The sequence below is a fragment of the Gadus macrocephalus genome, chromosome 3, assembly GCF_031168955.1.
Source record: "Gadus macrocephalus chromosome 3, ASM3116895v1".
In the NCBI taxonomy this organism is placed as follows: Eukaryota; Metazoa; Chordata; class Actinopteri; order Gadiformes; family Gadidae; genus Gadus; species Gadus macrocephalus.
In genome coordinates, this window is record NC_082384.1 from 5,935,970 (window position 1) to 6,193,469 (window position 257,500).

At 41.8% G+C, this 257,500-nt stretch overlaps 7 protein-coding genes across 45 annotated transcripts in view; 2 read left to right on the forward strand and 5 right to left on the reverse strand.

Moving 5' to 3' along the window:
- Window positions 1-8,349: 8,349 nt before the first annotated feature.
- hmgb2a (high mobility group box 2a) lies at window positions 8,350-10,605 on the reverse strand. The gene is made up of 5 exons (XM_060046801.1): window positions 10,447-10,605; window positions 9,552-9,711; window positions 9,322-9,470; window positions 9,066-9,240; window positions 8,350-8,984 (listed from the first exon to the last, which is right to left on the reverse strand). The coding sequence occupies exons 2-5, from the start codon at window positions 9,696-9,698 to the stop codon at window positions 8,814-8,816; spliced, it is 642 nt and encodes a 213-aa protein (XP_059902784.1). The 5' UTR covers window positions 9,699-9,711; window positions 10,447-10,605; the 3' UTR covers window positions 8,350-8,813.
- Window positions 10,606-11,128: 523 nt separating this feature from the next.
- Window positions 11,129-27,349, reverse strand: galnt7 (UDP-N-acetyl-alpha-D-galactosamine: polypeptide N-acetylgalactosaminyltransferase 7). Of its 2 annotated transcripts, none has more exons than XM_060046799.1 (15): window positions 27,011-27,349; window positions 25,902-26,013; window positions 24,640-24,946; window positions 22,082-22,248; window positions 21,424-21,554; window positions 21,194-21,273; window positions 19,780-19,962; window positions 17,907-18,024; window positions 17,429-17,551; window positions 16,723-16,838; window positions 14,174-14,276; window positions 13,316-13,414; window positions 12,985-13,113; window positions 12,655-12,685; window positions 11,129-12,337 (listed from the first exon to the last, which is right to left on the reverse strand). In XM_060046799.1, exons 1-15 carry the CDS (start codon window positions 27,131-27,133, stop codon window positions 12,231-12,233), a joined length of 1,929 nt encoding a protein of 642 aa, XP_059902782.1. In that variant the 5' UTR covers window positions 27,134-27,349; the 3' UTR covers window positions 11,129-12,230. The 2 variants fall into 2 exon arrangements, with proteins under 2 accessions (XP_059902782.1, XP_059902781.1); XM_060046798.1 differs by lacking the exon at window positions 19,780-19,962 and adding an exon at window positions 19,267-19,449 and having other exon boundaries at window positions 27,011-27,348.
- Window positions 27,350-54,977: 27,628 nt separating this feature from the next.
- pmm2 (phosphomannomutase 2) lies at window positions 54,978-72,837 on the forward strand. The gene is made up of 8 exons (XM_060046816.1): window positions 54,978-55,190; window positions 56,913-57,024; window positions 58,081-58,157; window positions 58,270-58,361; window positions 68,169-68,268; window positions 68,674-68,749; window positions 71,031-71,146; window positions 72,394-72,837. Exons 1-8 carry the CDS (start codon window positions 55,116-55,118, stop codon window positions 72,499-72,501), a joined length of 756 nt encoding a protein of 251 aa, XP_059902799.1. The 5' UTR covers window positions 54,978-55,115; the 3' UTR covers window positions 72,502-72,837.
- Window positions 72,838-75,154: 2,317 nt separating this feature from the next.
- LOC132453827 (glutamate receptor 2-like) lies at window positions 75,155-130,486 on the reverse strand. Of its 10 annotated transcripts, none has more exons than XM_060046805.1 (20): window positions 130,347-130,486; window positions 124,493-124,633; window positions 105,114-105,353; window positions 104,906-105,027; window positions 104,105-104,179; window positions 100,975-101,028; window positions 100,483-100,641; window positions 98,650-98,817; window positions 95,593-95,697; window positions 95,285-95,392; window positions 94,255-94,318; window positions 93,614-93,756; window positions 92,782-92,997; window positions 90,910-91,064; window positions 90,622-90,820; window positions 89,033-89,280; window positions 84,362-84,476; window positions 81,706-81,834; window positions 81,196-81,371; window positions 78,506-78,647 (listed from the first exon to the last, which is right to left on the reverse strand). In XM_060046805.1, exons 1-19 carry the CDS (start codon window positions 130,414-130,416, stop codon window positions 81,201-81,203), a joined length of 2,682 nt encoding a protein of 893 aa, XP_059902788.1. In that variant the 5' UTR covers window positions 130,417-130,486; the 3' UTR covers window positions 78,506-78,647; window positions 81,196-81,200. The 10 variants fall into 10 exon arrangements, 8 of the variants coding, with proteins under 8 accessions (XP_059902790.1, XP_059902791.1, XP_059902789.1 ...); XM_060046803.1 differs by having other exon boundaries at window positions 81,706-81,840; XM_060046804.1 differs by lacking the exon at window positions 84,362-84,476 and adding an exon at window positions 85,235-85,349.
- Window positions 130,487-130,567: 81 nt separating this feature from the next.
- LOC132453828 (glycine receptor subunit beta-like) lies at window positions 130,568-172,521 on the forward strand. 6 transcript variants are annotated; one of them, XM_060046811.1, is made up of 12 exons: window positions 132,956-133,232; window positions 134,354-134,426; window positions 158,551-158,671; window positions 159,280-159,386; window positions 160,417-160,484; window positions 160,587-160,813; window positions 161,510-161,592; window positions 166,492-166,629; window positions 167,438-167,590; window positions 169,120-169,268; window positions 169,455-169,610; window positions 171,165-172,521. In XM_060046811.1, the coding sequence occupies exons 3-12, from the start codon at window positions 158,556-158,558 to the stop codon at window positions 171,456-171,458; spliced, it is 1,491 nt and encodes a 496-aa protein (XP_059902794.1). In that variant the 5' UTR covers window positions 132,956-133,232; window positions 134,354-134,426; window positions 158,551-158,555; the 3' UTR covers window positions 171,459-172,521. The 6 variants fall into 6 exon arrangements, 5 of the variants coding, with proteins under 5 accessions (XP_059902796.1, XP_059902798.1, XP_059902797.1 ...); XM_060046813.1 differs by lacking the exons at window positions 132,956-133,232; window positions 134,354-134,426 and adding an exon at window positions 130,568-130,703; XR_009524815.1 differs by lacking the exon at window positions 171,165-172,521 and having other exon boundaries at window positions 132,953-133,232; window positions 169,148-169,268; window positions 169,455-169,592.
- Window positions 172,522-174,285: 1,764 nt separating this feature from the next.
- On the reverse strand, window positions 174,286-178,268 carry spcs3 (signal peptidase complex subunit 3). Its single transcript, XM_060046818.1, has 5 exons — window positions 177,985-178,268; window positions 176,259-176,334; window positions 176,022-176,096; window positions 174,980-175,095; window positions 174,286-174,541 (listed from the first exon to the last, which is right to left on the reverse strand). Exons 1-5 carry the CDS (start codon window positions 178,125-178,127, stop codon window positions 174,409-174,411), a joined length of 543 nt encoding a protein of 180 aa, XP_059902801.1. The 5' UTR covers window positions 178,128-178,268; the 3' UTR covers window positions 174,286-174,408.
- A 22,008-nt stretch (window positions 178,269-200,276) lies between these two features.
- Window positions 200,277-257,500, reverse strand: part of LOC132453835 (ankyrin-2-like) — a 90,389-nt gene continuing 33,165 nt past the window's right edge. For 3 of the 24 annotated variants that reach the window (XM_060046829.1, XM_060046830.1, XM_060046828.1), the window contains exons 3-51: window positions 256,897-256,995; window positions 255,547-255,645; window positions 253,717-253,827; window positions 253,330-253,515; window positions 252,219-252,242; window positions 250,969-251,067; window positions 250,555-250,653; window positions 250,321-250,419; window positions 249,810-250,007; window positions 248,751-248,849; window positions 248,491-248,589; window positions 247,937-248,035; window positions 247,236-247,433; window positions 244,285-244,383; window positions 242,729-242,827; window positions 242,312-242,509; window positions 241,825-241,923; window positions 240,723-240,821; window positions 240,495-240,593; window positions 239,588-239,686; window positions 239,424-239,496; window positions 238,837-238,990; window positions 238,361-238,433; window positions 238,138-238,241; window positions 237,653-237,688; window positions 236,807-237,031; window positions 236,296-236,394; window positions 235,077-235,231; window positions 234,511-234,722; window positions 234,233-234,431; window positions 233,999-234,095; window positions 233,343-233,571; window positions 233,117-233,242; window positions 232,896-233,018; window positions 232,709-232,741; window positions 232,501-232,522; window positions 223,279-230,175; window positions 222,564-222,641; window positions 222,283-222,414; window positions 222,020-222,160; window positions 221,677-221,887; window positions 221,502-221,574; window positions 205,872-207,683; window positions 205,291-205,377; window positions 204,836-204,916; window positions 204,518-204,682; window positions 204,193-204,315; window positions 203,233-203,324; window positions 200,277-202,376 (exon numbers count right to left, since the gene is read on the reverse strand). In XM_060046829.1, the coding sequence (XP_059902812.1) occupies window positions 202,136-202,376; window positions 203,233-203,324; window positions 204,193-204,315; window positions 204,518-204,682; window positions 204,836-204,916; window positions 205,291-205,377; window positions 205,872-207,683; window positions 221,502-221,574; window positions 221,677-221,887; window positions 222,020-222,160; window positions 222,283-222,414; window positions 222,564-222,641; window positions 223,279-230,175; window positions 232,501-232,522; window positions 232,709-232,741; window positions 232,896-233,018; window positions 233,117-233,242; window positions 233,343-233,571; window positions 233,999-234,095; window positions 234,233-234,431; window positions 234,511-234,722; window positions 235,077-235,231; window positions 236,296-236,394; window positions 236,807-237,031; window positions 237,653-237,688; window positions 238,138-238,241; window positions 238,361-238,433; window positions 238,837-238,990; window positions 239,424-239,496; window positions 239,588-239,686; window positions 240,495-240,593; window positions 240,723-240,821; window positions 241,825-241,923; window positions 242,312-242,509; window positions 242,729-242,827; window positions 244,285-244,383; window positions 247,236-247,433; window positions 247,937-248,035; window positions 248,491-248,589; window positions 248,751-248,849; window positions 249,810-250,007; window positions 250,321-250,419; window positions 250,555-250,653; window positions 250,969-251,067; window positions 252,219-252,242; window positions 253,330-253,515; window positions 253,717-253,827; window positions 255,547-255,645; window positions 256,897-256,995 (14,394 nt within the window). In that variant the 3' untranslated portion in view covers window positions 200,277-202,135. Of the gene's footprint in view, window positions 202,377-203,232; window positions 203,325-204,192; window positions 204,316-204,517; window positions 204,683-204,835; window positions 204,917-205,290; window positions 205,378-205,871; window positions 207,684-221,501; window positions 221,575-221,676; window positions 221,888-222,019; window positions 222,161-222,282; window positions 222,415-222,563; window positions 222,642-223,278; window positions 230,176-232,500; window positions 232,523-232,708; window positions 232,742-232,895; window positions 233,019-233,116; window positions 233,243-233,342; window positions 233,572-233,998; window positions 234,096-234,232; window positions 234,432-234,510; window positions 234,723-235,076; window positions 235,232-236,295; window positions 236,395-236,806; window positions 237,032-237,652; window positions 237,689-238,137; window positions 238,242-238,360; window positions 238,434-238,836; window positions 238,991-239,423; window positions 239,497-239,587; window positions 239,687-240,494; window positions 240,594-240,722; window positions 240,822-241,824; window positions 241,924-242,311; window positions 242,510-242,728; window positions 242,828-244,284; window positions 244,384-247,235; window positions 247,434-247,936; window positions 248,036-248,490; window positions 248,590-248,750; window positions 248,850-249,809; window positions 250,008-250,320; window positions 250,420-250,554; window positions 250,654-250,968; window positions 251,068-252,218; window positions 252,243-253,329; window positions 253,516-253,716; window positions 253,828-255,546; window positions 255,646-256,896; window positions 256,996-257,401 lie in introns of all 24 variants that reach the window. The other 21 variants (XM_060046832.1, XM_060046831.1, XM_060046838.1 and 18 more) reach the window with 18 other exon arrangements.

The window sequence follows — 257,500 nt, forward strand, 5'->3', positions numbered from 1 at the left end:
TTAAAGCTCTGGTCAGAGCCACAGAGAGCTCTTATAGCTCTGGTCACCAGCAGAGAGAGCTCTTATAGCTCTGGTCAGAGCCACAGAGAGCTCTTATAGCTCTGGTCAGAGACACAGAGAGCTCTTATAGCTCTGGTCACCAGCAGAGAGCTCTTAAAGCTCTGGTCAGAGCCACAGAGAGCACTTATAGCTCTGGTCAGAGCCACAGAGAGCTCTTATAGCTCTGGTCAGAGCCACAGAGAGCTCTTATAGCTCTGGTCACCAGCAGAGAGAGCTCTTATAGCTCTGGTCAGCGACACAGAGAGCTCTTATAGCTCTGGTCAGAGACACAGAGAGCTCTTATCTCTGGTCACCAGCAGAGAGCTCTTAAAGCTCTGGTCAGAGCCACAGAGAGCTCTTATAGCTCTGGTCACCAGCAGAGAGAGCTCTTATAGCTCTGGTCAGAGCCACAGAGAGCTCTTATAGCTCTGGTCAGAGACACAGAGAGCTCTTATAGCTCTGGTCACCAGCAGAGAGCTCTTAAAGCTCTGGTCAGAGCCACAGAGAGCTCTTATAGCTCTGGTCACCAGCAAAGAGCTCTTATAGCTCTGATCAGAGCCACAGAGAGCTCTTATAGCTCTCGTCAGAGCCACAGAGAGCTCTTATAGCTCAAGTCACAAGAGGAACGCCTGACACCTGTTCTAGTCACTTGTTCATGTCTACATCAAACCAAGATCGAGCACAGTTTTCATTGACGGGAATATGAATAAAGCATTGGTTTTCTGTTACTTTGTCATCTCGCCGATAGCCAAGACAATGTTTTGGTATATATTGGTCATTATATGGTATGTTGTTTATATTTATATATACATATATATATATACATAAACTTATTCTTACTACTATATATATATATATATATATATATATATATATATATACATAGTGGTAAGAATAAGTTGATGCACCCATGCTAAAGTTGACTAAAAAGAGGAATAAAAAAAACATATTTTGGAAATCGATCTTAATGCCTTAATTAAACAAATGAGGAAAAATCCAATGGTTTTATTTCCGTTAGCTGGTTTGATTTCCATTGAGAAATCTTTAGGCTAACTAACAGCTATTAGGCTAACTGAAAAGAACCATGCCAATCTATGGTGAAGGGTATGTGATGATGTGGGGCTATATTAATTCCAAAGGCCTATAGGTAACTTTATCAGGATGCATAGTATCCTGGATCCATGAAATAAATGCCCATTAAAAATAAAAATCTGCCTGCCTCTATGGGAACTTAACATAGGGGTTCCTATACGTAGGCAGCCTGTATTTTAATGAAGAACATTTATTTATTTATGATACATTATTCATTCACAAAGAAAATCGGTGGCCTAAAAGGTTGGATTTTTCTTTGTTGGATTTTTTGATATATATATATAAATATGTTATCATAAATATTTAATATATATATATGAAAGTGAGTCTTTCTCCGGTCGTTCAGGGTGGGTTACTGTGCCTCTGATGATGTGAACCCTACGCATTATTCAGTAAAGCCTGCCCGTTGTTTTGAGCCACTTAGACAGAACCTAGGGAAGAATGTAATTAATGTTTTAAATCACGATAAGCAATGCTATAAATTAGCTTAAAATAGCTTAACCAGGAAGCCTTACCCTAAATTGGATGCAGGCATTAAACACATCGCTGCTCAGATGGAGCTTCATCCTCCACACACACCAGGGTATTGGTCCTGGACAAACGCTGCAATGTCATCAGATCAGAACATCAGATCAGAACATTAGATAAGAGCATCAGATCAGAACATCAGAACCTCAAATCAGAACATCAGACCAGAACATCACATCAGAACATCACATCAGAACATCAGAACCTCAAATCAGAACATCACATCAGAACATCACATCAGAATATCACATCAGAACAGATCAGAACATCAGCTCAAAACATCAGCTCCGAACATCAGATCATAGCGTCAGATCAGAGCATCAGAACCTCAGATCAGAGCATCAGATCAGGACATCAGATCAGAACATCAGACAAGAACATCAGAACATCAGATCAGAACATCAGATCAGATCAGAACATCATAACATTAGATCAGGGCATCAGATCTATATTTTGTCCACCCAAAATAAATTTCACATCCTACAACATGTCAGAAATGCAACAAACTATAATCTAGTAGTTATTTTATATATAGCATAACTATATATATATATATATATATATATATATATATATATATATATATATAACTTTACACACTGTTTTATCTTCATTTTAGAGGTCAAATCGGTTTTGTGGATCGATAATACATTGTATTTGTTGGGAGGGGGACCATAAATAGCTCTTTTGATTGTGATGGTGATGGAATGCTACTCCAGTGTGAAGAGTAATGTTATCCAGGGTCCTTAATAAAGACCCTTCAAGATTATAATTGGCATCTCGTAACATGTTGGTATCCAGGTCTTGATACAACAAATGGAAGCTCATAAAGTAACATATTGGTGATATATTAATGTTTTTTGATATATCAGGGTCATATAGGACTATCAGGATGTCTGATGTTAGTACTGAGTATAGTTGGGGAATGATGCACAGTACTGAGAATGGGAGTGTTGAGATTTTACCTCTATAACAAGCCTGACGGATGGGGATAATGAAGTCAATGATAGCGAACATCCGATGTTGACGATTTTAAAGAGTTGATGCCAATGCATTATCAAACATGACTGAGGTTTGGCCCTTCCTCTGGAAAACCCATGGCCAGTCCACTGGATGAGACTTAGATACAACAACCCACCTTGCAGTTTGAAGGAGATGAGCTGCTTCTCACATGCATCACACTTCCCCAATAAGGACAGTACCCATAACTCCAGACACAGCATGTAAAGCTGACGAAGCAAGTAGTTCTATATCTTCATATGATGTTGTATGTATGTTATCTTGTGTCACCATAAGACTTCACAGGTTCAATTATAAGCCATTTCAAAGAGATGGGGAGATTATAAGCCATTTCAAAGATCCAGCACTCCTCAAACACCCACTGAAATACACTTAGTAGTTGTTGAAAAAGAAGCTAACTCAGCGGGGTGACTAAAGATATGTGTGCTGCCTTTTGAACAGAGTGTATGGACCAACAGGCTGGAGGGGAGGACTAGAGGGTTCCATCACTGCCACCTAAATGGCAGATGCAGAGTGAAAATCCATCTGCCTGAATCGTACTTAAGGGATTTCAAGACCATGCATACTTTCCCTGTGGCCTTTCCCCTATTTTCAAAGTGTTATTTTTTTTTGCTAGTTATGTCTCAGATGATATGCTGTTTGGAATTTCTACATGAGGACAGGGATGAGCTACTTAAACTTTGGACTGCTTGGATGCAACAAAGATTTCAACACAAGATCAGCTGAAAGGCATCCTTCTGAAAGATGCACACAAAAAGTTGATCCTGAAAAAATGACATTAATTGCTAGCCACTTAGCTCAAATAGCATTTTTTTAGCACACAAAATGTCCTGTGAATGTATGATAAAACCAACGTGATCTCTAAACTAAAATACAGAATAGGTTGTTTTTTCAATAAGACCCCAAATGAGCCATATTACCCTTTGCTGGTCCAGTGAAGGGTCAAAGAAACATTGAATGGCCGAAGAAACAACACAACTTCACATGTCAAGTTTTTCTGCCAAATTAATGTTTTTTTCATAATCATCGGTCAGTGAATGTATATATGATGTTTATTTTCTTAGTTAATGCAATGTTTTTCTATCGTTGCCATGTTTCTATCGTTGCCGTCCATATGGACGCTGCTACCCCTGAAACCACGCAATCTGCATGTTGTTTGAATCAAAGTCTTGGCCTTGTATATTAACTGTACAGTTGGATTAAGTGTTATTTTATGCAACTGATGATAAAAGTAGATTTGCGAGTAACCCAGGAATGACATGTTAAATTCTTGAAAATGTTGAAACGTTGAGGTTACAAATACATTTTGTTTAATAGGATAATCACGAGCCATTAACACCCTACTGCTGTTTGATTTTTTTTTTTTAAATAAAAACATAGATTTTGAGCGACGCAAGGCTTTCAAATTTATTCTTCTTCTTTGGGACTGTCTAGGGCCTAGGCCAATGTGATTCTTTGTGGCAACCCACTCGTTTAGGTCTGCTTTGCTTCCACCGAAAATTCCTTTATTTTAATACGTATCCGTATTTACCATAGGGTGCCGTTTCCACATAGGCCTACGTACATTCTCGTATGCGATCCAACCGTCTCCGACAGAAAGTCCATTCATTCCAATGTGATTCTCCGTAATGTCCGTTTTTCGTCCGAGACTCCTCCCCTCCGTAAAATTTCTGTCCGGTATGTCCGTAATATACGTTCAAAAAATTTAACTTTCGCTGTGGTTTTACGGAGATACCGTATGAAAGTTTTTATGTTTTTCACAAAACATGTAAGTACCTGGCAGGCCAAACTCCTCGCCGATCTCTTTCCAAGCCTGGCTGGTTTTGTTTTTATCTCTGTTTATGTCGATCCTTATGTTCCAAAGTACCGGTCTCCTAAAAAAGGCCATTATCATACGCTCCCCCATCTTTTGTCCGTAAATAAATTCATGTCCGTACGTAAAACACTAGCGACTCCTTCCGTAAGTGTCCCCCCGCCTCGTTTCCACATACGTATATTTTTCGTATCCGTGCTTCCGTAAATTTACGGAAGGGGTCGCTAGTGTTTTACGTACGGACATGAATTTATTTACGGGCAGCCAAAAAGACGGGGGATCGTATGATAATGGCCGTTTATAGGAGACCGGTACTTTGGAACATGAGGATCGACATATACAGAGATAAAAACAAAACCAACCAGGCTTGGAAAGAGATCGGCGAGGAGTTTGGCCTGCCAGGTACTTACATGTTTTTGAAAAACATAAAAACGTTCATACGGTATCTCCGTGAAACGACGGCGAAAGTTAAAATTTTTGAACGTATATTACGGACATACCGGACAGAAATTTTACGGAGAGGAGGAGTCGCGGAGGAAAAACGGACATTACGGAGAATCACATAGGAATGAATGGACTTTCGGTCGGAGACGGTTGGATCGCATACGAGAATGTAGGCTACGTATGTGGAAACGAGGCGTACGGTAAATACGGATACGGACCAATCACAGCCAATCTGATTTTGTGAAGCTCCGATAGACCCGCTGCTCAAGCCAGTTGATGTCTGTAATGCCATCTCAGAGAATGTCTCTGGAGCCTTCAGTGTCAATGAGCCTCCACAACCCCACGGCACTTAGACTCCATGACAAACTAAGCAGATTCTCCACATTAGAATATAGAATAGAAAAGTCAGTGCAAAAACATCACATTGAGGTAGTACCTATAAATAAATACCCACACATATAAATAAAAACCCACACAAACATTCACATTTATAAATGTGCCTACACAAATGTGATACACAACACAACTATGCTCTGGTAGCAACATTTAGTGAGGTTATGGCTGTTGGATAAAAACTGTTTTGTAGTCTGTTTGTTCTCGTTTTCATTGACCTGTATCTCCTGCCTGATGGCAGTAGTTCGAACAGTTTGTGACCGGGGTGTGATGTGTCCTGCAGGACGGATTTGGCCTTTTTAAGGCAGCGGGAGCTGTGCAGTTCGTCCAGAGAGGGAAGAGGGCAGCCGGTGATTTTCTGCGCTGCCTTTATGAACCCCTGGAGCCTTTTCCTCTGTGCCACAGTGCAGCTTGAGAACCAGACACACAGACAATAGGTCAATATGCTCTCTATTGAGACAGAAGGACACCAGCAGTTTCTGGGGGATGTTGTTCCTCCTGAGAACTCTCTGCTGGGCCTTCTTCACTAGCCCAGTGGTGTTGATGCCCCAGGTCAGGTCCTCCATGATGTTCACTCCCAAGAAGCGGAAGTCAGAGACCCTCTCCACACAGACCCCACCTATCATCAGCGGCTGGATGACCGTCTTCTTCCTCCTATAATCCACAACAGGCTCCTTGGTCTTTGTTGCATTGAGGAGCAAGTTGTTAGCACTGCACCACCCCACCAAACGCTCCACCTCGTCTCTGTAGGCGGTCTCATCCCCGCTTGAGATGAGCCCCACTACTGTGGTGTCATCTGCGAATTTGACGAAGGTGTTGCTGTGGTGGGCGGGAGCGCAGTCGTGGGTATAGAGGGAATAGAGCAGGGGACTCAGCACACAGCCCTGTGGGGAGCCAGTGCTGAGGCTGAGGACGGTGGAGGTGTGGGGGCCCACTCTTACCCTCTGAGTGCGGTCCGTTAAAAAGTCCTTAATCCAAAGGCAGGTCGAGTGTGGTATTCCAATGTCAGACAGTTTGAGCACCAGTCTGTGAGGGAGGATTGTATTAAAAGCAGAGCTAAAGTCCATGAAGAGCAGCCGAGCATAGCTCCCCTGCTGCTCCAGGTGGGACAATGCAGCATGGAGGGCTGTGGCCACAGCATCCTCAGTAGATCTATTTGCCCTGTAAGCGAACTGATGTGGATCAAAGGTGGGGGGGATGAATGACATGATGTGACTACGAACCAGTTTTTCAAAGCACTTCATCACCACAGGGGTGAGTGCTACTGGCCGGTAGTCGTTGAGGGAGGTGATATTTGTTTTTTTGAGCAGGGGGACAATGGTGGAGGACTTCAAGCAGGATGGGACAGTGGACTGGGAGAGTGACTGGTTAAAGATCAAGACCCCCACCAGCTGGTCCGCACAGTCCTTCAGCACACGTCCACAGGCGCCGTCGGGTCCAGCTGCCTTCCGCGGGTTGACAGCCCGCAGTGTACGCCTCACCTCGTGCTCCTCTACCGTGAGGATGATGTCGCTGTTGGCTGCTGGATGTGGCGTTGCTGCATCTGGTGGCTTCGCCTCGAAACGGGCGAAGAAGTGGTTAAGCTCCTCCGCCAGCGAGACATTACCTTCAGCAGCCCCCATTATTCCTGTTCTGTTTCTGTGTTTAACCGGGAACCTGCACAGAAATATCTTGAAACACACTAAAACAGTGGATAAGACCAAAGCTGTAGATTACATGGAGCTGTGTGTGACACTCTAAATGCGCCCAGATAAGAATGCTGTAGACCTGGATGATACAGCAAGGGATTTTCTTGCAGTAAATTAGATCCGAGATCCATGTGGCGCTCAGACAAAGGCTGAAACAGACACGCATCCCTCAATTTGTGGGGCATGGAGTGATGCAGAAATGAAACTGAGATGAAAACAGTTTCTCTCTGGCCTTTCCATGATGGCGGCCGAGACTGATCAGTGTTCATTATATATTATAGTTATTATTGAGGAATGCAGAGGAATGCAAATAAACAATAGTTAAATTCTTGAGTCTGGTTTTATCTTCATATGCAGGGTATGACTTGAATGCCAAAATATATGATTGCCTTTACCACTAGTAATTGTTGCAGTTCAAGCAACAGAAGTCTGGCAGTAGCTATAATAGTGGTCTAATAGCTTATTGTATATGATGTATTCCATAAATGTTTGCACAGATTTAAAAAAGGCAGCAGGCTTTCAAGAATCAATTGTTTGTTTGAGTTATATGGGGCCTGTTGCCCAGAGCTTTATGTCTAGCAACTTGACGTTGCCAGCCAGACATAGACCCCCCCTATGGTCTAAATGTTTTTATATATAACCTCTGTGCCAGTATTTGACTCATGCATAGGATAGAAATGACTGCGTTGGGTGACACGGTACTAAGCAATTGCGTATTGCCTATGAATTGTGCTGGACAATTCATTGACTCCTGGTGTTGCGAAGTTGTAATTACACATTTTCTATAAAATGCTATCGCTTGGGTAGAACAAAAAACACTGCAAGTGGTGGCCTTTAAATAGAAAAAACGGAAAAATTTAACTTCATTGGTCAATGAACTGGCATATTTAACGTTAATTCAAACATTAACTGCAGATTGTGAAGTTAAGTTTGGTTTTTACAGACAGGAGGCTCATGCAGCGCTTGAAAATGCTGCAAAACGACCTGTACGTCTAAAGGAAAGCCACTGATATTAAGGGGTACAATCAATGAATGATTTTACCATGAACCTTTTTTAGAAGAAATGGATTCTGGGAAAGTAAACAAATACTGATGTCCTATCTCTACATTTTTAGTACACATTGGAAATTCACTGAATAAGTGTGCCTACAAGTAGACGTTTATTGGAAGTAATTGTTAGCATAAAGGATATGACGGGTTGGAATGAGGGAACTATATTCCATCCATTAGATACCAGTTTAAAGGAAGTGAAGATAACTGCCTCGAGGCCAAGAGTGGACATTTGCATGACAAACCTTATTTGAGGGACCAATCATCAATATGACACACGGCTAATGTTTATACAAAATTTTATTACAAAAACCCTACATAATGCAAAGCTCCGCATTAAAAAAAAGATACACTTTAAAGTCAACTACAGAAGGAACCTGGTAGTAAAACCGCAGTGAAAGGATGAACACACACACCACCATTAGATAAATGTTTAGCAGTGCTTTTGTAGAACAACACCTTAAAAAAAAAGTATCTTCCAAAGTCAGTAACTGTGCCTCATCGAAGTACAAATGGCATAGCTGACCAACAACCATCTTTTAAATAGAGGGTGATTTGAAACTATTGGGGAACTCCAACAACAACAGAAAGTTTTCCCTGAATCAAGTTACTCAAGTGTTGGTAACCTAACAAAAACATGAAGTCAGGCCAAACAAAAACAGCTGAGAGCATTACAAAATAAACAATTTCAAAACATTGCCGGTTTCACATCCTTGTTTTGTAAATTACCCCAGACCCTCAATCATTTAGTCATCTTCGTCATCATCGTCATCATCGTCGTCCTCATCATCATCGTCGTCGTCGTCGTCGTCATCCTCCACTTGTGCAGCTTTCTTAGCAGTTGGCCGGCCAGGTCCAGATTTCTTCCCGGCATCACTTTTGGTGGGCCCGCTCGTAGCACGGTATGCAGCCACATCCTGAGGAAACACACACTGGTTGGAAAAGCAGTTCCAGCTGATGTGTAATAAAAGTATAAAGGAGGAGGGAACCATATTCACCTTTTCATATTTCTCCTTGAATTTGGCTGCCTTTGCCTCAAAGGGGATCTTGTCCTTGGGGCTCTGCTTGGACCAAAGTTCCCCTAGCTTCTTGGCAATGTCACCAATGGATATTCCTGGATGATCACCCTTGATCGCTGGGCGGTGCTCAGCGCAGAAGACGAAGAAAGCAGAGCTGAGAATAAAATGTTTTAAAATTAGTGTGATGAAATAGGAACAACACCTGTAAATACTCAGGGCCTGTTTGATAACTTACGGTGGCCTCTTCGGGGCGTTCGGATCCTTCTTTTTCTTCCCCAACTTGGTTCCTTTAGGGGGGGTGTAGGTCTTCATTTCCCGGTCATAGCGTACTTTATCCGTTTTGGCCATATCCTCAAACCTCACCTTCTCCTTGGCCGACATGGTCTGAGAACACACAAAAACGTTAAAAAAAATATATATAGATGTTTTGTTTAAGCGATGCAACAACAAAGCACTGCGACGTACCTTCCACCTCTCTGAACATCTTTTGGAGAACTCCGCGAAGCCCACGGAGGTTCCAGGATGGTTCTTTTTATGTTCTTCGCGACATTTCGAAACAAAGTACGCATATGAAGAGGTCTTCCCTCTTGGCTTGTTCGGGTCTTTTTTCATGGCTGGACGTGTTCTGAGAAAAAAAGAAATAATTATATTAAAGAAAGCTATTAACACACACTCCGTGTCGTCCGTCTATGGTAGTGAGCGCACCGCGCGCGGGCTCCCCGACGATACGGGGTCTAATCTGTAATCGGATTTCCGATTTTCTAAGGGGCGAAAAGACGGGACTCCATTTTGTCTCTTCCCGCCCCAAGTACAAAGCGCCAACACGTAATGATCATATCATATTAAATGGCCCTGATTTTGGATCGATACAACCGGTAGGATTAATAAAACCCCGCCATGCAGTGAACGGCGGGGTCTGCATAGGAGCAGCTGAAGCAGAAGGCTCAGGCTCAGAAGGCTCAGGCTAGCGTGCCAACAGGCTAACGCGCTAAGCTAGCAGATCAAATGGCGTTTGCATTAGGCGATGCGCACGAGTCGATCCGACCAACAAAACCACAATGTCGTCGAGACAAAAACACAAAATAAACGGCATTTCTCTGCAGATTTAAGACATGCTGATTTGGAAAAAACTTGGTGGTTTCTCCAATTCCATGCAGTTGTTCAACAAACAAGAAAGTGGAAAACAAACGCGAGCATTTAAAGGTTACAAAATAGTCGAAATATGTTCTGGTTATTGGCAATTTACAAAGTCGTACTTATTCCCTTGTCTATGTGTATATATATATATGTACTACACATACAATAAAATAATCAAAGGCCAGAAATACTTCAAAATAAATAAGTACGGGAGGTAACTTACCAGTTAGTCGTCTCAAACTTTCAGCGAGTGAATGTCGGAGTTAACTTCCCACTGTTTTGTCAGCGGCTGAAGAGTCTACCGAACTTGTATGGAAAGGCTCGTGACACCACCCCTAGGCAAGTGATTGGTCAACACCGCCTGTTTAAATTTAAATACGGGCCCCAGAACCTAAGCGGTGATACCATTGGTCGACAGTCAACACATCACAACAGCACTGTTCTACGGCTGGTCTCTGGTATGATTGGTTGAAGGGGAGTTTTAAACCAACGGCGCGAAAATCCCTTTGTGGATATTTAAAAACAAATCCTACGAGCCAAACAAAAAAAACATTTGCTTTCCAGTTTCACCATTGAGCAAATGAGACAATGGAAATCATTTAAAACATTCAAAAATAACACAATATTCAACAAAAAAAGGTGTTTAAGAGCGTAACATTCGAAACCAAAAAGGATTTTTGAAGCTTTTTTTTTTAACGGTCTGCCACACTATTGAGCTCAGTCTGTTCAATGGCCCATAGGCTGGCGAAGCGACATGGACTACTCTTTTTCTCTCCTAACTTTTGAGACGCAAATGATCAGTGGAACAGTGAATTGATACCGTTACTAAACTGTTTAAATTCTTGTTTGGATTTACAAGTCTAACCTTTGCACAGCCAACACTTGTTGAGGACATAGAACACACATTTTGTCCCTATAACAAGTTTTATTTCTCGATTTCCCCATCATTCAGCCCACAATTAAATAAAAATGTATAATATATTTACAACCTTCACATAATATGCAGATTCTATACACAAATGTATACTTCCAGGGTTATCTTGTAATGATTGCATACATAATATTAATGTCACCCCCCTCAACCAGTCTCAGACACAAACAAACCCAGTTACATTTAACCTGTACCACTTCAAAACCCTGCACCACCCAACTATAATAACTAGTATCCCTCCAGCTGATTTATTCAATAAAATTTCAGTGGACATTGTTAATGAACCAAAAATAATTTCATGATTTTACATTTTTCAAGTAAAGTTTGGCAGAGACTTCACAGGACAGTTTTATCTTGCATTGGGAAATATTCTGTATCCCACAAATTGACTACAAAAGGATAAACTGATCGAGGGATCATCTGTATATAACATACGAGCTCTATCATGTCATTTGTTCAATTATGGACAGCACTTATGCATCAATACGTCAGTTTGGACCGTTTACAACAGACATTTGTTTCAGGTTTAGCAGTGCTTATGTAAGAAGTATGTTAGCCAAGTGTGGATTGAATCCTGATTACTAGTATTGACTGTATGGATAAAGATTGTCTGATGATGTCCTGGGATCTAAATAATTTAACTACTTTAAACAAACCTGGTAAAAAAAAGGTTACAAATATGGAAAGTGACAGTTGCAGGTTAACAACGAGGTGTAAGTAGACCTTTGCGATAAGAATCTCGAAAAAGTGTGTTATCAATCAATTAATACAAATATTTAGTCCAAATACTATTTAGGAGGGCAACCGACGGACGGCGAGTCAGTGTCAAATATGCGGTTGGTTACGACTGCGATGCGGGCCAATGTTTCATCAGTTTGTAGATTTTTAAAAATAAACATTGGCAGTTTCAGTCAATGTATTGATCCGGAAGCATCAAACGATAGTGTGCGTGGATGCATAGCAATGTCCATTGTAAGGCAATGCATATCCATTACACAAATTGACGGATGATGAAGGTCTTCAACCAACTGCCTTGTTTCTCCGGATGCTATTCATGAGTATTCGCTATCCGGTTATCATACGGCAACTATGTTGTTCATCTCCCATTTTTGAGTGGTCTTGCTGTTGTCACAATCTGCTATGAAGAGTTTGTGGAGAAGATCGGAGCGGTCCAAACATTTACCTGTCGAAAACAGGGAGGTATGTTAAAACACACAAACACACAGGCCTTGAAATTTTTGCTCTCTGTTTCCACTCACAACATATATTGGCTCTAAAATAAAAGGCCTGTTTTGAAAAAAACTTGGCAGACAATAAAAAAAAATGTTTTCTATAGTTAGTCAACATTACATTTACATCAACATTACATTTACATCCAGCACAGACCGGTACCGTAGGGCTGTACTGTAACAGGTTAAACAGGTCCAAACATTAACCTGCAGAACAGTTAGGTATGTAGGAATACAGACACACACACACACACACACACACACACACTACCTGTAGGTATATGAGTAAACCGGTGAAGATCCTGAATCGGTGTTTAAAATCAGAGAGTGAGAAATTAGTTATTGGGGGTTACTCTACACAAAAGATTAACAAAGACACATTTCATAACATCATAGCATTTTTTTTTTGGAGTGGAAAAAACTGATATGCATTTTATAGTAAGACTAGCTTTTCCGTACAAGAGACCTTGTCTTCAGTCAGTATATTTACATGCAATGGCCTAATTTTTCCACTGGCCTTCATTTTTTAATCCAATTATTTAGCTACAGTGATTTATTACAAAAATATTGTGCCATGTATGTATGAATGTTTCACCTGTACCTTAAAGTATTTCCATTCCGTGTTTTGATTCATATCACAATGGGTGATGATAACAGCTGAATTATCAGTCCCCCTGGTTAAGCACTGGTCATACTGCATCAGTTGATTTGCCTCATTAATACGAAACAGCTATAAATTAACAAAAACAAAACACAACATATTAACATGATTAAAAAGAGATTCTACTCAGTTGGGAAAATAAGAAGAATGCTGTGCAACTATAATAGGGGCTCCAACAATCATCTCTTTATTACAAAGGGCATGAATTGCGTGACAAAGGAATTTCTGCACAAGGGATTGCACTGCCACTTATGCATGCAAAGGCTATTACCTGGTTTCCTCCCATCCTGTGACAAGGTCCAATCTCGAGGTTGCCTCCATTAGTGTGACCCATACTGTCGATACAGTAGCTGGTTTCAAAACCTCTGATCTGCAAAAACCCAGAATCTCTTAATTCTTAATTTTTTTAATTTCCTTTTGAATACCATGAACTACAAACCCAAAAAACGTACACAATATTAGGGTAGGTAATGAGACTTTTCTGTTATATTTGGCTGTTTTATCTGTTGTATTTCGTACAGTACAGTGTATTAAGGATTCTGATCATCTTTCTGCAGACTGATACCTTTCTTTCTGCCCTACACCCATATAACGGGAGTTATATGGAAAATTGTGTAGCAAAAATAAAGATGTGTGCTCACAGTCTCTGGCCCTGTTCACACCTGGCATTAACGTGCGTCTTGGGGGATCCGATCACACAAGCTTTAAGTACTCCGGTTCAGACATGGCACAACAAAGCATCGAGTGCCCACTCATTATCAGCTCTCACTACCCTCGTCTATATTCAAGTAAACACGCCATTGAAGTTCGAAAAAAACAAATGTTGAGTTGAGCGATGCTCTTCGCGTTCCTAGGCTGCCAGGAATGAAAATAAGAGGAAATCAGACCAATACAGACTGAGATTATTCCTTGGCCAACCAAATGGCCCAAGATGTTGGCCGCACTCGCAATATATATCTAAATGGGCTTTTTAAAAGTAGGCGTTTCAATGTATCCTGGGTGCATTAACATCTTTGGAGCTGTCCTCGAGGCCGGATCACCCAAGATGCAGGTCAATGCCATGTGCGTACAGCGTCTAAAACTACCAAATTTACCAATTAAAAATGTATTTCAATGTAGAAGTACATACCTCACCCCATTCCACATTTTTCGGAGGCAGGGGATAATGCACTGGAATGTCGTAAGCAATTTCCTCCATGAACCATTTGAAGCTCTTGCATCTGTGTTCCTCTCTGACAACCAATAGAAACACATTTTGTGGAATAACTCCATTTAATAATAACGGTTTTTTTAGAGTACACTTTAATTACTCCTTATCTTGTTAATACAATATTTTTGATGATAAAAAAAAAGCAGTTCCACTTTTATACCACACTGAGCAAAGGATGGTTGTAGAGATTATGTTGAATTCTTGGTTACTACATGATTTTTCCTCCACCAAGAGTGGGTCATCAAGAGGTGGGGCGTGAAGCGTAATTTACATCAATCCAAGGAGCTATTCCAATGCGCAAACCATTTGCACACCCAACCCAGACCTCATTGAATTGCAAAATAGGTCGATAGGTCCAGACTTTGGGCTTTACAGGAATCAAACACAAGCCAGTGCAACATTGAACAGTGAACTCTTAATATTCAAAGTAAGAAAACAAAGCACTTCTGGAGGTTTTGTACGCGACCGTCCATCTAGATTAGATTAGATAGACTAGAGGTGATCTAATCTAGGGGGATGTCATATGCAAAGTTCTCTGAGACATCTCAACTGTGCCAGCTTTTCTTTTTTCTATAAATTGTAGGATTCCTGTCAATTCCAGTATAATACACGAGCCACAATGTTATCCAAATCAATGTAAACTAAAATGTACACCAAACTCTACGTCTCTGCGCTTTCTCTGAGATTGTGGAGACATTAAGCATGTAGGAATTTATGCAGATCAAGCGAGGACCTCTTCTCCCTCATGTATAAACAGGCTAAAAGATTGGGAGCGTTTAGGTCATTCACTTTTTGTGACTTTTTTTAAAATCTAGGTACAATGTACATATATTTACTTGAAACAATGGTATGCTTTAAAGGTCCCATGACATGCTATTTTATGTATTCTTTAATATAGGTATTAGTGGGCAACTAACACAGTATTCAAAGACGTTCCCTAAATTCAGCCGTGGTGCAGAGTTACAGCCACTCCGAGCCAGTCGCACATTGAGCTTCCCCCAAATGCGCTGTTTCGGTGGGCGTGTCAAGGAGGAGGGTGGGGGTGTGGCCCTGAGCAGCTTGCATCCACCATGCGCTCTGTTTACAGTGGATGTATCGCAATGGCGAGCCGCACACAGCCTTTAGCCGTGTTCTGTAAATATTCTAGAACACACGGGAGTCCTGGAGCTCTATATCTAAATATTATCATATAGCCTACACAGATATCTATATCATATAATATATATTATCACGGCCAAAAGCTGTGTGAGCCGATAACGTCCACATCAATGTGAATACACACACTGTAACGCAAGTGTTTCTTGTCGGTTCTTTGACGTGTCTTGTATTTCCACAACGAGACTGTCGTGGGGGTTATCTGAGCCATGGTTGAGAAGAAATTGGGGGAAAGGAACTTTGATTTGACTCGCTGAAGTACATGAACTGCGACATGCCGCCGGTTGCCGCGAGGCACCATCGCCCGGCAGCCGGCAGCAGGCAGCGCGCGGTTCAGTCGACTTCAGGTTGATGTGAAAGTGGAAGAACCAGAGACGTCGCAGAACCCGACAAAGTCGTTTGTGATTCATAATATCGTCTGGAGGCGCACACAATATGTTATATGATATAGATATCTATGTATATGATATTATTTAGATATAGAGCTCCAGGACTGTAACGCAAGTGTTGTACACTTCCTTGTTATTTGGATAACCGTTCTGCTGTTGGTGTGATGGCACATAACACGTCGGACTCTCGTATCTGGTATTTCTACAACGAGACTCGTATTGGGGGTTATCTCAGCCAAGGTTGGGAATGAATTGGGGGGAAGGAACTTTGGCTTTGACTCCCTCAAGAACATGAACCACGACATGGAGGAGAAAGGGATTGTTGGCGGCGAATGTCTCCCGCTTGAGCCCCGCTGAGGGACCACCGCCAGAGGCGGAGGTGCATAAGCGCTGCCCGGCAAAGATCCCTTTCTCCTCCTTGTCGTGGTTCATGTTCTTGAGGGAGTCAAAGCCAAAGTTCCTTTCCCCCCAATTCCTTCTCAACCATGGCTTAGATAACCCCCACGACAGTCTCGTTGTGGAAACACAAGACACGTCAAAGAACCGACAAGAAACACTTGCGTTACAGTGTGTGTATTCACACACACACACATGTGGCGCTCGCACGGTCGAGTCTCATTGGCGGGCCAACGTCTCTGGGCGGGCCAGGCAGAGTAAGGGGAGGAGCTGAGATTCCTCATGACGTCATGAGCACAGATTTCCAAATCAGCGCGCTTGAGCCTCCGTTTTTTCAAAGGCGAGCAGAACAGCTAGTGCTCGTTTTACACCAAACGCAAGTTTTAGCCACTGGGGGACCATAGGCAGGCTAGGGGAACTCATATTTATGTTAGAAAACCTCATAAATTGAGATTTTCATGTCATGGGACCTTTAAAGGGTAACCAATATATGGATCATTTTGGAAAAAGACATAACTAATCCTTTACCTGAAGCGCTTCAGATCACTGATGTCTCCATAGGCTAGATTCAGGGTTTCAGGACGACTTGCATAAAAGTAGTCCTTATAGTCATCCCACCACACCTCCACCACCCGCACATAGTTCTGTACAGGAAGATGGGAGACACCATTCATTGTTATTGAAGAATGCAAGAGAAGTACTACTTCTAGCAATGATAATATAAATGTTACGATTAGTTAAATACACAATAAATACTATTTGATAAATCTTAACCTAACCTCAACAGTGATCTTCACCCCATTTAGTAAATGCAGTCAAGTGTGTGATCTTTTGCCATTAGTTTATCTTTCTTTGACTTAATTTCACCTTGTTTTAATTAGACATAGAATAACCACTATTTATAATCATTCATTCATAATAAGAAGGGCAGCAGTATATACCAGCTTGAGTGTACGGCGGCTCAATTTCCCACAGTAAAATATATAGCGGATCATGTTCATTTTTATAATGTCTCCTAACCTTTTTGTCTCCCCACATCAGTTTAACTTTGCACGGCGCAAAGATCTTTATTTCTGGTAGTATTTAAAAAAAGGTTCCATTACAAAATATTTTCTTCAGATTAGGTTAGGCCTCTTAGATTGTAATGTGCTCAATATGGACATGTCATTCACAAAATAGTGTGGACAAATAGTCGTAAGGAACATCCCTTTGAATGTCATTGTGCTTCATGTACCTTCAGTGTAGGTGATGACCCTACATGTGCCGGTGGAGGATTGCCCTGCCATCCCGGGAGTCTGTAAATATGCCCAATACGAGAACATGGCACAAACAGCAGCTGACCGCCGCACTGCCAGATCTACATGGACACACACAGACACGCTCTTTAGCAATGTATATTTTCTATTTGGTGGGGGCTGTCACTTTATTAACACTACCTTCAACATTTTAGATTCAAAGAATTGGAATCGTATAAAACAAACATCCACTTACAAACACAAATATATAGACATATACACACACATATATAGAAACATAAACAACTCTATATATTAGACAAACATACTTTTAATAACACAAAACTAATATAATATACTTACATATACCTAAACTGGTTTCGAGACATAATAGAAAAAACTTGCAACAGGGCTATATAAAGACGCATACCTATATAGACACACCTGCATATATAGAAACACAATTGTTAAACCTACCTTGTATGATATTTCAAAGTTTTCTCCCCCCCAAATCTGTAGTCCAGGGTCATAAAGGCCCAGCTCAAAGAAAAACTCTCTCTCTATGGCAAACAAACCACCTGCCATTGCGGGTGACCTGCATAAGAGACAAAAAAATATTAAAAAAAACGTACAATTGCAGCATTTTGGAAGAAGGCGGTTAAAAATTCAATTGAAATGTCAAATCATTTTTGCATGCATTTTATTACTTAAAAGTAAATCCCTATTGCATGCAATAAAGACATAGGAAGAATAGGGAAAACCAGAAGGAATTGAACTTCTGAATGGTGGAAAGGTGTTTTAGTGAAGAATGAAAGAAGATGAACATACATAAAACATGACCATAGGAGCTACTTACTTTCACCAGAGGCTAAACCTATTTTAGGGGTGGACCAATTCATTTTTTATTAGATATCCACTCTTACAATCAGGTGAAAGTTAAACAAATCCTTTGCCTGCCACTGAATAAAGAGGGATTTCAGAAAAAAGGAAAATATATGAAAAACCTTCACCGTCAAAATAATATAATTCAGTGCATTTGGCAGTATAGAACTATGGCATTTGTGATGAGTTTGGGGACAGGAGAATAAACTGCTAATCTTTTAAAATAAATAAATGGAATAAAAGGTCTTGTTGCTTAAAGCTTTTACTATTTTAAAAGGAATAATTCACCCCAACTGTAGAATATAATAATAATTCAAACATTTCAAACATTTTTGACATTCATGTTAGTGGAAAATAGTTTAACGGCCCTAGCTTCTCAAATTAGGTGGAGCAGCTGCATCCCAAACACAGCTTGTAGACCGCTCTAGACATGCAGCATGGAGCAGGACTAATAGCCCCCCTCGTCCCCCCTGTGCAGACCCAGGCCCCCCTGAAGCGCCTGGGCTAGCGGCACCATGGCTCATAGGCCAAGTAGGAAACGGTTGCTTCTACATCACCGTCTAATTTTAGCCTCATTTAATAACAATGAGAGTTTACCATCTATTTAAATAAATCACCATGTTGTCGACAAGTGTGGCAATGTGTCATTTTTTTGTTTAGTTTTTGCCGTATTTGACATTAATTTGCAGTGATTTTCAAAAAATGTAAAAAAAAATATTAATTCCAATCTCCCATCCTAGGCCGTGTTAATTTGGAGAGTAGTCAGGCTGCTAAGCTGACAAAAAAAAACAGTTATTTTTTTCACCCATATAATTGATAGAAATGTAATGCAAGAGTGAATTATTCCTAGATACAGATCCTGTGGAAGTTCAAAGGCAAACCTAACTTTAGCTCCAAAAAATGGTAGCTCCATAGGTGTTAATTTTCTGGATGTAGAAAAATAGTTTGGCAGTACCTATATGGCTCAGTCTTAGAGTTTCTTAGCCTTTTCTCTCTATCCCCAAGTGGTACTCTTTTCCAGAGTAAGCTCCAGTCCCAAGCTCCTCTAGCAAAGCCATCTTGGTCTCCGCCCCCCTGTGGCTCAATGGTGAAAGTCTGCCCATGGATGGAGTCGATCAAAGGCACGGTGCACACTGTTCTGGTGGGGGAGGTTTGGAGGGCACATGAAGGATATGGTACATGCACACAGGAGGAAGCGGGGGACATGGGGGATGGAAAGTGGTAGAGACACATCATGCACATGATGGGAATAATGTAAAGAATGTAAAGTAAAAACATCACATACATGAGAGGGAGGGGCCATGCGCAACAAAACACAGTGAGGAAAGGTTTTGCAGGACAATACAAAGGTGTGGTCAAGCGGGTTGGACAGACAGATGGATGGATAAGGGGATAGTTGGGGATGGAAGGTGGAGACAAAAGACAACATTAGGGTTAGATGCTTGTGGAATGACGTGTGGTTGTGTACCGATAGGGCTCAGTAGTGTATTTTCTCTTGGTCTTCTCTCGGTCACTAAGTGGTACCCGCTTCCAGAGCAGGCTCCAGTCCCAGGCTCCTCGAGCCAAACCGTCTTCATCTCCGCCCTGCTGGGTCTCCATAGTGTACTCTTTACCGTCAATATAATCTATCAACGGTACTGTACATATAGTCCTACAGGTAAGTTCAGACAGACGGAAATGTTCAAAATACCTAATCCTTGATCAGACGCTAAACATAAACAGGCACTGGTATCGAACCAAATAATTAGTTAACTTATAAAAAGTTTAACATTTGTATCTGTAAGTAATTGGAATCATCTGCTGTATTAGTTACGCAAACAAAAACATTGATTGCACGAGTAGGTTATATTGTTGGAGAACATACTCAGCATGCACTTCATCATTCAGTTATTTCCAGCTATGAGAATGGCACACCTAGATATTGGCAGTATGTTTCTTTTACTAAATTCCAGGAATAAGCTTGCTTTTTGATCAGTTAAATAGTGCCCAGAATTTGACTTTGCATGATAACATGTATAAACTTTAAATCAGGAAGACTAGGTTATGCCCTAAAATTAGTTGAGAGATTCCAAAGCAGACAAAGGAATACACTAATTAACTAATGACTAATTTCCCCTAAATGGGAGTGGTAACTGCCAACAGTTCAAAGGTGCAGTATGTAGAATTAAGTGGCATCTAGCTAACAGACATGGCAGATATGGAATATAATCATCGCAAGTATGATTAATAAGGGTCCCATGAACATAGAATGGTTGTTGCAGTCTTATCTTCCCCCTCTACTTGACTGAGATGCTACACTGAGCCCGTCTGACACGCGGTAGCATGCAGCAGACGCGTTGTTCGTAGCTCCCAGGTTTGAATGAGCCCGATATATCTATATCTACATATCTCTAGAGGACGTGCTTTAAATCACGATTTTCCTCGTACGCTATGACCCCTTGATTTACAGACGTAGCAAGGAAATACAATTCATAATCCCCAGACATTGTCAACTCTGTCAAGGATAATTCCAAAGGCCCGTAGCTTCTCCTGTTGTTGGAAAGGAGAGGTGTGATGGATGCAATCTGCAACCTAACCACTAGATGCCACTATATCCTACACTTTTAACTAAAGATATTGAGACAATTTAAATCGAATTGATGCACAGACCACCTTCGGTCTCACAACTTCCTTTTCGGCCATCTCTATAAAATGGAACAGAATTTCAATCAAATCATTGCAAATCCGTTTCTCCGCTAAATAACCAAGTAAATGAAGAATACTTGTTTTGTCTGGGGGTAGAATAGAATGGTAAGGATTTCATACAGAAACATTTGATATACACCTCACAGTGAGGTGAGGAATGTTGCATTGTTGTGTACATGTTTTGGTTAGTGGGTTACCTGTCTTTTGAGATGGGCGCCACCAGCGGTGCGTACCAGTTCACGCTGACCTCACAGTGGGCATCAAGGTAAATCAGAACCTGGAACAAAAGGAAGACCTTTGAGAAATGACCGCCGCTAAATGTGGACCAATCCGTGCAGGATAAAATAAGGGATAAAAATCATTGTTGATAATCATTTAGAGAGTAATCACACTCCAAAGCCTTTTGATCAAGCTGGAAACAGCATACCTGTCCTATAGTGGCCTTCTGGGCGCCTATGCTCCTGGCTTGAATAAGTCCTTCTCTCTTCTCGTTTCTGAAAAGTTTGACCAGACCGTTCCATTGTTTGATGTATTCTTCCAAACGCTCCTTAAGATGGACTATATACGCACAGTGAGGCATGCACATAGACACAAAGAAATGGACAGATAAGAAAACAGACAATAAACTCAATGACATACATATACAAAAAACAATAACTCATCTCTGTAAATTGGCCTAGTATTTGCATTATGAGATATTAAATACATTTACTAGTAATTATGCAATTACCGTAACCTAAAACAATCCCCAATCCATTTGTGTTTTCTTTGGATGGAAAAAGTATTGAATATTTCCAAAAGCTTACAATTATAGAAAGTGTGTGTGCGTGCATGATGCAATACAAAAATATATTAAGTACATTACTATTTAGTCTGTCTTACTATAGGTGATAGCCTAGAATTAAGATCGTGATTATGATTCCACATTTTAAACGTGTCCTCACTACAGCTGTTCACTAAAGATGCCTACAGTGGTTGAGGAAGTTGGAGATCAAACACTTTGAACTTAATGACACCATTATTCTGTATTACTCGGGGAATACAAATGCAGCGAGAAACAATTCATCTCATTCAATCATGTTTACCTTTGTTGCTAAAGTCATCTATCATGACAATCTCCGCCAGGTATCTCCTGGGCGTCCTCTTAATGACGCTGTGGACGGTTCGCATCAGTGTTGACCAGCCTTCATTATGAAACACTATGATCACACTAGAAGTCAGCAACCTCTCATCATAATCCCAGTGCTTACACCTGGAAAAGAACAGAAAAGGGGAGGTTATGAGAAAGAAAACTAAATTATCGTTAAATCTTCTCTCCAAGCCCAACCTTCATTGGCATTGCTACAACCTCTCCCCTTTTTCCATTTGGCTGCAGGTATAGGTCCTGGATGTGTAACAGCCGTTTTCCTAGCACATTAAACACCATATTACTGGGAGTCCAGCTGTGGTTATTGCACGTGGATGATGCCCCTTGGTGTTCTGGACCAGAGACTATCCGACACGCAGACCACAGAATGAAAGGCTAGTGGAATGCATTCTCCTAAAGCCATCTATAGGCATGGAACGTTCTTAATGTCTTCTCTTGGGAACAGAGACATTTTCTACAACACTGTTGGTGTGGACAGGAATGTTTCCAAGAAAGGGTGAGGAAAAATGACTTCACTAAAGAGGGTTAGTGGGGGATATCTGAGTGGTTTCAGACTTTAGGAGGCAGGTTCTCTGCTGGGGGCCACGCTGTACGCAGTAGAAGAGCATGCTCAGGAGGCGACCAAGCCGGCCTTATTGTTCTACGGAGGGGTACCACAAGTCTTACCTGCCCTGCAACATCTGCCTTCATTTTCTGGACTATACAAAATGTAAACAATCAAAGTTTATATCTATGAAATCAAAAAGTTGCCGTTCTCGTTTGAGATTGAGATCTCTGCTAGGTTTTGTAACCCTGATCATAACTAAACTGATGAATATAATTTATAAGCGTTTAACTGGTTAAAAAGGATTAATACATGTGAATGATGCCTTTCAGGGTATAGACAATTTTCTGCGAAAATGCACTACCCAGTAGGCTACCGACTTAGAAAAGAATTGTCGTGTCCTCAAAGCACACTGGGGGCCGTGTCCACCAAAAGCCTTTTTAAAAGGCGGAGCGCTCCGTGCACTGCTTTCAACGCGTTTGTACGCGCCTCTCAAAAAAGGCGCATGGAGCGTTTTTCGTTTACATCATTAATATGCGTCATCGTTTGTATCCATAGATATACAGCTTCTATCTGTTGGCTCCATCATCTGGCATCTGACACCTGAACGTCCTCTCTGGTTGCTCCTACAATTTTATTAGAAAATGAATGCAAGATTAATAGCGCTTCTTGCCGTGGCAGCGGAGGTTGCGGACGATCCCCCTGCGCCTGTCGTGGTTGCCCGGAGGAGTGTGGGTCCACAGCATTAGGCATCGTGGCAGGAGGCAGTACGGGGAATACCACCTTTAACGTGACTGGTCGTACAGGACCGGACACTCACTCACAGCTGTTATTAAACTTTCGTCCGACATGTTTCAGTTTGTTTCAGTTTGTGTTCTGTTGATACTTTTAGCCTTGCCTCCTCCTTGATTTTGATTGGTCGTTCGAAAAAAGCGCCGATGACGTGGAGCGCTTTTCTTCAAAAATCCAACTGTTTTCAACTGGGGCGTGCGTCTAAAAGCGTGAGGCGCACGGAGCGATTAACCGCCCCGGGCGGCTTTTTAAAAGGCGCGCTGCAAGCGCGTCCTGCCATAGAGAATGCATTGCAGACAGGCGCTCCGCCTTTTAAAAAGGCTTTTGGTGGACACGGCCCCTAAGTCCGGACTAAGCACTCTGCAATAAAGCGATCTAAATCGTTGAGCAAACGACAGACTGAGTGGTCCGAGTCTGGCCATTGTTTCAGAGATTCAGTTTCAATTAACAGCTGGCCTTGGGACTGTCCTATACGTTCCACGCAATAAAAAGAAAGAAAAGAAAAGAAAATGAATGAATTTACAACAAGCTCTGTATTTTACTCTATTCACGCTCAGTAATACTTTTTTTTCTCTCATCTATAGCTCTAGTTGTAGGCATAGATCCGTCATTAGATACAACATATAATAATACAATGTAATATTAAATTCTCTTACCCATATTTAATAAGCCAATAAAAGGTGAATGCCATATATATGATGAGCTTTAGGTTAGATCTATAGCCTACCTATATATTCTTGGAGCCATCATTTGAGTGAAATTGGTTAGAAATGGCAGTTGTCTGTCTGGTATTAGTGTATGAAATGTAAATATATCTGTTCCTAGTTGACTACGCTGTATCCGACCATTTAGCACTTTGTGCCTGCCTCGTGTATGAAAGCGCTACATAAATGAAGTCGCCTTGCCTTGCCTTAGCATTTAGACCGCTCACACCTGTTTAATGAGTTGGTTTTGAATTCTTTTCATACCTATCCTTACAATCAAAGCCGTCTGTAGAAAAACGGGATAATCAGGACACATGTTCTAACAGTCTAAAAGGGACTAGAGAAATTGCAGGGCGGTACACAAACATTTCAGTATTAAACAGTACACTAAATGCTGTAATTTAGAAACAACAGTAACAGCAGTGCATGTAATAATAGTATTGACAAAGAACTTACTCCTCATGTCGTAGGTCGTTGATAGACCTATCCAGGGATATCATGTCACTGGCCACCATATTGAAGCCAAACTCTTTGATAGAGGCCTGCACAGCGTCTTTGTAATCGGGTCCCAAGACAAAGGGCTTCCCAGCCTCACCTGGGCCCCCTGGGACCCCAGCAGGCTCCGGCTCTTTGGGTTCAAAGTTCCCCAAGCTATCTTTCTTTAAGATCGGGCTTGTGTAGGCATTGGAGTGGGGCTTGAATGTGACGTATTGTTGCTGGATCGCCTGATTCTGGTTGGGGATCGCAGGATGGATGTCTCTGCCTGAAAGGAGAAAGAGAAGAGGTTAGCAAAACTCCAAAATGTAGATGCATTGTTGGCCATTAATGCATTTAGACTGTGGCAACCTGCTAGTCAGGTTTAAATGTTTTTTCCTATAATTGAATACATGTTATATTATTTCTGATAATTGACAATATCGTGTTTTGTTCTTATCCGCCCACTTCACATTGGTCTACGTAGTATACAAAGTTATTCAATTAATATTTATTCACGGCCTACATCGTATGTGTGGGCTGCGACAACCACATTTAACTAATTATCTACATAAAAAGATAGAGTTTTTGGAGAGATTTATCCAAGTTTAAGGTTATAACCATTTCCTGTAAAGTTAGATTCGACTTTTTCCTGGGAAAAGTATCTTAATGGCTAGATTACCAGATGGGGTAATCAATATATTATTTCTATACATGTTTAACCCAAAAGCTAATGGCTGACAATATCAGATATCAAATGTTGAGCATCATTGAAAACTATTTCTCAACATGGGTCGGGCCCTTGTTATACAGATATGTTTGTGTTAAAGCTAGGCTGGGCAATTTATTTTAGAAGTGTTTTTTTTTTGTCAGATGTCTTGGATTGTCTTTAAATCCCACAAGCAATCAATAATTCAAATGCTCTTACAACAAACATTTTAAAAGTTCAGTATCTGTGCCTGGTTCAGGCCTGTAATAAGCCTGTCCAATCATTTCAATCTGCCAGAATGAATTGATTGGGCTCTGCCGGTGTTGTCTTCGCGGAGCACTGGAGTATACCACAAGGATAGGAGGATATTTTCCTAAAGCTAGCAACCTATTCTTGTGTTTTGGGCGACGTGGCTTTGGAGGGAATCTTAAAGGAGGTTGTTTGGATCGCTTCAAAAAAGGGTTCTCCAAATTGCCTACCTTGGCTTTAATTTCAACATTGTTTCAGAAATAAATCAAATTAAACCATATCTCACCTTGTTTGAGTCTAATAGAGTTCAAGTCTACCTCCACTCCCTCTACATGAGGCCATGGTACCACTGGTTTAAAAGGTTCCACCGGGTCCTTTCTTAGTTGCAGACTATCCTCCTGTTGAAAGAATGTTGGTTTTGGAATGGTGATGATTGCAATTTCTATTTACAATTTCAATGATAACAATCAGAACCAGCTAATGTATTGATATAGAAGCAATTAAAGAAAAGAAAAAGTTTTTCAATGATATGAGATTTACAATTTTAATGATAACAACTAATAATACAGCTAATGTATTGCTATAGAAGCAATCAAAGAAAAAAAAAGATAAACAGACTAGCTATCACTTGACGACTGAAAGCTTAGTCAACTTCATTCAAGTAATAGAAGTGCATGTATTCAGGCTTTGTGTAGCCGTTCATCCATATTTATCCATTTCATACGGATATACCGGTAACTCCCGGAACACATTTGTTTGTTTTGCAGTTTTATGATCACATCTGAGCAGAGGGATGACGTTTGCTTACAACTTACAAACTCTACCAACTATTAATTGAAGTAAGATAATATTCCATATATATATTTGTAATATTCATTAGAAAGAATTACCAATTAATGAAATCAGACATTAATATCGGCATAAGTATAACCTTAAAAAAAAAAAAAAAAACACTGAGGGCTCTTCCGAAACCCTTAGTAGGCTAAGTTATATTTATTTAAAGCTCATAAGGTCCCTAATCAAAAGGAACCAACAGAGCTCATTAGCAGAACCGTGATTTAACATGATAATACACTTCCGGGTTTAGAACCCAACTTCCAACACCTCAAGTCAACACTACGAACCCCAAGTTCTTCTCAAAAGGCTCGTTTGCCAGTCCACTAAGTCAGTTGGAGAATATGTTAAATAAACAGGAACAAAACAATTACATTATTATTTATATGCGACAGCTAAAACGATATCCACAACATCTCCGCGATGCCACGTTCAAAGCCCGCGGTGCGTGGTTCACTGCTACACCGGGCTCTGTGCGGTACGAACCACACCACAGAGACACAACCCGTGTTCATTTTGATATGATATATCATCATTTGTTATCACGTTGGTTCTCCTTACCCGCTTCGCGAAGGGGCTGTCTTCACTGGGCTTCGGCGAGAGGAAGGACCAGAGCACCACCAGGCTGAAGAACGCCCCGACCACCAGACCGCTCCGCAGAACGAAGCCCACTTTGAGCCTCATAGCGGGCCCAGGAGGTGACAGGGAGCGGGCGGCTCGGGTCACTGAGGCACCAGAAGGAGACCGGCGGGCGGGGGAAGTTCGGTTCACTGAGGCCTGTGGCAGACACTAGTTTTGGTAGTCGCTAGTGTCGTTGTCGTGTGGTTTGAACTCAGTTCGCCCGAGCCGGGGGAAGCCATGGAGCGGACTAGACTAGATCAGACAGCGGACTTCCTGTAGAGAAATACTTTATTTCAAAGTAAAAGCCGCAGAATGCTTCCACGTCATACCAACCACAGCCTCTATCAGTCCAACTATGACAGGGAATTTGCGCCTGGAACCTATGCATGCAATTTAGCAAATATAAACCGACTCTGGGGATAAACTCACCAACATTGCATCTCTGAGGTAAGCTTCGTTAATCTACTTTGAATGTGCATGCCTTTGCCAAAAATTAACATTAGTCATGCATGAGAAACTTTCTGGCTACCATGTCACTCCGATTTTTTCTTTTGATAATAACAATTTGGAATATAGTATAACAATAAGCCTATTCGTTATAATGTTACATTTCAAAAAGGGCTAAATTTGACTAGTGTAGAATTACCGAACGTGAATCAGATGTTAATTCCAAAGGTTTATTAACTCGTTATAGAGTGGCGAAGTCACGCCCCTTCCGGTAGGGCTCATGGGACCTATGAGATCGAAAAATATGAATGGGTGTCAATGGAGAGAAAATAATTATTTTCTGGTCCCAGTCTTTATATGCCCTGGATTACACATATGTTGTTTGTGGATTTAAATGATAATTTTTCATGCAAAGAAAACTAAAAATGTTCGTGAAGAAGTTTGATAATTTTAGGTTTTATGTGAGGCCGCTTTGTGAACTACAGCTCTTCGCTGCTCTAGACGCATATGATATACGTCACCACACCCGCCCTTGGAACTCGGCACAGAGATGGCCATCTCTCTGCCCCACTTCACCGCTTTTTCCAAGGGGAGGATAAAAGCATCGAAAGAGGTGAAAACCATTATAAGTCGGGGCACGTGCAGAGTTTCAGTTATGCCGATGGGAAGATTGTCGGTCTTCTCCACGCCAGTCGCAGGGAGCGTGACGTCACATACGAGCCATGTAGTCTTTCTCGTTGTGTTTTCTCTACAGCCTTTATCTGAACAATTGCACAATAAACGGTCGAACTCTTTGCATGAAAAATTATCCTTTAAATCCACAAACAACATATGTGTAATCCAGGGCATATAAAGACCGGGACCAGAAAATAATTATTTTCTCTCCATTGACACCCATTCATATTTTTCGATCTCATAGGTCCCATGAGCCCTACCGGAAGGGGCGTGACTTTGCCACTCTATTGGCTAGCGTGCGTTGACCTGTGCTCTTCATGATAAAAGTTCTTCCGTTTGATAATGTCGACAAAAATATTACTGTATTATAGACACTAGCAGACACAGAGGACCACACCACCCACAGTCAAGACTGACACGGCTTCAAATAACAATAATAGTATTCATAATCATTTGAAAATGAGAACTTCTGAAGTTATGATGACTTCAGCGCAGTTGATGTTTAGCCACAGTTAATACATTCAGAGTAGACCTGAGGGCTTCACTACGACATCATTATCCGGCTCTGAACTATGCGCTCTGTGCGCGTTCACATCAAAGGAGCTGCGATCGCGGGCTGCTGATTTCCTCACAGCCTGAGAGCTATGAGGAATACAAGTGATTACAACACATTTCTGACAGCAGAACATTGCGCAGGGCTCTCCGTGAGACGCACGCAATTAAACCTATGCACACGCCACACAACTTGCGCCGCTATTTAACAGTGGAAGGGTAGGAATCAAATGCGTCCGGGTGAAATTTCAAAATCGTCCGAGATTTTATTAAAGCCTCAATACATGTCCACATTTAATTTGCGTTGCGTTCCTCTGGGTCTGTCACAAACTAGTTGGGCTACGCCCTCCCCTACTCAGTTCTGTTCGCTTTGCATTGGTGGAAGTGAGTAGGGGGTGTGGTTAAGTAAAGCCTTCAGATTGGACGGTTTGACTTTAGAGTTACCGTCATGTTTTGAAATTTTTTTTTTTACCATTATTGTTTTATAGGGACAAACATTAACATATTTCTCCTGCAGGGGATTGATAAAGTTCTATCTATGTAACAGAAGGAAACACTTACTCATACTCCATCAAATATTCATACTGATACTTTGCACACTTTACCACAGCATTGGCCTACTGAATGCCACAGATATATTTTTAAGCATTGGACTGAATGCCACATAAATATAATATATGTTTTGCACGTTTGCAACGTTTAAAAGTTCAGGGAAAAGTATATGCCTCTACTGGTGTTGCTTAGGCCAATATCCTTTTGAGGCAGTGTTGTTTCTGAATATTAGTGTTAAGGGCCAATAATGCCTACTATCATACATTAGTCACCATGTCTGTGGACAAATTTGTATGCAGTCACATATTAATATATCCCCCCCCCCCCCCCGCCGACAAAATCTCACTCTGAACTCAGTTCAAAAATGGAGAGCCCTGCATTGCGCATCTGTTGACCTTTAAACAGATACTTTTTTCTTGCTGGAAGATATTTTATATTGTTTTCATATTATTATTTACTGACAGTGATTACAGAATGCGAGTGTGTGTTATATTGAAAGCGAGGATGGGTGTGCCTATGAATATAGGCTACAGTGAGTTTTTTAAGGTGCTGTACAAGCAAATCATATTGACTACTCTGTACAGGGACAAAGAGTGTACAGTAACCTACTTCATTCAATATTGAATAGTCTACTGTAGCCTACACTATGTACAAATGGTTTTGCTCTTTGCTCATGGCAGTGACAGTCATTTTAAAATGTCAGCAGGCAAGCTTCACTCATTCCAGGATGTATTATGCTTTGTCCTATAGCCTACTTGGAACGTGTTTTGAAATGGATAGTAGCCTATAGAAATTTGCCAGCTGGAATACAAAGCAAACTCTCCTTCAAATGCACATTCATGGAAGTCTTGTATTGTCATCCCCAAATAATGCTGCAATGTAATAATATACATCTTTAAATGCACAATAATGAGTCATTATTTTTATTATGACCTATAGTTTGGCCTTAGCGTCTCGCAGTCTCTCTGTGTTTCCACATATTCTCCACAGCTCCATCCCCTGTCTGAACCAACTGCAATTTTCCCCCTGGTTTTTCCTGGGAGTTTTTACTCAGTCGATGTGAGGGTTTAAGGGAAGAAGTTGTTGTTATGATGCTCATGCTAACTGCTAAGCCCTTTGAGGCAAGCTGTTTGTAAAAACGGGCTATAAAAATAAAATTGCCTTGCCTTGCCTAACCCGCTTGGACTGTAATTCATATTCATGCTACTAGTTTGATCATTGACTGACTACATGAATAGTTGCACAGAGGAGATTATTATGGTCTTATAGTCAAACGGTATAGGGTATATACAAATGTTATGTGTTTAGGTCAGTTATGATGAGATCTAGTTAACATCATTAAAAGTAATTTCCAAACACATTAAAGAAAATAAAAAAACAAAAGCAAAGAGATTTTGCAGCAGTTGCCCACTTTTACTTAAACAGAGTGGGATAGGAATCAGGTTAACAAAACATCTAAGAACATCTAAGCTGTCTAACACATTACCAACGCAACATTGAAACATCATAAAACATCACAAAAAAAACAGCTGGAATGCAAAGAGTTTGCTTTGTATTCCAGCTGGCCTGTTATGAGCAAATTTCTATACGCTACTATAGATCCATTCCAAAACTGGAATGGATTCCAAAAATGTTCCAAGTAAGCTATAGCACAACGCATAATGCATCATGGAATGAGTGAAGCTTGCCTGCTGACACGTTAAAATGACTGTCTCAACTGCCATGAGCAAAGAGCAAAACCATTTGTACATAGTGTAGGCTACAGTAGCCTATTCGATATTGAATGAAGTAGGTTACTTACTTTACACTCCCTGACATTGAGAGTAGACGATATGAATTGCTTGTACAGCACCTTTTCAGCATTACAGTTTTTCTTGTCCTTGGCACACTCGTTTGGTGAGTACAATTTTTCCCATGTGCAGACCGGTTTGTTTCTGTAAGTCAGCCCCAGCTGTTCGTGCGTGCTAGTGCTAGTAGTGCTAGTAGTGAGTGGAGTAATGTCGGTTAACGCTAACTAACTATATTATGGACATAACGTGGCTATATATTGATGAAACTTGGTCAATGCTTTATTATTTTTTCAATCCTTAACTTCCTCGGTGTTGAAATTAGGTAACTTCCAAGACGTATGTCACGTTCAAATTGAGGAAAAACTTCAGTGTAACGGTCGGGCGAGCGCTCGTGACACGCAGGCGAGCCCTCCGGGGCCTGCCCGTATTTCCGACACCTCATTGTTTCCGACGTCTCAATGGTCCGAAATATTTCCCATTAGATCGACATGCCACTATGCCGACGGTTCAATGTTCCGAAAACGAAACCCATTGGTCCGACGGTCCGTTTGTCCGACTTTTCAAAAAGGAGGCGCATTAGGCCGACGCATTAATACAACGTAGGCCTATATATCACGTTCCAATGAATATTGGAGAGCAAAGTGACAACGCTTCACTTCCTTTCGACAGGGTGTTTCAGCACCATGGACAGAGAGCGTACGGTCTAATTCTCAACACGGGCACGAACACACACACACACACACACAACGGGAAAAGTATTAGTCGTTGTATAACGTGCGCTTCATAAATTCACCTCTTGTGACCGTTCAGCCCACAGCAACAGTCTGGCTTGGTCAAGTGCACTGCTGGAACTTAGCCTATCGTCCTTTATTTTTGGTTTCATAATCACACATTTGGAATTGCGCCTTTGCCTATTCGGCGTATTGAACCGTTGGCCTAATGCGCCTCCTTTTTGAAAAGTCGGACAAACGGACCGTCGGACCAATGGGTTCTGTTTTGTTGTTTGTAAGCTGTTTGCTTACATCAGAGCAATTGGATTACAACAAAAGCAAATCAATTTAAGATTAAAATCAAAATAAATTATCTTGTGAGTGTTACAATTATTTCATCATTAGAGTATATTTCATCATACTGAATATTGTGTGCATATTTTGAATTTCAAATATTTGATTTAATTAGTATTTCTGGACTGTCTCTATAGATATTGTGGGTTTGACTTATAGTCCATCATACCCAGGACTACAGTTCCCTTGATGTCTAGCCACATAAGTGAGTCATTTACCATTCATCATTTACCATTGACCTTTTATACTGCTGTGTTCACTTGTTCTTGTCTTAAAGAAGTACATTGATTTAAAAGCTTGATAATTAGATAGATTTTTGCAAGGATTTAGTTGTCCTATAGCTCTGGTATTTGAAGACTGATACTAAATGTTAGTGTTTTTGTCTTTCTATTTTGTTCGGCTTGATGCTAAAATTATCTTTTCTTTCTTTTTCAGATTTTTCAAAAAGACAAAGCTTCCTATGAAGTGGACGTGTAAGTACTGCACATTTTGTGCTGAAAAGAGGAGCTACTTACTTAAGCATTACCGCTTAAAACATGGGTGCCACACCCGAATATCCCCACTACCATGCCTTCATAAGGGATGGTCGTGGTGCAACACAACTGACATTGTCGAGACTTTTTGCTCCCCGGATTTGGAGTTTATTACAGTTAAATGCAGACCGTTTTATCTGCCAAGGGAGTTTACAGTGGTGTTCTTAACTGCTGTTTACATACCACCGCAAGCTAACGCTAAACTAGCACTGGCTAGTCTGCATGACGCTATCCAACAGCTGATAAACAACCACCCAGATGGTGTGTTTATAATAGCAGGCGACTTTAACCACGCCAAGCTGAAGACTGTAATGCCAACATTTCACAAGTTGATTGACTTTCCGACCAGAGGCAATAATATCTTGGATCAGGTCTACTGCAACATTGCTAAAGGCTACAAAGCGTCCCCCTCTCCCCTTCTGGGCCGATCCGATCACATCAGTCTGCACTTAACACCTGCATACAAACCCCTCATAGCAAGGTCCAAACCAACAGTTCGCACCGTCACTGTCTGGCCAGACGGAGCCATGGACAGGCTACAGGACTGCTTTGAGTATACCGATTGGGACATCTTTAAACAGGCTGCCAATGACAACAACCACATAGACCTCAACACCTACACCTCATCAGTATTGGACTACATCACCTTCTGTATGAACAGTGTCACCACACAGAAGTCAATACTAACACTCCCCAACCATAAGCCATGGATGAATGGCGCTGTAACTGGTCTGCTGAAGGCCCGGGATGCAGCTTTCCACTCAGGTGATGCAGAGGCCTACAGAACAGCAAGGTCCATTCTGAGGAAGGGCATCAGGGAAGCAAAGCACCACTACACGAAGCGTATCGAGGAGCATTTCAACAGCTCAGACTCTCGACGCGTGTGGCAGGGCATCAGAACCGTGACCGGCTACAACAGCAGCAGCTCCACACACGCTCAAAGTCCATCCCTCCCTGACGACCTGAACTGCTTTTTTGCCAGGTTTGACCGCACTGACAACAGTGACAACACACGGGCACAGCAGGAACCCTCACCACCGGTTCTGACTCTGAGCCCCCACGACGTGAGACGGACCCTGCAGCACATCAACCCCAACAAAGCTACTGGACCTGACGGAGTACCAGGGCGGGTTCTGAAGCACTGTGCAGCGGAGCTGACTGCGGTGCTCACGGACCTGTTTAACACCTCCCTGCTGCAGGCCTCCGTCCCCACATGTCTCAAGACAGCCACAATCATCCCTGTCCCAAAACAATCAGCCATCAGGTCCCTCAATGACTATCGGCCAGTGGCGCTGACACCAGTGGTGATGAAGTGCTTTGAACGTCTGGTACTGGGGCACTTGAAGAACAGCATCCCCCCCTCCTTAGACAACCATCAATTTGCCTACAGGGCAAACAGGTCGACGGAGGACGCAGTGTCACTAGCCCTCCACTCTACCCTGACACACCATGACCAGCATGACAGTTATGTGCGGATGCTATTCATAGACTATAGCTCCGCCTTCAATACCATCCCCCCCTATAAACTTGCCACCAAGCTGGACCACCTGGGCCTCAACACACACCTGAGCAGCTGGGTCCTGGACTTCCTCACCGGCCGACCACAGACTGTGCGAATGGGGAGACAGGTCTCCTCCAGCATCACCCTGAACATCGGTGCACCACAGGGTTGTGTGTTGAGCCCCTTCCTCTTCTCCCTCTACACTCTCGACTGCAAACCCACCCACGAGGCCAACTCCATGTTTAAATTTGCAGACGACACCATGGTGGTAGGCAGGATCTCAAGCAACAACGAGGCTGCCTACAGGACAGAGGTAGAGAACCTGGTGAGCTGGAGCCGAGAGAACAACCTGATCCTCAACGCAGCAAAAACAAAGGAGATGATCCTGGACTTCAGGAGGAAGACGAAGCCCTTCGTCCATCACCCCATCACCATCGACGGCCAGACAGTGGAGGTTGTGCAGAACATCAGGTATCTCGGGGTCAACATCAGTCATGACCTGACTTGGACCGTCAACACCACCGCGACGGCCAAGAAAGGACTTCAAAGGCTTTACTTCCTGAGGTGCTTGAAGAGGGCATGTCTCCCACAAAAGCTGCTGGTGAGCTTCTACAGGTCAGCCATCGAGTCAGTTCTCAAATACTGCATCACCGCATGGTACTCTGGCTGCACCACAGATGATAGGAAAGCTCTCCAGCGCATCATTAAGACGGCTGAGAGGATCACCGGCACCCAGCTCCCCAGACTGGAGGACATCTACCAGACCTGTACTCGGAGGGTTATGGGCATCCTCATAGACAGCACAAACCCTGGACACTGCCTCTTCACTCTCATGCCCTCAGGAAGACGATACAGGACACTGCCCGCCCGCACTACAAGACTGCAGGACAGTTTCTATCATGGAGCTGTGACACTGCTAAACTCCACTCCCACTCTATTGCCACACTGATACTCCCCATCTCATCTCATACACACATGATTGCACTATTGCACTTCAGGACTTGGACTTTTTAAAACATTCTATTTATATACGTATTTTATTTATGTGTGTGTATATATATATATATATATATATATATATATATATATATGTATGTATGTGTGTGTATGTGTATGTGTGTGCATATATATATATATATTTATATATTGCTGATACTGATTTATTTATTTATTTTATTTATAGAACTGTGCAACTGGAGGAGGACTGCTCCATACAAAATGTCGTTGTCTTGTACAATGACAATAAAGATTATTCTATTATTCTATTCTATAAGGAATGCCTGTGCACATTTAAATCTTTCAATGCACTCAAAGTCCACCTATCAACATGGCACACTCAAAAGGACCTAGGGAACTTGGGTGAAACTGCTCTCCATTGTCAGCTGTGTGACTTTGTGGAGCCTTGCACTGAAGCTGAGTTTTTTACCCATTTACGAAGACATTTGAAGCTGAAGCAAAAGGTTTCTTGTCCATATCAAGGCTGTAACTTTCAGAGCAATGTTTATTCAACCTTTAATGCACATAAAAGCAAAGAACATCAAGACCACAATAAGATGGCATTCAAACCTGAAATTGTGTCACATTATGAACCTGAGGAAGCTCCACCTCATACAAATATTCAACCCGAGGATAGTGCCCCTGAAACTGATGAGGATGAGTTTGAGGTTACTGAGCTCAGTGAAGATGTGGAGGACTTGGAGAGTCAGTTGGATCATAATGTAGCTGCTCTTTTTCTGAAAATGTCATCAATTCTTAACATCTCTGAAAGTGCCCTGCAAGAAGTTATAGAGCAGATCAACCAAATGTATGTGCTTTCACAGCCATTGTTACATACATCTGTTGGAAAAATACTAAATCAACATTGTGGAGATGTTGAGGACTCTTTAGTGAGTGAGATAGCTAAAGTATTTACTGAGAATAATGTATTCCTGAAATTCACTTCGACTGGGGGGTCATTGTCAACCACTCCCAAGCGAACATCATACATTTCAAAAGAGTTCTCAGTGGTACCGCCTGTTGAGTTTGTCCTAAAGAATGACATTTGTGTATATCCCCATACTAAAAATGCTTCAGACATTACTAAACAATGGAGAAATTTTAGATAAGGCCATGTCACCTGCACTGGAAAAAGGTTTTTAAGCCGTACTTCATCTGATTATTATTTTGTAATTCAATTCAAATAAACATTTTTTGTTTTATTTTTAAAATAACTTTTTTATTTCAAAATACTGTGAAATATCGATATTTTTAATTAGGAGCTCAATTAAGAAATATTCATTTTGACAAATGTAAAATTTTAAGGTTGTGTATTCAACTGATTAATAATTACGTCATTCAATCCAAATAAACATTTTTTGTTTTCTTCCTAAAACACTGTTATATTTGATTAGGAGCTCAATTTAGAAATATTTGTTTAGACAAATGTACAATTTCAAGGTTACGTACAAGTCTGCGCATGCGCATTAAATACAAAGACGCTTACGACTACTGGACCAAACCGCAGTGTTGCCAACTTAGCGATTTTGTCGCTATATTTAGCTACTTTTCAGACCTCTTTGGCGACTTTTTTTCAAAACAGCGACAAGCGACAAATCTAGCTCCTTTTTCAGCTGCTATTGGTGACTTTTTGCGACTTTTTGAGGTGAAAGCACTATCGCTATTACCTCTTCACAACGAGCACCGGGTGCCTGCGCGGCCCCTCCCCCGTCTCAACGCACTTACAGGCAGCTCAGTCCTCGTGGTAAAAAGCAAACTCAGGAACCGGATGTCCTTGCAGACCTTAAACTCCATCCTATACATCCGATATGGATTAAAGCTGTCAGGTGATGTTTGCTTTGAGCACCAGCTGCCGGATCATGTTTTGAACCTTTTTGGAACATCAGCTTCTTATTCATTCAAGGTAGCACCTACAGCTGAACCTGCAGTAGAGAGCCTTGACCAGAGTGACGATGACTCACTGGTTCTGTGAGCTAGCACAGCCTGTCTGTGTGGAGGGAGGTCTGGAGTAGGATTGTTTAGATTGTTAATATATATTGTATACAAAAATATGTTATGTTTAAAAATGTTCATGTTTAAATGAGAAACAATTGTTTGATTACATTTTAATCTTTTTGATTGGATAAAACAAATTATTTCTGATAGATATTTCTTAAATGAGAAACAATTGTTTGATTAGATTTTTATCTTTTAAATTGGATAAAACAAATTATATCGGATGCATATTATGACTTAAATGAGAAACAATTGTTTGATTAAATTGTAATCTTTTTGATTGGATAAAACAAATTATTTCTGATAGATATTTCTTAAATGAGAAACAATTGTTGGAGTGAATCAATATTTTTTTGTTTAGGATTTAACATACGATTTAAATGTATTAACTTCATTCAAAGAATAGAATTATACTTGGTGCCAAGTTGTATTATTTTGTTTTTATGAACATAGGAAATATTGTTTGAGGCAAGCTATGTATTTGTCATTGGCTCAAGTTATGTAATATAGATGTGAACCATTACCCTACATTTTTTTAATTGGTTCAATGAAAGACTTTTTCCAGTGTGAGACACATTTGTCACAAGGATACAGATCTCACAGGGATGGTTCCCGGTTTAAAGACAATTCTCTCTTGACAGAGGAAGAATTCAGGATTGCTCTTTGCTTGTACATAGATGATTTTGAGGTGGCTAACCCCTTGGGAACCTCCAGAAAGAAACACAAGCTATGTGCCATCTACTGGGTACTTGGAAATCTACACCCTAAATATCGCTCCTCTCTTCATTCCATTCAGCTTGCTCTACTTTGCAAGGTCAGCAGTCTCAAAGACCATGGTTATGGTGAAATTCTCCGCCCTCTCATTCAGGACCTTGTTTTTCTTGAGCAACAGGGTGTATATGTTGGACAGTTAGGAGCCAGCATAAAAGGCACAGTGTTATTTGTTGCAGCAGACAATTTAGCTGCCCATTCTTTGGGAGGGTTCTTTGAAAGCTTCAGAGTAAGTCAGATGTGCCGATTCTGTATGGCCAAACGGGAGGAAATACAACACAAGGAAGTGCGGACAGGCTCATTTCAACCAAGAAAATCATGATGGACAGGTGCAAGATGTATTGCAGGATTCTACCATGGCTCAACAATATGGTGTGAAAAGAAGCTGCCCACTTAGTGAAAGCTTAGAACATTTTCATGTTGTCAATGGTTTTCCTCCAGATCTTTTGCATGATCTTCTGGAGGGTGTTGTTCTGGCTGAAATGGCCTTGTGCTTGAAGGCACTAATATCAAAGGGATACTTCTCACTTGAAATCCTGAATGTGGCTATTAAACAGTTTCCATATACATTTTCAGACAGAACAAACCAACCTCAGCTCATCGCAAAGAACTTTGCTTCCAAAGCAACAATTGGAGGAAATGGTCATGAAAATTGGACACTCATCCGCCTTCTGCCACTATTGATAGGTCATCACATTCCTGAGGGGGATGAAACCTGGGAGGTTTTAATGAACTTAAAAGATGTAGTGGAATTGTCCGTGTCTGCAAGGTTCTCAGAGGAGTCAGTGTGCTTTCTTGACTGCAAGATTGCAGAACATAGAGATATATTTCAGAAAGTTTTCCAGAACGAAAGGCTACGACCGAAGCACCACTACATTGAGCACTACCCTCAACTGATTCAAACTTTTGGTCCATTGTGTGATGTGTGGACAATGCATTTTGAAGGCAAACACAAGTTCTTCAAGAACATTGTGCGTCACATTCACAACTTCAAGAACATATCCCTTACTTTAGCTCTCAGACACCAGCATATGATAGCCTTCCATTTAGCTGCAACCTCCTTTTTCAAGCCATCTGTTGAAATTAACAAAGTGAAGTCTGTAATGGTTGCTTCATTTCCTGACAATGTGAAGAACTGTCTCTATCTCAGGAATAACTACAAGAACACAGTCCTTGTAGCATCTTCTGTTTGCATAGATGGCCTTAAGTACAGTGCTAATATGGTCATTTCCGTTGGATCATGCTCTGGGCTCCCGGATTTCAGACAAATAGCAAAGATTGTGGTGATCAATACAGACATAATATTTGTCTGCAGACTCATGACATCATGGTACAATGAGCATCTTAGAGCATACAAGCTCTGTAGTAACCATTTGTCTGAACTAAATGAAGTTTTTCCGATTTCACTTTACAGAGTGGGAGACAAGCAACTTGTCACACTTAAACGGCACATATTATGCTGAGTGAATCAAACAGTTATCAAAATGGACCAGAGGTTGTTGCTGAGAGTCATCATTGCTGAAGATGATATGAGGAAGTTGACTTTAAATAAGAGACCACAGTCCATTGAAGAATTCAAAGTGCAACTGGTGGATAAACTGTCACTGCAGTATGACTTTAAACTGCAGTATGAAGATCAAGACTTCAATAATGCCCTCTGCAATTTGACTGAAATAACTGATTTACCTGAAAGAGCTACAGTCAAAATCATCCCTCTTTGTTGTGACTCTCCATTTAACAGCATTGTCATCACCCACCACACCATCAGACACTGATTGCAGCACAGCAGACACTGAGATCCTGTCGACTGTAGGAGCATCACCATTGCTAAGACAACAGTGGCCAGAGTTTTTTGACGTACCCAATTTCTCAGTTGATGTCGGGTATAGACTCATACAGGCAGATCTTGCCTTTATGAAAGATGGAACACGTATGACTCTACCAAGAGATATGAAGCATGACATACTAGAAAAGCTTGCTGAAAGGATGTACAGTTTCAAGGCGTACCCTGAAGATGATGACTTCAGCAGTGTTGCAAAAGCACTGATTAGCAAACACCCCTGCCTCTCTGAGCCTGGACCACACAGATGGTATGGCTGGAAAAACAGCCTTAAATTTAAGATGGCCAATTATCGCACAAAGCTTCGAAAAGCTGGATGTGAAGATGTAGCAATCAATGGAGGCAAAAGAAGTAAAGGCAACCCAGAGGGAGAATCCTCAAGCAAGAATATCAAACGGCCAAAAAGAGGTGAAGCAAACTACCTGCCTAACTTACCTAAAGGACATGATGAAACAAGCCTTGAAAATGCCAGAATGGTTCTCGTGGAAGAAATGAAGAAACAACCAAATGGCATTCTCATTTCACAAATGATGGACCAATCATTCCCACTACGCAGACAAGAAATTGTAATAAAGGAGCCTGCTGTACAGAACATGGTTGAACGATGGCCAGCACTCTTCACAGAGAGACAGGTAAGCTATTTTTGTTCTCAACCAATAAAATAATGCCAATCAAGAAGAAATTCAAGGTGTGTGGCTAGAAATCCAAACACTTGTTGGAATATTAATACCTCTGCCACCTCTCCATCCCTACCCACCCCTCTCTACTTTTTCAGGTGTTTGCTGAGTTTAATCGAATCGCCAGTAGGAATCTTGAGGGAGACTTCTTTGAGGCTCTGGACCAGTACGCCCCACGTTTCATCGAACTTTTCAAAACAAAAAAGGGAGCTGTTGGACACAAACTCAGTGAGCTGATGCAGCACATGAGCTGGATGGTAAGTAGGTTCATTTTGCTTTTGATCTGTATGATAGTTCATCAATCAAGTTCTAAATGAGATGATCCAGACCAACCTATTTTATTTCCTGTCTGCTTGTGCCTTGCAAATTACACTGTTAACTGGTCTTTTCTTTCTCTGTGTATCATTAGACACCAGACGTGACAGTACTTCGCTCTGTTGTCCTTAAAGGCATTCCCATTTTACTCGGTGAAGACTCCAGTGAATTCTTCAAGACCTGTTCTGTAAGTACTTGCACATAAGAAAAAGTTTGGTCTGCATTCATATAAATTATACCTGTGTTGACATAGAAGATCTAATTATATCTGCTCAATATACATTTTGTACAGTGATTGATGTATTTTGTATAGTTATACCAACACAACTGATCTGAGAGATATGTAAACAGCCATTCATTCATTCATTTCAAATCTAAGGAGTCGGAGTCTAGGTTGAAAAGTCAGTGTCACTGTTCAAGAATGTATAGACCTTGTTGTATCTCCATAGCTTTAGTTTAACCATACTAAATATATTTTGTTTGCTATATTGTAACAATCCAGTGTGAACACATATTTAAAGCCATCTTCTCTAGCACACACTAAAAATGAATGTTTTAGAATAGCATAAATTGCAATGCTGAAGAATGTGTGTGTCTTTTTAGGATACAGCGAGAGATAGAATGGCCCTAGAATGCATCACTGTTGGTGTGCTGACAGTTATCAGTGAAGATAGTCCTCACGAGGGTCCAAGCTCAGTGGACCTCCAGCCCATCTCCACTGCCATCATTCTGGAGGGAGGTATTGTCATGGATCATATTCAAAACTTGCCTCAGGCAGTTTGTCTGTTGTTTGGGCTTACATATGCATTGCATTTGGATTACCCAAAACGCATGGCAAATACACTCAACTTCGTTCAGACTGTGATGCTTGGACTGGGAAAGAAAAACCTCCCACCAAAACTGTTAACTCTGAAGAACAGTCTTCTGGGTTAAAGAGCCATTAGCTGTAGATAGCACTTTGTAAGCTTTGCAGCTATTAATGTTCTCCTGTTATCCATAGAAAGTTTGATGCGTTCATGCAACTATTCTCTCTTATTTACGATCTCATAAAAAAAAAAAAGCATTAAAGTGTATGTTATGCAGGTATGGTAATGGTGGAAATAGCGACACCTTTCAAATAGTTGTTACTTGTTATTAGCTGATATTGTCAGAAAAGAACCTAGCAAGGTTGTCCATTTCACATTTCTGTTTTGGGAAAATTTTAAATAGTTGTAATGTAGTACAAATACAAACCCGAGTGATGTTTTTCTTTCTGTTTAATCTTTGTGTTTAATCCTTGGACTGCTCACTTTGGGACACAAAAGCATTTGTTGTTCAGTTTCGATCTGAAATGCACTGATTTTGCATGCACTGAAGTCCTGTAGTTATCAGGTGTTTACCTGTTTAATATTTGGAGACTGTTGCATGCATAGAATTAGCTCACAGAAATGTAGTTATATTTTTTATTTAATTTTTTCATGTCATTTTCTACAGGTAAATCAAACAACAACTTTCTTGTTTAGCTGCTGTTTTTTAATTGAATGTGCATTGAATAAATGTTGCAATGCAGCTGAATCAACCCAGTGAGTGTTCTTTCAACGTATATGTTTGTGGTGGGTTTTTCCTTCCTAGATAGTAGCAAAAATAGATAAGAAATGGGGGAGAGAAGAGGCCACAGGTTGGACCCAAACCTGGGCAGCTGCAACAAGAACCGAACAAAAAATGTTAAGTTGTAGGTATTTAGTAATTCTAAGTGGGGTTAAATTTATATCAAGCAGTCCACACAAAATGAAAAAATTAAGTTAACACAAAGCATAGCTATTAAGTTACATGAACATACAAAAAACGTGTTAATGGTACTACTTGATTTAGTACTGCAAACTTAAAATAAACAAGCTTTTTTAACTCACTAATTTTAAGATGACTTTGCTTAATTTTTTTGAGGCAACAAGTTTGCATACTTTTTTTAAGTAAGGTCAACTAATTACATTTTACAGTGTGTAAATGGATAACGGTCAACAAATGCGCAATTTTCAGCTGTCAGAAATGTGTTGTGATCACTTGTATTCCTCATAGCTCTCAGGCTGTGAGGAAATCAGCAGCCCGCGATCGCAGCTCCTTTGATGTGAACGCGCACAGAGCGCAGAGTTCAGAGCCGGACAATGATGTCGTAGTAAAGCCCTCAGGTCTACTCTGCATGTATTAACTGTGGCTAAACATCAACTGCACTGAAGTCATCATAACTTCAGAAGTTCTCATTTTCAAATGATTATGAATACTATTATTGTTATTTGAAGCCGTGTCAGTCTTGACTGTGGGAGGTGTGGTCCTCTGTGTCTGCTAGTGTCTATAATACAGTAATATTTTTGTCGACATTATCAAACGGAAGAACCTTTATTTTGAAGAGCACAGGGCAACGATTAGCCAATAGGAGGACCCGCCCACCGGCGGAAACCAGATATTGAGTGGTAAATTCGTTTTGTTAAGAAGAACCAAAAAACGAATAAACAAACTGCAATTTTGATTTTCTTTTTTTTGGACAAAACGAAAAAACAGCTGGTTTTTGGTTTCTGCTTACGTCAATTATTCCCAGAAAACAGAGTAATAAATCGTACCTTGCTCGCGGCAAGGCCGTGAAAAACCAGCGGTTTTTTCGTTTTTTCGTTTTTTAAAAAAAACGAAAATCAAAGTTTCTGTTCGTTTATTCGTTTTTTGGTTCTTCTTAACAAAACAGATTTACCACTCAATATCTTGTTTCCGCCGGTGGGCGGGTCCTCTTATTGGCTAGTGTGCTTCTTTGCCATTTGTTCTTCAAAATAAAAGTTCTTCCGTTTGCGCATCTGTTGACCTTTATCCATTTACAGTAAACTAATTATTTTTTCTTGTTGAAAGATATTTTATATTGTTTTCATATTATTATTTACTGATGGTGTTACTGTTTACAGAATGCGAGGGCGTGTTATATTGGAAGCGAGGCTGGGTGTGCCTATGAATATAGGCTACAGTGAGTTTTTTAAGGTGCTGTACAAGCAAATCATATCATCTACTCTGTACAGTGACAAAGAGTACAGTAACCTACTTCATTCAATATCGAATAGGCTACTGTAGCCTACACTATGTACAAATGGTTTTGCTCTTTGCTCATGGTAGTTGTGACAGTCATTTTAACATGTCAGCAGGCAAGCTTCACTCATTCCAGGATGCATTATGCGTTGTCCTATAGCCTACTTGGAACATGTTTTGAAATGGATTCATAGTAGCCAATAGAAATTTGCTCATAACAGGCCAGCTGGATTGCAAAGCAAACTCTTTGTATTCCAGCTGTTTTTTTTGTGATGTTTTATGATGTTTCAATGTTGCGTTGGTAATAATGTGATAGACAGCTTAGATGTTCTTAGATGTTTTGTTAACCTGATTCCTATCCCACTCTGTTTAAGTAAAAGTGTGCTACATGCTGCAAAATCTCTTTGCTTTAGTTTTTTACTTTTCTTTAATGTGTGTGGAAATGACTTTAAATGATTTTAACTAGATCTCATGAATGGCCTAAACACATCAAATTTGTATATACCCTATACCGTTTGACTATAAGACCTCTATAAGAATCTCCTCTGTGCAACTATTCATGTAGTCAGTCAATGATCAAACTAGTAGTATGAATCTGAATTAGCCTACAGTCCAAGTGGGTTAGGCAAGGCAAGGCAATTTTATTTTTATAGTCCGTTTTTACAAACAGTTTGTCTCAAAGGGCTTTACATAGCATGAGCATCATAACAACATCCTCTTCCCTTAAACCCTCACATCCACTGAGTAAAAACTCCCGGGAAAACCCTTTTAACAGGGGAAAAATTGCAGTTGATTCCGAGCGATGGAGCTGTGGAGAATATGTGGAAACACAGATGCCCCTTTCACACCGCCGCAAAATCGGGGCCGGTTCCGGGCCAGTTCGGAGCTAGGGCCAGGGCTTTGGTTTCACACCGCCAAAGAACCGGCTCCGGCCCCTAAAAACCGGTTCAACTCTGAGTCTGGCCCCACTTTAGAGCTGGGCTAGAACGAGAACCGCTTTTACGCAGGGGGCAGGGGGCGGGGTTATCCCAGGAAGACCAACGAAGGGCGGCATTTTTAAATCACCGAAGTGAACGATGGACGCTAAGACAAAATCACAGTGGACCGTGGAGGAGACAACCTGTCTCCTTGGATTTTGGTCTTCTGCCGAGGTCCAGAAAAAGTTCCACCATTGTTCTTGTTGTTTGAAACTGCGAGGGTTGCTGGTAAAGCGGAGACGTAAGCAAACGTTTGCAGTGACGTCATGACGTTGCTCTCGCCGGCTCCGTGGCTGGCTCTCGCCGGTGTGAAACAAACCGGTTCTTAACTGGGGTAAGGCTGGAACCAGTTTGGAACTGGCCCTAGCACCAGCCCGGAACTGGCTATCGGTTCTTTTTGGTGTGAAAGCGGCAAGAGAGACTGCGAGACGCCAAGGCCAAACTACAAGGTGCGAAAGGTGAGGGGGGGGGGGGGGAGTGTCTGCCTCTCTGACCCATGGGGAGCCCAGTAACTGAATGCTCTACTTCCCAGTCTGTTTTTAGAGATACTGGGAGTCACTAACAGACCTGCATTCTGGGAGCCAATACAAATATTTGATAAGTCATAATAAAAAAATTGACTCATTATTGTGCATTTAAAGATGTATATTATTACATTGCAGCATTATTTGGGGATGACAATACACGACTTCCATGAATGTGCATTTGAAGGAGAGTTTGCTTTGTATTCCAGCTGGCAAATTTATATAGGCTAGTATAGATCCATTTCAAAACACGTTCCAAGTAGGCTATAGGACAAAGCATAATGCATCCTGGAATGAGTGAAGCTTGCCTGCTGACATGTTAAAATGACTGCCACAACTGCCATGAGCAAAGAGCAAAACCATTTGTACATAGTGTAGGCTACAGTAGCCTATTCAATATTGAATGAAGTAGGTTACTGTACACTCTTTGTCACTGTACAGAGTAGTCAATATGATTTGCTTGTACAGCACCTTAAAAAACTCACTGTAGCCTATATTCTACAGGGGGGGGGGGATATATTAATATGTGACTGCATACAAATTTGTCCACAGACATGGTGACTAATGTATGATAGTAGGCATTATTGGCCCTTAACACTAATATTCAGAAACAACACTGCCTCAAAAGGTTGGCCTATAAGCAACACCAGTAGAGGCATATACTTTTCCCTGAACTTTTAAACGTTGCAAACGTGCAAAACATATATTATATTTATGTGGCATTCAGTCCAATGCTTACAAATATATCTGTGGCATTCAGTAGGCCAATGCTGTGTTAAAGTGTGCAAAGTATGAGTATGAATATTTGATGGAGTATGAGCAAGTGTTTCCTTCTTTTACATAGATAGAACTTTATCAATCCCCTGCAGGAGAAATGTGTTAATGTTTGTCCCTATACAACAATAATGGTAAAAAAAATTATACCAAACATGACGGTAACTCTAAAGTCAAACCGTCCAATCTGAAGGCTTTACTTAACCACACCCCCTACTCACTTCCACCAATGCAAAGCGAACAGAACAGAGTAGGGGAGGGGAGGGCGTAGCCCAACTAGTTTGTGACAGACCCAGAGGAACGCAACGCAAATTAAATGTGAACATGTATTGAGGCTTTAATAAATCCCGGACGATTTTGAAATTTCACCCGGACGCATTTGATTCCTACCCTTCCACTGTTAAATAGCGGCGCAAGTGGTGTGGCGTGTGACGGTGTGAGCGTGTGCATGGGTCGAATTGCGTGCGTCTCGCGGAGAGCCCTGCGCAATGTGCAGCTGTCAGAAATGTGTTGTAATCACTTGTATTCCTCATAGCTCTCAGGCTGTGAGGAAATCAGCAGCCCGCGATCGCAGTTCCTTTGATGTGAACGCGTAGGCTACAGAGCGCATAGTTCAGAGCCGGACAATGATGTCGTAGTAAAGCCCTCAGGTCTATTCTGCATGTATTAACTGTGGCTAAACATCAACTGCACTGAAGTCATCATAACTTCATAAGTTCTCATTGTCAAATGATTATGAACACTATTATTGTTATTTGAAGCCGTGTCAGTCTTGACTGTGGGTGGTGTGGTCCTCTGTGTCTGCTAGTGTCTATAATAAAGTAATATTTTTGTCGACATTATCAAACGGAAGAACTTTTATTATGAAGAGCACAGGTCAACGTACCTTGCTCCTCCTCCGCGAGCAAGGGACTCTCTAAATCGACGCCACTTCGACCTGGGCGGGACTTTACGTCCTACGTCACTCGCTATGGGTTTGCATGTGTGCGCGTAGCCGTTTGTCTCAGGGATCTGTGCACGAACTCCCTTGCACTACAGATTACGAGCGTCAGTGTCGTACGCGATGGAGGGTGGGTGACATTCCTACAGTCTGTGATGATAGGCTATATTTCTACAAATGACTTACTATTACCAGCGATTAACATGACGAAACAACACGAACTAAGCTAACATTAGACTATAGCCATACCAGATAACGCCATACCAGCTAACCCTAACTATTTCTATTAAACTCTGAACCATTTTGCAACAGGCAACTGTGTGTTGGTGCGTCTTATTGCTTCCCACGTCTGCGTCTGCGTCTGCATCTTTCCCACTCCTGGCTAATAGTTTCAGCTTTTGTACTGTATATCAGAAATGATCACCCTGTACCACACTGCTGACTTGTTGATGTTTTGTGAGCACTCACGCATTTCTCTAGGTATCTTAAGTTTCCTACTCGAGTCATCAAAACTTTGGACTTTGTTATTGTAAGAAATATTGTGTTGCAAAAACACTTTGTGTCTTACCCTTAGCGTTACCCTAACCTTAACCCCAGTAACATTTCTTCATCATAAACTACAAGTTACGCAAAATGGCATACAAACATCCAGTCCAATATGAAAGAAAAAAGCTAGCTTCATGAAGGAATCGAACCCCTTATCCCCGCGTTAATTAGTTGCTCTCTGACCACTAACCCATCAGGTCTTAGTACATGCGATTCAAGAGTTAACCACTTGACAATCTTTAAACTTCGGTTGCCTAGAAATTGTAAAGACAGTGATGTGTGTACATTGTGAGAGTAAAAAACCTTGCATCACTAGGGAATCGAACCCCCAATCATCAGTTGGTCGTTGGTAACTGTAAACAAAGAGATCGCATTTTGTTTAACTGCTAACTAACAAACGAGTTTATGCGTTCACTGAACAAAGATTATGGAAATAAAAGACCACTTTTCCATCAGAAAAATAATCAGAACCGTTATTACCAACCCATAGACACTAAAGCCAAAACCTTTCTCACATGCACATGCACACCCATCGCGAGTGACGGCTATGCGCACACATGCACACCCATAGCGAGTGACGTAGGACGTAAAGTCCCGCCCAGGTCGAAGTGGCGTCGATTTAGAGAGTCCCCCGCGAGCAAGGTACGTTTTTGTAGGCCTACTGTATATCAGAAATGATCACCCTGTACCACACTGCTGACTTGTTGATGTTTTGTGAGCACTCAGGCATTTCTCTAGGTATCTTAAGTTTCCTACTGGAGTCATCAAAACTTTGAACTTTGTTATTGTAAGAAATATTGTGTTGCAAAAACACTTTGTGCCTTACCCTTACCGTTACCCTAACATTAACTCCAGTAACATTTCTTCATCATAAACTACAAGTTACGCAAAATGGCATACAAACATCCAGTCCAATATGAAAGAAAAAAGCTAGCTTCATTAAGGAATCGAACCCCTTCTCCCCGCGTCAATGAGTTGTTCTCTGACCACTAACCCATCAGGTCTTAGTTCAAGAGTTAACCACTTGACAATCTTCAAACATCGGTTGCCTAGAAATTGTAAAGACAGTGATGTGTGTACATTGTGCGAGTATCCTTCACTCGCGATGTGTGTGCAGTCCAAAATGAAAGAAAAAACCTTGCATCACTAGGGAATCGAACCCCCAATCATCAGTCTTTAAACGTTGGTCGTTGGTAACTGTAAACAAAGAGATCACATTTTGTTTAACTGCTAACTAACAAACGGGTTTATGCGTTCACTGAACAAAGATTATGGAAATAAAAGACCACTTTTCCATCAGAAAAATCATCAGAACCGTTATTACCAACCCATAGACACTATAGCCCTTTCCCATTCCTTTGCTCTAAAGAAAATCTCAGCCCTAGCCCTCGCTGTTGCGCGTGCACGCACCGTGGAGCAATGTCCCAATACCACTTTAAGGTAGCTTTAAGGGGTAAGAGGGAGGGCTAACATCCCCTCAAAATTGAGATTTTCGATGGGCACCCTCAAAGCGATTCAGTTCTGACTTGCTCCCACAATACCTTGCGAGAAAACGGAAAATCAAGAAATATCCCAGACAAGATGGAGGACGAAAAGATGCGACAGGATTGGATATATTTTCTCTGGAAGTATTTTCTCTGTAATTAACTAGTAATTATTTTATTAATTATACTCTGCAGCCCGGCCGTGGGCTTCGAAGCCCGGCCAAGGACTCTCGGAAGATCGCGAAAGTCTGTGGCCGATTTTCGCGGAAGATCGCGGAAGTCCCCGGCCGACTTTCGCAGGCCGCCCGACCCCGGTTCTCGGCCGTGATGCATGCCGCATCACGGGCTCTGCATCCCGGCCGTCGACCGGGCTGCAGACCGGGCTGGATATCATGTCGTATGATATCCAGATCTTCCATGTTCTAGTGACTCCAGGTTAAAAATAAGCTTTACTATACTAATATATTATATTATATTATATTATATTATATTATATTATATTATATTAGATTAGATTAGATTAGGCTTTATTGATCCTTTTGGGATGACTCCCTCAAGGAAATTGATTGTCCAGTAGCTTACAGAAAGAAACACAACACAATATTAAATTAAATTATATACAATATAAGATAAACAATACACTCTAAGATAACTATAAAAAGTAAAATAAAAAGTTAACAGTAAACAATAATTATAATATAAGATAAGATAAACAATAAACTCTTAACTAACTAACTATAAAAAGTAAACAAAAAACAGTAAACAGTAAACAATAAACTCTTAGCTAATATAGAAAGTAATATTAGTAATATTATTAGTTATTAATTATTAATAATCTATAAGTAATATATACCTACTCATATATATATTATATTAGTAATATTCTATAAGTATTATTATACTAAGATATTATATTATATTAGTAATATTACATGGTTAATCAATGTATTTTTTGGCAGTACTATATTGTGTACATAGCTATTATATATTGTACATAACATATGGCCATATCAACCAGTTCTGGCATATAATTCCTAATTCCTTCTTATTCGTTTTCTTTCAGGACTTCGTTGAGTCCACTGCCACCAGCCCCCCCCCACCTCTCCCTCATGCTCCTCCACCCCAGGCACCTCTTCCACCACCCCAGACACCCCTTCCAAGAGGAGAGTGCCAGGGGGCAGGCGAGGCATGAGGAGAGCGAGGCAAAGTTGGCGAAATGGTGGAGAAGATGTGATTCTCCACCATTCTCTCAAAAGCTGAGAGAGAGTGTGTGTGTGTGTGTGTGTGTGTGTGTGTGTGTGTGTGTGTGTGTGTGTGTGTGTGTGTGTGTGTGTGTGTGTGTGTGTGTGTGTGTATTTTTAGGTGTGTGTTTGTGTGTATTTTTAGATGTGTGGTTCAGTGTTTCTTATTTAAATAAAGGGTTTCTTCTAAAGTGTTCTTGTTCTTAACCGATTATTATCTAAGGGGGCACTCACACTAGGCCTTCTGGCCGTGGCCGTGGCTGTTTTAGCACCTATCCGTGCTCAAATCTGCCAGTGTGAGTGTGGCCAGTCTGGCAGGCCGGGCCAATTACAAAATATAAATACCATTTCAGGTTAAACATCTTTACAATGGGTCTTGCTCGTTGCCCGAGACAATGGCAGCCAGTCTGTCTCTTGTAACATTACCAGGGGTCTGGTTATCTGCTAGGGGGCACGGGGAGGCCATGATGACGTCACAGGGTAGGGTTGTCCCATTTGGTAGGGGACCGTTATGGGGTAGCAATGAGGGGTAGCAATGAGATTGAGCAATGAGGGTTAGGGTTGAGATGTAGGGTTGAGACAGAGCAAAGGAATGGGAAAGGGCCAAAGCCAAAACCTTTCTCACATGCACACCCATCGCGAGTGACTGCTACGCGCGCACATGCACACCCATAGCGAGTGACGTAGGACGTAAAGTCCCGCCCAGGTCGAAGTGGCGTCGATTTAGAGAGTCCCACGTTTTATTACTCTGTTTTCTGGGAATAATTGACGCAAGCAGAAACCAGAAAACAAGCCGTTTTTTCGTTTATTCGTTTTGACAAGAAAACGAAAATCAAGATTTCAGTTCGTTTATTCGTTTCTACGTTTTGTCAAAAAAACGAAAATCAATATTTCAGTTCGTTTATTCGTTTTTTGGTTCTTACTGAGCGAAACGAATTTACCATCTGGTTTCCGCCGGTGGGCGGGTCCTCTTATTGGCTAGCGTGCTTCATTGACCTGTGCTCTTCATAATAAAAGTTCTTCCGTTTGATAATGTCGACAAAAATATTACTTTATTATAGACACTAGCAGACACAGAGGACCACACCACCCACAGTCAAGACTGACACGGCTTCAAATAACAATAATAGCGTTCATAATCATTTGACAATGAGAACTTATGAAGTTATGATGACTTCAGTGCAGTTGATGTTTATCCACAGTTAATACATGCAGAATAGACCTGAGGGCTTTGCTACGACATCATTGTCCGGCTCTGAACTATGCGCTCTGTACGCGTTCACATCAAAGGAGCTGCGATCGCGGGCTGCTGATTTCCTCACAGCCTGAGAGCTATGAGGAATACAAGTGATTACAACACATTTCTGACAGCTGCACATTGCGCAGGGCTCTCCGTGAGACGCACGCAATTCAACCCATGGACACGCTCACACGCCACACAACTTGCGCCGCTATTTGACAGTGGAAGGGTAGGAATCAAATGCGTCCGGGATTTTAATAAAGCCTCAATACATGTTCACATTTAATTTGCGTTGCGTTCCTCTGGGTCTGTCACAAACTTGGGCTACGCCCTCCCCTACTCAGTTCTGTTCGCTTTGCATTGGTGGAAGTGAGTAGGGGGAGTGGTTAAGTAAAGCCTTCAGATTGGACGGTTTGACTTTAGAGTTACCGTCATGTTTTGTATTATATTTTTTTACCATTATTGTTTTATAGGGACAAACATTAACACATTTCTCCTGCAGGGGATTGATAAAGTTCTATCTATGTAACAGAAGGGAACCCTTACTCATACTCCATCAAATATTCATACTCATACTTTGCACACTTTACCACAGCATTGGCCTACTGAATGCCACAGATATATTTTTAAGCATTGGCTGAATGCCGCGTAAATATAATATATGTTTTGCACGTTTGCAACGTTTAAAAGTTCAGGGAAAGTATATGCCTCTACTGGTGTTGCTTAGACCAATATCCTTTTGAGGCAGTGTTGTTTCTGATAATTAGTGTTAAGGGCCAATAAGGCCTACTATCATACATTAGTCACCATGTCTGTGAATAAATTTGTATGCAGTTACATATTAATATATCCCCCCCCGACAAAATCTCACTCTGAACTCAGTTCAAAAATGGAGAGCCCTGCATTGCGCATCTGTTGACCTTTATCCATTTACAGTAAACAGATATTTTTTTCTTGCTGGAAGATATTTTATATTGTTTTCATATTATTATTTACTGACAGTGATTACAGAATGCGAGTGTGTGTTATATTGAAAGCGAGGCTGGGTGTGCCTATAGGCTACAGTGAGCTTTTTAAGGTGCTGTACAAGCAAATCATATGTACAGTGACAAAGAGTGTACAGTAACCTACTTCATTCAATATTGAATAGGCTACTGTAGCCTACACTATGTACAGATGGTTTTGCTCTTTGCTCATGGCAGTTGTGGCAGTCATTTTAACATGTCAGCAGGCAAGCTTCACTCATTCAAGGACGTATAATGCTTTGTCCTATAGCCTACTTGGAACGCGTTTTGAAATGGATCTATAGTAGCCTATAGAAATTTGCCAGCTGGAATACAAAGCAAACTCCTTCAAATGCACATTCATGGAAGTCTTGTATTGTCATCCCCAAATAATGCTGCAATGTAATAATATACATCTTTAAATGCACAATAATGAATCATTACCTTTATTATGACTTATCCAAGATTTTTATTGGCTCCCAGAAGGCAGGTCTGTTAGTGACTCCCATTATCTCTAAAAACAGACTGGGAAGTAGAGCATTCAGTTACTGGGCTCCTTTACTGTGGAACCAGCTCTCCCCATGGGTCAGAGAGGCAGACCCCCCCCCCCCCTCACCTTTCGCACCTTGTAGTTTGGCCTTGGCGTCTCGCAGTCTCTCTGTGTTTCCATATATTCTCCACAGCTCCACCCCCAGTCTGAACCAACTGCAATTTTTCCCCTTGGTTTTCCTGGGAGTTTTTAATCAGTCGATGTGAGGGTTTAAGGGAAGAGGATGTTGTTATGATGCTCATGCTATGTAAAGCCCTTTGAGACAAACTGTTTGTAAAAACGGGCTATAAAAATAAAATTGCCTTGCCTTGCCTATAACCCGCTTGGACTGTAATTCATATTCATGCTACTAGTTTGATCATTGACTGACTACATGAATAGAGATTCTTATAGAGGTCTTATAGTCAAACGGTATAGGGTATCTACACATTTTTATGTGTTTAGGCCAGTTATGAGATCTAGTTAACATCATTAAAAGTCATTTCCAAACACATTAAAGAAAAGAAAAAAACAAAAGCAAAGAGATTTTGCAGCAGTAGCACACTTTTACTTAAACAGAGTGGGATAGGAATCAGGTTAACAAAACATCTAAGAACATCTAAGCTGTCACATTACAGCTTAGATGTTACACATTACCAACGCAACATTGAAACATCATAAAACATCACAAAAAAAACAGCTGGAATGCAAAGAGTTTGCTTTGTATTCCAGTTGGCCTGTTATGAGCAAATTTCTATACGCTACTATAGATCCATTCCAAAACATGTTCCAAGTAGGCTATATGACAACACATAATGCATCCTGGAATGAGTGAAGCTTGCCTGCTGACACGTTAAAATGACTGTCACAACTGCCATGAGCAAAACCATTTGTACATATAGTGTAGGCTACAGTAGCCTATTCGATATTGAATGAAGTAGGTTACTTTACACTCCCTGTCACTGTACAGAGTAGACAATATGATTTGCTTGTACAGCACCTTAAAAAACTCACAGTAGCCTATATTCATAGGCACACTCAGCCTCGCTTTCAATATAACACACACTCGCATTCTGGAAACACCATCAGTAAATAATAATATGAAAACAATATAAAATATCTTTCAACAAGAAAAAATAATTTGTTTACTTTAAATGGATAAAGGTCAGCAAATGCGCAATTTTCAGCTGTCAGAAATGTGTTGTGATCACTTGTATTCCTCATAGCTCTCAGGCTGTGAGGAAATCAGCAGCCAGCGATCGCAGGTCTGCTCTGCATGTATTAACTGTAACTGTAGCTAAACATCAACTGCACTGAAGTCATCATAACTTCATAAGTTCTCATTTTCAAATGATTATGAATACTATTATTGTTATTTGAAGCCGTGTCAGTCTTGACTGTGGGTGGTGTGGTCCTCTGTGTCTGCTAGTGTCTATAATACAGTAATATTTTTGTCGACATTATCAAACGGAAGAACTTTTATTATGAAGAGCACAGGGCAATGAAGCACGCTAGCCAATAAGAGGACCCGCCCACCGGCGGAAACCAGATATTGAGTGGTAAACTCGTTTTGGTAAGAAGAACCAAAAAACGAATTGAAATTTAGATTTTCGTTTTTTTGGACAAAACGAAAAAACGAAAAAACGGCTTGTTTTTGGTTTCTGCTTGTGTCAATTATTCCCAGAAAACAGAGTAATAAAACGTACCTTGCTCCTCCGCTCCCCTGCAAATGTATCTAGGCTATTTTTGTTTTTCTGTTTCGGGTTTAAAAAACCAACAAACAAAACACAAACACAAAAGAAAATCATTATGCTTGCTTCATAACGTAAGGGGACCAGAGACCCGCGCATGCGTCCCACCTCTCTGACACCCACACACGCTTGAGTCTTCCGTGAGCATCGACCAATCACAGATTGATGACGCTTCACATGTCTGTTTATATTTCCTGACTGTTCGAGTTACAGCGACTCAGACCACAGACCGAATCGTTTGTGATCAGTTCTGAATGTGTTGATAGACCAGGAGCCAGACCCACGATGGCTGAGACTCCTTTGGACCCGAAGGTACTCTGCCTCTTCGATGTGGACGGGACCCTGACGGCCGCCAGACAGGTAGGAGGCCCGAGGAGAAAACAGGGCAATTCATTGTGACTGGTTTTTACTACCAAACTCAAAAACTACAAATGGGTCAAACATTGTTCATAGCTTTAATTAAACAACTAACTGTATTCTAATTTCTGACTTGTGTCTAATGACCTCGACCCAAACGTCCAGGCTACCTACATACATCCTTGAGCAAGATACCTAATACATGTATGTATCACAAGTCATTTTGGATAAATGAATAATGGGACATTGAGACAGTGGAGCTGACAAGTGGAACAGCGTTTACAATGTAATTGTCAGATGACCTGGTCAGAGAACATGTATAACTCTTCCTCTTAGGATCCACTGATATATCCATGGAGCATTCATTAGTAGGATGAGGCCTTTTGTTGCAGAGAAGCTGTCTGCAAACTAACAATGAAACCACGACACCATATGAAGAGATGTATGCATGCACCATAGACTTCTATAAATTAGGAGACTGTCGAAGGTCCTGAGCCCACAGTTAGTGAGCGTTACAGATTCACTCGCAAAAGCCAATGAAATAAAATTATATTTTAAAGCTGGCTCAAGTAAAACTGGAAGTGGAAAATGTACAAGAAATGTAAAAATAAATGCATGAGTCAATAACTATTATTTTCCTTACACCTCAATTTATGTAACTAATGTCATCAAAAATGAATAGCTAGTTGCATATAGCAAAAAGAAAAATCAAATACTTACCATTATCATCTTATCATTATCCTCATGCCACTATTAGACTTCTACAGTTAACATTTGATTGACTATATTTTACATTTTAACAACATTTGATTGACTATATTTTACATTTTAACAACTATTAGCATATTACATTAAATAAATATTTTGGCCACAAACTAAGATATTTTTATTTGACCAATCATAACACTTCTCATTATTATCATTGCCCTGTATACATTCTTAGTAATACAAATAGGAATAAATATGAACATACAGTCAGGTCCGACAGTCGATTTGGGCACACCTAATGTTTTTGCTATCTCTCTGATGGGTTTGTTTCCTCATTATCCTGATGGGATAATGAGGGAATAACAAACACCAAGCCATGGAACAGCTGAGCAGCCAATTGTCCCATTACTTTTGGTCCCTTAAAAAGTGGGAGGCACATAACTGTTTTAATTCCTACAACGTTCACCTGATTTGGATGTAAATACCCTCAAATTAAAGCTGAAAGTCTGCATTTAAAGCACATCTTGTTCGTTTCATTTCAAATCCATTGTGGTGGGGTATAGAGCCAGATTAGAATTGTGTTGATGTCCCAATATTTATGGACCTGACTGTATCTTCAGCCAAATCACAAATGTACTTTACAGAGGCCCATATAAAGCCCACACAGGAAATACTTGTATGGCCTGTTAAACAACTCCAGCGCTTGCAGCAAAGTGTGAATCTTTGATTCAGTCGCCATCAGTTATAGTAGCAGTTATCAGTCAGAATAATAAGGGGAACAAATTATATAATTAACATTTGGCTAAACTAAAACAGAACGGATTGTTCTATTTTTGAACATATGTTATAATAATACAAATGATAGTATGTAGTTAATATGTTGAAGTTCAGTTGAACTCATTGTTTATTGTAACAACTACATGTATTTTCTTTTCTTTTGATTGAAATATATGGCAAGATGTTTCATGTTGTCCTGTTATTTCCTGGGCGTAAATGTCCCTGCTGTTGTGTTCTCAGCATGTTACCTCAGACATGGAGCAGTTCCTCCAGAAGTTGAGAGCGAGGATTCGAGTCGGAGTAGTGGGCGGCTCCGACCTCAACAAGATCAAAGAACAACTTGGAGAAGACGGTGAGACGGACTATAAAGCGCCTGAGTTAATTCGTTGTTCACTATTGGTGGAAAATAACTGCATTATGCGAGTCTCACCGTGAGTTTGAATTATTATTGTAAAGTTGTGATGTGATATGCTTTTTGTAAAATTGTAAAATTTGCTTTGTAAGACCATCACCCACATTGGCTAGGCCAGAAGGCTACCTGATTCTCTTCAATTTAATGACTGTTTGTCGGAGGATATACATTGTAATAGCTGTCTATTAAAGGGAAAAATAATAATAATTGGGACCCCCCAAAAACATAAACATATGTTAGCATATTCTGTTAAAAAGGTTTAACACCTTTCATCCAACGGTACTGTCACAACCGACGGCACTCAATATTTTCCTTTCACCCTTTCCTACTTTGCTTCTGAACAGCGTCTGTGTGAAAGCTGTGAATATTTGTGGTTAATTAAAAAAGGTAAATCAGTTCTATGTTTTTATTCAACATTTTGATCGAGTAATATAGAACGTTTTTTGGCCCATGTTAAGTCAAAGTTGGCAAACTTAAAAAGAATCAGCAGTATTATAAGAAATCTAAATGAGTAGTCTGATTATTCAGCAGATTTACTTGAATTTGCCTAGCCTAATGTCATGGCACCCTAACTTTACTATGTCACCAGAGGGCGCTGTTTCGCTGTGTCCGTTTATTAAAGCTGATTGAAATACAGCGTCTACCACCCCACACCACGCACCATTTCCTGTTCGCAGCATAGCATCACATGATTAAAAACCAGCGGTACAACTGCAGTCATTAATGTTATTTATTTTATGAAATAATTTCAATGTAAAAGTAAAAACATTGGACTATTTTAACACAAAAAGTTTGCTAATATATTTAAAAGAAAACATTCAAAATGTATTTCACATATTTCATGCCTGTGCATGCTCTCTGTCTCTCTCTGTCCTGTCTGTCCTGTCTGTCCTGTTTGTCCGGTCTGTCGCTCTCTCTCCTTCCTTATATTCTGTGGGTTTAATTGGATGCAAGCAAAACATGCTAATATTTTGACATTTTTTGGTGCATGTGTAGTGATCCAGAGAGTAGACTATCTGTTTGCTGAGAATGGTCTGGTGGCCTATAAAGATGGACAATTACTCTCAATTCAGGTAAGAAATCAAAATACCTTGTAGACAGTCATTTTGTTTGTGAATTAAATGTACCACTAATGCCACATAATGTTCTATAAAATCCATTGACAACTTCACTTCATTACTACAGTCTATCCAGGCCCACATGGGAGAAGAGCTACTACAAGAGTTCATCAACTTCTGTCTCAATTACCTGGCTACAATTAAACTGCCTAAGAAGAGGTATATACCATTTTCATCAACATTAGATCATAATATGAATGGGGTTTAAAACCCCATGGTTTGGTATAATTGGGCTACTCTTACGACCCTTAAGGCTGTCTAGATTAACAGAACCAAGTACAATGTTGTGGTGAGTCATGGCAGTTTAATTTGGTGCACAGTGACTATTTATAGACAAAGGGCAGGGGGGCGTGGTGGATGGAAAGAACTGAAGGTGACATATTATGAAAAAAAAAAAATCCTGGGATTTGGGTTGTTGTTTTGTGTCTCTGGTGCTCCCACACGCATGCAAACTTGGAAAAAAGTCTGTACATGATTTTTTTGAGTGAGATATGCATTTCTGAAAGTACAGATTTCTGAAGCCTACAGTTACCAACCGAGCGAGTCAGTTTCAGCGCCCCCTCCTACGTAGGAAGGGGGTACACTTGATTATTACCTCCACTTCCCCACTCCCCTCCAATCAGAGCATAGCTAAGATTTTGTGGTCCAGTGGACCATAGACATCTGACGCCCCGTGCCCACTACCTCCGTCCGTTGACTGATCCCCATTGACTTTGAATGGGGACGGACGCGCAATGCATTGTAGATCCGTCCGTTCCGTTGGAGCCTTCAGCGCCGTCAGAAAGTTGAAAAGTGTTCAACTTTTTCGGCAGCGACGGATCCGTCATCCAATCAGATCACGTATGCAAATTTAAGCACTGTGACGCGACTCGGGCTCTGACGATACTGGAAAGCGGGAAAGCGGGTCATCTTGCATTGCAACAAGCAGGAAGAAGCGGGAAGAACCCGGTGAAGCGATTTGATTGGCTGACGGATGCCTCTGCAAAGACTACTCCCCCATCAGTCAGCCACGCCTTCCCACGTCCGTTGACTGACGGAGGTAGTGGGCACGGGGCCTGACACCCCGTGCCCACTACCTCCGTCCGTTGACTGATCCCCATTGACTTTGAATGGGGACGGAACGCGCAATGCATTGTGGATCCATCCGTTCCGTTGGAGCCTTCGGCTCAGTCAAGAAGTTGAAAAATCTTCAACTTTTTCGGCAGCGACGGATCCGTCATCCAATCAGATCACGTATGCAAATTTAAGCACTGTGATGCGACTCGGGCTCTGACGATACTGGAAAGCGGGAAAGCGGGTCATCTTGCATCGCAACAAGCAGGAAGTAGCAGGAAGAACCCGGCGAAGCGATTTGATTGGCTGACGGATGCCTCTGCAAAGACTACTCCCCCATCAGTCAGCCACGCCTTCCCACGTCCGTTGACTGACGGAGGTAGTGGGCATGTAGGGTTATATGATAGACGGAGCATCGAATGCTACCGCCTACTGGCGCTGACGAGACGCGGGGCCGCCATCTTGGAGTGGTCATCCGCTCCACTCAGTGTAATCCGTTTGGCTGGAGCAATTAACTGTCAGCGCATTTAATGAATCATACCTCACTGAATACCACAGATTTTCATGCGGTTTTTTGTCATACGTGTAGCTATGATAAAGGCCACATGGTTTGGCGTGTTTTATTATTCAATACCAATTATACCAATAGTACGGTAATGTTAAATCTTGCTTGTGAAAAGTAATCCCCCGATTCCTATTGTGGATGGTCCGCCGATTTGAGCAGGAATACGCTGAACAACAGCCCGGCATCCTGTTTCTGCTGCTGTTGCTGCTCCCGGTTGACCACTTCAAGATGGCGGCCGTATTTCTCGCGTCCCAGCAGCCAATGCTCCGTCTATGCTAGATGTCTATGCAGTGGACGAGCAGCTCCAGCGGGGGGAACTCGACGGCAGCTCTGCAGCTCAGCTCCGGGAGTACAATCTCTTTCTCTGCCGGACTGCCGCCGAGCTCCCCCCGGAGCTGCCGGACTGCGGCGGCAGTCCAGAGGAGGAGACATGAGGCGAAAGGGATTGTACTCCCGGGGCTGAGCTTCCGCACTGCCGCCGAGCGATCCCCGCCGTCGAAGCCGTCCGGCCGGCAGTCCAGCAGCTCCGGGGGTGTACTCTGGGAGCTGAAGCTGAAGCCGCCGAAGCTTTCCAGCGCAGGGAGCTCGGCGGCAGTCTGGCAGCTCAGCCCCCTGAGCTGCCAGATTGCCGTGGTTCATGAACTTCAGAGAGTCGTGGCCAAAGTTCCTTTTCCCCCCCAATTCTTCCAACCATGGCCGAGATATCCCCCACTACGAGTCTTAACTTGTGGAAGTACCAGAGACGTCAGACGCGGTCTTTATGATTCATAATATCATCGAAGCACACATAGCTTTTGGCCGTGATATTAAATATAATATTATATACAGTAAATATACCATACATAATATTATTATTATCTTATATTATATAGATATAGTGCTCCAGGGCCCCGTTTCCCGAAAGCATCGATAGCCTAAGTGGTTCGTGAAGTGCGTCGTACGAGCATTGTACAGTTTTCACACCGGCTGCATCCGAATACTCATACTTGCATACTATATAGTATGCATTTTGTAGTACGCAAAAAATATAGTGCGTCCGAATACTCGGTATGCATTCTGTAGTACGGAAGACGTTTCCGAATGCGTACTACGATAGACGGAGCATCGAATGCTACCGCCTACCGCCTACTGGCGCTGACGAGACGCAGGGCCGCCATCTTGGAGTGGTCATCCGCTCCACTCAGTGTAATCCGTTTGGCTGGAGCAATGAACTGTCAGCGCATTTAATTAATCATACCTCACTGAATACCACTGATTTTCATGCGGTTTTTTGTCATACGTGTAGCTATGATAAAGGCCACATGGTTTGGCGTGTTTTATTATTCAATACTAATTATACCAATAGTACGGTACTGTTAAATCTTGCTTGTGAAAAGTAATCCCCCGATTCCTATTATGGATTGTCTGCCGATTTGAGCAGGAATACGCTGAACAACAGCCCGGCATCCTGTTTCTGCTGCTGTTGCTGCTCCCGGTTGACCACTCCAAGATGGCGGCCGTATTTCTCGCGTCCCAGCAGCCAATGCTCCGTCTATCTATAAGATATGCGTACTACCGCCAAAGTAAACCACGGACTTCACTACGCTATCCTACAATGCAACAGGAGTCTAGTAACGAACGAAGAAGAGATGGCTGACTCGTCACCACCAGAAAGACGTCGTAGAAAGAGACAGCGGCGAAAAAAAGAGACATTAAAAAGAGTAAAATAGTAAGTAATTAAGTAAAAAGAGACATTTTTAATTTAATAGCAACGATGACAAGACGGAAAACTGGTAACTTATCAAGGTAATTTTGCCGGCATCTGAGGGGAGATACGTCATCTCCAAACTTCCGGTGGAGTTTCGGCGATGTTCGGAGGCGTTCTACGCATAGCTGTAGACCGTACTACACAGTCAAGTGTAGTACGGTCAAGTAGTAGACACTGGACAGAAATAGTATGTACTAAGTATTCGGATGCAGCCACCGTTTCCCGAAAGCATCGTTGGCAGGGACGTCGTTAGGCTTATTTTGCAAAAAATAAATATATTTATTTTTTTGTCAAGGAAATCGTAACATGCCTACACTTAAACTAATAAGCCAGAGTATGAGTTTAAATAAATACTAATACAATTAGAAGTTGTCTTTTGGATTAAAATAGTTTCCGAGAGCGCTGGCGGGAGGGGCTAGGGGTGAGGGGTCATTTAACGTTACATTTTCTGAAGGGTCGGCGTCAGGCAGAGTAAGAGAAAACAGGCCCTGATAGATGCTCCGCTGTACTCTACTGTAATATGAATTAAAGAACCACTTTAAAGATGTGATGAAAATTTTTCACATGCATTTCGGGCACTGCTAGGGGCTAAGCCCCCCCAGCATCTAAATCCTAGTGACGTCCCTGATCGTTGGTAAAGAACGTCGTGAAAACACTCGTAGCTGGATACCCCTGGAGGACTCCAGGGGTACTCGTAGGTTGCTAAGCGGTTCGTTAAGGCCTCCACACACCGGCGCCGCACTCATTTTACGCGCGTCAAAAGCACGCCCCTAGCACCAACAGGAGGCGGCGCGACGGCCGCACTGCAGTATAAAATCAGGAAGTCACCTGTCAATCAACCGCAGCAAAGAGACGAAACGCAATGGGTGAGTAGCCTATTGTAGCCTAGTTTATTTATTTTCCATCTTTTTGGCTGAATAATTTGAAAAATGTATCATCTGCGAAGTGAAAGTATGTTTTCAAGCATCAGATCAACTTAGTTTGTAGGGCACTTTATCGTTTTATTTACTGTCATTTCTTATTTATTTTATATTTTGCCATTATTCATCTACTGCATCAACAATCTCAATAACTGCAGGACCTTCTATTAAGCCTTTTTAGTATATAGTGCAGTCACCTTTTAAGGCCAATTGTTATTGTGTGTATTTATTGTATTGAGCTCCTGGATGGCTTTATTGATCCCCATTGGGACCAATCCAGTATCTATCTATCTATCCATCTATATAGCCTTAACATAGCCACACATTTACATGTGCAGCCAGTAGTTATCCATTTTAATTGAGCAAGCTCTTTTACATTTTATTGAGTTTTTTTTATTTCAACAGAATAAATAACTGTTGCCAGACAGAGGGGGGCTGCCCTTCTTCTCCTGCGCTGTAGGCGGGCAAGGAGAAGACGAAGGGTTTGGGTGCACCCTATCAATGAACCGAGACAAGAACAGGGGGTATGCCACAATCTGGTCCAGGAGCTCCGTGCAGATCCTGAGGGGCACGCCAATATTTCAATTCGCCACTAAGTGTGCAATGGCAGAACCATATGGTGCAGCCTATATGATGACCTATAATCTAGTTATTATCCCTGTCTGGTATACTCTTTTGCATATATATATATATATACTTTTTTTTTTTTATCCCTCGGCATAAATACAGTGATGTTATTGCTGTGCTGGATTCAGTAGCCAGTGTATTTTATTTGAGTGCTCGAGACACTTAATGTTATTTTTCCTTAAAACCAGAGAGACAGTTAATACATGATCTGATACCAGAGAGACAGTTAATACATGACAATGCATTTTTGAGCTTTGCCTGTGTTTTCTTTTACTTATCTATTTTATTGTATGAGAATGTTTCTATGTGAAGCACTTTGAGTCTGCTTCATGTATTAAAAGTGCTATATGAATGAAGTTGCCTTGCCTTAAATAAAAAAATATATATTACAAGTAATCTGGTTTCTACCTACATGGTGTGATTATATGTGACTTGATTTCGTCTATTTCCCATTATGGTTAATGGTTTGGGTACTTAGTCAACCATTGTTGATTTCTCACCTGAAGATCCAATCTCCAGAGCTATGGCTCGCCAGGCAATGACCTTTTTGGAGTTGTCTTTGTAATGACGGGAACTTTGGTCATACAATTCGACATATTTTTCCACCTCGACGACCAGTCTCTCATCGTCCATTGTCGTAATTGTTTCTCACAAACGAAAGAGGGCGACATCCAGTGGTGAGGGGTAGATATGGAGGTGCCTACGGGACCCGGGATGTACAATCCAGCTTTTACAAAGCGCTTTTTCAGGGGCGGCGACGCTCGGGAATAGAACATTGGCTCGAAGAGTAGTTGGGCGGCGCGGCGCGGAACGCTGCCGCGCGGCTAGTCGGCGCCGGTGTGGGCTAGTACACCCGGAATAATGGGGGCGGAGTTTTTGACACGCCGCTGCGGCGCCGGTGTGTGGAGGCCTACTATAGCCTCAGTGGCGTTGTCACGTTAAAATTGTACCGGGGGCGAAAATTGTACCGGCCTACGTCATCGTTTGTTTACATCCTGACAACCTGCCCTGCAACAGACGACGCGATGCAGAAAACATGTTTCCAAACGACGAAATAACATAATACAGATAGCGGATCGCTATCTGTATTATGATAGATAGCGATAACACTTGTTTTTACTTTATATTTGTATTGTATTTAATTGTTTAATCGAAACAATAAAAAAATTTGCCCGCGAAACGGCCGATCGCGTCAAATGACAAATGTTTTGCCTGCGAAACAACGGATCGCTAGATAACACTTGTTTTTACTTTATATTTGTATTGAATTGTTTAATCGAATTTAGCTAGTAAACTGAGTGTTTTAAGCAGGTTTCATAGTCTAGAATGTTCAAGAACCTTCCTACGTGATCATTTGACGCGATCGCCCGTCTTGCGGGCAAATTTTTTTATTGTTTCGATTAAACAATTAAATACAATACAAATATAAAGTAAAAACAAGTGTTATCGCTATCTATCATAATACAGATAGCGATCCGCTATCTGTATTATGTTATTTCGTCGTTTGGAAACATGTTTTCTGCATCGCGTCGTCTGTTGCCGGGCAGGTTGTCAGGATGTAAACAAACGATGACGTAGGCCGGTACAATTTTCGCCCCCGGTACAATTTTAACGTGACAGCGTCACCAGCGGAAATTCCATGTATTGGTTGCGTTTTATTAAAGGTAGTGGCTATTCGTACGGCGACCGTAAGAATAGCAATTAGGCTATTCGTACGGCGCGCCGTAAAAATACTGCATTAGTCTATTTTCACGGCAGGTTATGGTTAGGGTTAGGGTGAAGGTTAAGGTTAGGGTTATTACTATAATTACGGTCGGCCCGGTTAGGGTTAGGGTTAGCGCCGAGCAGACTGATAGGTCAAGTGCGGTCACGTGACAAGCTTGGTCGCCGTACGAATAGCCACTGCCTTTATTAAAACACATCCAGTACCACGAAATGTCCAGCCGGCGCAATTTCGCAAATACCCCCAAAACAGTGGTTACCGCCGATATATTAGCCTACTCATGTCCTACTGTTAAATTTAAATAATAAAGACAGAGACATGTTAGAAGTCAACAACAACATAATTTATTGCAGCAATTTTAAATTTAAATAAAAAATGTGCAGCCGAAATGTACGGATCAAACGCCACGTCACAGGGCAACCCTCTCACAAGGCATATAATAAAATCAAATGATTCCATTGCTCCTGTGTTGGAGGCTGTCTCCCCATTCTGAAAGGTGTTTTGCAATTTATTTGTTACCATTCGTAGTGTTGATCAGCAGAGAAATAGTTAGCCAAAGACGCTGGCGTTATTGTGAAGGGCCCATGCAAGTGAACGGAGCATTCCACGGCATTGAGAAGAGCCGTGTCATAATAGCCCATATTTACGTCCTATATTTCCCCCCCTCCCCGTCAACAACTCGGCACAAGTCTGGTACGGTCTTCCATCCCGTCAACAACTGAGCGCTAGGCCGGCACGGTCTTCTACCCCCCTACCCCGTCCACAACTTTAAGAGACCCCCACAGAGATGGAATCATAACTCGAACCCTGAATATGGGCAGGATCTAGACCAAGCTCTCCTAATTGGGTCAGCAATAGCCGTGTGTCAATGCCCAGCCTCTGCGTTTGAATGATAATGAATTAATGGAATGTTGCATTTTTTATGTTTTCTACAAAGATTCTACAATTACGATTAGGGCATTTAGCAGACGTTTTTATCAAAAGCGACTTACAGCAGTTAATACACCCATTGACACACCGACGGCAGAGTCAACCATGCAAGGCGACAGCCAGCTTGTCAGGAGCAGTTAGGGTTAAGTGTCTTGCTCAGGGACACATCAACACTCAGCTAGGAGGAGCTGGGGATCGAACTAGCAACCTTTGTACTCCCGGAGCTGAGCTGCGAAAAGTATGTTTCAGAAATCAGCCCATTAAGATAAATGTAGTTGTCACCCAAGCTATTTTAGATTTTTGTAATATGGAATTATTTCAGGGGGGAAAATGCAGTGAAAAAATGTACGCACACACAGTACGTTCAGGATTAGGACTGATATAGCATATGTCGGCCTAGGCCTAATAAATTGTGTTTTCATATCTTTAGCATTCATATTATTGCAGTCTATTCGTTTAGATATTTTAACCCTTTTAAACCCATTTTCATGCGACATTCCTGCGTCTCCCCCTCCTACAGAGCCCATTTCTGCACCGTGTCAGTAGACGGTTGCAATCCTACGAACGTCAGTAGTGCAGGGCACGCGCGTTCATGTTAAGAGGAGTTTCGGGAAACGCTCCAAAGAAAATTACGATGGTTCGCAAGATCCATCGTGAGAATGATCGTACGAGCGTGGATCCATCGTTATCGGGAAACGAGGCCCAGGAGTCCGTAAATGGCAACAATCCCTTCTCCTCCATGCTGTGGTTCTGTCTGACTGCTCATTGGTCAATGGACAGCAGCCCATTTGCATTAAAGCTACAGACTCCAGAAACAGCGCATTTTGACTGGACTGAAACAGATTTTTTTCCTAAAAGCTATTTCCAGCAAACAGCTTCAAAAACACGTTTTCTGGAACTCAAATACTATGTTTACTTGTTGGGAAAACACCATAATATGTCTCATTTTAATATAACACAATAGGTTTTCCTAAAAGTAGAGGTAACTAGGAATTAATAAAAACAAACCTTCCTACCCTCTTTAACAAAAATACAGGGTTGGCACACACCACTAACCTAATGTCTTTAACAGAGAAACCTATGTGTCCTCTGCACATGTAAAGGCCGGGCCCCAAAACATAAAGGAAATCCAAACATTTGTATCTGCGTAAGTTAGTCTCCCTCACTTGGGCCTATCATGTGGGTGGCATCCGGAAATATCCTGCCTCTCCTGGATTCTGTTGCGGTATTTAAAGGGACACACACAGTATAGATTACAAGTGCAGGCATAAATCAATGCACGTAACCGCTACACTGCATTAGTGTCCTGGAATAGAGTAATTACAAAGGTTAGTAAGCAATGTACCAAGTAACAGCATGTACTTTATATGTAATAACACTTTATATGTAATAACGCCATGGCACAGCATGTAACTACAGTATGGTAAGGTTAGTGGTTAAGGTTGGCAATATCTAAACTGAACATACTTAACATCCCACATAGAGCTGTAGCCACGTTTAGTCATGAGATTTGAAATACATACAATTTAAACACTATGTTGGCTATATATACTTTTATTCTTGCATCAATTTTCAATAGCAGAGTAGTAACAAGCATGCACATCAGGTTCAAAGTTAGCCTCACATGGTGTTGCCTGGTGGCGTTTGAAGATGCTCTATGATGCTATATATTTTCATACTTTATGAGTTATCTATTATTAATAATTGTGTGAGCAAATCGTGACTAATTGATAGAAATTTTTAAATTGTGAATTTGATTTAAATATTTTCATAATGAGTGAGAGCATAAGACGGAGGCTCGTCGCTTAAATTGGAAAAGAACGTTGAGAAGAAGGAGAGAAGAGAATTTGAGGCTATGCGTGGAGCAGTGTTGCTTAGTGGTCTTAACAGGCCTGCCTTGTGATAAGGGCACCCTTTTATATGATTTTAGCAAATAAGTCATAAATGTATCAAATATTTCTGATGACACAATTATATTCAAAACTGCATATGATTTTATATGCTGTTGATTTAAATGGGCTATTGAAGGAGGAAATTCAGGTGATCCTATCGTCTTGTAGAGTGTATGTCATACCCAAACATATGTCGCAACTAAATAGAAAGCACTTCATGATGGCCAACTAGAGCTAGGATCTCTAAAGAATCATTTAACACGACAACGTCTTAATGCAATGTTTTCCTAAATTCTTGCTGAAGGGTCGTGACTTTACCTCAAAAAAATAAGCATTTAGATGCCAGTGATGAATGCAAAAAATGTTAACCTCTTTCAATGCTGTTTGGTTAGTTGATGTATTAAATTAAATGGGTCATGTTGTGAGAAAGGACCATTCTGAAAGGAAATTTTTTTTGGGGGGAGGCGATTTTGTATTGATGTTGATGTACATTTTCTTGTTTTTTGTAGGGGGACGTTTATTGAATTCAGAAATGGCATGCTGAACATCTCACCTGTCGGACGAAGTTGCTCACAAGAGGAGAGAATTGAGTTTTACGAGTTAGACAAGGTAACACTCACTCACTTGCTTACTTTAAGGCTTCGGGACACTAGGATTGGGGACTTTCTAAATGGGATTTCTAAAAACTACTTATCACAATGATTTATACAATTGTTGTATTAATAACAATAATATTGTATTTTTCAAGAACAGTAAAGGATGGTATAGCTAATCGACCTGTAAGGAGGCAACTGTCTCGCTGCGTTTCTCATTTAGATCAATGAATAAGAAACCTTCAGTTGAGTTATGCTAATTCGTGTCACACAGTTGCACAATTTTAAAATGGACAGAAAATGGTTCGAGTTCATTTATTATCAAGGTCTCCCACCTTCTAACTGGGACGGGCTCAATCTGATACATTTTGATGTTAATTGTCATTTTTGATTCCAATATCGTAACCTCCTTTTTTCCCAGAAAGAGCAAATCAGGGAGAAGTTTGTGTCTGTGCTGAAGGAAGAGTTCAAAGGCAGAGGATTGGCCTTTTCTATTGGTGAGTCATGTTCACACTAATGTACAGATACATGGCTGCTGCTGCTGCTGCATTCGCCTGTCACCACAACTACTTTGTTGGAAGATATATTGTCCCAGAAATTATTGTGATAAACAATATTGTAATTTTAAGACACTTTTATGCCACTGATTTAATGAGAATATAATGGCATAATAATGCAAGTATACCTAAAGAGCCAGTGATCCCAAAACCATTTTTTTGCTCTCAAACGTGGTAATGTCTTATATTATCATCAAACTAGTAATCTATGCCATTTTATCACTATTACAAAAATAACAATGTGATAAAAAAAAAAATAGGTTGTGTAGTAGAATCTATAAACGAATGATCTATCACTTCAACTAGCTCAACGCATGAGGAATCGGAGAGTCCGGATCAAGTATTGATGGAGAATTTATTATAACCCGCAAACGAGAAACAACACAGCCGAGTGAGGTTTGCAAAGACACTCCAGAATGATTCTCGTCCTGCTCCTTATATACCCAATCATTACATAATACAAAGTTTGACTTTACATAAAATATTGATTTACATAACATGTATTTTTAGGTCATACTGTATCTTTGAACGTATATTAACCTCTATGCAAACAGATAGATGATGTACAGATAGATAGATAGATAGATAGATAGATAGATAGATAGATAGATAGATAGATAGATGGATAAATACTTTAATAATCCCAGAGGGAAATTATTTATTTAGGTCATACTGTATCTTTCAACATATATTAACCTCTATGCAAACAGATAGATGATGTACAGATAGATAGATAGATAAATAAATACTTTAATAATCCCAGAGGGAAATTATTTATTTACAGGTGTGCATATCAGCATATTCTTATGTTAATTTCTTCCATAGTTGTATCCTTTATTTTTCCATCCTCCCCAAAAGCATTGTGAATGATCCCCTTGCTGGTGGCGTTTTTTTCGTGACGTCTCAGACATCACAAAAATAATGTCACCTGATCGGACCTTGAAGGTCATTCAGCAATTTTTCTATACAGAGAAGGCTAATCCTGCAGAAAGCATGATTTTAGTGTTGATAGTTTAGTACTAGGTGGGACTCTATAATATTCCTTTGACATCGCATTGCAGCATTTATTTTTATTTGGAGAAAAGCATACAAGTGCCCCTGTCAGAAGGGGTGATTGATCTATGATGTAATCAGTGGGGTGTAGGAGGAATCAGCTGAGACGTATAATTGTAATTGTGTATCTCGCCTTGTCAAACCTTGATATACAAATATTTGTCAAAGGAATACATGAAAGATACTGATTGCATATTTACAATAGTCTTGATCTAAAATACATTCCGAATATCAGTCGTTAAATTCTACGCCTCTGTCCGTATCCTCTGCCCCATGGGCAGAGGCTCAAAGAGGTATGGTTGTGGACCTAATCTATCCTATGTTTCAGGGACGGATAAAGGAGATTGTGGGGGAGAGAAATCCTCCACCTTGAAAGACCCTAGGACCATGGGATAACAACCCTCACTCGGACACGGTCATTAATTAAACCGCTGCTTAGCCGGAGATTTACTTTCCACACACACCGTTGTGTTATACTAAAGGGGCCTGGGAAGCCTAACCCTCTCTCGGACGCGAACATCAATCTATGGCTTCCCCGAACGAGCTCCACAGATCCGAACATCCACACACACAGTGGTTTTATACTATAGGTGTCTAAGAAGCTAAACTTTATCTCAGACGCTGCAGTCCACCGCTGTCCACACACACCGCGCCACCGCGTGCCCCTTGGACGTGAGTTAGAAGGGCCTCAGAAGAAAAGGTGGTCGTTGCGAAAAGACTGCGTTTGGAGCAAAGGGAAATGTTCACATCGTGTTTTCGAGAGATTGGTAAAAACATAAGATTTTTTTAAGCTGCCAGACCATATTTTAAGCTACGAGATAGTCAAAATGTTGCGGACTGCAACTCTTATTCTTGAAAGTTTCAAATATGAGCCATGGGTTAAGGTACTTTATACCGCCATGCAAGTGCAGCTGGTCAGAAAAATAACAATTACTAAGCACTGTTTGAACCGCGTTAAGGGATTTTTCTGCCTTCACCTTAAGCCTTGCCCACAAAATAACAGCATTGTTTACGTTCAGAAAAGGTCTATATGCAAGGATAAATTATCTGCATTATGCACAGCAGATGGGGTTATTTACAAATTACACATTTCAATCTCTTACGCTCTACTTTTGGTTCCTTTCTGTGTGATTTTATTAAACTAAATAACCTCTCCCTCTCTCTCCAGGTGGTCAGATTAGTTTTGATGTGTTTCCCGAAGGCTGGGATAAAAGATATTGTCTGGACATCGTGGAGAAGGACAGCTATAATACTATTCACTTTTTTGGAGACAAGACTAAACCTGTAAGCATGATTCAAATAATCTAACAATTTTTTTCCATACAGAACGTACAATTCTGATTCATGTGTTGGGGCTCATTCAGACCAATGAGGCATTGCGGGGGAAACGCCAGTTCAACCATTCATTTTAATGGCGGTTGTGTGTTTAAGCTGCGGTGTTGGGGACTGCATGAGGTTGCGGGAAAAAAATGCAGCGGCCTACGGCCTATAGTTGAAAAAGAATCAACGTTTGGAGAAACGCAACCTGACGTGACGATGGCCAATCAAGTAGGCTGGAGATCAAGATAGAAGAGAGATTTATCGTTGTTGTATGGTTTTACCGAGTGCTGTACAACCCTGCAATTAGGGAGTGGTTTAAGTTCACAACATGACGTCACATAAACAGGCTGTGACGTGACCGCCGTTTGCACGAATTGCTGCAACGCCTGATTGGTCTGAAACTGCCCTTATGATAATCAAATTTGCAAAACAGTGCACTCTCAATATGGTTCTCCATATTTCTGTAAAATTTGCCCCTGAGCTGTAACAAAAAAGTTAAGTAAAATTATTATGAATGTTTAGAGAACATTCTTGCCTGTATGCATTAAAGTTTACCTAAACTGCCACTTTAAGACCTAAGATGTTACCAGATAACTTTACTAACAACGTTTTACAGAAGTATTAACACCTATTGATATATGCTGCGTCAACCATTTCTTGACCGTCCTAAGCCTGAAATGGATCATGGGATATCCCTATTCGCAAGTTCACCCAAGTTACTAATCGATGCATACTTGGCACTGAGGGCATGGCAAGAACACGAGGACATTTCAGTGGTCTTTGCTTGATGCAAACTTGAGTTGGAACAGTACTAGGGCTCTTTAAAGGGAAACTGGTGATTGGTCAGTGAACACTTCAGCTCCCTCTCTCCTCCACTGATTCATCATAATTCTCCCTTACAAACATTGCCAAATCACCCTAGGAATAACCTCCCTACTGGAGAACTCATGCAATTGCATCTTTAAATAATAAAGGGTTTAGTAGCCCTATATTCCATATGGTTACATCCCACAAGACATGTACTTCTTGTTTTGGATGAAGACATTAAATATCTGACAAGAACAAAACACTCCACAATCTACAAACAATATGTATTGCTATACACTTTGCAAACAACAGTGAATAATGGGTGTCTCAAATGGGCCTGTCAAGCGACTGGTTCTGCTCATGTTTAATCTGCATAACCTGTTTGTTTTTGGTTTATGGTTCAGGGTGGCAATGACTACGAGATCTACTCAGACCAGCGTACAATCGGACATGAAGTGTCTTGCCCAGAGGAAACGAAACAACTCTGCCAACAATTGTTTTTAGTAGAATGAGGAATGACAAATAATCACTCTAGCATGACACAGCTAGCTGTTAGCAATATCAATTACCTTTCAAATATTTAGTGTAGGATAATCAACATTTAATTTAAATCCAATTGTATGATTCTATATGCTAAAAGGTGTGGGTACGATTAAGAATTAAGCGTTATACTATATATTATTAAAATGTAAACTCTTGCAAGCCCAACATCTGACTGCATTTGTTTTACAAGAAAGCCCGCTCAATAAGTAATTAAAATGTACTCCTGATCAGAATATTTGACTTAAAGATGATAAAAAGATAATATTTTGTGTCCTAAAGATTAAATATGGAGGTCTATACCGGTCTATGTTGCTGTCCTTCATTTTGAGTTCAATACTGTATTGGTACCAAGTGCAAGTGTCTGCACTTTAATGCATTTTAAGTAAATGTCTCTTTGTGTACGCATGCCAGATATTTTGAAGTATCAAATTACTGTAAAGCTGTTAAAGACAACATTTTTGCATCTGCCCATTATTATTATGCAAAGTTTATTGAAAGTTTCTAGTTCTTCCTAGCACAACCAATTGTTCAAATACATTATTCAACTGTTAATGCATGATTCTACTGAATTGGTACAAATTGCTAGCCTAGCCTTATATTGCCAGACCAATTAGACATTATTCTTGAACATCTCAGTTCATTTTTTATCGAATTCAAAGGGGCATCATCAACTACCGCAGTCAAAAAGGCCTTAGGACGCAATTGGATATACCTACAACATTCAGATCAACACAATGTTTGACACATCTTGGTTGTTGAAAATGCCTCAATGGCACGCCAGGGGCTCCACTGTAAGGTCATCGTATCAAACCCGCACCATGTTACGTAGATGCAGTTGTGATAGGTCTGATCGGAAGCGGGGCCATCTGCATATGCCAGCCCAGAGCAAATATAACTTGGCAAGTAAGACGAATCTACGACCATACACAAATTTGCTCGTAAATTTGCTGGGCTCCCAGGATTGCACACAAAAAGGGTTCATATTTGAGATGGTATCAAGTGGAAACACTGAGCCTGTTTTAGGCCACAGCCCCTGCATTGTTGACCCAGAAGTGATGCTTAATTAATTCTCAAAATCTTGGAGAAAGTCAACATTTTCTACAACTTTTAAATAATTTGTATATTTTGTTATCGTTTTTCTTTTCCCCTGCTGGAATTGGGTAAATACAAAGGGTGGCCAGGCTACTTGAAATTTGATGGGCAGTTGGCTCTAAAAAATGACATGTATCGTTGACCATATTCAGGGTATTGGCGTCACTTGCACTCGCAATTAGCGTCACAGTCGTTAATACTGGCCCAGCAGAAACCACAAGCTGGCCCTCACAAACATGACAGTACATGGCCTGAAAAAAACGCCTCATGTCAGAAAGGTAAATCATGGTTGCTCTGTGGTAATCGTTGGCCTTTCGTGGGTGTGGTCAACGTTTCCATGGTAACAGCGAGCTCCACCAATCAGATGTTGTGTTACACTTTAGGATTGTGGGTAGTGTAGTGCTTTTAAATTACACTGTGAATAAAACATGTTTTTCTGATAACTTAATTTAAAATTTTAACTTTTACAGGAGCATATTCCATTGTTTCACAATGACTTGCCTGGTGGTAAGCATACCATGGATGGTTACGACATAATGGCGTATAATCAAAACCTCTATGCAGAATATTAATGGGATTTTCACTTTTTGTTGCGTTAACACATCCAAATATTATGTTCTACACACACATTTGGTTGTGTTAACGCGACATTTCTAAGCCGTTACCTGTGCGTATGTCGTTCCATGGCTCATTTTGTGACGCAGATGGTCTGTCACAGACAACGGGTTGTTCCATTCTTATCTTATAGGGGTGTTAGAAACATTACAGCATAAAGCTAGCGATTCATGATAGCATGCCTAACACCCGCTAGCAAATTACATGCTGTCATTGACATCCCTTTACCTGAGGTAATTTCTTGAAACGTGTTTTATGATACAGGCTTATGCCGATATTTTCCTTGTTCCCCAACTGTGGCTTATAATTGTACGTAATTTACAGGACCTCGACAGTGAATCATCATTCGCGTTTACATGGACACTTCTGATCCAATTGGATTTCTAATCGGAATATATCTATTCCTATCATGCAATCCGAATGTACTGTGTATATATGCCATTTACAAAAGTGGTAAGCTTACGTTCATTTGTCTCTCACGCACAACCGTTATGTTGGTCTGCACTTATATGATATACGTAAGGGATAATGTTGTAGGCTACAGAACGCCGGTCATTATCGGGAAAATAAGCCCCTTCAGGGCGAACCGTACCCCGATGCAAAGTGGAGGTGTCTTGCTTCGCCCTGAAGGTTATTATTTTCAATAATGACCAACGGACCAAATGCGATTTACTGCAGCTGATGCCATGGCGTAAATATGATCACTTTTCATTCCGATTGAGCTGTTCTTCCACTTCTAATGGGATCAGAAGTGTCCATGTAAACGCGGCTACTGTAACTTTATTCATCAAGACTCAAAAGCGACTAACCTTTTTTGAATACAATTGATCCTTTTCTCTTTTCATCTTTACTTCGACATTGAATTGTGGCATGATAACTAGAAACAACTTAAAAGAAACAACTTAAACCACTCACCAATATGCAACTCAATTTTATTCTGAATATATAAATAGCCTCCATATAGTGTCCAAGTGCATCACAAGATGTATGAAACGACCAGAATGCAGACATTTTTATTGAATTTGAACGAAAAAAATCTTGATTGGATTTAGACCAGGTCACAAAGAAAGGTATTTTTGAATGTTGAAGGATTCGATTATAAATGGGAAAATGACAGAAGAAGGCTTACTTAAAACAAATATTTTTCAAAAAAGATTGTACATAACTTAAATACTTGCAATGCCTTTATATATCTAATGAACAAGTAGAGGGTTCTACTTGAACTTTATTTGCAAAACATCTTAAAAATCGTAGCAGTCAGTCACACATACATATGCAGTCATTCCAAACTATATAACTTTTAAATAATTGCAAATATTACATTTATGTTGATGTTATGTTATGGTTGAATATACAAATGAATTAAAACAATGCAAATGTTTCCAATGAAACAAAACTTTTAATAAACCTGATTATTTCTAACCGATGGCAACTTTAGTGAATCAAAGTAGAAAGGCCTATCTATAAATTAATGTTTTTATTCTTCTATAGCTGGGCTTAAAATATAGGCAATACATTAAGCATCCATGCATTATAGACTCAATGTGATTACATTTTATGTAATACTGTTTTTTTTTTCTGCATTCATACAGCCAAGAAATGGTGAGCAACTGGGAAAACATAACACAGAATTTTGTATAAAATGTCCCTTTTAAAGACATAATGATCAGAAAGATGTTATTATTTAGCATATTATAATATCAACAACAAAGTTAATACTTGATCATTAAATAATCATCATTTGATAATGCCACTAATCAATTTGTTATTATAGTCCCCGGTTGGGCATTTAGACAGATGACTTTACATTATATGATTACCCATATTTGATTTCTTATATTCAGATCAATTACATTGTTTCTGGGTTCTTTGTAGACTGATCAGCACTAATTATCTCAAAATATGATCTAAACAAAGGTTGGTAAGCTTGCCTTTAAGCTTTTTGCACTAAGCCATCATTGAGAAAAAGATGTATGGCACAGTGTAAAACATTTGCAAACATTAAGAATTAAGGAATCTCAGGTTATTTGAAGACCACAACTATAATAAATGAATTGGTTATTGATATCCTATCACAAAAAAATATGTCCTAATACCTTACTATTGAGTAATGTGGTTTGATTTTAGTATTTCGTTTCTTTTAAATGTTGATTATGGATATGAAGAAACATTCTATCTTTCCATAGCACATTCGATTTATGGGGATATTATGTAATCTGTGCCTCTTTGAGATTCCAAAAGATCATTTTTAGATTTCTATTTTAACCTTCTTGGGTTTTGATCCTAGGTTTTTAACAGTATCTTTTGTTTGGAACCTGACCATTTAGAATCATTAAATGATTAAAAAAATTAAGTTTTCACCTTATTTCTTAACCTGACTAATCTTTATTTAATTCATTTTTCCATCTCACATAATGAGAATAACCTGGGATTTAACATTGACAAAGTTGTACAGTTTTCACTTATTATCATTAGTATTATGTAATGATAACCTGAACATTTTTTAAATGTTTACTCAACTGAACTATATTACAAAGGATATCTCTCCGTTGGCACATTTTCTTCTGAAATGATCCATGAGAATGGATGCCTATAAATGTCTTAATGTTTTTTTTTAAATCCAAGGTAAAAAAGCGAACACGTCTGTTCGTTAAAGTTATTGTAGGAAAATGTATCAGTTTATGTCACAGAGACACGCAGAGTTCTATGTATGTTTTTCAAATACAAAGACATCTTTCAAAACAAAAAAAACAATGAAAGTTAATGGCTAGATCAGAAATAATATTATATTAAATAAAAAACATCTCAAAACGAAACGGTTTTCTTTGAAACTAGCTTTTTTCAATGTGGTATTTCCTTTACATGTATTTGTGAAATTATGGTAAATACATGAAACAGCCGTCCTTATGAGGTATACCCAATGGTTAACAATGAGTTAATCTCAGAATTCGTTTTAATACCTATTTGAGAAGAAAACAAATTAACATCAAATTTCTGTTTATGATAAATATAAGTCCACAATCCAAAATGACAGTGGTAGTCGTACACTATATAAATAACATTGTCTTCCATGTCAACATGTAATTAACATTGTTAATATACTTACTATTAAACAGTAAAATACAGCCAAGCGTACAGCTTAATGGCTGATATGTTAATCTTCAACAAAAGGCTAAATTAGGCAAGTAACATGCAATTCTTTTTTTTCCATTTTCATCCCTATCATCTTTTCACTCAAATACCATTATTTTAAATTCATCATCATTCTGCTCATCAATAGCATTGTCTTTATTAGTGCAGTGTATTTATAAAAAAGGACGTTTTTTAAATTGTTTTAAATATGGGTACCTCACAGCATTAAAAGTTCCAATTGGCTCAGTTTAAATTATAAACTGCTGTTATTCTCACAAGGAAAATGGAACAGACAGTCATTGGTTTGGCACCTCATCCAGTTCATTCAGAACTCTGAAATTGTTATGATGAGCATTTGCATTTGTGGTTGATACTTTGTAAATACAGTATATGCCAGTCCATGCATTTGTCAGGTTTTAAATTCTCTACTAATATAGGATTTCTGAAGTAAAAAACAATTATTAGCTTTTAGAATTTCCCTAATTAAATTTGTCATCATCTTACAGAACTACATTTTCAGTATATCAATATTTTCTACATATTTCTCTCAACTCTTTTCAGTTCGCACTTGTTTTTTGTAGTTGGTGGTAGCAAATTTGTGTTATTTTTTGTGTTTGTTATGCCTTTGCATTAAAGCATAAATGACTAGACACCACAGTAGTTTTTGTTATATGTACAGAAAAAGTCAACACATAGTTCCTAATGTCTTCCAACACACTGCTTATTCAAAACATCCTGGAATCAGTCGAGCTTGTTTGGCTTAAAATCCTTCAGCTGTGCTTTATCGTTATTGTCTCCACGATGGAAACAAACGAGGCCTTGGCCAGGCCAGCTGTTCTGTTAAATGTGTATCTTGGGCAGTCCTAGGAGGCAGCCTGCCACACACGCTTCAGGAAAGGGAAAATATGTCATACGTTTCAACCTCTCAAATCTGTTGAAGACATGAGTCCTTGGAAAAGAGGATTAGTTGAGTGAAAGTGTGACTTTTTGGTGATGATAAAAGAGTAAAGAGTAAGACTATCAAACACTGGAATTAATTATAAGTTAATGGAGAAAATAATACACGTTTCAGTTCTTCAATAGGGGTCTGATGAAAAAAAGAGTTTGTTGCTTGGCGGTAAGGCACTGGGTCAGGACGTGGTCAGGACGGGTCGGTCATGCTAAGACTCATGGGTAATCCTGGGCGGAGGTAGGCCGATGGCACACAACCGTTCTCACTGGTCGGTCCTGTGATTGACAGACGAGCTTTTGAGCGCATCGCTTCTGTAAATGTCATCTATATAAAGAAAAATACAAAGCACACAATCAAAAACACAAACATTTATCACCTGTAACTGACCGTATTGCCCACATTAATTACATATAGTCATTTCTGTAACAAGTCAACGTTACCTTTAATAAAATACAAAAATAGGAAACGTATTACAATCGTTATAATGTATTTTAATAAAACATTCAATAGGAGAAACCCCTAGCCCCCTCTCATCACGTAATGACAAAAATATGGGAGAAGATTATCGTACATCTTCAACAAAAATAGGAAACGTATTATAATCGTTATAATGTATGTAAATAAAACATTCAATAGGAGAAACCCCTAGCCCCCTCTCATCACTTAATGGCAAAAATATATCTGGTACATCTTCAACATCAAGCTCAGAAAACGTTCGTTAACATGAAAGATTGCTGAGCTTCTACATGTCAAGCATGTTAGTGGTTTTGTTTCGCTAGTTTAGATGGTGGAATGATTAAGCAATGACATGTTCAATGGGAATGTTTTCTTTGTATGTTATCTTTGGAACATACTATTTGTCATCAAAAATTATTAGTTGTTTATCTAATTCCCTTAGTATATAGATCTGTATATATACGTATTTATTAACAATACTGTCGTATATGCTTTATGATATTTGTTATATATATATTGTATATCTATAAAATATTTATATGCAATTATAAAATGGCTAGCTATGTATTGATATGGTTTAAAACGTTGTATGCCAACAAACAATGGATTATTGTTCATTATATTTCAAGTGGTAATGCTATGAATATCTATTTTTCTCACTTTTCTCATCTAACTGAATAACTTAATAACTATAACTCGGCCTGGCTCTGCTTCACCCAACGTATGGAGGGCTCTCCCCATGATTTAGATGGGCGTTTAAACCCAAATAACGTTACTGCAGACTTATTCACATCAATTTCATATTAAAACTAAAGATACATGCACATTCATTTCATTATTATTTTGTAATTTGGAAAACGCTTTAATAAAAATTTACTTATATTGAATTCAGACAGACTTCATGAACTCACCCTTTGTATAGAATTTTAAGATTTCAACAGACAGCATTTGCAGTTAAAAGGTGTGTGTGACTGGTGTGTATATAGGTGATCGTAAAGTATCAAAGGATTTCCTACACAATGTTACGAGATGGCATGGATACTTCTCTTTTAACTGAACTTTCAATCAATATAAAGCTGAGAAATGATTTTCTAATGCTAGTCTAACGAGAGGATGATCGGCTAAAGAGAGAGGTGGAGAAATAAAAACAGAACAGGAAAAGAGGGTGGGCGAGAATAACAGGGTTACAGGTTACTGGTTTTAAGGCTTCATTCCATCTCTGTTGCATCTCCTCATTAAAACAACACAATCAATGCACCAGTGCGATTGGTTACATTAACAGTCTCTTCATTTGTATATTATTTGCTTTTGTTATACGTTCAAATCGTACCCATCTCTGTCATTCATCTGCATTTGTCTGTTCAGAGCTAGTGCTAGAAATAAATCGTTATAGTCACGCATTATAAACAACCGAGAATGTATGCTAAAGTTTTAACTTTTAGATTAATTATCAGATATTATCAATAGATAGAATATTTATGAGCAAATTTAAGTCAATACTGCAAGTGAAACACTTACATACTATATATACTGCTTATACGGCCATACCTATACCATTATTAACAGCTATTTACAGTTAAATAGTTAAGGTCATCCTGACCAGTACTCTACGTCACATATGTTGTTTAATCGGTTACAGTTTCTGCAGCTACAGAAAGCAGTACACATATGGTAGCAATGGCTCTGGGCTTTATAATATCCCTGGGGCTGGTAGCTATTTGGCCGATGCAGAGGTCAAATTAAAGGTCAAAATTAAAATACATAATTAATGATGATGGATATAACTGCATTGCACTTTATATGTATATAATTCTTTTTTTTTTAACATTAGCAAAGCTGTCCTCTTAACAATTTGATTATGAGAACCCAACTGTGCTAGCCTGTAGGAGATGCCGTGCATTGACACAGATGGAATAAGTATGGAGTCCTATCTTACACACTCAGTGTAGCTCTGCTATTAGGTTTATATTTAGGACGTAACTAAAGTAACAAGACAGGAAGGAGGTGCAAGGAAGGTGGGGAAGCTCAGTGAGGTAAGAAGACAACCAGGATAATACGGACAAACAAGTCAAACACAACTGAGGAGGTGAAAAGTAAAAAAGGTTGAGCAGGTAAATTCACAGCCAAAGATAGCTTTTGTCCAGTGTGGTCTGTGGCCAACACACTGATGCCTCTGGAACTAAATAATGACATTAATAATAACCACAAATGTCAAATTCCTACAATGCCAAGAAAAGGCTTTCCTTGTGTGTTAAGGAAAGGCCATTTCCTTTTAATTATAAGTGCTATGGATAAGTACAGAACAATAGATGTGTAACAGTTAAATATTAGTAATTAGGAGGCAAAACCTAGTGTGACCAGCTATCAATGACTGCAAGGTGAAGTAGACTTTAGCCGGGAGTCATCTCTCTCCTACCCGTCTTAGATCTTGACGCTCTCGATGCCATAGACGTTGTAGCCTTCCTTATAGGTGGCGTAGTTTGGCTGGTGACCAGGAGACTGCAGGTTGTAGTTAGGGGGATGTTGAGGGGAGGAAAGGGTATGCGTGTAGTTTTGTGTGTGCTGAGGGGAGGACAATGTGGTTGCTGCCACCTTTGAAAAAAATGTAAAGTATAAAAGGGTTAAGAAGAGTGTTTATGTCCCCCTTATGGCCATACAATATATCTTGTAAGGCCATTTGCAGCTTCATGCAAAATCTTGAACCAAAACGTTATTGGTCATTGTTTTCCTCAAACGAAAATATCCTGTGATTCGCAAGTTGCGCAGTGTGTGTCCCAAAAATGGCCTGTTTGTTGTTAGAATTTCATATGATGATCCATAATTGTATTTTTACCTTCTGCTTGCAATGTCTGGCAACTCACTAATACTGTTTTTGTGTTCCTTTCTCCAGTCAGTACATTGAATATTCCCACTTGTTAATCCATACCTTCATCTTCTTGGCCTCCGTGCGACTCTTATAGCAGAACTCCACCAGGGCCACCATCATGGCCAGACCCAGGCCACCCACAAGGATGTAGAACACTCCAGCAACATTACTGAGGGACAGAGCACTCGTCTTTTCCTGGGTGAAAACACAAGCGCACACGCACACACACGCACACGCACACGCACACGCACACGCACACTCAGACACACACACAAACACATGCACAGATGCACACACACACAAATAAATCCAGTCAAATTGTTGCATTGTTGGAAGGGAGTTGAGGAAATCAATAACACAAATGTGAGACCTAGATTTATTTTTAACTGTTATAACATAAAGTAGATCTTTCAAACTTAAGTCTGATAGATCCTTACAAAACAGATTGTGTCATCATTATTGTCTATGCATACATATACATCTAGCTGCTTTCTAGAAAGATGCCATAAATATATTAAATTGAGACAAAATTGTAACAAAATAAAAACAATAACATTGTATGTCTGGAAACAAAGTATAATGTACAAGCACAGGTATAGAATGGAATACAAAGAGTGGCTTGACAGAATAAATCTACAAATCCACAGACTGTTTGCTGAGCTCGAAATGATTATTATGGAAACTTCAATAATGTAATACTTGCCACACAGCCTTATGTAGACAATACAGAATAATATACTACAGACTGTTCCTAGCTTGGTTGGTTTTCATGTGGCATCTGACAGACATTGCATTTGACAACACAGATGTTTGTTTGTAATTTCATTAAAGTGGCAACCCTTCAGATTAAACCTAGTAATTCAATAGTTTCCTCGGACCAGGAGGGCTTAATATAGGAATAAGAGTCTCTTTATACTCCAATACTACTGGTATTGCACCTCCTCCTTCTTCCTTTCATTTGTGTTAATAATTGATTCAGGCACCTATGATTGACAGGCAAGATTACCAGGCAAGATTCTACGAACCAATCAGGGAAGAGATTAAATAATCTGAAATCAGAAATATTTTAAATTGGATAATACAAGAAGCAGGCAACTCCCTACACATATTCCACTGCACATTTAACTCACTAGCTGATGGTGGCTCTTTAATTTCTCATGAATAACACTCAAATAATGGCTCTTAAAACGTACCTACAGACCCTTTAATGGGCTTGAGGAGAATGCATGATAACAATCTTGTTACTGTCATCGATCGATCTAGGGAAACCAGTTAGTAAGATCAAAAGGCTGGTTCACAAACCCATTTGGGCTGCTGTATTAGAAACAGAAAGGCCATTGCTTAGCATAGCTTTATAAAGAAGGCAAGGACGATAAGGGACACCAAAGAGACCAAGAACAAGCTAAGAAGTGTGTGTGAAGCAGTGATCACACCAGCAGAGCCAGCCAAGGCATGTGACCCAAGGCAACGATACCAAAGAGATATTCAGGATGTGAAGAAGCACGAATCCAAGGACTGGGCAGAAACCCAACATGAGATGCTGCTACGGATCCTTAGAACCATGAGAAGGACAAGCAAAAGAAGTACGGGAATGGGTGTACTCAGATGGAGTGTGCAAAAGTGTAAAGTAGGTCACAGTCCTCTCATTGATCAGTGATCAGTGATAACTATTTTCTTCTTGAAACATTGGTAACCATCAGTGTCAGCAGAGCTTACAACAAGGTAAGAAAGAAGGAAGTGCGCCAAGCCCTCCTGGTAAAATAATAGAAGAGCTATCATCATGCCTGAGACAACCACAACATGGGAAAAGCATATGGAGGAGGCCGCTATATATATATAAAAACATGTATTCTGATTTTGCCCAAAGGCAATAAGCATTTTCTTACTTGCCTACACCACAAATTAAAAACAATTTTCCTTTTTGAATGAATCAAGGCATTCAAGGCCATTTCTTTTTTGTCCAAGGAAACAAAGGTTTGCCCTATTTACGTTTCAGTTCACCCATCTACTGAAAAAAGACAAAATCATATTTTCTTGTTATGCAAACTCTTGGTAGCCCTAAGTCACTGAAAGTTAGCAAACTAAAAAAAAACAGACGATCTTTGAGGATTGCCACTTTAATGGAATGGTGCAGTGTGTGCAGAATTAAGTGGCATCTAAGGACAGAAATGGAATATGAATTAATATTACATAAGTATAAGATAATGACTAGAGAAAATCCCATGAAGTAGGAATGGCTGTGTTTTCATGACCTCTGAATTAGCCCTTTAAATCCACACAGGGCCCTGATCCATGGAACACGCCAAATTGCACCGCCATGTTTTTACAGTAGTCCCGAACGGACAGGCGGTTCTAGAGAATTTGTATACATAATCACTGTCTTGCCTGTAAGCTATTGGTTTTACAGACTAAATAACAAAATAAAATGTATAAATCTATAAAGGAATTTGAGGTAGCTACTGGCACCTTACAGGCCAGCGTAGCTTCTATACGTCATTAGTAGGCGAGGGGTGGGCAGGTATTCTGTTGGTTGCAATGCCTCAACGCTAGATGCCATTAAATCCTTTAGTGCACACAAAGGACACTGCCCTTTAAGTCTGATTGATGTGTGTACAAATACCAACACTCTGGGCCAAACAACCTTGCAGGATATTCATGCAAGGAGAGATTAACTTTGTGCTTTAATAGGTTTGAACTCTGGGCACACAGAACTAACCTTACTTGTGGAGTCCTTGAAGCCACATTCTCCTTTATCGTACCACCACTTGTTTTTCATCTTGTCTAGGGTTCCTTGCTCATTCAGTTTCAAAACCGCAAGGTTTACTGGCACTCTTCAATGAGAATAACATAAATAACATCATTATCAATGTTATCTTATGTTATTAGCGAGGCAGCAGTTCTGAAACTCTTGTTTGGGGGACCAATGGCTGGACTACATTTTGTTTAATTAACATGAAGCGTCTTAATAACATCCAATTTTAAGGTCAAAAATAATATAATATTTAATGTAAAGAATACATTATATCATCTATGATTTATAATTTTTAATTGATGTAAATGATTTCAATTTGGTTGTATTGCAGTGTTGCTGCTACTGCCGGCCCCTGAACAAGAGATTAAGAGATGCTGCAGATGAAAAGCCTTTCTCTGCTCACTGTGCAGCGGAGATACTTCAGACAGAAGACATGGATACAAAGAGTTTGTCGACTCTATCAAACTCTTTTAATCCATGGATCCTTCACAGGCCGTAAAAGGGCGATAAGCACTGCGGCTGCCATGTGGTCTGAGGTCCCATGAACCTAACCTTGGTTTGTGATGCTGCCTGGACCCTGACCTCAACCAGATGGGCTGCAATGCATCGCTTGGAAGGGGGGGGGGGGGGGGGGGGGGGGGGTAGCACAGACCTCAGAGCTTCCACCACAGACCAAAGCATCTTTCACCTTTGCACTCTTCACGTGTGTGCAAATATGAAGTGCTGTCTGTGTTGGCTTCGATGGATTAAACTCCTAAAGTCTTACCAAGTGTTCTACATCACCTCGTGGGTAGTATGAGTGTGTGTGTGTGTTTGTGTGTGCATGTGTGCATTAACCTTGCTCTCCCCTCCTCCGCTGCCGCACTCTCCCTTGTCATACCACCACTTGTTTTTCAGTTTGTCCAGAAGGCCCTGTTCGTTCAACTTTAACACCGCCAGGTTCACCGCGTTTCTACATGAACACAGTGGCTGTTAGCAGTTAGCTCAGGGTCTAGACGATGGTTTACAGTAGCTAGCATCATACCAAACCACATGCTTGGAACACTAGTAAACACAGCAAAAGCCTGCCTGCAAGACCGTCTTGGCTGAGATTTCCAGTTTTTCATTAAACTATGTATGTGTAAACATAGTGGCCACAACATACTTAAGTGCATAATCTAACCATTTCCCCTTGCAGGCAAAAAATCTGTTTGAGTAAAAAAAAAAAACTTGATGCAAGCTGGAGATGTGGTTGAGGCTATAGGGCAGGGTACTGTAGGTTCCTACGCCTCCACACATGTTGTAATGGTTAGCCAAGGTAAGAGGTTATGGTATAGAGGAGGGTGGGCTACAAGTACAACTCTCCTCCCACTGCACCGCTTTTACTGTTCTTCTTGTTTCAGAGCCTGGCTCTCTCTTACAGCCACATTCCTCACGAATACAATGGTAGTTATTCTGTTCTTATCTGATACTTTATTTTGTATTATTTACATTTTTGGCAAATTATCTTAAATCCTTTTTAGTGACTGGATTATTTAGTGACTGGATTATTTAGTTATGTGTTTTTATGTGATTATCCATTTTAGAAGGTAAACATGGCCGATAAAGCACCATGTTCACAGTGGAATCCTATCGGAACCTCTTCTGAACTTGTCACATAAGGTTATTTGTATGAAGCCATCAATGGATGACATGTCATTGACATTACATGCATAAGAACTTCAAGTGAATCAAGGGATTACACGTTTTACAATCTACTGGGAAACTTGCCTTGACTCTGAGTTAATATCAAGGTAGAAGGTTTGATTTTACCTTCAAGGGGAGATGGTTTTAATTGTAAAATAAATGTTTTACAATTACTTTATAAATATAATTACTATTATTATAAATTGACATGGACCCTAATTAGTGCAATTCCTATTTGATAATTGTCTTCAATTCATATATTTAAATAGATTAAATCATTATTATGAGATGTGTGTCATGAAAAATGTCGTGTATAATAAATTATTGGTATTCCTCCATTTCAGATCAGAGGCTTGGCCTGGGCTCAGTTCAGTTTGTTTGAGCAACTTAATCACTCATTTATTTGACTTAGTTCAATTATTTTGAATGGGTAACACAGTTATAGATTGCCATTGGCAAATTTGATGATTAATGAAAACCAATTGCTAAACTGAACCCATTCCACATAATCAATTCAGCTCATACAATTGTAACATTCACAATATCAATTAACATAAGGTCTGAATACACAAGTCAACATAATGCTAGGAGCAGAGACTTGGCCAATATTATGGAGGTAAAATTCCCATTCAGCAACATTTAAAAAATATTCTGTTAATGTTTTTAGAATGAAAAAGAAATGCTTGATTCATTTTAATTTGGCATTTGTTATTACTAAATTAGTTATTTAGCATCTCTGTTTCTAGCATGTTGTGTAAATAACCCAAATCATTTCTCAAGAATGCTGATTTAGCTGTGATCAAAATACATCAGTTGCTTTTAAACTATCCACTTTCATATGGAAAAGAGACAGAGCATGAAGGATTAAGACAATTAAAACAATGAGACAAACCACGTGTAAACAATCCCCCTCTTATGTAAACTCTGATTCCCTAGATGCATAACGACAAGTTGAAACAAATCTTTGCAGGATTGTAATATCCTAGGGATGTTGTACTAATGCCCTTTAACGTTATCTCCCCTTGTTAGATACAGAGTATTTAAGCACTGACATGTTCATTCATCCATGCAGCTTAAGGGTGAACTGTCCCATTGCTCTAATAGAGAACCCATGGTGGGGCCAAGCTTCAAGGTTAGCCTCTCTAACAATACTCAAACAGACAGTGGGTTGGAACTAAACAGTCGCAGAACATTATCTTCATGGCCAGAGTCTTTCATTTCAGTTAATGATTGCTTGTGTTGTTTAGGGGTGCATATTATTTGAATCCAGTATGTCTTTCCTAGGAGTCCCTAGCCACTACCCCCATTATGTTCTCACTAGCAAATGTTAGTTTCTATAGATGTTAACGTAGTCAACTCCGGTATTGTATTCCATTAAAGATAGCCATGACTTTTGACTGGTGGGGAATGTGGTTACAGAGTGATGGATACTTCTGTCATTCCTATTGTTAGTCTTTCTTTATTCTAGAATAGGAAGCAAAAAATGGGTAGGCCATTATTATTGATGTATACTATGAGATTTGATCAAATATTACACATAACACATAGGCGTTGTGTACTGTTTAGGGCATAATGTGCAAATGGTCTGTAATCGAAAAGATGCATTGTTTCCCAAAAATGGTTGCCTAAACTTTGCTTATGATGTATTACTTATAAGACAAATAAGGTATCAAAGTTACCAGAGTGTACAATTCAAATCATTTCAGATAGGACTACCCAATTGATTCAAGATATAACCTTTCCATTTCAAACAATGCACACACATGCATATTCCAACACAAATGCACACAGAAAGAGGCACATTCATCAAGTTAAAACATTGAATGTTAAAACAGTCAATGTTTGAACTTAACTTACTGAATATCAACCATTTCCAGATAGCATAAGTTAAAGAGGCTAAAGCTCCTTTAACAAATATTTTCCTCTGGGACCTTTAAAGTATTATACTTTATAGTTCTACATCATTATCCGTTAGAAGGGTTCATCCCTCTTATACCCCCCATCCACCATTTACTGTATATTAAGACAATACACGTGAAGATTACAAGATATTAATTGAATGTGTGTTTTGTTTCAAATAGATAAATAAAAATGGAAGTGAAAATAATGAATTCTGAAAAAATATATAGGCACCAGAATAATTGAGATAATAGAAGCATGGGGCCAAATTGTGTCTTTAAATCCTGCTATCCAAAACTGTTAACATAACACTTACCATATCCACCATCACCACCGCACACACATATGCACACATACCCACGCACGTACACACAAACACACACACACACACACACACACACAAACACTCACAAATAACCTCTATTTAGTCATGGCAACCACCACTAGCCACTGACCAGAGGTGGTACCCATGGGTTAATACAAACCACTGTGACGATGTCATCAGGGTAGGTGGATTATTATAACAACGAGTTGACTGCCATGACCCATTCGCCACACTACCATACTACACAATCCACATTTTAATTGTGACAATTTGGTCACAATTGGGATCTCTCTGCCCACTCCCATACTGATTTGCAATGTATTCCAGGTCGCTTGCAATATTTCTATGCAATCGAGCAGGATTTAAAAACACTACTTTAAAATTTGTGTTTTGGGCGTTTTTGGATTTACCCATAGCTCACATGCTATTGAGGTAAGTACTTTCTTCCTGAATATTTCCAAATTATTCCTAAATTCAATACATGCTGATATTGCAAACAAAATTTGGGAAGTGGCTTTGGTTGAGTATAGCTAATATCTTATAATTCATGTAAGCATACAAACAGGGATTTGACACTGTGGATTGAAATCCAGTATTTTAATTTTTTTGTCAAATTACTTGACTTTGAAACGGTTAAAAGCTGCTTTAGCCAAACAGAGTGTGGCAGTATGCTCGGCAGTATGCTAGTCAATTGAATGGGACACAGCCTTTTAGGTTGGGCAGCATTGTTATATTGATCCACCCACCTTAATGGTGATCCTTTGGGGGTGGCGATGCCATAGCCTTTGGAATCAAGGTTTCCCCCCACTTTCATGGTATCACATGGCTTCCTCTGTTCAATGTATTCATTCATGGTCGATTCCAGCAGGTAGGCATACTTCCCTTTGGACTTGCGGACACGCAAAACCCCCTCTGGAGTTTTCTTAACAAAAACTGAGGGTTCTGCTGATTTCATATACTGCCACATCTTGTCAAAGAGGGCGATCTTAGAGCGCTGGATCGGTTTGGACATTGGATAGGAGACAGAAATAGATTTGTTAGTGAAAATGTGTTCATTCAAATGTAATTCACATTACAATATGCTAAATATTCATTAGCAGAATTACATGGTTATGCTATGGAAACAGGTTATAAATCGTACCATCCCAGGCACAAGAGGGTATTCTTTCTAAACACCTTGATGGCTACTGATGCTGTCTTGTCATTGGCCAGTGTTACAAATTGCTTTGCGAGCTATGACGAAAATATCAAACATGTTTGAAAAGATTTGGGACCTCGCAGACTAGATCGTGAAGATAGGGATGCTATAATCAGGACTCGTCGTACACTATATGACCAAATCTGCACAAAATCATGCAACCAAATGGTTAAATAGAACATCAAATGATACCCAAAGGTTCCCTATGTTTTTGTATTAGAGGTAAAAGTAACATTGTCGTTCTAGTATCTAGGTCAGGGGTCGGCAACCTACGGGCCGCGTCCCAATCCGGGGCAGGCCAGGCCATTTAAAATGGCCACTTTTTATCTAATTGACAAACTACAAACTTGGATAATCAGTACAAGATTTTTAAAACCCTATATGCCGTCAAAAATCAAGCTACAGAAGGCAGCTAGTTGCGCATTGCATTGCTGAACACGGGATGCCGTTCTCGGAATGAGAATGTATATGTGTGTAAATTTGAGTTTTTCGTCAGCAGTCTGGAGGTTATATATGAAGGATTACCAAACAGAGACACAATCTTCTCCAAGATTAAAGAGATTTCTGCGAGAACTGTAGAAAGGCACATTACTGATATCGCTAAAAAACGTAAAGCACCAGCTTGAAAGGCGTGTCAGTGTTCAGTGTAACGTCAGCACTCAACAAGAGCAAGGATATCAATTATATATTAAATCTAACGATGGTTGCAAGATACTGCGACAATGCGGTGATACGTGAGGGTCTTATTGGTTTAAAGCCGATGGTGCCACTAAAGTGGAGGATGGGGCGACTATATTTACTGATCATTTTGAGCTTAGAGGTTGATATCAAGAAGTTATGTGCTGTTAACCGACGAACCCCCCCCCCCCCGAATGGTAGAGAAGCAGAGGGGATTCCTTCATCATTAGATATTTTGGCATTGGCACCCTAGACGGGTCAGAAGAGCAGCAGCATGTAATAAATAAACAAATGCATATTCTAACTTGCACGGGGGTCTGTGACAGATATCTTTTGATTGTAAAGTGGCGAAGGAACACGAAAAAAGGTTGCAGACCCCTGATCTAGATTGATTGAACACTTTCCATATCAAACACAAATCCCCAAAAAATAACACTTCTTACTTCCCACACGTCTTACCCTAAAGAACTCCTTGGTGGACCCAGAGTCTAAGGTCCCATATGCTATCTCGGTTTGTTTAGCCAGGTCTTCGGCACTTTCTATAGGTGAAACCATCCGCTCCACAGTGAGGAAGGCAGCGAGGTTGGCAGTGTAGGATGAGATGATTATCAGTGTGAAAAACCACCAAACACCTCCCACGATACGGCCTGACAGAGACCTAGCAAGGGAGCAAGAAGATGGATAGATCTAAAGGCCGACAGCAAAGTGAAGGTATCCCGTTATTAGAGCATGTATTACAACGCAAACCTTGGTGAGATGTCACAGCCTTGACGCATGAATGCACCCAAGGAGAACCACAGAGAATTGAAGATTCCAAACTCGTTGGTTGATTCCGTTGTCAATGGCAACGCCCCATCCTCTGGCTCTTCAAGCTGCCATTCGTATGGACTGAAGCGAGAAACCTATAATAAAATACAATTATTCATATAATATTCATATTAAACATAATAATTTTCTAAAGGGGAACCGTCACACACTGAGAATATTGCTTCATATGCCTGTTTGGACTGTAATTGGGGTCTGCAACATCGTGGCAAATTCCGGACAAATTACTTCCATGGTCAAACTTTCCGTACATTTTTAGAAGGAACAGAGTTGATTTTGCAGACCAAGATTGTTCACAACACCCGTATTAAGTTGTTAAAGCTGAGCCCTAAAGGCTTATTTATCACTAAAAGTCTAACGTTAAAACTTAAACACGAAAGTGTCTTTCAGAGCGCTTAATTGTGGTTTTTCTGTCAGACAATAGTGTATATTTTTTGTCTGTGAATTATAACCACAGAAAATATGAAACAGAAGCTTAAGTGACAGTAATTACATTTCAATATTAAGCATGAGAAAGCGAAACTAATTATCACCAGTAATTGCCTCAGGAAAACTTGAAATTCGAGTGCTGCATTAATTTCTTCTATTACCTCATTAGACCATACAATATTAAAGCTAAAATTATAATCTCATTGGTCCTCCACACATTAGTAGTGCTTACACCAGTACTGACCGGTTTCTGCTTCTACCCATAGAGTAGTCAAGACAACACCCTATAAAGTTGTATGGTCCATACATCCTAATTAACCAACTTGGCTTGATTGATCAATCGCAATCTAATCAGAGAACTATTTGGGACCGTCATGTTCGGTGTACAGCGAAAAAATATTGGTTAAATGAAAACTGAAAAGCCAAAGCAAAGGCTTTAGGCAGGTCGTATAGAGATGTGATCCCCGGTCAGGTTCAAGCCACTTACACGCTAGAGCCACATTGACTTGGACCATGAGTGTGCCATATCCACCATTCCTTCTATTCACATCGGTTCTCGTCGTTCTCTATTGTTACTGTAGGGTTTATCCTCCCTTCAACTGAAATAAACTCTGCGTTGGGTACAGCCCTAGTAGTATAAACAACAAGTGTGACTTAACCCTTTAAGATTTTCTTTCTCTTGAGTATGTGAGACAGATCAAGTACTTCAATGGTACTTCAACAACTAGGCTATCCTTTTTTTGTCCTTGATTCAATCTCACATGAAAGCTTGAAAAGCTTAAATTATGTTTTTAAGCTGTGACTATATCCAACTTCTATGTTTTCCTTTAAAGGGCTTGGGGTTAGAGGTTTGTATACTGTGAGCCTGTTTATTGTTAGCCTTAGATACTGAACTGTGATGCTACCAAACAAATAGTCTTGGTATTATCGGATGTCTTGCCTATTAGTCAATCGCTTGCTCAATTATTGTACTGTGACCCAAAACACCATTCCCATTCACTTAATTTTGCATGTATTTGTGGCTTAGAAATCTGCTAATGAATAGTTAATAAGGACTCATCACATATTCACACTTCTAGAAAAATAATGAGTAATTAAGAGATACAACTATGCAAATAGGTGACCTTGGGTGTCTTGAAAGGCGCCTCTAAATTAAATGTATTATTATTATTATTAAATAAAACCAAAATTAAAACGTTCATTTGTGTTTTATAATGCCGGAACCTCCCTGGAATGAGTTACGCAAAAAACAAACAAACAAACAAACAGTGAAATACTACGTAAATGAACATATAAGTTTCGACAAAGCGTTTGATATAACGAGAAGCCAGCACGTTCACACATTCACACACCACACCTACTTACCAAAAAGAGTACAACACTGACTCCGATGTAGGCAAACACAATGCACATCCAGATCTCATACGCCAGGGGGTCTAAGAAGGAGAAGACCCCCGGTTTGGACTTCTGAGGTTTTTTGATCATGATGGAGATCCCCAAAGACATGAATGGCTTGGAAAAATCAATCACTTCTTCCCGAACCAGAGTGATGGTCAACGGAGCTACTGCTATATCTGCTTTCTATGAAAGAAGAAGAGACGACAATCAGTGGCGGAGAATGGGAGGGCAAATGATGAATCATCTGCATGGATGAGAGTCGTACTGTTAAACTTATTTTATTGCCTCTGAACACAAGTTTTCTAAAGCCTGCGGTGTAAATCGAGTGCTGCTACCGTTTTTGGGGCATACACTTCCTGGTGTGTCGCATGAATCTGGAATTGTGTTAATCTCCTTTATATACAAAGTGTGTGTGTGTGTGTGTGTGTGTGTGTGTGTGTGTGTGTGTGTGTGTGTGTGTGTGTGTGTGTGTGTGTGTGTGTGTGGTTGTGTATGTATGTGTATATGTTTGTGTGTGTATGTGTGTGTGTGTGAGTTGTTGTGTATGTGTGTATATGTGTGTCTGTGTGTGTGTTTGTATATGTGTGTGTTTGTGTGCGTGGTTGTGTCTGTATGTGTGTGGTTGTGTATGTATATGTTTGTGTGTGTGTGTGTGTGTGTGTATGTGTGTGTGTGTGTGAGTGGTTGTGTGTGTGTGTCTTTGTGTGTGTTTGTATATGTGTGTTTGTGTGCGTGATTGTGTCTGTGTGTGTGTGTGTGTGTCTGTTTGCGTGTATTTTGGGATGTATGTTAATCTTACCCCATATACCAGCTCTCCAACCATTCCATTCCAGATTTTAGTCTCTGCATCTCTTGCGCCGTACTTTCCATCTCCCACAATCCTCAGCTGGTATCGTATTCCACAGTGTTTTGCTATTTCAGCAGCAAGGTCAACGCAGTAGCCTTAGGACAACATCAAAAGTCACTGTCAGTTACATCAAGGTCACTGTAATGGGAGTTCTTTCACATTACATACATGTCGCATTACAGAGCAATAGTTTAGCTTCAGTCTCTCTTATGTGGGCATTGATAGCCATAGGCATCAACTCAGAAATGTGTTGCTTTTTATTTTAAACTTCAATTGAATACTTTGCAATAAAATAGGAAAAGAATAACTACATTAATACTGAATGAGTAAAAACATGAAAAAGAGGGCCAAAATTTATTTCCACATATTGTATTAATAAGTATGGTTGAAAAGCATTCATTAGTTTGGTTGGGAAAGGGGTGACAAAGGGTTAACTGATCCGCATCTCTAAACCAATCAGAGATAACCAATCTGATATACATATCCCTGACTCTTCCTATAGATATATTGAGATATATCTAGAGATATACTCTATATCTTTATAGATACATACTAAAGACATGTACACACATACGGACACAAACAAAACAAACCTTCATAGCGGTCATTGTCCTGAAAAAGCTCGGAATTCTTCTTCAACATCACATAAGGGGCTTCCTACAGGCATGATATGATAAAAGAGTTAGAATATTTCATAGCTGTTTTCATTCATGTATTCATACATGTAGTTCAAAAAGCTTTTTTATAATGTTTCATTTTCCATATTCACGTACAAAAAATCTTTGAAAACATTATTTGTTATTATTGGAATTAACCGTGTTAACCGGCTAATGCATTATTGAAGCATCCACCAATAATAGGGTTGAAACAATTTTGGACAATTTGATTTCTGTAGCTCTTTGTCGCAAAATGGCAAATGTTAAAGGTCCCATGGCATGATAATCTCGATTTATGAGGTTTTCTAACATAAATATGAGTTCCCCTAGCCTGCCTATGGTCCCCCAGTGGCTAAAACTTGCGTTCGGTGTAAAACGAGCACTAGGTGTTCTGCTCGCCTTTGAAATAACGGAGGCTCAAGCGCACTGATTTGGAATGTGGTCCCATATGTTGTCATAAAGGATCTAAGCTCCTCCCCTTTCTCTGCCTTGCCCGCCTAGTGAATTTGGTCCGCCAATGAGACACGACTGTGCGAGCGCCACATGTGTGTGTGTGTGTGATTACATTACACACACTGTAACGCAAGTGTTTGCTGTTGGTGTTATGGCGCATAACACGTCGGTTCTTTGACGTCTCATGTATTTCCAGAACGAGACTGTAGTTGGGGTTATCTCAGCCGTGGTTTAAAAGGAATTGGGGGAAAGGAACTTTGGCTTTGACTTCCCTGAAGTATGAACTGCCTAAGCGCTGAGCGCTTAGGCAGTTCCAAGCACGAGATTGCTTGGATAATGGATATTTTTAAACTATTGAAATATTTACATTAGGAAATAAAACATCACAATTATTGTGAGGTTTAAATATTGAATTGAAAAAAATATTGACAACATTAAATATTAAATAGAAAAATCCATTTGTACAAATACGATTTGAAGGCCTTGATAAATATCAGAAAGTGTTCTTCATTACCAGTATAGTAGTGACAATAACGGTCTTGTTTTCCATGCCACTTGTGTCATTAGGGTAAAGGTCGGACTTGGTCACCACCATCTTATCCATTTCATTCCAGTAGCCAATCTAAAACACATACAAATACACAGTTCACATTTAAAATCCACAGATTCATTCTGTATATTTGTATTCTTTATATCCTCAAATAATCATACAGTGGACAAATAAATGAATAAAATATTGTCCTCTACTGATGGTTAATTGCTAGAGAGAATGAACAGCTTGCGGTTCATTAATTGGACCCTCACAAACAATACATAACTAACCTTGACGGGCCCGTTGTTTTTCAGCTCCATGACGGTGACTGAGTAGTTGACTCTTTTTCCATATTGGTCGAACTGAATATTCCCTGTTAAACCATCTACACGCACCTAGAAACATAAAACGCAACAAAATCACAGACAGTAAAGAAATCACTTCAACAGAACATCTATTGGAGTGATGTGGCCATCGCCCATCGCAGACTCTTTCCAAAGAGGCGCCTTTGTTGCACACACACACAGTTGTCGCTCGTAACACAAATATTGGTCTGCTCGTCTAATGTACCAGGGCAAGGGTAAAATAATAAGTCATCTTCACTAGTTGACTCCCCTAATTGTGCCATGGTGCATACAAGTAGCAGACCCATAATTCATGTTATAAGCAACACCTGCTGCCTCTTGGAAAAGGGGTTTTAGTGCTTGTACATTCTGACGCCACAAATCGCAATGACCGCCGCCATTTCAGAATCATAGGAGCAGGAGCCGCGTTCACATGGACACTTCTGATCCGATTAGAAGTGGAAGAACAGCTCAATCGAAATAAAAAATGATCATATATACACACCAATCGGAATACAATTCTCTGATCGAAATAGAATTCCATGCGGAATAGAAGAGGTGAAGTAGTCCGCTATAATCGACATGTATACACTTATTCCGATTGGTTTGGGGTGGGTGCAGCTACTTTTTAACTGAGAAAGATGGCATCAGCAGCTGCAGTAGGCTAGTTCGCAATTGGTCCGTCGGTACTTCTATGCACACCGAACTGAGTCATCTCTTTCTTATCACTCCGCAAGTAGTCCGGTAACTTATCAACCGGCGCGTCCGGTTGCTAAGCGACGTCAACGTCTTTGGCGGACTATTTCTCTGCTGATCAACACTACGAATGGTAATTGTAAAAAGACACACCGTGTGAAAATATTGTTTCGTGTTGGCAAGGAGGCGTGTAATAAGCGGGATAATTTATAGAACATCAGCGGTCATTATCAAAAATAATACCCTTCGGGGCGAAGCAAGACACCTCCGCTTCGCGTTGGGTCCGGTTCGCCCTGTCTGGGCTTACTTTCCCGATAATGATCGGTGTTCTGTACAACATCATCCCTTACATATATCATATAAGTCCAGACCAACATAATGGCTGTGCGCGAGAGAAATACGAACCTACGCTTACCACTTTCGTGTGTCCAGGAGTGCCCAGAAGTGTCCATGTAAACACGGCTAGTGTTACTGGTAGTTAGGAGTGTACTGGGGAAGTATCTCCAAAAAATCCAATGATACATTCTGATGTACAAGCCCTATTAGGTTCATATTTGATTTGATATACTTTGAACTATTTATAGAGCATCATTCTGTGGCATGAAACAATTAAATGGTAAGTGAGCCCCCTGAATTTAAAAGCTGTGAAACTTAAAACAATTCACAATTGTTTTTGGACGACAATCCCCATGGTTAAGGCCCACGCCAACTTTGCAATACTATTTTTAAGCTAGTTCACGTTCTTTAGTATGAGCTTTGTAATTAGTGATGTAATCTCAGATCCAGAGTCCTTCTATGTCGTAGCCAAACTTCTGAGGCACAGAGCCTGGGCCTGAAAACTGAGAAAAACTGAGAGGTGCAAAGTTATACCTGGTTTCCTGTTTCATTATGGAGGTATTCTGATCAGAAGGGGATTTAATAAGTGTATTTCTACAGGGGCCAGTCTACACTGGGCCTGATTTAAACCTTTGCAGAGACTTAAGAATTTTGGTGTCCGGAACGGATGTTTTTACTTGTCTTCCCACCGGGAAATGTTATGCTGCTATCCATTAGGATGGTACGCCGGTACGTGCAAGTGGTAAGTTGCAAATCTCCCAGCTTTCTTGCTGCACTTCACTGAGGCAGGCCCCCTTTTGGTCGAAGTATCTTGTCGCTTTCAAAATAGAGCGAGCAGAGCTGTACAACTCGCAAAGAAGATGGCTGCGCCCATAGTTCATGGGGCTTGAGTTGTATTTTCTTTGTATTTGTACAACGTTGGTGGTTTTAATGTCGTTTTTAAATCCTCTTACACACTTGATTTCATTGCTGCTTTAATCCGGTCACCAATTTATGCATTGCACATTGTCTTGCTTTGTGTGCAATTCAATGTAAAGTTGTGTTTTCAAGGCTTGCTAAAGAGGCTATGTTGCTAATGATGACTAGCCTGCTACTACTTCCCCTTGTGGCTCGACGGAAACACAAATGACAAACTGGAAGGCTGGAGCAAGGGAAATACGTCACATTCTCGCTAAAGCTGGTCGTTCGTACCGGCGTACCATCCAAATGGATTACAGCAAATTACTATTGCTGGCCGAGTTTGCGTTCACTAGTAGCCAATTAGGCACTTACATATCCCCAGATCGGGCCACATGATTGGTCGAAACATACATGAAGAGAAAGAAAGTGAAACACCCCATTCCCCCAGATTGAAGCTTGTCTGCTATCAGACCAGGGATTCGGCTAGCCATTGTCTATGGTCGGGCAACCGGCCGATTAGATGGTCAAACAGCCATCCGTAATACAGGTACATGTGTAATGAAATGTGCTTCTTCAAAAACACATGTTAAAAAATAATAACTTAACCCATTTTGTTGTAACTTATATGTTATATGGTACAAATAAAATTAACATAGCCTACTTTGCTGCCTTATTACTACGTGCATAAACAGAATTCTCTAAGAACTGCCCCGGTGAAAACATACAGATGGATCGACCCTCCACCAGGAGTTAAGACTGATGCTTATGATGTCCGTTCACCTAAACATCCAAAGTAATTACTAGGAGAATCCGAGAAGGCTTCATGGCACTTTAAACTGCCAACGGACTTCATCATTTCATTGATTGTTGAAGATAAGGTTCTGTATTTATCCAAGATATACTGTATATATAATTCTCTGTAAATATACACCTTTATCTAACAATATCTAATACTCAGCAATGTTGGTGCAACTGGAACATCAAACATACAAAAAAGCTAATCACAACATGGAATTCTCTGTTTGTTATGTAACATGAATGAGTCACAGAATGCTTTGTTTAGATCGTAACCTGTTTTAGAGCACGCTCGATCTCAACCCCCTGGGCCCACGGGACGGCCGGATTTGCCAAACAGTCCCCTGTGTTTCCACGGCGACTCATATCTATTCTTTGTTTGTGGAGAAACCGGAACGCCTCAGTCATCACCTGGACAGCGTCATATGTCAGCGCTGAAGTGTACTGTAACAGAGACAAACAACACAACAAATCTCTGTAATTACATTTTTAACATTTATCATGTCATTTATAGCATCAGCATTAGTTGTAATCATAAGTTGAAGCCCAGGTTGTGGCAGCTCCTGCTACACCATGCATTTGTTTTGTTGCTTTGGTTGTCTCACTTGATTCTTTAACATGAATTGCTAGTGGACAACGAAACAGACCCCCTGATGCTGCCCTCATTGGGGTGGGGGCCTTTAACAAGCAAAACATTACGCTTTGTCATAGTAATAAATAGTCTAAATTGAAATATATATAGCAAAATATAAGAGTAGATATACTGCATTTCATTCCATTTCCTAACAACTTTTGCTAAAGTGCATTTGTATGACATCCCCACAAATCAATTCATCCAATTTGAGATGAGAGATCTATTTTGCAAGGGTGATCTGACCAAATACAGAAACAAGGAAATGCACAACTCCTATGATTCAATGAATACAATAAATAACATAAATCTCTCGGTCTATGGCACACCTTCTATTCTTGCCTATAATGTACACAACCATTTGGCAGCATACCACATTTATAAAGCAGCAGTATTGAACAGACCCTGTTATGGCTCGACCTCAGTTATTATTGTTGTCAAGTAGGCACAGATGTAGCCGACATTGGGAGCCCTGTCCCTGGGTAGGAGGACACATGGATGTTGGCTAGCCTGCAGATGGTGGTGGCCTTTTCTCCCTATCGGCTTCATAGCTGTTCCCGCCAAGAACAGTGAGGATTCCATTCCAGATTGAGATACCAGAGTATCATAATAATATTAATACTTTCTGAAGGCGCTTGATAGAAGGAAAAACTAAAAAAAAACACTTTTGCAAGTCATCTAAACAGCCATAAATAAGCACATCCACGGCTCAAAACAGATGTACTCCAGCAAGGGAACCAAACCAGGCTCACAATATGCTTACAAGCAACTCAACCGTACAACTAAAATAGACCTCTCAGAGAGAGGTCATTCGTTAAGAACTTAAGAAATATTGAAGGAATAGGAACAAAATCAGTACTAAAAACTTATTTTAAATATGTCATTGTTTACAGGTAAAATAGCAATTTTGATATAGATTAAGAAAAGGTAACAAAAACACAACGTTTCTTAATTCCATGGGATTATGCACTACTTCAAATGTAATTAGGAATATTGTATTCCATTCCAGCCAGTTCATTCCGCTAGACGCCACTCAATTCTACACACCGGTGCACACACTGCGTCGTTGGAGGTTCAATTAACAAGATATGTGATTTGATGGTAGCTCCAGTCAAGATTTTGAAAAAGGAATCCAATCCTGACCCCACTCTCCCCCTTCTCTCTCCAAACGACGCCCACCATAGAAAAGTGAGGCTCGCTAAAACAACTTACCATTGGAAATTAACCTGGCTATCTGTAGTGTTAGTGAGCCCCTACATGACAGAGTGTGTTTTAGAGCACATTTCAAACAAAAATATTTATATTGTAACAGTAACAATAACATAAAAGCCCAAAACCAGTAGATGTTATCCTTCCGTTACATTCATAAAATTATAATATCACAGTAATGAATTGATTGAACTGATTTCAAACTTTTTGCCCGGCACTTTTAGATAGCTGAATTTAACAGTTAATTTACTAATAAAAGTTCTTCATACCCTGATCCTTGTGTCAGCCCCTGGATACTCCTTCTCTTCCAGGCCTTCCCAGCGCTGGTCAAACTTCGCCACCACAGGATCGTCAAAGTCAACAATCTGAAATCCTGAAACATTGGCCCCTCCATATTGGATTTTAGAAAGATCCCCGTCTACGAACCCCTGAAAAACATGAAGGCACACATTAAAGCTTTGTCATAGTAATGAATACTCTAAATTGAAATATATATAGCAAAATATAAGAGTAGATTGTACTGTATTTAGTTTAATTTCATAACAACTTTTGCTTAAGTGCATTTGTATGCAACTATAAAGACCTTTTTTTTTGTTTCTTTTGTAGAAACGTAAAGATAAAAAAACATTTAAATATATTTAAAGTATTAAGAAATTTGAGATTTGCAGAAAATACCAATACAAAAATCGAATCTGAATAATGAAGTATATAGAATAGTAATAATGACAGTTAATCGGAGTATGATACAGTAATCCACCTACCAAGTTAGCGATAATGTAGTGGTATCCTTTCACATGCTTGCCAATGGTGATGATCTGTTGGAAAAAGAAAATGTGACCATTCTCAATTTCAACATTGATTAAAATTGATTAAAATTTAATCTAATTTAATAATTCTGATCAGATTTAGGGCAGGGTGGCATGGCTATTTTCAATTGATAGACTAAATATGAATCAATTGAATCCCAAGAATGACTCCCTTTAAAATGATGCCTTTATTTATGGGGTTTGTGAAGATTTCGACGTTATTTATAGGACTCAATACATGTTCTACTGGGGAGGCACTTTTAAGACTGCTAAATAATAATAAATGGTTAAAACAATGTTTGATTTGCAAGCCTTTACTGTCAGATCATATCATTATTGCCGTGATAAACCGTATGTGCCTTCTACACTTTGAGGCCCAGAGATAAGTGGGCTCATGAAGCAGCATTGAACTGTGTTGAAAAAAGGTAACAAAGTTACTGCTGTTTAAAGTAGTTCATCTCCCGAGAACTGTGCCGTATATTATACTTTTGCGTTATACCATGGTCTGGGGGAATAATCGATTCTCATTGGCTGCAGGGTGTCCATTAATCCCTGATACATGGACCCCTGCTAAGTAGTTCCAGCAAATTGTCTATTCAGCCTATTAATGGTATTTTCTTTGGCAAGTGACCATGGTTAAAGCGGGATAATGCCCTTCGAGGTGTCCTTGTGTGTGTGTGTGTGTGTGTGTGTGTGTGTGTGTGTGTGTGTGTGTGTGTGTGTGTGTGTGTGTGTGTGTGTGTGTGTGTGTGTGCGCGTGTGCGTGTGTATGCTTGCGCGTGTGTGTTTGTGGTTGTGTGTGTGTGTGTGTGTCTGTGTGTGTGTGTGTGTGTGTGTGTGTGAGAAGATGACAAAGGACATTATTAAGAAAGTGTAATGCATTCCTTCTATTTTTACTAAAATTAAACTTAAATAACTAATAAGTATAGGGTTTTACAGTTCTTAGTAACCATAAACATGATACTTTTTAAAACGCTAACCAAACGTTATCTCGAGTAATAAACTCTTTAGAAAATACATTTTATTGAAAGCTTGAAAGCTTCAGAAAGTGGTGTGATCACAGCTGTTGGCCAAGATAGTTTCAAAATGTGATAGATGACATAGCCTATCGCTGATTAATGCCTCTTGAAAGTAAAAATGTACGTAACAATATTACTTTTGGTTTGATTTAACATGTTAAATGTAATAGTAATTGCAGTTGTAACAACCTAATAACTTTCACAGCGAACAGCCCATCAACCACTTTTTACTGTCTAGGGCATTAATCCTTCAGTCTCTTGTACAATAACAAGTATACAAAACTCAAGACTATCTGCCATTAATATCTTTGTGCTTGCAACTCATACACTATAGATTTTGGTATTTTGTAATACTGTTAAACTAAATAATACATTGGCTTTGAGGACAAAAATATCGGGAATGACTAGATTGCTGTTTGTAATAAAAAGAATTAATCCATACAGACTAAGAATCTGTATAATGTAGACAGTGGGATACAATAAAGACTATGCAATGAACTCACATGATGCCAAAAGGCATACATTTAATAAATGCTAAATAAAAAGGAATATGCAGGACCTAATTTGACGTAATACTGAATATATTATTCAAATGCAGTGTTGGGAACGTTATTTTCAAAAAGTAATTAGTTATAGTTATACATTACTTAGTAACTGAATTACTCGATAATAAAAGTAACTAGTTACCAGGGAAAGTAACTATTTGCATTACTATATAAAAAAAAGTTGCTATATGTCAAAGAATTTAGATTTTTCTGAGCAGTTTTCACTTGGCCTTAATGTGTTAAACGGTTGAACTGCCCATTCGAGGCCCTGATATACTTCCAACTCAATTTTAATTTGCTTGGTTGCAAAGGCTGTGGAACATCTGTGCAAAGACACTGGCTCCGATTGGCTACCATGAAATATGACCCATCATAATCGCTTATCCCAGTGGTTCTCAAACTATTGTACGCGTACCACTGGTGGTACGCAATGCGCTATCAAGTAGTACGCAGAGGAATTAGAAAAAAAAAAATCGTTAGATTAAAGACAATACTATCAAAATACTACAGCCAATGCAAAAAGTTGTGAAATAATGTTCTTGTCCAGATTTTTTTATTTTGTTTTACAAATCAAGAGTAGGCCTGATTTGACTAATCGGCTTTGCATCCTTTCCTTCTGCCCTTGTAGTCCAAGACATGCTGCCCACCAGCATTCAAAGCACAATGCTGCCACTGGTGGATTTGTACCAATTCACATAATTGTCCCTCCCTGCTATTTTGTAGTTCCCCAAAACACCCAGAAACAACTTGAGTCTCACATACTTATGCCACCATACGCCACTAACAGTGCAACCAGGCCAATGGCAACCAAGCACGCAGACCTTCCTCCCTCACTTTAAAAACCACCAGCCGCCACTGTACGAATGGAATTACATTTACCATGAGATCATGTTCTCACTTGCTGTGTGTGTATGTGTATGTGTTTCCGTGCCTCTGTTCTAGGGCTACCACTTTGTACAGCTGACAACAGCTAACAATAAATAATATTATTTTTAAGAATAACTGTGCCTCCTGCATGAGATGTGCGTAGCTGAATAGGGCCGCAGGCCTACGCTACTGTATGTTGTTGCATTTTATAACGTACATAACACCTGTCATAATGGTGGTACTTGGGGAGACAAATATTTTCTGTGTTGGTACGCGGTATAAAAAGTTTGCGAACCACTGGCTTATGTCGTTGTTAACCCACCCGGTCTCCTCACTAGCAGTATTGGTGTGGAGCCAGGGTTTATTCAATGGAGAGTGTGGGAGAGAGAGAGAGAGAGAGAGAGAGAGAGAGAGAGAGAGAGAGAGAGAGAGAGAGAGAGAGAGAGAGAGAGAGAGAGAGAGAGAGAGAGAGAGAGAGAGAGAGAGGAGAGAGCGAGAGAGCGAGAGAGCGAGAGAGCGAGAGAGAGAGAGAGAGAGAGAGAGAGAGGGAGAGAGGGAGAGAGGGAGAGAGGGAGAGAGGGAGAGAGCGAGAGAGCGAGAGAGCGAGAGAGAGAGAGAGAGAGAGAGAGAGAGAGAGAGAGAGAGAGATCCAACCTGTTCCATGATGTCTTTAACTTTGTCTTGTTCACAGTCCAGAATAATACGCCGTTCCTTACGGATTTCCAGATCCTGGGACAGCAAGTGAGAATGTTACACAAATTCCTACAAATTGCTTTACGTGATTAAAACACAAATTCAAGTACAGATAGTACTAAAACAATGGTTGCTGCAGAATGGCACAATAACAGTTAACAATAATATACATCCGATCAGGGGATAACTAGAATTTAATGAAATTAATAAAATGTAGTGTGCAGAAACTGTAGTGAAAGACTAGTCTCTAATGGGATATGGGAATTGCAGCGCTTCTACGACCTCCATCGATCAATGGCCAAAGGCTTTATGGAGACTGACTGCAGGTGACTGGGGCCCCTGGGCAGAGCATGTGGTTGATGTAGAGTACAAGGGTGTTTAAAGGCTTAAATTGATACTGGACACTGTGTCTGGCAGACATCAAAGAGGACTGTATCCTAATCGTAAGACTGCTGACCTCAGTGGGGGACTCTGATTTACACTAGGTGATAAACCATAATGATAGGGAGACGAATGATCCCTCATACTGTATAAGTGGCTAGAAATCCTTCTGGCAGTCCACACTTACAGATGTTGAACCACATATGCTGAGGGAGACCCCCACTGCATACATTGTAATTATATTCAAACATACTCATTCTTACCCATCCTGAAAGAATTGACTTCTGCCTAATCAATATACAACCTTCTACATCATTGGCTGTATTAGAGAGGAAAAATATCAGAGATTGGGGGAATGTGAATGTATGCGTGTGTATATACCTGAAATAGTGAGCGGTAGGCCTCATCTTTCCTCTCATCTTTCAGGTTTCCAACATTAATCGCTGTGACAACCCATTTTTTCTCAGCTGCTGTATCCAGAATCACCTGAAGAGTTGACAAACCTACACACAGAATATAAATAGTTGCATAAATATTTTCTTGGTGGTAGCACATTTATATAATGAGTTATAACAAGGAGTACCATTACCTCTATCGCTGTCATAGAGATAGGCAAACTTCTCCCATTTATAGTACTCCACTAAGGACACCAGCGGCCCCTTTATCTCCGGCCTCATCTGGAGGACAAACTGGTTCATCCCTTCCACAGGAAACGAGGGAGTGATGAAGGACACGTGGAGCGTCTCGCAGAACGAGGTGATGGTGTTCACTGACTTTTTGTCGTAGAAGCCAAAGATGGCATAGACACCTCGGGAGAACTGGGAGCAAACTATATGAGAGAGAGAGAGAGAGAGAGAGAGAGAGAGAGAGAGAGAGAGAGAGAGAGAGAGAGAGAGAGAGAGAGAGAGAGAGAGAGAGAGAGAGAGAGAGGGAGAGTATAACAATTAATTTTCTTAATACATAGAATTTGGGTATTTTCAATTTCATTAGACATTTTCATAAATGTCCAGTTTATTGATATATCCCCATTCACAGGCAAACACTTTGCAACAGCCGGCATAGGGATAGCCAAAACTAGCTGTCATCTGCGGTGTCCACAGTATGTAGAGGGAGCGCGGTCCACAGACCATGAGCTACAGCTCGATGATGATCACCCCTAGATTTGTAACGGGTACGGGGAATCGTTTGTAGGTGTTGCTCGGAGGTCTCAAGCAGTTTATATAAGCTGTGTTATTTCCTCTGATTGTTTCATTCTCCGACGACAATGACTACAGTAAGTTGTGCTGCTAGGTTCCGATCTCTATGTGAATCTTCACTGAAAGGCAGCCTGAATGCTACCAGGTGCTCAGTATATCTCACGTTATATGCAGTTATTTTATTCATAATATTATATACGTTTTGGCAGAAGGAGAAGTAGGCAAGGATCAGTGTGTTACAGTATGTCCAAATGTAAAAGCGGTCTTGACCATGCAGGGCTCTATGGGTGCAGACCAGGATTTTAATGTACTCTTAATGTATGGGAAGCCAGTGTAGGAAAATGAGAGACAGGCTAATATCAGGTCTCCAGCAGGACCTTGTCAGAAGCTTTTCAGCAGCATTTTGAAAAATGTGTAAATGATCCAACTAGGGCTGGGCAATAATTCGATTACGATTATTAATCGCGATAAAACTCACGTAGATTATGACGATAAGCATTAGACATAAATGCTCGATATTAAAAATAAATAAAAATAGAGCTAAAAATAATAAAGTAAAATTCTAACAGCAGAAATAAACCACTCCAAACATTTGAGATTGTTGCCTCCCTGCCAAAGGAGTTTGATGTGATAGTCACTCACAGATCTTTTAGTTTTAAACGCATTATTTTATGTAGCATAATATCTGGTTTTTCAATGTTTTCATTTTGCACTTACGTAAGCAATACGTAGTTCATATTTTATATATTAAAGTTCAGTTCATATGCCAGGGCCTTTGTTCATCCACTTTTTTACTTTTCATGTATTGGTTGCGCCTCTACAAGATTTAAGATGTTTTCTGAAGCCCTGCCAAAGGAGTTTAATGTGAAAGAAGTCAGAGCTTTTATTTTTATTTACATTATTTTCAATAGGTTACAAAGCAAGCTACCTTATATTGTTCTGTTGGAAGCAGATAAAACATGTTTGTGAAGTTAAATGTCATCGTCATCGTCATCGTCATCCGCTTATCCGGGGTCGGGTCGCGGGGGGAGCAGCTCAAGCAGGGGGCCCCAGACTTCCCTTTCCCGGGCCACATTGACCAGCTCTGACGGGGGGATCCCGAGGCGTTCCCAGGCCAGTGTTGAGATATAATCTCTCCACCTAGTCCTGGGTCTTCCCCGAGGTCTCCTCCCCACTGGACGGGCCTGAAACACCTCCCAAGGAAGGCGCCCAGTGGGCATCCTTACCAGATGCCCGAACCACCTCAGCTGACTCCTTTCTAAGTAAAGGAGCAGCGGCTCTAATCCGAGTTCCTCACGGATGGCTGAGCTTCTCACCCTATCCCTAAGGGAGACGCCAGCCACCCTTCTGAGAAAACTCATCTCGGCCGCTTGTACCCGCGATCTCGTCCTTTCGGTCATCACCCAGCCCTCATGACCATAGGTGAGGATAGGAACGAAAATCGACCGGTAGATCGAGAGCTTTGCCTTGCGGCTCAGCTCTCTTTTCGTTACAACGGTGCGGTAAAGCGAACGCAATACCGCCCCCGCTGCTCCGATTCTCCGGCCAATCTCACGCTCCATAGTACCCTCACTCGCGAACAAGACCCCGAGGTACTTGAACTCCTTCACTTGGGCTAAGGACTCATTTCCTACCCGGAGTAAGCAATCCACCGGTTTCCTGCTAAGAGTCATGGCCTCAGATTTAGCGGTGCTGATCCTCATCCCAGCCGATTCACACTCGGCCGCCAGCCGATCCAGTGAGTGCTGAAGGTCACAGGCCGATGATCCAATGAGGACCACATCATCTGCAAAAAGCAGTGACGAGATCCTCAGACCACCGAACTGCAACCCCTCCCCACCACGACTACGCCTCGATATCCTGTCCATGTATATCACAAACAGGATTGGTGACAAGGCGCAGCCCTGGCGGAGACCAGCACCCACTGAGAACGAAACTGACTGGCTGCCGAGAACACGAACACAGCTCTCGCTTTGGGAGTACAAAGATTGGATGGCCCTGAGGATAGACCCCCTTACCCCATACTCCCGCAGCACCTCCCACAGTTTCTCCCGGGGGACCCGGTCATACGCCTTCTCCAGATCCACAAAACACATGTAGACCGGATGGGCATACTCCCAGGCCCCCTCCAGGATCCTTGCGAGAGTGAAGAGCTGGTCCGTAGTTCCACGTCCGGGGCGAAAACCGCATTGTTCCTCTTCAATCTGAGGTTCGACAGGGAGGCTGAGAAGTGTGATACCCCGGTAATTGGCACACACTCTCTGGTCCCCCTTTTTGAACAGGGGAACCACCACCCCGGTTTGCCACTCCTTTGGCACTGTACCCGACTCCCACGCGATGTTGAATAGGCGTGTCAGCCATGACAGCCCCTCAACACCCAGAGCCTTTAGCATTTCTGGCTGGATCTCATCAATCCCTGGGACTTTGCCACTGCGGAGATGTTTGACTACCTCAGTGACCTCCACCAGGGAAATTGACGACGAAACACCATCAACCTCGAGCTCTGCCTCCAACATAGAGGGCGTGTTATTCGGATTCAGGAGTTCCTCAAAGTTTTCCTTCCAATGTCCGACGACCTCCTCAGTTGAGGTCAACAGAGTCCCATCCTTACTGTACACAGCTTGGATGGTTCCCCGTTTCCCCCTCCTGAGGTGCCGGATAGTCTTCCAGAAACACTTTGGTGCCGACCGAAAGTCCTTCTCCATGGCCTCTCCGAACTTCTCCCACACCCGCTGCTTAGCCTCCGACACGGCAGCCGCTGCAGCCCTTCGAGCCTGTCGGTACCCTGCAACCGAGTCAGGAGTCCTCCAGGATATCATATCCCGGAAGGCCTCCTTCTTCAGTCGGACGGCTTCCCTGACCACCGTAGTCCACCACGGTGTCCGAGGGTTACCGCCCCTTGAGGAGCCTAAGACCCTGAGGCCACAGCTAGCCACCGCAGCTTCAGCAATGGAGGCTTTGAACACCGCCCACTCCGGCTCAATGCCCCCAACCTCCACAGGAATGCCAGAAAAGCTCCGCCGGAGGTGTGAGTTGAAGATACCTAGGACGGGGGCCTCCTCCAGACGTTCCCAGTTCACCCGCACTACTCGTTTGGGCTTACCAGGTCTATCCGGAAATTTCCCCCATTCCCTGATCCAACTCACAACCAGATGGTGGTCGGTTGACAGTTCCGCCCCTCTCTTTACCCGAGTGTCCAAAACATGCGGCCTCAGATCAGATGACACGATCACGAAATCGATCATCGATCTTCGGCCTAGGGTACTCTGGTACCAGGTACACTTATGAGCACCCTTATGTTCGAACATGGTGTTTGTTATGGATAATCCATGACTAGCACAGAAGTCCAATAACAAACGACCGCTCGGGTTTAGATCAGGGAGGCCGTTCCTCCCCACCACGCCTCTCCAGGTGTCTCCAGTCTCCCAGCAGAACTACGGAGTCCCCTACTGGAGCCCCATACAGGACTCCATTCAGGGTCTCCAAGAAGGCCGAGTACTCTGAGCTGCTGTTTGGTGCATACGCACAAACAACAGTCAGAGTTTTCCCCCCTACAACCCTTAGGCGCAGGGAGGCGACCCTCTCGTCTACCGGGGTAAACTCCAACACCGCGGCGCTCAGCCGGGGATTTATGAGTATCCCCACACCCACCCGGCGCCTCACGCCCTTGGCAACTCCGGAGAAGAATAGAGTCCAACCCTTATCCAGGAGTACGGTACCAGAGCTGAGACTGTGCGTGGAGGTAAGCCCCACCAGATCTAACTGATAGCGCTCCACCTCCCTCACAAGCTCCGGTTCCTTTCCCCACAGCGAGGTGACGTTCCACGTCCCCAGAGCCAGCTTCTGCCGCCCGGGTCTGGTCCGTCGAGACCCCTGACCTTCGCTGCCACCCATGTGGCTGCGCACCCGACCCCAACGGGTCTTCCCACAGGTGGTGGGCCCATGGGATGAAGAGAGGGGGGGTGCCACGTAGTTTGTTCGGGCTGTGCCCGACCGGGCTCCGTGGCAAACCCGGCCACCAGGCGCTCGCCATCGAGCCCTCCGTCTGGGCCTGGCTCCAGACGGGGGCCCCGGGCTTCCTCCGGGCCGGGTCACATCTCCTCTTTTTCCGTTATTCATTGGAGTTTTATGAACTGCCTGAAGTTAAATGTTTATATTTAAATGTGATTAAATGTTCCCTTATCACAAATATGGTAATAAACAAAAAGGTATGGTTTAACTAATGAACACTGACTCTAGTTTCTTCAGGCTTCAGCAGTATCAAATCATATATCGTGATTATTATCGATATCAATCAATATCGAAAAAATTATCGTGATAATAATTTTTGCAATATCCCCCAGCCCTAGATCCAACGCAGATATGCTGAGGCAGGTAAAAACAGAAATCTAAACGTGTAGAAATAAATCATGTATAGAACATTTTCATTCAAATTGTTGTTACAATAGACCTAAGCTTAGTGAGGGGCCAACATGATAATCTAAACACATAAACTGATCAAAGATGAAACCTAGGAAGAGAATAAGGTGTAATCCTAAATTTGTCAATGGCAATGAACAGAACGTCCGTCTTATCCACATTCAGGGAAATACAATGATCAGCCATTCATTTATTGATAGAGTTAATGCATTCATGAAAAATAGCCAATTGATCGGGCTTATTGGGATAAAAAGATGTGTACATTATATATCGTCAGCATAAGAGTGGCAAGAGATGTCCTATAAGCTAATTATAGAGGAAGCATGTATATATCTTATAAGTAAGAGTGTCAGACTTTGTGCAGAATTACAGCCACTACGAGCCAGTCCCACAATGTGCTTTCCACAAACGTGCCGTTATTTAGAGGCGGGTCAATGTGGAGGGTGGGGGTGTGGCCCTGAGCAGCTTGCGGGCACGGTAACATACGCTCATGTTTACAGTGGATGTATCGCAATGGCGAGGCGCACACAGCTTTTGGCCGTGTTCTGTAAATATTCAAGAACACTCTGGGTGCTCCGGCAGGAGTCCTGGAGCTCTATATCTAAATTATATCATATTATTAGGGATGCACGATATATCGGCAGTGATATCGTTATCGGCATTTTTTAACATATCGGCATCGGCCCGATAAGTAAAACTGGTCCGATATTAACAGCTGATATTTATTTCCGTCTAGTTGCCGTTGTGTGTGTTTTTTGCCCATGCGCAGCTTGTTTGGTCATGTGACAGTGTCAGTGACGCAGCCAGAGACGCACGGAGAGGCAGTAGGCCTACAGGAGTGTTTGTCACCTTAACTGAAAAGAATCAATGTCGGCGGTTTGGATGTTTTTCACGGTCTCAAATTAAGTTACTCGAATTGCAATATGCAGTACTTGCAAAGCCGAAGTAATGCGCGGAGGATGCCGTGTCGGATCACGGGTTTCCCGTGATCCGTATGGATCAACCCTCACGGTTCGGGACGCAAGTGATCCGCGGATCGGCTGATAAAAAAAAAGTTGTGCGTTCACGTGATCAGCGCATGTTTAAAGGACAATTCCGGTATTAACAACATCATCAAGTATCGTAGCGAACAGTTTCTGTTGTGTTTTATTTGGCGTTCCGTAATCCCATTGAAACGGACACCGGAACCGGACGTGTTTATATTTGGTTGTAGTCTTTTCGCTCGGTTCTCCGGATCAACAGTAGTGCTAGAAGAGTGAAAAGACTACAACCAACCTCCCTTGATATATTTGATTTCGCCTATTTCACAGATTTGAGTTGAAATTGACTTAAACTTGAAACACTTTTTGTAATTTATTAGACAAGTGTCTGGTTTCCATGAATATTGGCAAATTTGATATAAGTTATAAAACCTTGTCAAGATATTTTGATTTGTGATCGTTATTGTGATTTATGATCCAAACTTTTTCATAGATGCAAGTTGTAAAAGTAGCCTAAAACTAACACTGTTAGTAACTTGCGTTTGTCATGGATGCCCTGTAACTTGTTGAAGAAACAATGTATTTCGAAGTTTTGGAAAATAAAGAAAGAAATTACTTTTTCATATTCACAGTGTTTACATGTTCTTCAGTATACAAAATCATCATAGAAACTTGTTTTTATACCAATATCGATATCGGTAAATATCGGTTATCGGCCGTAACAGCACTTTTAATATCGGATATCGGTATCGGCCAAAATTTTCATATCGGTGCATCCCTACATATTATACATAGATATCTATATCATATAATATATATTATCATGGCCAAAAGCTGTGTGCGCCTCCAGACGATATTATGAATCTCAAACGACTGCGTCAGGTTCTTCTCTGGTTCCTCCACTTCCACATCAATCTGAAGTAGACGGAACCGCAACATGGAGGAGAAAGGGATTGTTGGCCGCGATTGTCTCCCGCCAGAGTCCCGCTGCCCGTCTTGCGGCGGTGGTGCCTCACGGTGGTGGTGCCCCAGCGGGCAGCGGGACAAGTGAGACAATCTCGGGAAACAATCCCTTTCTCCTCCATGTCGCGGTTCATGTATTTCAGGGAGTCAAAGCCAAAGTTCCTTTCCCCCAATCACTTCAGACGTCAAAGAAACCAATGTGTTATGCGCAGAATGGTTATCCAAATAACAAAGAAGTGTACAACACTTGCGTTACAGTGTATGTATTCACACACACACACACACACATGTGGCGTTTGCACGGTAGTAGCTCATTGTGTCATTCGCAGGCCAAATTCTCTGGACGGGCAAAGCAGAGAAAGGGGAGGCAACATGTCCCCGTATGACGACATACGGGGAAAATTCGAAATCGGCACGTCTGAGCTTTGTTTTTTCAAAGGCAGAGCAGGATACCGAGTGCTCGTTTTACACCTAACGCCATTACTAGCTTCTGGTGAACCATAGGCAGGCTAGGGGAACTCATATTAATGTTAGAAAACCTCATAAAGTGAGATAATCATGCCATGGGACCTTTAACATTTGCCATTATGCGACAAAGAGCTACAGAAATCAAATTGTCCAAAACTGATTCAACCCTATTATTGGTGGATGCTTCAATAATACATTAGCCGGTTAACACGGTTAATTCCAATAATAACAAATAATGTTTACAAAGATTTTTTGTACGTGAATTTGGAAAATGAAACATTATAAAAAAGCTTTTTGAACTACATGTACTATTTAGAAGTAGAAACAAAGTAAATACCATGCTTTTGTTAGAATGAAAACAGCTATTCATGCCATGGGACCTTAAAGAAAGAACACACACAAAGCCCAATCGACGTAAGCAGTTAAAGACAGGTGTCGTGAGATATCTAATGGACTTGAATTCACTTTACCCACTAGATCAGTGAGATAATTTAGGGAAAGAATACTGAAAGAGTCCAGAATGATGTATGCATAGTACAACCTGGATGAGGGCCCTATGCTTGCCATTAACTTCTAACCTTGTCAACAAAGTGAGTGAGAAAGTGATTACAGTCATCAATGGAGAATAAAATCACATATGGTACAGCAGGTGAAACAATATTGTTAATAATTCCAAACAATTTTTTAGGAATTCCATTACAGCCAAATAATCAGCTCTAGCCTCGTTAATCATATTGTTCAAAGTGGATAACCAACGTTTAGCTGAAGATGTGGATTTGGAGATTTGTGGCTCTCCATAAATGCTCAATCTTGAAGGGATTTAAACAAAAGTTCAAAAGTCTAAATGGAGTAAACAATGTAAACAATGCACACCATTTAAGAAAATGTAAATGGTTGGAAACAAATAAAGTGACAGCTGAATGAAGAACGCAAAGCATTGCTAAAAATGCAGAAATGTAAAATGAATTGAACTGAAGAATCTGAAAGGTTAAATATATTGCCCTGCACTGGTGTGTATGTGTGTGTGTGTGTGTGTGTGTGTGTGTGTGTGTGTGTGTGTGTTTGTGTGTGTGTGTGTGTGTGTGTGTGTGTGTGTGTGTGTGTGTGTGTGTGTGTGTGTGTGTGTGTGTGTGTGTGTGTGTGTGTGTGTGTGTGTGTGTGTGTGTGTTTGTGTGTGTGTGCGTTCAAGAGAATAGCGAACCGGTATGTGATTAAAAGTAGCCCAATAGAGCGGGAAAAACCACCCAATCTGGCAACACTGCCTGAACATCCTCCAAAAGTATCCCAATCCGGCGGGAAAAACCGCCCAATCTGGCAACACCAATGAACATCCTCCCGCTCTAGTGTCAACGTAAATCAATGAGACCAACTGAAAACGAAGCCGGTATGAAACTAAAACTGTGATTCGAAATGATATCGAAATTCCGTTTGAATATTATTGAAGATAGAAGTGTGTAGATTTGTTAAATGGTTTGAACGAAGGTAAGCGGTTGAAAAATGATTGAGTTACGATGTCTTGAGAATTAGGAGTGTCAGAATGGGCAGACGTCTTCAATGAAAACAGCTGAAAATGAAGCTGGTATGAAACTAAAACTGTGATTCTGAAGAAAGTTTAAATGATATCGAAATTCTGTTTCGATATTATTGAAGATATAACTGGGTAGATATGTTAAATGGTTGAATGAAGATAAACGGTTGAAATTTGATTTAGTGTCTTACACTGTCCTCCCATGTTAAAAGAAAGCTAGTATTTTAAAAGTAGAATATCTTAAAAAGTATAAAATATGAAAATTTTTAGAGAGAGAGAGAGAGAGAGAGAGAGAGAGAGAGAGAGAGAGAGAGAGAGAGAGAGAGAGAGAGAGAGAGAAAGAAAGAAAGAAAGAAAGAAAGAAAGAAAGAAAGAAAGAAAGAAAGAAAGAAAGAAAGAAAGAAAGAATAAAACCTAAGAAGAACAATAGTTGAGCGCTGCATGCAGCACTCACCTAATTACGACGAGCCACACTTTCCAAAGCTACACATCAATGCACGTTAAAGCAAACATCCACATTGTAACACAACAACACCAGGCTTCAATAAAACACTGCTGAGAACTTCTCATCCTTGAGCTGGTTTATCTCTCGTTTTTAAAGGCAGGGGCCTGGGTTCAAAACAACACCCAATAAAATGCATTATGGTAACTAAACAAAAAGCTCCTCAGGGTAGATACTATCAATATCAACACCATAAGACCCAAAGTAGCCTATGTACCTGACTTCAAAAACAGTACTGAATGTACAATAAACATGAATATGGAAATAACCAACAACTATTACTCTATCCAATCTAAGAATGTCACTGGTTTTAGGGACAAAAAATAAATAAATCCATAGAGAAATGGTAATTTTGAGCCTTGCAAGCCAAGGGTTTGACTCCTAGTTCCCAAGAGGTCAGGGGAGATTAGAACCATTCTGGATATCAGCGTTTTCAAAAACCAACAACCCTGAAAGTCAGATGGTTCACTGTTAGAGCGTTGTTCTGACGTGTGCAAGACGGAGATTGGTTTACATCCACAGATTACACTAACTTCGACCATTCTATTGTCAAGGCTCACAGTAAACTGCTCCGCTCTACCTTTATGGGCGTGGCCTACGAGGACCTGGTCCCTCCCTGGCCGACCAGCAGACCAGCTCAGAGTGAGTGGGAGCTGGGAGCTAAGCGGCCGCTATGGCCGCTTAGTTGTCAACAACATCTCTTTATTATTTTATCTCAGCGTTTTCCTGATTCTGCTCTCAGAGGAGCGGCGAGAACAGATACTATTGCGGTGATATATTACTCTAATATTGTTCTTTGCTACACTCCACCAAGGTGACTTTTGCTGGGCTCCTCCAGACGAGGACACGGGTTGTTGGAAGACCGGTTTATTGTAAGGTTGCAGACATTGATGCATGACAATGGTGCTCCATGTTACCATGTAGGAGAATTCACCCTGAGTGTGTGTGGAGATGGCTGGTTTCCAGTGTGCACACTGATTACTCAATGTGCGACAGGTGTGAAGTCTCACCGAGTCGAATCCGACTCAGCCTGGTGAGGCTGCTTAAACTAGACGTCATCCACACACACTCACTTAACCTCGACTCAGCAACTAGGACAGAGAAACTTTCCCCCCCGCGGCGAAGTGCTGTCCTGTTGACTTTTGCGGAAAAGTGACACCACATTCTATCATGACCCTTTGGGGGCCGATGGCCACCTGATGTTGACTCTGGACTGCTCTTTGTGCACCAACTACAGCGGTGGTTAGCTCGCCAGAGGTTGGATCGCAGGCATTACAACTCAAGGTTCTCATGGTATCCCGCTCAATGTCAGTGGACCTAGATGTTGGGGAGGCTTCCCTTGGGGAGGTGATGTCAGACCTGGAGGTTTTTACTGATTCCTCAGTGACGGTTTGCGGGGGGATGTGCCACTCCCACTTGGTCTGAGGCGAGGGGCTGGTACCCCCTACTGCTCACATCCATGTGTCTGAACTTTCCACCATGAGGAAAGGGTTGTTATATTTCTCTAATCTGTGCAGCCGCCATGTTCTGATCGGAACAGACAGCATGTCAGCCGCGGTATATCTAAAAAGACAAGGGGGGGGGGGGGTCCGTCCTGTTCCGTCCTGTTCCCTTCACAGGGCTGCGGTCGAGCTCTGGCTGTGGGCTCATCAGAACCCGCTCAGCCTAGAGTCCTGTAAGTCACTGTCATACAACATTTAACTATTTGAAAGAAAGACTTACTTCATCTATTCGGGGAGACTGATAGGTCAAGACAGAAAAGGCTGGTCCATAGAGTTAAGTTGACTTGCTGCAACATTATTGTCATAAAGCTGTGTTGTGAACTCATAATGGAAGCAAGTTGTAAAGTGAGGTGCAGTTGAAAACACCAATTTTAAACATGTTAATAGAGTTTAGGACAAAACTCACATATTTTTACCAGTACTAAATATTCCATTTGCGAAAGCAAGCAGCCCTCCACAAGCCAAGTATTTTCATACTGGGTTATGCATATAGATGTCTTGGCCAGCCCTGACACATTCATTTAGATTGAGCCTTAGACTCAGAGATATATAATGATGTTAGAATAAACTTCAAGTCTATCCTCTTGCATGGCCAGACAAGTCCTGGGGTCATCATCCCAAGAACTTGATGACTACTGTAAACATTGTTACCACAAAAAGCTGAAAAGACTATTAACTAGAAAGATAACATTTGAGCATAAAATTCCACTTATTCTTGCTTCTCTCCACTGGATCCCAATAACTGCAGCTTCGGATTTTAAGGTGCTACTGCTTACCTAAACCTATAGGCCTTGCACAGATAAGCACCATCCTACCAGAAGGACCTTATCCTTCCTTATAGTCCTTCTTGGCCCCTCCGGTCTTCGGGAGCTGGCCTTCTTTCAATACTAAAGGTTAAGAAGCAATCAGAAGGAAACAGAGCCTTCCCCTATTGAGCGCACTATCTATAGAATAGTCTGCCATCTGTAATCAGGGAGGCTGCTTCTGCTGAGATATACAAAGCCAGTCTGGCGCCTAGGGGTGCCCTCAGCTGCTGTTGCGACTGGGTGAGCCGGGTTTGCTGCTAGGCACTAGATAAGAGGTTGCCTCCATGTTTTCTGTCCACCCTGCCCCAGTTTACCATAATTCAGTCTGTTTTTGCAACCCAGTCGCCAAGAAAAAACGTCGACGGTGTACGTTTCCATGAACACTGGAGACGTACTATTACAACGTAAAAACAGCGTGTTATACCTACAGTATCCACGCGTGCCGCTGTGGAGGCGGGTTTCGGGGTTTGGGTTTCACGGCTTTCGCGGCAAATTGTGGACACGATTGTTTAGGGGGGGGGGGGAGGTAGACTGTTGTTGACCGGGGAGGGGGGGGGAGACACGTTTGTTGAGGGGGGGACGACGACACGATTGTAGGGGGGGGGGGGGGGGGGGACACGTTAGTTGAAGGGGGACGACGACGACGACACGTTTGTTGAGGGGGGGGGGAGACACGTTTGTAGGGGGGGGGCACGCTCGACAACGAGAGTTGGTTTTTATTGAACGCTCGACAACGAGAGTTGGTTTTTATTGAACGAGACTTCAACACGGAACAGCTGCACGAAACGATGGTCACGTCACTCTCGGTGACGGTGTCGACAACAATGAACACACGAACAATGTTAATAGAACAACACACAACCACATAACATCCCGAACCCATCAACCCCACTTAATCCGAACAACAAAACAAGTTAACAAAAGCCCCATTTGTCAACTGACAACCCCAATTCCCAGAATCCCCCGCGGCTCCGGAACACGGCGTAGTATATATTAATCTTTATTATCCGAATGGGAAATGCAATATTTTAGGACAGATACACCATTAAACGCGTTTCTAATGACATTTCTAGCGAGAAATGTACATTTTCCTTACATAATCTTCAGTCAGTGAATGTGTATGATCTTTATTAATCTTTATTATCTGAATGGGAAATGCAATATTTTAGGACCGATTCACCGTTAAACGTGTTTCTAATAACATTTCTAGCGAGAAATATACTTTTTACTTGCATAATCTTCAGTCAGTGATTGTGTCTGATCTTTAGTTTTATAGTTATTAGGATTTGATCGGATCGCTCGCATGTTTCAACGTCAGGTTGTTAGGCTGCTTTCGCTAAACTAGCAGCTCACGTGCTTCCTGCGTTTGTGTTATTAAACTGTTACTTTATGTAACTTTTAATGATATCATCTTGTTAGAAACACGTATATCTGAGAGGCAACCCAGTCGCCAAAAGCATTCGTTGACAGTGTACGTTTCGTGAACACTGGATTACGTCGCATTTCAACATAAAATAGCGTGTTATACACACACACACACACACACACACACACACACACACACACACACACACACACACACACACACACACACACACACACGCACACGCACGCACAGACACACAGACACACAGACACACACACACACACACACACACACACACACACACACACACACACACACACACACGCACACACGCACACGGTGCATTTCGCTGCTAAAACAACAACAATAAAATATTCCCTCAAATATTATTACTAAAGAACCGTTTTCCAAAGAACGAAATGTAAACCAATGCATTCTGAATGGGAGTGTTTCTCCGATTTTTCCATGCTACACAGAACGAAATGTAAACCCATGCAAATAAAGACTTCATGGTCATAATAATTTAAATATCATTAATCTCCGTGTGTTGGGTGGTATTCTATTTTTTTCAACGGGGCTGCATCCAGTCACTTGACCGTCATGCTGCTATGGTGGTTGCTATCGACCGCCCCCTCTAATCCTTACATGGCTCTAAAAACCACGCGGCAAAGGAGCTGCCGTAAATTGTGTTGTTTTTGTCGTAAACTGGGGTCCGACGGTTAAAAAATAGACAGAAATTCCGAGGTATCCTTAAAAGGCAGCTTGGATGTTTTTATTTTCTGCAGTTTAGACTTCTTCTATAACCTATTTTTGAAAGCAAAACACCAAGTTCATTGATTTAACGAGGCAGGGTTATTTGAAACAATTTATTCAATAAATATTTGTGAGAGGTCATTCCTTCTCCTGAGTTTGCTTCCTATTTATGTCTAGTGTACACCCCTACTGTCCAAAAGCATCCCCCCCCCCTCCCCATATGGATTTGGAGAGTTGTTGCCACGTCCCAGTGGTGGAAGTATCATATAATAGAGGCAAGAACATTTAAGTAAACTGTACCTTGGGGTCTCTTATATTTCAAAGGACGCATACGCTTCAACCTGTGGCTCCAGCCCTACAGGAAATGACTCAGCAAGTGCTCCATCTCGTTGCACCTGCACCCAGCGGCTCGCTTGCAAGATTTTGGCCTGAAGTTCTTCCCAGACCTATACCCTAACAGTCCAACATGCATATCTGAGAATCAGGCCTCTCTTCAATAATGACAAAATGTTATGAGAGAAATACAGATTCACTTTTTGTTATCTCATAAGCGGCGTGGTGCCGGCTCCTTTTGACCTTTTGACCCCAGACTTCAAAGACGTGGCCACAGGCCAGCTGTGTCTACAAATGTACACCTCCATCCCGCAAAAAATGGGGCCTAGAAACTAACCTCTGTCTTATGTACATTGACTGTACTGTTGGAGGTCACGCCCCTTTTCCGGCCTTTTCGAGATAGCTAGGGATGCTAAAATGTTTACACACATTTCCCGGGGCCCCGAGAACGACATATCCAAGATTTGTAGTTCTAGCCCATAGAGAAAAAAAGTTTTCCCAAATGGACTGTCATTTGGACAAAGCCCCTTCAGAAGTGTTGCCTGCGAGATCTAATGGTTCAGAATGTGGTGGAAAAACAGTTTTTGAGATAGGAAGGTTCTACCGCCCTGAAATTTGAATACCATATTCTAGGGCCTAACTGGGACCCCCGCACCGAAACTTGGCCCGGTCGGACCCCGAGTGCAGGAAGGGGGGGCCTGGACTTTCATAATCTTCGCTCTGTGAATGTAAAGGATGTTTGGTCGGATGTTATGACGAAGAATCATAATGTGAATGGGAATATTCTATTAATGTCTTGATATCATCTTTCGTCTCAACACTTCTGCTGCAGCCGCTTAAAGTCTCACTCCGAGAACCTTAAAATATGAATCAATCCATTAGAAGTATGAAAATATCTTCCCGGTCGTGCAACAGGGCAAACAAGGTGTCCTTTGACATCTACGTTTCGAGACGATTGCAACAGTGCCACACATGATCCTATTTGAATATGTTTCGGGGTAGTAATTAGCTGTCGATTTTGGAGGCCTTTATCAATAATGACCAGCTATAGATTTGCTTCCCGATGGAGATTTTTGACAAATTACATGTTAATTAGCATCTACACGTTAAGCTGAGTCCAATGAGATCAAGCTCGCCCTCTTGCTACACCGAGATCATGTCCTAGACCTAGGTGTACCATGTAAAATACATGTTACCATTAGCTAGAGTGTCATGCTTGGTGTCATTGGACTCAGCTCAACGTGTAGATGCTAAATAACATGTCATTTGTCACAATCTTTTATCGGGAAGCAAATCAATAGCTGCTCATTATTGATTAAGGCCTCCAATTTCGACAGCTAATTACTACCATTAAACATGTTTGAATATGCTCATGTGTGGCACCGTTGCAATCGCCTGGAAGTGTAGATGTTGAAGGACACCTTGTTCGTTCTCCTACACCACCGGGAAGATATTTACATGCTTCTGATTGACTAATGAATTGATTCAGCTATTCCCCCAGAAGTCTGGGGTCAAAAGGTCAAAAGGAGACGGCACCAGCCCCGTTGAAAAAAATAGAATACCACCCAACACACGGAGATTAATGATATTTAAATGATTATGACAATGAAGTCTTTATTTGCATGGGTTTACATTTCGTTCTGTGTAGCATGGAAAAATCGGAGAAACACTCCCATTCAGAATGCATTGGTTTACATTTCGTTCTTTGGAAAACGGTTCTTTAGTAATAATATTTGAGGGAATATTTTGTTGTTGTTGTTTTAGCAACGAAATGCACCGTGTGTGTGTGTGTGTGTGTGTGTGTGTGTGTGTGTGTGTGTGTGTGTGTGTGTGTGTGTGTGTGTGTGTGTGTGTGTGTGTGTGTCTGTGTGTCTGTGTGTGTCTGTGCGTGCGTGCGTGTGCGTGTGTGTGTGTGTGTATAACACGCTATTTTATGTTGAAATGCGACGTAATCCAGTGTTCACGAAACATACACTGTCAACGAATGCTTTTGGCGACTGGGTTGCCTCTCAGATATACGTGTTTCTAACAAGATGATATCATTAAAAGTTACATAAAGTAACAGTTTAATAACACAAACGCAGGAACCACGTGAGCTGCTAGTTTAGCGAAAGCAGCCTAACAACCTGACGTTGAAACATGCGAGCGATCCGATCAAATCCTAATAACTAAATAACTAAAGATCAGACACAATCACTGACTGAAGATTATGCAAGTAAAAAGTATATTTCTCGCTAGAAATGTTATTAGAAACACGTTTAACGGTGAATCGGTCCTAAAATATTGCATTTCCCATTCAGATAATAAAGATTAATAAAGATCATACACATTCACTGACTGAAGATTATGTAAGGAAAATGTACATTTCTCGCTAGAAATGTCATTAGAAACGCATTTAATGGTGTATCTGTCCTAAAATATTGCATTTCCAATTCGGATAATAAAGATTAATATAAGCTACGCCGTGTTCCGGAGCCGCGGGGGATTCTGGGAATTGGGGTTGTCAGTTGACAAATGGGGCTTTTGTTAACTTGTTTTGTTGTTAGGATTAAGTGGGGTTGATGGGTTCGGGATGTTATGTGGTTGTGTGTTGTTCTATTAACATTGTTCGTGTGTTCATTGTTGTCGACACCGTCACCGAGAGTGACGTGACCATCGTTTCGTGCAGCTGTTCCGTGTTGAAGTCTCGTTCAATAAAAACCAACTCTCGTTGTCGAGCGTTCAATAAAAACCAACTCTCGTCGTCGAGCGTGCCCCCCCCCCCCTACAAACGTGTCGTCGTCGTCGTCCCCCTTCAACTAACGTGTTCCCCCCCCCCCCCCCCTACAATCGTGTCGTCCCCCCCCCCCTCAACAAACGTGTCTTCCCCCCCCCTCCCCGGTCAACAACAGTCTACCTCCCCCCCCCCCCCCCCCCCTAAACAATCGTGTCCACAATTTGCCGCGAAAGCCGTGAAACCCAAACCCCGAAACCCGCCTCCACAGCGGCACGCGTGGATACTGTAGGTATAACACGCTGTTTTTACGTTGTAATAGTACGTCTCCAGTGTTCATGGAAACGTACACCGTCAACGTTTTTTCTTGGCGACTGGGTTGGTTTTTGTACGTTGCGGTGACTGTGTGACTGGATGCCTGGACACCCCTGATGGTTACCAGCCTGCTCACCGGCCAGCACCCCATTACAAGGCAATGCCCAGCATCAGCAGTGTTTATTTTATTATTTATTACATATTGGATTTAATTCTGATCAGAAATCGAACAGTCACAGACTATACAGTTCTATACAGTTCATCTTTCAACTAAATTATAGAAAAGTATCGATAGTGGTATTACTAAAGACTTGGATTTTTAAGCAATCGTGACAATGGTATTAATAACAATACACATTTACAATAGCCAACCTGATTTGGGTCAGCAAATGATAGCGCTCTTAAGGGTCAGGGAGTGAGGTTTACCATAGAGGAATTGTAATTAGCCAATGGCTCGGCTATGTCTGGTGACTGAACTCAATAGACTTAAAGAATTACATCAAAAGACTAAGGTTACTTGGAAAATAATTCACCCTAATGATATAATATTCAAAATGTATCATTATTATTTACTGTTGAATAGGCCAAAATGTTGTGATGCCATCATTCTCAGAATCAGAATAGACAGTCATCTTTGATAGCGCTAGCAACTAGCTGCTAACCGATTTCAACTGTTTCGGGCTGAAACGCACAGTGGCTTATGGGTATTGTAGGAAACGGTAATTAGAGAAATTGATAGTGCTATGAGCTGAATAAAAAAGAAAATAAATATATTCAACAATGCCTTGCCTTTCTAGATAAGGAAAATATCACAAAGTTTGCATCAGCCATAAAAAAAGGGATAGCAACTCAGTCTTATGACACCCCCCCATGAAACTCGCAACCCCCCTGAGAATTTTTTCAATGTATAGTATTTGGCTTTGAGCTACAACACGGGGATCACCTACCCTCTAAAGTACAATACCGGTATAGGTAATGGTAAGAGTGCCCTTAATCCTCTTCAGGAGAAACGTCTTTATGGGAGTTTATCCTGGCAAGGGATGTTTTAGTGAAGCCAAGAGAGAAGTTATGATGGTTTGATCACCCAGAGCAGTGTATTGTCCTTTAAGGAGAACACAACGTAATATTTGACTTTACAGCAAAAGATTTTCTGCAACGTTGCTGTAAAACAAGTTTCCATGTTGGTTTTTGATACAACTTTTATTTTGTGAGTCTGTGTTGTATTTCTGAAGTTGGGATAGTGTCCGATCAACAGAGATGTCTAAGGAATTTAATTTACAAATTAAAGCATTTTTGGTGCCAATTAAGAATGTTTGGTACACTTCCAGGAAAGTATGTGCAAAGGTTCTAATATTATGTTTCACTCAAGTAGATGTACGAGCCAATATACCCCTGGAAACATTTCAAGATCCGAACAAGCCAGCAGCCAGATGAATTAAACACTTTCAGGAAGTACTCGACTCCCTTGGAGCAGATCGGACAGTTAACGTTATAGTAACTGAAATACTCTGGAAATCAACACCGGTTGTTGAAGGTTGAAGGCTTACATCTCCAAATGAAGGTAAGTTCTGCCTGACCTCTACAAAAACACTTGGCAACGCAGTTTGCTCAGGTCTTGCTCAGTTCTCAGCTCAGTTCACTGAACTAGCATGACAAAAATGTATGTTAATAAACTAACATAACCGTCTCCGATCTATAGTCTTTGAACCTCTTATGCACAATTGATAAATGACTTAAAAATGACCTAAAACTCTACTCTCAGAGATCTGAGTATAGTGTAGGATAGAAACAGCCTCCGAAGCTCCAAACACATACAATGAGTTAACCAATGTATACATTGACGCTGCAAAGAAGAAAATCCCTTCATAGTCGCAAATGAAGAATATAAGTAAAATATATAAACATGGTAGATCTTTTCAACATGTATGGTCAAACGTTCATAAACGTATTCAAATCCACTGACAATTAACAACAGGACAGTAATCTGTGCATTGGTCATAATAATGTTTACACCAGAACAAGATCTTTACTGTAGATTGGGTTGAGTGTGATCAGTCAGAGATATTTGTCCCTCTGCAGAGACACTTAATCAAGTAATTATACAACCAAATTTCAAATACTTACAGCAGTTAGTGACAGCAAAACTATTGGCCACCTCCAAATTGTCGATGTGTGGCGTAAGTCTGAAGTCTGTTGTTCCAAATTGGACCATAGCGACTCTGAATGCACTGTACTCCTGATCGGCCCCCCTTGGGAATAATCCACCTGGGGAAGAGGAATACAAATATATTTGTTAAAAAATCTGCAAAATACATTTTGGGTTAAATGTGAAGGAAGAGGAAGATAACACACAAGGAGTCTATTTATTTCACTAAAGAGTAACAAGTAAGATTGATAATTGGCGAACCACACCCTAAGATAAATAAGTTTACATCAAGATCAATGTCTAATAATGGTAGACTTCATACATCTATGAATTTAGAGGGTGCCCAGTCTCACAACCGACCATTGACAAAAGTCATAGAAATGGACAATGTAGAAGTGTTTGAATGATTAAATCTTTTTTATATATTTTAATGATGCGTTTCAGCGTATAAAAAACTAGACTCGAAGCATGTAGACAGATTTGTTCCCGGCTTAAGATCACATTGGTGCTCAGTGTGAATAGAATACACATGCACATAGTTTTGGAGATTTTCTTTTTCATTTTTTTACATTTGCGGACAAAGATCTCTCATTAGATCCAACATATAATAAAGCGGCCTATAAAACGCTAATGCAATTGTTGAGGCCTGTTAAAAAGTGACATAGGCTAGATCTATTGCCTAACTATACGATCTAAGCGCTATAATTTGAATCAAATTTGCCAAATTTGATTCAAATTAAATCTAACCTTTCATCACTTTAAAGGATCACTTTGTAGGAATTTCTCCCATCTCGTGGTAAAATTGTATTTTGCATTCAAACAGTTCTCTCCAGCGCCTCGCTTCTTCAAATGTGCGTTGCAACCTGCTTGCTCCTTCTACGTTACAGTCACGCTGGCTCTGAGCGAAAACTCGTTTAGCCTTAGTTAGTACCACGTAGTGCTTTATGTCCCTCTCAGCCGTTTATAGTTTTTCATAGAGCCGGAAGGGTTAGGGTTAGGGTTAGGGTCCTCCTTAGGACTTACCCGTTCAATGTAAATACAAAAGAAATTCTTCGCTCAGGAGGATAAATCAGATTATTGGCAGAGGTAATTTTGCACCAATGGGGACATATTTCTGAATGAAGACACTGATTTTAGCAAATACATTACTTAAAACTCTACACAGTGTCCCTTTACGCGGAACCTGATCGGAAAGAAACACTGGAACCCGAAAGGACTAACGTAAAGGCAAACGGCAGTGGCAGTGATGTCAACATTAACTACGTTAACCCTCAGGCTCCTCAGGTAATGGTAATGTTACTAAGAACTCAAAAGGCAGGTTTCAGGCTAACTGGCACAGAATATATCCAGGGCTTGTTGACGGCTGGTTTAAGCTGCCTCAAAGGGCCTGAGTCAGACTCATTAGACTCTGGGACGGGTGAGGCTTCACACCTCTGGTGCATATGGCAATCAAGGCATACAGGATAACCCGATATCACCAGACACATGGAGCTCTGACGCCAGAATGTAACGTCTGTTCTACCTGCAAGCGTTTGCGAAATGCTCGAATACACTGGTCAGTAAAACCTAAACCATTGCCTTGTGTAGAGCTCAGAGATAACAGCAGGGTCAACTAGGGCTGGGCGATATGACGATGTATATCGTGTGATGATATAAAAATGTATATCGTTTCATATTATGCTCTATCGTTTATATCAAACAAACAAACAAACATGGAGGAGAGTGAACGTGACAAACAGGAGAAGAACTCCGACGACCAGCCAAGACAAAGAGAGCTCGTACCTAAAAGAGGGGCTACTTCTATCGCATGGACATGGTTTGGGTTTGAAAAGTCGGACACGGACCAGAAAAACGTACTTTGTAAAGTATGCCGCAAACCGGTCCCCTCCCCAGACTCAAACACCACAAACCTATTTTACCACCTACGAATGAATCACGACAACAGTACGGAGAGTAAACTTGAAAGTGTTCCATGTTTACATTTCATATTTTATGTACCAATATTTTTGATTCTTGAATCTGTGTTCGCAAGGGTTAATCATTATATTATATGAATATGACGTAACATGAACCCCATGTCTGTTGCATGTGGATGTGTGGAGCTCCATCATAACTTTTTAGGATTATTTGACTTTGCAGAATCAAAAATATGTCCTATCACCAATGTCCTATCATTAACGTCCTATCACCAACGTCCTATCATCAACGTCCTATCACCACACCCTATCACCAACGTCCTATCATCAACGTCCTATCACCACACCCTATCACCAACGTCCTATCATCAACAGACTATCAACGTAGCCTACCACATACATCCTATCATCAAGTCTTTATATCACCAACGTCCTATCATCAACGAACTATCATCTACGTCCTATCACCAACGTCCTATCATCAACGTCCTATCATCAACATCCTATCAACCATCTGGAACACTAGGAACTGTTCATAACACCCTAGCAACCACCAAAAGCACTCAAGTTGCAACATAGAACATCTTAGCAGCCATCATGAATCTACAGCACTATTTCATGTCCCGCTTCCGAACATTTCCAATACACCAGGTCAACTTAAACCTTTATTTTGAGCAAGCTGCACACCAAAAAAAAATATGAAGTTGTACTTTTTCTAGTTTGAGGGAAATCTGTTAGAAATGCAATAGTTCTTGCCGAATCCTTTATTTCCAAATCTGCCTTACAATATCTGCCATGACTTAGTTTCCCTCACCTGAGCTTACTCATTGATCTCCCCACCTGCACCTACTGCCGTCATCAGCCTCTCCACATATAAACCAGTTCACAATCTTTGTTCCCGTGTCAGATGGTTGATGTTGTCTTGGGCTTTTGTCATTGCTTGTATCGTTCTTGCCTGATCGGGTCATGGAATTCCAACTTCTTATCAATCACATATCTCACACGTCGCTCTCACACGCCATCATCTCAATGGTGAAAAATATAGGATGGGGAGTGCACAGAGGTTACAAGCTTTTTTCAAATCCCTGTTTGTTTAGAAATCCAAACTGCCGTAATATGCGGCCCACTGAAACCTCAAATGTTGATAATATGTCCGGTAAATTTCTATTAGCAGATTAGTAACTCATGCTAATGAAGTGCCTTCTCTTGTTTACCTGCCAAAAGGTCACCAGATACTCGGAACGTAACTCACGATCTAGCAACTATCATTCATTACAACCATGATAATTATTTTATTTTCATTCATTTTCGTAAGGTCAGACAGAAAGATAGCCAAACCTGTTGGTAGGTGTGATAGAAGCCTGCATACTTTACAGTTTTGGATTTCACAGTTTCTCAGTTAAAATAACTATTAAAATCTATGTATTATAATTGCTTGCTATAGCCCTGAGTCTAGAGTAGTAGATAGTTGGGGTAGTATGTATAAGGTAGTTACTGAGAGGGCTTTGAGGTAGCACACCAACTAATACAGGACTCAATTTGGCCTGTCAGCTTAGTTTGAATTGAAACGAATATTTAGCTTCATGAAAGTAAATGAGTTGCAGGGACAACAAGAGTATCAAAGAAGGTATGGTTTCAATGCTGAGGTTTCAAAATATCACTGCAAGCATTCTTTGGTCAATAAAATAGGCAAAACCACTAACAGATTAACAAAGATATCAGTATTTGATAACCTTAGTGATGACTGGAATAACACCTGTCATAACACTGCAGTATCATGCTCAACTTGTCAGGGCACATTTATCCAGCAGTTAACTATGTCACGGCTGTGGGCGCAGGCAGAGCCACCAGCCTTATTTAGCCCAGATGCAACCTGTGTCTCTAGGGCTGCATCGAAAAAGGAGTACTACGTACATATGTGTACTGCTTTCTGCTGTAGAAAGTATGCTTTTTTGAAGGCATATTACGTGTGGCAGGGTTTGCCATTTTACAAGCTGGCAGCTTGTAAAATTAATGACGGCACTCTACTTACCAACCGAGTGATTTATTTATGCTATTCAGTATGCAGCTTCAGACAAAATCAGGGAGAACCTTATTTCCTCATGTGTTATTTATTTTTAAGGTTATACAAACATGACGTATATGTGACAATATTTCATAACCATTGAACTGACACGGTCTGCATGAATGCAACCTCAATTCTGTCCCATTTAATCTCTAATAATGCGACAATCGAGCAGAAGTCATTCAGAAAATACTTCCCAATACTCTTTTTTACCTAAATACAATAGCTGTTTCGGATGACAAGCAATAATCCGTAAATAGTTCATCAATATCTTAAACCACAATCTGTTGATTGATAGCTCTGGGGTAGTCACACTTATTGCTTGGTGTGATACTCTTTTGGAAAACAATGTCCCTGACGTAATTATATAAATGTGTGGATTTTAAATGTATGTCCATTGCATGAATCTAGTCTTTACACTAATGTGACAGAAGGCTTTATACCTTCTTCTTTATTTTATAAATACAACATATCCAACTGCAAATATCCTGAACCCAAACATAGGCTAATGGTAAGCAGTAATGTTAAATATTAAGTCGATTTTCAATGAGGACAATTAAGGGGTCGTTTAGTAACAATTCATACGGAACTAACCTATATTTGGTCCTAAAGCAGATCAGCATCCGGAGTAAAAAAAAATAGTCTACTAGTGGAACATCCGAATATATTAAACCCTAGTCTCAAGAATCTGACTTCAGTACTTTTGGGTTCCAAGATCATGGTAAATCTGGTAGTGGGATACTACCTTACTATATTTATGTATGGATATGCATTGTTTTATCTGTTACAAATGCACTACAATAAAATGCATTGGTGATGATTTCATGTTTAATCTGATCGTTTGTGACTACTAAAACCATATTACATTTAACCAAATTCTAACTACATATGCAATCGATGCCTAACAAAATAATAAGCAGTAGTGCAGCCGAAACCATAAAGATGGGTTGTGGAGCTAAAATGGCTGAAGCCCATAATCGCAATGCGAACTGCAGTAGCAGAACTCCAGCAGAATCTCTAGACGGCAAACACATAACTAGCTGCCTGTCAGGGCCATAATATTTGAATTAGACCCAATTGTTAGCGTATGCTTTAGGTTTATTATCGTGGTTTGTGTCATTTAGTCTCATCCATAAAATGATATGCTGTTATAATGTTAACCCATACTCATAGTTGCTTTTGACAAGGGTCAAAAAGAGACCTCGTAGACTAAGAGGTCATGCCATATGAAAATTATAAATCTATTCCCATGTCTGACTTCGAAAATGTTTACAACTTTAAAATTCGTCTTATAAAAGACCTTGTTGAAATATATATAATGAAATAAATAAATAAATAATAATACAAAAGGAAATAAATAATATATATATAGAGAGAGAGAGAGAGAGAGAGAGAGAGAGAGAGAGAGAGAGAGAGAGAGAGAGAGAGAGAGAGAGAGAGAGAGAGAGAGAGAGAGAGAGAGAGAGAGAGAGAGAGAGAGAGAGAGAGAGAGAGAGAGAGAAAATGTGTCATCCCCATAACCGTAGTGGCCTACTTAGTTCAAATATAATTTTCTCCCTACACCCGGTTTCGCTCTCGTTTTAAGGCACATGTAGAATGTATATCCAACTATTGCCCAAAAGGAAAAGGAATATTTTTAGATATGGTTTTGAATGAACCATCATCGAGCCGCCTGCTCGGCAGCCACAAGCCTCCAACATACGCTCGGTCATTTTGTGGCGCAAAACCAAAGACGATTTCACACAGCAGACGGTGAGAAAATAAATGAAAGAAAGGATTTTTCACTGTCAAATGGTTTAGCGCTAAGAAGAGCAGCGTGAGCTGTCAAGTAGACGGGTGAAGAGAACATACCGATCTGGACGCTGGGGGAGCCGCAGAACCCACCGCGCCACAAGAGCATCAACAAGAGCAGCGGCTTCATCCTCCTCGTCAGGTTGGCTCTTCTTAAGGAATAATCGCCTCCATTTCACAGGCCGGCACGTTTAAAAACAGCAGTTACAGCCGAGGGTTTTGGTCCCGTGACAAGATCTAAGTGGAGCCCTGCAGATACCTGGATCACTTCTCTCCTCCACCGTGCGCACCCTGCCGCTGTTTGACAGTGGTGCTGGGGGTGGGTCTCAAGGACGCTACAGGAATACTAATGAGCCACTTGCAGACGAAGAAGCACGACACAAGACCGGGATTTGCCGACAGTTGTGCATCGTAGAGGTACTCGCAATACGCCCCATAGTCTCGAAACGGCCAACCTAATTAAACGTTTGCAGCGTTTGTCAATAAAATGTGTGTCTCATCACTGATTTGGTCTCCTTCAATCTATCAAGGGTGTCCATTGAGCCACCGTTCGCTGCAATCTTTTGAGCGACCCTTTTTATTACATCGCGCCATTATAGAGGTAATTACGGTATAACCTAGTCGACGTTAACCCACCAAACCTACGTTTAACTCGCTACATTATTTCATAATTTTGTGTGACCTGACATAGAAGCCCTTTCTCAATAGTTTTTTGGAGGGAACATGATAATAACATAATAACACGCTCATTCTGTATGGAGTCGACGCCCACATCAAAATATAAAAATATCCTAATAGGCCTACTTAACTTTTATTCATTCATTTTGAAAGACACCATTAGCCCTAATTTATGCTTATCTGTTTATTTTTTTATATTGCCTACTAATTATGCCTAGTATGCCAACTTATTATAAATTATAACTAATATATAATGTCTAAAGGCTTTATTAAAATAAATACAATTATCAACGATTCAGTCAATATAAGTAAAACCTGTTGTATTATGTATTGATTTATTTACGTTTGTGTTTCGAAGCCTACATGTCAAGCTTATCCAAAGCATTTATTTTGTTGTTGAATGTTCACGGTATATACCCAGTCCAGGAGAGGGACACTGCACCACCTGGGTGGTGCAGTCTCACTCTTCTGGACTGGGTGAGACATACTGGGGGCCCAAGGGACCCACTGACAGGCACTGAACCCTGCTGCTGGCCTTGTCGGTTTGCTGGCAGAATATCTTGACTGATGGTGAGCAGGAGCCTGGGATGCTGATGTAGGAGCCCTTCCTCCCAGGAGCTAACCATGGGCGTCCACTGGCTGCTTCTCCAATCCCTGGTAGTCCTCTGTTTGGAGGTGGCAGTGAGGACTACACTGAGTATGTGGAAAGGTTGGAAGTAGAGTTTCCAACATTGCAAAATAGAATTGATGTTAAGGTTAAGGCAGCACTCAAAGGTTTGTGTGGGACAAGGACCTAACTGAGCCATGGAAATCGGGGGGGAGGGGGATTTCATAACAGGCACCAATTTGATGGCTCCATTACATTCGATTTCAGACTATTGTGAGTCCAGGAATGTATTAGATGACAGGTTAGTCTGTGGCATCCATCGTGGGAAGCCCCCCTCACCATTTAAAACAGCCTCAAGGAGAGGTGTTCAGTGAATTTGAACAGTGTGAGTCAGCCGCACACAGAGCCCATCTATGCTGCCATGGAGGTAAACAAGAAAGCAATGAGGATAGAGGTGGATATGCCATCATCCAGGAGACCAACAAACGGGTGTGGGACGCTGAACGGGTGCCTGCTGTCCCACATGCTGGGCTCAAACTGAGGACGTCAAAAATGTTGTGTATACCAATAGTAGGGGGATAGCAGGCGTCATTGATCAATATGAGAAATGCAGTAGTTGTAATTACTTGTGCGAGCCATATACTCTAGCAAACAAGTATATGGTGCCCATGACATCACCTGTTGGTTTACACATGACCTTTTTTACGGTGTAAATCAATCATTCAGGACTCTTACTCTTGTCTGTATTCTGTATTCTGATGACATCGTCATTATCTGCTACAGAACAGATAGGCATCATGCATGAAGTTTAAATATAGTGATGTGAACACATCACAGAAACCAAAGACATGCCCATAGAAAAGACCATCACTTCATTCCTTCAAGACCATTCCAAAGATCAGGACAATTTTTGTCTTATTTTGTGAAAAATATCCAAGGAAGGAACTTAGATTTAGGTAAAACATGTTCTTGGGTTCCATGCTTGAAAACATAATCATGTTTTCAACGTGGAACGAGGAAAAATTCAAGCGGTTCTTTATGGGCACTAAAGTGAAAAGCAGGTTTACAAATGGATGAAATACAAAACGAAATACAAAAAGGCTGTAGCCTAATAAGAAAACTGAATGTGCAATGAATTAAGGTTCTAGAATTAACAGTTTTTACACACCAGAGACACATATGCTAGCCCGGGGACACATAAATCACAGTGGAGGTTTTTACTGCAATGCTTGCTAGGAGCACTGCTGCTGAGTCCTGTCGACAGCAGTGCCCCTGGTAGTAAATCTCTCTCTCTGCCTTCTGCGTCGTCGTCCCCCCCCCTCTCTCTCTCTCTCTCTCTCTCTCTCTCTCTCTCTCTCTCTCTCTCTCTCTCTCTCTCTCTCTCTCTCTCTTGCACACACACACACACACACACCATGATTTCCTCTCACACATGTACAGTAATATAGAGCGGTGCAGGAGGGTAGGTTTAGTACAACTTGTGATAGGACGTTGCAGGAGAGCACAGGGAGCTCACCGAGTGTTGTGAGGCAGACAGCAGAGGAGGAACAGAAAGGAAGTGAGACACACACTTCTCCAGCCGGTTCACGGAGCCGCATACAGAGCACTGCGTGACAAACAAAAAAAACCATTACCTAGCAAAACTGCTGATCCAGCTGAAGGTAGGAAGCCATCATTCTTTGCATATCTTATGCAGTTATAGAATCTCTATACGGGCAGCACATATGTATAATTATGTTATATTGTCTTCTTATTTGTATGCTGGTGTTACATTGAATTGTTTTTGCCTAGCAGGGCTTTAACCTTGGTTTTGATGAGCTGTGTCATTGCAGCTCTAACACTGCTCTATTGCTGCAGTCACTCTCTCTCTTGCCATCCCATCCTGCTTTGAGCCTCTATCTCTTTGCTTTTGTGTTTAATGTCCCTCCCCAGTATTCATCTTATTACTGGCTTTTTCAATGCTGCCTCTGTCTTATAGTATGTTTTTTTACGGAACTATATTGATGCCAGAATATTTACCATGAATTGTTTATGCTACAATTGATGTCCTTAATGCTATAATCTATATCACACATTTAAATGAGATTGAATTGATTTCAAGTTCATCAGCGGTAACTAGCGAGGTTCATTTTAATGTATTCAGGGACTCAAATTCAGCCCGAAAGACATCGGGCCCCACGTTGCAAAGAAGCTGATAAGTGCCTTGCAAGGCCTGTGTGTTGTGTCCCCCCTGGTCTCATCAATTAATAGGAGGGAGTTTAGGATGATATCTTTGCAGCCAAGGATGTGGGCCACACCAGATTTTGTAACAGCCGTTTTCAGATACCATCAGTTAACCAAAAGGGTTCTTCATGACGTCGGCAACAGTTCTGATTGCAAGGTAATCACAGGAATCCAAAAGTAAACATTTGACAGTGATAGGGGTCCAGTTTTAATCATTTCTGGCATTAGCATCGCGGATAGTGATATACATCGATTTATGCTACCTCAATTACATTTAGCATGCAAGGAATAACATGTCATGTCATGTTATAATATGTATAAAACCACACTTTAGTTAAAAGCTGTAACATGTATGAATATTTGTTTAAAACATAAAAAAAATTGCAATAACCACAGCACAGCAGTCCTCCAAAGAAAAAGCCAGGCATAATCACCCAAAAGAATGAAACCTCAGTTGACTATTCCACAAATGTAGTCGAACAATGTAGTGATATTTATAATAATATATAACGCCAGTCCCGTTTCATACTGCTTCTATTGTTTATTTTATGTCATACAGTTGGCCTGCTTCTCCTCCCCATTGTCTCCGGTGGTCTGGTCCGTTGGTTGCGTTGGGCTGTGGGGCGAAAGAGGTTAGTGAGCGTTAGTGGCCGGCTGGCTAGCTAGCTTACCCCGCCGGCTCTTATGGAGCTTCTCCAAGGGAAACCTGCATTAGAGGAAGCCAGGCGGACGCAGACCCTCAACCATAGTATGAATGGGACCATGTGCACATCCCGCTTGACCGGTACATCTCTGGCCACCGCAACGTGGAAAATATATATGAGCCTGAACGCTCTTACACAATGACAAGATCCAGCCTTCTGGGCCAGTGTCTTCCCGATACCAATGTCGTGGATCGGATCGGGACATCCTGATCATTTAGAGAAAAACAAGTCAAATGTTTTTGCCAGTTCCCCGCCAATGATGGACGGTGGTCTCGATGCTGGCCTCTGGTGTCGGGGCTTGTGGTAAAGGTTCAACACAGTTTTGTTTATTCAAAGATATAAGGTAAACATATACTATGGAGCTGCTGTGGATGAAGCATCTGTGGGACAAAGGAAATTCTATAGTATGTATTGGTAAGGATTGCATGTTAAAGACGCCTATGGGGTCTGATTTATCTAAGAAACTAAAAAGAGACAGTTTAACGGTCAGGTGAGTTGAGTCTAACCGTATATGGTGTTGAATTGTGACTAGAAACTGGTGTGTTAGCTCTAATACTGTTTCAGGTCCAATACAGTAATAAGGTTAGCTTTAATACTGTGTGGTCTAATAGTGCGTTTTCTGAGGCACTTCGACGTCACGACAAAGTGGCACAGCGGAGGCTGGGTCTGCGTGGATGTGTGGAGCTCCTAATGGCCAGCGGTTGATATTGACAGCCGTGTCTGAGAGCCACATTATTTTAACAACCAATATATATTAGTTAAAAATGATTATTAGTTCTAAAGACAGAGTGAACCCAGCACCATGTTCTTTATATGGTTATGTCTTATATGATCATAAACATAATAATCCATGACATTTTATCAATGTTACTAAAATAACATTGAGATTTAGAAAGAAAAAGGGGTCAGATCCCATGTTTAACGATACCCAAAACCTGCTAACGTTTCACTCTGATGCTAAAGCAGGGGGTGTTTTTTTGGTGATGAGGGGAAGGAGATTGCGGGGGAGAGTAATCCTCCATCTCAAAAGACTCCTCTCTAGAAACAGAGTGCCAAGACTCTGTGTCGTACCCTGTGACATTGCTCATTATGATACTGCTGATAAGATATTGCTCAACGACGAGTTCACAAAGTTACCATAGTGATAACATCTCAGTCTTAATGAATCCCCTCCCCCCTCTTTCTCATGAATGAGAGAGCTCTATGACCATAACGTCTGTTTATTTTTTCGGTGTTCTAATTCCAGCTGAATTGGGTTCACTGGCTCTTTAAAGACTCTTTCACTTTGGACGATTAGGCGATTTGAAAAAACTGTAGGCAATCTCAGATATTCTTGATGTTGACTGCTTGTACCTCAAGGTTACATTACACCTCACTGAAGTTGATTCAGTTCTTATGATGAAATAAAAAGTGAGACTTTGCTACTCACTCAATTAATGTTAGGGTGGCCGCTACTGACAGTTCATACATTAAACATACATTATCCTCTGTGAGCACAGAAAGATTATGGAAAATGTCCTCGAAAGTGATGAGCTAAAAAGATAGGGAACCCTGAACACGGTTAATTAAGAAGGTCCTGCAGGAGTATGCAGCTCTTCCCAAGGAACTTCTCTTGCACGGTTGACACAAGGGCTGTCGTGCTCAAGAATTTTCACCTGTGGTAATGTAAGGTGACTTAAGGCACTCAAGGTATGCGATATGAAGACAAAGTAGTTTCTTAATTGCTAATTAAAGGGGACATATTATGAAAACAACACTTTTCCTGGGATTTAAGGTGTTGGTTTGGGTCTCTGGTGCTCCCACACGCATGCAAACTTTGAAATAAGTCTATGACTTTTTGAGTGAGACATGCATTTCTGAAAGTACCCCGCCTACTGTTACCAAACGAGCGAGTCAGTTTCGGCGCTTCCTCCTACGTAGGAAGGGGGCACATTTTAATATTACCACCCACTTCCCCACCCCCCCTCCAATCAGAGCATAGATACAACTTTGTGGACCAGCGGATGAGTGCTGGGCGGAGATGTTTGCGCATTACAGAAGCAGGGAGCTCCCATACAAAAATAGATGTCTAGCTCCAGCGGGCAGCCCGGCGGAGCTGCCGGACTGCCGCCAGAGCTTCGGTGGCAGTCTGCTTTTCAAAAATGCCACGAAGCTCCCCCGCCGGAGCTGCCGGACTGACGCCGAAGCTCTGGCGGCAGTCCGGCAGCTCCGGCGGGGGGGAGCTCGGCGGCAGTCCGGCAGCTCAGCTCCGGGAGTAAAATCCCCGCATTCTCCTCCATGTCGCGGTTCAATATGGACTTCAGAGAGTCAAGGCCAAAGTTCCTTTCACCCAATTCTTCTCAACCATGGCCGACCATAACCCCCACTACGAGTCGTTATTTGTTGTGGAAGTACCAGAGACGTCAGACTCAGTCTTTATGATTCATAATATCATCCGAGGCGCACATAGCTTTTGACCGTGATATTAGATATTATATTATATAGATACCTATATATTATATTATTATTATTATTATTATTATTATTATATTATATAGATATAGAGCTCCGGGAGTCCACAAACGGCAACAATCATACTGTGGTTCACTCTGACAGCAGATTTGGTCAATGAGCAGCAGCTCATTTGCATTAAAGCTACAGGCACAAGAAACAGCACATTTTGAAGGGACTGAAACAGAGGGGAATAGCGATAGGCAAGATTCTTTTTCCTAAAAGCTATTTCCAGCAAACAGCTTCAAAAACATGTTTTCTGGAACTATGTTTATTCGCTGGGAAAACACCATAATCTCCTTCAAGAAACAAATTTGATCTGATAAGGTCTGGGCCCAGTTTCCCGAAAGCATTGTTAGCCTCAGTGGATCGTGAAGTGTGTCGTACGAGCATCGTACAGTTTTCACACCGTTTCCCGAAAGCATCGTTGGTAACGAACGTAGTGAAAACGCTTGTAGCTAACGAGGACTTCAGGGGTACTCGTAGGATGCTAAGAGCATCATTAGCCTACTCTAGCCTCAGTGGCAGTGGCGTAAATATCGGCGGTGCAGCAAAGATAGAGACATTTTAGAAGTCAACAACATAATTTATTGCAGCAATTTAAAATTCCAAAAATACATGAGCATGCCGAAATGAACCGATCAAACGCCACGTCACAAGGCATATAATAAAATCAAATGATTCCATTGCTCTTGTGTGCGAGGTCGCTTTCGAGCTGCACTTGCTGTCTTCCTCTGATTTTAATTCAACCATCGTGTTGTATTGTGACTAGAAACTGGTGTTAGCTCTAATACTGTTTCAGGTCCAATACAGTAATAAGGTTAGCTTTAATACTGTGTGGTCTAATAGTGCGTTTTCCGAGGCACTTCGACGTCACGACAAAGTGGCACAGAGGATGCTGGGTCTGCGTGGATGTGTGGAGCTCCTAATGGCCAGCGGTTGATATTGACAGCCGTGTCTGAGAGCCGCATTATTTTAACAATCCATATATATTAGTTAAAAATGTTTATTAGTTCTAAAGACAGAGTGAACCCAGCACCATGTTCTTTACATGGTAATGTCTTATATGATCATAAACATAATAATCCATGACATTTTATCAATGTTACTAAAATAACATTGAGATTTAGAAAGAAAAAGGGGTCAAATCCCAAGGCATATAATAAAATCAAATGATTCCATTGCTCGTGTGCGAGGTCGCTTTCGAGCTGCACTTGCTGTCTTCCTCTGATTTTAATTCAACCATCGTGGTTAAAATGTCCTCATATTGATCAATGACAGAAGCATAGGCGTCGATTACGCCGGGGACGCCGGGGACGCGTCCCCACCAGATTTTGTCAAGAATCATTTTGTACCCACCACTTTTAAAAAAAAAATCGAGTTGAATTATTATGGATTATTGCACGGGTCTTCTCAACGCCGTGGAACGCTCCGTTCACTTGCATGGGCTCTTCACAACTTCGCGGTGAATGCTAGATATAAATTGGCCGCTGTCAAGGAAAACAAAGGACTTTTTGCCTATAATGACGTCTTTGGTATCACTCCTCAAGTAGTCCAATAACTTTTCAATCCCAGCGTTTTCGGTTGCTAAGCGACGTCAACGTCTTTGGTGGACTATTTCTCTGCTGATCAACACTACGAATGCTGGTAACAAATAAATTGTAACAAGCCACACCATGTGAGGTCATTTTTTCGTTTTAGCACGTAGCCGTGTAATAAGCGGGGTAATGTTTAGAACGTCGCCGGTCAAATTTAAGCCCCTTCAGTGGGAAGTAATTACCCTCGCTGCGCATCGGTGTCATGGGCGTCAGTTTGTTTTGAAATGTGCTGGGGACAGAGACGCATTCGGAAGTGCATTTTTAGAAGTGCTGGGTACAATGAGGATGCACTCTTTTTTCTCTCTTTAGTGCCGGTAATGAAAGGTTCTGAAAGAAGGCATAACCATGTAGCTAATTACTAAGGAAGAAAATGTATACAAAATCTGTCTGGCACGTTTTATGAAGAAAACGTTTTCAAAAAGCATCGGACATATGACCCACTATGTTCTGCTCCATGTATCCAATGTTGACAACGTGACATGATATGGCTAAGCTAACAACATAAACAAGAGGAGCTAGGAAAGGAATTTAACTGCATGTTTAAGTTCAGAAGGGCCAAACGTGTGGCTACACACAACACTACAAAAGTCGTCAAGATTGAAAAAGAAAAAAAGTATTTGTTGCACAGCTGAACGCTGTATCACATAAGGAGCTGGCTGTTCTCCATTCACAACACGCATTCCATCAAAACTAGCGTACATTCAGGCATTCTGACCAAAACGCATGCACTCCCCCCCACAATTATTCCAGAATTCAAGCAAAGCAAGAATGACCAAAAGTCACTTTGTGTCAACAAGAGACTGACTCCACCGACTATCTTTTGCAAGTTAAAACAGCCGACCACTTGAGTGCAAAAAACACAAAAGACCTCGCCACAGCACCAGCAAAGCAATAAATATTGCGTCTTACCTTTATTTATGTGGCAGTGGTCTGCAGATGCATCCTGTGGTGTAGCCTACCACATCCATTTAGTTCAACAGGTTATCGTTCTGATACTGTCCATGGTACTAGCAACCTGCTCTGGTGCTTCAGATGTATTCAGGCTAAAATGACTTGATTGTCTGATGCCTCATCATCCCAGCCAAAGAGTATTGGTATTATTAGTAATGGCTACTTGCCAAATCGAATCAAATTTTCCAATGTATTTGTTATCATTCGTAGCGATGATCTGCAGAGAAATAATTCGCCAAAGTCGTTGACGTCGCTTAGCAACCGAATACGAATGTAGTCTACAGCATTGAGAAGAGCCGTGTGATAAGTAAGGGATAATGTATAGAATGCCGGTCATTATCGGGAAAATAAGCCCCGACAGGGCGAACAGGACGCCTAGGCCTAATCAATTGTGATTAGGCCCTGGCCACAATTGATTAGGCCTAGGCATAATCAATTGTGCGGCCTATAGGCCTAAACAATTGTGTATTAATATCTTTAGCATTCAAATTATTGTAGTCTATTAATTTCGTAGGCTACTCTGCTGTTGGCCTTGATGAGGAGATATTTTAACGCTTTTTAACCCCATTTCCCTGCGACATTCCTGCGTCCCCCTCAGAACGGAGCCCATTTCAGCACCGTGTCGGTGGACAGGTACAATTCTAAGAACGTCGTGAGTGCAGTGAACGCATGTTTTGGTGCTTGAACACCGCCGCACGGCAACCGCCCTTATAACCGCCCTGCTGCCGGAGGGTTCAGCGCGGCGGTGCGAAGGGCCAGTCGTTTTCAAAAGCGGCTGCTGCTGCTGCCACTGCTGCCGCCGAAAGCTGCTTTCACACCGCCGCGCAGCAACTCGCCGCCTCCATTCATTTCAATGAGGGAAGGGCGGCAGAGGGGAGGCGGTTACAAAAGCGGCTGAAAACCAGGAAGCGGTTGCCGCCCACGTGAACGTGCACAGATTTTGCCCTACCGCTCAGCTTTCCCCGTGTTGAAACTTTCGGCGGCAGCAGCAGCAGCCGCTTTTGAAAAAGTCTGGCCCTTCACACCGCCGCGCTGAACCCTCCGGCAGCGAGATGGTCATGGGCGGTTGCCGCACGGCGGTGTGCAAGCACCTGAAAGTTTCAAAACGGGGAAAGCTGAGCGGTAGGGCAAAATTTGCGCGTTCACGTGGGCGGCAACCGCTTCCTGGTTTACAGCCGCTTTCGCGTCCCCCCTCTGCCGCCCTTCCCTCATTGAAATGAATGGAGGCGAGTTGCCGCGCGGCGGTGTGAAAGCGGAGTTTCGGGAAACGCTCCAAGAAATTCATGATGGTTCGCAAGATCCATTGTGAGAATGATCGTACGAGCAAAGATCCATCGGGAAACGAGGCCCTGGTCTGGTCCCTCTATGTATCTTTTTCCTTTCTAAAACAGTTTCAGTTGTTAAAACAAATGGATTATGCTTCAAAAGTCATGTCACAGCTTTACTGTAAAAGTTACAAAAACAAAGGCTTTTAAATGAGAGAACTTCAAATTAGGGCTTTCAAGTTCTGGGCCAAGTTTCCCGAAAGCATCGTTAGCCTAAGTGGATCGTATAATGCGTCGTACGAGCATTGTACAGTTTTCACACCGTTTCCGAAAGCATCGTTGGCGACCGTAGCTAACGAGGACTCCAGGGCCTCGTTTCCCGATAACGATGGATCTTTGCTCGTACGATCATTCTCACGATGGATCATGCAAACCATCGTGAATTTCTTTGGAGCGTTTCCCGAAACTCCTCTTAACATGAACAGGCGTTCACTGCACTCACGACGTTCGTAGGATTCTAACTGTCCACTGACACAGTTGCAGGAAAATGGGGTTAAAAAGGGTTAAAATATCTCCCCATCAAGGCCAACAGCAGAGTAGCCTACGAAAAGAATAGACTGCAATAATATGAATGCTAAAGATATTAAAACACAATTGATTAGGCCTAGGCCGACATATGCTAAATCAGTCCTAATCCTGAACGCACTGTGCATACATTTTTTCACGGCAGTTCCCCCCCCTGAAATAATTCCATATTACAAAAATCCAAAATAGCCTGTGTGACAACTACATTTATCTTAAAGTGCTGATTTCTGAAACATACTTTGCGCAGCAAAGAGAGCCAACTTTATCTGATTCCGCATAAGGTTTCATTGATTGGCGCGCACTCTCTAGTCTAGAATATTTGTAGACATAAAAATGCAACGTTCCATTCATTCATTATCATTCAAACGCAGAGGCTAGGCATTGACACACGGCTATTGCTGACCCGATTAGGAGAAGTTGGTCTATCCTGCCCATATTTTTGGGCAGGATGAAGTAGGCTATAGGTATTTTTACACTGCCGAGCCGGTTTGGTATAGAAGCTTCGCACGCCTGGCGATTTCGTCTTCTTATCTCAAGTTTCCTGTTTAAAACCGAGGGGGTCAAATCCCCCGTTCGTCACGGCGCAGGCTTTCTTGGTTCACTTTGGAAGGCGGGGCTGCGCACGGAGTCTCTGACCTCTTTAGAATAATTTGTATTATTGCATACTCCCGAATGATTTAATTGCATGCAATAATGGGTTCACGTCTGAGTGTAGACCACAAACGCGATTAACCATGGTCAGGGATGTTCGTTACTGTCTAGACACGGTACAATAGTGAACTTCATCACAGCCTCACCGAAGCACCCACAGTGCTTAATGCAAACAATCGCAACGCAAAACGCCTGCAGAAATTCTCCGACACCCGCTGGTCTCAGCATGATTCATATCTACAGTAGCCTATGACTTCTGCCATTGATCAATATGAGGACATTTGAACCAAGATGGTTAAATAAAAAATCAGAGAGACAGCAAGTGAAGCTCGAAAGCGACCTCCCACAGAAGATTAATGGAATCATTTGATTTTATTGTATGCCTTGTGACGTGGCGTTTGATCGGTACATTTCGGTGTATTTTTTTAATTTTAAATTGCTGCCATAAATTATGTGTTGTTGACTTCTAACATGTCTCTATCTTTGCTGTTTAAATCTCACAGTAGTCTATGAGTAATATATCGATAGTAACCACTGTTTATGGTTGCAAAATTGCACCAGCTGGGCATTCCATGGTATTGGATGTGCTTTAATAAAACGCATCCAATACACGGAATGTCCGCTGGTGACGCCACTGAGACTATAGTAGGCTAACGATGCTCTTAGAATCCTACGAGTACCCCTGGAGTCCTCGTTAGCTACAAGCATTTTCATGGCGTTCGTTAACAACGATGCTTTTGGGAAACGGTGTGAAAACTGTACGATGCTCGTATGACGCACTTCACGATCCACTTAGGCTAACGATGCTTTCAGGAAACGGGGCCCAGGGGTACTCGTAGGATGCTAAGAGCTTGTGGGTGACAGCAGTGCAACTTCCACATACCTTGAGAAGTAATCTACCAGTAGATCGGTCTTGCCTTGCAGCATGAAAAGGTCAGCTCCCAAGGTTTGCCAAGGCCTGTTTGGCATCTCTGTTGGGATCAGCGGCTCTTTGACGTTCCTTTTCTCTTGACTGCAGGTCCTACATTTCAGCACCATGTCATTCAGCTGACTACTGAGTCCTGGCCACCATACCGTCTGTTTGGCCCGGCCCCTGTGCTTTGTCACCCCCAGGTGTCCCTCATGTAGCCTCTGCAGCACATCACCTTGTAAGGCCGATGGGATGACGAACCTCTTGCCCCGCAGCAGCAGTCCATCTTGCACAGTCAGCACTGCTCTATAAGCCCAGTAATGTCTCAGCACTCCCTTCAGTTGACTTTTGTCAGGCCAGTCGTCTGTGCAGTACTCCATCAGTGCAGAGCATGTGCTGCCTTCAGGTGCTCACGTAGGCTGCACAGATAATCTCCACTGACAGAAATGTTGCTGATGACAGAGTCTACATAGATGTTGGTGTCCTCTAGTAGGCTTGTATCCGTGTGTGCTCTTGCGGCTCTCAGAGGAGCACGAGGTAAGGTGTCGGCCGTCCACAGGCTTTTGCCAGGGACATGATTGACTGTATAGTTGTACCTCATGGGTCTCATCCTAAACCTTTAGATTCTTGGTGGGAGGTCATCCAAAGCTTTCCCTCCCAGCAGACTCACCAACGGCTTATGGTCAGTTTCCAGCTCGAATGGTCTTCCCAGGATTAAACAGCTGAACCTTTCACATGCCCACGTCGCAGCCAATGCCTCCTTCTCCACTTGAGCATAGCGCTGCTCTGTTGGTGACATTGACCTGGACGCATATGCCACAGGTGACCACATGGCATTGCTCTTCTGCAGCAGGACTGCCCCCAGGCCCAAGGAAGAGGCATCAGCAGAGATTCTTAGTGCACTGTTTGGGTTGTATAGTGTGAGCACTGTCGTAGCAATTTTTCTTTTTCAGCCAGGTTAGGCGTGAAGCGGCCCAGCTGATTGACCATGCCCAGAAAACTCCTGAGTTTGCTGACATTTTTGGGTGCATCCATTTCTTGTACTGCTCTCGTCTTCTCTGGATCTGGCTTCACTCCATCTGCTGAAATCACATGACCCAGGAATCTGACCGTGTGTTCTGTGAGCTCGCATTTGTCCATGTTGAGCATAAAGCCAGCCTTTTGTGCCTTCTCTAGCACCCATGTTGGCATCTAATTTGCTGAATGCTGTTGCACCAGCTAACATGCCCAGAGTGTGTTCGACAGAAGGCAGGATAAACTTTTCTCTGCATACTGATTCATTCATTTTTGTGAAATCCACACAAATGCGAACATCACCTGCTTTTTTCGACACCACCACCATCCCGGCACACCAATCAGTCGGCTCCTCAATCTTGGTGATTACGACCATTCTCCTCCTTCACTTTTCCCATAAGCGGTAGAGGTACTCTGCGTGGTGTGTGGAGAGAGAAGGGCACAGCCTCTGGCTTTAATTTAATTGAGTATCTGAACAAGACCCAAGCCGCTACACAGCTTCGGATACTGTTGTTTAAACGATTCCATGGCGATGCCGTACGACATAAATGTCCTCCGTGGCCGTCTTTTTCCCTCGGCGCAGCGTTTCTCTGGCTACACCTAGGACAGAGAGTACATTGCCACCTGGCCCAAACAATGGCCGTGTCGACACTGCCAGGCGCTTCACATCATGCCCCCCTGTAATGTCATGGTACACCTCGGCTGGCATGGCGGTGACATCAGCACCAGTGTCTATTTTAAAGCACACTTGTTTTTGTCTCACTTGTTGCTGCACCGTCCACGGGTCTTTTCCAGCATCCACGGCCCCCAGGAAAAAGCTCTCTTCTTCGTCTGTAGTGACAGCATTCAGAGATTTTGCACTGTTTCTGCACACCTTGCCATAATGTCCATTTATTCCACAGTTCTGACACACAGCATCTTTAGCAGGGCATTCCAATATTCCATGCGAGGGCATTTTCCCACATCTATTACAGGCCTTTGAGCCTGACTGTGGCCATGCATTAGGTTAATTTTTGCCTGATGTTTGTGTTTGTGCTTGTGGCTGAGGCTTTGATGGAAATTTGAGTTTTCTGTAGCTTTTAGCATGCACAGTATCAACTTAGAGCACTTGCTAGCACCGCCATTTTCACCTCATAAGTCAGACTGCTGTCGTCTTACTTCTTCAGACTGCCTTGTCTTCGTTATAACAGTTTCCAGGGTTAGGTCTCTGTCTCACTGTAGCTTCTCTGACAATGAGACGTTTCTAAGCCCGACCACTTACCTGTCGCGGATCAGCTCATTCTGTAACTGTCCATATTTGCATTGTTCAGCTAATCCGAGCAGTGATGAAGGAATCCACCGTTTCTCCTGGCAGTTGCACACGCTGATTGAATTTGGCTCTTCATAGATTACATTCTTTTTAGGCTCAAAAAATGCATCAAAGCCCGCCTTGACATCTGTGTACATCTTCCTCTCATCCTCAGTTAGCATTACCCCCATCTTCAGCTTCATCGCCCATGCAGTACACTAACGTGTTCACCTGTTTTTCTTCCAACGTCGCGTTTAAGATGCTTGCAAGCCGAAAGCGGTCGAATATCATAATCCAACGCTCCCTATCTTGGGGCTTGATATAAACTAATGGCTTTGGAGGTTGTATTGTGAATGTAGCAGTTGGTGTAGGTTGCGTCAAAGCTGCCGGCTGGTCTCCCATTCTTCTGCCAAAACGATACTTTCCTCTCCTTCGTCTTTTTAATCTCTCCGCTTACAAGTTGCCCAGTTCTGACCCCATGTTGAGTTATTATTATAATGAGGTTCGTACAACGACGTAATCAGAGTCTGTCTTTATAATCAACTCTGTACAGCAGTAGTAGACTAGTGTGCATGCACGGGACTCCAGCTAACCCCGCCCCCGGTACCGACATCCATCCGGTTACTACAAAATAAAGGCATTCCTTACACCAGGGGTCTTCAACGTTTTTCAGGCCACGGACCCCCAAACTGATGGAGAGATGGAGCGGGGACCCCCTACTTATATATTATATAAAATTGTGTTTTATATTAAACTGGTCCTATGGTGCCATGTACAAAATTAACCTTGTTATTGTGCATTCAATACTAAGATATTCAAATAATACGTAGGTTCATATGTTCATGTTTTTATTTTAAACATGTGCAAGGTACAGTAAGTAAACTGTAAACATAACAGACATTTTTAAAACATAAATGTGGAAAGGAAAATTAGTGATGCTTGTTAGTGCCACTGGCATGCATAAACATACCTGCTATCTTGCATTAAATACTGAGACAATTAGAAGTGGAAGAACAGCTCATCGGAATAGAAAAGGATCATATATACGCCTCAATCGGAATACAATTCTCTCTCGGTTTGGGGTGGGTGCGGCTATTTTTTAACCTAGAGATGGCATAAGCAGCTTCAGTAGTTCGCAATTGGTCGGCGTCGGCCTATAGGCTACTTTTATGCACATCGACCGCTTTCAAGGAAAGTCGATTTTTTGCCTCATTCACGTCTTTCTTATCACTCTGCAGTCCGGTAATTTATCAACCCTGGCGAGTGACGTCAAGGTCTTTGGCGGAATATTTCTCTGCTTTCACTACGAATTGTAAAAATAAAAAAATAAAAAAAGGCACACCGTGTGAAGATATATTTTCGTTTTTGCAAATAGCCGTGTAATAAGCGGGATAATAGAACGTCGCCGGTCATTATCGAAAGTAATACCCTTCAGGGCGAAGCAAGACACCTCCGCTTCGCGTCAGGGTCCGGTTCGCCCTGTCGGGGCTTATTTTTCAGATAATGACCGGCGTTCTGTACATTATCCGCTTACATAACAGCACTCTCTCTCTACCAACAGTCTTGGCTGCGCACTCTCATCCAAATACGTATTGTTTGCGGCGGAGAAAGGGGTAGGCCTAGATATAAAGACCAGACGAGAAACTGACGTTGCTTTGCTGTCCTCCTTCTTCTTAATTGAAGGAGCAGGCAGAGAAAAGCTCTCTCCTGCTGGGCTTTCATTAAAATCAAATACATAAAAATGTCACCAAAACTTGAAAGCCGACGGCAAGAATTAAATGAGAATTAAATGACCAAAATCGTGAGGACTAGACTAGGCTTGCGACCCACACACACATGTGGCGCTCGCGCGGTCGTAGCTCATTGGCGCCACCTATTAATCATTATGTGCCAATGCACAGCCTCTCATTCAAATGACTTAGGGGTCATTTGACCCCTCTGTGGCGCTAGTAAGTAAAAATGGCCCGGCGTTCCTAGTGTTAAATACACAATACACAGTGTGTTGGAATCATGTTAATGTGTATTTAAAGGCATTTCAATTTGTGGAAGAAATTGCGGGGGGGGGGAATATAAAACAAATGTCTATCTACCAAAACTTTCGCGACCCCCCTGCAGTACCTCCGCGGACCCCCTGTTGAAGACCTCTGCCTTACACTATTATTCCATAATACCACATGTGGGATTTACTTAAAACATGAGTGCAATTAAAAATATGTCAACCTTGTTTATATATTTACTATTCACATTAAAGGAATTGTATACATTCTCCCTGTACCTAGAGATACCTCCCTTCCTCTCTCTGACTGAGAGCAATTAAGATCCTTTTTATTTGCATTGCCATGATCATTGGCATTTGCATTGCCAGTCGAGCCACGAAGACTCAGGCCAAGCCAATTGACTGACTTTGTTGTGTAGATTCCTTTAACTGTGTTGCAGCCTTGCTTGCAGACTTGTAGACATGTCCACTTGCCCCAGTGTTGAACTTGGCCTCTCCCACAAATTCTAAACTTCCATGATGGTCACTCCCACTCACCTTTGTTACCTATGTATTCATTACCCACAATGCAAACGTAGCCCTGTAAGAATATTGTTCACCCATTGTCTCACTGAATGAATCCGTGGTAACTTCTCTGCCTGTACTTTCCCATGACCATCCTCTAATATAAAATCAAATATTTCGCTCATGTTCAACCATCGCAAGCAGTTCTACTAACTGATTCTTCTGATTCAGCAAAGAAGCGCAAAGAGGTCCCTGCAGGCATCCATACTTGTTGTTGTTATGAAGTCTAGTCTTACAAACCATCTGTGTTAGCCGACTGGCGGCGGCAGCAGAAGCCGCTTTTGAAAACGCCTGGCCCTTCACACCGCCGCGCTGAACCCTCCGGCAGCGAGGCGGTAATAAGGGCGGTTGCCGCGCGGCGGTGTGCAAGCACCTTTATGCTGTCAACCAAAGGGACTCTCTAAATCGACGCCACTTCGACCTGAGCGGGACTTTACGTCCTACGTCACTCGCTATGGGTGTGCATGTGTGCGCATAGCCGTCACTCGCGATGGGTGTGCATGTGAGAAAGGTTTTGGCTTAGTGTCTATGGGTTGGTAATAACGGTTCTGATGATTTTTCTGATGGAAAAGTGGTCTTTTATTTCCATAATCTTTGTTCAGTGAACGCATAAACCCGTTTGTTAGTTAGCAGTTAAACAAAATGCGATCTCTTTGTTTACAGTTACCAACGACCAACTGATGATTGGGGGTTCGATTCCCTAGTGATGCAAGGTTTTTTCTTTCATTTTGGACTGCACACACATCGCGAGTGACGGATACTCGCACAATGTACACACATCACTGTCTTTACAATTTCTAGGCAACCGAAGTTTAAAGATAGTCAAGTGGTTAACTCTTGAATCGCATGTACTAAGACCTGATGGGTTAGTGGTCAGAGAACAACTCATTAACGCGGGGATAAGGGGTTCGATTCCTTAATGAAGCTAGCTTTTTTCATTCATATTGGACTGGATGTTTGTATGCCATTTTGCGTAACTTGTAGTTTATGATGAAGAAATGTTACTGGGGTTAAGGTTAGGGTAACGCTAAGGGTAAGACACAAAGTGTTTTTGCAACACAATATTTCTTACAATAACAAAGTTTAAAGTTTTGATGACTCCAGTAGGAAACTTAAGATACCTAGAGAAATGCGTGAGTGCTCACAAAACATCAACAAGTCAGCAGTGTGGTACAGGGTGATCATTTCTGATATACAGTACAAAAGCTGAAACTATTAGCCAGGAGTGGGAAAGATGCAGACGCAGACGCAGACGTGGGAAGCAATAAGACGCACCAACAAACAGTTGCCTGTTGCAAAATGGTTCAGAGTTTAATATAAATAGTTAGGGTTAGCTGGTATGGCGTTATCTGGTATGGCTATAGTCTAATGTTAGCTTAGTTCGTGTTGTTTCGTCATGTTAATCGCTAGTAATAGTAAGTAATTTGTAGAAATATAGCCTATCATCACAGACTGTAGGAATGTCACCCACCCTCCATCGCGTACGACACTGACGCTCGTAATCTGTAGGCCCTAGTGCAAGGGAGTTCGCGCACAGATCCCTGAGACAAACGGCTACGCGCACACATGCAAACCCTTAGCGAGTGACGTAGGACGTAAAGTCCCGCCCAGGTCGAAGTGGCGTCGATTTAGAGAGTCCCGTCAACCAAACGGGTCGGGGGCAGGTTTTCAGCTCTGGTTAGATCGGCGTGCGCAGCTTTCTAGCCCCTCCTTTGACAATGACATCACCATTTGTGGGTGTTCCCGTGGACCTCGGAGCCCGTATCACACAGGGGTCTCTCCGACAGAAGGTCTTTCGGGACGGATCCCTTGGCATTGCCTGAGAATATTCATTATGAGAGATATAGGTTCTTATCCGAGGGTATTCACTATTTGATTGTCTTTGTTGGACCTTATGTAGACAATGTTTGCTGTTGTGCAGTGTGTCTCCGTGAGACAGTGGTAGAACCAAGCCCCAACCACAGCGATATATACCAGCATCCAATGCGGAAGTGACAAACATTGCAGTAGCACCGGGTGGCCACTACGAGGTGGTACCAAAAGGGAGCAATTCTTCGTCGTCACATGTTAAACAGGCCGTTTTCACAGTCTTATTAAACCTATTTACAGCCTGGTCCAAAAAACCATTCTAGTCAGTATGTTTAGTTCATAACTCCATGACAACACTGAGGGCGGTGAATTTTTTTTTAGGAGGTTAAAATGTATGAATAATTAAGGGCGCGTCCTCTTGAGTGACAGCTCTCTAATGTTGCTAATTCGGTGTACGTCACCTAGATGGGCGTATCTCCCGCCCCCCATTAATGAGGGGCGGGAGATCAATGCCCTTTTTTGGTTAAAGGGAATGAGGCGGAGTCAAACTATGACGAGTCAAACTAAAGGCCTGATTCCACCGGAGGCGTACGCGCCGCGGGACGGCTGCGCCGCGGTCACCGCTGCTGATCGCTTCCACTCTAATCAATGAGACCATTTCCACCGGGCGCGCCGCGGAACGTTTCAGCAGCGTCCCAGGAGCGGCGTGCCGCGCCGCGGCGCTATCTTTCCGTCCAATTCTATTTTTGCCGCGAGCCGCTGCTAAACCGCGTCAATTTCGACAGAGCAGGTCGAGCCGGGCAGGAAGTGAAAAGTAAAAGCCATAGAGCATCCGGTCAATTTTCAAAATAAAACGCAATACTCAGCTCATGTAATAGAATAATGTAATAATGTAACTTCACATCAACATTATTACGTCATGACCGGTGGCACCAGGTCAGCAGTCAATCAATCAAAGGGTCTCAGAGGGTCGGCAACATGGACGACGAGAGACTCATTGTCGAAGTTCAGCAACATGAAGTCATTTATGTACCAAATCATCCTTTTTATAAGGAAAATGTCAGAAAGGACAAAGCGTGGCATTTAATTGCAATAGTTTTGGGAGTGGAAGGTGAGTACATTAGGTTTAGGATTATCGCGTGATCTCGTGATCTCGCGTGAATACGGCTGGCTCCCAAGGCAGAGCTACGCTGCCGTTACGCGCCCGGTAGGAATGGACGCAGGGCAGAGGACGCAGCCGTCCGCGGCGCGTACGCGTCCGGTGGAATCCCGGTGTAAGATGGCGATGCGCATAAAGGCCTAAATACACCGGCATCGCAGCGGTGCGTCAAAAACTCTGCCCCCATTATTCCGGATGTACTAGCCCACACCGGCGCTGACTAGCTGCGCGGCAGGGTTCCGCGCCGCGCCGCCCAACTAGTCTTCGAGCCAATGTTCTATTCCCTAGCGTCGCCGCCCCTGAAAAAGCGCTTTTTAAAAGCTTGTTTGTACATCCCGGGTCCCGTAGGCACCTCCATATCTACCCCTCACCACTGGATGTCGCCCTCTTTCGTTTGTGAGAAACAATTACGAGAATGGATGATGAGAGACTGGTCGTCGAGGTGGAAAAATGTGTTGAATTGTAAGACCAAGTTCCCGACCAAGTTCCCGTCATTACAAAGACAACTCCAAAAAGGACATTGCCTGGCGAGCCATAGCTCTGGAGATTGGCTCTTCAGGTGAGAAATCAACAATGGTGGACTAAGTACCCAAACCATTAACCATAATGGGAAATAGACGAAATCAAGTCACATATAATCACACCATGTAGGTAGAAACCAGATTACTTATATTTTTTAATTTAAGGCAAGGCAACTTCATTCATATAGCACTTTTAATACATGAAGCAGACTCAAAGTGCTTCACATATAAATACAATAAATATACAATGCAATAAAATAGATAGGCTAGTAAAAGAAAACACAGGCAAAGTTCAACAATGCATTGTCATGTATTAACTGTCTCTCTGGGTTTAAGGAAAAATAAAAATAAGTGTCTCGAGCACTCAAATTTTATTACCACGTTTTTTATTTTATTTGATTTTTTACTTGTTCTACCTCACCTGTTTTTAATATTTGTTAAATATTGTTCATCTACTTGTTCTTACTTGTTCTACCTCACCTGTTTTTACTATTTGTTAAATTTTGTTTTCTATATTGAAGTTCAATAAATGTTCCTTTAAAAAAAAAATATATATATATATATCGGCTCAAGAAAATCGGTATCGGCGTATCGGCTAAGGCTGATGAAAAAATATCGGTATTGTATCGGCCCTAAAAAATCGGTATCGGTCGATCCCTAGTATATATATATATATATATATATATATATATATATATATATATATATATATATATATATATATATATATATATGCAAAAGAGTATTTATACCAGAGAGTGATAGTAACTAAATTATAGGTCATCATGGCTAGGTTACACCATACGCTTCTGCCATTGCACACTTCCTAGTGGCGAATTGAAATATTGGCGGTGCCTCTCTGCACGGAGCTCCTGGACCAAATTGTGGTATACCTCCTGTTCTTGTCTCTGTTCATTGATGGGGTGCACCCAAACCCTTCGTCTTCTCCTTGCCCGCCTACGGCGCAGCAGAAGAAGGGCAACCACCCTCTGTCTGGCAACAATTGTTCTGTTGAAATAAAAAAAACTCAATAAAATGTGAAATAACTTGTGTTCAATTATAATGGATAACTACTGGCTGCATACATGTAAATGTGTGGCTATGTTAAGGCTATATAGATGGATAGATAGATAGCTACTTTATTGGTCACAATGGGGACCAATAAAGCCATCCAGTAGCTCAATACAATAAATACACTCAATAACAATTGGCCTTAAAAGGTGACTGCACTATATACTAAAAAGGCTTAATAGAAGGTCCTGAACTTATTGAGATTGTTGATGAAGTAGATGAATAATTGCAAAATATAAAATAAATAAGAAATGACAGTAAATAAAACGATAAAGTGCCCTACAAACTAAGTTGATCTGATGCTTGAAAACATACTTTCACTGCGCAGATTATACATTTTTCAAATTATTCAGCCAAAAAGATGGAAAATAAATAAACTAGGCTACAATAGGCTACTCACCCATTGCGTTTCGTCTCTTTGCTGCGGTTGATTGACAGGTGACTTCCTGATTTTATACTGCAGTGCGGCCGTCGCGCCGCCTCCTGTTGGTGCTAGGGGCGTGCTTTTGACGCGCGTAAAATGCGCGCCGCTGCGCTGCGGCGCCGGTGTATTTAGGCCTTAAACCAAGAGAATTGGATGCAGTTGGAATAACTGCGGTCTGCCCTAATGCTACATCCATTTTATATACTATCCATGGGTAGAACAGAGGTGGTGGTGGTGGGTTCCTGAATCCTCGAACGCCAGACTTCCGAGTTGAAAAGTCGAAGATCTCACAGCTTTATTGCGGCATTTCTCGAAGGCACGCCCCCTTTTTGTCTTCATCTTTCGAAAATCTGAGAGTAGACCGATAGCAGTGATGACGCTATCAGCAAAATGGCTGCGCCCGTGAAGAGATTTTTTTTTTTTGTATTTGTACCACGTAAGTCATTTTAATTTTGATTTTAAATGCTCTTACACACTTGATTACATTGCTACTTTATTCCGGTCACCAATTTAAACATTGCATGGTCTTGCTGTGCGTGCAATACAATGCAAAGTTGTGTTGTTTGTTTTCGGGCTGGTTTGCTAAAGAGGCTAATGTAGCTAACAAACAACAACGACTAGCCAATTTCATGACACAATCACAAAGACGAACAGGAACGCTATGAATGCTCCAAGACCGGAAGTGACGTGAAACGTGCCACTCGGAATGCTGGTGTCCGAGGATTCAGGAACACACCATTGTACCTGCAAGGCTAGCCTTCTGTTTCAAAAGCAAGTTAGTGTTTTAGCTTCTTATCACAGAGTGATAAGAAGCAAGAAAGTGATAAGAAGGTGGAAGAACAAGATAATTGTTGTGTTCCCAATTCCCATACATGTTAACCAGAAGAGACTAACTGCCTCCAGACAAATAATGATTTAGGCCACTCAGCCCTGGGACCAGGAGAGACTAAGGGCGCACTCACACTAGGCCATCTGTATCGTAAAGTATGTTTGCCCCCTAAAGTCTAGAGCGTTTGGCTAGTGTGAGCACACCATCCGTACTCAATTACAGTTCAATTCCGTGGCCTGAGTACACTTCAGAGAGGTGTGCTCAGGCCACGGTAAAGATGCAAATTATTCTTCAGAGGTCTCCGTGCTTAGTAACCACAAGATGTGGCCACAATGCAGAGTCTGAACTTCATCTGAGAGGCCTTTGTAGACTGGTGGGGACCTCTTACACCATTCCGCAGTGTCGCTGAATGTGGTGAGAGTGGCTCTGCAAGGAAGGCCCTCGTTTCAATCATGGCCTCTGATGTGGTGCTCTGTGTAGTGGGGGAGATCGGCTTCATGCTTGCCAACCCTATGGTCAAGAGCCTCCAAAAACATGGCCCCTGGTCCTGCAGCAACAGCAGTATCCCATGCCTCCTCTCTCTGCCTGCATGGGGGGAACTCCTGCTGCGACTGCAGTGATCCTCATCCCCTCCTCATCTGCAGCCTTGCCATTCACAGAGGCGTGCCTCTTGAACGTCTGGTCCAAGCAGGTAGCAATCTGCAGGTTTTTCTATTTGCTCTACCCTGCTAATTCACTCGGTTCTCTCAGCCAACAGGTTGTCGACTAGTTTTCAAACTGGTTCATGTTGGAATGGTTTCCTTTGCTTCTGGGCAACAAGTCCCTTTGCCATCAATATGACTTTAGAGGCAGTCAAAAACCCGTGAAATTTGACAATTATTCAAATGTTGCTTCATGTAACAGTTACAAGAGTGCAATATAACAAAGAAACGGTTATTTTTAAATAATAACAATATAATAGAAGAAACTGTTTTCCAAATGTAGGACAATCAAGTTTTGCAATAACATACCTCTCAGCACTCACTTCTCTGGGGACCTCCTTGAAGGGCTTCAAAACATCACATGTTGCCCCGAAATTTCCCATTCATCGGTGGACAGTGCTGAGAGTGGAAGTGCCATGGTAGCCATGATTGGATCTTTGACTTCTTTAAATCTCTTCAACATATGGAATGTTGAATTCCATCTAGTAGCCATATCCTGCTTTAAGCATAATTGGCCCTGCCCCATCTGTTGCTTAGTGCAATTTAGCTTGTCAGGCAACTGAGCTTCTGTGGACATATTACACAACAGCTTATATATTTTGCTTTGTATGTTTTACCTCCTTGAAGGCAGCTCTCACAATCACATTAAGCACACGTGTAAAGCATGGTATGGGGCCCCAGTGGAGGTGGTCTCTCAGGCCTGCCACAATGTTACTGGCATTGTCTGTAACGCAGACGACCACTTTGTAATGCACATCCCATTCAGTGGTAACCCGGGTCAGTTCCCTGGCAAGGTAAGCAGCGGGGTGTCTGTCTGTTAAACAAAACAATCTGGGAGGAAGGTCAGTTGAAGGTCCTCAATGAAATGACAGAAATCTGTTGACAGACCAGCAGTCTGTGGTCAGACCAGCAGTCTGTTGACAGACTAGCAGTCTGTGATCAGACCAGCAGTCTGTGGTCAGACCAGCAGTCTGTGGTCAGACAGAGAGCAGAAGCACACTTCCTCCGGTCAGCTCACTCCGGAGCTGACCATACAACCTGGGTATCAGAATTTCTGAAAGTGTCTTTCTACGTAACAAATTGTATGATGGGTCCAATGCCTTTGAATAATTCCTAAAGACCCTGTCCTCGACAATAGAGAAGGGCTTGAAATCTGAGACAGGAGCTATTTCAGTGTCATCATCACCCTTTGTTTTTCTAATTTCTGCTAATAGCACAGTTGGATGATTAAGGTTAAGGTGTCTCCTCATATTTGATGTACTTCCTCCTTGATAAGAGCAGTAACTCTTGCATATTTAGCATTTTGCCTTTGAAGGTGCCATTTCTTCAAAGTGAGTCCAAATATCCCTCCTCTTCCTTGTTTGGCTCATTCTCTTGAACTCTTCAGGTCCCTATGCCTGAGACTCTCAGGAGGTGTTGGGGGAGTGTCAGTGTCCCAATGAGGACAACATTAAATGGGCAGCTAGATCATGCGCTTTAATTTCAGAGTTTAGTTGTAGAGGTATAATCTCTGTCTCTTGAAAAACAAATCTTGAGATCTTTAAAGTATGTACTATCCATGGTCAACTGATAATTCTCATTTACTTTGTTATAATTTTCCCTGCTTTTAAGATTCGGCAAACACATCAAAAACTGATTAGGTTCATGCCCACCTATCAGGGTTTGGGTAAGCATGCACGCATCTCGGGAAGTTCTCTACCGCAGATACTGTATACAGATTATGGTTTCCAATTTTATTTTGAGCTCTAAAAAACTAGAGGCCCGGTACTCATGACCTCATAGCTGGCTACGGGCATGAGCATAACTATATGATTGTAACCACTAATTAAAAAAAAAATTGGGCATTTATTTATATCATAGTTTGTATAATCTAAGAAATAATACAAAAAAGAATGATGCCGCGTAGGAAAAAATCTCATAGTAAGAAGCTAGAATATTTCGCTACTATTTTAATTCATTGATAACTAAGAAAAGATTACAAAGATGGAATGTGAACGAAAGATATCTTACATGTCCATGTAAGATAGAAATATGTGGTATAACAGTTGTATGGCCATAAGATGGAGCTAGAGTTTTATGAATTATGTCATAATTTAGCTGTTTAACAGACGCAGGACCACAAGGTGGAGCAAGAGCGTAAACTCCGCCAAAGGAGGGATCAGAAGAAGAGTAAAAACGAGAGTGCTTTGATTTTATTTTTGAGTTGCTCCATGAACAAGCTTAGTTGATTGTACTATGTTGAACTTTCAGTAAACCTAGCCTCATTTAATTCTCTTCTTGTCTGTGTTTATTGAATTAAAGTGATCGGTCACCTATGATCTGGTACGCATCTGTAAACATGTTTTACCTCAGTAGTATCTGTTCACAACAAACAAGTCTTTAAAGGATAAACAGCTTTTACTTATCATCGCCACTCTACCTCCATCAGGTCCACCTGATCTTTTCAGCCTCTCCCACTGTCCTTCCAGATTCTTACGCTCACCCTGCAGCTTCTAAACTGCAGCTCTGCCATCAAATTTCAGCAAGCATTTGCTGAGCTCTTAAAGGGCTAACTTGGGTAGAGAACTGGAATCCACCTGGGAAGTCTCTGGGGTCCAGAAGACCAAGGTCTGCCTAATGTACGATGGTGCTCTTAGTGACTGTGTCCATGTGTCTCAGTGACTGTGTCCATGTGACTCTTCAGCCATCTCACCTGGTGGTTTTCTACTTTTTTGGTACTTTCCTTGACAATGTGGCCACCACTTCCATCTCTGCCACCTGCTTCTGAACCTGCTCCAATTCGTGGGTCACCAAAACATCCTAAAACCTTCTGAAGGGCAGCATTCTTTTCTCGCTAGTGAGTTTCCCCAATTGGAGAGAGGCGTCAGCGGCTTTACTGACTTCAACAGCTTCACCATCATCACAGTCGGGGTCGGCTTAGGTTCTATCACTTGGTCTATCACCAACCCGGAAGGGTCGTGGCACTGTTGCTCTCTTCGCTAACAACACTTGCAGGAACATTACGACTCTATCTGGCGCAGAAGTACTAAAAAACGACTACTAGTACATTAATTTCATGAATGTACTTTTTATATATTTAATGTAATGTTTATATATATATATATATATATATATATATATATATATATATATATATATATATATATATATATATATATATATATGGTAACATGACATCGTCTTTGCATAGGATCGTATGCACCTAATAACTGCTTATTTTTTCTTTCATATGAAACTACTATTGAATAGATGTTGAGTGAAGAAAAAGTGTGTGTGTGTTTGCGTGCGAGCGTGCGTGCTTGTGTGTAAGGTTGTTCATACATGTGTACACTAAGGGTCCCATGCCACTAAGAATGAAGGCATGTCTGCAATCGTAATGTGGAATGCATAGTTACATATTCTAATCTTCATGATCTACATAATTATTAGTGACTATACAGACAGATGTGTATTATGAGTTTACAGGCCCTATCTTATTTAGTTTTTGTGTTGAATCCAAAAACTTCTACAGGGATTGTACATTGTGACGTCACTTTGCAATTACTGCCTCCGTTTTGGCAGTATAGGAGCATAGGAATATTATTGGTATTAATTGTGTTTTGGTCATCGGTTAGTAATTATTTGTAATTATTTGTCATTGTTAGGAGATGTTGTTTTGTTTGAAACTGCCAAAGGGTTTACTCTGGCAGTTTTTTGATACTACTAGCGTAACATTTTCTAATCGAGCAGCTAATTTCACCATTTCGAGCCCCGGATATTTTCTGTGCTAATTAACCTGAAACCTGCCTTTCGACTGCTTAGTAACATTACCGTTACATGAGGAGCCTGAGGGTTAACGTTGTTAACGTTGACATCACTGCCACTGCCGTTTTGCCTTTACGTTAGTCCTTTTGGGTTGCAGTGTTTCTGACTGAGAAGGTTCCAATTCAGGTGTAGAGGTGGAAGTGAGATATACGATTAAGCCAGCGGTCCATGTTTGCATACCTTAAAGTTCACATGATTAAAGCCAGTCTGCACAAGGTTCCCCACAAGAAAAAAGTTTAGTGGAGTGGGGAAATGCTTCAGCAGTGTCAAGCAGTGGCGATGGGCAGTACCCTCAAATTGTAATAGTCTTATCATCATTCAGAGTACACTCAAATTCTTGCAGTCAAACAATCATCGGTTAAAAAATTAATATATGTGCATGACAGAATTGCTCTAAAGAAATGTGTCCCTCTGTGTTGTAGGAACCATGGCTCAGGTGGTCAGACCTGTTTTCTGGCTGTGGTTGCTGATGTGCTGCTGGAGTCTTGCCATTGCAAGACCGGGAAAGAAAGGGAAAAAGGGGAAGCAGGTTGTGTGCCCAGCGTAAGTATTCACATGAGTAATATACAAATGTCTCCACACACAAGAAGCATGCACGTATGCAATTGCTTCTTAATCAGAATGTAATTGATCATAATCCAATACAAATGCAGTTGAAAATTCAGACCATGCACCTACTCTCTTTCCAATTAATTTTTTTGTTTCAGGGACATTGCACACTAATCAACAGTCAAATTGTAAGTGAGCCAGAGTTAGCCTAAGATGCTAGATTACATATTTTATTTAACAGCATAAAGCACAAACATATACAGCAGCATAACGCATAGACACAGCACCAACACATTAATTTAGACACTAACATGCACAGCACGAGACAGGAGCACAAGACAGGACAGGAGCACAAAAGAGACAAGCAAGCAGGACACGACAGTTTAAAAGTCCAAAAGTTTATGAGCTTACTTTGAGAGATGTATGTGAAGATATGAAGTACTTTTGGACAAACAATTTGATTGACAATTTATTTGGTAGTTCTGTACTGGATACATCCCTCTGTAATGGGTAATGTGTAGCAATATTTTTGGTAAAGGATGTAAAGTGATTTAAATGGCATTTCTATTATTAATGACACATTAATAATTTAATATTTTTAGACAGCTGTCCGCAGAAGAGTTGGCCGGAGTTCCTGCAAATTCTACATCAAACATCCTCAATCGCCTAATGGTCAGTTACGACCCAAGAATCAGGCCTAATTTCAAAGGTAATTAATCCCTAATATGTGGAAATTCATTCTTTGCATTTATCAAAACCTTTGCTAGGAGTTGGAAGCAGTGGGCTGCTTGTCTAACAGGGCAGTGACCTCGTTATATTTTTAAGTGCTGGTCTCCAATTAATCTCCTAACCTTTAAAATAAGAAATTTGTATTTGATGCAAAATGTTTGTTTACTTTATTCTAAGGATTACCACTGCCGCGAGCTGTATGTTGTGTAACCTCAGTGCTCTACAAAGGTCAAATTACAGCCATTAATTGTGTATTGGCAAATAATAGCGCATTCCCAGTAATATGAATAACATGTCCATGTTATCAATAACCACTACAGCCCAATGAACAGGCAACAATAAATAATGATAAAAAAATCATATGTATATATATATATATATATTATCACCAATAAATTGCAATTGCTGTGATTAATCAGGATTAATCACTTTTTTTCTTTTTAAGATTGAAGCTTTAATACCGTTAATGGATATTTAAATGTAAAATGATGATTAATCTAGAATCATCACAAAGGAGGTATATAAATTAAAATACTGTGAGAGCGACGTGCTAGGCTTTCTCAAGCATGTCCATCCTCAGTGCCCTCTGCCCTCTGATTTCTCTCACTCCATCGTCTTCTACTATGCTAAATATGCAGCAATTTGTAGCTTTCCAGTTAGCCAAAGCATACTTTACCTTTTCACTGACATGTTTTGTTTTGCCGAGCACCACACTTCAGTGATTTAGTGATCGTGAAGCCCAGTAGTCCATAGGGTGTTTGGCTTTGAGCTGATATTTCAAAGACAAATTAGTTATGTGGTAATTAAATTCGGCCTTGCAAACTGTGCAGATTACTTATGTTTTCTCCAAAGGTCCGTCAGGCAACTTTATAAATGAAAACCTTGCACCTAAAACTCCTTCCTACTTTAGGCTTTTCAACTTCATATCCAACCATATATATTGTTCCATACTAAAAGTAACCTAAATTGTTCAAGGAGAATGCATCAGTTTGTTCATGTTTTTCTGTTAGGCATCCCAGTGGAATCCAGAGTGAACATCTTTATAAACAGCTTTGGCTCAATTCAGGAAACCACCATGGTAATATCTCAGCCTCTCTTCTTGCACACACACTCAAACAGAATCAGTCACAAATGTCGGTTTGTCTTATTAAACTTTGCCTCCGTCTGTTCCAATTTCTAGGACTATAGAGTGAATATATTTCTCCGTCAGAGGTGGAATGATCCCCGGTTGCGTCTTCCAACTGACTTCAAGAGTGACTCCTTAACTGTTGATCCCAAGATGTTTCAGTGTTTGTGGAAGCCTGATCTTTTCTTTGCCAACGAGAAAAATGCCAACTTCCATGATGTGACTCAGGACAACATACTTCTATTCATATTCAGAAATGGAGACGTTTTGATTAGTATGAGGTATGAAGTCACACAGAAAACTATTTATGGAAGTGCAGTTAATATTTACTTAAAAACAGAAGCAAACATACACAGACACTCACAAAAACACTAAATATCTGTCACTCCAGAAAAATGCGGTGTTTTTTTGTGGTTGTTACGGCCAAAAATCCTGGATTATGCTGCACGTTTTCTTAAAAAATGCGATGAAATATGCGCCATATTTATGCAATTTTATGCAATGAAATTGCGGGAACTTCCAAAAAATGCGGGACCTTGCGAAAAATGCAGCTTTTCGCTGACATTCACGTCGCGCAATTACGTCACTTCATAACGTGCTGCTCTTGTGATGTAAACGAAACATTTTTTAACTTTCTGCTAAGATATATGTGATTTTTTTGCAACGAAAATGCGGGGATTATGAAATCATGAAAGCCCTGCATATTTTGTTCGAAAATCGGCAATTTATGCGGTGAAAGTGCAGCATATTTGAAAGAATGCGGCCCCCGCATGAATATGCAGACTTTGGCTGATTATGCATTGAATTATGCGATCGCATAATCACGTTTTTCTGGAGGGACTGAAATATCATTGGAATACACTGCAGTTAAGGCACACTTACATCAAAGGCATCATCAATTAAAATCCTGTCTATAAAGTGGGGATATAATCTATATTAAAGAAAATGCTGATGCAATCGAATGTGTGTGTGTCTAGGTTGTCTGTAACACTCTCTTGTCCTCTGGATCTAATGCTGTTCCCAATGGATACACAGAAATGCAAAATGCAGTTGGAGAGTTGTGAGTATATATTCATGTATATTTTCTCTCTCTCTCTCTCTCTCTCTCTCTCTCTCTCTCTCTCTCTCTCTCTCTCTCTCTCTCTCTCTCTCTCTCTCTCTCTCTCTCTCTCTCTCTCTCTCTCTCTCTCTCTCTCTCTCTCTCTCTCTCTCTCTCTCTCTCTCTCTCTCTCTCTCTCTCTACACATACATATACACACACACACACACACACACACACACACACACACACACACACATTTAAAATCTTAATTTAGCTCAACAATTTAAACCGCAGAAGCAACATTTGATTATTCCTATACAAGTGACCATGTCAGGGATACAGTAGTAAGGCAGAAAGCATATTTCTGGGTACTTTGAGGTAGGGACACACCGCATTGAGTGGTAGCATGTCCTTGTAGCTCCACAAACGCAAACTGTGTGTTTGTAGCCAATTAAGGTTGTTTTACACTGTTATGAATACAATTGTGGGTAAAAAAGTGTGTAACAGATCTGGACAGATCAGATCTGGTCTTAATTCAGTCTTGCTATAAACCCTGTGTTTATCGAATGTCTGCGACGACCTGCTCATTCAGAAGGTGGTCTCCAGCGAGAGGTTTATGGACTATTTGGATGCACAGATTTGAACTTTCTGCGAGGGTCACAGGGTAACAGTATGGACACTGACATAGACAGAATGGTTGACTCTGGACACTAGTTGACTAGGGTTTTACCAGCAAGGACTGTACTAGCAATGGCTACAGGTCACCCCACTACTTCCTGAGCTAAACCGACTCCCAATAACAAACCCTGGATTACGTCTTACATCAAGACACTACTCAACCAAAAAATTGACGCCTTCAGGGATGGAGACGGAGAGAAGCTCAATTGCGTGCAACATGAGCTGAAGGGGTCATTAAAGCAGCATTGAAGCATAAAAAGTAGAGAGGTTGCTGCAGTACCACAACACCAGAGTGGTGTTGAGGGTAATGAGGACCATCACAGCATCACAGCAGCAGGTGATGTGGACAAGGCCAATGAGTTTTACAACAGGCTTTAGACGGTGGCCAATGTCTGCCCTGCCCTAGCCTCAGCCATTCACCCTCCCATCATTTCAGCTGCAGCACCCCGACTCCTTCTCCAACACGCATGTGCACCAGCATCACTGCAGCTGCAAGGCCCCCCAGACCTGGGCCCCCTCCCCTGCCGATCAATTTTACACACCAACCGGTTCCAGCTAAATGGGAGCAGTATCGAAGCAAAGGGATTTAACCGCAGTATGCTACTCTGACCAACCAAATACAAAGACATATTTGGGTGCGCATCTGGATCACAAGCTGGACTGGTCCATGAACACAGATGCGCTCTACCGAAAGGGACAGAGCCAGCTCCTTTTTCCTAGGAGCTGGCTTAGGTCTGTAGGACGTGTGCAGTAAAATGCTGCCCATGTTTTACAAGTCGGTGGGGGCCCGGCCAGCATCCTCTCTTATTCTGCGGTCTGCTCGGGAGGCAGCATGAAAGACAAGGACACTGCGGCTGGACAAGCTGGTGAAAAAGGAAGTTGGACTCACTGGGAAATGTGGTGGAGAGATGAATGTGGTGGTGTGCGGTGCAGGCCATCCTGGGCAATGTCAGTCCTCTCCTCGTCATCATCCTGCCAGGTCAGAGGAGCAGCCACAGTGGACGGTTCATCCCGCTGCACTGCAGGACTGAAGAGTTTATGAGCTGGGCTGCTGGGTGCAGCTCCCTCTCTCTCTCTTTTTCTCTCTATTTTTGTTTGTCTTTTTTCAACTTGATGATAACCCAGTTGTAACACATCAACAACAGGCTAAAAAGGGAACAAGGCAATATATTGGAATGACACGATTGCATGTTCCTGGTGTTTTGGGTTGAGATGGAACGGTTGGTTGATCCAGAGTGGCAGCACCACTGATGGCCACTGTTGTACCATGGATTCCATTTAGTTGGTGCCGTCTCTTTTTTTCCTTCTTGCTGAGTAACTCTTCTCTTGGCCTCAATTCAAAAAATCTGTACCACTTTCAGATTGCTCAATGTTTAAATCCCTTATGAAATCTACGGGTCATCTCGGGATGAAGGGGTTGGACAGCTTCTCCACTCCATTCATTCTGTTCTTGTTGAACATTCCAGCTTTTGGCTACTGTGGCGTCTAGTGCGCTGTTGCCACATATTTTAGTTTCAGTATGTAAGCAGCATCGATCTGACCACCCATCCCTGATCCCAGGTGAGGGATTTGTAGGGGGTGTGGTTGGGACAGTCCTGTCTAGGGCTTGTCTGAATCCTATCGGGCTCTTGGAGTGGTGCCTGTTCACACTGTATGCCAAGCTCTCCAGGGGTTGCTGCTATAAGTCTCTCAGCTGAAGTCCAAATTAGGAAAGCATGAATCTCCTCTCATGTCTGTCCTAGTTTCCTCTTTCCTGTTTGGTAAACCTCAAATGCTTCCCCGTTTACACACAATCTTGTTTATATTTTGATGCAGACTTTGTTTAATTATTTTTGGATGCAGAATTTTAAAGGGTTGAGGGTGTGTGGGATATGGTGTCTTAATATTTATCATCCATTAACGCTAGTCAATAGACAGTTTAGCGTAATGCTGGCTCCCCTCTTTCTTAACTAGATTGGATAAATGCCTGTATAAATGCTTTTAAGGGCATTTGTTAGTATATCCTATAGCCATGGCCAGTAGTATTTCAACAATCTTTGGAGGTTATGCCAAACTCTGAGCTAATTAAATAGGTCTGTGATGTCTTGGGGTTTTTGGGGTCTCTCTACACGGTTAAAAAGTATTTTTCTAGCCAAAAATGTGTGTACATTTGGTATATTCTTACAGTTTACACTTACATTTTGCAATAAGGGTACAATAATGAATTAATCAACATTAGTTAGGGCAGAAAGGATTAACAATTAACATAGTTAACATGAGCAACATTAGTAAATTATTACTAGACCATTAATGAACTGTTAATTACTGTCATACATTGGTAGAACAGCTTTTGTTCCACCCAACACAACATTTTCAGCAAATTATATGATTAGATGGGTCTTTTTCTATGAGTTTCTCTCTCACTCCATTTGACTTTATAGAACTGGAATAGTTTTTCATCTATCTCTAGGAATGTCTGTTGGTCAACAAGTTTAATCTAGCCATTAAAACCTCACCCTTCATAAGTATCAAACCGTTCTTGTTATGCTTACGTTCACATACAACCGTGGTGTAGCACTGTGGAAGTGTTCCCCCAGCCTTTTACCCTGTCAAGTTCACAAGGACCCTGATCCTTGCTCATAAACTGGTCAGTCCAACCCGTCTTGGCCATTAGCCTCGCCCTTTCCCCCTCCATGTCTGCTCTGTGGTGGCTGATCTGCTGCACGCTGCTCACGCTCTCTTCCTGCAGATGGCTGACATGATATGATATACTGATTGATTCCTTTGGGAAATTCATCCTCTGCTTTTAACCTTCCCAGCTAGGATTAGTGGGCTGCCAAGGGTAGCGCCAGGAAAACATCTCCAAATGAAGTACCCTCGCCTGGATAAGGGTCAGGGCAGGCGTGTTAACATCCATGTTTTTTCTGGTGTGGATGGAAACAAGGTCACCCGGAGGAAACCAATGTTAACACAGGTAGAATCTGCAAAGTCCACACAGATAGGTCCACCCCTCTGGATTGAATCCAGGACCTAATTGCTGTCAGGTCACTGTGCAACTGTGCCACCCACCTGGCGCCCTCTTCAGCTTCTCTCACCCTCGATCCAGCCATGTCTAGAGTGAGGTCTTTTGTGAGCTGTAGCCTTTTTGAGAGCTCCTTATTTCGAATGTCCTCTATGAGTCTGCGCTGATGTTCTCATATTTTCGGTCAGTACAAAACCACAGTTTTTGGGCAGCTCCTACGGTGGTCTGATAAATGTTTCAGCTCTCTCACCAGGATTCTGGACTCGCTGATGGATTGTGCATTACGACAAAAAGTACTCATTGTACATCTTGAGAACAAGGCAAGGTATAAAGAAAACATAACAGAATAATGAGCCGTTTTTATTGGCCGTCAGAAGATGAGTCCCAGAACGTTGTAATATTTTTTTATTTATCATAAGCAGTGTTTTTGAGTAGTATTCCTCTTGTTTTTATTATCATATTTGGCGTGTTTGGCAGGTAAACTACATTCATAGACAGTATTGATTAACCGTATTAGGATAGATTGAACTTGAACACTTAATGTTAGACGGAGTAAACAGAGACCTTGTTTATAGCATTTTGTCAAGGGGTCCCACCAGCTTCAATATTGATGAGCCATAACAAGCAAAATTCATCTACTTGTTCGCTCAGATATAGATAAAAGGTTAACGGCTGAAGACACTACTACATTGTGTCCCAAACTTTTATTTTGAAATGGCTCACAATGGCTCATCAACACCTCATGTTGAAGTTGGGGCCTGTTAATTGAATACACACAATGTACACACTGACAACAAGTTTAAATTAACTGTAACAGCTTAATTTTGAACACTATGCGATAAAAAAAAGTCATTGTTTTTGGGCTAAGTGTTCTCACCCGCATGGTTTTGATTATCATATCCATTTTGATTCTTCTTTTTTTTTTTACCGTCATGCATGAGCGATGTATTAAAACGGCCCACACACTGTCGTATATACTACATTATGGTGTACCTCTTTCTGTTCTGAGGTTGAAGAGCATTCTAAAAAGAATGCTACAGGAATTAGGAGCAGAGTGGAACATTCACAAACTGGTTTGTACCAGAGACAAACTGGAATACTCTACCATGTTGACAAAACTTTAAGACATACCAAGTTTAAAACAAAACCAATGATTTTGTTGATTGTTTTTGTTGCTTTAACCTCATGGGAAATTTTAATAAAAATGCTACGGTTAATTTTATGTTTTCTTTTTCTAGTTGGTTATACGACAAGTGATCTAGTTTTCAAGTGGCAGTCTGATCCTGTTCAGATGGATGAAATTGCATTGCCACAGTTTGACATCAAACAAGAAGATATTAGATATGGAAACTGCACAAAATTCTACAAAGGAACAGGTAAGTAATTATATTTTAGTATGCCCTAAATACATAACATTGTGATAAAATGGAGAAAATTTAAATAGAGAAAATTTACCAAAATATACAATATGTTTGTGACAGACTCTCATTGGTCTTTTTGCCCCTTGGCAGTCAGACTTGGGTCGGAGATATAGATGATCATTGTAAGCATTGCTACTTTGGTGCATTGTTATTCTTAAAACAATCAAAAGCACATCCATGGCCATTTTCTTTCGGTTCACCTCTTTGATGGAAGAAGAGCCAAGTCCCATAGCCTAACAAGTACTAACAGTGGATGCCAGGTCTGCCTACTTGATATTAGGGACTGCAATGACTGCTCTGTGTATGGTTATGGCTTATGTAAATTAAGCTACCAAAGTGTTAAACAAGGGTTAAGTTAAACAGCTTAATGACCTGATTTATGCCATGCCCATAGCCATTGCTTTAAGTAGCTATTAACACAGAAGAGACCTAAGGCAAAAATCAACTGGGGGTTGTGTCTATGCCTGCTAGGGCTAAGGACTTCCACGGTTCAGCCTTTATTCCTGGCCTGCTTGCACATGAGGCTGGTGCAGCAATGTCTCTAGGCTTGGGCAAAATATTAAATGACTCTCAAATATAGTGAATGAGAGCTGTTTGTAGAAGTGCTCTTATGTTGGGTTACCCAAGGGTTACCACGATTCTGAGTGAAGAGACCACCATAAATAAATATTTTACTGTTTATTTGTAAAATTACAATCTACTGTTGGACCGTCATGTTTCCACCATGTTCATGTTGTACTAAAGCAAGTCTCTATATTCACAGGATACTACACCTGTGTTGAGGTGATCTTCACATTGCGTCGGCAAGTTGGCTTTTATTTGATGGGTGTCTATGCTCCCACTTTGTTAATTGTCGTGTTGTCCTGGTTGTCATTCTGGATCAATCCTGACGCCTCAGCCGCTAGGGTCCCATTAGGTAAGAAATTAATCAAAGATAAGCAGCCATGTAATTGAATACAATGTAATGAAATAGATCCCAGAATAAAAAATGCATTACAAAATAGAATATACCCATCACATGTTATTTTCCCCATACATTAATTAAGTTAAAATGCATTGTTTGACCATACATTTTGAATGGATTTATGCCTGAACTTTGTAAATCGGAGGAATGTCGTGACTTTCTTAGAAAATTAAAAAAAGGATGCATATCATTAATACCACAAAATACCAATATACCACAGATGATCACAGAGGACCACAAGTAAGAGATAATCCACGACTAGGTGGGCTTTGATCTAAATAAAAGCCATTTGCGGGGCTCCCCCCTATTGCATTAATTCTTGTAGCAAATCTAGGGGGAGATTATCCTATTTATACCACAGCCTCTTGTAAATCATTATCATGTCGCTTGCAGTATTTCTTAGGTCTAACCTTAACCAGAGATATATGGGTCCGGCTAATCAAGCCCCAAATTAACATGAGATTCATACAGAATAAAAACATTGCCTTACTACTCCAGTAAATGGAGAACATCTTAGTAAATACCTGGCAATGGAAAAGCAGTGTAAACATACTCCCATTTGAGACCTGTTATGCAGACTAATTGAGCGTTCTCAAACAGAATAAATACATACACAACAATGCTTTATAGGCTAAATGTTTTTGTCACCAAGTTTTGGTTCTGTTTGCTGAATCAGATCAAAATATTTATTAACTACGTCTGCATATTTCAAAGGCCTTTTCAACTAGCAGCATTGTGTGAGCTCCCCAATGTGAGAAAACCAATGCCTGACATTAGTTACTTTACTTTTAAGGACCGCTTCACATAAAACTCATATTGAAGCAGAATTCTTTATATTTGCTATATTGTTAAATGCTAGTGTCTAATGAATTACCAGGGTTGTTTTAGCAGAACTTTGGCCAGCTGATGTTGAGGAAATCAATGTTTACGACTCTCAGTCAGCACTACATTTCCGCTGGCCATGGAATAAGCATGTTTAAATAACATGCTTGTGATCATCTTTTGATGGACCATAATCTTTTGCATATGCCCAATAGGTTCTCAGGAACAAAGGGTTTGGTTGTGAAAGCAATAGATATGGAACATAAATGTACAAATTAAAACATATGTGGTATTTAAATGAATGTACAATGAGAAAAGAACATTATTTGGCTCTTTGGGATTATCTATCTATATCTATCCATCCATGCATCCAGCCATCCACTACCCTTCCATCCACTGTGCTTATCCAACTCATCCATTCTGATGGTGAGTTCATCAAACCATGGACAAGGTAACTGTGAAACCATTGCTGAGCCTTGCTACATAAAAGACTCAGCCGTACAAAGATAATATTATTCATTCATGCTCTCCTATGGCTTCGGGTACTTCTTCTTCCATTCATTCCAATACATATTTTTATCAATTTCCTGTGTTTTGTTATGTAAGGACAATTCTAATTTACACTGTACAAAAAAATAATCGATTAACTCTGTTTTTAGGTATTTTATCAGTGCTTTCTCTGTCCAGTGAAAGCATGCTATTGGCATCAGAGCTCCCAAAGGTTTCCTATGTAAAAGCCATCGATATCTGGCTCATCACATGTCTGCTGTTTGGATTTTCTTCACTTGTGGAATACGCTGTGGTTCAGGTACAATTTCACTTGAACATATTCTTGTTTATTATAGTTGAACTTTATCAATACTAGCAACAAAAGTTTGTGTTGGTATTACATTTCAGGACAATGGTCATTCAGTACGTATACCAAAATACACAATTATTCTTCAAAAGTAAGTCTTGTAAAATCTATTTCCTGTCTATAATTATCTATCCCCAGGTGATGTTAAACAGTCCAAAATTGATTGAGGAGGAGAAAGCAAAAATGGCAACAAAGGAAAAAGCTTTGATTGAGAAAGAAGGAAAGATGGCCCTTAAAGCTAAGAATACAATCAATGGCACTGGTGGCACACCTATACATGTCAGCACACTTCAGGTACATTTCAAGTATTTCAATAAACAAGAAAGTACAATTTGCATCTATCCCAGGCTGGGCAATCTGTCGTAGACTGGGCAGAAATTGAATTCCAAATATGGCTGCGCACTATGGCCGTGCACCATCCGGTATTTTATATTTTATATTGGATTACTGTTCTATGAAGATGTCAATCGCAAACTGCCTACTTCCTCTATTAATTTAGTAACAGGCGAGATGAGAGGTTTGAGATTAGCACACATACCAACAGGTCTGATCTATCAAGGCAAAATAAAACGTCAGTTTGTCAGTTTAGCTGGATAATAAAAAAGAATAAAAAGCTAATCTAGATGTTAACATTTACCTCAATACATACAGAAGATATGGTAAAAAAAACACTTTCAACAAAATTATTTTCTTTTTCGTTTCTTTCTACAATCTGGATGCATTTCGGGGCCAATGTTTACTTGCTTTTTTCGTTGAGTTTGTTTACCTTTTAACCAACAGCTTCGTCCCAGGCATGAATATTCCTATTGGTTAATATGGATATGTGTATACTGACGTAAAGATATACATTCCAAAACGTAACCTCCCATTTTAGGGGAGGAGCTTGACACATTTTTGCAATTGGGCTGAAAAGCCATATGATGTGAAACATCTGCATTTTTCTAATTGTTCATGATGGTACTTTTACTTCCGTCAAAAGCCTACTATTTCCCTTTGTGATACATTTGCACAGAGAAGGATAAAATAAAACTGAGATTTCGGTCATTACATTGAAAACAAATGTAGAGACAAATATGGGTACAGGACATCGAAAAAATAAACATATTTTCACATATTGATAGTTTTGATAGCTTTCAGATTTTGTAAATTAAAACATGTAATGTGGCCACGGATAATTTCAACAGGCTACTCGAACATATAACGGATGTTGGCCGAAACCCTGGTCACATTGAAGAGAGTAATTAACGTTTTATTTGCTGTTATCTCAATTATTATTATTATCACTATTTTTGGTGGTGGAGTTTTTCTTTTGTGGTCTGTGAAATAAAGTAGTTCTCCATGTAGAAATAATGAAAAATCAGAATTAAGGTTCTGCTTGATTTCAAAACCAAATCAGCCAGAGCCAACCGATTCCTTTAATATAACTTCTTAAATGCATCCTAACATCACCTGCCCAATTTGCGACAAGTTTAGACCACAATGCTTCTGGATGCAATTGGGTATACCTAGAACCAATCAGAGCATTGAAACGTGGTACATCGGCAGCAGCCATCTAGGTTGTCAGGGTCTTCTGGGTCATCATATCAAACCGGCCCAATATTAAATAAATTTGTGATCAGTCTTATTACGGCCTGGTCTGCTGGAAATCTGCCTGAACAGGAGGGGAGCCAGACCCCACCAGCGTAAATAAAACATAAGCTGGGAAAGGCTCTGGTTCCCAGACAAATCAGTTAAATGTGAACCCCATTGAAATATATTAGTTCAAAATGTATGTTGTGGAACACAATTCCATACATTTCATATTTTCCTTTGTTTTTCTCATATCTTTCTTTCCCTTGCTTCTGGCAGGTGGTAGAAACTCGGAAGAAAGTTTGCACCTCCAAGTCTGACCTACGCGCCAACGACTTCAGTATTGTGGGATCTTTGCCCCGAGACTTTGAGCTTTCCAACTTTGACTGCTATGGTAAACCTGTGGAGGTGCTGGGAGCCCTTGGTAAATCAAAAAGCAAAGCCAACAAGAAACCCCCCCCACCCAAGCCTGTGATTCCAGCCGCAGCAAAACGGGTTGATCTTTATGCACGAGCTCTCTTCCCCTTTTCATTTCTGTTTTTTAATGTTGTTTACTGGTCCGTCTATCTTTAGAAGGAGGATATATTGATTTAGAAATTTGTTCTGCTTGTTCTATTAATGAAGGAACATCCCCTTTGGCTATTCAAGAAAATAATATGTTCCATAGACAGTTTTACAATTATATTTGTACATATATTATGATAATTCTACCTGCCAAACATAATAGTTCATGATTAAGATGAATGCTTTTATCTAATTGGGAAAGCTTTTTTATCAAGGCAGGCATGAACTAATATTTAAATAAAAGATATATACTATATACTCCCTATAATTATGCAGAAAATAAGACAGCATTGTTGTTCTAGTCACCAGAATGTACACATATGACAAAAATGCAAAGCAAGTTAAAGTATGTTGAGGTACATAACTTATTTTACCCCAAACCCTTTTGACCCTTTGTTACATATGTATTCATTAAACAGCTGTCAATGTTGCATGGGCACACAACACTATTTAAACCTGTGAAGATCTGTAATGGTAATGATACATTTGGTGTGTATACAGCTGATAATATTAGGAAAGCAAATTTTGATGATGATTGTGAGTATATTTTTTGCCGTATCATTCAAGGTGCATTAGGTGAGATTTGTGAGTTGTAAAGAAACAGCAGAAAAGAGAATGGAGGATTTTGAAATTAAACTGAAAGGCATCCCCTCCCCTTGCGTTTCCCCGCATATAAGAAGCGCTGCATTTCACACACCGGTGATGGACAGGTAAGATGGATTCCCCGAATGAGCCACGGAAGAAATCCCCTGATTGGTCAGAAATTAGCGTTGTAAGGCACCAGGCACAGTCAACTCAAGATGGATATTCTCACAGCGCCCTTTAGTCAATAATAGCTGACGGCTGGTTATTCCATTTCTAATTACAATTATAGCCCTTAAAACTTACATACAGACAATTTAAATGGTCCCATCTCGGAAATCTCTAATTGTTTGAAATATATTGTGAATATTTTTTATGCATTCAATTAAGGTTGTTTTAAATATCTTGTCCTTTTTTTATATTGTGGTGCAATATAAAAGTAAAATAAATATGCAGCTAAGCTGGCCTAGTTGCCAGTGGCTTTCTCCAATTAATTGCCAACAGTTCTTGACCCTATATCATATTCATGAATGGTAACACACAAGGGCTGTAGGACTCGGGACATTTTGTATTGCCGCTTTTCCACCGCACATGTAGCTCGACTCGACACGACTCGACACGACACGACTCGACACGGTAGCAGCACGGGTGCTTTTCCACCGCAAATAGTACCTCCTGGACGTGGGCGGGGTCGGCTGCGCGAAAGGGCCGTGACGTATTTGTGTACGCGACGCAAACAACACATACGCAACCCACACATGGACAGAACCCACATAACAACAATGGAGGACATCGATCACATTACTATTATTAGCTGGCATGTTGAAGAAGTTGGAGAAGTGGAACATGTTGGCTGCGGCGCTGCTATGGATGTTACCAGCATGGTTGCCATGTCGCTCTCGTGACTTCGTCACACTCTCTGGCCAATCAGTCGCCGGCCGTCTGCCGACGTCACATTTTAGCTTCGGCTCAGCTCGCTTGGAACCTAGAGCGAGTAGGTACTAGAAAAAGCAGCCACTTCAGGTACCAGATACCATGGTACCGCGGTGGAAACGCAAAAAATGCGAGCTGAGTCGAGTCGTGTCGAGTCGTGTCGAGCTGGTACCATGCAGTGGAAAAGCGGCGACTCCTCTTAGACTCGTTGGGATTTACACTTGACTTGTCTCTGTCTTGCCAAAGAATACATGTATACAAGTATTTTTTGTATATCCTCCTTCAAAAACAGAGGGAAACCGTCAGGGCCCACTAGGGCCGAAGATATTCTGATTTTATTTTCTTAATTCATTCTTTTACAATCAACTTCTAAAAATACGGTTTCTGAGGAAATAAACCCTACATTAAATCAGAATGCTGCCGAGTCTGCCGTGGTTGGGAAGAAAATGCGATGCAGCTCTGTGATTGGTCAGCCGGCTATAATTTCACCGGGTCGAGTAATAGTAATTCAATGAGACAAATTTTCAAATGACAGTAAAATTAACCGTCCATATCATCTTGGACACAAATCCAATAAACAACTGGGTTAATTTATGGGCCAACCCGGTATCAACGGCGATTTCGTGCTAATGCTCAAGAAAATTAACCTATTGAATCGTGTCCCAGAGCACGATTGTCCCGACTTTTTTGTGCTAAACAGAATGAAATGTAAACCTATGCATTTGGATTTGGAGCGTTTCTCCGACTTTTTCGTGCTACACAGAACGACTTTCAAACCGCGTAGGTTTGCGCAGATAGTGCAGTGCACCCTCTAGTTATGTATACGTCAAAACCTCAAATATAACAAAGGGTATGCGCCGTGTATAATGGACACTCCAATTTTTGCAGCAGACCTCCTCAAAAACTGAAACTAACTACGTCCCTTACGACGAAATATAGACTTTTTCGTACTATACAGAACAAAATGTAAAACAATGCATTTTGAATGGGAGTGTTTCTCAGACTATTATCGTGCTGGACTAAACAAAACGTGAGAGGAAGCAAAGAAGGGAGACAGAGAGAGCGAGAGAACGGCTTCAGACAGAGTGTGCGGAGACAGTACAGTGCACCCACTAGTTATGTATGTTGTATGTTATGTGTTTGGGGAAAGGCATTCTGCTTCAATACTACAGTTGGCCATAGGGCAAAACCGTTTAGTTTGTTTGGTTGAGAATATTATTAGAGATAACATTTGTGTCCAAACCAACTCTTGCAATTAACTTCCAGCCATATATACTATTTGTATTCTCAAGTTAGACTGTAAAAATAAAATATCCAGAAACACAATTCAGATTTTATTTTTTCACAAAAAAGAAAACCATTTACAACTGCAGATGGGTACGGCTGACATTCCAAACAAGCTGCATTAAGGCAGCGTTTGCGTCCCGCATTTTAAGGGTCTCAATTAGTAACTCTTGGTGGTCTCATAGGTTTCTGGGAAGGGGAGACTGACAAAGCCATTCCCAGATACCAATGGGAGTATTCCAGCGTTGGGAACTACATTCCAAGACAAGGTCAGAGTGATGTTCTTGTTAGCCCTAAAAAGTATACACATATGGATTAGCTAACATAGTATATCAGCAGCAAAGAACAATGAAGAGAACAGTTGCAAAATAGCAGACTTAGTCAAGATTTTTTAAAAAGGTCTACACTATGTAATTTGGACTAGGCAGATGAGGCCTCCTTCTTTGGAAGGTTAAAGTGAAGTCACCAGGTTATTTAAAAAGATGGCATATGAAAGAAAAGGGATTCTGCTTTACAATGTTATTACTAGGATCAAGAAATAGAATATTGTGACTTCCTCCACTTTAGCTAATTGTCCATATTTTTATATAAAAAGGCTTTTCATATTTCATATCACATTGTACGATAGTCTAGTTTGGAAATGCAAAAGTTGTCCATTATCGGGTGCCTACACTTAAATGGAAATATTTGTCCTCCCTTACCTAGCAAATAAGGAGAGTTGTGCAGCTTACCTTAGTCCATTACCATCATCGAAGAAGAAGTATTTGGACTTCATGTCTCGGAGGACCAAATTGGAGTTTTCACCTCGAAGGACAATCTTGTCCCACAGCACTACCTGGTTGAGAGACTGCAACACAAACACACACAGACACACACACCGTCTTTACCGAGAGGACATGCTTCAATAGTAAAATACAGATGTAGGAGGACAATGGTTTTAGATTTCAGTGCAATGTTACATTAAAAACTACAGGCTTAATATTGTGCACATATAGGTTAGAATTTTTTAACAGAAGGAGGGGTTTATTCTGTATCATTGTATTCAAATTCCACAGGCTCACCACATGGTAAAAATAAATAAAATAATGTACAGGCCAATTAGTGTACATTTGATGAAAATGTTATCGTGTCTTATTTTATGAATGCATGTTTAGCCATATGTCGGATGTTGGATGTAGAATCTCACCCTTAGTCGGATATGGTGGAAGTAAAAGCCTATTTGAAGTGTTTGAAAGTCTTCTTACTACATCCATAATGGTAAACTACATTCATAGACTTATAATTATCTGTTAAATGCATTGATCATTCATCTCGATAGAACGAGAGGTATGGGAGATAGAGCAGAAGACATGCAGCAAGGACCACGGGCAGGAATCGAACCCGCTGTGATCAGGACTGGGCCTTAATGGTTCGCCCTCTACCCGGTGAACCACCGGGATGCCCCCAATTGTGAGGTTTTTTTTTATTTATTTTTTTTAATCACAAATGTGTCGTAGCCATGGGGATAGCATGCACTTCTCCCTACTACAACTCTTACCCCGAAACATATAAAGGAACGATATAAACTCCAACTAAGGTAATGTTAACATGACTTCTCTTATTTTCATGGGATTATACACAAGTAAAACATACTTAAGAATATTATATCACATTTTTGCCAAGTCTGATCCGCACGATGCCATTCAATTCTACACACTGAATTTTTTGCTTCCATGCAAACATAAGTGCTGTGTGCAGACAGGGGTACAGGTTTGAATGGGAACCATAACTTACATTACTCTTAGTAGCGTACTCTGCAGAAAGATAAAGAAAGAGCTGCTTGACATTCCAATCGAAAATTGGCTGCAAATGTATGAATGGTTAAGGGGCATTTAAAAGATCTCAAGTGTCTTACAGCAACATCCAACCAATATTTAGAAAACAAAACATGTGAAACTAAATAGTTATATACAAGTTTAAGACAAACAACAAAATGTGATGGCATGGCTAAAAATAACTAGTCAAAAGGATATTTGCAGAGAGGTCGAAGTTGATGAAACCTAGGTCACTACGCTCTCTGGGACCGGTGAAGTCATCAACATTCTTACTGTTAAAAGGAGGTCATTAAGGTAGAAAACAGACAGAAAGTTAAAACAACATCTTAAATCATAGAGCATTATGTTACAAATGAATTTCTAAGATGTCTTTTATGAAATCACCCTGCTTTATTACATACTGCAATTAAAGGAAATGTATGTGTGATGCATGCGAATGGTTCACGAGACAAAAAATTATATTCCATGCAAAAATGACTTAATGCTACAGTACCTGAATGTTATTCTTCATAGATAAGAACAAGGACAAGAACCATTTGTGAACCATTTTCTAATAAAAATATTTATATGTTAAAAAAAGTGATGAAATGACATTGAGCACGCAATGTAATTTTTTTTTGAAAAATACCCCAGGTTGGCGTGACATTTTCGCCATTTCTGAGTGGTAAGTGTACTTTTCAATTGTTTTCATGTTGTTGATGCTGTCTCCCTAATCGCTCAGTGTTGCTTTTTCCCTAGAGAATTAATGACTTTGTCACTTTCATTGGCTATGCTTAAATGCCAAGTAAGTATAGACTAATCTATAGACTAAACATCGGTTATCAGCCATAACAGCAAAATGAATATCGGATATCGGTATCGGCCAAATTATGGTAGGATATTAAATAAAACTAAATAAATAGGCAATACAAGTGTGAGTGTTGTGGCGTAGACTCTAGACAAGCGCGTCATAAGTTAAAGACACACCTTCAAGCACGATACCCGGTTGTGATGGAAATGCAAATCCCAGCCGTGCTGGGCTGTATAGTAGAGTGGAAAAACCAATGGTAGACTGATCTATCAAGCACACATCTGCCTGGACACTCACACTTGTGATGTTAGAAGAATAAGAATACAAATATTCAAATATTCCATTGATGGCAGTTATTATTATGGCTTATGTGTGGGTTATCACCCACACATAAGCCAAACCTTTAGTTTAGGTGCTTGTGTTAGCCCTTGTTCTATGGTGTAACATAAGTTTTGCATAATCAAATCTTAAAATAATTAGTTTCAAAGACAGGACAGAGGGCCTGTCAATCACTTACCACCAGCCACTCAAACATTGCAGGCCTGATGTATTGCACTACACACCAAAGTAGGATCTAATGACACCAACGTGTTACTAGGAGCTAGGCATCGATGGTACTTCCTATGTCAGGTTTTAATTCGCTAAACAACGAAATTAGTCTGATGTTTAGAAAAGCATGTGAGCTAGCTACTTATAATTTCTCAGTGATGTTACTTCGGACTTTGTAAGCACATGCTAATTTAATGTAGCATAGTGCAGGGGGAACATCTGGTGTTATAACGGTCTGGTGAGATAACGACAGGCAGTGTGCATATCTTCAATGACCCGTCACTACAGGGGACCGGGGTGCAAATATAAACAATGCCTTCTATTCTGCCTCAATGTTTCCAATGAGATCACTATGAGACCCAGTAATATAATAGTACAGTAGTATAGTATACTGATCGGGTTTGTGTTGAATACGAAAGGCCAGTCAGTCTTTGAAGGAGGATTTTTTAAACGTAATCACGCACATTTTGAAACGAAAGAAATGCACTACGGTATCAGGTTTAAAACACATCTCTAAATGAAGAACCCACATGCCTTTTGAGATGGTTTGATTTACAACACTGGGGTTTTAAAGGGTTCTTACAGCATAACTCTGGAGACGTGGACGTTCACGGGAACCCGCCTGTCTTTGAAGGCTGTTGTGATGAAGCAGCCGAAGGTGAGCGCAGCCATCACGCTCAGGGAGAAGGCGAACAGGGAATTGGCCCTCGACAAAGCAGTATTCATTCTGTAAAAAGGGCGAGTACAAAAAAAATTCGGGGAAATAAAAACAATTGCTTTGTACTCCGGCTTGTGGCCGTTGAAAGATCTATCTGTGGTACCCGGAAGTGTAACGCGGAAGCCTGTGCGAAAGCATTCTTCCTCTGCTCGCTGATCGGCTGCCTACATGACCAGCAGCATGGTGCATTATCGCCCCCACCTGGACTCGAGCGAGTCATAAATAACAAGTACACATAAATAAAGGAAAATAACAATATACCGGTAGTAGACGAAATTGGTTCTTAAACAGTTTCCTTGAGAAGGATGATTACACTCATAACCAGTTAGTTTGCATGCTCAACTTCTGACATATTTGTGTTACATCAAAGTTTAGGTAAGTGCTTTATTTATCAAAATCTATTCGTGCAAAATAAGTAAGTGCCTTAGTAAGTTTTATATATTGAACTCAAATTTACTTCAAAACACTTGGCTTGACCTACTGTTCCACTGTAGTTCAAAGTAGGCCGAATAATTATAAAAGTAAATAATTTATAGCCAGTATAATTTGAAAGTCAATTTGAATATTGACTGTTCATTTGTATTGCAGAGCAATATTCAGGAGAGCTAATTCATAGGAAGCAAAGAGCTCTTCCTTACTCTCTAGGCCTTACTCAGGCCTTTCTTTAAAGGGGAACTATGCAACTTTTTTGGCTTAATTTACATTAACATAACAGGTTAGGAGGAGTCATTGTGATGGTTCTATAACACTTTATGGGTCGATTGGTCATTGTTTCGACTCCCCCTATCACATCTTGGCGGAAAAAGGAAATATGCAAGTTTCTGCCGGCGACCCGCCGCCCACTCTCGCGGGAGTCGCGTATCTCGCGAAGCACCGAATTGCTTTACGGCTCTACACGGAACCGGCTCGATATAAACCCCCCAGGAGCAGTGCATACTTCCACAATCCACCAGTGCTCAGCGGCCAAGCATGTGGACGGGTCCCTCGATTCATAGAGCCCAGAAGTAGACATCTCCGTTCACTCCAATTCAAGTGGGGAACAGGAATGTGTCTCCACAAAAAATGACTGGATATAAATCAAAGGCTCATAATTATCTTTATGCCATGTACTACATTTGTTTAAGTTTTCTCTTTTCAAAACGTCACCACAAGCGTTTTATTAGCCGTTTTATGAAGCCGTTTCTCAATACCAAGTATACGCGAACTGCGGACTCGTGGACTTGGAAGTTCGCACTTGGGAAGTACACACTTCCGAGGACGGGAGTACCTGCAATTGGAACAGCAGTGGACTCGATGACGTCACCACCTCAGCTCATCTGTTAACTGTGCTACGGCCTCATGTGGGCATATAACTACTGAACAATATGAACAAATTATATAAAACAAAACACCAGCCTCTTTAGTTTCAAAATAGTATGTTCATATTTTTAATGAATATAAATGAAAAGTTATGCGTATTCACACGGCAAGCCAGCTGTACCCTGCATTTAAACAATCAGTGGCTTGAAAAAGATTGCATGAGATTGCCGTTTCTCAATGTTCCTATATAGCCTATTATTATATTATTGGAGGGTAGGCTATTGATATGAGAATTACGAACGAACGAGAATAGAATAGAAACACACATACACAAACGATCAGATGGATCCGACCGGGATTTCCGTTGCCGTTGCGATGGGTTTCCTCTATCAGCGACATTACATAAAAAAAAAAACCTCTTTCATTTTAAAATAATAGTATGTCAATATTTTGAATGAATAGGCCTCCATCTTTGTTTTACTTTTAAAATGTTCCTATATAGCCTATTTTAAGCTAACATACAACATAAGATAAGATAAGATAAGATAAGATAAGATAAGATAAGATACAACTTTATTAATCCCCGTAGGAGAAATTTGTAACATACAACATATTTTAAAACAGAAATGCGAAATGCATCCTGGAATATTTAACGGCCCCAAGTAGGCCTACACACAAGTCACTTCCGATGCACAAGGCCGCCTTAATGCACAGGCTTGCCTGGGCTGAAGCCCCAGGGCCTATGCCGATCGGGGGGCCTATCATGAGCTGCAGATTTTTCTTTTTTTATACTGGCCCATGATAGGCCCCCCGATCGGCGAAGGCCCAAGACAATGTGAATTTTTGTTTGGGGCTTACAAAGATCAGAGGCCTATCATCAGCCAAGTAAAAAGAGGGCCAGTGGCCCCTTGCTTGACACCACAGCCACAGTCGTCTCACTCCCCCCCCCCCCCCCCCTGTCAGGATTTCTCCTCCAACACCCACATTTATGGCTTAGGGTGTGTAGACACAGCTGGCCTGTGGCCACGTTTTTGAAGTCTGGGGTCAAAAGGTCAAAAGGAGCCTGCACCATGCCGATTATGAGATGACAAAAAGTTTATCTGTATTTCTCTCATAACCTTTTGTCATTATTAAAGAGAGGCCTGATTCTCAGATATGCATGTTGGATGGCTAAGGTGTAGGTCTGGGAAGAACTTCAGGCCAAAATCTTGCAAGCGAGCCGCTAGGTGAGGTGCAACGAGATGGAGCACTTGCTGTGTCATTTCCTGTAGGGCTGGAGCCACAGGTTGATGCGTATGTGTCCTTTGAGACCCTCTTTGATATATAAGAGACCCCAAGGTACAGCCAGAGCCCGTCTACGAAGAGCCTGGGCACTTCCTATACGCCCCATTGTACCGATCTTGGTTGTAGTTCCATTAGACATCCACTGGGGGTGATCGCGGGCGAGTCAAGATTGAATGGGAGTAAATATGTCTCTTTCACCTGCTTGTCGTTGAAATATCGCAAATTTTATTGTAGATTCCGCAAGTTCAATATAGATTATAGTTCAAAAGTCGAATGAATGAGTACTTATGTCCTTTCGATTTCTTACAGTTTGGGGCTGAAGCACCAATCTGAAGCTGAAGCACAATCAGAAACATTATCTTAAGTTGGACTTTCCGTCAAAGTTAATTTTTGCGTACTGTATTTATATTTTCCTGCAGGCCCTTTTATTTTTTATATAGTTATGTATGGTGAAAGTACATGGACATGAATGGAATTTCTTCCATTTCTTGTGTTCAATGTTCAATGTGTTATATACATGGTAAGTACGGTATGACCACCGTAAATAATACAGTCAATGTCCCGCTCAATATCATTCATCACGTCTATTTTTCGAAAATAAAGATAGTTTAAAAAAGAAATGCCTCGTAAATGTGCCATGATAAACTGCTCTATCAGTGGAAACGGATTGTCCGTCTTTTCGTTTCCCAAGGACAGAAAAAGGTAACGTTCTTGCTTGCTCCTGTATGAATGGCCCTAGGCTACCTGAGGCTGCACCTGGTAGGGAAAGTTGCGCTGGAGCCCGGGTAAAATCGCACATGGCTTATTCAAGTTGCGCGCTAGACATTCTCTAAAGTGTCGAGACTCAAGCACTTAACAAACCTTAACCGATTGTTCCATACAAATTGTTTGTTAACGATTTAACAACTTCAACATCTGCTATTACAGTCGTGTTTTTTTTGTAGGACTTGGGCTAATGACCTTGCATAGAGGGAAAACCATCTACACCACTTGTCATTGATTTCTATGCATTCACTGATCTTTACAGATGGGTTTGTTTTAAGCCATTGAATATAATTGCTCTGCCCTGCAACACATTATAAGCTACACATGTTTGTTAAATGAGAAACATGGTCTGGGTCACATTGAAACATTAACAGTTGTATAACAGTAATTATACTAACATTATACCAACATTGCAACAGGCAAGTTTATTCAAACATCACACTAACAAGAACACAATAAGAACAGTAACTAATAGTAAATAATTAAAAAAAAAAGAGAAATTATTTAACAACACTGAACATACAGAACAGAGGCAGGGAAAAAGGACAGAAGAAGAAGACTTGTCCGTTGTCACAGCATCAAGGTCCAACTGTAGAGATCAAGAAAGGAAGAGGCATGAGGAGGAGTACAACAGAACACTGCTCTCTAGGAAATTGTTTACTGATGTAAACTAAGTTGATGCAGTCTTAAAATTATGATTCTAATCCAGGTTTCTATTTCAGGAGAAAGAAATGGCTCATAACCGTTACCAAAACAAAAGCTTTATCATCTGGATTAAAAAAAAACACTCTCTGTAAATTACATACATATGTAAAACATTCGCGCATTCATTTTTTTTACATTAGCTCACTAAAACTCTGTAACTAGTGTATTAAGCAAGAAAAAGCCTTACCTCCAACAGCTGGTGTTATCGTTGAGGGAAAAGGGAAATGCCGAAGTGCTTCAGAAACTGCCGTAAAGCAGTACCTCTGACACAACCCAGTCGCCAAGAAAAAACGTCGACGGTGTACGTTTCCATGAACACTGGAGACGTACTATTACAACGTAAAAACAGCGTGTTATACCTACAGTATCCACGCGTGCCGCAGTGGAGGCGGGTTTCGGGGTTTGGGTTTCACGGCTTTCGCGGCAAATTGTGGACACGATTGTTTAGGGGGGGGGGGGGTAGACTGTTGTTGACCGGGGAGGGGGGGGGGAGACACGTTTGTTGAGGGGACGACGACGACACGATTGTAGGGGGGGGGGGGGGGGAAACACGTTAGTTGAAGGGGGACGACGACGACGACACGTTTGTTGAGGGGGGGGAGACACGTTTGTAGGGGGGGGGGGGTGCACGATCGACAACGAGAGTTGGTTTTTATTGAACGCTCGACAACGAGAGTTGGTTTTTATTGAACGAGACTTCAACACGGAACAGCTGCACGAAACGATGGTCACGTCACTCTCGGTGACGGTGTCGACAACAATGAACGCACGAACAATGTTAATAGAACAACACACAACCACATAACATCCCGAACCCATCAACCCCACTTAATCCTAACAACAAAACAAGTTAACAAAAGCCCCATTTGTCAACTGACAACCCCAATTCCCAGAATCCCCCGCGGCTCCGGAACACGGCGTAGCTTATATTAATCTTTATTATCCGAATGGGAAATGCAATATTTTAGGACAGATACACCATTAAACGCGTTTCTAATGACATTTCTAGCGAGAAATGTACATTTTCCTTACATAATCTTCAGTCAGTGAATGTGTATGATCTTTATTAATCTTTATTATCTGAATGGGAAATGTAATATTTTAGGACCGATTCACCGTTAAACGTGTTTCTAATAACATTTCTAGCGAGAAATATACTTTTTACTTGCATAATCTTCAGTCAGTGATTGTGTCTGATCTTTAGTTTTATAGTTATTAGGATTTGATCGGATCGCTCGCATGTTTCAACGTCAGGTTGTTAGGCTGCTTTCGCTAAACTAGCAGCTCACGTGCTTCCTGCGTTTGTGTTATTAAACTGTTACTTTATGTAACTTTTAATGATATCATCTTGTTAGAAACACGTATATCTGAGAGGCAACCCAGTCGCCAAAAGCATTCGTTGACAGTGTACGTTTCGTGAACACTGGATTACGTCGCATTTCAACATAAAATAGCGTGTTATACACACACACACGCACGCACACACACACACACACACACACACACACACACACACACACACACACACACACACACACACACGCACGCACGCACGCACGCACGCACGCACGCACGCACGCACGCACGCACGCACGCACGCACAGACACACACACACACACACACACACACACACACACACACACACACACACACACACACGCACACGGTGCATTTCGCTGCTAAAACAACAACAACAAAATATTCCCTCAAATATTATTACTAAAGAACCGTTTTCCAAAGAACGAAATGTAAACCAATGCATTCTGAATGGGAGTGTTTCTCCGATTTTTCCATGCTACACAGAACGAAATGTAAACCCATGCAAATAAAGACTTCATTGTCATAATCATTTAAATATCATTAATCTCCGTGTGTTGGGTGGTATTCTATTTTTTTCAACGGGACTGGTGCCGTCTCCTTTTGACCTTTTGACCTTTTGACCCCAGACTTCTGGGGGAATAGCTGAATCAATTCATTAGTCAATCAGAAGCATGTAAATATCTTCCCGGTGGCGTAGGAGAACGAACAAGGTGTCCTTCAACATCTACACTTCCAGGCGATTGCAACGGTGCCACACATGAGCATATTCGAACATGTTTAATGGTAGTAATTAGCTGTCGAAATTGGAGGCCTTAATCAATAATGAGCAGCTATTGATTTGCTTCCCGATGAAAAATGTTGACAAATGACATGTTATTTAGCATCTACACGTTGAGCTGAGTCCAATGACACCAAGCATGACACTCTAGCTAATGGTAACATGTATTTTACATGGTACACCTAGGTCTAGGACATGATCTCGGTGTAGCAAGAGGGCGAGCTTGATCTCATTGGACTCAGCTTAACGTGTAGATGCTAATTAACATGTAATTTGTCAAAAATCTCCATCAGGAAGCAAATCTATAGCTGGTCATTATTGATAAAGGCCTCCAAAATCGACAGCTAATTACTACCCCGAAACATATTCAAATAGGATCATGTGTGGCACTGTTGCAATCGTCTCGAAACGTAGATGTCAAAGGACACCTTGTTTGCCCTGTTGCACGACCGGGAAGATATTTTCATACTTCTAATGGATTGATTCATATTTTAAGGTTCTCGGAGTGAGACTTTAAGCGGCTGCAGCAGAAGTGTTGAGACGAAAGATGATATCAAGACATTAATAGAATATTCCCATTCACATTATGATTCTTCGTCATAACATCCGACCAAACATCCTTTACATTCACCGAGCGAAGATTATGAAAGTCCAGGCCCCCCCTTCCTGCACTCGGGGTCCGACCGGGCCAAGTTTCGGTGCGGGGGTCCCAGTTAGGCCCTAGAATATGGTATTCAAATTTCAGGGCAGTAGGACCTTCCTATCTCAAAAACTGTTTTTCCACCACATTCTGAACCATTAGGTCTCGCAGGCAACACTTCTGAAGGGGCTTTGTCCAAATGACAGTCCATTTGGGAAAACTTTTTTTCTCTATGGGCTAGAACTACAAATCTTGGATATGTCGTTCTCGGGGCCCCGGGAAATGTGTGTAAACATTTGAGCATCCCTAGCTATCTCGAAAAGGCCGGAAAAGGGGCGTGACCTCCAACAGTACAGTCAATGTATATAAGACAGAGGTTAGTTTCTAGGCCCCATTTTTTGCGGGATGGAGGTGTACATTTGTGGCTTAATGTGTGTAGACACAGCTGGCCTGTGGCCACGTCTTTGAAGTCTGGGGTCAAAAGGTCAAAAGGAGCCGGCACCACGCCGCTTATGAGATAACAAAAAGTGAATCTGTATTTCTCTCATAACATTTTGTCATTATTGAAGAGAGGCCTGATTCTCAGATATGCATGTTGGACTGTTAGGGTATAGGTCTGGGAAGAACTTCAGGCCAAAATCTTGCAAGCGAGACGCTGGGTGCAGGTGCAACGAGATGGAGCACTTGCTGAGTCATTTCCTGTAGGGCTGGAGCCACAGGTTGAAGCGTATGCGTCCTTTGAAACCCCCTTTGATATATAAGAGACCCCAAGGTACAGTTTACTTAAATGTTCTCGCCTCAGTCACCTATTGTATCACTTCCTTTAGGGCTTCGGCCTCCTAATTGATCATTGTAGTATAATTGAATGCCCTCTTTCATATTATATGATACTTCCACCACTGGGACGTGGCAACAACTCTCCAAATCCATATGGGGAGGGGGGGGGGATGCTTTTGGACAGTAGGGGTGTACACTAGACATAAATAGGAAGCAAACTCAGGAGAAGGAATGACCTCTCACAAATATTTATTGAATAAATTGTTTCAAATAACCCTGCCTCGTTAAATCAATGAACTTGGTGTTTTGCTTTCAAAAATAGGTTATAGAAGAAGTCTAAACTGCAGAAAATAGGGTTAACATCCAAGCTGCCTTTTAAGGATACCTCGGAATATCTGTCTATTTTTTAACCGTCGGACCCCAGTTTACGACAAAAACAACACAATTTACGGCAGCTCCTTTGCCGCGTGGTTTTTAGAGCCATGTAAGGATTAGAGGGGGCGGTCGATAGCAACCACCTTAGCAGCATGACGGTCAAGTGACTGGATGCAGCCCCGTTGAAAAAAATAGAATACCACCCAACACACGGAGATTAATGATATTTAAATTATTATGACCATGAAGTCTTTATTTGCATGGGTTTACATTTCGTTCTGTGTAGCATGGAAAAATCGGAGAAACACTCCCATTCAGAATGCATTGGTTTACATTTCGTTCTTTGGAAAACGGTTCTTTAGTAATAATAATTGAGGGAATATTTTGTTGTTGTTGTTTTAGCAGCGAAATGCACCGTGTGCGTGTGTGTGTGTGTGTGTGTGTGTGTGTGTGTGTGTGTGTGTGTGTGTGTCTGTGTGCGTGTGTGTGTGTGTGCGTGTGTGTGTGTGTGTGTGTGCGTGCGTGTGTGTGTGTGTGTATAACACGCTATTTTATGTTGAAATGCGACGTAATCCAGTGTTCACGAAACGTACACTGTCAACGAATGCTTTTGGCGACTGGGTTGCCTCTCAGATATACGTGTTTCTAACAAGATGATATCATTAAAAGTTACATAAAGTAACAGTTTAATAACACAAACGCAGGAAGCACGTGAGCTGCTAGTTTAGCGAAAGCAGCCTAACAACCTGACGTTGAAACATGCGAGCGATCCGATCAAATCAATGACAAATCAATGTCATTAGAAACGCGTTTAATGGTGTATCTGTCCTAAAATATTGCATTTCCCATTCGGATAATAAAGATTAATATAAGCTACGCCGTGTTCCGGAGCCGCGGGGGATTCTGGGAATTGGGGTTGTCAGTTGACAAATGGGGCTTTTGTTAACTTGTTTTGTTGTTAGGATTAAGTGGGGTTGATGGGTTCGGGATGTTATGTGGTTGTGTGTTGTTCTATTAACATTGTTCGTGTGTTCATTGTTGTCGACACCGTCACCGAGAGTGACGTGACCATCGTTTCGTGCAGCTGTTCCGTGTTGAAGTCTCGTTCAATAAAAACCAACTCTCGTTGTCGAGCGTGCCCCCCCCCCCTACAAACGTGTCCCCCCCCCCCCTCACAACATACGTGTCGTCGTCGTCGTCCCCCTTCAACTAACGTGTTCCCCCCCCCCCCCCCTACAATCGTGTCGTCGTCGTCCCCTCAACAAACGTGTCTCCCCCCCCCCCTCCCCGGTCAACAACAGTCTACCTCCCCCCCCCCCCCCCCCCCTAAACAATCGTGTCCACAATTTGCCGCGAAAGCCGTGAAACCCAAACCCCGAAACCCGCCTCCACAGCGGCACGCGTGGATACTGTAGGTATAACACGCTGTTTTTACGTTGTAATAGTACGTCTCCAGTGTTCATGGAAACGTACACCGTCAACGTTTTTTCTTGGCGACTGGGTTGTCTGACAGTATGACAATGTGTGACGTCATCGCATTTTTTTAACGCCTTTTTAGAACAGATACGTGACCTTAAAAAATGCAATATTCAGCTGAGTTTATTATCTTAGCCCCTCCTTTTGAACGCAACTTTCAAATTACTTGACAAAAAATTATATTGTGAGAAAAGTGGATTCTGAGGATAAAACCCCATAGGCTCCCATTCATTCTGGACTCGCCTGCGAGGGCCCCGCGTGGACAGAGATTATTACTGCAACCAGTCCAGAAAACCGGAACTAACCAGCGAGTGCCCATTCTCTTCATACTATGGCGCGTTTCCACTGCAGGGTGCGGAACGGATCGGTTCGCAAAGGTGCGGTACGGGTTGCGTTTCCACCGCCAAAAGTGGGCGTGACCCGGACTTAGCCGTACCCGTTTTGGCCTAGTTTTCAGGACTCCTCCGTTGGGGTACTGAAAACGAGACGAGACGCCTGAAAGGGTCCCGGGAAATTCTAGCTACACACCCCCTCCGTTGATTGGTCGACAGAATCATCACTTCCGGGCGACGTGGGGATAAAAACAAACAAACAGTAGCCTCGAGGTATTATTCTTTACAATTAACATGTCGCGTAAAACGCTTGCTTGGGCGAACAAGGAGGTGGAGACGTTCGTCTGCATTCTTGGGGAGGAAGACGTTGTTTACGATGTTTACGTAGCTGCCGCGGCGATCGACATCCGGCCTACCTTAAAGGGTACTGTCGGCGGTGGAAGCGCGACCTCGGAACTGAGCTGGGCTATACCGCCCCCTCCCTAGTGCACCTTTGCGAACCGATCCGTTTCGCACCCTGCAGTGGAAACGCGGCATTAGACATTCTCTGGTACAGCTTACTTGTAACTGTTCTCGACTCAGTCACCTATTGCATCACTTCCTTTAGGGCTTCGGCCTCCTAATTGATCATTGAGGTATAATTGAATGCCCTCATTCATATATGATACCACCACCACTGGGACGTGGCAACAATTCTCCAAATCCATATGGGGAGGGGGGGGGGGGGGTGCTTGTGGACAGTAGGGGAGTACACTAGACATAAATAGGAAGCAAACACAGGAGAAGGAATGACCTCTCACAAATATTTATTTAATAAATTGTTTCAAATAACCCTGCCTCGTTAAATCAATGAGCTTGGTGTTTTGCTTTCAAAAATAGGTTATAGAAGAAGTCTAAACTGCAGAAAATAAAAACATCCATGCTGCCTTTTAAGGATACCTTGGAATATCTGTCTATTCTTTAACCTTCGGACCCTAGTTTACGACAAAAACAACACAATTGACGGCAGCTCCTTTGCCACGTGGTTTTTAGAGCCATGTAAGGATTAGAGGGGGAGGTCGATAGCAACCACCATAGCAACCATGGACGCAGCCCAATGGGAAAAAATAGAATACCACCCTACATACTCAGGAGATTAATTACATTTAAATTATTATGACCATGGAGCCTTTATTTGCATGGGTTTACATTTCGTTCTGTGTAGCATGGAAAAATCGTAGAAACACTCCCATTCAGAATGCATTGGTTTACATTTCGTTCTTTGGAGCACGGTTATTTATATTTATTTATTTATTTTCAGTTTTTGAGAAGGTGCTTCAAAAATGCTAAACTTTCTGCAATAATCCAAAATCCAATCGAAAAACCTGTTGGCTTGTTGTCAAGGGAACCCAGGGCGACGCTCACTTCCGGGTTGGCCAACATACGTCATCCCTCCACCACTCTATACTGTAGAAACACATGTTCGAGTTGAATGATAATGCATGAATCTATTCTTTATTCTGCCATAGTATTTATTGAAGGCGGGGGGGGGGGGGGGGGGGGGGGGGCATACAAGTCTTTTGGCCATGGATCCAGATCTGTTCCGGAGCATTTCAGCATCTTGGGCAACAGCGCAGGGTTGCCAGGTCCTGCAAAAAAAACTCCTGAACACATACCGTTCAAATCCACCCAAAATGTCCTAGAAGCAGCCCAAATGAAAAGATATTCCTTTTTGGCCAATGTTTTGAAAGTAATAATATTTGAGGGAATATTTTTTGTTGTTGCTTTAGCAGCAAAATGCATTGTGTGTGTGTGTGTGTGTGTGTGTGTGTGTGTGTGTGTGTGTGTGTGTGTGTGTGTGTGTGTGTGTGTGTGTGTGTGTGTGTGTGTGTGTGTGTGTATAACACGCTATTTTATGTTGAAATGCGGAATCCAGTGTTCACGAAAACGTACACTGTCAAAGTATGCTTTTGGCGACTGGGTTGGCTCTCAGATATACGTGTTCCTAACAAGTTGATATCATTAAAAGTTACATAAAGTAACGGTTTAATAACACAACCGCAGAAAACACGTGAGCTGCTAGTTTAGCGAAAGCAGCGTCCCTAGCAACCTGACGTTGTTGAAACATGCGAGCGAGCCGATAAAATCGTCCTAATAACCATAAAACTAAAGATCAGACACAATCACTGACTGAAGATTATGCAAGTAAAAAGTATATTTCTCACAATAAATGTCATTAGAAACAAGTTTAATGGTGAATCGGTCCTAAAATATTGCATTTCCCATTCAGATAAAGATTAATTCATACACTTTCACTTAATGAAGATTATGCAAGGAAAAAGTATATTTCTCGCTAGAAATGTCATTAGAAACACGATTAATGGTGTATCTGTCCTAAAATATTGCATTTCCCATTCAGATAATGAAGATTAATATAGGCTACGTAACAATTTCACCAAATGCTGGGAGAATGTCTCGCCCCCTGTTGGTGCTATTCCTCCATTCATTTAGATGAGTGGAAGAAAGCGTATACTCCTCACGCCTTGGTCAGGCAAAGCGTGACACTGAACACGCCTTGCGAGGTGGACCAACGTATCTATTTCACACTTTGGCGTGATACTGGGTTGGATTATGCGTTGAATTATGCGATCGCATAATCAAGTTTTTCTGGTGGGACTGATTATAAAATGGACAACGGATTCCAAAATGGCGCCCATTCATTCCTATGTAAACTGCTCAATGGCGCAGGGCAACATCAAGGAGAGATAATCTTTCCGAATCATGGGAGCCTGCCTAGCCACGCCCTAGTTCATGACGTACCAGATGCAGAAATATTCTTGTTTTTTAGCATTGTTAGCATGTAGCATTATAAGCGAGAGGTCTGCGCGATCGCAGTCGCATTGTTTACCGACCATGGAAGTGTAAGTTAACTTCATAAATGTATGAAAGATTGCTCCATATAACATATAATACCAACAACATACTAAATGTATATTGGCCTAGAAAACAATACAGTTCAATGTTATTGCTTAAAGGTCCCATGACATGCGATTTTATGTCCTGTAATATAGGTATTAGTGGGCAACTAACACAGTATTCAAAGACGTTCCCGAAATTCAGCCGTGGTGCAGTTACAGCCACTCCGAGCCAGTCGCACATAGAGTGGCGAAGTCACGCCCCTTCCGGTAGAGCTCATGGGACCTATGAGATCGAAAAATATGAATGGGTGTTCATGGAGAGAAAATATTTATTTATTTTTTTCCCAGTCTTTATATGCCCTGGATTACACATATGTTGTTTGTGGATTTAAATGATAATTTTTCATGCAAAAAAAACTAAAAAAATTCGTGAAGAAGTTTGATAATTTTAGGTTTTATGTGAGGTTTATCACCGTCATGCTGTCCCTTCTCGCAGCTTCCTCTGAGTTGCTCAGAATAAGTAGGTCGTCGAGGTAGAAGAGAACCCTCTTTCCCTGACGCCTGAGCGGTCCCAACGCCGTCTCCACACACTTCGAGAAGGTGCGCGGGGCCAGGGAGTAGCCGAATGGCAGGCACTGGTACTTGTATGCCACCCCCATAAAGGCAAAACGGAGAAACTTCCTGTGCGCCTGCCAAACAGGGACGTGGAAGTTAGCATCCTTGTGAACCAGTCGCCCTCTCTCACACATTGGAGCAGCGCTCTGATAGTGAGCATTCTGAGTTTCCTCGCAGCAACGAATCTGTTGAACATGCGAAGAACCAGAATAGCTCTCAACTCCCCTGACTTCTTGGAAACCAGGAAGTAGCGGGAGTAAAACCCTCGATGTGACTCGTTGGGGGGAATGACAGTGATGGCCCCCTTCTCCAAGAAACGGGCCACCTCTGCTGCCAGAGCCATGCTTGCCGCCAGATCCTGTAGCCAGGTCTCCACCAACCGCATAAAGGGTGGGGGACAGCGCTTGAACTGTATGGGATGACCCCATCTCAACGTGTTGTCCAACCACGATGGTAGAACGCACCGCTCTAGCCAACACGCATAGCGGTCGGAGAGGGTGAGCTGACAGCTGAGGAACGCTGTCCAGGAATAACCAGTATTCCTCTGCCCCTACCGCCTCCACACAGTGTGTGGACCATCCCATGAAAGGGAGGAGGCTCAGCGAGCGTGGAAGACGTCACAGAACTAGTCGCTGTACAAACAGCGAGCTGTCTAGACGCCGTGCTCGTGTCCGCTGAACAGGCAAGGAGCCGTCTAGCCGTAGCACTCATGACCGTGCGTTGTCTGCTGGCTGTAACCACAGCGCGCAGACCCGTCTTCTCACCTTCCACAGACTGTAGAAGGGAGGTAGAGGGGATAATAATGTGGGAAACTAGGAAACTAGTACAAGCGTCCGTATCCACAGGCTTGTTTAATGAGTCTCCAGCACGCCTACGAAGCTCAAAGGGACGCCGCTTCCTAGAAGCAGGTGAACCAGAGGCTATGTAAACAAGCCGTCCGGCCGCCACCCTACAGCCATCTGGCTGAAGGGGGGAAAGAGGTAATCTAAAGGAATATTGCTCTTTAGGGAGTATTGACTGCCGTTCGGTCGAACAGTCTCTTTTCTTTATTATTTGCATAAGAAAAGGTGGGAGCAAGTTTGCGGCACTTCTGGCCCCGTGATGCGGCTCTCCCCGGCTGCGGCTGCGGCTGCCATCGCTGCTGAGGCTGCTGCTGCTGCGGCTGCTGCTGCTGCGGCATCGGGACTGGAGGCGGAGGTGCCCCCCTGGAACGCTGGAACCGGCCTGGACCCCACTTCTCACGGATGGACTGCTGGTGAGCGAGCAACTCCGAGAACCGGGGCCCAAATAGTCCATCCGGCCGAAACGGCTACCGGCTGGCACAGCTGAAGGATGGCGCTGGAGAAGCAGGGAGGCGGTAAGCCTCCCTGCCAGCCGACAAGGAGACCAGGGCAGAGGAGAGCAGGGCAATGTTGTTGACCGCCGCCACAGACTGCGGGGCACAGACAAACCCCCTGTCCGTCAGGCCGGCAATCTGGAGGCGGCCGGGGGGCAGCGGCTTCTCGCTAGGACGCCATCCGGCGCCCGGACAGAGAAGCGCTGCCAGGGAAGGCTCCAGGCGAGGGGGATCCCTCGCCTGAGTATCAGCCCACCCTTCCACTAGGGATGTGAAGAATGTGTCGACTCAACGGTCGATTCTCGACTCGTGCTCTAAACGACTCTGAAAATAGAAATCGATTAATCTTTTTTTTTTTTACTTTTTTTTTTATCAAATTATCAAAATACAATAAATCCTTCTCTTTTTTTTCAAATGGGAGACGTAGCTGTGTTGTTTTTCTAACGGTCACTTCTGTTCTGCTACACCGCTACGTTTCCCAAGAGCGATCTCTTCCTTTGTCCTTTCATGACAATGGCATCTTCACTTAAAAGTCCGGTGTGGGATAGTTTCATGAAGATTGATGACAGAACAGTTCAGTGTAAATTATGCCTCATGAAGTTTGCGTACCATTCGTCCACAACCGTGATGTTGAATCACCTGGCAAGGAGGCATCCCAAGCCTTCCAGCCAGCAAGGCAGCATCGCAAACTTTACGGTGAGATCCTGTGATAGCCGCCGGGCTGAAAGAATCAGCGGGTTGCTAGCTAAGATGATAGCCGGAGATATGCTGCCCATGAGCGTAGTAGAGGGGACTGGGTTACGCAATCTGATTTCATTTCTCGAGCCAACCTACACAGTGCCATGTCGCCAAACGATGACTGTGAGGCTGGAGAAAATGTACCGCGAAGCAGCAGCCTCCCTCCGCGAGATCCTGTCCTCAGCTGACAAAGTTGCTATCACCACTGATGCCTGGACAGCTTTGACGACTGAGTCGTACGTGAATTTTCGTTTACAAATATTTATTTAAAAACGAAAATATCTGTTTTAGTGGGTGTAGCCTCTGTTAAATTAAATGGTTTTATGTCCGACTTAAACAATTTCGTTGCAAAGAGGAGGCACGCATCATCAACTGCCGTTCCTAATTAAAACAACGCCGACACATTTTGCCTATTGGGAATTTACAGGTTCACAATCCTGCTCTTTGATATTTTGTTTATCATAATTTTTATATCAACTTAACTTCATAAAAAAAATGCATTATTGGTGTGCTCCTGATAGCAACCTTTGAAATAGGACGGGTGGGCCAACTGGGCCGCTGTCTTAAAGGAATGCGCAGATCCTTTGAGCTCTGCAACTGCTGCAGCCGCGGGCCGAAAAAAAGAGAAGAAATCGATTGATTTTTCGATTTATGCCTCCTACACGTCGACTCACAGAAAACGAGTCGTTTAACATCCCTACCTTCCACGTTGGTGAAGTCAGTGAAGGCCCTCACCGGGGCCTTCAGAGTAGAGGGGTCCCCACCCGCAGCGGTGAAAAGGTGCTGAACCGGTGGGAACAGGGGGCACTGGGTAACCCGCCGGGAGGAAGACAGGGTGGCAAAACACTCGCTGGGAGTGTCATCCGACATGGGAGCGAGTGGCGGGGCCGGCATAGGGATGCCCTTGATGGCCGACGCCTCACCAATGATCTCGCGAAAAGGCCATCCGGCGCGGTCTCTCCCTCGGGACGATAGTGGCTTCGGTGGAAGCCCCGGAGTGGGAGAACTCGGACGCAGAGCCAGGAAAGACGTCGTCCAAGGAGAGCCAGGAAAGACGTCGTCCAAGGAGAGCCAGGAAAGACGTCGTCCAAGGAGGCGACGTCGTCAACCTCAAAGCGCTCGTCGGCGTCCTGGGCGTCTGGAACTTCGGCCCCGAAAGATGTCAAGGGCCTCAGCAAGATCCACCGACGGGGAGAAAAAGAGGTGCCTGGAGAGGAGCCCTTCTTCAGGCAGCTCGCGGCAGGCGGCAAAGGAGGCGGGAGCAACCAATGCAGCCGCGGCGTGTTCAGCGCCGAGGCACCTGAAACACGCCCGGTGTCCGTCACCCGACGCCAGGGAAGCGGGACAGGAGGAGCACTGAGGCCCTGAAAAGGGTCCGCCAGCTCTTACAGGAGCGCTCTCCAGTGACCCTGAAAAGGGCCGTTGGTCCATGGCCCCGGTATTCATCTTAAGGTTGGAAGTCATATCTTCGTTTTCCGTTGATCAGTACAAATCGCTGAAAGAAAAGGGAAGATGGGCGGCGGTTTGCGCCGCCTTATATACACGGTGCCGTAGGAATGTGGGCGGTGCCCACGTTGATTGGTGCATAGTTGAAACTTTTCAGTGTGAGCGAGCACGCGCACGGTACAAGCCCATAAGGCGAAGCCTACACGGCATAGCCTTCATGAAATAGAACGGGTGGGGTTGGCTGGAAGGGGGCGAGGGGGCGGAGAAGGACAAAGCCGAGTGTTGACAGGGAATGCTGAAAGCGCCCAGGTGAGATGAAGAGTTTCCCGAAAATCTATTGTTTTTTGTGCTGTGATTCGTGTCAGGTTGCTTTGTTGATCTGCTTCTTTCAAAACATATCACAATGGTGCTGCAGCTCGCCGCTTCTTTTGACGAGCGTGAAATGCGTACCGCTGCGCTTCGGCGCCGGTGTGTGGCCGGCTTAAGTGAGCATGCTTTATAAAAAAATAAATGTATATATATATATACCAAGTCAAATGATACACGCAACACAGAGAGCAGTTCAATAAGGTGATTTATTCAAAATAGACGAATAATTGTCACCAGGGTGGGGAAAAGGGTAATCCAGAGTCCATAGTCCGTAGTCCGTAGTCCAGGGGTCGTCACCGGGAGGGTTCTCATGCAAAGCGGTCGGTACACAAATAATCCATCAATGTTCAGGTTTCCTGCACTCTTTGGCCACACACAGTTCACAGAGGCTCACGCAGAGGCACTCCGTAGTAGGCTTCCCTCCATGTGGTTGCATGCTCCCTTTTATCCCCAAGCACTCCTGCCTAATGCACCTCAGGCTTGCATCGTTAAGGGAGGCAGTCCCTGTAAAGCTTTGGGGTGGAGCCAGCATGCTGCCACATACCTCCCCTCAATCACCACCCCTCCCTGGCGTCTGCCACTCACCCTCCCCCTCAGCTCCGACCGGGAGGGAGGGGCGGTCCAGCTCCCCAGAGCATGCCTCCTGGATAGGGCATCTGCATTCCCATGGGCTGCCCCTGACCTGTGAACAACTGAGAAGGCAAAAGGTTGTAATGATAGGAACCAGCGGGTGACCCTGGCGTTACTGTCCTTATTCCTTGACATCCAAACCAGTGGTGCATGATCTGTGACCAGGGTGAAATGGCACCCCAACAGGTAGTGTTTCAGGGTTTCCAGGGCCCACTTGATGGCAAGACATTCCTTCTCCACCGTGGAGTATTTTTGTTCCTTCTGCTACAACTTCCGGCTGATATAAATAATCGGGTGTTCCTCACCTTCATGTAGTTGTGACAACACTGCCCCCACCCCTGTTTCCGACGCATCCGTCTGCACCACCATTGGCTTGGTGAAGTCCAGGGTTACCAGCACGGGACCTGAACACAGTGTGCCCTTTCGGTCCTGAAAGGCTTTCTCCGTCTCCTCGGTCCATGTGACTTGGGCGGGCAGCCGGTCCCTGGTCAGATCTGTCAGAGGGCTGGCTATGGACGCAAAGTGGGGAATAAACCTCCGGTAGTAGCTGGTAAGCCCCACAAACGTGCGTACCTGTTTCTTGGTCAGGGGCCGTGGCCAGTCCTGTATCGCCTCCACCTTCTTCACCTGGGGTTTCACACATCCCCTCCCAATGGTGTAGCCCAGGTACTCCGCCTCCTGCAGACCGAGCTGACACTTCTTTGGGTTCGCCGTTAGCCCCGCCTCCCGTAAGGCCTGCAATACTCCGCTCACCTGCTTCACATGAGTGTCCCACTCACTCCCATGGATGACTATATCGTCAATATAGGCCGCCGCGTACCCCCGATGGTGACGGAGTACCCGGTCCATCAACTTCTGGAAAGTGGGCGGGGCCCCGTGCAATCCGAAGGGTAGCTTCCTGTAGTGGAACAGCCCGTCAGGAGTGGCAAAAGCGGTTTTCTCCCGCGCCTCGGGAGCTAAGGGTACCTGCCAATACCCCTTTGTCAGGTCGAGCGTGCTGATATACCGGGCGGTCCCTAGCCGTTCTATGAGTTCATCTATTCGGGGCATGGGGTAGGCGTCAAATTTAGATATCTCATTTAGCTTCCTAAAGTCGCTGTCGGACTCTATAATTCACCTCCCCTACCTTTTCAAGTACTTCGTATGGCCCATTCCACCGGGCCAGAAACTTACACTCTGTCGTGGGGACAAGTACCAGCACTTTATCTCCGGGCTGGAAGTCTCGCTGTTGGGCCCCTCTGTTGTAGACCCGTGCTTGGGCAACCTGGGCCTCCTGCATATGTTCCCGCACCAGGGGCCACAGGGTGGCCATCCGGTCCCTCTTGTCTCCCACGCGTTCCACCATGGTTCGATGGGGCGGTGGTTGCTGTTCCCAGGCTTCCTTTGCTATGTCCAGCAGCCCCCGGGGTCGTCTCCCATAGAGGAGTTCAAATGGAGAGTTGCCGGTCGACGATTGGGGCACTTCTCTGATCGAGAACATGAGATAGGGAAGCAGCTGGTCCCAATTCCGTCCGTCCGCCTCCATCACCTTCTGCTTCAGGGTCCGGTTGAACCTTTCCACTAGTCCATCGGTCTGCGGGTGATATACTGAGGTGCGCAACTGTTTTATTTGCATTAATTTGCAGAGGTCTTTCATGATTCGTGACATGAACGGGGTTCCCTGGTCTGTCAAGATCTCCTCGGGAATGCCCACCCGGGAGAACATCAGGAATAACTCACGTGCAATTCCTTTTGAGGCCATGGTGCGCAGTGGAATGGCTTCGGGGTACCTAGTGGCATAATCCAGTATCACCAGGATGTACTGGTGCCCCCGGCTGCTCTTGGGTAGTGGTCCCACCAGGTCCATGGCAATCCTGCTGAAAGGAACTGAAATAATGGGTAGGGGAATTAATGGTCCACGGAAAAGCGGTTTTGGTGCCACCTGTTGGCACTCCGGGCAACTGCGGCAGTAATCCTCCACTGCCCTCTTTACCCCCGGCCAGTTGAATCTTGCCTTGATCCGGTCCAGGGTCTTCTCCACCCCTAGATGAGCCCCAAGAAGGTGGGATTGTGCCAGCTGCAGGACTGATTGAACAAAGGGACGGGGCACCAACAACAACTCCACACATTCATCATTCCTCTTTACAACCTGATGCAACAACTTGTTCTTGATGGCAAAATGAGTGTATGTGATCAGACCTACCCCCTCGATGGCCTTCCCGTCCACCACGGTCACCTGCTGGAGAGCACTCGTCAGGTTGGGATCCTCCAGTTGGGCTGTTCCGAACCGTCCCGATAATGAGGCAGGCTCTGGCGTTGCCTCATGGTCCATCGGGAACAGATTGTCCATACTCGCCTCCCCTGCCTCCTGTCCTGTGTCCCCTGCGTCACTTCCCGATAGAGGTTCAGTTGACCCCTGTGGGTCCACCTCGTGTAGGCCACACATCCGGACCTCCCTCTTATCGGCCCTCGCCCTTCTCCGGTGTCCTCTTTCCTTTAGGTTCCCCTGACCTCTCCCCTCTCCGGCCAAACTGGCCCACGGTTGGCTGAACAGTGGGGAGTCCCTCCCAATAAGAACCGGCACCGGCAGGTTTGGGACGACTCCCACTGGCCCTGTGTATTGCCCCTTTGTGGTCTGTAGGTGAAGGAGGGTAGTGGGGTAGTTCTTAGTCTCACCGTGTATGCATGTTACTGCCACATTGTCCATCAAGCTCGGGGACCGGGCGAAGTCTGGTCGGATGAGGGTCACCATACTCCCGGAATCCAACATGGCTGTCGTGTCCCTTCCGTTGGCCTTCACCGGAGTGACTGGGGAAGGACCACTTTCCTCCCCCCAGCAAACCGTCAGCAATCTGCAGGGACGTCCGGTTGTTTACTCACCGGCTGATGCCGACGGCCTCGAGACATCACGACTCGGACAGGTCCATGAGATGTGTCCCGGCTCGCCACACTCCTAGCACTTTCTGCTGTCTGGGTTCAGGAAGGGCCGTCGTCTCGGGGCCCCTCAGTGGACGTCCACTGCGTAGGACTTCCACAGCCGCCTGGTGACCTTCCACCAACTCCACCAACTGATCTGCGCTCTGTGGGTTAGCTTGGCTGGTAACTTTTTTGCCTCGTATGGGAGGGATCGCAAGAATTTGTCCATTACCACCTTCTCTGTGGCCGTAAGCGTCAGTGGGGCAGCCGTCAGCCAGCTTTTGGCCAACCTAATTAGATCGTGCATTTGTGAGCCCGGCGACGCCGTTGCATCATAAGTCCACTCATGAAACCTCTGTGACCTACTTGTTATCAACGTGTACCCATACCGGCGTAGTATTTCCTTATTCAGCCCTTTGTAGTTAGACGCCTGATCGTCCGTCAGTTCCTGATACGCCTTCTGTGCGGTGCCTGACAGGAACGGTGCGAGTAGGCTGGCCCAATGTGCTGGATCCCAATTCTCCCGACCCGCTGTCCTCTCAAAGGTATTGAGGTATGCCTCTATATCATCAGTCTCTGTCTGCTTTAAATAAACCTGCTGGGGGCAAGACGGGAAGCTGTAGCGCCTGCAGCCACGCCGCCATGTCCGGCTGCTAGCGCTCCCACCAGCTTCCGGGTCGTAGCCTGGTGCGCCATGCTCACTTCCACTAGCTGTTCCATCAACGCTTCCATTGTTGTCCCTGTGTTGGTCTATCTATTTAACTTGGTTTTGTCTGCAAGCACGCATTCTCCACCACGTGTAGCGGGCCAGTGGGTGTGGGGTTTCCACGCCACCAAGTCAAATGATACACACAACACAGAGAGCAGTTCAATAAGGTGATTTATTCAAAATAGACGAATAATTGTCACCAGGGTGGGGAAAAGGGTAATCCAGAGTCCGTAGTCCGTAGTCCAGGGGTCGTCACCGGGAGGTTTCTCATGCAAAGCGGTCGGTACACAAATAATCCGTCAATGTTCAGGTTTCCTGCACTCTTTGGCCACACACAGTTCACAGAGGCTCACGCAGAGGCACTCCGTAGTAGGCTTCCCTCCATGTGGTTGCATGCTCCCTTTTATCCCCAAGCACTCCTGCCTAATGCACCTCAGGCTTGCATCGTTAAGGGAGGCAGTCCCTGTAAAGCTTGGGGGTGGAGCCAGCATGCTGCCACATACCTCCCCTCTATCACCACCCCTCCCTGGCGTCTGCCACAATATATATATATTGAATCTAGCAAGTGAACAGAAGAGCCGGGTAAAACATTTAGCATCATGAAATGAAAGTCCCTTTGAAAAGCGTATTCTTAAATATAAACATTTATTTATTTATTTAACTACATTGGCTCATCTATTTATACATACATTTATTGCAACATTATTTTACATATTTAAATTGATTATGTGTTAATCAATATCGAAATGGAGGACACCACAACACAGCAGTTCTTGTTGTACACTTTATTCTCAGCCATGATTAGCCATAGACACACTGCAGCCAGTTTACATTGGTCTTTTACAAGTTTGATAAAGTAACACATGCCCCCATAATATATTATATATATATATATATGTATATATATATATATATATATATTATATATGTGTCCCATAATATATGTATAGAACTATCATCACCACAGAAACTTAATTCTGTTTCCTCAAAAAAAAAATGTCACAGTGAATGCCTACTAGGTCAGCATTTTGCATCTACTATTCTAAATCGCAATCAAAGGAAAACAGAGAAAGTACATCACAGGTTGACTATAGGTTCAGTAACGAGGCTCCAAGCTGTGAATGATACAAGAGATAAGGGTTCAACCAGCCCCATCACACCGACATGTTGGTGTGCCCTCATGCCGTGTCCGGCCTTTTATAAGCTTAACATTGCAACTCTTTCTTCTGTTCAATGGGCATGAACGCTTATACCTGTCAGACATTCAGGAGTGCAATATAGTGGTGTCTTATTAGCATTTCTTCTATTTTTTGGCTGGAAAAAGATGAATAAATAAAAACCGATCCACTCACAAGCAAGCGAATACAAAACACAAAAACCTGGTACCACACAATCTGGGCAAAAGGACCACTAAAAAAATAACTGACGACATGTCTACTGACCATTTGAACCAAAGTATCTTTACCTAAAAATAATAATATAAACTAACAACCTACAATTAAACTCTACCAAACAATAATTTTAAGTAATACCTATTTAAAGGAAACAATATATCTCCATAAAATAAAGATTTAAATGAATCCCCTTTCACACACACACACTTAAAAAAGAATGCTAAAATAGGACATCTCCAGAAGAGCTGCTTACAATCTTTCAGAAAATATTCTCTTCGACGCAGCTGTCGATCAACCGTATCCGACTCAATCACAACTTGTACGCGCACAAACACATTTAAGCGCACAAAAGCTCACCCAGAAGCATACACACTGCTCATATGATGAAGTAAAAACTGGACAAAACATACAAAAAAACGACATTGACAATGAGACACAAAGAAAAAAGAGGTATGAGATACAGAGACACCTTAAAAAGCAATTGAGGCAAAAAAACAACTAGATTCAGGAAGCAGCCTATAGCTAGTTAGCATAGTGTCAGATTTTGATTAGTCATGCCTGCTCTACTTTACATGGGTGATTAATATTCCATAGGCTACAGTTGTTCGTAATTTCTAGAATATATATATATACCTTTCAGAGACAAATATCACATAGCATACACAAAACACGGCAGCAGTACATACGAATTTCAATGTCAATAAAGTTATATGTATTTGTTTTTGGTGACATCTTGACCCCTAGACAAACGTGGAGATACTTTTAGGTATACAGTGATTTGAATATAGATTCAAGTGATAAATTATAATAAATGTGTGGTTTGGTGAGAGGCAGTGCAGTGGTATAGTGTCCAAGTCCAAGCACATACAAACCAGTGTTTCGTTTTCTCTGGTATTTCTCTGTCAGAGCTTTGTGAGATAGCTGTTGTAAATATCTAATCTATTTTTGCTTTGTTTTGCATTATTCTACCACAGAAAAAAAAAAAATTACATCCAGGACAAATGATCATGACATCAAAAACAAATCAGGCACATTCTTTTGCCACAAAAATAAAATAATAGCAAAAAAATACAATTTAGTTTGATAGAGAAGAGCAACCATGTCGAGTTACACAACGAGGCAAGGGAAGGGAAAACATCCTGACTGGTGAAGGAAACATCATGGAGGAAGACTGGTAGGTGGCAACGCATGAGGCCCATGCATAGGATTGGTGAGAAAAAAAGGGGGGAGGGGTTTTATATCTTCCTTTTCTCTTCTTCATCCTCTCTGTCGTCCTCCGCTTCGTCGTCCGATTCGTTGCCGTCTTCGACCCCTTCTTTGTGGAGGCGGTGGTTGGGCTGAGGGAGCTGCAGCTTGAGGCTGCGGGGTTGGGGTCTTCTGCTGGAGTCATCCTCCCGCTCCGGGAAGACTCTGTTCCCAAGGCTGGCTCCCCTCACCACCGTCCTCCTCTGGGTGCGAGCTCTATGGACTCGAACCCTGGGCAAGGGCACAGGAAGAGCGTACTGAAGGAGGTTTGAATAGTGCTAGTGCATAGAATCTTGGATCCTTTTTGCTCTATCATATTCATCGGTTTGGAGGATCACACACCACACATAATTAGAGAAAAGCATGTTAGTACAAGTCCAAAGTCCAAAAAGCATCTACTAAGGCCCCGTCCCCACGAAGCCGATTTTTGGGGGAAACTGCATAAGTCTTGTGCGTTTCGGCCAACCGTTCAGACGGAGCCGGCGAATCCGGTGCCCGAAACCGCACATTTCTGAAACCACCCTCGGAGGTGGTTTCAAATCTATTTCGGACCTATGCGTTTTCCTGTTAGGATTCGTGTGGACGCCTGAAACGCAAACGATGACGTCATATTTTTATTTATTATTTTATTTGTATTATTTTTGTAGCTTTAAATAAAGCCCCTTGATACATTTAATTACTAACATTAAAAAGTATTTCTGCTCAATTTAAAAGGTTGAATCTCCTCATGACTGAATGTTTCTAACCAGCGCGCAGGCTGTATGCGCGCTGTTGCGCTCCACCTTTTTCTGTGGAGAACCAGCGCCTTGAATATTTACTATAGCGTTTCTGCAGCTCGATGCGGTTTCGCAATGACTCTGTCTTTACGGAGATATTCCTGAACTGCATAAAACAAAACCGTTTTATGCGGTTCCGGCTCCGTGTGGACGGAGCCGAAACGGACGGAGCCTCCAGAATTTCTTAGTAGAGAAACTCTGGAGGTTAGATTACATTTTTGTAAAGCCTGTAACACACTTTGTTAGGAACGGTTTTCATAAAATAATTATATAAACACATCACACATGCATGTGCACAAGCACATACAAACCTCTGGACCATCGTCCCATCATCTCTGACAATCGCCCTTTCTATCACATCAGGAATCTCAACTCTTTTTAAACCCTGTATGTATCCCAGGGTCTGTGGGAGCAAATAAAGGACATTATCTGTGAGATCTGCCAAACCGTAAGATAGATTGATTCAAATATATTGTAAAGGACAATATACGTCACCTCAGATTGGTAAATTGTAAAAAAAAAAAAAAATTAAAACCATACATATATATATAAATGTAATAAAGGAACAATTCACTCTGAAAGCACATTTCTATAAATTATGGGTCAAAATATAATAAGTACGAGTTAAAGAAATACTCCCTAGTCTAGGGTGAGCGGCATCTGAGTACTCCAATCAGCACAATGTGGCACCATCATATCTGAGGGTCCCATTCAAATACAATGCTAAATAAATGCATATTTTTGATTCTATATTTATCAAAAAGAGTATGAAGCTATTTGAATAATTAACATTAGAACCGCCGAGAAGGGGGTCATTTTAACCGCTAGCAAAAATAAAGAAATCTATTAAACTCTGAACCACTTTAAGCGTTCCCCATTCATTGCATTTCCTAAATATGTATAAAAGCCTGTCGGCTTAAAGTACAGAAATGGATCTCATAAAAAAAAAAAAATCCAAGCAACTTCGCAACTCCATACATTGTAAACACGATCCTCACTGTATCCAACACTGCATTTAACCATTTCTCCAGCGGGTGTCGCAAAAAAATACCATCACAAATATTGTAGAATATTTTTCCTAAACATTGTTGAATATTTTGGATGGTATTATATTGATTGGGTTAATGATTTCTTTAATCTCTTTCTAAAAGGGGAACGGTAATCATAGTAGAGCCAGGTAATCAGCCTGGGACAAGCCATTGGACTCACATGTCTGTAGTGTAACGCTACACAACAAAATAATCAGGGGGATAGTAGATAATGGGACACACCTGTTTGCAGTCGTCCTGAGTGGAGGCAAGGTCCACTGTCCGCTGGCCCTCGACAACTGTGGTCCTCCCAGTCCTGACATGACAATCCCCAGCCACCGCAGTCTCCAGCTCAGAGAAGGTCACCTGGAAGTCCAATTCCAGAGCGATGGTATTGGTCATTAGTAGTATTACCATATGCATTTCCCCCCCCCACACACACACACACACACACACACACACACACACACACACACACACACACACACACACACACACACACACACACACACACACACACACACACACACACACACACACACACCCTACAGACGAGGGCTGTGCATACCTCGGTGTGGTCTCCTTCGCTCTTGATAATGGTTCTCCTCAGCCCCTTGGAGGAGCCGTCTCCAAGCACCATACCGCGGGAGCCCTGGGGTGCTCCCACGGCCGATAGCTCCTCACACTCCATGCCATCAGCAGAAACACACTTACGGATGACCTTGCGTGTCACCTGGGGGGGACAGATGATATCGATTGATCAGGCCATGAATTGGTCACAAACAGCGCACAGATTGATGCTGATAGTGTTTAATGCTAAGACTGCATTGCCACCGTCTTGGTGCAATGTTAGCTTTAGACTATTTTTTTAATTAAAATGCATCACCCTTTTGATCACAACATGTCCGTTTTCATCTGTGTACTTCTCTTCTGTTACAGATTGAGGGAGATCGGGCATTTCATCAGCCTAAAAATGTAAAAGTAAGTCAGTTACTTGAATGTTGTTGTACAAAGCAAGTCTCTGCTACACACTTATATATCTGGATAACTCATTAGTGGCAACAATCCTTTAAGTAGAACAAAAAGTCTTCAAAATAGTTAGTCAAAATAGATCCACACACATGAGTAAGTCCTTAGAAACTACTTTCTTAGCATGGCACATGACAGTAGCCTAATACAACCAACCCTCCTGCAGAAATAATGTTTGAAGCCATATCCATAAACAATCTTGTTAAAGGAAATTCAACTACATGGAAACACATTGATGAGTAGATGTAACAGTTTATGTACTTTATAGGCTCTTTCACAGCAAACCACATCTGCCCATGCTCAAACTGATACCTTCATAACAATTCTTCGCACTATTCTTGTGGTCAGATATTCGTCATCGGAAGTTTCTGATATTGTTCCAAGTTCATCAGCGATCTCCTACCCAGGCAACACAGATTTGTTATGGTTTGTGATTTGCTGAATTGTTTACCAACAATATGTTTATAGAGAACATAGATTAAATAACAATTTTGAAAAATGTGAGACATGTCATAACAGCCCAGTTTTATAAAGCAAACCATGCATATGTTTAAATTAATAATCAGTCCTCTAACTGTCCAACAATACAATCCGGCCACATATATATATTGTAAATACTATCTCTGATATACAAGAGACCTGGACAAACTGGGGAAACAAACATTTGCTGGTGTATGCCCGAAAAACACATTTAGATAAAACACCATGCAAGAGTTTAGTAGGCCTACTGAGTTAACCAACAAAGCAAAAATAACAGGGTTAAAGACGTTCAGGGTTGCACTCATGACCAGAGAATATCATTGAAGCAGCCATTCCTTGGAGCGGGTATTTTGCACAGCGTTTTTGCACATTGGCATTTGCGGGTTAGCAGGATTTTCCAAATTGCATCTTACCCTTGCCAGAGATGTATCTTCTTCAACAGGCTCTGGCCCTCCCCTAGCAGCATGTTTTTGTGAAGCTTCATAGAATGCAGAATCCTCATTGTTTGAATTGTGAGAGTGGGCCATTTCTTCACTCTCTACATAAATGTCCTCAGAAGACTCGTTCACATACGATGCATCTTCATAACCTTCACTCCCAGAAGACCACAGGACTCTTGGCTCATAGATTTGAATCGCAGAGTCGTTAAATTTAACATTTGGTTTTTCCCTTCTTTGCAAATTAAAACGATCATCGGGCTGTCTTCTCTGTGACCTACTCTCTCTCTTAGCATCACCAGCCTCAGTCTCTGATGATTCAGGGGAGGCCTGTTGACAGTCAAAGAAAGCCTCTGGATCTGAGCTCTCGTATTTCGTGGTATGGAGGACACCATGCACAACGTCTGCGTAGGTTGGAGGTTCGGCGTTGTTCATCTCTTCATGCATAGATGGCAAGCTGACGTTGTCACTGGGAGCTGAGGCTGTCTCTGTTCCAATATCAGTGGGAGATTTAAATGAAGAAAGATGTATGTTTTCCTCGATTAAGGAAAGTGGTGTACCTGAGCAGGGGTACGGATTTAGTTGCTCAAAGTGAAAGTATCTGTTAGCTTTTCCAGGTTCAGGTGTTTGTAAGGTCAAAGCAGTGGGAGACTGAGAGGAGAGATCCCCAGTTTCTGTAATGACTGGGGAAGTAATGTCTGACATGTGTGGTACTTGATCGCGTGTACAATGTGATTCTTCAGCACTAACATAACAATGATTCTGTGGCAGAGAGGGTTCACACAATGCTTCTATTTCCCTATCAATCTCAGATATTACTTCTTCATCTTCTTCATTAATAGCAGGCAGATCAGTCGCACATTCCTCAGACATTCCTGCACCATCTAGAGACGCAACTAAGGGTACAAGCCCGGCAGCACTATCATCACACAGGGTTGATGGAAACACCCCTTCTGATTGGCTGTCTATAGGGGACGATGCGTAAACCTCGTCAGTTTTAATAGAATCCCTTTGCTCCAAGTTAGGATAATGAACCTCTTCCGCTGTCACTCCATTTGTTTCTGAGGAGATTATAATTAGATCAGGGGTGATTCTAGAGACTTCCCTTCCAGCCTCACTTGGAAAACCATCATGTACGGCATTTTGTGGAGCTGATTGATCTGGATCTTCCTCCTGGTCTAAGTCAGATAACATGGTGTCTGCATTGTGTCTGCATTTTTCTTCAGGGAATTCATCTCCTGGTGAAAGGTCATCAAACTCCACATATGGTTGGTCAGCTTCAGGACTTTCATCGCTGGATATCGATTTTTCAGCGTCAAGATTCTCAGGTCTTAATTTCAGTTTATATTCTAAGTCGGACAGCAGCTGGTCAAGTTGAGGTGAGCTGGACTTTGGTGTTGTAGTTTGTTCTGCTGACATGACTGATTTATCATCCTCATTGTGTTCACCAGCACTCTGTTCAGGAATATGGCTGAGAAGGTCTGGGACAACTGGGGTTTCCTCACTTGTGTCGAATTCGTAGCTCTGTTCAAGGCTTGATGGTTGCTTGTCGTCCTGCTCCTGAGGCGAGTTGGAATCCCTTGCTAACTCCACAGCAGGTTCAATTGTACTTGTTGTATTAGAATCGTGTACCTCTGGGTCAGCAGATTGACTCTCAGTGAAAAGGGATTTGAGTATCTCATGTGTCAATGATGGCATCTCAATGGCCGAGAGTTGACTCTCCTCTAAAAATGTGAAATGTTCTGATGACTGTGACTGATCTCTCATTAATGATGACCCTTTGGGAACCTGGAAGAGATGATGGAGTGGAATGGAAACAAAATAAACAAATATGAAATTACAATGAAATAATTTATACGGCATGCAGCTTGATAGATATATACTAGAAATGCTTTTATGTTCTGTCAAGTGCTATTATACTCCACAAAAGCAACAACAGCCTGTTTGTTAATTTTAAGCCCTCACACACACAGCCAAGGTAACGAGACACACACAATCCTTATTTCTATATTTTTACACTAATGAGCTAAAGGAAATACATCATTTTGAACAATTAAATAAAACATGATATGACAACTTTACATTTGTTTAACCTTTTAAGCAGCACACCAACCAGGTCAGTGAATACTACTCAGGCTTACAGCTTCTCAGTGCAGGTCGACACAATATTATTATGGTGTTATGGCAATGTCTCTACTTCGTAAGGGTTTTAGTTCTTCATTGGTCTGCTCTAATATAGACATGCCACAGTTAAGCTACTAGAACTAGGATTAGTGGAGGCTTGAGTCAAAAGGCCATTCAAACGTACACTTCATCACTGTTACTTTAGAAAAGTATTATTGGCCAAGTGAGAACTGTCTTACCGGCAATGAACGTTTGCTCTCTTCATCTTTCAATTTCTTGCAAAAGAACAACTTTGGAGACGTTTAGTCTCTGCCATTAATAGGCTTGTTGTCCCTTTATGCATGTCAAGGGAATTGACACTGTTGTTTTCTTCTCTATTCTCAATTTCCTTGAGGTTAGTAATGGCCTACCGCCTCCATCAACATGAGGGACATCCAGCTCTAGTTCAGACGGCAGCTGACACAACTGATGGCGCTATGTGAAGTCCCCTCATCTATTCTAACCTTTGGCCTGACAGTGCAGCATCTTCCAATATGTACTATTTTGATTTGAGAAAGTAGCAAGGGTAAAGTAGCAAGGTAAATTGGACAGATTAAGAGAATCTTACTCAGAAAGCTTAATCATGACATTCTCCACATACTGTATGAATTAATTATTCTTTGTAAGCGTCAGAAAATAGGCTAAATGTTTTTGAGAATGTATTTTTTCAAATTTAGGCTGATTTCAGGCTTAAATATACTGTACATATTCAAAATACATGTTGTTATTTTTAACATAGTTTACAACCAAAATAATGAACTGATAGTATAATTAAGCATGAAAATATGGATTGAGCATCAAGTATCAAGATAGAAGGCCTATATACAAACAAAAGTATTATAATATTGATAAAAGTGAAGATAATCTTATTATACTCATTGTAAAAAGGGAACTGTGTTGTTGAATTTAGTAAACTGCTTGATTTGTGTCATTGCCATCCTTGCCACGTTGATGTGAAAGTCTAATCCTAGTAATTCAGGGAACCAAGTTGCTATTTCAAGGTTCAGCTGTTCACTACTCGATGAGGACCCAAAAAGGTATTCTGACGAGAAAATTCTCAACATCTCTCGGGAATTCAGAAATCAAGTTGCCTATGTGCAGTTAACATATTCCAACACATACTAAATTATTCCAACAATCATAAATAATTACATATATTTCACACATAGCATGTACATACAAAAATAAATCTATTTGTACCTAGAAGTACACTGGCACAAGCCCTAACAATGGCAAAAAAAACATGATAGAGGATTAATCTGGGCTGTGATATTCGGCACATACAGCTCAGGTGTATAGGATTGTCTATCTATGGAAAAAAAAGAGAAATTCTGGATTCAATTTTAGGTCTGCTCTGTAGAATGGGTCTGATTCATGAAGCCTTAGAACCAATCAGGGACAGTTGGCCAACCTATTGAGGGAACACTAATAATAAACAGCATTGAGTTGTTTGTTTACTATCAATTTGAAGCAAATATTCTGACATTGAATTGCACTCAACTTTAAGAGGGAGATTTAAATGACTGAATGAATGATTTATTCGATGGCTGTGATTCATACTGTTGTGCCGCTGTATTACATCATGTCATATGGTTTATCCATGATGTTTTCAAAGTCTCCACTTTTATGACACAGACATTTTCCCTTATAAAGAGAGTCATTAACATGTGCTATAAATCTATTGGATACAGGATGAAAGGCAAGTTTGTTGGTCGACAAGTTGGGTAGACTTCTATTTGAAAAGGGCTCAGGAGACAGAGGTTTAGCTGAATTATCTAGCACACTTGCAGTACCTTCGGAGGATGGCAGGTTTATTTCAGACAGCCAGTACTGCAGGAAAGATTGTGTGTACTCATTCTCTGATAATGAAGGCCCTCCAGACAGAGATTTAATTTCGAATCTATTCTCCTTTCCCCCAGAGGGCTCTACCTTTTTAAATGCAGTGCTACATTTTTCGATGTCTGCATGTTCTTGTTGATTCACATCCCACGGTATCCAGTTTTTTTCCGGCATGGGTTCTTGACATGGTTCATGGTTGTGTTCTAGTACATATGGGTGTGGTGAGTTTGGCTCTTTTCTAAGGTCAAGGGGCTCTTTTAGGTAAGCTGAACCAGACGTAGGCGACTGAGAATCTGTGTTGAAATCAGAGACATGCTCATTGCTTTGTTTTGAAAATGATCCCTCAAAGGATAAAGACTGATCCGATATAATTTCAGTCAAAACCGTAGACGGTGGCTTGAAATGGTAACCCCAAGCCAGACCTTCTCTGTTTTGGGTCAAGTGGTGTGTATTTAGATGTCCTCCTTTGTATACAGGATCATACGTATGGCACATCAATTTGCAAGGGACTGTATCGTAAAATAAATTATATTGAGGAGTCAATGGGATTGTATCACATGTGTCTAAAACTACATGTACACAACTTTTTTCTAAAGACACCTTAGGATCAGGCTCATTAGGATAACCAAATGTGTGACTTTGAGGATTACAGATGGAGTTGGTTTGATTTGTACGATGTTCCAGTTTAAAGTCTGATAGAATTGACATTGGAGAATCAGGCCTTATATCTTCAAACAGATATCCAAGACAAAGATCATTACATTCAATATCTGAAGCTGCTGATACTGGCGAACTTGATCTATTTGCTGAGTACTCAACAACATACTCACAGTACTGGGGCATGAATTGGGGAATGGGTGAGTCAGGAGAAAGGGATGAAAACTCATCATGAGAAGCAATAGATTCAGGGGAGTGAGGTCTCAACTCATTGACCCAATTGCAAAGGAATTCCTGTGTATCCTCATTGTCTGTTGAGTACATTTCAGCTGAAGGTGATCTAGCCTCACAGATTTCCTCGACATGGAAATCCTCTGATTTCATTTTCAAATGACACCTCACAACATCTGCATACGTCAAAGCTTTTGTCAATACGGCACGTCTGATATTTGACATTGAAACATCTATTTCTTGATTTTTGAAATTAAATGTAAAGGAGTCAGGTGAATCTGGTCGAATCTCATCAAACAACTCTTTGATACAAAAGCCAAATAATTCTGGGTCAGATGCCATGGACTGAGACAATGAGGGTCTCCTTTCAAAGAATCGCAAGTAATAGTCACAATGTTGGGACTCAAGTGGAACAAAGTTATTGTCAGAACAGACACAACTTAGATCAGCAGATGTTACTGATTCAGGGGAAGATGGTCTCAACTCGGCTAACCTGTTCTGAACAAGGGAACAATCTACATCTGAAGAAATTAATTCTGCAGAGAAGGGCCAGCTATCAAACACATTCTCAAGTTTAAAGTCAGATAGAACTGACATTGGAGAATCAGGCCTTATCTCTTCAAACAGATATCCAAGACAAAGATCATTACATTCAATATCTGAAGCTGCTGATACTGCCGAACTTGATGTATTTGCTGAGTACTCAACAACATAGTCACAGTACTGGGGCATGAATTGGGGAATGGGTGAGTCAGGAGAAAGGGATGAAAACTCATCATGAGAAGCAATAGATTCAGGGGAGTGAGGTCTCAACTCATTGACCCAATTGCAAAGGAATTCTTGTGTATCCTCATTGTCTGATGAGTACATTTCAGCTGAAGGTGATCTAGCCTCACAGATTTCCCCTTCATGGAAATCCTCTGATTTCATTTTCAAATGACACCTCACAACATCTGCACACGTCAAAGGTTTTGTCAATACGGTACGTCTGATATTTGACATTGAAACATCTATTTCTTGATTTTTAAAATTAAATGTAAAGGAGTCAGGTGAATCTGGTCGAATCTCATCAAACAACTCTTTGATAGAAAAGCCAAATAATTCTGGGTCAGATGCAGTGGACTGAGACAATGAGGGTCTCCTTTCAAAGAATCGCAAGTAATAGTCACAATGTTGGGACTCAAGTGGAACAAAGGTATTGTCAGAACAGACACAACTTAGATCAGCAGATGTTACTGATTCAGGGGAAGATGGTCTCAACTCGGCTAACCAGTTCTGAACAAGGGAACAATCTACATCTGAAGAAATTAATACTGCAGAGAAGGGCAAGCTATCAAACACATGTTCCAGTTTAAAGTCAGATAGAACTGACATTGGAGAATCAGGCCTTATCTCTTCAAACAGATATCCAAGACAAAGATCATTAAATTCAGTATCTGAAGCTGCTGATACTGCCGAACTTGATCTATTTGCTGAGTACTCAACAACATACTCACAGTACTGGGGCATGAATTGGGGAATGGGTGAGTCAGGAGAAAGGGATGAAAACTCATCATGAGAAGCAATAGATTCAGGGGAGTGAGGTCTGAACTCATTGACCCAATTGCAAAGGAGTTCTTGTGTATCCTCATTGTCTGATGAGTACATTTCAGATGAAGGTGATCTAGCCTCACAGATTTCCTTCGCATGGAAATCCTCTGATTTCATTTTCAAATGACACCTCACAACATCTGCATACGTCAAAGGTTTTGTCAATACGGCACGTCTGATATTTGACATTGGAACATCTATTTCTTGATCTTTGAAATTAAATGTAAATGAGTCAGGCGAATCTGGTCGAATCTCATCGAACAACTCTTCGATAAAAAAGCCAAATAATTCTGGGTCAGATGCCAAGGACTGAGATGATGAGTGTCTCCCTTCAAAGAATCGCAAGTAATAGTCACAATTTTGAGACTCAAGTGGAACAAAGGTATTGTCAGAACAGACACTACTTAGATCAGCAGATGTTACTGATTCAGGGGAAGATGGTCTCAACTCGGCTAACCAGTTCTGAACAAGGGAACAATCTACATCTGAAGAAATTAATTCTGCAGAGTAGGGCCAGCTATCAAACACATTTTCCAGTTTAAAGTCAGATAGAACTGACATTGGAGAATCAGGCCTTATCTCTTCAAACAGATATCCAAGACAAAGATCATTACATTCAATATATGAGGCTGCTGATACTGGCGAACTTGATCTATTTGCCGAGTACTCAACAACATACTCACAGTACTGGGGCATGAATTGGGAAATGGGTGAGTCAGGAGAAAGGGATGAAAACTCATCATGAGAAGCAATAGATTCAGGGGAGTGAGGTCTCAACTCATTGACCCAATTGCAAAGGAGTTCTTGTGTATCCTCATTGTCTGTTGAGTACATTTCAGATGAAGGTGATCTAGCCTCACAGATTTCCTCTTCATGGAAATCCTCAGATTTCTTTTTTAAATGACACCTCACAACATCTGCATAAGTCATAGGTTTTGTCAATACGGCACGTCTGATATTTGACATTGGAACATCTATTTCTTGATCTTTGAAATTAAATATAAAGGAGTCTGGTGAATCCGGTCGAATCTCATCAAACAACTCCTTGATACAAAAGCCAAATAATTCTGGGTCAGATGCCATGGACTGAGACAATGAGGGTCTCCTTTCAAAGAATCGCAAGTAATAGTCACAATGTTGGGACTCAAGTGTAACAAAGGTATTGTCAGAACAGACCCAACTTGGATCAGCAGATGTTACTGATTCTGGGGAAGATGGTCGCAACTCGGCTAACCAGTTCTGAACAAGGGAACAATCTACATCTGAAGAAATTAATACTGCAGAGAAGGGCAAGCTATCAAACACATGTTCCAGTTTAAAGTCAGATAGAACTGACATTGGAGAATCAGGCCTTATCTCTTCAAACAGATATCCAAGACAAAGATCATTACATTCAATATCTGAAGCTGCTGATACTGGCGAACTTGATCTATTTGCTGAGTACTCAACAACATACTCACAATACTGGGGCATGAATTGGGGGATGGGTGAGTCAGGAGAAAGGAAGGAAAATTCATCATGAGAAGCAACAGATTCAGGGGAGTGAGGTCTCAACTCATTGACCGTATTGCAAAGGAATTCTTGTGCATCCTCATTGTCTGATGTGTACATTTCAGCTGAAGGTGATCTAGCCTCACAAATTTCCCCTTCATGGAAATCCTCTGATTTAATTTTCAAATGACAGCTCACAACATCTGCATACGTCATATGTTTTGTCAATACGGCACATCTGATATTTGAAATTGGAATATCTATTTCTTGATCTTTGAAATTAAATGTAATTGAGTCAGGTGAATCTGGTCGAATCTCATCAAACAACTCTTTGATAGAAAAGCCAAATAATTCTGGGTCAGATGCAGTGGACTGAGACAATGAGGGTCTCCTTTCAAAGAATCGCAAGTAATAGTCACAATGTTGGGACTCAAGTGGAACAAAGGTATTGTCAGAACAGACACAACTTAGATCAGCAGATGTTACTGATTCAGGGGAAGATGGTCTCAACTCGGCTAACCAGTTCTGAACAAGGGAACAATCTACATCTGAAGAAATTAATACTGCAGAGAAGGGCAAGCTATCAAACACATGTTCCAGTTTAAAGTCAGATAGAACTGACATTGGAGAATCAGGCCTTATCTCTTCAAACAGATATCCAAGACAAAGATCATTAAATTCAGTATCTGAAGCTGCTGATACTGCCGAACTTGATCTATTTGCTGAGTACTCAACAACATACTCACAGTACTGGGGCATGAATTGGGGAATGGGTGAGTCAGGAGAAAGGGATGAAAACTCATCATGAGAAGCAATAGATTCAGGGGAGTGAGGTCTCAACTCATTGACCCAATTGCAAAGGAGTTCTTGTGTATCCTCATTGTCTGATGAGTACATTTCAGATGAAGGTGATCTAGCCTCACAGATTTCCTTCGCATGGAAATCCTCTGATTTCATTTTCAAATGACACCTCACAACATCTGCATACGTCAAAGGTTTTGTCAATACGGCACGTCTGATATTTGACATTGGAACATCTATTTCTTGATCTTTGAAATTAAATGTAAATGAGTCAGGTGAATCTGGTCGAATCTCATCAAACAACTCTTCGATAAAAAAGCCAAATAATTCTGGGTCAGATGCCAAGGACTGAGATGATGAGTGTCTCCCTTCAAAGAATCGCAAGTAATAGTCACAATTTTGAGACTCAAGTGGAACAAAGGTATTGTCAGAACAGACACTACTTAGATCAGCAGATGTTACTGATTCAGGGGAAGATGGTCTCAACTCGGCTAACCAGTTCTGAACAAGGGAACAATCTACATCTGAAGAAATTAATTCTGCAGAGTAGGGCCAGCTATCAAACACATTTTCCAGTTTAAAGTCAGATAGAACTGACATTGGAGAATCAGGCCTTATCTCTTCAAACAGATATCCAAGACAAAGATCATTACATTCAATATATGAGGCTGCTGATACTGGCGAACTTGATCTATTTGCCGAGTACTCAACAACATACTCACAGTACTGGGGCATGAATTGGGAAATGGGTGAGTCAGGAGAAAGGGATGAAAACTCATCATGAGAAGCAATAGATTCAGGGGAGTGAGGTCTCAACTCATTGACCCAATTGCAAAGGAGTTCTTGTGTATCCTCATTGTCTGTTGAGTACATTTCAGATGAAGGTGATCTAGCCTCACAGATTTCCTCTTCATGGAAATCCTCAGATTTCTTTTTTAAATGACACCTCACAACATCTGCATATGTCATAGGTTTTGTCAATACGGCACGTCTGATATTTGACATTGGAACATCTATTTCTTGATCTTTGAAATTAAATATAAAGGAGTCAGGTGAATCCGGTCGAATCTCATCAAACAACTCCTTGATACAAAAGCCAAATAATTCTGTGTCAGATGCCATGGACTGAGACAATGAGGGTCTCCTTTCAAAGAATCGCAAGTAATAGTCACAATGTTGGGACTCAAGTGTAACAAAGGTATTGTCAGAACAGACCCAACTTGGATCAGCAGATGTTACTGATTCTGGGGAAGATGGTCGCAACTCGGCTAACCAGTTCTGAACAAGGGAACAATCTACATCTGAAGAAATTAATACTGCAGAGAAGGGCAAGCTATCAAACACATGTTCCAGTTTAAAGTCAGATAGAACTGACATTGGAGAATCAGGCCTTATCTCTTCAAACAGATATCCAAGACAAAGATCATTACATTCAATATCTGAAGCTGCTGATACTGGCGAACTTGATCTATTTGCTGAGTACTCAACAACATACTCACAATACTGGGGCATGAATTGGGGGATGGGTGAGTCAGGAGAAAGGAAGGAAAATTCATCATGAGAAGCAACAGATTCAGGGGAGTGAGGTCTCAACTCATTGACCGTATTGCAAAGGAATTCTTGTGCATCCTCATTGTCTGATGTGTACATTTCAGCTGAAGGTGATCTAGCCTCACAAATTTCCCCTTCATGGAAATCCTCTGATTTAATTTTCAAATGACAGCTCACAACATCTGCATACGTCATATGTTTTGTCAATACGGCACATCTGATATTTGAAATTGGAATATCTATTTCTTGATCTTTGAAATTAAATGTAATTGAGTCAGGTGAATCTGGTCGAATCTCATCAAACAACTCTTCCATACAAAAGTCAAATAATTCTGGGTCAGATGCCATGGACTGAGATGATGAGGGTCTCCCTTCAAAGAATCGCAAGTAATAGTCACAATGTTGGGACTCAAGTGTAACAAAGGTATTGTCAGAACAGACCAAACTTGGGTCAGCAGATGTTACTGATTCTGGGGAAGATGGTCTCAACTCGGCTAACCAGTTCTGAACAAGGGAACAATCTACATCTGAAGAAATTAATTCTGCAGAGAAGGACCAGCTATCAAACACATGTTCCAGTTTAAAGTCAGATAGAACTGACATTGGAGACTCAGGCCGTATCTCTTCAAACAGATATCCAAGACAAAGATCATTACATTCAATATCTGAAGCTGCTGATACTGGCGAACTTGATCTATTTGCTGAGTACTCAACAACATACTCACAGTACTGGGGCACGAATTGGGGAATGGGTGAGTCAGGAGAAAGGGATGAAAACTCATCACAAGAAGCAATAGATTCAGGGGACTGAGGTCTCAACTCATTGACCCAGTTGCAAAAGAATTCCTGTGTATCCTCATTGTCTGATAAGTACATTTCAGCTGAAGGTGATCTAGCCTCACAAATTTCCCCTTCATGGAAATCCTCTGATTTAATTTTCAAATTACACCTCAAAACATCTGCATACGTCATATGTTTTGTCAGTACGGCACATCTGATATTTGAAATTGGAGCATCTATTTCTTGATCTTTGAAATTAAATGTAATTGAGTCAGGTGAATCTGGTCGAATCTCATCAAACAACTCTTCGATACAAAAGCCAAATAATTCTGGGTCAGATGCCATGGACTGAGATGATGAGGGTCTCCCTTCAAAGAATCGCAAGTAATAGTCACAATGTTGGGACTCAAGTGGAACAAAGGTATTGTCAGAACAGACCCAACTTGGATCAGCAGATGTTACTGATTCTGGGGAAGATGGTCTCAACTCGGCTAACCAGTTCTGAACAAGGGAACAATCTACATCTGAAGAAATTAATACTGCAGAGAAGGGCAAGCTATCAAACACATGTTCCAGTTTAAAGTCAGATAGAACTGACATTGGAGAATCAGGCCTTATCTCTTCAAACAGATATCCAAGACAAAGATCATTACATTCAATATCTGAAGCTGCTGATACTGGCGAACTTGATCTATTTGCTGAGTACTCAACAACATAGTCACAGTACTGGGGCACGAATTGGGGAATGGGTGAGTCAGGAGAAAGGGATGAAAACTCATCATGAGAAGCAATAGATTCAGGGGAGTGAGGTCTCAACTCATTGACCCAGTTGCAAAATAATTCGTGTGTATCCTCATTGTCTGATGAGTACATTTCAGCTGAAGGTGATCTAGCCTCACAAATTTCCCCTTCATGGAAATCCTCTGATTTAATTTTCAAATGACACCTCACGACATCTGCATACGTCATATGTTTTGTCAATACGGCACATCTGATATTTGAAATTGGAATATCTATTTCTTGATCTTTGAAATTAAATGTAATTGAGTCAGGTGAATCTGGTCGAATCTCATCAAACAACTCTTCCATACAAAAGTCAAATAATTCTGGGTCAGATGCCATGGACTGAGATGATGAGGGTCTCCCTTCAAAGAATCGCAAGTAATAGTCACAATGTTGGGACTCAAGTGGAACAAAGGTATTGTCAGAACAGACCCAACTTGGATCAGCAGATGTTACTGATTCTGGGGAAGATGGTCGCAACTCGGCTAACCAGTTCTGAACAGGGGAACAATCTACATCTGAAGAAATTAATACTGCAGAGAAGGGCAAGCTATCAAACACATGTTCCAGTTTAAAGTCAGATAGAACTGACATTGGAGAATCAGGCCTTATCTCTTCAAACAGATATCCAAGACAAAGATCATTACATTCAATATCTGAAGCTGCTGATACTGGCGAACTTGATCTATTTGCTGAGTACTCAACAACATACTCACAGTACTGGGGCATGAATTGGGGGATGGGTGAGTCAGGAGAAAGGGAGGAAAACTCATCATGAGAAGCAACAGATTCAGGGGAGTGAGGTCTCAACTCATTGACCGTATTGCAAAGGAATTCTTGTGTATCCTCATTGTCTGATGTGTACATTTCAGCGGAAGGTGATGTAGCATCCTCTTCAAGGAAATTCTCTGATTTCGTTTTCAAATTACCCCTCACAACATCTGCATGCTTCAAAGGTTTTGTCGATACGGCAAGTTTGATATTTGATATTGGAACATCTATTTCTTGATCTTTGAAATTAAATGTAAATGAGTCAGGTGAGTCAGGTCTGTTTTCATCAAATAATTCTTCATTACAAAAGCCAAATAATTCTGGGTCAGATGCCATGGACTGAGATGATGAGGGTCTCCCTTTAAAGAATCGTAAGTAATAGTCACAATGTTGACACTCAAGTGGTACCAAGATATTGTCAGAACATACACAGCTGTCCTCATTGTGTTTTTCAGGTGAAATGGGCATGCCATTCCTTTCAGGCAAACCCGTTGATGACTTAGCTTCAGAAAAACCCCTCACAACATCTGCATACGTCAAAGGTTTTGTGTCTGGTCCTAGAATTCTCAACGGAATTCCAGTTGTTTCAATAACGCTTAACTTGTTTTCTGATGGCCATGAATGTGGGATAATGTTTGATCCTAAGAATCCAATTGCTTTAAATTCCTGTTTGTCTTTTTTGCTTCGTGGCCCATTGGCTGACATCTCTATATGGTAGGATACGTTACACATTTCAGCTATTGCTGGTCCGTGATCATCATTTGAAATGGATGATTCATGAGTGTTTGCCCTGGTCTCTTCAATTTTGCAGAAAAGTCCATACTCTTCTGTGGTCACAGATTCAGGGGACCTTTTTCTTGGATCAGAATTGTGTTCATTTAGTATTGAAGAATTGTTATCCAAGAGGACAGCTTCAGCTTCTATCATTGATCTATTTTCATGTGATTCGCTTGATGATGTCATGCAGTTAGATAACCAGGACTCAATTAATGACGTTTTGTTCTCACCTGGTTTAGTGGATTCACATGTTGTATATCTAGGCTTCTCTTTTTCACATGTATAATCCGATTCTTCAACAGGTGGGCCTAGTACAGTGTGTGTGTATGTGACAGTATTAATATCTGCCCATGTTGTTGATGAATTCTGAAGTAAACCATTCCGTGGAACTTCAATGAGTGATGGAAAGGAATCTGTTAGTTCTTGTCGGTCTACAGAATATGCTGAAGCTGGCATTACTAATACATTTGATTGTGTATTTTCTCCTGAATACCATAAAAAGAAATCACAGTGTTGACTTCTGAGCTGGTATTGGATTGGTTCATAAAGCCAGAGTTCAAGGAAGGAGTAACTGCACTGAGACATTTCAGATTCTGGTGAGGAAGATCGATCAATCTGCAACTCAATTTCAATTTCACTTTTTGAATCTTCAAACTCAACTGCACTCTTCAACAATTCTTGTTCACAAGAAAAATTAAAATGTACCCCTGAACATAAAGATTCATCTTGATATAAATCTGAGAATTCCATTTCTGAAAAGATTGACTCGGGGAATGGGGAAGATTTATATTCAGAAAAAGATACTGGAAATGTTGTCACTGATGAAACAAAATGTGGTATTTGTGGGTATTGTGGGATATGTTCATCAACATGAATGGCTAAACTTGAGTCTGGGTTAGGGTTCTCTAGTTGGGGACTATTAGGCAACAATTCTTCCATCCAAAACTCCTCATAGTCTATATCTAAAGCTGGTGTAGCTGATGCAACTCTATATTCAACCTTGGCCTCCACATGTAAAACTATAGGTGGACTATTCTTAAGTGCTGGAGAATCAGGGTTCAGTGACCTGAACTCATTCGTAGTCTCGTATGGTTTTGGGGATATGCTAAAATAGTTACATTTCTCTTTATATTCAGTTTGTTTTGTGTGTACTGGTGAATCCAATCCTTCTGACCTAGAAGAGAGAGACCTTTTATCATCCAACAAACTTTTGCAGTCTGGAGAATCAATAATTTTGTGTCTCATAAGAGTGTCATCACCAACGGATATCACACATTCATCAGGTGACAGTCTATGCCTTTGTTGCTTTAGTATCTTTGTTTTTAAAGGGGAAAGGTTCCTTTGAGGAAGGAGGACAGGTTTGAAAAGGCTGGAGGTGACTGCTTCAGGCTCAATGATATGGGATTCCTTTGCTCTGACAATTGCACCGCGAGTGTTTTGACTAAATGAGTGGGAAGGGGGGCACCTATCAGTTGAGTCAGAGACCATCTGATGAGTGTCGCTGGTTTTCACACCATAGGTTGAAATGTTTCTTTGAATATTAGTGGCCTTATTATCTTCCATGTGGTATGTAGCTATTTTATAACCAGGCTTGTGGCTATAGGTTAATCTTGAAACCTCCTCGTGTTCGTCAATGAAGGGTACATTTTCTCTCTGTACACAGCTGGTCTTTGGAACTATGTGATCTTCCAGGCCTGCTACATCTGGAGATACGTTTCTTTGAGTTGGATCAAGGGTTTCTCTGTCATTTGTTATATTTAACTTGGGCTTGACCTCAGGGGTCAAGGTAAAAGAGGTGGTGGAGACATACAAACCAAGTTGTACTGTATCTCTCAAACCACACCAAAGCTCATTTAAGGCTTTCTCTGCTTGGTCTGATTCATAAAGGCTTGGGCCAATGTCTTTCATTGATAGAGGTGACGCTAGTCCCAGTGAGGGAGTCAACTGCCGCCGGTCTGCTGTACAACCCTCTTGGTTTGGACGTGGCCCCAAAGATTTGCAGCCCACATTTTGGACATGACTCTCTGCTGCAACTTGCAATGCTCTGGCCTCTTTGGGATCAACCGCGACAGTGGGATAACCTTGATGCTCCTTTCTTCTGTACTGGCTGTCATACACGTGAGATGATAACCTCCACAGTGTGGCCTCATCTGAATGGAAAGGTGGACTTACTTGCTCTTCATCGTCATTATTTGCCGATTCCCTTTTCAATAGATCCTCTGTCCACAGGTTGGGGTTCACTTCACTGATAGAAAAGAAAAGATAGCCAAGCATTACAAAATGCAATTAGGTCATGTAGCTGTGGTATAAGTGTCACATGAGCTAAATGTTTCAGGGAAATATTTACTGGGGAATCTCAAGGTCCTCCAATAGATCACAATGCATGCTTTCTGAGTGTGTGTGAGCAATAGGCTCCGCCCAGGAAGGGATGTCGAGTAGTGATGCTACAGATAGGTCTTCTTCAGAGACAGCGGGAGGTGGTTTGCGGTCTGAATCCGTCCTCCGTACTATTCTGGGGCTGTCTACATCCTCTTGTACTAAGGATAGGGCTACGGACACTTTGATGAGGAAAAAAAAGTAAGAAAAAAATTTGAAAATATTCACAACACAAGATAGCAACGTAAAAGACAGAACTAATTAAAATATAGAATTATATTGATGATTGAATTATAATTTAGAGGTATTGATACCTTCACTGTGATCCAGTGTCTTTTCTATCTCTGCATATGTTCTTGAAGTTTGCTCTTGAATTGATTTATTCTTCTGGGTTTCAATCAGGTGGACAATGTCCATACGATTGATTTTTGTCAGCCTCTTAATCAGGCAGTCCTCTGTGGAAGAAGAAAGGTCATCTAATGAAGATATGGATGGAATAACTGAATCATAAATTACAATTTGTGCATCAGTAATCAAAAGCAACTACATAACATTTCAAGAGCCAAGTTTGATTTACCTGTGGCATGTTTGCCCTCTCGTTGGGTCCAGCGCTGCAGTAGAGCATGGCTTTGCTCCTGGAGAGAGTTAGGATTCTCGGTCCTTACCAACTGGATCTCTTCCTCATTGAATTCCAGCTCCCTTGCCAGTTCTGCAATGTTAAAATGAATAACCTTTTACTCTTTTACTGCTTAACTAGATAACAATAGTTAAGCAGTAAATATTTTACAGGTATGTTACAAAATACAGTTCAAATATATTTTTATTTTTATCAAAATCAAGTGTGTGTTGAAGGCTTACCAGTCCAGCTGAACCCAAGAAGATCTGCAATGATTGCTAGGGTCTCCTCTTTCCTGTCAACATCATCCTGCCAATCCACTATGGAGTGCCAGAGCCAAACATTACACATTGCATCATAGTACACAAGCCAACAAATGGTGTATGCATTTCAATTTTTAAGATCTAACTTACATTTCATATTTATTTAGATTCTGGATAATATTTGTATTGGTAAATCTGCCCTCAGTGTTATTAGCTGAATATTTGATGAATTCTCAATGATGTGAAATGGTAAAATGGCAATGCTGTAATTGTGTGATTTTTCAATGTCCAAAGTATCATACACGTTAATCAAACCATGGCAAATTTCATGCAGGTTGTAAATATACAGTATTAATGCAAATATTAGCAACATTTAAGGCGCATTCAAATACTCAATATAGAAGAGGAAGCACATTGTGGGCAAAAATGTCTGAAATCAATTTAGAATAGTATCAATCTTGAGATTGCACATACACATATTGGCACAAACACAAACCAGAAATACGCTACAGGATGGAAAAAAAAACAATATAACAAAATAATGACAGCCACAACACGACAGAATAAATTATAAAGAAAACACAACACAAAAATATGGTTTGATATTGTGCTTGAAAAAGAGAAAAAAAGGCCTTGTTGGCAAGAAGCAGAATAAATAAATATAAAGTAGGAGCCCATTAAGACCTGGTTATACCTTGCTTATACTCTGGAGATTCATCATCGCCGATTCTCTGCATTTGAGTTTCCACTGTATCATCCCACACGGGCCTGGATTCAAAAACATCCTCTGTTGCAGAAGGTACACTGGGTAAAGGTTTGGCACCGGGATTTGAGCTCTGCAAGGAAGAGCTATCATATCTGAAGATGACTGAATCTGGACTTTTGTTATCCACACTGTTCATATCCTCGATATCCACTGAAGAACTAACAGAGGCCATTCCAGCCGAAAGTATTTGCACTTTGTTGTCTTCAAAAGATTGGTCAAAGGAGTGCTCTTCTGGTTCATGCTTAGCTTTAATAGATGGACTGGACACTTCATAATTATTATCTGAATTACATCTTTCTACTTTTTTGTAATCTTTATTTGTACCATTGTCAGCCTCAGACCTAGTTCTGCATTTGTCATTGGCCAGTTTCTCAACGTTGCATCTTTGACCATAGTCCAACGACGACATCAGTGGCACTTTTACAGGCATTTTGGATTTGCTGTCTTCCTTATTTAGTTCATTAGCTGGGATGTCCGATTCTGCTTTAGTATTGGTTGTAGATGGCATCTCGATGACAGAGCTCAGTTCCTCATCCTCATCCTCATCCTCAGCAGAGGAATCTGAGGAATCAGGGCTTTGCTCTGAGTATACTGAGCGGGTGACTGTGGAAGTGGCCGATCGCAAATCCGCTATAGTAGAGTCCAGGTAGTCTAGAGAGGATTTTGGGTTTGCATCTTCACTTTGGACTGCGGTTAGACTTTTCAGAGCAGGTTGAGATCCCAATTCAACATCTATGGATGTATTAATGGTTTCTAAAGGTAGATGTTTACTCTCTGAAATGTCTACCATGGTTGTAATGGATGTCCTACATTTTGGAATAGGGACATTATCAGTAGCACTCTGTGACTCAGGTGCTTCTTCAGACAAAGTGTAGTAATCTTCTGCCATTACTGAAAAAACCCCATCAACAGGATTTTCTATGTGAAAGAAGGAATATTCCTCTCCTTCACAGCTTCTACTTGTCATGTCTACAGCACCCCCCCGTGTCATCTCAAAGAGTTTACCTTCCTGAAATTGAAAGGGGTTAGGGGCTCCATCTTCATGTGGTGTACAACCAGGTGAGTCAGGGTTTTTTCTCTCTTCTGCAGGGCTTAAAATATGATTGCCCTCTGCTTCAACTCGTGAATTAATGGCTGCACCATCATATTGTACTTCATCTTCTTTCCTTCCTTGGCTTTGACTCCAAGGCACAATATTACGTTGATCATACCCCTGGTCGGATAGGTTTTCCAAAAATGACTTCTTAGCTACTAGCTCAATATTATTTGTACGTACCTTCTCTTCCTCTTCTAAATTACGAGCTACACAAGTAGAACTTAAACCATCTACTGAGGAAACCTCTGCATCATGATCAACACTATGCTCATCTACCTCAGGTGTGCTCTCTGTAGTACATTCTTCAGGGACTTGCTCTTGTTTCTCTTCAAATTCTTTTTGCAAAGCTCTATTTTCCACCACATTTTCACATTCAGTTTCCAATAAGGTGCAAGATTCTGCAGATTTATCACCAACTGTGATTGTGGTCTCCAGTTCCATTTCCTCAAAGGTTTTAATCTTTGATGCCATCTTAAACATTTCCTCTTCTGGGGTAAATTGTCTACTGGTGACATTATCCTCTTCTTCATTAGCTTCAACAGGGGAGTTTTCATCCATGTCTTTTGAAAGATGTTCCAAGACTTTGCCATCAGAGCTTGTCCTGTCTTCATCAAGTGTCTTTAGCGGCAACGAATGTATTTCGGATTCCAGTTGTTGGGTTATTGGTTTATTTTCCTGCCAGTTATCGTCTTTGTCAATAGATCTTTCATAACCAAAGCAGGCTTTGAGTTGGGAGGAATAGTCTTCATAGACCACTGTGTTACCGGAAATTGTCTGTGTGTCGTTTTGGTGAGTTGGACTACCTTCTAGAGAGTCTGGGCAAGGAGATTCTCTCGAGGGGCTCGCCTCTATTGAATCGGGCGAGTTTGTTGATGACTTGTCCTCCATGACAGGACTTGACTCTAGTGAGTCTCTGTTTGAAGGACGTCTGTCTGAGCCACCCAGGACTAGAGTGTGCAGGTCTACAGGTCTTTGTGGCATTTCCAAATGGCATGGTATCTCCTGAGGGTCTTCCCGGCCTTCCTCACTATCAACTATTGTCAAGCATGATTGTTGCCCACTGATGACTTCACATAAGTCCCTGGAATGTAGCATTGTGATGGCTGTAGTTTCAAGATTTACCTCTGATGAAGAATATTCATCTTTCTGTTTTTTCTTGTCTTCTGACATAATAGTATTTTCTATTGAGGATTTGTGCTCAGGGTCATTTTCTTGGTAATAATCTGTTACAGGATGGTAAGGAGAAGGCTCTGCGTCACTGTAATCCCCTTGTGTGTCTTCTTTGGAAACTGCATCATCTTCTTGTTCAAGTCTATCTTCTAATAGTATTTTCTCATTTGTTATTGAGCAATCATCACCTTCCCCAGATGATTTAATGTCCCGATGATGGACCTTTTGGACTAGGATTATTTCTTCAAATGTTTCTTTGATGAGCTCCTCTGATGGTAGCATCTTGATTACTGGGGCCTCCTTGATCTCTTTATCCAAGTCCTCACTGTGTAATGACAGCATGCCTGACATATCGTTTTCTGTTGGAGATTTGCCATGGGAGATATTTTTCTCAATGCGTACTTCCTGGAATGCTATTTCCTCTTCTGAAGCGGACAGCAATGCTTTGACCTCTACATCATCAGTGGATATTTCATGACACTCTTCACTCACTTCTATTTGTGTCATTTCAACTGTTGCTGAAGTAGTTATATCTCCTAAATCAACACTGTCTACAACTTCTATCTTTTCACCGGTTGCATTCTCATCCTGACAAGATAATTGAAGAGTGTCTCTACCATAATTCTTTTGAGGGAGGATGACTTGTTCAATTATCTCCTTGGTACTATCCTCTTCTGGGTGCTTCTCTACCACTGGTCGCTCATATATCTGTTGGTCCAAGTCCTCACTGAGAAATGACAGCATGCCTGACATGTCCTTATCTGTTGGAGATTGGCAATGGGAGATGTTTTTCTGAATGCGTACCTCCTGGAATGCTATTTCCTCCACAGAGGCCGATGAAAACGCTTTGACCTCTACATCATCAAGTGTATTTCCACGACCCTTTTCACCACTCTCTTCAATTTCTGTTATTTCAACTGATGCTGAAGAAGTCTTATCCTCTAAACCAACACCATCTACTATTGCTTTTTCCTGTGTTGTATCGTTATCCTCACATGAATATTCAAGCTTATCTCCCCCACGATTCTTTAGGACAACAATAACCTGTTCAAATGTGTCCTGGATACTATCCTCTTCTGACTGGCTACCAACCACTGGTGTCTCATTTGCATGTTGGTCCAAGTCCTCACTGAGCAATGACAGCATGCCTGACATGTCATTCTCTGTTGGAGATTGGCGATGGGAGATGTTTTTCTCAATGCTTACTTCCTTGAATGCTATTTGCTCCACAGAAGCTGACACAAACACTTTGACCCCTACATCATCATAAACCATGGTTTCATGACCCTCCTCTAGGACATTACTCACTACTTTCTGTGTTATTTCTGCTATTGAAGTAGTTATATCCTCTAAATCAACTCTATGTACAAGGCCTGTATTTTCCTCTGTTGCATCATTATTCTCAAAAGACAATTTTTGGTTGCCTCTCTGATGACTCTTTTGAGGGAGGATGACTTGTTCAAGTATCTCCTGGGTACTTTCCTCTTCTGGCTGACTCACAACCAATGGTGTCTCATGTACATGTTGGTTGAGGTCCTCAATGAGCAATGACAGTATGCCTGACATATCCTTCTGTTTAGGAGATTGGAGATTGGAGATGTTTTTCTCAATGCGTACCTCCTGGAATGCTATTTCCTCTACTGAAGCTGACGCTTTGACTTCTACATCATCAGGTTTATTTCGACGACCCTTTTCAGTACTCTCTACAATTTCTGTTATTTGAACTGTTGCTGAAGTAGTCTTGTCCTCTAAATCAACACCATCTACTACTGCTTTTTCCTGTGTTGTATCTTTATCCTCACATGAATATTCAAGGTTATCTCCCCGACGATTCTTTAGGACAACAATAACCTGTTCAAATATGTCCTGGGTACCATCCAGTTCTGGCTGCCTACCAACCACTGGTGTCTCATTTGCATGTTGGTCCAAGTCCTCACTGAGCAATGACAGCATGCCTGACATGTCCTTCTCTGTTGGAGATTGGCGATGGGAGATGTTTTTCTCAATGCGTATCTCCTGGAATGCTATTTCCTCTACTGAAGCTGACGCTTTGACTTCTACATCATCAGGTTTATTTCCACGACCCTTTTCAGTACTCTCTACAATTTCTGTTATTTGAACTGTTGCTGAAGTAGTCTTGTCCTCTAAATCAACACCATCTACTACTGCTTTTTCCTGTGTTGTATCTTTATCCTCACATGAATATTCAAGGTTATCTCCCCGACGATTCTTTAGGACAACAATAACCTGTTCAAATATGTCCTGGGTACCATCCAGTTCTGGCTGCCTACCAACCACTGGTGTCTCATTTGCATGTTGGTCCAAGTCCTCACTGAGCAATGACAGCATGCCTGACATGTCCTTCTCTGTTGGAGATTGGCGATGGCAGATGTTTTTCTCAATGCGTACCTCCTGGAAAGCTATCTGCTCCACTGAAGCTGACCGAAACACTTCGACCCCTACATCGTCAACAACCCTGTTTCCATGACTCTCCTCTAAGTCACCGCTCTGTTCTATTTTTGTTATTTCTGCTGCTGAAGTAGTTCTATCCTCTAAATCAACATTATGTATTAGGCCTGTCTTTGTATCTGTTGCATCTTGTTCCTCCCACGATAATTTTAGGGTGTCTCCCCGATAATTCTTTTTGATAAGAATAACCTGATCAAATGTCTCCTGGATAACATCCTGCTCTGGCTGATGAGCAATTACTGGCCTGCCTGCTAGAAATTGCTCCAAGTCAGAGTTTAGAAGGGTCAACATTCCAGTCATATCTTTCACTTGTGTAGATGGTTTATTAAAAATGGTTCTTTCAATACGAGTCTCTTTGAATTGTGGTTCCTCTACCAAATTCATAGATACTGACGTGGTATCTTTGGGACTGCTCCCTGTTTGTTCTGCTTTTTCTTTTGCCCCTTCTGACACGTAGTCTGCAGGTCTTTCCTCTAGGTAATGGTCCAGATCACTGTTCAGAACAGACAACAGACCCGACATATCCTTCGCGGCTGTGGCTGTCTTGTATGATACTTTCCTTTCTACATGAACTTGTTGGAGATGTGGCTCCACTGTATCTATTACAGAGTATTTTGTTGACTTTTCCTTCTCCATATCGTCATCCTCAATTTTCTCTGAATAGTAGGCTTTCTTTTCATTAATGTCTGATGGCCCATGATGTTTGGTACTCTCATCACTTACATGGTTATCCGTGCTCTGTGCAGTTTCCTGGAATGCATTCGATTCAACTACGACGTCAGGTGTATCAAGCTGATCTTTACCATCCATCACTCTTGTTGTCTGCTTGAACAATTGATACTCTGGACTTTCCTCCAGCTCAGCCTTTATGTCTGCACTGAAATCTTCTGAGGGTCTGCGATCAGGGCTTATCTGCATGTCTTCACATGGCTTATGGTCACTGCTTAGACTAACAAATCCATTATTGTACTGCACTTGACGTGCATCCACATTTGTGTCTGCCTCCACATGAGAAAAGCTTGACGTATCTTGTGATTCCTCAGAGTCCTCTCTTGAGACATTCAAAGTTGAGCTAGTTGTAACAGCTATGGCTTTGTGTTCAAAAAGGCCGGTTTTGTTCTTTGAAGGATCCTGTCCAGTCTGGAATGCTTTCATCAATTCTCTAACAGACATAGTCTCCTCTAATCTTTCTGTCTGCGACCTGGGGGATTTGGGCGATTTTGGGATTTTAGGAAGTTCCGGCATGTCTGACTCCATCCTCTCTGTGGAAATCATTGGTTTTCCATGTGGGACTGATGGTTGTGTACTTTTTAATTCTTCCTCTTCGTGCACCATTTTCTGTAAGGCTTTAACCCTTTCTTTGATTGATCCTATTGGTGTTTCAACAATGAAAGGAGATGTCGGAGGCTCCATGGATACGCTTCGTGCCAGGCCAGTCTCGGCCAGTATTATATCCCCATCCAGAGACTCCTCAGAGCCCATTCTTTCCATCTCTCCCTCAGAACTGCTGCATCCCGATTGATCCCTTTCTTTAAGTTTCCTACGGATAGGTTTTTTGATATCTGGAGGGCGCCTCTTGCCATCAGACTTCAGCCCCATTTGTTCAACCCTGTCCTGAATGAGGTCATCTTTAGAAGACATAATGGCAATAGGTAGCTTTTCACGGCCCTGGTCAATTTCGCTGCTCCGGAATGAAGTAGTGCCTGACATGTCCATGACTTCTGTAACACTTTTAGATAAGGGTTTTGTCTCAATTAATGCATCCACCCTTGAGTCTGAGATTACCACCCACTCCACACCTTCTACAGAATGTTGAACAACCTTGCTCCTGTCCTGTTTCTCATTATATTGTTCACTTTTCTTGAAATGTTCTCCCACCACTATCTTCTCAAGACTGTTTGCCGCTATTCTGTCTCTATTGGTTGAGGTCTGATGGTCAATTTCTTGTGTTGTCAATATAGATGACATCTTAATGAGATCATGTTTTATCTCAAACACGTCTGAAAGGAGATCGGGGCTTGCGAGTGTAGCTGGGTCAACAGGGTGATTTGTTTGAAAGGAGAATGTCTCAGTGGATTCAGTTTCATCATCTTTCATTGGAAAAAATGTAACAAAGGAGGGCAAGAACGCAGGGGAGAAATTAAGTAGGAAAAAGAGAGACATCGGAAAATTGTGGTCAAAGCAGTGGCATAAAAAGTATCTTCAGTTCAGAGTTCAGTTCATTAGATGAAGACTGAAAGGTCACTTGAGAAGGACAATATGTGACAAAGTGTTCCAGATGCAGTTGGTTTAGGGAGGGGCTTAAGCGAAGCAGAGGAGTAACATAAAAGGTAGGATATCGGCAAGGAAAACCTATCTCCTATGTTTGACTACATGTTTAAAAATACAAGTTAGAATCCCGAGAACCAGAATAAAACACATGAACCTTGAGGTGAAACAAATAGACAAGAAGAAAGGATGACAGACAGGAAACATCTCAAGATTGGTGTTATATGAATATACATGTCTTCTTAAAAAAAACAAAAAAAACATTGTGGTATAAATTAGGGATACCTCGATTTGTAATCAACGCATCAAAATCAGGACTGGTGAAGATTTGTTTAATTGGAAAGCAGATCTGTTATAATGCAAATTGATCTCAATTTATTTCCTCTGCCTTCTGTGGCCTCTTTCTCAAAATAATACAGCAAGTTCTTGGAGACAAGATACAGATCTTCAAGAACATTATCAAGCCAAATGCTGTAGCATTCACCATTGGCTTGCATTTGTGCGTTGTATGTAATTGTACTAGTTTCAAATATCATACCAGGTTAAATGCATACATGGACTCCCGGGATTTCTTTGCAAACCAAAAATATTATCAGTTCAGTCAAAGAAAGGTACGAAAAACTTATGTTTGAAGACAAAGTGCAATTATGAGAAGAAAATACAACTATCCCATTTAAAGGACAATTCCAGTATTTAGCACATTGAGCCCTATTTCTGGTTTGTCTAGGATGAAATAGAGTGGTTGACACCAAAATGTTGGTCTCGGGTATTTGGCTCATTTCGAATCGCCCCTGCCTGCTTCACAATGGCTGGCTACGGGCATTCACAAACCTGTCCTTAAAACCACACTAACCGTTTGTTTACACAGAAATGTGAAACTCACCGAGTGGTTAGTGGTGTTTGTGATGTTCCTAATCAAATATCGTAGCGAAATACAGTTTCTGTCCTGTTTTATTTGGCATTTTGTAAATCCATTGAAACGGAAACCGGACGGAAACCGGAAACGGAAAGGGGGGCTGGTTGAAGTCTTTTCGCTCGGTTTTCCGGTTCAACAGTAGGGCTAGAGCCGAGCGAAAAGACTACAACCAACCCCCCTTTCCGTTTCCGGTCAACGAGCAATGAGTCTTCCAACAGAAATCAATGGATTTAAAAAATGCTAAATAAAACACGACAGAAACTGTAATTCGCTACGATACTTGATTTGGAACATCAACGAACAGCACTAACCACTCGGTGAGTTTCACATTTCTGAAAATGAACATTTAGGGTTGTTTTAAGGACAGGTTTGTGAATGCCCGTAGCCAGCCATTGTGAAGCAGACAGGGGCGATTCGAAATGAGCCAAATACCCGAGACAGGACTAATCGTAAAAATGTCGGTGTCAACCACTCTACTTCATCCTAGACAAACCAGAAAGGGGGCTCAATGTTCAAAATACCGGAATTCTCCTTTGAGTCAAATATTCCTAAATTTGCCTTACATGCAAATGCTTATAATAATTATAAGGTTAGGTTTATATATTGAATGGTATTGTTACTGATCAAAAGGATAGATGATGAATGGGTTAGGATGAATGAAGGATGCTGGATGAACCATGAAACCCTTCCAGACATGCATTTACAAAATATGTCACAATGTCATTTTTGTCAGGGATTTTGTTAGAAATGTTTGTTATAATCTTGCTGTCCAGTGACTGAAAGCTGATTGGCAAGAACAATTAATGGCCAAAGGGAATACTTTTTCCGATATTTATTATTCGTTATAATTGCTCTGTTTGATTTGCATATTGATTATTTTCGGTAAATTATGTAATCCCTATACGGCCATTATTTGTGCTGTTGAATGAGGAAAGGGGAAGAATGGGGGTTTGGAGCAGAATCCAATACAGCCATAGCAGAGCGGTCAGAGTTTTTCATTTGTTAGTAGCATTATTTAGCAGCATCCATTCATTTGTCATTACACTATGTTAAACATTACAATCTTGGCACATACCTTACCTATATATGATACACTATATATATATATGGAAAATATATATATAAACAAAATTTTCTTTTATATAGGTGTGGTATATTGTAATCTCACCACCTCATATTAACTTGTTTTGTCAAACATTACCTGTGAGATTAAAGGGTAATATTTACTCACATTTCTTGTCACTCTTCTCACTCTGCAAAAAAAACAACATTTTGGTTAGTTCCAGCTCCAATTACTTTTACATGATCTTAGTTGTAACCAAGGGGATAACATGGCCCAAGCTTCCTAAAACTCATTTTTTTATCTCATATGGTTCGAATGTATCTTAAATGGGGTTCACCTACACTCTGATGTATTAACCACATATCAAACTATTTACCTCATCATCAGCATCTTGATCAGAATCCGACTCCTGAGGAGGGGAGCAGAGGAAACAGTTCAATCCAAATCACTGTGATGATGCCATCAGTAACAAAGGTAAATATTGTCTATATTACTGTGTATTCACATTATAAACCCATGCATGAATAAACACAAGTTCACCAATGTACGATGGTAGTTCTGACCTTGCAGTATGTTGGGAGTGTGATGTTGAGATTACAGATTGCGTTATGGTTCAGTGTGCGATACGTGCGTGGGTCCTTGGTGAAGGACAAACGGCCGCAAGGCTCCTGGGCTGTGTCCCGAATCTGCAGATCAATTGTACAACTTTTGAATCCAATAACAACACAAATGGTCTGTCATCTATTGAGACCAGTTGAAGCGGCGATAAAAAATTAACGCTTACTTTAATAAACAAGGCAAGCCGGTTTTCCTTGAAGGCAAAAAAGCTGAATGAATGGTGCTGTCCACTCTTCGTAAGAGGAACCAGGTTTCCAAAACAGTCAGCAAATATAGGTTTTCCCTCCAGAACCTACATAAAAAAACAAACATTTGAATGATCTTGCTGCCGTCGTTAATAAACCATTGTTAGCTCCATCTGGAGGTATTCCCAACCTTACAGCCCTCCCTACCTCCACGTCTCGGCTGCGGGCCACCTCTGTGAAGTTCTCCTGCTGCTCCAGGGTCTTGTCCATCTTGTCATCCGTCATGCAGAAGCAGCGGAGCCGCGCCTCGATGGGATCCAGCGTCTTGGCGAAGATGACGAACTTGGCCATGTAAGGAACACAGATGATCTCCCTGTAGAGCTGGGAACAGAAATTCACCGACTCCTGCACCTGCCGGCAGTCTATCAGCCAGAACCTACGGGGACACAGCGAGAGAGAGAGAGAGAGAGAGAGAGAGAGAGAGAGAGAGAGAGAGAGAGAGAGAGAGAGAGAGAGAGAGAGAGAGAGAGAGAGAGAGAGAGAGAGAGAGAGAGAGATAAGCATGAACCAAAGTTTGAGGTGGACATGAGATAGATTACTAAAAGAAAAGACAACGCAAGGCTTATGGTAAAATAATGTCCTTCAGTGGTGGTTAGCAACATCGGCCTTTACCCACCTCATACATTATTTTCCAATAAAGCTATAAAGCTATAAAGAGTGTTATATTCTTTTCATTATTATTATTTTTTTTCATCTATGTAAAAGTTGAATTGAGTTAATCAGCTCAAATGTAATCCACGTTGTTGTTTAAAAGCGGTTTAATAAGAGGGCAATGCATAGGGGTGAGAGTTGTGAGGGATTACCTGGCAGAGACATTTGTGGTGAAGGACACACATTGGTTTACAAATGTGAGTGGAGTGGAGCCGGTGATGTCTTCCCACTGGGCAGGTGTGGTTCCACCTGCAACATGAACACCAGGTAAACTAAGAAATATATCAACATAGAATGATATACTCTTCTACGAAAACCTCAATACCATTTTAGTACATTGAAACTGTTAAAAAGTGATGTAATCTTTGAATCTGGACAGGCATTACCGGTAATACTGCACAGCAAACGCAGGGTGGGCGTTTCCCCAGTGGTAGTCCCATCGTTGTTTGAGCTTTTGGGAACAGGGATCGTCATGGTGATTGGTTTGTGGAACTTCCTCCTCCGGGGTTCCAGCGTGACGATAGGGCTGAACGTGGCCTTGTTGCCCAGGATCTTCCTCACTAACTCCAGACCAATTGGCTGGGCCTATGATGCAAGGCAACATTGGTTTCAATACAAACACATGACAAAGTCTTGGTGAGCGTGGGTTTGTTGAGTCATTCACCTGTAGTCCAACTCTTATCTTCTTGGTGAGGGCTCCCTCTGGAAACACAGCCTGGACCTGGGGCACCAGAGTACTGCTCAACACCCCGCCCTCTGGGCCAATCAGATGACTGTCCTGTTTGATCCGCGACACCACTGCAAAGTACTGGGGGAAGTCCCTGGTAATGATGCGGCATATTCTCTTCTTCTCCAGTTCCTCTGGTGAGTCCAGCTCTACACAGAGAGACCATAGATGAGTCATCCAGCAATTACTAGATTAAAATGGTGTTTCAAATGAAAAATATTTTGCATATTTATACAATTTATATTGAGTGTTGTCAAGTCACGTGCTCAGTATCTGAAATTATGCAGTGCTGCGCATACTTTTTACTGATACTGCAATTCCTATCCCGTGCAATTATATTGTTCAACATCATTCATGAAATTATCCAAATAATTAAAAAAACACCAAAGGTCTCTGCCCATTCTTTCAGATTGATTAAAACATGGGTGTGGTACCAAACTGAAACCTGTATGTACGTGTGCATACAGGGATTTCTTGTAAACAGGCTCCACCACCTCCCTCACCCTCGTCCATGCCGTTCAGGATCTGGTTGAGCTCTTCCTCGGTGTAATCACAGTGGTGCTCTCTCCAGTTCTCCCCCGTCTCGCTCCTCAGAATCACTAGCTCCCTCTCCGTCCCACGCAGGGCAGCAAAGTGGGGGATCTCCACGATAACAGGCCTACCATCCAACAGTTTGAAGAAGGGAAGAGGAGTATGGAAGTGGGTGAGGTGAAGGAATTTATCCGAAGTGCAGGGGAAGAGCAAACAATAACTGGAGTAAAAGACGATGAAACTCACTAGGGATTGAACTCTGCTCCATGTACAAAGTGGCCATACACTATTTATTCATTTATTTAAAATAGAAATTAGGCAAGGTGAAAAACGTAGCATAGTGAATAAGGCAATATTTGCATTAATTACTTTACTTTGTTCACAATTTATCAAGCCTATTACGAAGCCATGGTTATTTTTGGTCGGGTGAATATTTCAATGAAAGCATTCTGTGCGGCGGTCTGTTTTTATATTAGACCCTGCATCATAAACAAGCTCTCAATTCTTTGAATCAGTATGGTATGGTATTTTACACAGAGCCGAGTCCATTATCTTTGTGCCGTGCTTATAACGATGCAAAAAAATAAATAAAAAATAAAATAAATGTGAACAATTTGAAGTCATACATGGCCACTACTAGAGGCAAATACAAAGTAAACCCTTGAGGTACGAGGTTATTATATCGAAATAAGGCCTCCTCTATGTCCAGCATCAAGAAAAATAACACAGAAGACATTCAGCTAAAGTCAAATGAATGGAATACAAACAAAACGTCCCTTGATCTCTGTCCTATAAATATCTTTCTGTTGCTGTAATGTATTGTTTTGAAGAGAAATTAAGACACAATGTTTGTTGTAAATGTACTATTTTGCGGATTTTATTTTGATAAAATATTGTGGCCTTTCTCTGTTATATGCTCATAGCTAGAAAACGGCAACCTCTAATTACCTGGGAATTCAAAACTAACATGGAGTACTTTGAGAAGTTGTTATCAGTACAAAGAAAATGACTTCTATTGTTATACATTGTTGTATAAGTTATATAGATAAAGCAAAACATGTGGATCAAAATAAAGGAACACAATCTGGGAAACAAGGATCAACTCCTTGTAGGGGACAAAATAAAAAAATTAAAGGGAAGGGGTAACCAGAATGCCATGGGGTTCTGCGGGCCTCAAGCAGGCAGCCATACCCGAGAAACTTGGTCCCTGGAGGACCCAGCTGCAGGATGCGACTGACCAGGCTCTCGCCCTCGTTAAGAGGGGGCGGAGCCGTGGGGAGGTGGAGCTTACTGATCCATACGCAGCAGGTAGAGGAAATTCAGGAAAGAACATGAACCCACACATCCATGCACTCTATATCACGAGAACAGGAACAAAGCATGAAGTCAAATGACTGATATTTGTTAATTTGTGTAATTTTGTCACGGACTGTTCATATTCAGATTTTATCTTTGTACATTAACTATAAATAAATAAGTCATTGCTGAAATCTTTTTATGCTTTGTGAGCATTTTGTAGCAGTTGGTTTGCGTGGGTGGTCAACTCAGCTCTGGAAAGTCCACCTATCTTTCCTACTTCATCTTAGCAGACTCGCACTAAGCAGCCTCTCAGAGACCCGGCGTGGGATCGCTTGTCCTCGACGCACACAATAATCCTATATTCTGAATGTAAGTTTCTGTCCACAACACAGCACAGCCTTACCCCAGGAACTGGGCCCCGGTCGGGCCCACTTCTATGATGCGCCCGGCCAACCCCTCCCCCTCCACCATGGGGGGCATGGAGGCCAGACGGTGTCTCTTCACCAGCCTGCAGGTCACCCGCGTCGGTGCAGAACACTTTCTGGGAGGCACTATGATGCGCAGGCCGTTGTGACGGCAACCGCGCATGGCCCCTCCCCTTGCGTCAACCATGAAACTGACCAGGAAGCTGAAGAGACGGGACATGATACATTAGATGTTAACATAGAAACAACAGGGTGGTTGAGGGCTGCAGAATTGGGACAGAATGTCATATTGGAATACTTCTGTTAATCTACAGCAGTTACAGCAATGGGGACATGATGATATGGTGTATATTACACTATTGTATTCTTTATCATTGATTTTATTTCTTTTTAACTCTATTTGTGCGTTGTCATTATATAATATACAATGCTGTTCTCAATTCGGGTCAACAAATACGTATTTTAACAATGTGTTAATATCTTCAAATTGGATGGGTCTCCATGCAGATAAGAGCAGTAGTCACTGCAGGCAGACGACTGATGAAACAGCATTCTCTTGTCATTCCAGACAGTTATATTTACACCAATTTGTTACAAGTAGGGAGGGAAGATTACTTTGTTGGGAATACTGATGCTTGATAAGAGATTCACATCATTGTTGTTCACCAGATACGATTTTCCCAGTTGTATTATACACTATATAATATGATATTATGGTTATTAAATTATATTAATAATTAAAGACAAAACATGCATGTGACTTCTGTAAGGAAGTTCAGGGGAGCGGATGAACAGAAAGGGACGTCCAGGGTGGGGAGAGTCACCTGCTGTTGTCATGGTCTAGGCACGGGGAAGAGCGGCTAGAGGCGGAGAACACAGCCAAACACCACCACAACACACAGGACAGCACAGAGACCACACCACAGAGAGGACAGCATGGAGAGGACGGCACGGAGAGGACAGGAGTGGACAGAGAGGAGGCACAACAGGAGCCGCATGAGACCAACCAACAAGAGAGAGGGAAGGACACACACATTATGTGTGGACGAGAGAGGGGACAATGAAGGACTGAATTAATCAAAGTAAATGACACAGTGCTCATATCTGTGTGAGGTGTGACACTGAAACATGCTGCGTATTGAAGGAGGGGTGCATCAATGTGTACTTGCAATTTTGTGATCCGGCTCTTGTGCATATCCAAGTGTACACACGTGCGTACGTGTGCATGCATTTGTGTGTGCGTGTACGTGTGTGTGTGTGTGTGTGTGTGCGTGTGTGTGTGTGTGTGTGTGTGTGTGCGTGGACTAACCCAGAATGCAGCAGGCTGGATGATAGCACCACGTTATCAAGGTGCTCGGTTCCCCAGCTCAGGCGGAAAGAGTCCTTATCATTCTCTCTTGACAAAGACGCCACCTAGAGGCCAGGAACCACATTGTCAGCAGAACCATTTTCAGGGAAGGAATCTATTCTTGGTCTTATTCAACTCATGTGCTCTGATGAGAAGGCACAGCACAGGAAGAGCATTTCAGTACCTGGTGGCTTGAGAGCATATCCTCTATGAGAAGCCCCTCTCTTTGGTAATGTTGGTTTGGGTTCTGGTTGGGCCTATGGAATAAGATCAGATGAACACATTAAAGTTACACTTCAGAACTGACGGCGGGCCACCTTGTTCCCACTGGAATACGTATATGTGTGTGTGTGTGTGTGTGTGTGTGTGTTAGGGTGTGTCGTGTGTGTCTGCACGTTTGTGCATGGGTGCGTTTACTTATTTGTACATCTTTTTTTTAACTATCTATTTACTTTATATTGTATTGTTGCTGCTATGTGGCTGTAGAGGAACGAAGCACAATAATTGTACTCTTCGTACTTAATAAGATGTAATAAAAGCAATTCTGATTCTGTGTGTGTTTGTGTGTGTGCATGTTTGTGCCTGCACGTGTGTCTGCATGTTTTGCATGTGTGTGCCTGGTTGGGCCATGTGCGTGTGCGTGTGTGTCTGTCTGCGTACATCTGTGTTCTCTGGCTGAACCCCCACCTGTCCAGGTTGTGGCTCATGTAGCTGAAGCCGTCTAAGTAGTGTCCTGGCAGAGAGTCATCCCCCAGCTCCCTGAGGTCCTCGGCTCTCAGGTACTCACTGCCATCACCCGTCATCGTGTCCTCACCTGGAGAGATGGCACACAATGGGAGAGGGAGGGAGAAAGAGAGAGAGAGGGAGAAGAGAGAGAAGAGATATTCATCAATTCGGCATTCGGACATTCTCTCTTCCGTTTACTTGGAGGTTAGAAAGCAAAAGAGGATGTAGGTTACTCATGATAACATTAAAAGCATATGTTGAACCATTTAAACATTGTGGTTCCAATGGACAGCTCTAACCTTGTGATTTTTCCATGTGGAACCTATTGTCCTTTCATTTTGGATCTAAGTGACTAATCAGACAACAAACTAAGAATTTGGTATGTTATTGAGCAAAGACATTTGAGCCTTTGCAACCCGTTTTTGGCTGCAATCACATGCCATGCTCACATTGTGATTATTATCTGAAAAATGATCCGTACGGAGAACACTAATTTAGTCTTGACTTTTGGAAGTACTCACCTTCTTCATCCGACACATCTAGAATCTCTGTCATGGTTTCCGGAACATTAAGCTTGTGTTTCTCTGTCACCGTCTGAAATTAGAAAGCGGACGAAGAATATATTTCTGTGAATATAACTTCCAGGCCCATGTTATACATAACCACCCAGACTGAATGCACTTACGGTTGTCGTGGTGATGACCTCCTCGGTGATGACCTTGAGGGTATCCACGACGGAGATGTACCCTAGCCGTTGAGCGATGGACAGAGCCGTGTTTCCATTCTGACACAAACAGAGAGGAACAACTCTTATAGTTTGGGGTACACTTCACAATAAGGGTACAATAATTCACCATTAATTAGCATTAGTAATTGCAGTAATAAGCATTAAATAACTATTAACGAACAACTACCTAACAGTTAACTAATGGTCTAGTTATCATTTACTAATGTTGTTCATGTTGACTAAGGTACTTATTTATATATTAGTAATGTTAAAATTAATACCTTAGTTAACATAACAAATCTTACAGTAGGCTATATTATTAAACAAAATAGTTTACAAGTCTATGAGTTGTATTGTCATCGACTCAAGAGAAGAAGTTTTAACCCCCTGTTTTAGCTCAAATTCAACCCTATGAGATTTAAAGGATCTTGGAAGGAGGAGAGCATGTTACCCAGATGGCTACTGCCCACAGCAACTTTGTGATACTTTCTTAGTCCTGTGGTTGTGTATGTGCATTACAATGGACGATGTTGTATATGAAATGTGCCAGACACCTTGGTGTTATTCTATAAGTGTCCGGAAAGTGTAGCCCTCTCTCGGACGCAAACATCAAAACCAACCACTCTTCAGACAAGAGTTTGTCACATCCACCAACACTGGCGTGTATTAAGGCATATTACCACGTTTAAATCCAAAACAACTTCAAAGACACACCTTCAAAAGGGTAGCCCTGTTGTGATGGAAATGCAAATCTGTCAAGCCAGTTCAGTGTAGCTTAATGGTTCATAAGACAAACATACTGCGTATGTAGTAAGTGATAGTTTTAATAGCTATACACTATTGAAGGCTGGGAGGGTTTTCTTACCAGAGTGGTGGTGTTGGGTTTGGCCCCATTCTGTAGTAACACATTGATGATGTGTGTGTTCCCTTGTTGAGCTGCCTGGTGGAGTGGTGTGTAACCGTTCTGCAGAGAAAGCACAAAATAACACTCTATTTAATTTATACAGAAATGTAATGTTTAAACATGTGTGTGTTGTCAGAAATACTCAAACTTATTATCTTTTCCACAGATTTGTGAAATACTGAATCCTACCTTAGTTTTGCTATTGACGCTTGCCCCTTGCTGTAAAAGGAAGTTGACCATCTTGGTGTTTCCATAGTGACAGGCCACTATCAGAGGGGTATATCCAAGCTGGGAACGAAATGTGAAACACATAAAGTTATGATCTAACACACCTGAGTAGAATTCAATGATTGTCCTTTAATATCTTAGCTACTTGTTGATAAACAAATGCTATTAAAAGATGAATCCTTTTCTTTTGACAGCTTTTTGTTTTTATACTGGTAGGTTGCTGGTCAAATTCTTACATGGATCCCACACGGCGCACGTAAAAACAGTATGTGTATGAATTGGGCATACAGTTTCTTTCCACCTTTTCACCTGTGGAAAGCTTAAACTTGTTTGAATTCTATTGGCTGGAGCAAGCATGCATGTGAGCCAACAAGCCGTTCGGGAATAGCCTGGAAAATAGGATTCCTGTCTGCATTCGAAGATACGCGTCCATAGAATGAATCCAAAATGGACCATATTTCATTATAATCACGGGTCCAGTTATAAGAAAGAATGAAAAAACACACGGACAAAGTCCAACGTGAACATTGTATCATTATGCCAACAACACTGAATTAAATGGATCTGTTAACCAACAGTGAATAAGAACGGGATGAACTGGCCTGTATTTGTATTTGTATGCATGGATTTTCATTCAAACAAAAATAATTCTGCGATTCTATAATAATCTATATATTGTTAGACAATCCTATAACGATACATCACGATATATGTCTTACGATGAACCTAATGACTATGATAAGGTAAAGTGCTGGATTTCAGTCTTAATTCATAGTCCAAACCGAGTTTTTCAGTTACTAGTTTTTGGTTGGTTAACTTCTTTTCAAGGTTCAAGGTTCCTTCAATCCTGTGCTGAGCGCCACCCCGAGGAGCAGGGAAATCTGTTCAGAGCGCCTTATTTTATTAATTAAAATATCGATATTTGGGGCAATATTTTCTGTCTAACTCTTCAGGCATAAAGCATAAAAATGCAAAAGAAAAAGTGTCGATGCTCGTATTTCACGAAGAAGGGCGACGATATATGGCCGCATGGATATTCTGTCCCACCACTACTGTGTTGTACCTTAGTTTGTTGATCCAGGTGGGCCTCATGCTTAGCGAGCACTTCTGCTGCGCTCACTCTGTCCTCCTGGGCTGAGAGGTGGAGAGGAGTGAGTCCACTCTAAAGAACACACACACACACACACACACACACACACACACACACACACACACACACACACACACACACACACACACACACACACACACACACACACACACACACACACACACACACACACACACAAGAGATCAGAAGAATCAATCACAAGCTGTCTATAAATGGTAAAACATGTGTGTGTGTGTGTGTGTGTGTGTGTGCGTGTGTGTCTTTGTGTTCTTGTATGTGTTTGTATGTGTGTGTGTGTGTGTGTGTGTGCGTGTGTGTGTTCGCGTGTGTCTGTGTCAGTCTGATATAACAGATGTGTGTGTGTGTGTGTGCGTGTGTGTCTGTGTGTGCTTGTATGTGTGTCTGTGTCGGTCTGATATAACAGATGTGTGTGTGTCACCTTAGTGGGTGCGTTGACGTGCGCTCCCTTCCCGAGCAGCAGGCCCACCATGTCTGCGTGGCCCTCCTGGGCGGCCAGGTGCAGAGGACTGACCCCCTGCTTGGTCAAGACCTTGGTCTCGGCCCCGTACTGCAGCAGGGCCAGCGCTATGGCCGTCTGTTTCTTCTTGGCTGCGATGTGCAGCGGGGTGTAGCCGTTCTGGATCACGGAGAACAGTCAGTCATTCCTTTAAGCATTGATCCTTGGGCCATACGACTGCTATTCTTTATTTCTGTACAACGTTTTAGATTTTTCAGAAATATTTCACATGCAAAGAAAAGATGTAGGTTACTCATGATAACATTAAAAGCATATGCTGAACAAAATATACAGATGTAGATCCCGTCCAACAGTACATTGAGTGTGTGTGTTTGTCACCTTGGCTGTGGCGTGAGGGGACGCCCCTTTATCCAGCAGCAGCAGCGCCACCGGCTGGTTGTCATAGTGAGCTGCTACATGCAGAGGGGTCAGGCCGTTCTGCAGAGGGAAACATGTTGGTGGATTGAACACAGAGAAGATGGGCCCTGTCTTGCATCCAGCGAAATTTACCTTCTACACCGACGCATGTGTCGTTGCTAGTTTGCAACTGGCGCGGAGCGTTATTTTCCCTCCACAGGAGCGGTCGCTAGATTAGGGAATGATCCTGCGCCCTAAGGGGCGGTTCAGCGAAAGGAGGAGGCGTGTTCTGGCGCAAACGTTCCCTGGTGCTATTTTGCAGTTTCAGAAAACGATTGCGGCACAAACCAGGAAATACCTGGTTTAAAGTCAGTGGCATGTGGTGCAGATGCTGTTTTAAGGGCGCATGCATAATGTTGTTTGTGCACCTCGCGCATACACTTTGCTTTTCTCATCTACCTAGTAGCCACACATTCTTGGTAAATTATTTGGGAAAGAACAGCTGATACAGCGGTTATAAGTTGTACTTTTAAATCAATGCATCTGCAGCAAACACATATTTTCTTGACACAGACATTGTGTACAAGCCCCTAACTTTTAGGATTGATGAGTATTTGATCGTGAGAAAACATTGTTTAACCAAGAGTGAGTGTTAAAAAGAATGAATGAATGCGTGTGTGTATGTGGAAAATAATTAATGAATGCGGGCGCGCGTGTGTGCGTCCATCTGTTTAAACACACGCAAACTAAACACGTAACGCATAATACAGTCCATGGCAATGTATATTAACGGAGGACACATGCATATTAGGAACACAAGTCGATAACGATAATGCATACAATACTGGTTAGAAACAATGTTTGTTAATGTATTGCGTATATCATTAAATAGAACCACAGGTACCGCATATCATATGTATGTTACTTTTTCTTTGCTGAAATTTATTTCAGGACTTAGTATTTCTGAAGTTGTAAAAGAAAACGCTATTCCATGTGTGAATTAGGCCATATTATTTGGCCATAAACTGAGCCATTTGTAGTTTGAAATTCATGTGGTCATGCATCTGTCTCATTGGAGACTGCAAACGCGAAAAATATAAACTTGTCAGATTCAAATGAGCTCATGGCTCTTAAAGGAGATGGGAGATGGCACTCTCATTGGTTTATTGCACGTTACGCCCAAACTACTCCTACGGGTAATTAGGCTACTTCAGGGCAACCCTCTTTAGATTTGCGTTGGGCGCAAGAGTCATTTATCCGCCGGTATAATAGCAACATCGCCTGGAACCGCCCCCAAAGCTACTTGCGTTTGGCGCTTCTCACTTCCGTTTCAGACTGTTAAAATAGGGCCCGATGTCTGTTTGGGATCTAGCTTCTTCAATCCACCCAATAACAAAGACGTCAGGAAAAGACTCACCCTCCTGTTACTATAGGCTATGATAAACAGTGCATAGGTTGTGAATGTCTCAAGCTCCCCCTACGATTACTATAGGCTGTGATAATGAGTCGTGCATAGGTTGAGTATGTCTCCAGCTCACCTTCCCTGCATCGTCAGGCAGAGCTCTCCGTTGAAGCAGGAGTTTTGCCACATCAAGGCTTCCATATTTAGCTGCCACGTGGAGAGGAGTGAATCCTTTCTGCAGAAGGTACATTCAAATCCAGGATGTTATGTTTCTCAAAGCCTTCCTGTTTATGTTACAAACGTATGTCCATACATTACAGTTATCTTGGTGGCCATCAGTAGTGTTTGAATTAAAAGTGTTTAATCTAGCCTGGTGGACAGCAGTGGTGTTTGTATTACAGTTTTTCTCGATTGTATACACACAAAAAATTGAACTATGCACACAATTCTGAAAACTTGAAGCTCATGTATCAACTACAAGACTCCAAACTATAAGCACAATTCCACTGTTTTCACATATATAGAAATTCTAAATCACATTTTTGAAAAACTCTAAGCACAAATCTCATCATGTAGCACACTTGGTTGACCTGGAAACACCGGCCTTCAAAATACAACAACTAATTACCAATAAGTCTAACCCTGCGTTCACCAAAAGATGCAAAAAGTTGACGCGCGGCACGATCCCATTCAAAGTGAATGTAGAGACGCGTTGCTGCTTTGCTGCCGCAGCACTTGCTGCCGAGAAAACCGGCAGCAAAATTTGATTTGCGGCGCGGCAAAATCTGATTTGCAGCGCGGCATGCCCGTGCCCGCTGCCGGCCACGGGCGTCGGGCGTGTTCACGTATTTTGCGGCGCGTCAAATGCTGCTCGAGTTGAAATATTTCAACTTTTCGGCAGCAAACGCGTGATGACAGCCAATCAGCGTTCAACAGCGTTGCCACTGAGTGACATGCCGTAACAGCCAATCAGTGTTACTCCCTTGGAGTGACCTAGAGTTCACTACCGTTACATTTATTTAGTAACTCGAAAAACCCCACAAATCAGCATTCTGTAGTGTAGTTGTGTTTACAGTTAAACTAAACTATGAGTATGCTAAAGGGCTAGAATAACAACCCCAAACAAACCCCAGTTGGGTGCCAGGCAGCACCAGCCTTCCAGGCTCCGAATGGTCTCATGAACCCATAAACGACGGGCATTCCGACGTCTCTCCCTCTTCCACAACAGGTAAAGACATGCAATGCTCGTAATGTCGGCCATGGTTGTGAATGAATTCAGAAGCACAGCAGGCAAAACTTGCCGTGCCGCGAAACTTGCCGTGCCGCGAAACTTCTCGCGCAGCAAAACTTTTGCTGCGCGTCAAAACCTTTGCTGCGCCGCAAAACTTTTGCTGCGCCGCAAAACTTGATTTGCTGCGCCGCAAAACTTCGGCGTCAACGCGTTCGGGCAGCAAATGCATCTTTTGGTGTGAACGCAGGGTAACTCACTTCTCACCTGTTCAATCTCAACTGGTAAAGCTCTTCAATCATGTGTCAGAGCATAAAAGATGCCTCAGGTGAGCTCTACTGTGTTGTAGATATGGTCCTCTGGCCTGATCACGATCGGAGTTGGGATACAGACTAATTTACATGTAGATCTGTTTCACCTCATTTATATTCTTATTTTTATTTTTTGTTGGCTTACGAAAGGCTTTTTATGCAGTCAGTTCAGCTGAACATTTTACTGCATTACAATAATAAATAAATATTTGCTTCGTTTCCTTTTTGTACAAGTGCACTGATTTCATCATTACATCCTGCGAAAGACAGTCTAAACATTTTCTCACTGTCGTGTTTTTCATTTTACCTATCAGTGCATTACTCTACTGTAATTTGCCAAAATACTAGGTAACATTGGTTTATTGTCAGAACAATGTTGCAGTATCAACTATAGATGTACAATATAACTCTCGGAAGCTGAGATTGTGAGCTTAGCCCATTGGAGCTCATTGGATGGATACAAATATGAATTGTATCCTCATGGCCTCATGAAGCCAAAACAAATGTAAATAGTATTTTGATGCAAGTGTTTTGAATTTATCACACCAGTGTTTAATTGATGCTCTCTAAGAGATATTAATTTGATAGCTGTGTTTACTGTTTGGTGAAAAAAATCAGTTTGGAGGAGAATTTGTGGAGTTTTGACAAAATAATTAACTCTTCTCAGGTTTGTGTTTGTTGAGAAATTGAGCTATAGTTTCAGAAAACGTGTTTAAACGATTGAGAAAAACTGTAACAATGGGTTGGGGTTATGGTACCTTGGTGGAATAGTGTTTGTATTAAAGGTCTCATGACATGCCACCAGGTGTGAGTGTGATTAGCCATTACAAGCCGTTTTGAAAATCGGGCTCTTCTGACATCACAAGTGGGCGTGTCCACATGTCTACGTGTTTCAAAACGGCTTGTAACGGCTAATCACACTCACACCTGGTGGCATGTCATGGGACCTTTAACAATAGGTTGGGGTTCTGTACCTTGGTGGCCAGGAGTACTGTTTGCATTAACAATGGCTTGGAGTTATGTTACCGTGGTGGACTAGTGTTTGTATGAACAGTGGGTTGGGGTTCTGGTACCTTGGTGGACTAGTGTTTGTATGAACAGTGGGTTGGGGTACTGGTACCTTGGTGGCCAGTAGTAGTGTTTGTATGAACAGTGGGTTGGGGTTCTGATACCTTGGTGGACTAGTGTTTGTATGAACAGTGGGTCGGGGTTCTGGTACCTTGGTGGACTAGTGTTTGTATGAACAGTGGGTTGGGGTTCTGGTACCTTGGTGGACTAGTGTTTGTATGAACAGTGGGTTGGGGTTCTGGTACCTTGGTGGACTAGTGTTTGTATGAACAGTGGGTTGGGGTTCTGGTACCTTGGTGGACTAGTGTTTGTATGAACAGTGGGTTGGGGTTCTGGTACCTTGGTGGACTAGTGTTTGTATGAACAGTGGGTTGGGGTTCTGATACCTTGGTGGACTAGTGTTTGTGTGAACAGTGGGTTGGGGTTCTGGTACCTTGGTGGACTAGTGTTTGTATGAACAGTGGGTTGGGGTTCTGGTACCTTGGTGGCCAGTGAGTGTGAGGCTCCAGCCTCCAGCAGCACAGCCGCCGTCTCCACCTGCCCCTCCCGAGCGGAGATGTGGAGGGGGGTGTAGCCGTTGGTGGTGGAGGCGTCCGGATGGGCCATGTGCTGCAGAAGCAGCTGGACGATGTCTGTTTTCCCCAGGCGAGACGCGATGTGCAGCGGTGTCTGGTCCTCCTGTGGAACAGAGGATGGATGTTGTATTCATGGGTTTGTTGAGGATGGAGAGGGAAACCAAATAGATCATGGAGAAAGAGAAACAGCCAGAAAAAGAAGCTAGATAATAAATGGTAGGTACATTTATGAATCAGATAATATTTTCCATCCCCTGGGGAGTGGAGATTGCAGAAGGAGGTGGTAAAAGTGTTGTGGTGCAGGTAAGGGAAGGGGTGGGCCCGTTGGCCTCATTGGTGGCTGAGCTGCCCCCGTACCCATTGGTCCTATACACTGTTCACAGTGTGCTCGGGGTCAAATACAGACCACTATTTGTAGCCACCAGCTGGCCAGGGAGAGCCACCAGCTGGTTAAAAGGTTGACAGTTACGTAGAATAAAACGTGAATGAGAAAAATGTTTATAAAACGTTTATTCTACATGACAGTTACGTAGAATAAAGGTGAAAGGCGTTGCCGTTTGTAGCTGTCTCCACTTGGATGGATATAGTTACAGGCCGTTTACGTACGCGAGCCACGGCGTCCACAAGAGCCCCGTTCCTCAGCAGGCAGCGGACCACCTCCATCTGCCCTGCCCGAGCTGCCATGTGGAGGGCACTCTCCCCACGCTGGAACACACACACACACACACACACACACACACACACACACACACACACACACACACACACACACACACACACACACACACACACACAATTATACTATCAATGAATAAGAATTAGGACTTGTGTTTAAAATGGCTATCCTAATTGTCCCATTGTATTGTATTATGTATATTTATTGAAATGTTGTTCTGGTTGTTTGACTGACTGTTTTGTACATTTGTATTTTTGTTTTTATTTGTATTGTGTAATCAGGGCATCATTGAAAAAGAGAGCCTACTCTCAATGGCCTTCCCTGAATGAATAAAGGTTAAATAGAAAATATGCCATAATTGAAATACTAGCTCACATTTAATAATGAAATCGACAATGATCTAGATATAAAAATGGGTTGCAGAAATGTCAGCCTGGGTTTGATCAGCCGTCCATTTGTTTTGGGGCTTTTCTGAAGGACTCACAATGTTGCGGACGTCGGGCGAGGCCCCGTTCTGCAGCAGCAGCAGCACGATGTTGAGGTGACCCATGAAGGCTGCCACGTGGATGGGAGTCAGACCGGACTGCACAGAGGAGGGCAGAGCCAGGGAACAATGAGAGAGACAAGGTACCAGACTACACAGAGGAGGGTAGGAAACAATGAGAGATACAAGGCACTAGACTACTAGATTGTGACCCTTTATAACAGTGGCTACAGGGGCATTGGGCCTGCATGGGGCCTTACCTCAGTGATGGCCTGGATGGAGGCTCCGTACTTCACCAGCAGCTCCATGACCTTCACCCGGTTCTTCTTGCAGGCGATGTGCAGTGGAGTGAAGCCATTCTACAGTAGGAGGAGGGAATGGATAGATCATTAAATCATGCCTGTTGTAACTGCCCGCTTAATGCATTAGAGATTGTGCAGTAGTTTGGACACTTCTGATGCAAAATGTGCCGCATCAGAATGCTAAAATCAGCCTTTGACAAAAGGGCTTTTAGGAAAGGCTTTGACATCAACATCTGGCCCCGGAGGTCCAAGTAAGTTAAGTAAAGTGGTAGCTAATCTTATTGGCTCACTCTACAAGAACAGATTATCCTCCGCTTACAGTATCACACAGGATTTGTTGGGATATGTGTTGGTGTGTGTGTATGTGTATGTACCAGAGCTGTATTGTTGTTGTCTGTGTGTGTGTTGTATGTATGTGTGTAACAGAGAACTAGTGTTGGTGCGTGTGTGTGCTTGCGTGTGTGTGTGTGTTGTATGTATGTGTGTAACAGAGATCTGGTGTTGGTGTGTGTTAGTGTGTACCAGAGCTCTAGTGTGTGTGTGTGTGTGTGAGTGTACCACAACTTTAGTGTTGGTGTGTGTGTGTGTGTGTGTGTGTGTCATGCGTGTATGTCTATGTGTATGTGTCTATGTGTGTGTGTCTATCTGTGTATGTTTATGTATATATATATTTATATGTGTTTGTGTTTGTGTCTGTATGTGTGTGTGTGTGTGTGTGTGTGTGTGTGTGTGTATATATATATTTTTGTTTGTGTGTTTACGTCTGTGTCTGGCTCTGTCTGTGTGTGTGTGTGTGTGTGAATGTGTATATGTATTTGTGTGTGTGTGTGTGTGTGTGTGTGTGTGTGTCTGTGTGTGTGTGTGTGTGTATATGTATTTTTGTTTGTGTGTTTACGTCTGCGTCTGGCTCTGTCTGTGTGTGTGTGTGTGTGTGTGTGTGTGTGTGTGTGTGTGTGTGTGTGTGTGTGTGTGTGTGTGTGTGTGTGTGGGTGTGTGTGTGTGTGTGTGTGTGTTTACCAGAGCTCTGGTGTTTGGGTTGGCCCTCTTGTCCAGCAGTAGCTTGGTGACTCTGTAGTGGCCGCAGTGGGCGGCGACATGCAGCGCGGTCAGGTAGTCCAGTGTGACATCATCAACAGGTGCCTTGTACTGCAGTAGGTGCTTTACACACTCCACATGGTCTCCTTGGGCAGACATGTGTAGTGGGGACAGGCCGTTCTGGGATGGGGTCGAAGAACAAAACAAAGAGGTTAGATCGGCTCTTTGCACGACTGCCTCAGCATTCTTTGGAGAACAGATTGAAAAGCGTTGTTAAAGCACAATCGTGTTCACAATCGTGTTCACAATCGTGTTCAAAATCAAAACAGGGAGCGGTGTGATACATGACTTAAGGAACAGGTATTGGTGAGGATCCTACTCAGCTAGGGAATCAAGCACTCTAACCGCTAGCCGATCCTGCGCCCAATTTATATTTGTTATCTCCTGTATTTTCTCTCTATGTTATATTCTGCGCTGCGTGCTGGGACCCTACCTTTGTCCGGGCTAACATGGGTGCTCCCTTCTCCAGCAGAATCTCCACGGCAGGGTCATGTCCACTCCTCGCTGCACAGTGTAGTGGGGTGAGACCATCCTGAGACACACAAACACACACACACACGCAGATACACACAATCACACCCAAAATATGGTATGCAGTAATAAGTGCAGGTATTGGTTTAAACAGTAGAGGGCAGCATAGTGTCTGTGTGGTATTGTCAATACTCACCCTTGTCTTAGCGTCTATCTGAGCTCCTCTGTCCAGCAACAGCGCCACCATGTTGGTGTTCCCCCGCTTGGAGGCCACGTGAAGAGGAGTGATGCCGTTCTGGAAACACACACAAACACACACACACACACACACACACACACACACACACACACACACACACACACACACACACACACACACACACACACACACACACACACACACACAAGCAAACGGCTGGTTTTGAGTTAAACACTTCTCAATGCTTTACTGATATACTATTCTTCATTACAAAGTGTTGGATCAGTGAAAAGGTGAAGCCAAACATCATCGACCACATGAGTGGCCAACACAGACACAGGAGGCCCAGGCCGCCCCTGCAGCCGACCAACATCCTGATTAGTTAAAGTCAATGGGAACAGTTGGACTGACCCTGGCTGTGAAGTCCACCGCAGCTCCTCTGTTCAGCAGCAGGGTGGAGACGTTGACGTTTCCATAGTGGGCAGCGATGTGCAGCGGGGTGAAGCCGCTCTGTCAGGGAGAGAGAGGAACCAGATCAGGAGGAACTCACAGAGAACGTATGGAAGAAAGCAGAATGGAATCATGAAGGTTTTCAGAAAGGTTAGTGGAAAGCAAGGGAGGAGAAAATTGGAAGGAATAATGGATAGATGGATAGATAAAGTGAAAGAGTGATAGATTGATAGATATCTAGAGATATTTAGTAATAGCTAGACAGCTAGAAAGACCGAAAGGCAGACAGATAGACAACTGGCTGTATAACATGCAGCATTCAGATGAAGAAGAAAGGCTGTCAAAATTAAACACATGCCAAATAACAATACAAATAACATGTTTAAGAATCAGCATCACTCTATGAACAAAATAGAATAATAAAGTAAAGCATCAGAAGATACATGCATTATATAACCACATTACAGCCAACATCTGGGCATGCTCGCTTTATTGATAAAAAGTGACGAATAGACTCTCTGTCCATGTGTTTTTTATCAATAGTTCCTAGTTAATGATCTAAAATACAGCAGAGACATCGGGCAGCTCTGTGCTATCTGTATGTAATACTGAGATACACATGTGAATATTTGAACACATTTCTACATGAGGTACATTTAATACGCATATATCTAGCACAGCGTTGGATCACTGCTTACCTTCCCATTCTGATAGACACGATGCAATTAAATTAGGAGACAGAATTCACTTAAAGGTCAGGCAGAGAGCAGTTTTCGTAAAGGAAGAGCACTGACAGCATGAATACACACGCCGTAATAATACACAGTAGACCAGAGCTAAAATAACAAACCTTTCTAAGTGTAATTGTTCTCAGCAATTGCCAATGAGCACGATAGAAAACCTGGCTTCAAGATGTTAAGACTGAATAATGTTCAACTCAAAATAGAAAGGAAACAACGTCAAACCCATAACATATCATTCAAACCATAATAAATCTTTCATTCACCTGAAGACTATATGTACATTGCATTATGTTCTACTTTCAGCCATGCAAGCTAGATCATATGTATATATTTTTTTCTTTCAGTCAAGTCTATATAGTCAACACAAGGCAATGTCAGTGCTGAGTTATCAGAATAACATGCTCGCATTCAATCAAACCCATACATCAGGTCAGGTATGATAACGACATTGAGGAGAAGAATGTGTACCTCAGTGGTTCTATTGACCATCATCTGGTCGGTAGAGCAGAGGGAAAGAGGCGTTGGGTGAGGTTGGAGGGACAGGGGGAGTCAGGGTGTTGGGGGAGGGAGGTTGGTTTGTATTGGTTATCAGGGAGAGGCATGACATCACAAGGCACGTTGATACATTCTGAACACAAAGACAACCTGAACAATGCTAGTTTCAAACAAAACAAAACAAGCAGTATGATACAAGAGGGTTATCTCAATACAATAACAATAACAGTAATAATAAGTGGAAACATGGGAGCCATGATGGGTCCCACCTTCTCCACCTTGTCCCACTCATCTTCCTCTCAAGATCCCACTCACACCTTCTTCTGTCTCCTCAGGAAATAAGTGAATATGAACTATATAGATACTTAGTAACTTATATATCTCACCTATCACAATGAGATAAATAATGACTAACATACATATCTCACCAATGACAATGAAAGATATACATCATTACTATAATATAAATATCACAATGACAATGAGTTATATGAACTAGATAAATAACATATATTTCAATCATATCAATGTAACATATCATAGTGCAAATATATAATATGCAATAGCATATAATATACTGTATATGACAGCCTCATAAGCTCAAAGGGATCTCTATAAAACAAACCAGTCCACTCTGCCTTCCCTCATCTCAGATCTACATCCTGCTGAGAATCAAGGTTATCCTTGGTATCCGGTGATCCTAGTGCTTTCAATTTATTTCACCGATTCGAACCCTGCACTGACTAATGAGGTACACCAGGGAAGCAGTCCGTCCATCGGGCTACAGCTCACTACTCAGCCAAGATAACAGCGTGCACCGATACAAAGACAATAGGGTTCACTTGGATAACCCCACAATTAACACCACACTAGCTTTAACAACATCAACATGCTCAGATCCCACATTCTGATGTCGGAATCAACTTTAATCTAGACTTTATTTTCTCTTCTCCACCCTTTCATTTCATCTCACTTTCATTCAACTCCGTTCTAATCCTCCTCCTCCCCCCTCCTCCCACTCCTCCAACTCCTCGTTCCTCCTGCCTTCCCACCTCTCCCCTCCCCTCCCTCTCCTCCTCCTCACCTTGGACTGGACGTCTGCGTTGTGGTCGTTCTGCAGCAGCAGGGCCGCTGACTTGGTGTCGTCCTTGCGGGCGGCGATGTGCAGGGCGGGCAGCCGCACCTTGCCCTTGGTGTCGTGCTCCAGCAGCAGGGAGACCACAGAGTTGTGGCCCTGCTGGAGGGCGATGGCCAGCGGGGTGAAGCCGTCCTGGAGGGGGGACGAGGGAGAGGGGCGACGGGCATCGGAGGGTTGAAAAGAAAGAAAGAAAGAGGGAGAGAATGAAAGAATTTAACAAATGATGAGTAGAAGGTCCATGTGGAAGGAAAAATCCACGGGAAAGGATTGTGTAAGAAAAGGATGTGTTGAAGGAAGCTGTAAGGAGATAGTGTAAGGAGATAGGGTACATACACACACGCCTACCTCCGTGGCGATGCTCTGGTTCCCCTCATTCTCCAGCAGGTAGCGCACCACCTCCAGGTGGTTCTCCTGGGCCGCCATGTACAGCGGAGTGAAGCCATTCTGTAGAGGGCACACACACACACATGCACACACACGCACACACACACACACACATACACATGCACACGCGCACACAAACACTCATACACGCGCACACACACACACACACACACACACACACACACACACACACACACACACACACACACACACACACACTCAAGCAGGTGCAGGCATAATATGTGTGATGGAATAAGCATCTCCTGATGTTATAGAACACTACTTTATAATGCCGAAGGAGCCCGAGTTCCACTTCATGTTTGTAACGCGACGCGCAAAAAACATTGAAATTATATTTTTTACGGAGGGAAGCGTGGATGTAGTTGGACTGTATTTGAACTGTTCCGCACAAAGTCTATTTTGGGTGTGTAAAACAGGAAGATTATTTGGCCTCCTGATACGACTGCATTTATATTAGGGTTCGACCGACATATTTTTTTTTAGGGCCGATACCGATTTATTTTCAACAGCCTTAGCCGATGACCGATAAGCCGATACTGATTTTCTTGAGCCGATATTTGGAGCCGATACTACCCTGGTAATCCAAAATTCTCGCGAGAGTACAATTGGAATTTGCTCCAGCACAGCTCAGTCACTCTGGGAACGAGCAATATACTTGTGTATATTGTGGGCCTCCTCTGGCCCAGAACATTAACCAATCACATCGATGTATCAGTTATAGGCGGGCCAAAAGCGTTGCTGTTTTACCGACCGGATACGGCAGGAGTCTTTTCTATTGGTTATTTCTGCTGGTCTGGATACGTCACCCCTTGTATTCTTCTGATTGTTCGTAGTGTTATGGAATGTGTGTTATCCAGTGATATTTTAAAATGCATGCTTGGTGCTGCTGTCACGTTAAAATTGTACCGGGGGCGAAAATTGTACCGGCCTACGTCATCAGTTGTTGACAAATTCCAAACCTGCCTGGCAACAGACGACGCAATCGTCTGTTGCCTGGCAACGGGCGATCGTGTCGAATGACGTAGGAAGGTTCTTGAACATTCGCAAACTTTCATGCTCGTTCATTGCACTCCTTCATTGAGCGTGACAAGACAGGTTTTTGAAACCTGCTTTAAACACTCAGTTTACTAGCTAAATTCGATTAAACAATTCAATACAATACAAATATAAAGTAAAAACAAGTGTTATCTAGCGATCCGTTATCTGTATTATGTAATTTGGTGTTCAGCAACATGAGCGCGAATGGTTTTTGAAACCTGCTTTAAACACTCAGTTTACTAGCTAAATTCGATTAAACAATTCAATAGAATACAAATATAAAGTAAAAACAAGTTTTATCTAGCAATCCGTTATCTGTATTATGTTATTTCATCTTTGGAAACATGAGCCGAATGTTTTTTGAAACCTGCCCGGCAACGGACAACCCTTACGTAATTGGTTGTCAAGTTGTCAACAACTGATGACGTAGGCCGGTACAATTTTCGCCCCCGGTACAATTTTAACGTGACACTGCCCCTCGAGTTGGGCCATTTTCATTACCTGTTGCCAGACCCTACAGCTTTCTAGATGTGGGTCTGGATTTCCAGGCTAAGCCTTCCTCAATTTACATCATGAAAATGACACAATGATGATAACAAATGTGACATTGTCTCAATTTTAAAAAAAAATCTGTAAATCATGCAGAAAAAAAATAAGAAAATAAAAATCGGCAAATTTATATGACTGTAGTATCTGTCTTCTGGATCCGGTGGTGCCTACCTGTGATTGGGCGTTGACGTCCCCGCCTCTCTTCACTAAGATTCTGGCAACTTCCTTCTGTCCAGCCAATGACGCGATGTGGAGGGCAGTGTTTCCTTTCTGTAGAGACAAAGCATGGTTAACAAGGATCACTCCGAGCTCATTATAGCTAAGCCCCATCACTCCAAGATTATGGGAGATCAACTGCAAGGAAAAAGTTAAACTTTTGGTGAGGCTGAGAGATGAGAGCAATGCAGAGTCAAGTAACAAGTCTCTCTCTCCCTCTTCCCCTCTCTCTCTCTCTCTCTCTCTCTCTCTCTCTCTCTCTCTCTCTCTCTCTCTCTCTCTCTCTCTCTCTCTCTCTCTCTCTCTCTCTTTCTCTCTCTTTCACTCTCTCTCCCTCTCTCTGAAAACATGATCATGTGTCATGTGCGGGAGGAAGGATTGTTGTCGGCCTTTGCCCGCAGAGAAGACGGCTGGCTGAAACCATGAGTATAATCAATGGTAACTTCTGCTCCACACTTGCTCCACATTAGGTTATGTTTTAGATGACATTGCTTTGACTGTCAAAGCCATGTGATTGCTCAATAGGCTTTTGTTTACCTATTTCATGATGCTTTTATATTTTATAATTTCTTATTTAGGAGCCATAATTCCCAGCAAAGGGGAAAAACCTTCTCTTTCTCCCTTTCTCTTGTTTTTCTGTCTCTCTCTCTTCCTCTGTCTCTCTCTCTTTCTCTTTTTCCTCTCTCACTTTCTTTCTCATTCTCTGTCATTCTCTCTCTCTCTCTGTCCTTTTCTCTCTCTCAAGCTTTCTACATTCTTGCAATTTCTAGCTCTCTATGTTTATTAGATTCTATGACCCATAAAGCAGCATTTCTGTAGCAGAGTGGTTTGCCGTAGGTCCTCTGGTGGTGTTATAACCTTAGATCAAGACCATGCCTATGTCCTTGTTTATGTCATTTCTCTGTATCTGTCATGTGTTTGTGAATGTGCTTTCAGGTCTCTCTGGTGAGAGAGGTTCTTCATGGTTAAATAGTTACATTCATGATCAAGTTAAAAAATAAGCAAATTAATTAATTACATTAAACCCAGAATATAAAAAGAACTATGCAAGCTCTATACAGTCCAATGGTATTGAAAAATATCATACGTGCAATAACCATATGATTGCCTGGAGACCGTCCTGATCAGGTGACCTCTCATGACACACCACATACGATACACACCCTTTACTCCCCTCTGATCAGGTGACATACTGAGGGGGGACGGGGGATGACGACATTGGATAGATGCAGCTTTATGAGCAGCTTTTTTATAGACTTCTTAAGCATTCAATGAAGAACAAAGCATTTGATGGCGGAGGCGTACCTTGGTAGCTGAGTCGACATGCGCACCTCTCTCCAACAGTTCCTCCACCAGGTCCTCATGGCCCTCCTTGGCGGCCAGGTGGAGCGCGTTCAGACCGTTCTGTCAGACAGGGAAGTCCATAAGAGCAAATCACGTGACCTGCTATGCACTCATGGAGTTCGCAATGTAGAACTGCATCTGAGTTGAGTTTATTTTCCTGGATGCTTGCATCAGCTGCATTATCAAACGCATACCCTTTACATTACTCAATAAAAACAGGGACAGAAATATTAAAAGATATGTGGATAAAGGTTGAATCTTTTTTAATCAATGTGAATAAATCGATTAAAAGAAGTTCTGACTCAAAATGAAACAACAGTCAAGTGTAGACAGTAACCAGAAGTTTCAGTATCCATTATTAGTAATACTGTAAATGTTCCTGAGAAGGCTAATAGTACGAGTGGCCCAAAAAATTTAAAATACACAACACAACATCATATGCCACAATAGGAAAACAGAGCTTCACCTCTCCTTCCTCATCCTCCATTCCCAATCCGGACCAACTAAGGCATGGATTTCAAAACCTAAACCTCCTCTGTCCTCTTGCTTCTTCAACCTTTAGACG

What these genes read in the sequence shown, in the direction of transcription:
- LOC132453827 (XM_060046803.1), bottom strand. Translation starts at nt 130,416, where the DNA reads ATGAAGCCGCTGCTCTTGTTGATGCTCTTGTGGCGCGGTGGGTTCTGC. An exon ending in TTGGAGAGCTGGTATATGGG is followed by an intron (nt 92,998 to 93,613) that starts GTAAGATTAACA and finishes CTTCTTTCATAG; the next exon opens with AAAGCAGATATAGCAGTAGC. An exon ending in CCACCAAGGAGTTCTTTAGG is followed by an intron (nt 89,281 to 90,621) that starts GTAAGACGTGTG and finishes AAACCGATCCAG; the next exon opens with CGCTCTAAGATCGCCCTCTT.
- pmm2 (XM_060046816.1), top strand. Translation starts at nt 55,116, where the DNA reads ATGGCTGAGACTCCTTTGGACCCGAAGGTACTCTGCCTCTTCGATGTG. An exon ending in AGAACAACTTGGAGAAGACG is followed by an intron (nt 57,025 to 58,080) that starts GTGAGACGGACT and finishes GTGCATGTGTAG; the next exon opens with TGATCCAGAGAGTAGACTAT. An exon ending in AGTTTTACGAGTTAGACAAG is followed by an intron (nt 68,269 to 68,673) that starts GTAACACTCACT and finishes CTTTTTTCCCAG; the next exon opens with AAAGAGCAAATCAGGGAGAA.
- galnt7 (XM_060046799.1), bottom strand. Translation starts at nt 27,133, where the DNA reads ATGAGGCTCAAAGTGGGCTTCGTTCTGCGGAGCGGTCTGGTGGTCGGG. An exon ending in CTCTATTAGACTCAAACAAG is followed by an intron (nt 24,947 to 25,901) that starts GTGAGATATGGT and finishes TTCTCCTTTCAG; the next exon opens with GCAGAGACATCCATCCTGCG. An exon ending in CGGAATGGAAATACTTTAAG is followed by an intron (nt 12,686 to 12,984) that starts GTACAGGTGAAA and finishes ACACCGATTCAG; the next exon opens with GATCTTCACCGGTTTACTCA.
- hmgb2a (XM_060046801.1), bottom strand. Translation starts at nt 9,698, where the DNA reads ATGAAAAAAGACCCGAACAAGCCAAGAGGGAAGACCTCTTCATATGCG. An exon ending in GATGTTCAGAGAGGTGGAAG is followed by an intron (nt 9,471 to 9,551) that starts GTACGTCGCAGT and finishes GTGTGTTCTCAG; the next exon opens with ACCATGTCGGCCAAGGAGAA. An exon ending in TCAAGGAGAAATATGAAAAG is followed by an intron (nt 8,985 to 9,065) that starts GTGAATATGGTT and finishes GTGTTTCCTCAG; the next exon opens with GATGTGGCTGCATACCGTGC.
- LOC132453828 (XM_060046813.1), top strand. Translation starts at nt 158,556, where the DNA reads ATGGCTCAGGTGGTCAGACCTGTTTTCTGGCTGTGGTTGCTGATGTGC. An exon ending in GACGTTTTGATTAGTATGAG is followed by an intron (nt 160,814 to 161,509) that starts GTATGAAGTCAC and finishes GTGTGTGTCTAG; the next exon opens with GTTGTCTGTAACACTCTCTT. An exon ending in TACATGTCAGCACACTTCAG is followed by an intron (nt 169,611 to 171,164) that starts GTACATTTCAAG and finishes TGCTTCTGGCAG; the next exon opens with GTGGTAGAAACTCGGAAGAA.
- spcs3 (XM_060046818.1), bottom strand. Translation starts at nt 178,127, where the DNA reads ATGAATACTGCTTTGTCGAGGGCCAATTCCCTGTTCGCCTTCTCCCTG. An exon ending in AGTACGCTACTAAGAGTAAT is followed by an intron (nt 175,096 to 176,021) that starts GTAAGTTATGGT and finishes TTTGTGTTGCAG; the next exon opens with TCTCTCAACCAGGTAGTGCT. An exon ending in GATGATGGTAATGGACTAAG is followed by an intron (nt 174,542 to 174,979) that starts GTAAGCTGCACA and finishes TATACTTTTTAG; the next exon opens with GGCTAACAAGAACATCACTC.